General features: G+C 35.9%; 56 protein-coding genes, 5 long non-coding RNA genes, 1 other non-coding gene and 4 pseudogenes across 81 annotated transcripts; 31 read left to right on the top strand and 35 right to left on the bottom strand.

Moving 5' to 3' along the window:
* The window catches only part of LOC106427790, a 2,679-nt pseudogene extending 1,499 nt beyond the window's left edge, over positions 1-1,180 (top strand).
* Positions 1,181-1,379: 199 nt separating this feature from the next.
* LOC106427809 (cytochrome P450 71A1) lies at positions 1,380-3,831 on the bottom strand. The gene is made up of 2 exons (XM_013868537.3): positions 2,750-3,831; positions 1,380-2,183 (listed from the first exon to the last, which is right to left on the bottom strand). The coding sequence occupies exons 1-2, from the start codon at positions 3,626-3,628 to the stop codon at positions 1,569-1,571; spliced, it is 1,494 nt and encodes a 497-aa protein (XP_013723991.1). The 5' UTR covers positions 3,629-3,831; the 3' UTR covers positions 1,380-1,568.
* A 237-nt stretch (positions 3,832-4,068) lies between these two features.
* Positions 4,069-8,631, bottom strand: LOC106442974 (annotated as a pseudogene).
* Positions 8,632-9,466: 835 nt separating this feature from the next.
* LOC106427833 (probable sugar phosphate/phosphate translocator At5g05820) lies at positions 9,467-12,408 on the top strand. Of its 2 annotated transcripts, XR_007328663.1 has the most exons (5): positions 9,487-10,012; positions 11,078-11,181; positions 11,261-11,489; positions 11,590-11,923; positions 12,151-12,408. XR_007328663.1 is itself a non-coding variant. In XM_013868560.3 (4 exons), exons 1-4 carry the CDS (start codon positions 9,566-9,568, stop codon positions 11,734-11,736), a joined length of 927 nt encoding a protein of 308 aa, XP_013724014.1. In that variant the 5' UTR covers positions 9,467-9,565; the 3' UTR covers positions 11,737-12,129. The 2 variants fall into 2 exon arrangements, 1 of the variants encoding a protein (XP_013724014.1); XM_013868560.3 differs by lacking the exon at positions 12,151-12,408 and having other exon boundaries at positions 9,467-10,012; positions 11,590-12,129.
* A 356-nt stretch (positions 12,409-12,764) lies between these two features.
* On the bottom strand, positions 12,765-12,837 carry TRNAR-CCU. The gene has a single exon. It is a non-coding gene; the product is annotated as a tRNA-Arg (tRNA).
* A 200-nt stretch (positions 12,838-13,037) lies between these two features.
* Positions 13,038-15,552, bottom strand: LOC106427823 (26S proteasome non-ATPase regulatory subunit 7 homolog A). The gene is made up of 10 exons (XM_013868549.3): positions 15,228-15,552; positions 14,954-15,046; positions 14,787-14,868; positions 14,511-14,607; positions 14,346-14,421; positions 14,193-14,251; positions 13,890-14,012; positions 13,727-13,784; positions 13,547-13,632; positions 13,038-13,428 (listed from the first exon to the last, which is right to left on the bottom strand). The coding sequence occupies exons 1-10, from the start codon at positions 15,412-15,414 to the stop codon at positions 13,363-13,365; spliced, it is 927 nt and encodes a 308-aa protein (XP_013724003.1). The 5' UTR covers positions 15,415-15,552; the 3' UTR covers positions 13,038-13,362.
* A 204-nt stretch (positions 15,553-15,756) lies between these two features.
* Positions 15,757-18,033, top strand: LOC106427816 (syntaxin-31). Its single transcript, XM_013868544.3, has 6 exons — positions 15,757-16,080; positions 16,685-16,935; positions 17,134-17,279; positions 17,362-17,406; positions 17,483-17,680; positions 17,761-18,033. Exons 1-6 carry the CDS (start codon positions 15,858-15,860, stop codon positions 17,918-17,920), a joined length of 1,023 nt encoding a protein of 340 aa, XP_013723998.1. The 5' UTR covers positions 15,757-15,857; the 3' UTR covers positions 17,921-18,033.
* A 512-nt stretch (positions 18,034-18,545) lies between these two features.
* On the top strand, positions 18,546-21,671 carry LOC106427845 (probable zinc metalloprotease EGY2, chloroplastic). Of its 3 annotated transcripts, XM_013868571.3 has the most exons (13): positions 18,546-18,854; positions 18,938-19,001; positions 19,077-19,217; positions 19,350-19,400; positions 19,592-19,642; positions 19,729-19,839; positions 19,953-20,027; positions 20,132-20,237; positions 20,322-20,415; positions 20,496-20,649; positions 20,748-20,955; positions 21,040-21,200; positions 21,284-21,671. In XM_013868571.3, exons 1-13 carry the CDS (start codon positions 18,688-18,690, stop codon positions 21,536-21,538), a joined length of 1,638 nt encoding a protein of 545 aa, XP_013724025.1. In that variant the 5' UTR covers positions 18,546-18,687; the 3' UTR covers positions 21,539-21,671. The 3 variants fall into 3 exon arrangements, with proteins under 3 accessions (XP_013724025.1, XP_048624543.1, XP_013724028.1); XM_048768586.1 differs by lacking the exon at positions 19,350-19,400; XM_013868574.3 differs by lacking the exon at positions 19,592-19,642.
* On the bottom strand, positions 21,653-24,272 carry LOC106427861. 2 transcript variants are annotated; one of them, XR_001285555.3, is made up of 3 exons: positions 22,539-24,272; positions 22,258-22,362; positions 21,653-22,069 (listed from the first exon to the last, which is right to left on the bottom strand). It is a non-coding gene; the product is annotated as an uncharacterized LOC106427861 (long non-coding RNA). The 2 variants fall into 2 exon arrangements; XR_001285553.3 differs by having other exon boundaries at positions 22,534-24,271.
* Positions 24,273-25,047: 775 nt separating this feature from the next.
* LOC106427871 (anthranilate synthase alpha subunit 1, chloroplastic) lies at positions 25,048-28,007 on the top strand. Its single transcript, XM_013868592.3, has 8 exons — positions 25,048-25,335; positions 25,628-25,812; positions 25,876-26,071; positions 26,307-26,458; positions 26,545-26,660; positions 26,749-26,995; positions 27,085-27,375; positions 27,446-28,007. Exons 1-8 carry the CDS (start codon positions 25,149-25,151, stop codon positions 27,854-27,856), a joined length of 1,785 nt encoding a protein of 594 aa, XP_013724046.1. The 5' UTR covers positions 25,048-25,148; the 3' UTR covers positions 27,857-28,007.
* Positions 28,008-28,677: 670 nt separating this feature from the next.
* LOC106442975 (cytochrome P450 90A1) lies at positions 28,678-32,116 on the top strand. The gene is made up of 8 exons (XM_013884594.3): positions 28,678-29,750; positions 30,053-30,202; positions 30,286-30,534; positions 31,013-31,099; positions 31,186-31,264; positions 31,377-31,483; positions 31,563-31,693; positions 31,796-32,116. Exons 1-8 carry the CDS (start codon positions 29,148-29,150, stop codon positions 31,902-31,904), a joined length of 1,515 nt encoding a protein of 504 aa, XP_013740048.2. The 5' UTR covers positions 28,678-29,147; the 3' UTR covers positions 31,905-32,116.
* A 447-nt stretch (positions 32,117-32,563) lies between these two features.
* On the top strand, positions 32,564-34,475 carry LOC106427882 (signal recognition particle receptor subunit beta). 2 transcript variants are annotated; one of them, XM_013868602.3, is made up of 7 exons: positions 32,564-32,721; positions 32,908-33,055; positions 33,248-33,330; positions 33,458-33,544; positions 33,645-33,793; positions 33,880-34,011; positions 34,089-34,475. In XM_013868602.3, exons 2-7 carry the CDS (start codon positions 32,914-32,916, stop codon positions 34,276-34,278), a joined length of 783 nt encoding a protein of 260 aa, XP_013724056.1. In that variant the 5' UTR covers positions 32,564-32,721; positions 32,908-32,913; the 3' UTR covers positions 34,279-34,475. The 2 variants fall into 2 exon arrangements, with proteins under 2 accessions (XP_013724056.1, XP_022566306.1); XM_022710585.1 differs by lacking the exon at positions 32,564-32,721 and adding an exon at positions 32,747-32,765.
* Positions 34,476-34,694: 219 nt separating this feature from the next.
* LOC106441325 (PHD finger protein ALFIN-LIKE 7) lies at positions 34,695-36,631 on the top strand. The gene is made up of 4 exons (XM_013883157.3): positions 34,695-34,872; positions 34,968-35,000; positions 35,124-35,349; positions 35,595-36,631. Exons 1-4 carry the CDS (start codon positions 34,695-34,697, stop codon positions 35,707-35,709), a joined length of 552 nt encoding a protein of 183 aa, XP_013738611.1. The 3' UTR covers positions 35,710-36,631.
* A 2,862-nt stretch (positions 36,632-39,493) lies between these two features.
* On the bottom strand, positions 39,494-42,253 carry LOC106427891 (jasmonate-induced oxygenase 2). Its single transcript, XM_013868612.3, has 3 exons — positions 41,518-42,253; positions 40,836-41,166; positions 39,494-39,883 (listed from the first exon to the last, which is right to left on the bottom strand). The coding sequence occupies exons 1-3, from the start codon at positions 42,054-42,056 to the stop codon at positions 39,635-39,637; spliced, it is 1,119 nt and encodes a 372-aa protein (XP_013724066.2). The 5' UTR covers positions 42,057-42,253; the 3' UTR covers positions 39,494-39,634.
* A 6,723-nt stretch (positions 42,254-48,976) lies between these two features.
* LOC106442976 (LYR motif-containing protein 4) lies at positions 48,977-50,524 on the top strand. The gene has a single exon (XM_048768557.1). The coding sequence runs from the start codon at positions 50,065-50,067 to the stop codon at positions 50,326-50,328; it is 264 nt and encodes an 87-aa protein (XP_048624514.1). The 5' UTR covers positions 48,977-50,064; the 3' UTR covers positions 50,329-50,524.
* Positions 50,525-51,182: 658 nt separating this feature from the next.
* LOC106441327 (E3 ubiquitin-protein ligase RNF149) lies at positions 51,183-52,193 on the top strand. The gene is given in 3 exon segments (XM_013883158.2): positions 51,183-51,342; positions 51,345-51,386; positions 51,389-52,193. Coding segments are annotated over 3 exon segments (579 nt in total). The 3' UTR covers positions 51,766-52,193.
* A 2,340-nt stretch (positions 52,194-54,533) lies between these two features.
* On the bottom strand, positions 54,534-65,707 carry LOC106427902 (anaphase-promoting complex subunit 1). Of its 2 annotated transcripts, none has more exons than XM_013868621.3 (38): positions 65,513-65,707; positions 65,091-65,425; positions 64,772-64,835; positions 64,426-64,510; positions 64,066-64,343; positions 63,848-63,953; positions 63,612-63,772; positions 63,253-63,437; positions 63,079-63,148; positions 62,819-62,989; positions 62,163-62,632; positions 61,550-62,009; positions 61,041-61,379; positions 60,877-60,960; positions 60,551-60,643; positions 60,399-60,458; positions 60,091-60,189; positions 59,780-59,920; positions 59,428-59,508; positions 59,025-59,096; positions 58,503-58,574; positions 58,135-58,228; positions 57,989-58,062; positions 57,849-57,899; positions 57,655-57,732; positions 57,420-57,541; positions 57,177-57,337; positions 57,021-57,097; positions 56,826-56,939; positions 56,648-56,749; positions 56,432-56,572; positions 56,079-56,252; positions 55,901-55,964; positions 55,675-55,814; positions 55,431-55,588; positions 55,282-55,360; positions 55,071-55,169; positions 54,534-55,001 (listed from the first exon to the last, which is right to left on the bottom strand). In XM_013868621.3, exons 2-38 carry the CDS (start codon positions 65,309-65,311, stop codon positions 54,594-54,596), a joined length of 5,448 nt encoding a protein of 1,815 aa, XP_013724075.1. In that variant the 5' UTR covers positions 65,312-65,425; positions 65,513-65,707; the 3' UTR covers positions 54,534-54,593. The 2 variants fall into 2 exon arrangements, with proteins under 2 accessions (XP_013724075.1, XP_013724081.1); XM_013868627.3 differs by having other exon boundaries at positions 65,517-65,707.
* Positions 65,708-68,622: 2,915 nt separating this feature from the next.
* On the top strand, positions 68,623-70,741 carry LOC106427933 (peptide-N4-(N-acetyl-beta-glucosaminyl)asparagine amidase A). The gene is made up of 2 exons (XM_013868657.3): positions 68,623-69,304; positions 69,416-70,741. Exons 1-2 carry the CDS (start codon positions 68,773-68,775, stop codon positions 70,609-70,611), a joined length of 1,728 nt encoding a protein of 575 aa, XP_013724111.2. The 5' UTR covers positions 68,623-68,772; the 3' UTR covers positions 70,612-70,741.
* On the bottom strand, positions 70,696-73,809 carry LOC106427924 (cytosolic endo-beta-N-acetylglucosaminidase 1). The gene is made up of 11 exons (XM_013868647.3): positions 73,302-73,809; positions 73,066-73,203; positions 72,884-72,993; positions 72,697-72,808; positions 72,519-72,626; positions 72,328-72,440; positions 72,164-72,245; positions 72,002-72,082; positions 71,842-71,897; positions 71,633-71,768; positions 70,696-71,549 (listed from the first exon to the last, which is right to left on the bottom strand). Exons 1-11 carry the CDS (start codon positions 73,686-73,688, stop codon positions 70,830-70,832), a joined length of 2,043 nt encoding a protein of 680 aa, XP_013724101.2. The 5' UTR covers positions 73,689-73,809; the 3' UTR covers positions 70,696-70,829.
* Positions 73,810-81,447: 7,638 nt separating this feature from the next.
* On the bottom strand, positions 81,448-82,382 carry LOC106427953 (abscisic acid receptor PYL5). The gene has a single exon (XM_013868678.3). It carries the CDS (start codon positions 82,178-82,180, stop codon positions 81,569-81,571), a length of 612 nt encoding a protein of 203 aa, XP_013724132.1. The 5' UTR covers positions 82,181-82,382; the 3' UTR covers positions 81,448-81,568.
* Positions 82,383-85,681: 3,299 nt separating this feature from the next.
* LOC125592895 lies at positions 85,682-87,375 on the bottom strand. Of its 2 annotated transcripts, XR_007328631.1 has the most exons (5): positions 87,025-87,375; positions 86,877-86,939; positions 86,297-86,778; positions 86,137-86,209; positions 85,682-86,038 (listed from the first exon to the last, which is right to left on the bottom strand). It is a non-coding gene; the product is annotated as an uncharacterized LOC125592895 (long non-coding RNA). The 2 variants fall into 2 exon arrangements; XR_007328630.1 differs by having other exon boundaries at positions 86,137-86,778; positions 87,025-87,366.
* A 3,134-nt stretch (positions 87,376-90,509) lies between these two features.
* LOC106427943 (dehydration-responsive element-binding protein 2A-like) lies at positions 90,510-93,143 on the bottom strand. Its single transcript, XM_048768512.1, has 2 exons — positions 91,939-93,143; positions 90,510-91,795 (listed from the first exon to the last, which is right to left on the bottom strand). Exon 2 carries the CDS (start codon positions 91,758-91,760, stop codon positions 90,774-90,776), a length of 987 nt encoding a protein of 328 aa, XP_048624469.1. The 5' UTR covers positions 91,761-91,795; positions 91,939-93,143; the 3' UTR covers positions 90,510-90,773.
* A 124-nt stretch (positions 93,144-93,267) lies between these two features.
* On the top strand, positions 93,268-94,094 carry LOC106427980 (cytochrome b-c1 complex subunit 8-2, mitochondrial-like). Its single transcript, XM_013868709.3, has 2 exons — positions 93,268-93,524; positions 93,777-94,094. Exons 1-2 carry the CDS (start codon positions 93,355-93,357, stop codon positions 93,823-93,825), a joined length of 219 nt encoding a protein of 72 aa, XP_013724163.2. The 5' UTR covers positions 93,268-93,354; the 3' UTR covers positions 93,826-94,094.
* Positions 94,095-95,685: 1,591 nt separating this feature from the next.
* LOC106442978 (peroxidase 52-like) lies at positions 95,686-98,689 on the top strand. Its single transcript, XM_013884599.3, has 4 exons — positions 95,686-97,202; positions 97,323-97,514; positions 97,632-97,797; positions 98,226-98,689. The coding sequence occupies exons 1-4, from the start codon at positions 96,978-96,980 to the stop codon at positions 98,615-98,617; spliced, it is 975 nt and encodes a 324-aa protein (XP_013740053.1). The 5' UTR covers positions 95,686-96,977; the 3' UTR covers positions 98,618-98,689.
* A 3,126-nt stretch (positions 98,690-101,815) lies between these two features.
* LOC106428021 (ribosomal RNA-processing protein 14) lies at positions 101,816-103,615 on the bottom strand. Of its 2 annotated transcripts, XM_013868760.3 has the most exons (3): positions 103,489-103,615; positions 103,188-103,234; positions 101,816-103,085 (listed from the first exon to the last, which is right to left on the bottom strand). In XM_013868760.3, exons 2-3 carry the CDS (start codon positions 103,209-103,211, stop codon positions 102,051-102,053), a joined length of 1,059 nt encoding a protein of 352 aa, XP_013724214.1. In that variant the 5' UTR covers positions 103,212-103,234; positions 103,489-103,615; the 3' UTR covers positions 101,816-102,050. The 2 variants fall into 2 exon arrangements, with proteins under 2 accessions (XP_013724214.1, XP_022566283.1); XM_022710562.2 differs by lacking the exon at positions 103,188-103,234 and having other exon boundaries at positions 103,489-103,572.
* A 108-nt stretch (positions 103,616-103,723) lies between these two features.
* LOC106428006 (uncharacterized aarF domain-containing protein kinase At5g05200, chloroplastic) lies at positions 103,724-106,632 on the top strand. Of its 2 annotated transcripts, none has more exons than XM_013868751.3 (11): positions 103,724-103,902; positions 103,979-104,093; positions 104,219-104,361; positions 104,443-104,556; positions 104,675-104,863; positions 104,934-105,089; positions 105,184-105,434; positions 105,532-105,629; positions 105,712-105,890; positions 106,019-106,135; positions 106,291-106,632. In XM_013868751.3, exons 1-11 carry the CDS (start codon positions 103,849-103,851, stop codon positions 106,471-106,473), a joined length of 1,599 nt encoding a protein of 532 aa, XP_013724205.1. In that variant the 5' UTR covers positions 103,724-103,848; the 3' UTR covers positions 106,474-106,632. The 2 variants fall into 2 exon arrangements, with proteins under 2 accessions (XP_013724205.1, XP_013724199.1); XM_013868745.3 differs by having other exon boundaries at positions 105,169-105,434.
* Positions 106,510-109,536, bottom strand: LOC106427987 (protein ENHANCED DISEASE RESISTANCE 4-like). 2 transcript variants are annotated; one of them, XM_013868736.3, is made up of 3 exons: positions 109,266-109,536; positions 108,928-109,148; positions 106,510-108,756 (listed from the first exon to the last, which is right to left on the bottom strand). In XM_013868736.3, the coding sequence occupies exons 2-3, from the start codon at positions 109,046-109,048 to the stop codon at positions 106,772-106,774; spliced, it is 2,106 nt and encodes a 701-aa protein (XP_013724190.1). In that variant the 5' UTR covers positions 109,049-109,148; positions 109,266-109,536; the 3' UTR covers positions 106,510-106,771. The 2 variants fall into 2 exon arrangements, with proteins under 2 accessions (XP_013724190.1, XP_013724173.1); XM_013868719.3 differs by having other exon boundaries at positions 108,928-109,519.
* Positions 109,537-112,642: 3,106 nt separating this feature from the next.
* LOC106428035 (protein NETWORKED 4B-like) lies at positions 112,643-114,692 on the bottom strand. The gene is made up of 3 exons (XM_013868779.3): positions 114,417-114,692; positions 113,991-114,078; positions 112,643-113,906 (listed from the first exon to the last, which is right to left on the bottom strand). The coding sequence occupies exons 2-3, from the start codon at positions 114,076-114,078 to the stop codon at positions 112,771-112,773; spliced, it is 1,224 nt and encodes a 407-aa protein (XP_013724233.2). The 5' UTR covers positions 114,417-114,692; the 3' UTR covers positions 112,643-112,770.
* A 284-nt stretch (positions 114,693-114,976) lies between these two features.
* On the top strand, positions 114,977-119,920 carry LOC106428042 (cellulose synthase A catalytic subunit 3 [UDP-forming]). Of its 2 annotated transcripts, none has more exons than XM_013868792.3 (15): positions 114,977-115,176; positions 115,266-115,322; positions 115,419-115,614; positions 115,690-115,895; positions 115,969-116,071; positions 116,168-116,348; positions 116,455-116,721; positions 116,822-117,167; positions 117,250-117,387; positions 117,478-117,603; positions 117,705-117,917; positions 118,032-118,293; positions 118,415-118,617; positions 118,716-119,066; positions 119,143-119,920. In XM_013868792.3, exons 2-15 carry the CDS (start codon positions 115,299-115,301, stop codon positions 119,725-119,727), a joined length of 3,201 nt encoding a protein of 1,066 aa, XP_013724246.1. In that variant the 5' UTR covers positions 114,977-115,176; positions 115,266-115,298; the 3' UTR covers positions 119,728-119,920. The 2 variants fall into 2 exon arrangements, with proteins under 2 accessions (XP_013724246.1, XP_013724251.1); XM_013868797.3 differs by having other exon boundaries at positions 115,011-115,176; positions 115,263-115,322.
* Positions 119,921-120,140: 220 nt separating this feature from the next.
* On the top strand, positions 120,141-122,167 carry LOC106428059 (autophagy-related protein 18e). The gene is made up of 4 exons (XM_013868805.3): positions 120,141-121,189; positions 121,396-121,567; positions 121,650-121,776; positions 121,901-122,167. Exons 1-4 carry the CDS (start codon positions 120,461-120,463, stop codon positions 122,004-122,006), a joined length of 1,134 nt encoding a protein of 377 aa, XP_013724259.2. The 5' UTR covers positions 120,141-120,460; the 3' UTR covers positions 122,007-122,167.
* Positions 122,168-122,802: 635 nt separating this feature from the next.
* On the bottom strand, positions 122,803-125,268 carry LOC106428067 (probable mediator of RNA polymerase II transcription subunit 26b). The gene is made up of 8 exons (XM_013868812.3): positions 124,570-125,268; positions 124,416-124,484; positions 124,253-124,335; positions 124,118-124,170; positions 123,864-124,028; positions 123,556-123,764; positions 123,387-123,468; positions 122,803-123,297 (listed from the first exon to the last, which is right to left on the bottom strand). The coding sequence occupies exons 1-8, from the start codon at positions 124,996-124,998 to the stop codon at positions 123,176-123,178; spliced, it is 1,212 nt and encodes a 403-aa protein (XP_013724266.2). The 5' UTR covers positions 124,999-125,268; the 3' UTR covers positions 122,803-123,175.
* A 5,017-nt stretch (positions 125,269-130,285) lies between these two features.
* On the bottom strand, positions 130,286-136,572 carry LOC106428076. Its single transcript, XM_013868823.3, has 7 exons — positions 136,417-136,572; positions 136,215-136,301; positions 135,884-136,066; positions 135,619-135,780; positions 135,452-135,505; positions 131,114-131,245; positions 130,286-130,720 (listed from the first exon to the last, which is right to left on the bottom strand). The coding sequence occupies exons 1-7, from the start codon at positions 136,504-136,506 to the stop codon at positions 130,340-130,342; spliced, it is 1,089 nt and encodes a 362-aa protein (XP_013724277.1). The 5' UTR covers positions 136,507-136,572; the 3' UTR covers positions 130,286-130,339.
* A 235-nt stretch (positions 136,573-136,807) lies between these two features.
* Positions 136,808-138,346, bottom strand: LOC106441330 (annotated as a pseudogene).
* Positions 138,347-138,599: 253 nt separating this feature from the next.
* Positions 138,600-139,997, top strand: LOC106428090 (cysteine proteinase inhibitor 7-like). Its single transcript, XM_013868841.3, has 4 exons — positions 138,600-138,953; positions 139,193-139,409; positions 139,477-139,622; positions 139,715-139,997. The coding sequence occupies exons 1-4, from the start codon at positions 138,738-138,740 to the stop codon at positions 139,823-139,825; spliced, it is 690 nt and encodes a 229-aa protein (XP_013724295.2). The 5' UTR covers positions 138,600-138,737; the 3' UTR covers positions 139,826-139,997.
* Positions 139,998-142,391: 2,394 nt separating this feature from the next.
* On the bottom strand, positions 142,392-143,092 carry LOC125591185 (protein POLLENLESS 3-LIKE 2-like). The gene is made up of 2 exons (XM_048764840.1): positions 143,082-143,092; positions 142,392-142,869 (listed from the first exon to the last, which is right to left on the bottom strand). The coding sequence occupies exons 1-2, from the start codon at positions 143,090-143,092 to the stop codon at positions 142,392-142,394; spliced, it is 489 nt and encodes a 162-aa protein (XP_048620797.1).
* Positions 143,093-143,232: 140 nt separating this feature from the next.
* LOC125591184 lies at positions 143,233-145,356 on the bottom strand (annotated as a pseudogene).
* Positions 145,357-145,824: 468 nt separating this feature from the next.
* On the bottom strand, positions 145,825-150,484 carry LOC106386293 (L-type lectin-domain containing receptor kinase IV.2-like). 3 transcript variants are annotated; one of them, XR_007328603.1, is made up of 8 exons: positions 150,209-150,484; positions 149,991-150,103; positions 148,793-149,591; positions 148,510-148,562; positions 148,285-148,363; positions 146,554-148,198; positions 146,450-146,488; positions 145,825-146,301 (listed from the first exon to the last, which is right to left on the bottom strand). XR_007328603.1 is itself a non-coding variant. In XM_048768464.1 (2 exons), exons 1-2 carry the CDS (start codon positions 146,799-146,801, stop codon positions 146,070-146,072), a joined length of 315 nt encoding a protein of 104 aa, XP_048624421.1. In that variant the 5' UTR covers positions 146,802-147,095; the 3' UTR covers positions 145,828-146,069. The 3 variants fall into 3 exon arrangements, 1 of the variants encoding a protein (XP_048624421.1); XR_007328604.1 differs by having other exon boundaries at positions 145,825-146,136; XM_048768464.1 differs by lacking the exons at positions 146,450-146,488; positions 148,285-148,363; positions 148,510-148,562; ... (1 more) ...; positions 149,991-150,103; positions 150,209-150,484 and having other exon boundaries at positions 145,828-146,136; positions 146,554-147,095.
* A 222-nt stretch (positions 150,485-150,706) lies between these two features.
* Positions 150,707-152,343, top strand: LOC106428100. Its single transcript, XM_013868849.3, has 4 exons — positions 150,707-151,008; positions 151,143-151,767; positions 151,852-152,085; positions 152,174-152,343. Exons 1-4 carry the CDS (start codon positions 150,927-150,929, stop codon positions 152,187-152,189), a joined length of 957 nt encoding a protein of 318 aa, XP_013724303.2. The 5' UTR covers positions 150,707-150,926; the 3' UTR covers positions 152,190-152,343.
* LOC106442979 (transcription factor MYBC1) lies at positions 152,219-156,546 on the bottom strand. Its single transcript, XM_048768462.1, has one exon. It carries the CDS (start codon positions 154,055-154,057, stop codon positions 153,305-153,307), a length of 753 nt encoding a protein of 250 aa, XP_048624419.1. The 5' UTR covers positions 154,058-156,546; the 3' UTR covers positions 152,219-153,304.
* Positions 156,547-156,799: 253 nt separating this feature from the next.
* Positions 156,800-158,922, top strand: LOC106428108 (ubiquitin-conjugating enzyme E2 22). Of its 2 annotated transcripts, XM_013868867.3 has the most exons (8): positions 156,822-156,956; positions 157,151-157,198; positions 157,404-157,478; positions 157,591-157,735; positions 157,820-157,897; positions 157,977-158,089; positions 158,185-158,288; positions 158,386-158,922. In XM_013868867.3, the coding sequence occupies exons 3-8, from the start codon at positions 157,476-157,478 to the stop codon at positions 158,711-158,713; spliced, it is 771 nt and encodes a 256-aa protein (XP_013724321.1). In that variant the 5' UTR covers positions 156,822-156,956; positions 157,151-157,198; positions 157,404-157,475; the 3' UTR covers positions 158,714-158,922. The 2 variants fall into 2 exon arrangements, with proteins under 2 accessions (XP_013724314.1, XP_013724321.1); XM_013868860.3 differs by lacking the exon at positions 157,151-157,198 and having other exon boundaries at positions 156,800-156,956.
* A 4,013-nt stretch (positions 158,923-162,935) lies between these two features.
* On the bottom strand, positions 162,936-165,370 carry LOC106442980 (probable protein S-acyltransferase 3). Of its 2 annotated transcripts, none has more exons than XM_013884601.3 (5): positions 164,946-165,370; positions 164,633-164,812; positions 164,243-164,554; positions 163,630-163,851; positions 162,936-163,549 (listed from the first exon to the last, which is right to left on the bottom strand). In XM_013884601.3, the coding sequence occupies exons 1-5, from the start codon at positions 165,075-165,077 to the stop codon at positions 163,193-163,195; spliced, it is 1,203 nt and encodes a 400-aa protein (XP_013740055.1). In that variant the 5' UTR covers positions 165,078-165,370; the 3' UTR covers positions 162,936-163,192. The 2 variants fall into 2 exon arrangements, with proteins under 2 accessions (XP_013740055.1, XP_022573193.1); XM_022717472.1 differs by having other exon boundaries at positions 164,954-165,083.
* Positions 165,371-166,332: 962 nt separating this feature from the next.
* Positions 166,333-169,465, bottom strand: LOC106428124 (coatomer subunit delta-like). The gene is made up of 12 exons (XM_013868875.3): positions 169,406-169,465; positions 169,105-169,166; positions 168,972-169,011; positions 168,666-168,889; positions 168,276-168,518; positions 168,019-168,196; positions 167,639-167,937; positions 167,331-167,523; positions 167,092-167,245; positions 166,905-166,967; positions 166,721-166,817; positions 166,333-166,601 (listed from the first exon to the last, which is right to left on the bottom strand). The coding sequence occupies exons 2-12, from the start codon at positions 169,105-169,107 to the stop codon at positions 166,503-166,505; spliced, it is 1,593 nt and encodes a 530-aa protein (XP_013724329.1). The 5' UTR covers positions 169,108-169,166; positions 169,406-169,465; the 3' UTR covers positions 166,333-166,502.
* Positions 169,466-169,625: 160 nt separating this feature from the next.
* Positions 169,626-171,609, top strand: LOC106441331 (translocase of chloroplast 34, chloroplastic). Its single transcript, XM_013883162.3, has 7 exons — positions 169,626-169,725; positions 170,083-170,209; positions 170,303-170,410; positions 170,486-170,610; positions 170,687-171,020; positions 171,125-171,286; positions 171,369-171,609. The coding sequence occupies exons 2-7, from the start codon at positions 170,108-170,110 to the stop codon at positions 171,477-171,479; spliced, it is 942 nt and encodes a 313-aa protein (XP_013738616.2). The 5' UTR covers positions 169,626-169,725; positions 170,083-170,107; the 3' UTR covers positions 171,480-171,609.
* Positions 171,610-172,310: 701 nt separating this feature from the next.
* Positions 172,311-174,963, top strand: LOC106442983 (type I inositol polyphosphate 5-phosphatase 10-like). 2 transcript variants are annotated; one of them, XM_013884603.3, is made up of 8 exons: positions 172,311-172,512; positions 172,630-172,717; positions 172,863-172,967; positions 173,037-173,607; positions 173,866-174,059; positions 174,139-174,247; positions 174,340-174,491; positions 174,582-174,963. In XM_013884603.3, the coding sequence occupies exons 1-8, from the start codon at positions 172,482-172,484 to the stop codon at positions 174,730-174,732; spliced, it is 1,401 nt and encodes a 466-aa protein (XP_013740057.2). In that variant the 5' UTR covers positions 172,311-172,481; the 3' UTR covers positions 174,733-174,963. The 2 variants fall into 2 exon arrangements, with proteins under 2 accessions (XP_013740057.2, XP_022566260.2); XM_022710539.2 differs by having other exon boundaries at positions 172,341-172,512; positions 172,598-172,717.
* A 5,502-nt stretch (positions 174,964-180,465) lies between these two features.
* Positions 180,466-183,990, top strand: LOC106428156 (probable pectinesterase/pectinesterase inhibitor 47). The gene is made up of 4 exons (XM_048768429.1): positions 180,466-181,253; positions 182,565-182,919; positions 183,034-183,225; positions 183,308-183,990. The coding sequence occupies exons 1-4, from the start codon at positions 180,528-180,530 to the stop codon at positions 183,814-183,816; spliced, it is 1,782 nt and encodes a 593-aa protein (XP_048624386.1). The 5' UTR covers positions 180,466-180,527; the 3' UTR covers positions 183,817-183,990.
* A 209-nt stretch (positions 183,991-184,199) lies between these two features.
* LOC106442984 (probable pectinesterase/pectinesterase inhibitor 46) lies at positions 184,200-186,386 on the bottom strand. The gene is made up of 2 exons (XM_013884604.3): positions 185,298-186,386; positions 184,200-185,030 (listed from the first exon to the last, which is right to left on the bottom strand). Exons 1-2 carry the CDS (start codon positions 186,325-186,327, stop codon positions 184,351-184,353), a joined length of 1,710 nt encoding a protein of 569 aa, XP_013740058.1. The 5' UTR covers positions 186,328-186,386; the 3' UTR covers positions 184,200-184,350.
* Positions 186,387-191,738: 5,352 nt separating this feature from the next.
* Positions 191,739-193,131, top strand: LOC106428166 (nicotianamine synthase 1). The gene has a single exon (XM_013868919.3). It carries the CDS (start codon positions 191,928-191,930, stop codon positions 192,888-192,890), a length of 963 nt encoding a protein of 320 aa, XP_013724373.2. The 5' UTR covers positions 191,739-191,927; the 3' UTR covers positions 192,891-193,131.
* Positions 193,132-194,479: 1,348 nt separating this feature from the next.
* LOC125592869 lies at positions 194,480-195,511 on the bottom strand. Its single transcript, XR_007328560.1, has 2 exons — positions 194,992-195,511; positions 194,480-194,787 (listed from the first exon to the last, which is right to left on the bottom strand). It is a non-coding gene; the product is annotated as an uncharacterized LOC125592869 (long non-coding RNA).
* A 1,784-nt stretch (positions 195,512-197,295) lies between these two features.
* Positions 197,296-200,051, top strand: LOC106428185 (histone-lysine N-methyltransferase, H3 lysine-9 specific SUVH1-like). Of its 2 annotated transcripts, none has more exons than XM_013868942.3 (3): positions 197,296-197,531; positions 197,748-199,731; positions 199,833-200,051. In XM_013868942.3, the coding sequence occupies exon 2, from the start codon at positions 197,750-197,752 to the stop codon at positions 199,685-199,687; it is 1,938 nt and encodes a 645-aa protein (XP_013724396.2). In that variant the 5' UTR covers positions 197,296-197,531; positions 197,748-197,749; the 3' UTR covers positions 199,688-199,731; positions 199,833-200,051. The 2 variants fall into 2 exon arrangements, with proteins under 2 accessions (XP_013724396.2, XP_022566248.2); XM_022710527.2 differs by having other exon boundaries at positions 197,391-197,620.
* A 79-nt stretch (positions 200,052-200,130) lies between these two features.
* LOC106428175 (phospholipid-transporting ATPase 1-like) lies at positions 200,131-205,066 on the bottom strand. Its single transcript, XM_013868931.3, has 6 exons — positions 203,116-205,066; positions 201,734-202,701; positions 201,536-201,659; positions 201,219-201,438; positions 200,682-201,140; positions 200,131-200,605 (listed from the first exon to the last, which is right to left on the bottom strand). The coding sequence occupies exons 1-6, from the start codon at positions 204,572-204,574 to the stop codon at positions 200,383-200,385; spliced, it is 3,453 nt and encodes a 1,150-aa protein (XP_013724385.2). The 5' UTR covers positions 204,575-205,066; the 3' UTR covers positions 200,131-200,382.
* A 2,886-nt stretch (positions 205,067-207,952) lies between these two features.
* On the top strand, positions 207,953-215,303 carry LOC106385235. Of its 2 annotated transcripts, XR_007328557.1 has the most exons (5): positions 207,953-208,191; positions 214,052-214,236; positions 214,324-214,479; positions 214,570-214,831; positions 214,922-215,303. It is a non-coding gene; the product is annotated as an uncharacterized LOC106385235 (long non-coding RNA). The 2 variants fall into 2 exon arrangements; XR_007328556.1 differs by having other exon boundaries at positions 214,324-214,831.
* On the bottom strand, positions 209,914-212,139 carry LOC125592868. Its single transcript, XR_007328558.1, has 4 exons — positions 211,913-212,139; positions 211,724-211,831; positions 211,546-211,634; positions 209,914-211,457 (listed from the first exon to the last, which is right to left on the bottom strand). It is a non-coding gene; the product is annotated as an uncharacterized LOC125592868 (long non-coding RNA).
* A 1,151-nt stretch (positions 215,304-216,454) lies between the features above and the next one.
* LOC106383169 (putative F-box only protein 15) lies at positions 216,455-217,639 on the top strand. Its single transcript, XM_013823305.3, has one exon. It carries the CDS (start codon positions 216,455-216,457, stop codon positions 217,637-217,639), a length of 1,185 nt encoding a protein of 394 aa, XP_013678759.2.
* A 2,411-nt stretch (positions 217,640-220,050) lies between these two features.
* On the bottom strand, positions 220,051-222,341 carry LOC125592866 (putative F-box protein At1g50870). Its single transcript, XM_048768401.1, has one exon. It carries the CDS (start codon positions 221,194-221,196, stop codon positions 220,264-220,266), a length of 933 nt encoding a protein of 310 aa, XP_048624358.1. The 5' UTR covers positions 221,197-222,341; the 3' UTR covers positions 220,051-220,263.
* A 1,126-nt stretch (positions 222,342-223,467) lies between these two features.
* On the bottom strand, positions 223,468-225,968 carry LOC106358543 (chlorophyll(ide) b reductase NOL, chloroplastic). Its single transcript, XM_048768386.1, has 13 exons — positions 225,605-225,968; positions 225,455-225,523; positions 225,302-225,363; positions 225,129-225,215; positions 224,975-225,042; positions 224,839-224,887; positions 224,667-224,752; positions 224,522-224,579; positions 224,380-224,430; positions 224,238-224,288; positions 224,110-224,151; positions 223,916-224,026; positions 223,468-223,781 (listed from the first exon to the last, which is right to left on the bottom strand). Exons 1-13 carry the CDS (start codon positions 225,870-225,872, stop codon positions 223,734-223,736), a joined length of 1,050 nt encoding a protein of 349 aa, XP_048624343.1. The 5' UTR covers positions 225,873-225,968; the 3' UTR covers positions 223,468-223,733.
* Positions 225,969-226,115: 147 nt separating this feature from the next.
* Positions 226,116-227,565, bottom strand: LOC106428210 (protein RESTRICTED TEV MOVEMENT 2-like). The gene is made up of 2 exons (XM_013868965.3): positions 227,239-227,565; positions 226,116-227,167 (listed from the first exon to the last, which is right to left on the bottom strand). Exons 1-2 carry the CDS (start codon positions 227,354-227,356, stop codon positions 226,209-226,211), a joined length of 1,077 nt encoding a protein of 358 aa, XP_013724419.2. The 5' UTR covers positions 227,357-227,565; the 3' UTR covers positions 226,116-226,208.
* Positions 227,566-227,730: 165 nt separating this feature from the next.
* Positions 227,731-231,577, bottom strand: LOC106428191 (lysosomal beta glucosidase-like). Of its 2 annotated transcripts, none has more exons than XM_013868951.3 (9): positions 231,319-231,577; positions 230,424-230,961; positions 230,209-230,354; positions 229,888-230,131; positions 229,533-229,820; positions 229,263-229,464; positions 228,136-228,628; positions 227,990-228,064; positions 227,731-227,908 (listed from the first exon to the last, which is right to left on the bottom strand). In XM_013868951.3, exons 2-9 carry the CDS (start codon positions 230,937-230,939, stop codon positions 227,884-227,886), a joined length of 1,989 nt encoding a protein of 662 aa, XP_013724405.2. In that variant the 5' UTR covers positions 230,940-230,961; positions 231,319-231,577; the 3' UTR covers positions 227,731-227,883. The 2 variants fall into 2 exon arrangements, with proteins under 2 accessions (XP_013724405.2, XP_048624327.1); XM_048768370.1 differs by having other exon boundaries at positions 231,337-231,521.
* A 1,008-nt stretch (positions 231,578-232,585) lies between these two features.
* Positions 232,586-235,328, top strand: LOC106428202 (calcium-dependent protein kinase 1-like). Its single transcript, XM_013868958.3, has 7 exons — positions 232,586-233,793; positions 233,857-234,000; positions 234,082-234,234; positions 234,305-234,420; positions 234,513-234,680; positions 234,758-234,982; positions 235,072-235,328. Exons 1-7 carry the CDS (start codon positions 232,938-232,940, stop codon positions 235,195-235,197), a joined length of 1,788 nt encoding a protein of 595 aa, XP_013724412.2. The 5' UTR covers positions 232,586-232,937; the 3' UTR covers positions 235,198-235,328.
* A 308-nt stretch (positions 235,329-235,636) lies between these two features.
* Positions 235,637-237,119, top strand: LOC106428238 (vacuolar protein sorting-associated protein 60.2). Its single transcript, XM_013868994.3, has 6 exons — positions 235,637-235,839; positions 235,953-236,104; positions 236,189-236,282; positions 236,376-236,447; positions 236,530-236,641; positions 236,725-237,119. The coding sequence occupies exons 1-6, from the start codon at positions 235,771-235,773 to the stop codon at positions 236,940-236,942; spliced, it is 717 nt and encodes a 238-aa protein (XP_013724448.1). The 5' UTR covers positions 235,637-235,770; the 3' UTR covers positions 236,943-237,119.
* A 1,096-nt stretch (positions 237,120-238,215) lies between these two features.
* LOC125592862 lies at positions 238,216-239,851 on the top strand. Its single transcript, XM_048768392.1, has 7 exons — positions 238,216-238,407; positions 238,478-238,589; positions 238,878-238,961; positions 239,052-239,091; positions 239,170-239,238; positions 239,350-239,459; positions 239,549-239,851. Exons 1-7 carry the CDS (start codon positions 238,380-238,382, stop codon positions 239,685-239,687), a joined length of 582 nt encoding a protein of 193 aa, XP_048624349.1. The 5' UTR covers positions 238,216-238,379; the 3' UTR covers positions 239,688-239,851.
* LOC106382998 (pentatricopeptide repeat-containing protein At5g04780, mitochondrial-like) lies at positions 239,806-242,101 on the bottom strand. The gene has a single exon (XM_013823101.3). It carries the CDS (start codon positions 241,891-241,893, stop codon positions 239,833-239,835), a length of 2,061 nt encoding a protein of 686 aa, XP_013678555.2. The 5' UTR covers positions 241,894-242,101; the 3' UTR covers positions 239,806-239,832.
* Positions 242,102-242,302: 201 nt separating this feature from the next.
* On the bottom strand, positions 242,303-243,280 carry LOC106428248 (40S ribosomal protein S17-2). The gene is made up of 2 exons (XM_022710504.2): positions 243,136-243,280; positions 242,303-242,883 (listed from the first exon to the last, which is right to left on the bottom strand). Exon 2 carries the CDS (start codon positions 242,859-242,861, stop codon positions 242,454-242,456), a length of 408 nt encoding a protein of 135 aa, XP_022566225.1. The 5' UTR covers positions 242,862-242,883; positions 243,136-243,280; the 3' UTR covers positions 242,303-242,453.
* A 2,955-nt stretch (positions 243,281-246,235) lies between these two features.
* Positions 246,236-249,456, bottom strand: LOC106428257 (cationic amino acid transporter 6, chloroplastic). The gene is made up of 3 exons (XM_048768380.1): positions 248,381-249,456; positions 248,051-248,282; positions 246,236-246,896 (listed from the first exon to the last, which is right to left on the bottom strand). Exons 1-3 carry the CDS (start codon positions 249,347-249,349, stop codon positions 246,346-246,348), a joined length of 1,752 nt encoding a protein of 583 aa, XP_048624337.1. The 5' UTR covers positions 249,350-249,456; the 3' UTR covers positions 246,236-246,345.
* A 7,488-nt stretch (positions 249,457-256,944) lies between these two features.
* Positions 256,945-258,246, top strand: LOC106428268 (transcription factor DIVARICATA-like). The gene is made up of 2 exons (XM_013869017.3): positions 256,945-257,560; positions 257,713-258,246. Exons 1-2 carry the CDS (start codon positions 257,250-257,252, stop codon positions 258,035-258,037), a joined length of 636 nt encoding a protein of 211 aa, XP_013724471.2. The 5' UTR covers positions 256,945-257,249; the 3' UTR covers positions 258,038-258,246.
* Position 258,247: 1 nt separating this feature from the next.
* On the bottom strand, positions 258,248-259,330 carry LOC106428278. The gene is made up of 3 exons (XM_013869021.3): positions 259,063-259,330; positions 258,589-258,669; positions 258,248-258,439 (listed from the first exon to the last, which is right to left on the bottom strand). The coding sequence occupies exons 1-3, from the start codon at positions 259,225-259,227 to the stop codon at positions 258,416-258,418; spliced, it is 270 nt and encodes an 89-aa protein (XP_013724475.2). The 5' UTR covers positions 259,228-259,330; the 3' UTR covers positions 258,248-258,415.
* A 139-nt stretch (positions 259,331-259,469) lies between these two features.
* Positions 259,470-262,377, top strand: LOC106428286 (ACT domain-containing protein ACR12). Its single transcript, XM_013869028.3, has 10 exons — positions 259,470-259,898; positions 260,235-260,295; positions 260,489-260,611; positions 260,847-260,941; positions 261,250-261,334; positions 261,442-261,501; positions 261,645-261,700; positions 261,797-261,902; positions 261,994-262,062; positions 262,145-262,377. Exons 1-10 carry the CDS (start codon positions 259,741-259,743, stop codon positions 262,205-262,207), a joined length of 876 nt encoding a protein of 291 aa, XP_013724482.1. The 5' UTR covers positions 259,470-259,740; the 3' UTR covers positions 262,208-262,377.
* Positions 262,378-266,840: the final 4,463 nt, after the last annotated feature.

Genomic DNA, 266,840 nt, shown 5'->3' with positions numbered 1-266,840 from the left:
GCTGTTAAAAGAGACAACCAGTCAGAGAGTTCAGAACATTTGCTTAGTGGCTCCTCAGAATCCTCTCATGATCAGTTTTCAGGAGAAGAAAACTGCCATCAGGTAAGGGGACGAGAGGTTTCTTGTTTTCTCTTGGATAAGAGATTTAATGAATTAAGAGCATATGGCCTGTTTGCAGATATTGTTGTTCAATTGCATGTCAGTTAGGGACCCAACTATGCTCCTTCCACATCTAAGGAATACATGTTCAAACTACGGTAAGTTTTTGAGCATTGTGCCTTAGTTTGTAACACAATGTCCTTGAAGAAACAAAACATGTGTAGGTGTTCACTTCAAGAAGGCATTGTTTGTACCAAACATGTCGGTATATCACAAGGTTGGTACAGCGGCCAATTTGCCAGAGGATGATCCACAGGTTGACTTGTCATGGCAGTTGACACTCCAGAAAGTGTGGGAAAGCCTTGCTCAAAGTGAAATAGGTAGTAAAAACAAAAACTATGTAGTCCTAAATCTTTCTGATCTCAAATCAATCCTTTTTTTTGGTTACTGGGAACGCAGGAGAAGAAGATGGTGAAAGTAGTGGGAACAGTGAGGTGTATACTTCACTCCCTATGGCAATAAAATGGCTAAGGGATAGTGTACATGAGAGTAGCTCAGCCACACGTTTCCAGGTATAACTCAAACCCTTTCCTATTCAGTATTCCTCTGTCTCATAATATTTAAGTGGCTCAACGAATGTATGTGTGTGCAGGTTCTTGTAACTGGTTCATTACATCTTGTAGGCGATGTACTGAGATTATTCAGAAAATGAAGAGGAAGCAAACACATGTCATCATTTTTCAAGTTTCTCAATACACCATACTAAATCTTATTTGTATTATTTTGATGATTTCATTTTCTACAAGACTTTATTCTTTAATCAAAAGCAAAATGTGAGAGGAACAGGTTCACAAATGCTACACAACTAGCTTGTTTTACTTCCCTTAGGATATAAGAACAAAACTGTGAGCCGAAGACCTAAGCACACAGTTAGCTAGTTCCTAACTTAGATTGTATTTGATGAAGTACACGAGTCTCGTGGCTAATGACCTTATTAGACAATATTTGGTATCAACACTAATCATTGTAGTTTCATGCCTAAAATAGAGTTTATTATTGATCAAACTAATTTGCAACGAAATAGGCAGACTTTGATAAGTATTCATTTTGAACGTGTCTTTTTGTTTAGGTGAGGTGTTGATGAATTATATGATAGGATAAGTTTTTTCTTTATGAAGAAGAAATTTCTCGTTTGCCGATCCAACAAAATGACAATCCAAAATTCTACTCGATTAAAAATAAAATAAAATAGAGCTGACTAATTAAATATATGATATATGTAGTCGAATAAATTATTAAATTAAGTTGGTTGAATACTTTTTACGTTTACATAACGAAACGGCCTTATTCTTGGAGTAATATTATTATTGGAGAACGGAAACAAACATTTATCTCACTTATTAACAAACCAAATGGCTTGGCCTCATATAACACTTGATAATTGATATATAGGGAAACCGTACCAACCCTTAGGCATTGCTCTTAAACCTTGGAACAGGAACCAGCTTGAGAGGGTACTTCTTTGCGACAACAAATTGGCAAACCTCCTCCATGTTAAGCTCTTCCGGTTTAGAGCCATCAGGAATCTTCCAGTCAAATCGGTAGAGAAGATTCGCCATAATCTCCTCTAGCAACGCGTTACCATAAGCCATACCGGGACAATTCCTACGACCAAAACCAAATGGTGCGTACCCTTTGCTCCCCATATATTCAATGCTCTTGTCTAGGAATCTCTCAGGGATAAAATCTTCAGGGTTTTCCCAAATTTTAGGGTCACGCTGGACAGAAAACAGATTCACCAATAGTTTGGTCTTTGGAGGAATGTCGTACCCGCCTACTTTGATCCACTTTGATGATGTCTCTCGTGGAACTGTTCCCGCAGGGTGCAGCCTCATTGTCTCCTTGATTACACATTTCAAATATTGCATTTTATCTATTTCATTATTGGTTATCTTAGGTTTGGTCCCCACTATGCGTTGCACTTCTTCTTGTGCTTTCCTCATAACTTGGGGATGCTTGATGAGGTCGGCCAGCAACCACTCTAGCTCCAAGGCTACAGATTCTATAGCCGCCACAAATATACCCTACATTTGGATCAAGAACAAGCAGATATCTAATCTTTAGACAAGATCAATGATCTAAAGACATAGAAAATTGATTATAGGCATATGACATTAAATATCTTTTTGATCTGATACTCACTTCAACTCGATAAAAAGATAGAAACAATTGGAAAGTTACTGAAAATGCTATTCTACTGTTTCACTGAAAATTCTATTCTACTGTTTATTTTTGTTAAAAATAGTGTTATTAATCCACAGTTCTAATGTAATTCTACATATTTAATCTCTTACCATTTTGATTAACCGATAGATTTTTATTTAATAGATTATACAATAAGTGTGTACTAAGTATATTATGTAATTTTTTAATCTGTGGGAATATGTCAAAATGACAGTTTTGTGAAACGCATGGAGTACTTAGTTTAGAGTAATATTAATCAAGATTATATATATGGTGTATGTTCTATATTTGTAAATATATATGCATGACTATGTCAAAATTATATATTTTTCTTCATAAAATTCTAAGTATGTGCGTACACACCTCTAATATTTATCAATCGATTGCAAATAATAGATAGACAAACCTGCATTATTGCTTTGACGTCATAGTCAAGCTTCTCGTTGTCTCGTTGATGAAGAAGGACATCCACAAAGCTCTCCTTCTTTCTTTCATTGATGAGAGTCTCCATAATACCATCCAACTCCAAGTAAGTACTCTTTAAAAGAGTTTTGAAGCCCGTAAACCTATCCATCCACGCTAAGATCGGAAACAAATCCTCCAAGCAGAAAGATCCCAAGAGCTTCTTGAACTTGACATCCCAATTCAAGAAGACCCGCGTCGCATTCTCAAGCCCTTTCTTCTCTTCCTTTTTGTAGCTACCAGTGTACGACCTATGAACGACATTACTAACCACGGTGTTGAACATATCCGACATATCGATCTCTTCACCTTTTAGGCTCGAAAAATGAATAGTCTCCAACATACTCGAGATCTCTTCATCTCTCAACGTCTGAAACCGGTTCACGACGTTCTTACTCATGAGATGAATTGCACTGATCTTTCTTAGCTCCTTCCAGTGGTCTCCATAAGGATGGTACACCAAGTCTTGACCATTACCCTTTAGAGGATTAAGGCTAGTGTTGGTGGGTCGATTTGAGATGGTGATGTCGTGGTTCTTGGTGATCTCTTCGAGAGCATCAGCGGACGAGACAATGAGGTACCGAGTGGTTCCAAGGTTCACGAACATCAACGGTCCATGTTTGAGTGAGAGGTCGTGGAGTGAGTTGTGAGGTAGGTTACCTATTTGATGAAGGTTTCCAATGAGTGGAAGTTTTGAGGGAGATGGAGGAAGGTTTAGCTTTTTCGATTTGATCTTATTTTTGACAATTGCGAAGAAGAGAACTGGAAGTAATGCGAAAAGAGTTAAAAGGAAAGGGTTTGAGTTGAGGATGATTTGATCCATGATTCTCAAGTTAGAGTTCACTTTCTGTTGTGGTCACTTGTTTTATTTGATCTAACCTAGACGTCTATTTATAGGAGATAAATTTAGGATCACTAGTTCCCCCTACCCCACCCCCTAGAATTGTCAAATCAACATGTGCACATTATATATTTTATTTTTGATTGAAAATTAGTACACGTTTTAGGACTTTTACGTCAAACAATAAGCTATTAAGTATTAACAACGAAAGATATGTGACATGTTCACCACATATTTTGGGAAGTAAAGTAAAATCACCCATTTTGGATAATATAACATCCTAATGTTAAAATCTTTACAATCTAAACCATTGGATGAAAGAAAATTCCTAATGCAAATATTAGAAAATGATTATATGTGACTGAGCGAGCTAGTATATATTTTACATATTTTTGCCATTTTAAACCCGCAGAACTTCATTCTGTGCCTAAAATTGCAAGATATATCAAAATATACACTTATTCAAACTAAACACTTGAAAATTATTAAGTTTGACTTGTCATTCTACGAAATTAGGGCACCAAAAGTTTTGTTCACTTATGCTATTTACGCTTCTTACGTACAAGTTTTACTTGTTATGCTGTATTGCTGTTACGTTAAATATGTACGTACAACTTTTTATGGTCCGTTGATTAATCACATCACCTGTTTTTTTTGGTCAAAAATCACAACACCTGTTAAGATACGCTTAACCCGTAGACATTCGTCCCATAAAATTTGTCTCAACATTGATTAATCGTAGTGATGTGACCTATTTGCCAAATTTCATTTGTTTTTCACCTAACCCGGTAGACAATCGTCCCATAAAATTTGAAATATTTTTAGAAGTTTTTGGACGATTCAAAGGGGAATAATACGATGGTCTATTCTCGATCTTGGGTTTCATTAGTTTGGATCTACACTGATCTGGTTTAGTTTAGTTAATTAGACTGGTAACTAGTTATCTTTTAATTTCCTTAAACTATCAGTCCTATTTCCTCGAGATTTAAATGGACGTGGATACCTCATGCGACCTCAATTCCCTCCCGTAAGTGTTAAGAGCGAAGTGTGATTTTACTTCTTCTCCCCTAAGGGCCATCGTCCCAAGCCCTTCCATAGTTTAAAATAACAAAATATATATAAAAGTTACTTTTAAGATTTTTGAATTCTCCCACCCTCTTATTTACAGCAGAAATTGATTTCAAGTTGGTTTTAATTACTGTCGTTCTCTTCTCCTATTTTTCACTATGTTTTCAATATTAATGAAATTTCCACGGAAGCAGACAATATATACCAAGTAATGGCGGCAATCCTAGACTTTTGTAACTTAGTTTTTTTTTGATGTATATATAGTCGATTCATAGTGCTTGGCTACGTACTAATTACACATATACATCACTAAAGTAAAGTTTTCCGTTTGGAAACTTTTCTTAAGAACACTTAACATTCAAACATGACATGTTTATTTTTGAAAAATGCAAAGAAAATGTTAATTGCCTGAAAGTGATTTACAATAGTGTATCCATAAGAGACCGAAACGCATAAATAAATAATTTTGAATTTTAATACAAATCGGAAATTCTGTCTAAATTTCCGAGCAACTATTAGGTGTGAATGTGGTTAGAGAACGTGGGAGATTGAGATGTATTCATGTACACAAACTTATTTGCCGGAGTATATGATTATCCGATAGTATTAGCATGTCACGTTCACAAGTTATTGTAGATATGTATTGCATCATATAAATTGCAGTGGTCGTGAAACTAATTACTATTCCAACTACATTATCTAGAAACTATATGACCATGCATGAAATTAATTAATGATAGGCAAAAACTATGTCCTCGGTTGTTTTTGTGGCAGACATATGTGGCTTATTAAGTGTGATTGTCGAGCTATGGGATTATGAACGTATGTATGCTTGTGTTGACGAAGGTGATGAGTGGGCGAATAAGTATCTATGATTTATGTAATCATCAAATGAGTGAGATATTTAAAACATTTTACTAAGGCTGGTGCAGTTGATAATGGATTTTATGATTTCTTAGAATTATTTCCTTTGAATAGGAGGACGATTGTGGCTTCTTCGACAAGGGTGGGGCGTTATGAACGATTACATTTTTGGAGTTTTTAAAATGTGAGCCTTTTGTGAAAGTTTCTCAACATTTTCTTTTCTTCTCTTATATTTTTTTTTCTTTTTTTTTGTGTGGAAAACTTCCAATATTTATGCGGTTGCACATATATATATGAGCCAAGTAAATGGGAGAAAGGTGCAAATGTTTATGATCCATGGAAATTTTGTATTTACAAAAGAGTTTCGCATAGAAAGGTCCATACTTAAAAAAAAAAGTCTAAAAGGCCAAAAGTCTCAATCTCTACTTTTATATGGATAGGAAATTGTGACAAAAAAATATGGATAGGAATAATATTAAACACTGGTGGTGTGATAGCCGTGTGACACAATTTACACCATGCGTGGGATGATTAACATTACTTATCTGACATGATCATCTACAAATAACATGTTAATATGTTATATTTTCTTAGTAGAATAACATGTTAATATACAGAAGAAAAAAAAAGCAGAAGACATTCATAATTACTTGAAAGATGAGATATGATCAATCAAATGTTCTAAAGATCGATATGCCGAACCATTTTCTTTAACCAGCGTACGAACATATAGCTAGAAAGATGATAGACGATCAACCAAATGTTCTAAAGATCGATATGCCGAACCGTTTTGTTTAACCGATCTTCTTACTTTCTCCATAAGAAGCTTCATCCTCTCTCGTATCACTTCTCCTTCAGGCTCCAACAACAATCTCCTCACCGCTCTATCAATCACATTTCTCTCAATCCGACCCTCTAGATGAATCCCCACCATCCACACATCACTAACGAATCTTGCATTCAGTAACTGATCCCATACAAAAGGCAAACAAATCATAGGGACACCTTCACAAACACTCTCAACGGTCGAGTTCCAACCATTGTGTGTCAAGAATCCTCCAACGGCTCTATGCTTTAGAACCTCTTGTTGCGGCGCCCATTTCACTATCTTCCCCTTCTCCTTAATCCTCTCCATGAGTTCTTCAGGGATCGTCTCGATCCATTCCGTGTCTTTCACCGAACCAACCCTAACGACCAGCAAGAAGGGTTGGTCGCTGTTGCTTAGACCCCAAGCAATCTCTATTAACTCTGAACGGCTCATGTTCGCTAGGCTACCAAAACTCACGTAGATCACGGATTTGTCTTCTTGTTTGTCAAGCCACTGGATGCAAGTGTCGTCCGGTGTGAACAAGCTACTAGACGAGCCTGGAAAGTAGTTATGAGAAGGTCCTATCGCATAGATAGGGACTTTGAAATCTTGACGTGCTTGGCTGAGTGAGTCTTGATCCAACTCCTCGCAAGATGACACGAATATAAGACCAGAAGACGTCTTTGTCGTTTCCAAGATCTTATCTGAGTACGAGTCTAAGAGCTCTGTTTCTTCATCGAGAATCTGTGAAAGATCTTTCTTTCGAAGCGGTGGAAACTCCTCTACTGGATCATCCTGTTCTGAATTTGAGATGGGACCTGTAATATTGATTTTCAAATATATATGACTAGCAAAAACCGTTATTTTTAGGTATTTTGTAGAAAAGATCGGACCATGAAAGTCAACTACGGTAAAAACTCTAAAATTTAATATTTGATAAACGTGATAAGTTAATAAAATTTTCCGGTTCCAAATTAAACCGATGTAAAATATAACAAATTTTGCTAAAATAATAAAATATTCATATTTAGAAAGTTCTTAGATAAATATATAATCTTATTAAAATTATAAATTAACAACTACTATAAATAAACATACTGTACATAAAGCATTTTATTGTTTATTTTCTTCAAATAAACTTCCTCTCTAATTTTTTTGTCCAAAAAAAAACTTCATCTCTAAATTATATTTCATTTTAGTGAACAATATATAAAAATGAACTGTATATCAAACAATCTAATAAAAACAGATGAAATTCAAATTTTAAAAGTTTAACCGATATATAATATCATGAATGAAATACTTTCATTTTTCAAGTTATATTTATATTAATAACTTTATAAATTGATAAATTATCAAGTCCTTACATTATTTTTATTGAATATAAGACAAAACATTGTAACCATGCTGGTTGGAGTGAGAGGTAAATAGCCAATACCTTGCAGTGGAAGTAATCTTTGGCGGCGGAGGTGAGGAAGAATGAAATGGCCATGAAAGAAAGAGACTTTATAGGTATTGAGGACCATTCTCGGGAGATTCAAACTCTGAGCTAGGGATTGTGTGAAGATCCATTGAGCATCATGGATCAAACAGCTAATCGTCTGTTTCCCTTCCTCTGTTTCAGATTGCAACAGTTTAGTCAAACAGTCACGAAACGGAGACTCACAGCTTCGGTTGAGACGCGTTAGGAGAAGTGTGACATCGTGAGTTCTTGTCTCAGCTTCAGACAAGCCATCAGGGATCTGTAAGAAGGTGAAGAGAGGGTGGCTTGAAGGTTTTGGGGCGTTGAAGCGTGTGTGGATCACAGTGATGGAGAAACCTCTTGAGTGGAGGATCATTGCAAGCTGAATCATGGGGGTTGATGCAGCCTTGTAACGGAAGTGGAAACAGAACCACTCGTTGGCCATTACGCTTCTCCATTGAAAGTTTTCTCCTTTTAGTGAATGCGGCTTAAGAGATTTATAAGAAGACATTTGATATAAACATATGTATTTTGTCACGTGGAGACAAAACTCTGTTCTTCTGGATGTGCTAATAAACAAAGAGCAGATCCGTTTTCCCTATCAATATTTTATCAATTTGAGTTGATCTGGTTATATAAAATATATCGACATTAACGTATTTTATGGAAGATTATTAAACTAATCACGTGTATTATTGTTTTCCGCTCAGATTATTTAAAATTTGTTTGTAGTTTCCCGGAGATTACACGATAGTATAATACTATAATCCAGGGGAACATAGCTGTAAACCGTATGACAGATTCAAACCAAAAACAGCCCACCAATAGGGACTCCATTTGAATGCTCTACCATTGTGCATGCTATATATCTATTTTAAATAAAGAATTAACCTAATAACGTGTTGTTTGCATATTAAATCCAATCTTATTTAAAAAGAAAAGAAAATAGAAATAGGTTTAATAAAAATGTATGATTGCTTAGATTGTAGCTACTGAAATTTATTGTAAAATTTACTCCGAGAGATTTTTAATGTTTTTGTATCTAATGTAGCTGCAAAAATCAAATGATAAACATATAAACAAATCAATAGTTATTTACTTTAGAAAAGAAAACTCATGCAACCATTTTTTATTTCAGCTTTAAAAACTACATAAAATATGATTGATGATTTTTATGCTTGTAAATATAAACTAAAGCTAAAGATACTTGATAGCACAAAGATTATATGCCTGTGTGAACAATAAATAAAATAAAATAATATATTATCTTTATGGGATTAAATTTTTAGATCAACTATCCGATTGTTACATTATATATTTATAACGTAATGTACAATAGCAATTGTTAAAAGTTAAAACATTATAATACACCCTCTGAAGAATGTTTATATAAAGAATGCCATTTTAAAATTTTAATACAAATTATATTTACTTCAAGTTTAATAGAATAAATAATTTATCTCAAAATTTATTTATTATTTATGTACAATTAATAAAAATGTAAATACATTTTAGTTATTTTAATGGACATAAAAAATGTGAAATTGATACTTTATTTGTGAAACGAAGAATCTGCAAATGTAATAACAGAGAAAGATTGTAATAAAACAAATAAACTAACATTAAAAGATAGTTGTTTTGTTTCTAACCAAAGGCTCTACCTTTCCTTCATTGGTACACATCTCGACGACACAAAAGCTCTCTCCTTTAGAGTAAGATGAAGATGGCGACGAACGGCCGCGTTTTCACAATCGGGCTGGTGACGTCATGGTACACAGCGAACATCGGAGTGCTGCTGCTTAACAAGTACCTCCTCAGCAACTACGGGTTCAAGTACCCGATCTTCCTCACCATGTGCCACATGACGGCCTGCTCGCTCCTCAGCTACGCCGCCGTCGCGTGGCTGAAGATCGTCCCGATGCAGACGGTTCGATCCCGGGTCCAGTTCGCGAAGATCTCGGCTCTGAGCCTCGTCTTCTGCGTGTCGGTGGTGTTCGGGAACGTCTCCCTGAGGTTTTTACCGGTTTCGTTTACTCAGGCGATTGGGGCTACGACGCCGTTTTTTACTGCTGTGTTTGCGTGGTTGATGACGATGAAGAGGGAGGCTTGGTTGACTTACTTGGCTCTGGTGCCTGTGGTGGCTGGTGTGGTGATTGCTAGTGGGGTTGGTCTCTTGTCTCTCTCTCTCTCTTAAAGTTTGAATCTTTTCGAGTGTTGATGAAAGTGTGAGGCTTTAGTTAGAGAGATTGATATAGATGTGAAGCAAGAGCATTGTTTTTTTGTGAATTAGGTCTACTAGCTAAATCTTGTTATTGCTAGCTCTCTGAAAGTTTGAATCTTTTTATGAGAGGATGCATTTTTGATACTTGAGGATAGTAATGCATTGGTAGGGATGATGAAGTATGATGCTTTAGAGAGATTGATTGATATAGATGTGAAGCTAGAGCATGAGTTAAGAGGGAATTTTTTTTTTTTTTGGTGAGATGTAGATCTATTAGCTAAATCTTGTTGAATTGGTTTAGCTCTTATCTGGCCAATGTTACTAGCTCGTACATTGCTAAAATTACATTTTTTTGGGATTGTTTTGTGCTCAGCTTCTCTGAATTGTGTGTGTCGTCTCGCATCATGTTCATCATATGAACTTCTTAAGAGTTTTGATTAACTGAGTGAGATATTGCTTTTTTTCTTTCTTTCTCTGTGTTGTGTTTGAGATGATAATGCATTGAAAGTGGTGCTTTAGAGAGAGATTGATGATATACATATGTGAAGCAAGAGCATGAATTTTTATAGTATTGAATTGTTTTGTGCGTCTATTAGATAAATGTTTTTAATTTCAGTTCAGATGTTACCATATATAGGTATCGTTTTGCAATAAGGAACAAGATATTATGACCTGAATATGGTTAATTTAGCTCAAATCTGGAGAATGATACTAGCTCTTATCTTCGGAACAAGCCTCAAGCATTGCTAAAAATTGCATTTTTTTTTTAAGTTTTGGTATTGTTTTGTGTTCGACTTCTCTGAATATGTGTGTTGTCTCTAATCATGTTCACCATATGGACTTTATGTTGCTCAAAGAGTTAGGATTAGCGTAGAAATTACTCTTTTTTCTCTCTGTGTTGTGTTTGCTTCCTCTAGGATCTTCTTTACTCCATTGATAGCTGTGTTATCATTTACATATGTGTTTAATTGGTCTGTTTGATGATTCTTAATATCCGGTTGTCTTCAGGGTGAGCCAAGCTTTCACCTCTTTGGATTCATTATGTGCATTGCAGCAACAGCTTCGAGAGCACTCAAATCAGTGCTTCAAGGCATTTTGCTTTCTTCTGAAGGGTAAGACATGTCTGCATTGTCAAAGTTCTATATTGTTAAAGAGTGTTGCTGAAAAAGATTTTTTAAATTGTATTTGAAGGGAAAAGCTGAACTCCATGAATCTCCTTCTTTACATGGCTCCAATAGCTGTGGTGTTCCTTCTGCCTGCTGCTCTCATCATGGAGAAAAACGTTGTCGGCATTACAATTGCACTCGCAAGAGATGATTTTAGAATCATTTGGTATCTTCTGTTCAATTCAGCGCTTGCCTATCTCGTGAACTTGACTAATTTCTTAGTCACGAAACACACTAGCGCCTTGACTCTGCAGGTAAACATTACATATTCTTAATGGCATTCTTGTTTAATAGCTAGAAAAAGATAGTATGGACTGTTGTCTTGGATGTTGAGGTGGATTTGCTCTGTGATAGGTGCTAGGAAACGCGAAAGGAGCAGTAGCGGTTGTGATCTCTATTCTAATATTCAAGAATCCGGTGTCTGTGACTGGAATGCTTGGTTATGCCCTCACCGTCTGTGGAGTTATCTTATATAGTGAAGCCAAGAAACGGAGCAAATGACAACACACCAAGATTCATCTTCTTCTTCTTCTTCGTTCCTCCTTATATATATGTGTGTATACTTTTTCCCACAGGCACGTAGGCTCCTTGGCTCCTCTTGTCTTGATGAAAAGCTGGGCCAAAAGCATGTATAGTTCTTGAGCAGAAACTGGAGAAGGAAAAGCAACACAAAGATGAGTACCAAAAGGCAAGCATTTAGAAGACTTTCTTGTTAATAAGTAACCTTTTCTCATTCTTGGATTCTCTGGCCTTTCTTCATAGTATGTTGTTTTGTTGTAAAAGTAAACGTTGAGTTAGCTTTTGTTGCTTCCATTCTTTTACGTTTTAGTTTCATGTTGTCAAAATTTACGTCGATTGACTATTTATATATAATGTTATTCTTTGAGAATTCAATATATTGTGATGCTATCACAGGTTCACTGGGTTGTTAAGAACACAGAGATGTGTACTAGCTGTTTTGACAGAGAGCTGAGAATCAGAATTGGAAGTAATATCTGTTGCAGAAGAAAGAGCTAAAAGAGAGGAGACGAGAGAGAGTTCTTTTTTTTTTTAACTAATGAGAGAACAGTCTAGTCTTTGTATGGTCAAATCACTCGCTTGGTTTCTTTTTCTGGAAACGGCAGCCATTATCATTATCAAGCTGTAGATCCAGTTTCACTGCAGCATGTCTCATTTTCACGATCCAATCATCACATTTATAAGTATGCCGACTCAAATGACAAATATTATATATAAATTTTCAGGATCATTGACCAAAATGTGTAGTTTTCTCACTCTAGAACCGTTAAACATAATGGCTTACCACATGCATGCAACTCAGGCCATTGAGTAAGGCATGTACTTGATGTGTTCTTAAAAGTTGCATGCCATTTCTTTTTCAATTGAAGAAGTTAAAAAAAAATTCCATATAGTTCTTGAAATTCTATAGACCTTTAGGAGAGATTCCATATAGTTCTTGGAATTCTGTAGCCAGTAAAAAATAATGGTGATTTCTTCTAGTGGGAATAAAACAAATGTTATTTTCGAAACGCGCCAGGTAGGGGTCGAACCTACGGCCTTCTGCTTAGGAAACAGACGCTCTATCCACTGAGCTACAGGCGCTTTGGTTGTTACATAATGTCTCATACTATTACATATCTGTTTAGTATTCGTCATCTTCTTACTTAAACTCTTTTTCTAATCAGGTTTTTGTTTCTATTGCCTGCCATCGACGGCTTATGATATTTCACGAATATTACGTAATATTAAGCCATGTTCATTAAGCGTGTAAACTACTGTTAACCACAAGATTGAGTAGAGAATAACATTAAACACACACGCTGTGTCAAACTATCTTAATACTTTCAATGTTAACCACAATGACCCTTTGTGGAGATTTCGACGCATTAGCGTTTAAACTTTGTATCACCTAACCATCTTGAAAGAAAAATGAAAAAAAAAAGACTCCTTGATAACACATTCTGAATCCAAACAACAGAGAAAAATCAACACTCAGAAAGAGACCCGATATCAAACTAAACTCGTGCCACCCGGCTTGTCACTTTCTTTCGGGAGAGACAACACTCAACAGCCGCCTTCATCGTAGAGACAATGATGACTAAGTAAATCACATCTTATCAGCGCGGTTTAGCTAGTGGCGGGTATGGCCACGGGTTTTGAGTCCTCTGCTTTTTCATGTTCCTTGTTCAGCAACTGTAGCATAACATCCCAACGATTACAGTTCACAAACAGAAATGCAAAGACCAAGTTTAATTAGCTGGTTTCCTCTTCTGGCTAAGAACATAAGAGAGTGGAAGAGTTATGATCTAACCTTGTTGTTGATCAAGTTGTGGAGCGCAATTACACTTCGGATGAGGGACGATAGATAGATAACGAGCATCATATCATTTGTTTTCACTGCTCATAATAATAAATCGCAGTAAGACTAATGGGATCCAATGATTCAAGAAAGCAGAGCACAAAGATAATAAAATTGACCGGAGAAACTCACCTGAGAAGGCCTTCACCAACTCGTTCACATTCAGGTTTGGAAGCAAGTTGAAAACGTCCTGCAGATTATTAAGCAGACTATTTCATTAGATTACAATGACCAAAGATCACATAGATTTGGAAAATGTCAACGAGAACACTAAATGAAATATGCAAGTTCTAACCTGCAGATGGTATAGAATCTCATGATTTAGAGGGAGCTTCCCGTCAATCACAAGGTCAAGGTAACTCCGGATCTCCCGAAGACGTGCATCAAGCCCCTTCAAAGCAGTAAGTTTGGCAGTAACCTGGAGCAAAATACAATACACATTACATCAGTCCATAAGCGGTAACTATTATTTTTATATAATAATAACTTAGTAAGAACATCAATAGTAAACACCAAAGGCAACAATCATGACTTCAGCAGACATTTAAAGGGACGATAATGAAACGTTCAAGTTTTGTAAAGAGTCTAAGACACAAACCTCAGTCGCCAGGGTACTGATAGTTGTGTCTTTCACATCTCTAAGCAAATGTTCCACACCTATAAAGAAAACGAGAATAAAACAGGTATGTTTCAGCAGACCTTCCTTAAATACATAAAAAGTACACCAGACGTGTAAACATATTGGACATACCGATCTCCTCCACTTCATGAGCAGCTATTTCTGTTGACACATGGACGAACACTTTCTGGCTTTTCTGAGTAGCGTTCTGAAGAGACAATGGAATATGTAATCAAAATTAGATATAAGGATATATCTGTACAAAGTGAAAGAGATAAAGAAGCATATGTATGTTACCTCCTTGACCTCCTCCACAGCATAATAAGCTTTTGTGGGAATCCCCAATTCTTTAGGCTGTACATCAATAATGACAAGCACTGGATTTGGAACATAACTGCAGCAGCAAAAGTAAAAACGAAACATTATCTAATTAGAACTGAAACAGAAGCCACACGAAGATGTAAGGAGGACATAACCACGCTCTGCCACAACTTAAAACGGACCAACCTATCCTCAATCCATCTCTCATGTCAATACAGCCAAAAAATCTAAATGACGGAGCTGGAAACTAACCCATTGAAGAGAGCGTGAACGTCCAAATCATTCTCTCGGAGTTTAGGGCCCGTGCTGTACCAACCTACAACATGCTCCTTGGCTGAAAAGGAAAGAACTTTCCGTTAAAAACATGGTTTCTACATTACCAAATACAGTCCAAGCTTCAAATTTCTGAGAAGAAGTACCGTTAATTCTCTTGAACATGTGGAACATTGACTCATGGTAGTTATGATCAAGAAACCAGATACTCGGGTCCTTGTCATCCTCCTCGAACGGCACTACAAAATCAATATACCAAACGTCAAGCTAGGTTCCTAGTGACAGTGCAAACTCAATTACAACTAATGAATCAACCTCTAGAACCCTAATTACGAATGAAACATCTCAAGAGAATCTGAGATCTGAGAAACTAAGGCAGTGAGATCGAAGATTAGGGGGGGAGATGTAAGGAAGGCGAACCTGCGTAGCTGTTGGTGACGTCGACGACACCACGGGAGCTGCTGCCGAGAAGAACACCGACGACGCGCTTGCGCGAGTCCTTAGCGACGCGGTTGTAATGGTCGACGATGCTAAGCAAGACGAGTGGGTGAACGACCACTTTCTCGATCGTCCTTGCTGATATCTGCTGCGTCTTTATCACATCCATGTTCGGAGAATCAGCCTCGCTACTAGTATAATTCGATTTTCTCCGGGGAAGATGTGAAGTTCCGATTTGATTTTTTTTTTAACGACGGAGCTTCAAGTTTGTTAGCTTCTTCTCCAGGAAAACTCCTCTGAACTACTTACTATTCTCTGGTCTCTTTGATTTTTCTTTTATGGGCCGGTCTTGGGCTCTGGGCCGAAGATAGATTGGGCAATGTCCTACGTATCTTAAACACCACACCTTTCTATTAAAAAACGCGACACGAATCAACGACATTAAAACAACAAGTCGTTCCATGTTATAAAAAACAAACGACACGCAGTTTTTCTCTAGTTACCTTTTTTTCTGTTCTAGTGTCTCTTTCTCTGGGAAATGAAATGGAGCTTACCATCTGAGGAAACTCAAATCATCAAAGCTTTGGCCGGCGATCCTGAATCCAATTAACGATGGGATCAGCGTTCCGTGATCGCACGGCGGAGTTTCGTTCACTCTCCCAAACGTTGAAGAAGATCGGAGGGGCGATTCCGTCCGTTCATCAAGCCGAAAGTGATCCGACATCCTCCAAACGGTCTTCGCCGGGATCTTCGAGATCTGAGTTCAACAAGAAGGCTTCCCAGATCGGTCTGCGTATCCACGAAACGTCTCAGAAGACTGCGAGGCTGGCTAAATGTACGTTTCAGACTTTCAGTAACAGATTCATTCTCGCATTGTCTACGTATAGTGGAATTAAGGTTTAGGATGTTTGGATTTTTAACGAGATTCAGACATAGTTTCCGACAGCTGTCTTGTAATGAATGGAACTTGCAGTGATTCTAGAGACATTGTAGTGATTGAAGTTGAAACTGTTGATGAATCGCGGTGTAATTAGTCTTTAGGATGTTTGGATTTTTAACGAGATTCAGACATTGTTTCCGACAGCTATCTTGTAATGAATGGAACTTGCACTGGTTCCAGAGACATTGTAGTGATTGGAATTGAAACTGTTGATGAATCGCAGTGTAATTAGGCTTTAGGATGTTTGAATTCTAACGAGATTGAGACATAGTTTCCGGCAGCTGTCCTGTAATGAGTGAAACTTCTAATGATTCAAGAGAGATTGTAATGATTGCAGTTGAATCTGTTGATGAATCGCAGTTGAATTAGGCTTTAGGATGCTTGGATTCTAGCTGTCTTGTAATGAATGAAACTTGCAATGATTCTAGAGTACATTGTAGTGATTGCAATTGAAGTTAGCCTTTACTTCTTCTGACATTGGTCTGGTTATTATCGACAGTGGCAAAAGAATCGTCAATTTTCAATGACCGGACTTTGGAGATACAGGAGCTGACCGTGTTGATCAGGAACGATATCACGGGGCTGAACATGGCTCTCTCTGATCTGCAGACCCTTCAGAACATGGAGATCGCCGATGGGAGCTATTCGCATGACAAAGTCAGTCACTACACAGCTGTTTGCGATGACTTGAAAACCAGACTCATGGGAGCTACAAAGCAGTTTCAAGACGTTCTAACTGCAAGATCAGAGGTTGGATCTGTAGATTTATCGACTTCCTATTTATTTGGAATGTTCTAAAAATCGTTAGGCGGTGGTTAGGTGTCGAGGATTATTGTTTAGGCTAGGCGCCTAGGCCAATTTTTTTATGCTCATGTCTGATTTGCTGACTAGGCGGACCGATTTTTAGAACACTGTTTGTATCTAATTGAGAATGTTGTCTTCCCGCAGAACATGAAGGCTCATGAAAACAGGAAACAACTCTTTTCCGCAAAAAACGCAGCAGTAGATAATCAGAGTAATGCAAAAGCTGTACCTGAGCCTCCTCCTTGGTCAAGTTCATCAGTTTCTTCCGGGAATTTACAACAACAGCCACTGTGAGTTTCGTTCTAAAAACTCTCTCCTAAGTAAACAATTGCTCTCATCTAATTAGGTTTTGGGCTTCTGCAAACCGACCAGATTACCGCCATCAAACAGTGGAGCTCCTTCAGGTAGCCAGCTTAGGTATGTCCTAATTTTCATTAGTTGTCAGTTAAGGTCAAATCATGTATATAATAAACATGTGGTTATGCCAAAACAGACGCAGATCTGCTATTGAGAATGCACCATCGCAGCAAATGGAGATGTCTATGTTACAGCAAACAGTGCCAAGGCAGGAGAGTTATAGCCAAAACCGAGCTGTTGCGCTTCACAGTGTGGAATCAACGATAACAGAGCTCAGTGGAATATTCACGCATCTAGCTACCATGGTCACTCAACAGGGAGAGCTAGCTATCAGGTTCTTTAACGTTAACCTCACCATATAGAGAGTTTCAGGGAAGGCTTTAGTTTTAACACCTGTGGGGTTTTGTGGAACAGAATCGATGATAATATGGATGAATCGTTAGTTAACGTAGAGGGAGCACGCAGCGCTCTTCTGCAGCATCTCACTAGAATTTCGTCTAATCGATGGCTCATGATCAAGATCTTCGCTGTTATCATATTGTTCCTCATTGTTTTCCTCTTCTTTGTGGCTTGAAACAGTTACCTTTATATATTTTTTGATCTTGTTGCATCAAAAACAAAGCGAAAGGTTACATCTATACACATGTTAAAGTTTGGAAGCTTCAAGAGTTCAAAAAAGTTTGAATTTTTTTTCTTGCAAGATTCAGTTTGGTTTTTGACCAGGAAACGTTTGATGCAGTAAAAATTCAAGTTATATTTTCAAAAGCACTGCGTGAGAACATGCGTGACGTTTTTTATATCATCATGAGAACGTCCTGTCGGTTACATTACTAAAACACACATGACGTTTTCGGGATTAAGAAGGGGAATTTATGTCGGTCAAAGGTAAGAAAACGGCATGGCGCTCCTCTATTTGGCAAAAACCACGCGTGTCGTTTCAAATATTAAGAAGGGCTTTACATGTCGGTCATACCTAGAAACACGCGTGTCGTTTGAGATATTAAGAAGAGCACTACATGTCGGTCATATCTAAAAAAACTACAAAAGCTAAGAAAACGGCAAGGCGCTCCTCTGTTTGGCAAAACACACGCGTGTCGTTTCAAATATTGGGAAGAGAACTACATGTCGGTCAAAGCAGTGAAAAACGACAAAGCGTTATTCTTGGGAAGAGCTCCTCCAGTGGATAAATGAAAGATGCTCTGTTCTCCAGCGATAAGAGCCACGATCGTTAAACTGTTGGAAGACAAAAGAAAAATACAAAATCTTCTTTACGTCCTAAGATATTTAATGACACCTGAGTTTTGATCGGAGAACCTAAAAGGGCTAGACTTTTCGTAGGATATGAATCTCGCGGCTAGCTTTCGCTGCAATTACGGCGTCTTGCCGCAATGCTGCAGCTCACGTTGCAGTCTTCAGTTTCAGCCATTGGTAGCTACTTCGAGTTTAGGTTTTGGGCAGAGAGATAGCTATCGGAGGAACAAGGAGCTGAAGCTGTTCCCAGTTCAAAGGTTTCATTTTTTTTCGATTGTGTCCTTTTTTTTTTTAATAATCTGTTTCTGCTACTGATGGCTTTGAGCTTTGGAGTTTGCAGAAAGAGGGAGACTTTTTGTAGAGTGACGGATGCACAAACGGAACCAGATGGCAATAACGATGAGGTATTTGCTTAATAGCATCTATGCTGCTTCTTCTAGAGTTTATGGACTTTTGTTTATGATCTTTAATGCTTGCAGGAAAGTGGAGGAGAAGACAAAGAGGCTTTAGCAGATGAACCTCCTTCACAGACTCCTCCTACTGAGTTGCTTTCAGAGGCAACTGTTGTGGATGAGGCCGTAGGTAGTAGTGAGGAAAACAAAGCTCAATTCAGCTCTCAGGTATCTTTTTTTAATCATCAAATGGCATTACTTAAGCTGCAATTGTATAACTAAGAAGTGTTGTTTACTAACTAGTAACTTCAGTGGAATTGAATCTAAATTGCTCTATTTGGTTTATTACTTGAACCATAGGATGGTGATAAATTAGAAGTTAGCACCGGTTCTCCTCTTCCTGGTGTGAATGTAAGTATTATCAACAATGTTATTTACAAAACGGCAGCTTAATGCTCAATTGTATAACTAAGCAGTGTTGTTTACTAACTAGCTTCAGAGGAATTGAATCTAAATTGCTCTATTTGGTTTATTACTTAAAACCAGAAAGTTTTTTGGTTATGTTTCTGAATGTATTTGTACTTTGCTGTATTTTGGAATAGGACGGTGATAAATTAGAAGTTAGCACTGGCTCTCCTCTTCCTGGTGTGAATGTAAGTATTACCAACAATGTTATTTACAAAAAGGACAGCTTAATGCTTTCTGTTTTTTATATTTCATAAAAAGTTTTTGTGAACAGCCGTTACAGTTGGATGATTCCATGAGACTCCCCAAAGAAACGATTGATATCCTCAAGGACCAAGTTTTTGGGTTTGACACCTTCTTTGTTACAAGCCAAGAACCATATGAGGTTAGCCACTGAGAAACTCATCATTTTTTTTTTTGATTCAGTTATTAATACATGCAGGTTGTGAAAATTCTAATATTCTGAAGCTCTTGACGTTTACTGGATAATGTTGTAAGGGTGGGGTGTTGTTCAAAGGGAATCTAAGAGGCCAGCCTGCTAAAAGCTACGAGAAGATAAAGACAAGACTGGAGGTAACAACTCTGCGTCTTGAGTTTTCTTGCTTAACTAAAATAGTTGACAAGCACATGTTGTGGCAAAAAGATTAATAGTAAATATATTGCTCATCAATCTGCAGAATAAATTTGGTGACCAGTACAAGCTTTTCCTCCTCTCCAATCCGGAGGATGATAAACCTGTGGCTGTTGTTGTTCCTAGAAGGTCCTTGGAACCTGAGACAACAGGTAAGTCTTACCATACGGTTCCTCACTTATAAGGTTCTCTCTCAGATTATTAAAGTTATAGTTGGGCACTACATACAACTGCAGCTGTTCCTGAATGGTTTGCTGCTGGTTCTTTTGGATTGGTGGCGTTGTTTACATTGTTTCTCCGCAATGTACCCGCCTTGCAATCCGACTTACTGTAAGAAACATCTTAAAACCATGTTTTCTATGATTCCAAATCATCAAATTGAATAAACCTTTTCTTCCCATCCATTGCAGATCAGCATTTGACAACCTTGAGCTGTTGAAAGATGGCTTACCGGGAGCTCTCGTCACCGCTCTTGTCCTCGGAGTACATGAACTGGGACACGTTTTGGTTGCAAACAACCTAGGGATAAAGCTCGGTGTTCCATTCTTTGTTCCAAGTTGGCAGGTGAAGATTTCTCTTTAAAAAGCAAAAAAGGGAAACCTTCTTTTTATCTGGAAATTTGTTTTTGTTAGACATTTGATGAACATGTTTTAGATTGGCAGATAGGTTCTTTCGGTGCTATAACGAGAATCAAAAACATCGTGCCCAAACGAGAAGATCTTTTGAAGGTCGCAGCTGCAGGACCTTTGGCAGGCTTTTCTCTGGGGTTTGTTCTGTTTCTTGTAGGGTTGGTCGTACCTCCGAGTGATGGTATTGGCGTTGTAGTTGACTCATCAGTGTTTCATGAGTCCTTCCTCGTTGGTGGTATTGGTAAGCTTTAGCTGTTAATCTACTATGATAATGTCAAGAGTACTAATATGTTTATGCATTTTTTTGCTTTTATCCTTTTTATAGCAAAGCTCTTACTCGGTGATGTACTAAAGGAAGGAACATCGATATCCTTGAACCCACTTGTGATATGGGCATGGGCTGGACTCCTCATCAATGGCATTAACAGCATCCCTGCAGGAGAGCTTGATGGTGGTAAAATAGCTTTCTCCATTTGGGGTAGAAAGGTAACTTCAGACCCAAACTTGAACATTCCCATTTTTTCAAAAAGAAAAATACTTGAACTCTTGGTTCCAAATGGTTTATTCAGGCCTCCACACGGCTCACTAGTGTCTCCTTAGCGCTCCTGGGTCTATCTGCGCTGTTCAGTGACGTGGCATTCTACTGGGTGGTGCTGATATTCTTCCTGCAGCGTGGACCTATAGCACCGCTGGCCGAGGAAATCACTGAGCCTGAAGAGAAGGATGTGTATCTAGGAATCTTGGTTCTCTTCCTCTCCTTGCTTGTGTGTTTGCCTTACCCATTTGCTTTCACCGGTCAAGACGCCATGATGATTGGCTTGTGAAATGAGACTCATCATTATACAAACAAAGAGCAATAACTATAACTTTTAGTTTTGGTCTCTAAGACATAACATTTATATTTGAAAGAGACTTTGAATGGTTGAAAACAGAAAATGGACCAACATTATTTATGGATAGTAGAGTACCAAATGTGATTAGGTATAATCTATATATATAAAAAAATGTTTGCTTCACTCATGTGCATCCACGTCAGCGCCAGGTCAAAAAGTCATTGATTGTGAGTGCGACACCTGTCCTACCATCTCGAAACTCTGTGTTTCATTAACGATTTAATGAATTTGATGCGGTCTTAGATAGTTTAGTCACTTGGACTGCAACTTACATGATCTAAGCCCACCATCTTTTATCATCATTTTCCGGACCGTGACTAAACATGCCTAAGGCTGCAGCCATTCTTGAACTCTGTGTTTTTGAACTGACAATAGAGCCCGAGTTAAATTACGGAGGACGACTATTTCCGGCCAGTCTCCGGTGTAAGTTGTTGTTGTGTCCAACCGATTAGATTTCTTCCCCTGCAATTGCAAGCAATTAAAATTAGAAACGTTACGTAACTCAACCGAATTCAATCAATTGCATTAAAGTTCTTCTTAACCCCATCTCCCCTACTCTTTCCACAATTTCTCATTCAATATTCTCATCTTGCTTTAAGTCGGTAAATCTACATATATAAATAGGTGAGCTTTGATTCTGTAAACCTCACCATTTTATTCCCAAACTTTCCAGAGCACAATGGTAAACAGAGCTCTCGCATATGAGAGGAAGCCCAAGACTTCCCAAAGAAAGACAATCGGTGGAAACAAGTACGCTACAGCAGGAGGAAGAAAGCGTTAGTGACGGATGAGAGAGGAGGATCAAGGCGATAAAGGATATGAAGAAATTCATTGATGATTGTGAAGAGGATAGAGAGAAGAATGTATTAATGGAGCTACCAAAATTATCGAAATCCAAAAACAAAACAAAGTCAAAGAGCCAATACCTTACCAATCTGAAGGTGGTTAACGCGGCGATAGAAGCTGTGTTGTGGTTCAGACGGTAAAGAAGTTCGCCGGTGGCTCAAGAAGGTGAAATCAACGGTTGTGCTGGTGAATAACATGAAGATGCTGAAACCGCCAGCGATTGATAGCGTGAAAAAAGACTGGAGGCTAGCGATAAATCAAGCTTGATTGGAGACGAAGAATCGAGCTATTCTAGAGAAAAAGATAACACAAAAAGGAGAAAGACGATTCTAAACTCGCCGTACTCACGAAGATGGAAAAAGATTTAGGTTATTAAACTCAGGAAAACATGTACCATTGTTAAACGATGTCGTATCCTCAACTATTGTTCAATTTTAAAAGTTTTTTTTAATTTTAAATAAAAATATTTTTTGGTATTCTTTAGGGAAAATAGTCAATGTACTTCTCAATTCTCAACCCGTGGATTAGTCTGATACTTTCAGATATATAAGAATCTTGCCGACTTCAAGAAGAAACAAACAAAGGTTAAACGAAAAAGTGAATCTTGATATAAAAGATAGAACATTCACTTATCTTTCATTGATCATCTATTCCTCACAGTCCTCATCTTTCTTTGATCGTCTGCTCCTCTGAACTAATTGTCTCTTGGTAACTCCGGTCAGGTCCGGTCCTGACTCCGGTTCCTCCGACTCGCATGCAAAGTTTTCTGTATTTGGGCTGCTTAATTACTGGGCCTTTACCATTTAATTAACTTAAGCATCTAGCTTTCACCATTTTGTTTCTCGCCTTTTAATATGAAAATTTGGGTTAAAAAAACATTTAATCAATTAACTCATCATATCTATCTGGTTTCAATCACAGTCCAAAGAAAAAGAAAAGCCAGCTTCAGTTATGAAAAAAAGGAAAAAAAATAAATATTGATTAATTTTTTCATATATTTTTTGTAATTTGAAAATATCATTAAGCTATCGACCAAAAAAATTTATATATATATATAAAATTGTTTGTTTCACTCCTAGGCTATCCAGTTGGAAACTCACTTTTTGAGGGGCTGGCACGTGTCTCCTGTGTTAAACGTTGCGATTCATTTAATTGGAAATCATATTGGGCTTTCGTTTGTTGTGTATTTGTCCAATAATGGGCTTAATGTTTTTTTTTTGGTTACGGCCATGAGTAAACATCATGGATACGGCACTCACTCTCAATTTTTAATTAGATTTCATATTAGCAGAATAAATTACTTTTAAAAAAATTGTAAAATGCATAAAATTTATATAGTTATAACATACAAAGTAATTGCTAGATTCTAAATTTGATATGTTGTCTATCCAATTATTTCTTTTAAATATTAGTTATAATTAAGTAAAGTATTCTAATAAATGTGAAATTACTGAACCAATAAATAAAAAATTAACTATTTATATATTATTAGCAAAAAGATGTAGATTGGTTTATTTTGAATTTTAAAATAAATAATCATGTTAATATGTTAATACATAAATATACAAATATTTTAATAAGAATAAAAAAAATACAAAACCCACGTACAATGTTGAAAAACTAAATAAAATAATCAATATTTTGAGTATTAAACCTAACCACAACAATAAAAACTGAAATCTACTTACTATATATAAGAAAAGTTGAGCAAACATTTAAGAAAACTATAATACCATTTCTATCAGGAACATCATGTCATGCTAATACAAACTTATAATCTCTAATAACACTAATAAAAAAATAAAAAATAAAAGAGTTTAGTTAGACATATGTGAAGATGATATAAAAAATGTATGTTCATTATAAAAAAACATAACAAAAAAAGAAAGATAATAATAAAATAGTACAATGTCAGAAAATGTATTTGAAAACAAATAAAAAAAACATAAACAAGTTAGAAAAATAAACAACATCCAACGTTAACTAAAATGAATATAATATCTCTCATCACTTAAAATTTTCTAATAGAGAAATATCATTATTACACACATCACTTACAAATGCAAATGCAAATCTAAAACACAAACCACAAAATCATACAAATGAATAAAAATCGAAATCACAAATAAAGTATATCCCGCCCGTAGGGCGGGCCGACCCTAGTAATAATATATAAGGTAGAAGTGAACAAAAGAACATGGTTTTCATGTGGATGTATTTGATTTTGGTTGGTAGCAGCGTAAGCAACCTTCCAGTTTTAAACACTTGTTAAATCAAGAAAATGTCAAAGTTTCTACATTGAGAATAATATTAAACAATTGACTTAACCAACAAACATTGATATCACTATCTGGTTTGGAAATGAAAACCATTCGGTTAATAAATTATACGTTGAGACCAGGTCCAGTGGGCCCAAAAAGGTTAAGCCTGCCAGTCATCCACTTCACTTCTTTGTAGAGTTTGTACAGTATTACCCTCACCAAGAGGAGTGTATGCACGTGACTTGGTGAAAGAAAATACAGGTGAGGGGTATTATAGTAAATTTTCTAATTAGTCACATGGTCGTGCTTTATAAATATGACATATCCTCTTTTATGTTATTCGCCACTCTTCTCAGAATCTTCCTTCTTCAAATCTCGTCAACATTTGGGCCGCCGGAGCCCGTGACCACCGCTTTTTTTCTCTTCCGTTACGAATGTCTTCCTCGATGAACGTGGCGACGGTGAAGCCTCTGAGCTTCTCTCGCCGCCTCGTCCCCTCTGCGGTTTCTCGCGGACTCGCTTCTTCCGTGACGGTTTCTGGATATTCCAGTAGAAGCTCGGCTTACGCGCCTTCTCTCCGTTCGATCAAATGCGTGTCTGTATCGCCGGAAGCTTCAATAGGTGGATCAATGCTCTTCGATTTGTTAATTTTTTTCTTTGGGTTTTGGATTCTGGTTAGGCATGCGGTTTAGGCTTATTCGGTTCAGTTATTTTGGTTTCGGCATTGAACCGGAAAATTTGAAATCGGAATCTGATTTTTGATAGATATGCTCACAATCGGAATCGGAATTAGGCAAGCGGTTTAGGTTTATTCGGTTCGGTTAATTTGGTTTTCAGTTAGTTCGGTTTTGGCATTGAACCGGAATCTGATTTTTGATAGTGTTGTAATATGTTCTCGATTTGTTATTTGCAGTAAGTGATACAAAGAAGCTCGCAGATGCTTCTAAGAGCACGAACCTTGTACCAATTTTCCGCTGCATTTTCTCGGATCAGCTCACTCCCGTTCTTGCTTACCGTTGCTTGGTCAAAGAAGATGACCGTGAAGCTCCTAGCTTTCTTTTTGAGTCCGTTGAGCCTGGCTCTCAGATGTCCAGCGTTGTAAGAATATAATAATCTTTCTTTGTATCTTGTTTTTTAGTTCCTAATACAAGATCACAATAGGGTCGTTATAGCGTTGTTGGGGCTCAGCCTGCGATGGAGATAGTTGCAAAGGAGGATAAAGTTATTGTAATGGATCACAAAAGTGGAAGCTTGACTGAGGAATACGTTGAGGATCCTATGGAGATCCCGAGGAAAATCTCTGAGTCGTGGAACCCTGATCCTCAGCTAGTTCAGGACCTTCCTGATGCGTTTTGTGGTAAGGAATCCATCTTTGATTATTTGTAACTATTCACTTTCTAGAATGGATAATCTAGAGGAATGAAGAAGCAACTGGTTTAATGGACTGGGAAGATGTAATAATAGTGTAGATGTTTATGATTTGAGATTCGAACCCTGATCCTCTCATACATTTTTAGCAAAGAAGAACTAAGGACTTTAGTTTCCTCTCCATGCTTTATCTTTTTCTTAAGAAGACTTCTCTATCATTATAGGTGGCTGGGTTGGTTTTTTCTCGTACGACACAGTTCGCTACGTAGAAAAAAGGAAGCTTCCATTTTCAAAGGCCCCTGAGGATGATAGGAACTTGCCAGACATGCATCTTGGTCTATATGACGATGTAGTTGTATTTGATCACGTGGAGAAGGTAATACTTTTGTTGCTATCAATGTTGTATGATTACTTGTGGAGTCTCCAAGTTTGGTAATTAGAGGCTGGTTCCCTTTTATACAGAAAGCATATGTTATCCACTGGATTAGACTAGATGCGACCGTTCCTTATGAGACGGCATACAGTAATGGACTGCAGCATTTGGAGAATTTGGTATCCAAGTTACACGATATTGCGCCGTAAGTATATCTCTTTGACTTGATTTAGTTTGTGAGCTTTTTTGTTACTATTCTGAAAGTTGTTTTTTTTTTTTGTGAATCTCAACAGGCCAAAGCTGGCTGCAGGTAACGTGAATCTTCAGACGCGACAATTTGGACCAGCTCTGGAAAACTCAAACGTGACTCGCGAAGAGTACAAGGAGGCTGTGGTCAATGCTAAAGAACATATACTTGCAGGAGACATATTCCAGATTGTGTTGAGTCAGCGTTTTGAAAGGAGAACGTTTGCAGACCCCTTTGAGGTCTACAGAGCTCTAAGAGTAGTGAATCCAAGTCCGTATATGGGTTATTTGCAGGTCTGTAACGGAGAGAACTGTTCTCTTACAACTATGTATTTGTTCTTGTCCTGGATAACAATTAATGCTTTTGTCCTTTGTATTATCAGGCTAGAGGATGTATTTTGGTAGCATCAAGTCCAGAAATTCTCACCAAAGTAAAGCAGAACAAGATAGTGAATCGGCCATTAGCAGGAACCAGCAGGAGAGGGAAAACAGAGGTGGAAGATAAAAGATTAGAGAAGGAGCTGCTAGAGAACGAGAAGCAATGTGCTGAGCACATCATGTTGGTCGATCTCGGTCGCAACGACGTTGGGAAAGTTGCCAAATACGGTTCGGTGAAAGTTGAAAAACTTATGAACATCGAACGTTACTCCCATGTTATGCATATAAGCTCCACCGTAAGTGTTTGGATCAAATAAAAATATTGTCTCAGATTAACTGTTCCTGATCATTTTAAGTTTAATGCAGGTGACAGGAGAGTTACAAGATGATTTATCTTGCTGGGACACACTACGTGCGGCTCTACCAGTGGGCACAGTTAGCGGCGCACCGAAGGTGAAAGCCATGGAGCTAATCGACGAGCTCGAGCCTACACGGCGAGGACCATACAGTGGAGGTTTTGGTGGAGTCTCGTTTACTGGCGACATGGACATTGCTTTATCACTTAGGACAATAGTTTTCCCGACGGCAAGTCAATACAACACAATGTACTCTTACAAAGATGCTAACAAACGCCGTGAATGGGTGGCTTATCTTCAAGCTGGAGCAGGTGTGGTAGCAGACAGTGACCCGGAGGACGAGCACCGCGAGTGCCAGAACAAAGCCGCTGGTCTTGCCCGAGCCATCGACTTGGCTGAATCCGCTTTTGTTAAAAAATGAGTTTGATCTTCGAATCATCTGTATAACAGTTTCAGGCAGAACAAGCTTTCTAAACACGAAAACAATTGTAGATTTTTTTCGACAATAAAAACTACACAGATTGTGGCAAGCAGCACGTAATGTAATAAAATGTAATCTATATTTTCGGATATTTCGGACTCGTTGTTCTTAACTAGGGGGATATACAATCTGGTTACTAAGACCAGAATTAGAGCTTGAAGTTAAGTAAACAAGAACAATTTGTATGTTTAAGCTCTACAACTAATGCAAAACAAACTAACCAGAAATGTAAACAAGGATTAAAGTGATTTACACACTATTTTGATGCGGTACACGTTTTATTTCATGTTTGGGTTCCAAAATATCATCTAAAGTCTAAACCACAGTGTAAAAGTTGAAATTGTAATAAATGGAACCAGATTTTCCACTTTCTGATATATTATTTCCTCCACATCTCTAGTTTTGTATTCACTCTCTTTCCGAAAGTAGAAAGTAGGATTTTCCAAAATTATTTTTTTTTTGTTTCAAAATAATAAATTTTCTAGAATTTTAAGAAACTTTTACTAGTTAATATTGATAACTTGTATACTTTAAAAAAAATATTAATTGAAAATATTTGAATTAATTAAATATTATTGGTTGATACTTATTAGAAAATGCATAGTAAAATAAATATTAATACATTTAATTGTAAATATTTATTATATTTTGAATATATATAAATACTTTATAAAATCTTTCTTTCGGGAACCGAAACAGTATCTTATATGTTTCGTAGATATTAGAAAATACATGAATTATTTTTTTGTTAGTAAATGGAATACAGTCACAAATACATGTGAATAATTATGTACATACATCGCTAAAATATCATAAATTATTATTATATTTGCACAAAATCTAATATATTCAGAAAAGCTAATAATATATGATATTTTTAGATCTTAAATGTATATCTACTCTAGTCAGTGTATTACATGCATAAAAGTCGATATATTTACATAAAAGTTAATATATACCGAAAATAATATATTTATGATATTTTTAGACAATACCTTGAATATATATCTTGGAACATTTAAAATTTCATAGATAAACACCAAGCAATATAACAATGATATATAGGAAAAAGAATCTAAAAAAAGAATACTTATTTCTTAGTTAACAATTCATAAATTAATGAAATATTAAATGCTATCAAATTTTAGAGAAAAATAATGAAGAAAAATGCAAAAGAGTATAATGATGAATTGACCAAAAAAAAGAGTATAATGATGAAAGGTCCTAACTCATGCAGAAACCCCCAGCGTGCCCACTCTCCCATCTCCATATATACTCCCTCTATCCTTTCCTCTCTATCATCATCATGGCCTTCTCCTTCTCCTTCACCGCCCTCGCCCTCCTCATCTCCTCCCTCGCAGCCGCTTTCCTCCTCCTCTTTCGCCGCACCCGTTACCGTCGGATGGGACTTCCTCCAGGAAGTCTCGGCTTTCCTCTCATAGGCGAGACTCTGCAGCTGATCAAAGCTTACAAGACAGAGGATCCTGAGCCTTTCATCGACGAGAGAGTGGCCCGGTACGGTTCGGTTTTCACGACGCATCTATTCGGCGAACCGACGGTTTTCTCTGCTGATGCGGAAACGAACCGGTTCGTTCTCCAGAACGAGGGGAAGCTCTTCGAGTGCGCTTATCCAGCTTCTATAAGTAATCTCATGGGGAAACACTCTTTGATTCGTATGGAAGGTTCTTTGCATAAACGTATGCACTCTTTTACCATGAGCTTCGCTAATGCTTCAGCCATGAAAGACCATCTCATGGTTGATATTGACCGGTTAGTCCGGTTTAATCTCGGTTCTTGGTCCTCTCGTGTTCTCCTCATGGAAGAATCCAAAAAGGTAACACATTAAATAAAAGGCATGCATAGATGATAGGATCGAATGAATATAAGCATTTTTAACTTTTTTTTTATTTGAAAAAAAAAATCCGACAATATAAGGACCATGCTACCTATGTATAATAAATTTAAAAAAAAAAACATATTTTACCATTTTACCAAAAAAAAAAAAATTAGGAATTAAAGTGAATATTCAACCGTTTCTGTCCAAAACCAGCCATGTAGGTGATATATATATCACTATTTTTTTGCTAATTTGCATGGATGATATATGTTGAATTATTATGGTTGATGATGATGCAGATGACGTTTGACGTAGCAGTGAAGCAGCTCACGAGCTTTGATCCAGGGGAGTGGAGTGAGAATTTAAGGAAAGAGTATCATCTTGTTATCGAAGGGTTCTTCTCTCTTTCTCACCCTCTCTTCTCCACCACTTACCGCAAAGCCATCAAAGTACTAATTACTCTTCTTTAACGCTTCTTTTTTTTATAATTATTTTAGACTATTCTAATATATATTCTTGTATTTTTTATAAGGCGCGGAGGAAGGTGGCGGAGGCGTTGACGGCGGTGATTATGGAGAGGAGGGAGGAGGAGAAGGAAGGAGCGGAGAGAAAAACAGATATGCTCGCGGCGTTGATAGCGGCGGATGATGGCTTTTCCGATGAAGAGATTGTTGATTTCTTTGTGGCTATACTCGTCGATGCTTATGAAACAACGCCTACTATCATGACTCTCGCCGTTAAGTTTCTTACCGAAACTCCTCTAGCTCTTGCTCAACTCAAGGTATTTTCTATGCTTAGTACTCATTCCGTTCGCAAAGAGTGTCTTTATGTATATATGTGTCATGCATGTTTGTTTGTGTTTTTGAAAAGATATTCAAAGCTCTTTTACAAAAAAAAAAAGGATATTTTAAAAGTTAAGATTCGATCCTCTACTGCATGCATGCAAACCGATATAATTTTAGGACCAGAGCTGCCGGTGTGTTATATATCACTTATCACTTATCAACTATGCTGTTTTATCTGGGTTTTAGGGTAGAAATGAATTTTATTAAAAAGTAAATTATGTTTATTAATGTAGCATTTTAATTATTCTTTGTCTATATCATTAGTCTTGTCTCTAACTCTAAGGATGGTTTAATGTTCACTAGATTTAGTGCGTGGTACTATAAACCAAAGAACACCTAATTATAATTTTGCTTTAACCTTTTTGTTCTTTTATTATTGGTTGAGTTGGTATTGGCTTGGTTGAAATTAAACAGGAAGAGCATGAAAAGATTAGGGCAATGAAGAGCGATTCTGAGAGTCTTGAATGGAGTGATTACAAGTCAATGACATTCACACAATGTGTGAGTGTTCTTACTTAAAAGACTTTATTACCTCTTGTCTTATGATCCTTTCTCACTAATCTCTTGCAAAAATTATTATGATTCAGGTGGTTAACGAGACTCTGAGAGTAGCTAACGTCATCGGCGGTGTTTTCAGGCGGGCAATGACGGATGTTGAGATCAATGGTAAACTATATACTAACTTTGAAATGAAAACCCCTAGCAAAAAAAAAATTTGTGAAATGAAAATGAGTCAGTTACAAAATGCCAAAACGTTCTTACATGAAAAAAAAAACAGGTTATAAGATTCCAAAAGGGTGGAAGGTGTTCTTATCGTTTAGAGGAGTTCATTTAGATCCAAACAACTTCAACGACGCTCGCACTTTCAACCCTTGGAGATGGCAGGTTTATATTTTTGTAAGCCATTGGCATTTCTTGATCTTGATTTAGAGCTTATCTTTGCTCTCTTGATTTTGATGAACAGAGCAACTCGGTAACAACAAGCCCTTCTAAAGTGTTCACACCGTTTGGTGGAGGACCAAGGATATGTCCTGGTTACGAGCTAGCTAGGGTTGCAATCTCTGTTTTCCTTCACCACCTAGTGACAAGCTTCAGGTAAATAAATACCTTGAGATACAAGATAATTAATTGCCTACTTTTCATTATCCAAATGCTAAGAAGAATGATTTGGTTTTGTTTTGTTAATTTTCTGAGCAGTTGGGTTCATGAAGAGAAAGACAAGATGGTTTTCTTTCCAACTACAAGAACACAGAAACGGTACCCGATCACCGTGAAGCGACGTGGTGGTGGCTTATCATCTACTTAATGAAAAAGAAGAAGAGATCAGAAGATTTTATTTAACTTTCTTTCTTTTATGCTCATAAATAGATCTAGAGCTGAAAAATAAAAGTAACCGTTACTTTACAAAGACTTTTGTTTACCTTAATGTTTGCATTAATCTCTTCTGCTTCACATCCCTCCATCTTTCTTTTTGCTCATTATGGGTACTAATATTAAACTATTTATTTAAATTTTAAATATCTATAATTATCATTAGATATTATATCAAAATAAACATGAAACCGAATGTTTGAAGTATATATTTATGTTTCAAATATTTTTATTGTATACTAATTTGAACATTCAGATCGGTTCCTTCAGATACTATCTAAGATTTTTTTTCTGTTTATCCATTCGAGTTCGGTTAAAAATATTTCAGGTTCAAAAGTTTTTTGTTTAAAAACACTTCAGGTTTGAATATGTTTTGTAACATCCTATAAAGTTCATTGTATATTATTTAAATTTTGGACTTCGGTTCGGTTTCGGTTTGAATTTCGGGTTACTGATATTATGTCAAGCATAGTTCCAAACTTCCAAAGTAAGTTAGCTTGAGCAACTTTTCCGTGCATAATTACAGTGGAAACGACGTCGCGCGCGAAAGTTCTCAACTTCTTTATAAGACACGTAATCACAACTGAACGGGCTGGGCTTTTCCTCGGCCCAGTTAAATTCTTTTTAAAAAGTAATAAAAAATATCTGGACCCTAAATCATCCTCGCCGTGGTTTCTCCGCTTCCACCGTCGTCATCCATCTCCTCTCAGTGATCTTTGTGGCATTCATTCTTCCTTCCGCCTCTCTAGTCGGTGCGTTTCCGTCTCCTCGATCCAACCGTTTCCTTTCTCTCTCTGTAAAACTTTTGTAGTTCTCATCTGTAGAAATTTGAATTCGAATCTATATTTGAATTTTCGAGATCCGGTTGAAGCTGAAAAATCAAATATAGTGTTAGGCATTATCTGTTCGTAACTTGGGAACATTATCTCTGGATTTAGGTTGAAATGGAGAATTTGGAAGATCTGAAAATGATGGCGGAGCAGTGGTCGAATCAAGGTATTGAGTATCTTCAGAAGATACCTCAAGATCAGCTCTATGCCGCCGTTGGTGTTCTCTTGTTTACAACCGTTTTGCTCCTCTTATCAAGTATGTAGCAGCTGACACCACCACATTCTTCATATTCAATAGTTTGTTGTTCCCTTGTGTATATGATTAGAATTGTAAAATTTTTAAAATTTGTGTGTGTATGTGATTAGAATTGTTATTGTATACTCTTAGGGTCTTATGCAATACATAAATAATGGTTATTAAACTTAACATTCTTGCTGGTTTATCTAGTTCGCTTGGTGAGGCGTACCAAATCAAACACTGTGCTCCTTTCTGGGCTCAGTGGAAGTGGAAAGACTGTGCTCTTCTATCAAGTGAGTGTTTTGGCTTCTTCACGTTCCGTATGAGATGTAATTTAGTTTTGTTAAGTGTCACTAACGGCCAAATCAGGGTAGATGACTAGTTGATTGTTATAAGATGAGATAAATGTTTGATTGGCAGCTCCGAGATGGATCATCCCATCAGGGTACTGTAACATCAATGGAACCGAATGAAGGCACTTTCGTTCTTCACTCTGAAAACACTAAGGTGAGGCTTCTGATCTTTGTCTCTTTTAAACAACTCACGCTGTTGATTTTGATGCATATATATTAACACGTTACCATCCTGTGTATTCTGTGCGTGACAGAAAGGAAAAGTCAAGCCTGTTCATCTTGTTGATGTTCCTGGACACTCTCGGCTTCGACCTAAGCTGGAAGAGTTCTTGCCCCAAGCAGCTGCTATTGTCTTTGTTGTAGACGCCTTGGAGTTCCTCCCTAACTGTCGTGCAGCTTCAGAGTAACTTCTAACTCTCTTTTTTTTTTTTGTTCTCTCACACAGATACACACAATCTTAACACATGAGGCATTGCAATGGTTTGATAGGTACCTATACGACATTCTGACCAATGCCAACGTTGTCAAGAAGAAGATACCAGTCCTCCTTTGCTGTAACAAGACGGATAAACTCACCGCGCACACCAAGGAGTTCATCAGGAAGCAGATGGAGAAAGAAATGTAACGATTTTTTTAATTTTCTTAACAAACCAAGCCAATCATCATTTCTTAATGTTTTTTTAATTTCTTGCCGTCAGTGAGAAACTGAGAGCTTCAAGGAGTGCAGTATCTACAGCTGATATAGCCAACGACTACACCATTGGAATCGAAGGAGAAGTGTTCTCCTTCTCGCATTGCTGTAACAAAGTCACTGTCGCTGAAGCATCTGGACTCAATGGAGAAACTGTTCAGGTCCAAGACTTCATTCGTGAATACATCAAGCCCTGAGTGAGAGCCAACTTCTACATCCGTAGATTTAATCCTTTATCACAGGCTTCTTATGCACTTTGTCTGTGACTGTGATTGGAGTTTAGAGATCTTTCTTTTGTATATGAGTTGTTGTCAGAGATCTTTCGAAAAGTTAAAAGACTTTAGGACAAAAAAAAAGAGAGAATAAATGACATCCATAATGATGTTATGATCCATCACACAATTTTTGGAAATTATTCAAAAATTAATATATTGATTTAGATGGGCCGACCCATGACCAAGAGGCCCAATAAAGATATTGCGTCTAACGCAAGGCATAACTTCTGTTGTTAAACACTCTCCTACTTAAACAACTCTCCAACACCTTTGATTATACGTATACTCAAAGCATACCTTATCTTCTTCTTCCGCGTCTTCCCCATCAAAACGACAACATGTTCCGCCGTGTAGTTCCTTCTTCTTCTTCTTCTTCCGCACAAAACCGCGACATGCTCCGTCGTGTAACAACTTCTTCCCCACTGATACGCGATGACTACATCCCAAGAACCGTCGAGCATATCTTCATAAATTATAGATTACGTCGCGTCGGCTTGCTTCGAGCTTTCGGTACAGGTAAACAAACTGAACTTCTTGTTTCTCCTAAACCCTACGTAACCTTTTACTTTCTTTCTTTAATCTTTCTTCTTGTTCTTGCCTGTGTTTACCAGATGTTGGAACTTTATACAATTTATGCGATCCGGGTAACATAAACTCTATACATTCATCAATCAGTTCCTCTCTGTTATCATGTTGACTTGTATCTTGGGTGTTTCTTGTGTTGAACTTGAACTTATGCGTTGCATTTTCGGTGGGATTTAATTAAGGTTATAAGGAGAATCTGTCTTTATACGGATACCCGGATGGGACATGGGACGTGCAAGAAGCACGCATGCTGCTTCCTCCTAATCTTCCCGAGCCAACGGTTGGAATCAACTTAGCCAGAGATCGTATGAGGGCTATTGATTGGGTGACGGTGGTGGCTGAGCACTGTGATTCTTGGTTGCTCTCTCTTGCTTTCCTCTTCGGTGTTGACCTTAGTCATGATGACAGGTATAACTATGGTTTCTTCCTTTACTTGAAGTACAATTAATTAATGCACATGTAACAACTACAAGTGTCACCTGTCTTTTGGTTGTATATATGCTAGTATATATATATAGTTTTGCTAAGTAGAAAGCATTGATGAAACTTTCTTCAGGATAACTCACTTGAATCTAGTTGTGTGTTTCAGATTTTCTGTTAACGCTGCTGATCTAGCTGATGTTGCTGTGTCTATGAACTTATTCGTTGAGCAGGGAGCGTCTATTCGAGAGGATCAATGGTCTCCCAACTCTTGCTGAAAAAGTGAAGGAATACTATCCAGGACAGTTAATCCAATCAAGGATCCAGCAAGCAAATCTAGAAAACTAGATTGATAGAGGAAGAGAGAGAGAGAGCTCTTCACATGGTTTAGGTATTGAACAACAAGGTTTTATGTACATATTAGCTGTTTCAAGAACTCATATATCGAAACATTTCAACTGAGTATACTTGAATCTCAACAATAGAGTTGTAACACTGTTTCAAAAAAATCAAGGTTCATTGAAAAGTAAAAAAAAATCTTTAAACAGTAGCGTTGGGTAACCTAGAGGTTTCTTGAAAGGCAAGCTTCAGATAATAATGGGCCAGGCCCATGCAAAAAGTAGGCGTAATAAATTGCCTATTAAACTCAAAGACCAGAGAGAAAGAAAAAGCTGTTACTGTTGTTCTTCTTCTTCTTCTTCTTCTTCTTACATCTCTTCATGTCCTGACGCACCGCACGCATCGGTTTTGAATACCATTGATACTGACCTCAAATCCAATCTTTAACACCACTGATCTACCTCTCAAAGCTCACTGACTCTTACTTCTGTACCCTTTCTTCGTTTCCTTCTACATCTATGGCTGCTACTGAGTCCTCTAACCTCACACCGTGGAAGAGATCTTCAAAGATGGTATGCAGCGTCAAGATTGGCTCTCTTTAGTTGCTGTCCACAGTGATTGTTGGCTTCTCTATGTTTCTTCCTACTTTGGCGCTCGGCTCAGTAGCAATGAGAAGTATGTAACTTTCTTTCACACATATTGTTTCTTTGCTTGTTTTTGGTATATTCATGTTTGAACATTCAACAATGACGCATAGACTCGTGACCAGTTGCTTATCATTATAATCAATGATTGCATTCATTACCAAATGTGTTTGTATATGTATTTTTTTTTTTTTTTGGTAAAATGTTTGTATATGTATTGACTCTACTCTCATCGTTTAATTGTGTAATCATGTTAAGGTTATTAAAAAATTTATCTTATGCACTAATCTTCACAACCTCATGGTAATTATTTATTTTGATGTTCCTTCTGCAATTGTATATGTCCTACGTGAAGACTATACTGTATCCACATTCATTTTGATGTTCCTTCTGCAATTGTATATGTCCTACGTGAAGACTATATTGTATCCACTATGATCAACTCAAACATTTTTATAAAAACATGTTCACTCATCCAATTCATTAAAGAGACGCACCTTCTACAGTGTGAATTAAAATGCAACTTGCATTTTCTATAGTATTTTTTTTTTGAACAACTATAGTATAATATTATATAGTATTCACTTTTCTGGATAAGATCTATACTATTAAAGCAGAATCCTATTGTCATAATTACCTTAGCCTGCCCTTTCCTTCACTAACATTGCATGTTTCATTAAGGGCAATTAAGTAATATTAATAACAAATCTATATTGGGTCATTATTTTTGGATCCAGCCCACATCAAATCTCTCTTGGGCCTGTTGGGCCTATTAAAAAATCAGATTCAATTCTCACTTTTTTTTCCTTTGAGTCATTGAGTCCAAGTTCAAATAATTTTTTTCAACTATTCTTAATTATTATTTTTTTGTTTTCTTAATATAATTTAAGCATTCATAAAAATAATTGAATTTTTTATTGAAAAATATAAATCTTTATTAAAAGTATATAATTTTTTTTAATTAAAATATTAACCCCATGATAAAATTAATTTATCAGAGTTATACCAACTTAATTCATTAAAAAAATAAAGTTTAATTTTTTAAACATAAATAGTCATTTAAAATGAAATACGATAAATAAAGATAAAATTTTTAAGTCTTTTATAAAATAAAACACAAATATATGAAAATGTGACATTTACTAAATATTTGTCAATTGAAAAAAAAAACAAAAATAAACCTGCGCTTTGAAAGCGCGGGTCAAAATCTAGTTATATGTTATTTCAAGACCAGGTCGACACTTTGTGGTGCCTACCCACCTACTTGAATAACGCACATGCTTATGATTCCATTTAATACGATACTAGATTAAGATTCGCGCCTTGCGCGGAATGAATATTATATATAAATTATTTTTAAGTATTATATATTTTTTATATATTATGAAATAATAAATATATATTAAATAATTAAAAATTTAGTAACTATTACGTATATAATTAAATTGGTACAAATACTTAAATAATTTTTTTTAATCCAGATAAACATTGTTTTTCTATTTTATATGGTATAAAATTAAGTTTAAATGATATTAAGATATATAGTACATTTTTAATATTGACATCTATTAAAAAATATTTTATGCTCATATTATTTTTGATCATTTGTATTTCGTTATAACAATTTTTTTAAATCAATGATAACAATAAAAAATTTGTGGGATGTTTAATATTTTTAGTAATTTATAATTTTAAAAATATTCAATGTAAAATTTAAAATCTTGTCAATAATTATTCAAAATGTTTATCAAAAAAATTCGAAACAAATTTGAAATTTAAATAAATATGTATTTTATATGGTATATGATTTATTTTGAAAAATATTAATATACATATATATAATATTTATTAAATGAAATTTCCTACTTATGTAATTTCGTAATCATTTGTATTTTGTTTTTTTTTTTTTTTTTTTTGACAGCAAAAAGATTACAGACTCATATAGACCCTGTAAACCAAAGTGGTAACTCTGAATCCATGTGTACGACGAAAGACGGTTGTTGCCGAGCACTACGTGCCAAACTATCCATTTGTATTTGTATTTTGTTATAACATAAATTTTAAACCATGGATCACAAAAATTTCAATGTGATATTTTTAACAACTTTAGTCATTTGTATTCGTTTTTAAAAATTCAAAATATAACATATACGAAAAAATCTAAAATTTTATTATATAGTTAATGTGGTTGTTTAATTTTTTTTTAGTAAGTTAATTTTTTTTTTTTAAATGATAGAAAATAGACTAAATTTTATCAAATCTTTATTATTCAAAATCATTAATTGTCATATATATTTTAGTCACATTAGGTAAGTCCGTGATTTTTATTTAAGGAAACAATGAATAACATTTATGATTAATTTATGATTAGTTTAATAAAAAGCTTATTATATATTTCTATGGACCAACATATTTTTCTAAGGATTCTAAGAATGATTGTGGTGATGACATGTGGCTACAAAATATGTTATAATGCTTCTCTTTTAATATATAGGGGATTATTTATATATAGATATATGTGATATCTTGTGTATAGTCAATTGTTTGACAGACTGAATCTAATGATTAATCCACAGGAATAAGGTAATCCATATGGGAACGAGAGGCTACAAGAGCGTATACGTGCTTTTTGTTTTTAGATTATTATCCACTCAGTCTTCTTATTCACCACTAATCCTCAATTTACAAATGCAGTAATATCGAATCTCTCAGGGTTTTATAATTGGATAATATTTAATTAGATAGAAATATGTTTGTCGTATATGATTCATCATCATTGACAAAGTGCAAATGATATGATATCACGCTCAACTCACTTATGTATAAAGTATATCGGCTTTAGTCTTTTATTAATAGATTGTATATATTGTTAATGTTTGTGTGCATAATTTTACTCTGAATAGTTTTGTGAAACTAGTTGATTAAGCACTATTTAAATATTATCATGTGACGTTAGAATTCAATATTTATACATTTTCTCTTTATAATACGCTAATTAATTGTACTCTGGTCACTATCAGTCAGGTTTTTCAAACATGGCGACAGATTAAAAAATTAAACAAGGTGCCAAAGATAATGATAGATGTTAGTTTTGTGAAACTATGTTCCTTGAACATTAATTTGCTTGCAAAATATTAGATACTAAAATATTATTGTATAACAATATATCTCATTCAATATTTATTTACTCGAAGGTAAATCAGATCCTGAAAGATTGTACACATACAAGTCAGATATAAATCACGAAACAAACCAAAACATTTAATTTTCTTTATAGGAAGGGAAAACAATTAACGAGGAGAGACATGAGATTCAACATGAGATTTGCCTTGTGGACCTTGAGTTCTGATAAAGAGTCTGTATTGATCAAAGGTCATTGGAGGATATAAAGGAGGATTATGAGTGGATACAAGTTCTTGTAATGGTTGGATTGGTATATCGCTTTTAGGATTGTAGAAGAAAGCAAGCGAAACTCTCTCTTTCTCCGAGTTCACTATCACTCTATGCTCCACACTCTTGTATGCTGAGTTGCTTAGTATCTGCATTTTATCATGGCACACACATAAGTTATAATACTAAGATTCATAACAGTTTAGAAAATAAGATTAAAAGTTGCCGGTTTATAATATAAGATTAAAAGAATCTTTTGAAAAGTTGCCGGTTTAGTTATACATTGAATGGCAACATGGGCAAAGGCCAAACAACACATGTGCGCAGTGAAGGATTATGGCTGTACTGTTGTTTCGTATCAAAACAAGGACACCCACCCAATTTTTTCGAAACAATTATAATTGAGGATTACTTTATTTGTGAAACTGTCGTTTTATAGAAACAGGTTGACATAGATCTAAAAGGACGTAATTTCTGTTGTTGGAATTGACATAATAATTACAATGATATTTTCTTTTGAATATTCAAAAAGGTATTTTGGCACCAAGTAGTTACTGTTTATCATACTTGCATTTTAAACATGTCTAAAACGTGGAACTATAGCTTAGATACTCTTCGTTCGTTCTCAAATAACTAATTCGGCATTTGTCCTTTTATTAATAGCCTAGATTTTTTTTCAAAAAAAAAACAAGGAGAATAATCTGTTTCTTTAAAAATATTTAGTGTATAAACATGTAATTACAGTTTGTAGGATATTTAGTAATAGTATGTGATTTATCTACTATTTTAACTAAATTTACTTTATTTCCAATTTTTTTCTTTTTATATTGTATAACTATATCGTATTTTATTCCATTCAAATATTAGTTATTCGTGATTCATAAAGAAACATGTAATGAAATTTTTTTACTTAGTTAACATTTTTTGTAGTTTTTTGGTTATGAATAATTCGAATATATATATAGTAGATGAATGAAAAACAGATATGGAAATTGTCTCTATATATAAATAATTTCGAGTATTTCATCATTTAAAACATTTATTTATATACGTTTTAAAATTAAATTGATATAAATTCTGAAAAGAAAATTAATTAATTACCTGAATTTGATCACCGATATTAACGATGAACGCATGAGGATGAGGCTTGACGGTGATCCACATGTCATTTTTACGGACTTGAAGACCGAAGACTTGATCGTCTGGTAAGAGAATAGTCATACCGCCAGGATCAGAGTGGGAGGAGAGACCTAGAGCCAGCTCTGGTCGAGGGCATTTTGGATAATAATTAACCCTCAAACATGCCCCTATGTTTTCACCTCCAAAAGCATCTTGAAACTCATCCTCCTTTAATCCTAAGTTTAACGATAATACCTTCATGACTCTCCCGCATAGGTTCACTACTTCCTTGCCATACTCATCGATCACTTCTCTATTTAAAAAAAATATAAAATAATTAAAAATCTATGAATCAAGTTCCAAAATTGTACTTTTTGTTTATAGGAGTATATTTTTTCTTTTGGTGATTCCAACGAATCATATTACAAAATTCTATGGTAAACAAAGAGATTCTTCTCTTCACACTCCCCAATAAAATGAAAATACTATTTCCCAAGTTCGTACCGTTTGTTCCCTACATTTTAACGGTTAAGAAAAAACAATCTACTTTTTGGTAAAATGGGTCTTCTTTCTAGACTCTCAAAAAAGTAAAAGTAAAAAGTACAAACATTAAGAAAATTCATAATAAGGTTATAAGAAAAATATTAAAGAAGAGAGGATGGACCTAATGGTGGGAGGAAAAGAAGGCCACTTGTTGAAGTCTTTCAAATGAAGAGGAAGAAGATGGAGAAAGTAATAATCACTCCAGTCAAGAATGGCTCCTTTCTCAACTCCTAGTCTGCTTCCATATCCTTCATAGGTTTTTGGTGAGTTTCTATAAGTCTCCTTCTCATTAACCGGCAAGTGGAAAAACTCTCTCCAATTCTCCCTAGCCGCGTCCATCAGCTCTGGCCTCACACCATGGTTCAACACCTGGAAGAATCCCCACTCACGGCAAGCCTCCGATATCTGAGCCATGATGGCCTCGTCTGGCGACCCGTCTTCCGAGAAGAGTCCTTCAAGGTCAATGATTGGTATGTTGGTCGCGGCAGGAGCCTCCTCTATCGTGGTGGGACGTTGAGATGCTGGTTTGATGTAGCGGTCGGGGAGAGAGGAGAGGTTGCTCTCGGCTAAGGACTGGACTCTGACGATTGGCTCAGGCCACTCATCCATCGTGGACCCTTTCCTTGTCTCGATATTCACTTCCTTCTTGTTCTTGGTCATATTCTTTGTTTTTTATGTACTGATATTGCTCTTGCTCATGTGAGACGTTTTAGAGAGAAGAGGATTTGTGATAAATAAATAAAAAATTTGATTGATGGAAGGAGTTTATAAGAAGGGTAAATTGTGGTGGAGGAGAATCCAGAAATCGGCTCAAGAAGATGAAAGCAATCTCTCTTTCTTTATTAATGAAACGTGTTAAAATTATTATTATTATTATTTGTTTTGGGACACAACACACAAGGACAAAAATATATCGTGTCGACAAGTGAAACTATGAATTACTTTGAGTTTTATGGCAATCTTTTTCTAATATATTTACCTTTGTTAGATGACTAAATGTGGACAAAGACAAAAGATTAATCTCTTAATATATTAATTAAATGAGTTTGCCCAATAGGATGCACGTGCCATGACGGATTATGTGTAAGAGATTACGGTTATTTTATAAAAATGATAATTATATTTGTGAAAAAGAAATGGGGATTGACATCAAATGGAGAATTACGGGGATGATTGATAGAAACTAAAGTTTTCTAAAGTTTATAATATATATCTAAACAGTTCTGTCATCAATCATGATTTAAGAGCCATAAACAAATCTCGTTATTTATAATTCGTACAATAATTTATGTTTTTTTCTCTTGATAAAATACAATAGTTTGTTGTTTGTCTTATTTGTCATTGTCCTACGTTATATCGGATCTAAATTTCAGATGTGACTAATACAAAATATTAGATTACAAATTCTAATGTGAATTGTTTTCCTTGTCTAACAATTATTATGAGTCTTTATATACTTTCTGTTTTTCTACTGTAGATGCAAAAAACTTTTTAAATGTGTATGATATATTTCCTAAATGTATAGGATATCTTTCTAAATTTGAGTTTAGGAAAATTTCTTGCATAAGTATAATATCTTCCTAGATTTAAGAAAGATATTGATACATATGTATAATATGTTCATAACATATAGAATTTTTTATAAGTATAATATGTTCCTAAAATTATTATGACTATTTAGATACTTCTTCTTTTTCCACTGTAGATGCATTTTTAAAAAAAAATGCATATGATATCTTTCCTTAATGTATAGGATATCTTTCTAAATTTGAGTTTAGGAAAAATTCTTGAATAAGTATAATATCTTCCTAAAATTAAGAAAGATATTGATGGCCACTTGGCCACTGAGTAAAAACTATGTAACCCTTTTCTTTCTCCTGCATTTTAATAGAAGATTTTTTTACAAAAAAAAAGAAAGATATTGATACATATGTATAATATGTTCATAAGATATAGATTTTTTTTTCATAAATGTGTATTAAAAAATATATTCTTAAATGTATATTTAAGAAGATTTTCATGAATATATATTTAATAAATTTGAATTATCTTTTAAATATCTATAGCATTTTCCTAAATTTTTTGGAATACATTATTGAATTTGACATCTAAATTTTATAAAGATGTTGCATATATTTAAAAGTATCTTTGTAAATTTTCGAAAGATGTTTATATATTGAGTAAGAATTTATTAAATATGCATATAAATCAAATTCAAAAAGAAGCCATAAACATTTAGAAAGAAATCAAAAACTTCTTAAATACATGGCCGGCTCAGGAGGGAAGGCCAACAGTTTAATCGCCCAGGTCCAACCCAAAATCAAACAAATTTAACTATAAAAAAATCCAAATTTTTTTTTCTAGCAAGGGCCCCAAAATATTATTTTTATTCATCTATAATGAATAGAAACAATTATCAGGGGTCCAATAAAAATATATGTCGGCCCTGCTTAAATATATATAAAAGTTATATATTCAGTAAATAATTAACTAAAATTATAAATAGGATAAAGTTATCTTTTACTCCTTCATAAAACTTATTTTGAATTTTATGGACTATCTAGAGAACATAAAACCAAAAATAAACTATTAAGAGATTTGTCTTAGAGAACCAATATTATTGACAAAAAAAAACTTAAGATCTTGTTTAATATGATACCACGTGCGCTATTAATCTATATGTACAATGATGTCATCAATGACGCAATCTTTTTAAAAGATAAAACGCTGAATAAAAGTTTTGTAGAACCCTGTTAGTTTTGTACATCTAGAAAATGCATCCAGATGGTCCATTTTGATGTCTTATCCAGATGCTCCATCTGGATGTTGTTTGTTTCTTCATTTCGTCCATGCATGCAGATGAATCATCTTAATGCAACTATGTTCGTTTGCTTTTGATTTTTAACTTCCATCTGTATCCAGGTGGACTTGTTAATAAAATAACTAAAATATACATTTTTTACGTTTCAGCGGAAAAATAGCATTTTACAGTTTTGGCCGAAAATATTTTTGCGGTATTTGAGGAAATATGTGTTTTTTGCAAAAAAAAATGCATTTTTATGGTTTTGGCAGAAAAATACGTTTTATGGGTTTAGCGGAAAAATACGTTTTTGCGGTTTGGACGGAAAATGTGTGTTTTGATGTTTTGGCAGGAAAAGTGTTTTTGACAGGAAAAGTTTTTTCGCGATTTTGGCGAGAAAAGCATTTTTGCGGTTTTGGCGGGAAAATACATTTTTCCGGTTTTGGCGGGAAAATATGTTTTTCCGGTTTTAGCGGAAAAATGTGTTTTCCAGTTTTAGCGGAAAATGCGTTTTTTTGGTTTTGGCGGGAAAATGCGTTTTCCGGTTTTAGCGGGAAAATTTTATTTTACGGTTTTGGCAGGAAAATGCGTTTTCCGGTTTTAACGAGAAAATACGTTTTTTCGGTTTTGGCGGAAAAATACGTGTTTCCGGTTTTGGCGGGAAAATACGTGTTTCTGGTTTTGGCGGGAAAATTTCACTTTCCGGTTTTGGCGGTAAAATTGTGTTTTCAGTTTTGACGGGAAAATGTGTTTTTCGGTTTTGGCAGGAAAATTTAGTTTTCCGGTTTTGGCAGGAAATTGTGTTTTCCGGTTTTGGCGAGAAAATGCGTTTTTCCGGTTTTGACGGAAAAATTGTATGTTTCTGGTTTTGGCGAGAAAATGTTTTTTGCGATTTTGGTCGGAAAATGTTTTTTGGAGTTTTGGCTGGAATATGTGTTTTTCGGTTTTGGTGCGAAAATGCGTTTTTTTTTGTTTTAACGAGAAAATGCGTTTTTTCGGTTTTGGTCAAAAAGTGCGGTTTTACTGGTTTAGCCGAAAAATGTGTGTTTTATGCAAATGTGTTTTATGCTTTTTTGCGGAAAAACGCATCTTGCGGTTTTGGCAGGAAAGTGTGTTTTTCAGTTTTTGTGTTATGCATTTTTTGGTGATAGCGGAAAAATATATATGGAAAAAATAGAATTTACGGTTTGAAAATAATATTTTAATTTTAAAAGGTCATTTTTGTCATTTATTATTTTGGACTAAACTAGATGCATCTGCATCCAGATGCACCATCAAGACTCATCTTCATTTGTGTGAGAATTTGAGATGAATTTTTAAAAATTCAGCTGGATGATGCATCTGGATGTAATATTGTAATGTAAAAAATGAACATCAATTTGCATCTTCACCCAGATAGATGGATTACCTGGGTGAGCAAACGAACAGGACGTAGGATTCTTGGATGATATATCCTCTTTAAGAAACTTCACAGATACATGGTTTTAGTCCAGTCCATACTAAATTTAAAATTCGATCCACAACTATATGGTTTTTAGGTTTCGACGATTGCTATAATATCCATTGTGATAATTAAACCGCCACGTTTGTAGACCTCCACATTTAAACATGTGGGTTCATTTTTGTCTATCTATAGATGTTCAATTCATTGAAAGAAGATTTTCTGTTAACTATATTTATAGCTTTCGTGGTTTAGTTTATTAACATGTTACGAAAAAAAAAATTGATTAACTGAATTATACGGTAATGTAAAATTGCAAGTCATCAGTCTATTTTAATGTTATAGTTGATCAAACCAAGTTTTGAACGTTCTCCATATACATCATCCTATATGTGTTACAATTATGATGGCATTTTTCTTATAATATGTACAGCGCACGACAGTGTTTGTTGAAAAAACATGGTTATTGGCCAGAAAGAACGATCTTATTTTTTAAAAAGATATTCTTTTAGTGATCTCGCATATATCTAAACAATTATGAAGTTGACTGCACTATGGTGAGGCTGAATGTTCTTCGTACGTTTTGTAAATGGTGAAAATAGTTGAAGCGCATCGAACATCATGAATCATGATAAATCTTGAGATTTGGAAATAAAATCTTCGAGTTGCTTTTAAATTGTCGCCATTCTTTACATTCTAGGTATGTGTAGATATGTAGGAAACCCCACGTTGAGAGTAGTGGATCACATGCTTCTATTGAAAGTTGTTATCAGAGTATAATCGAGTCTCTCTATATTTGGCTAAAGTCATCTCTTTCAATTTCACATATACCTTTTTTAATCAATAAAATAATTTTGTCCAAACAAAAGGAGAAAAGAACCTAAACTCTGAAATGATATATGACGAATATTCAATACATATTCAATTTGTTCTGATCTTTTGTTTTTTTAAAGGAGTATATCATAAATCGATAATTTTATAAAGAGAAAAAGACTAGGATAACACCAAACCAAATTTTTGTTCCCAAAGTAGCACTCAAGGTTCAAAGTCACAAAAATAGATTTTATGAAAGAAGTAAATATACACTTATACCCCTTGGGTTAATTAATCCAAACCTTAGGGTTTAGAGTTAAGGAGTGGGGTTTTGGAATTAGGGTTTAAAATTTTATAAAAAATAAATACTAAAATAAAAAATAAAAATTTTAAAAACAGTTTCAAAAAGTATTTTTAAATTATAAAAAGAAAATTTCAAAAAAAAAATTAAAATTTTTTTTTTCAAAAAACAAATTATAAAAATTTCGAATCTGAAAACATATAATCTGAACTATAAAAAAAAATTCTTTTTTTTTAATTTTTTAATTTTATTTATTTTTATTTGTTTATTTAATTTTAAACCAAGGGTATTAGGGATATTTTACCCTTTAATGAATGTCATTTTTGTGACTTTCTCCTTCTAGTGCTATTTTTGAGACATAAATTTCAAAAGGTGCTATTATTGACAATTGCCCTTTTATAAATTATAATGCAGTATTTTTTTATTTTTTTTTTGTAAAATATAATGCAGTCAATAATGCTTTAATAATATTGTTTGGAGCTTTGAGATTTTATCATATGTTGTCTGGGTCGGATAGGTTGGTTAACGTTATTATGTCTCACCTGTCATTCGTTATTGGTCGGAAGATGTGTATTTTGCTCACTCCCCGACATACATGCTACATCATATAGCAATGTTTAAAACCATTCGAAGTGTGGTAACTTGTGTGTGTATATATGCCTCATTTATATGAAAAGTTATTCATCAAAACAATCATAATTTGTTGTCCAAAAAAATCACAATTCTTCGCGAGACTTAAATTATCATTTAAGAATGTTGGTGTTTAATCCGTACTCTCTAACATTTGCACACAAGTTCGCCACATCGAACAAGTTTTCCAGTGGTGGAAAAACATTTTAGAAATTTTTATTTCGTTGCTTAAAAAAAATATTTCGAAAGTGGTAGAATGATTAGATATATATATGAAGAAATGCTAGTCTCTCATTACCCGAAAAAACAAGTGCTACATCACCAAAATTACTATTAATTTTTAAATACTCTATAGTTAGATATTGATTGATTTATCATGAACGGAACCTAAAAAGTATAAAGCATAACTAATCAAATAAGGTCGAAGGAGAAGCCAAAAGAGAGTTATGTTATGTGAAAAAGATGAGGTTGCAAGCCTAAAAGAAGGTTAAAGAGATGAGTTTGCGCCTAACAACGACGAACGAATAAGGTTACGTTTGCTTTACAATTAAATATAATTTTCCAAAAAATGATTTTGTGTTGTTTAGCTGTTCGTCAACTTCTACATATACATTTTAAAAGATAGCGGAAACTGAATAGTTTGGTACGTTTGAGATACAATCACATTTATCACGTGCTTAAAATAGAGGGAGACAAGTTGTGGTAGAGATGGGCTCACTTTGATGTAACGAACCGCCGTGTTGCTAGAGATGTCGGCAAATGTTGCATTCGCAAGTCTTATCATGTGCCCTCGAATGACAAGGCGTTCACACTTTGATATTTTATAACAAAAATACAACAATAACATGTATTGTTAATAAAAAACCATGTATTAAAATTGTTTGTTTGCTTGTTTTCCCAACTTGCAATTCGTTGATTAAAATTCAAAATACTAGTAGTCTAGTGCTAATCAAGAGGCAACACCTACCACATGAGAAACATAACCCCAAAAGTGGACTGAACAACAATATTATATGATTAAAACAAATTATACACTATCCGGAAATCTGTTATTAAATGAACTTAGTCAAATGATCTTATGTATGTACTTACATTTTATCATATTATGTTCCTTAATATATGAATATGAATTTTTAAATAAAAAGAGCAATTAAAATTTATCAGATAGTTTTCGTAAATGTAGGATTAGTAGAAAGAGAAACCTAATAAACAGTATCTCCGGTTTGAGAAAAACCAAAAAGAAATTCAATAATCCGATTCGGTTCAGTTATACCTAATCCAAAAGTTGATAGTTGCCTCTCCTTTACCGCCATTCTCTCATCTCTTCGGCCGTACGACCGTCTCTCCGCCGATCTTCCTCCGCTTTTCAGTTTGGGCCTTAAGTTTTCCTTTTCTTAATGGGCCTATTAATTGCTGATCCACCAAACCGTGATGGCAAGCATTATCTGTTTCGGGATTCCCTTGTATCCAATTGATCTAGTTCCATTTTTCTGGACGTTATTTAACTCTCCGATAAGAAAAAAAAAGGAAATGAAATTGACTTTGCTTAGATGAGACGCTAGCTATAGAACCTAAGAGCACCCACAATGGGGGATGAAGAGAAATCCTTAGCTCTTACTCCTAGGTTATTACTAATATAATAATAATATAAATACTTAATTAACTAAGGATTGGTCCATGAATAAGGATTTTAAGGACCAAATCCTTATAGAGGTGGTGGCTTGGTATTGGGTGGGGAAAGTATTGTGGTTTGTTTGGAAAGAAAAACATTTTATTTCGACTCAACACGAGAAAAAAAAAATTTGCTCTCAGCCACAAAGAGGCGATTGTGTTCTTGATTTCTCTTGGGAGAAAGGCGACAAAGGCTAGAAAAAAAGCTTTCCTCTCGGCGACAAAGGCGATTGTGCTCTTGTTGATTTCTCTTGGCGACAAATCCGACAAAGGCGAGAAAAAAAATTGTTCGTTTATACGAACTTGGAGTTTCGTTTTCTCAAATTCTATTCTTATTTGGTATAATAGTTGGTGAGAATTTGATTGGATCCTCTTCTGTGAATTAGATGTTCTTGTTTGTGTCTGCAATTCTATAAATTTTCGTGGAGGTTTGAACTTTAGTTGTATGTCTGCTGTTAAGTTTCTTCTTTTGATTGTCTAAGGACGTTGTTTTAGATACAATTTAATCGGTTTAGTTTTAAAAGTTTTGTTTTTTTTATTGCTTCTTTAGCATATTTTTCAATGAAGCTTTTGTTTGCTAATGTTAGATATCGAATGCTGATAAGTGAATATCCTCACTAGTTTGATTTTCTGGAGAGAAAGTTTGGTTCTTTTTTGCTTTTATACAAATCCACACTGTCTATGAATCATCTTGTTGCATTCCCTTTAATATGTGGTTGTTTTAGAGTCAATTTAATCGGTTTTGTTTAAACGTTTTGGTTTTCTATTTCTTCTTTAGCATAGTTTTCAATGAAACTTGTGTTTAATGTTTGGTTTCCTGGAGAAAATTTGGTTCTTTTTTTTTTCTTAAATCAAATTGCACTGTCTATAAAATCTTCTCGACAGTTCTCAAAGTTTGTGTCATTAGCCCTTATCTTGACTCATTCTCTCTTGTTTTTGGCACTTCCAATCACTTTCCTGTATTCCTTTTGATGTGTTTGTACTATAAAGGTGTTAGTTTCCATTCCCTGCGATGGTAGATAAAGGTCCAGTCATCAGCCTCTGTCGTTCCCTGCTTCGGGCAGGGCATCAGTACCCTGACTACAACATCAGGGAGTACGCTAAGCGAAGGACCTTGGAGGGGTTCCGCATGAACAAGAATCTCACTGATCATTCTAAGGTGGAAGAGGCTTATGCTGAAGGTAAGAAGCAGCTGGAGGTTGTAGAGAGGGTGGTGAAGGTTTACTTGGCATATCCTCCCAGGACCAAGAACATCATGGAACTCAAGCTTCAGTAGTGGATATGTATGTTTGTCACTTTTAATACACTCAAAGCTATTTGCTATGGTTATTGGTCATGTTTCTTAGTTCTTTCCCAACTATGAGACATTTGCTTTGTGTGATTCTCATGTAATCTTTGTGGCATCAGACCTTTATTAAGTGAAGAGAATAATCTTGTATTAGAGCGAAGAGATAAAGAGTCCTTTTTGCTGATTGTTCTTAATAATAAAATCTCACACAGTTCTGCAGTTGTTTGCATTGAAATGTTCCCAGCTTTTCTGTAGTTTATGTCTATCTTTAACACTGATGATGTTAGGTTATAAATCTCTGGATTCAAATACATTCTTGATCTCTTGTCAGAATTTTTGGGAGAAGAATATTATGTAAAGAACAACAGCAATATTGTTGCTTGTGTTGGTTTTCCATAATAAGAACGGTTTTGAGTTTTAAGCAACAAGATCACCGAAGATCAAAACAAAAGAGAGTATGTAATGAACATATATAACTCTTGTTCATATACATGAACAACTGAAAAATAATTTAATTGAAAACATTTGGAACAAATTTGGTGATGAAGATTAATAATTATTGTATTTTAATATTTAATTATGTAATAAATAAAAATTAAATTTTACTTTAAAAGAAAAAATATTTTTTATTTTTAAGGACTCCTAATCGGGGATCATCATTGGACACACCATTTTTATTAGAGTCCTTAACTATTCAAAAAAATATATATATACTAAAATAATGGTAAGGACTCCAAGAAGGAATCCACCATTGCATATGCTCTAAACAACGCTATAAATAAAAACCATAGAACCCTAACAAGCTCATCCTCTCAAGAAAACAAAAAAGAAGTGATTCGATCATGCAAAACAGCCAGCTAGTATTTTACTACCCCGTTAGTTTCTCACCGCGCCACCGTTCGAACTGCTGTTTTTCCATCACGCTAAAGAGTTTCCGACGAGATGTTTAGCGTCCCATCACCGGAAAAGAACGACTCTTCGGACAGACACAACTTGATCCTCCAAGTTCGAAATCCCTTCAAAACTTCTAGCATTCGGCTCCGTGGAGACTGCCTACAACACGTGTCTCTTGTTTTGAAACACGTTGAGTCGAGGGTTCTTGAAACTATGGTTTTCTACGCCATTCAGCTCTTCGGAGAAAGCCAAGGAAGAACATTCGAGCTCAAAGCTAATGCGGAAGATGTCGAGTTGCACTTGATGGAAGAAAGTAAAGGCTGGAGAACTTGTATCCCTAAGTCGATTAATGAACCGGTCGATGAATGTAGTATCTGCTTTGAGGATCTATCCGACGTGGACGAGGAATCTATAGAGTTACATGATTGTTCTCATGTGTTTCATAAAGTTTGTCTTTTCCAGTGGATTTGGAGCAAAAGCTCTTGTCCTTTATGTCGTCATCCTATTTATTGTGGAAAACCAAAATCTTAGGGTTTTTCCTTCTTTTTTTTTTGGAAGTGTCTATTTACTTAAATATGTGATTATTGTTTATTAATTTGTATTTTATCTCATTGGTTGAGTCTCTGGTATAAATACTCGACGAATTCGCACTTTACGTTTTGTTTCATTATCTGATGATAATCTGACCATGCATGAGATTATCTATACTATAAGAGAAAACAGAGAAACTATGTGAACCGAATTGTTTTAAGAACTTCAATCAGAAAACTCATAGTAGTTTAAGTTACCAAAATACAAAAAGCAATCTGGAAGATGAATCATGCAAAGAGTAGATAGATATTTTTTTTGGGTAAACAAAAAGTTGTTTTCACCCTCTTTATCAGAAACCGAAGCATTGTAAATAGTATTTCTAAGGTTTATCAAGAGCTGTCTAGTTCCGGTGAGTAAATAGATATTTCACTTGTGTTTTAAGTATATGACTAATTAACGCCGATGAGATGGATCGTTCAAGAGTAATATCTACGTCACTTGTGTGTTAAGTATGATCGCAACCTCATATGGTTATAAATGATTTAACAAGAACCAAACATGGCTCCAGTTTCATATTTTGTATTCGTTTTTTTTTTTTACTTTGCTAATTTAAAGTTAAAAAGAAATCAGAGACTACAATATTTCCAGCTTTGTTTTAAGGTTTAGTATTCAATGAAAGTAACAACACCAAAGGAAGTGTATCTGATAGAATTAGAAGAACATATTAAGATAACTACATGCAATTAAGAGAGAGCAACACTCAGAAGCCTCCTCTTACTCTGGAACCGGAACTAGACTAGGAACAAAAACACAGCAACGACTACGAAATGTCTGATCATACCATCGATGTTGTCCTGTCTCAACTTGTTTCTCGACCACACCTTCACCTATTTGGTAAACTTTGACGTATTTCTCTTCATTTTGGACATGTTCTTCCTCGCACCATAACATGATCCTATTGGTCTTGTGGATGAAGAATGTCATATTAAGGAAATACCAACGGGATAATATCGGGAGATATGGGGGAGTCACATTAAAATACTTGCTCCACGAGACAATCTCATCAGTCACATTGTTTGTAACCCACAACTGAATCTTCCCATATTTTTCTTTAGATAACAAAGAAAGCCTATCTCCTCTGAAACCTGATAGGCGTGGTATAACCCAATCACAATCACCATCACGAGTTATAAAGGGAAGACAGCATCTGTCTTGGAATATCTCTCTAGAGAAATCAAAACACTGGATGAAGAATTCAGTTATGACTTTATCAAAATTCTGTCTCTCAGCAAACCAATACATTTTTCCATCCATAGACACAGCTTGATCATACCATGCATACCATAAATACGCACATGAGTAATCAACACTTCTCCAGAGTTGAGTCTTGAACTCATATATCTCAACGCCATTATTTCTTGAATCATAATCATGTCCTAATCCTCTACAAAACCTCAAGATCTTGTAGTTGTCACGGGATACATTGTCGTATCCAAAACCGTAGATACTCCAACACACTTTGATCGAATTCAAGGCTTCGATCCATTTGATTTGGCTCAAAAACGGATTCCAAACTGCGAGTTTTTTTTCTATACTATCAGATCTTCTACATTCACATAGCAATAATCCATCGCAATGAATCATTGAATAAATACAAGATGGACCTTGTAGACTTGAAAGGGATAGGGTCTCAACATTAATGAACTGATACAACTTATGATCAGGGACTTGGATGAGTCCTTCCGGGGAGAGTTCCAAGTGTTTGTCGATGAATCTACTGTCGTTTAAAAGAGTTTCGAGCATCAACCTGCTGTACTCATGTGAAAATATCTATTCTATTAAAACAGCAGTATGACCTATTGATATAAGTTATGTCCAATTAATTATTTTCAACCATACTAACTGCATATAATTATATATAACCACCAGCATAATAATCGGGCAGACCATGTTTACTTCAGCATAATAATCGCACGACTGCATAGAACTAAATATAAACATTATATCGTCGATGTAACCACCATTTTTCTCCGATCTATACTTAAAGGTTTCTGTCATCTTGTATTTGGTACCTAATTAAATGGCCAATATATAATTTAAATTCTGAATATATTTTAAATGTGTATTTGATATTATTATGGAAGTACTATTTATAAAGATATACTCTATGGGATTTAATTAAAAGAGTTTTTAAAAATTTATTTGATTAAAAATTAATATTTATTAAATGTGATTTTACTTAAAGTTAATGAAGACCATATTAATCCATTTACACACACACACACACATATATATAACATAATATATTACAAATTATTATTTTCAAAAAACTTTTCAAAAATTTTGTTTGGTTTTCGGTGCGGGTTGGATTTAATATTGATTTTCGGATATAATTTTTTAAGAACCGTTAGAGTATATAGGCCATATCTAATAGAGTATGAGACTTTAATTTTTGGGTCAATTCCGAGTTAAGTTTTTTAAGTATGAATATTCTTGACTAATTATGTTAGGTAACTATTAAAAAATATAATATGTTGCACACTTTAGAAATAAAGTTTAAAAATAATTTCTGAAATGCATATGGCATAAGTGTATAATTATGTAACTTGACTATTTAATATAGTTATCAAAAATTATATTAAATTAATATTAAACACAAATATGATTATAAAAATAGTTTTTAAAAAATAAAAAAAAAATATTTACCAGCCCTTTCAAGGGCGGGTCGTGTCATCTTAAAAGATTATGTTTTCTGATTGCTCAAAGAGTAAATATTAATCTGTGGTAATTTAATAGCCATTAAAATTAGAACCACCAAAATCATGCTTTCACAATGCAATTGTTACATTTGATGGGAAAAAGACCCTATCAATCTCACTAATGGCACTAATATGCGTACTTGGTAACAACAATCGTAACAAAGGAACTGCCGAAGTTGAGATCTTGAATTTGGATTTGATCTTTTCCACTGCTGCTCTGATGATCGATGGAGACGGTACACTGAACCATTTTAAATACCACGAGAGAAGGATTGTATCTTTCTGCAGCTTAGAGTTATGATCATCAGACCATGCCTCTGAGGTCAAATAGTTCCTCAAGTTAATCTTCAGCTCGGTTGAGCAATTCAGTATCTCTTCACACCGTTTTCCCAGTGAAGCTAAGAAGATTGATTGAACAAAGCCACCTGAAGAGGCCAATCTTCCGCTTGCTACCGCCTCGTTGTAGGCAAGAGCAACCTGTGATCATAACATTAGATCCAATGATAGAAAACCAAATCAGATTATACAAAATGTAAAATCAATTACCTTGAGGCTTGAGATGGAAAGTGAATCACACACATTACTATCGGTTTTGACTAGCAGATCAGCCATTGAAGCAATAGTTGTATACAAAGATAAATAAACCTACAAAAATTCACGTAAACGTATATATTAGAATAACATGTGCTATATACACTGCAACCAGAACGTTTTAAACTCTAATAACCATTAAAAAAATAAAGTTAAGTGCAATCACCTGCAAAAGAGCTGGCCTATCCTTGCTTATACAGTCGAACAACACTTGCAGACAGAACTCCTTGAAATCAGAATCAGATCTGCATAAATGAGCTCTGTTATGACATGGACATTGAGGGAAAAGAGAAAACGGATGAAACAGTATCTTACCTGTCATTCCAAGATTTGTCACAGCACAACTGTGCAAAGGCTATTAGGCTTGGATCAGATGAGAAAGTGCTGACCAAGTGATCAACGCTATCAGAATCCAGTTCTCTATGACTATTAGCAAGCGTGTTAGATTCGTCCAGAGTTCTTAAACCAAAAACCTGTATAACCAAAATCATTTAAACCTGTATCAGAATCCATTTCTCGATGACAGAAAATGAATATACGTGAGCATTGGAGTTACAACCTTATGCATTGCTCGTGAAAGGAGTGACTGACACCCAACTGGATCATCAACATACGAACAAGCTCCTACTTTCCTTTTGACATGTATAACGCCAGAACTGAAGGGATCACTCTTGTCACCAAAGCTCCACCAATGTTTCTCTGTGTTCCATAAGGTAAAAATTAAAAATACCTTAAAATCAGCTATATGACCAAGGAGAAAATATATATGCAAATGAATCAATTACCTTCCGGGACAAGCTCAACTTGTTGGGGCCAGTATCGAGAACCGCATACACAAATTTTCTTTAGCTGCAGGAAACATATACATTTTTCAGGTGAAGGAATCAAGGAAAGTTCTGTATTTTTCTTTCTGTACTCAATTAATGCAGGGGAAGCGAGGGAAAGTTGTTGAACTTGTCTTACAATAGCACGCTCTGGCAGAATGCACGGGGTAACCTCGCAAAATCTTGTTTCTGAATAAAGTTCTGTCTCTTTTACTGTGACTTCTAGAGGGGCATATACAGGCAGGCCGGAATCAACATCAATAGTCTGCAGCCAACGAGCCTCTGTTGCAAGGACATATAAATGCCTGAAAGCCTAAAAAAAAGAAGGAAAGTTAGAAACCAACTTCCAAGCTTGGCATGTCTCTGATATCATGTAGGCTAAATAACATTTTATATAGAAAAAGAAACTCTCGCTTCTATAGAAGAGAGACAGTAACCAAACCAGATACACAAAAGAGCAATTCAGAGAACAGATAAGAGAGTTAAACTTGCCTGGAGGTGACAACGATTGTCATTTGGTCCAGAAGGCAACCGTGGATAGAGAGTGATGAGCAACATAGCAATTGAGCCATTACTCGTTGAAAATGTTCGCATACCTCCCCCAAGAAACAAGAAACCTGTGGCTAAGCTGACCTAAAGGAAAAAACACTATGCTGTCTCATGTTTCAGAAAACTAAAAGGACCTTAATTTTGCACACAAGTGCTTACCGCCATTTGAGTGCCATAGTTAGCATGTCCATCAGCAGAGTTTCGGCTACGGAGAAACCTCAACAACCGAAATATTTGCAAGTCCCCTGATCCCGCCATGACCTACACAAGCGAGTCCTTCAACATAAAGCTACCGCCTTGTAAATTGTTGAATACGAGTCTTCAAAAGAAGTATTACCACTGAAAGGGAAAGAATGACAAGATAAAGACACATTTCAAGCGTTCCCTTATCAACAAATTTAGATATTCCCCTCGGAAATGCAGTTCCAGAAGTAGCAGAAACAGGCTTGATCTACATACATCAAAACATATAAGCTCACATTGAGATGACTAGAAGGAAGCCCAAAGAGTAACATTTAAGAATATGATATACCTCATTCAGAAGATAGAGAGCGTAGTTGTAAAGCAAGTCACGAGCATTTCCATCTCGTGTACCAGCAAATCTCAGCCCTATCAAAAACAGTAATACTTGTCATAATTATCATGAGAGATAAGAGACTATCATCTCATAAGAGGTAGATTATATTACCAAGTGAAATGCAGGCTCCGGCCACTATATTGACATATGCCTGCACAAGGGCTTCAACATCCATCTCATACATATCATCCATGTCATCTTGGAGGTGGCTGATGCCACTTTTGACAACTTCAGGAACTTGGGACTCAATCCACTCACATGTAGGACGGATCCTATAAACAAAAGTTATTAGAATTACGATCTCAGAAGCATCAATAACAGCAGTACTAACTAGGCAAGATAAAAAAAATATACCTGCTCCACATTATCAAGTTCCGAGCAATGACACGGAGCATTATGAAATCAGGCCTTACGCACTCCAACTCATAATGGGTTTGTGGAATAGAGAGCTTTGAGAAAATGACCTCTGATTCTGTCTGCAACAAACATAAAATTAACCTTTCTGAATATCCAAACTCTACAAGAAAAGCACAAAAATTACAGGCTCAAATTCGAACCAGTTACTAGTTAATACATCGTCAAGACTCACCTTGAGATACATCAGTGCGAGAGCAATTATCGCTCCAGGTGCAGTTATATCAACATTGGAAGTGCTTCCGTCTGTTATCTGAGACAGAAAAAATGATAATCCAATAATTAGAATTCAGCAAGTTTTTTTTTGGCACAGATTATTCCAATACAAGCTTCATAAAGAATTATATGAAGAACAGATAACAAGGGAACCTGTGCAGCACTTCGGTGATCTTCGTTTGAAGGTGCAAGGAGAGATCTTCCCTGCATGGAATTCCAGGAGTTGTTCAGTAAAACTAGACAATGTTTGCAAATCAAGTGTGATATGTGAAATCCAGAAACAGACAATTAACCTCTTTTGCTCCCAAATACTGGAGTAAGCGATTGACAAAGGGGTCCAGCGAACCGAGCGCATCACCTCCACGGCCTTGAACCAAAAAAAAAGCAAAGTGAACTTACATAGGAAAAAATAATTCAGTAGCCAAAATCCAAGACATACCCAATGCAACAAGACCAAGTGAGAATCCTGCAGATACAGCATAACCCTCCCTTTCAAGAACATTGTCCCCTGCACTTCGGCGGCCAATTTCACCCTGATAACATGTACGAAGTGGGATCCGAAAGATAAGGGACGATCCACATGAATCGCATAGAACTAAATTGCAATATAAAAGATATGCATGAACTTAATTGATGATTTTAACTCACTTCAAGATTGTATATGTATAGACAAGTGTACTTTAAAACAAGAACCTCACATGCAAGAATGCTGTAACCATGACATGATGAAAATGGCATATGGTAACAGGAAGAATGCTATATCAAATGTCGACCATAAGTGAAAAATAAACACGGAGGAAACATTACCAGAAGTAATTGCATTGTCTGCTGGTGTGCTGATCCTTCAAATAGAATGCCAACAGAGACTAAAGCTGCAGACTAGAGAATCGTTGAAGACAGCATGTTAAAGAAAAATGTCAACAATAGTCCTCCTTTTTCTATCAACCAGTTTCTCTGATCATCACTTCTAAAAAGATAAACTAAATTTAATGGATTCTGCTAGGAGCAAGATATATGTGAGGTAGAAAAGATGAACAATCCAAGGATGGCAGTAAAAAGGCGTTGCATATTGGCACATGTGTTTACACGTAGCGCAAATAAATACCAAGCCAAGGAAACTTTCTAAATGCCAGAACTAACGATGTCAAAATCTTATATATCACTAGACATTGATTGCTAACCTCCACTAGAAGCTCAAATAAACAAAAACATTCAGCATATGTAATTAAATTCCATAGTAAAATGCTTAACAAGCAACTTTTAGTTTCAGTAACTGCTTGTAGAGAACTAAAATTCTTTCAGCAAGTAAAACATCACAGCAATCTGTACCTGCAGAAGTGTTGGTATCTCAAATTCAGCATATGAAGCTTGGTATCGCGCGGGAACATGGAAAAAGAGAGCCTGTTATGCAAAGAAGAGTAAGTTCTTAGAGAATTTCCAGAGCTGGAACAGAATACTTTTAAAAAAAAGATGCTAGTAAGAAATATTAGCATCTATCAGTGTGCATAAATGAAAGTAAATATTTGTTTAAAGACGTTGATTATCCACCATTTTAAGTACTACGGATCTAAATTAACAAGAAAACATACAGAGATCCCTAAGTAGTGTTTCTTGGAAAACTTCGGGTATCTTAAAAGAAAAACGGGTCTTTGGTTAAGTCGCTATCAACAAAGCACTTAGAGGCCAGTTCAAGATCCAAATAGCCAAGAAAATGAAGCAACTGAACATTTACCTTTGCGATTTCAGGTTGCATTGTTCTCCTATAAGAAGCCGCCAGACCAAGCATCAAACCTACCGTGGTGCTCTCATGGTCCTAAAAGACCAAGGAAGAAAGCAGTTAAAGTAAATAGAAAGTAGTAAGGAATAAAATTGTGTTTGAACTTATCAAACAGAAAAAATCACTTTAGTATAAGAATATAATACTATGTGAGATGATTAAGGCTGATAATGAAAAGACTACAATTGTCAGATGAGGAAACATATAAATCTAATCACCGTTATTGGCACGTCTTACTAGTTATTATTAACCAATAGGAAGTAACGGGAAGAAATAACTTAATGGAAATGGAGCTATTGAAACAAACCTGAGTGAAATATTGGTATATGTCACTAAGGTTTAACACATGCAAATATCCCTGTAACCCCAGCCCAAACAGAAGTCCAGCATGAACAGCATTTGGCTCTCCAGGTTTATTGTATTTAATCCACGTTCTGGAGACCTTTCCCTGCACCAAATTTTAGGAAGAAATATAACTGGATTAATTGGGCCCCGATGAAGGGTACTTGCTGCAGAACAACAAATATAATGTGAGATCATGTGCACAATTTCGTGCATTCTCTTGTAGCATCTCATAGATGCAAAATAAAAAGAGACACTAAAATACACGAATCAAACCTGAAGCGGAGCCAGTCGTAACCCAGCAGCAACAGCATTATGAAACTCCGGCCACGTCTTAAGTTCTTGGATATTCCTTACGTTTGGATCTAGATTAACCTGTAAGGGAAAAATATAGTGTAGGCAAAATTACTTTACTGTATATTTTATTTCTTGAAATTGCCGCTTCATGCAAATTATAAGTTCCATATTCACAACAATAACAAAAGCCATTCGCACAAATGGTTATTCCTCTAAATGAGAGCGTAAAATAGGTTTCTTATGTGTAAGAGTCCCTCTACTAAATCATAATAAAAAAAATTACGTACGATGGCATTTTGTTGGGCAGGCAGCCGACCAGCCAAAACAAGCTTTGGCACAGTAAACGCCTACAAAAATTCAGAGAGAATGTAAATCTTCAAGTAGTCATTAAAAATGATGAAAACCAACTATAGATTTCGCTAGATAAAAAAAAAATTGCCTCAGTTAAAAGAGTGTGTATTGTAGATAATGTGAATGCTCCACGCCCAAGGGGAAGCACAGCAGTCCTCTGTGCTATGCGCCATAGCTGGTCCTACAATGAATTAATAAAGCAACGTATTAAATATTAAAGAGAGTTTTAGACCATGAAGATCTGATTAAATTTGGATATAAAATTACAAAAAGTGATGTGAAGGCATATCAATGGAACATGAACTTTAACATTCTATCCTAATTGTTGAACAAAAAAAAGGTTTCTATCCTAACTTGCTTTTAATAGTAGTTAAGATTTACAAAACAGCAATAGAAATGAACATATATGTGTACCTGTTGCTGCTCTTGATCAGATATAGTAGGGTTAGCAGACGTTTGTATTATCACAGGTCGTGCAGAGCACAAAAGACGTCGGATCTAACATGCGAAGGAAAAAAAAAGAGGATATCAAGAGAAATAGTATGAGTTGATAGTTGTAAATGGGTGTGTAGATATACCTCATTCAGCCGTAGATCTCGTCCATACCGTAACTGCGTATAGGAGTTGAAGATATGCTCCATTCCATCTATCACAGAACCATCCACGGAACTTGTATCCTCAATCTTACTGTTTTCCATGCCAACTGACTCAGATAAAGAGGATGGGACAATTACTGGATGCAAGTGCAGCATGTAAGGTATGGACATGGATATTAAACTCGTATCTGATTGCATCTCAAATTCCTTAGATGAGCTCAAATTTCTGAAGACGGAGAGGGCCATATCTTCTCGACCAAGAAGCACATAAGCAATTGCTGGCCAGTCAGCCGGAGGAGATTCTCGACAGCTATCCAGAGCCTACAAAATACAGCCAAAATGTTATACAAAAGATAAAACAAGTAGACGACAGGAAATAACAAACCAACATCCTAAGAGACGAGAAAATAGAATCACCACACTGATGTAGAAGTTATCAATTCCACCTGCATATTCCTCTCATCAATACATATCTAAACATTTCAACTTACATGTCTCAGAGGGAGAGATACACCAGAAGGTAGCAAATCCAGTTGATGAAGCCCAAATCTCTCTCCAGCCATAGCTAAGATAGCAAGTTCCTCGTTACTGGAATATGATCCTGGGGAAATATTACAGGGCACACCTGACGAAAGTTTTTGTCCTACTGGCTTATCACCAAATAGCACACTGTAGAAGGAAACAATTTTCCTTGCCCAGCTCACAATGGAGCAACCATCTTTACGGATCAAATCTGGGAGGTCATCAAGGTTTGTGGGTAAAGATCCCCGTCTTAAACAGTTCTCAAACCATCTGAACAGATTTGGAGGTTTTCTGCTAGAAGAAAGGGTTGTGCATGCCCGGATAGTTTCGGAAAGACGAGGAAAATCACGTATGTAGTGATCTATGTAAGACTTCTCACCCAGGAACTTGGCAATATTGCACAATAAAACAGCTAGCTGATGCAAATCCCTGCACGGTATATGTCAAAAATCAAGTTTGAGTCAAGCGTTAGCAGAAATTCAAAATAATAATTTTTACTCTTTTTGAAGTTATAGCTAACCGTTTGCTAAGCAAAACAGGCAAGGTGAAAAAAGAAAAGCTATGTAGAGCCGATGTGCTTACTGTTTCCGCAGATTATCCATCTTCAAACTCTCATATACTGCATGAAGACAATCTAAACTCTGGACCATCAATTCCATTGACTTGCTTGGGATTTTTCCACCACCAGTCTTAGTACCAAATGGGACAATTCCTTCCAGATCCGAAGAATTGTTTGAAATGATGCCACTGTGAAACCTAGGGTAGGCCTTATGAAACTTGCTGCTGAGAAGAAACTCCCAGGAGGACTCTGATGATGTTTTGGGTTGCTTCTGATGTACATCAGTAGGTTTCTTACAGATCCCAAGAAAAATGTTGCAAAACGCTTCCCATTCAAAATGAACACAGGAGCCTTTCTGATCAGAATTATCGTCTCCCCAAAGAAGAGAGAGAAATAAATTATACAAATCCGATTGTAATCCCTCAGCTAAGGCTGCTATGCAATCATTTGCAAGTGAAGATGAAGGACTACCAGTTAAGGCACACCGAAAGATCTACAGGAGTATAATACAAACGGCAAATTAAAACAGAAGACAACTTGAACAACCAAATAAATAGGTATCGAAGTTCAGAATAGTAAACCTAAATGCAGCAATCACATGATGCGGATAGAACGACTATGGTACTTAACAAAACTAATCATTTTGAATTTCAAAAGGACTGATAACTCTGTCACATACCTGTGAATGATTTACTGATAAATTGATACATCCTAACACAGCATCAGATAATCCTGTAATCTTCAGGTCCCGGGGACCTGAATCTTTTTCTGCGGACTCTCTATCTCCAGAAACGAGATTTTTCCCAAACCCAGATGGCAGTACATATTTACAGAGACATTGTTTTCCTGACTACAAATAATATAGATAATTTAATTTAAACATAGTTCATAAGGATGTATATAACGAAGAAAACGGTATGGTGCATATCAAGAACCTACATAAAGAACGAGGTCATTTTCTGGAGATAAAACAATGATATCCAAATGTGGAAGCAGTCCGTTTTTCACTCTGCAGGAAAATGGAAAAGAGCATTGGACAAACTCTTAACATGACAACAGAAAAAATCTCATATACAGTGACAGAGAGGCATAAAAATGTAGATAGGAATTTACTGAGAGCGTGTCACAACAACAGGTGCGGCAGCAATTGCAGAGACACTCCAGCTTATATCAGGCTTAACGTCAAACAGAATTTCATTATTGATCTCAACAGTTTGGAGTCCCACCGATAACAGCTTCTTTTGTTCTAGAATCAGAAAGCAAATTACTGGGACTGCATCGTCAGTTGCCAAAAAGACCTGTAATAAAATGAGGAACTTGTGAGGAATCAATAAGAAGAGTAAAGACTTCAAAAACAGAGACCACAGATCTTTCTCCCATTCACAGTCAACAAACAACTTAAGTACAGTATTCGAATATTTGCACGAGAACACATTTCACAAAATGAACTTGGAATCCTATGGAATTGTCACCTTAGATGCAGCTTTCTTAGCACCTTTGGCTTGCCATATTCTGCGAAAAGATACTCGCTTCGGAAAAACAGTATCAGGAGCCACGCCGCTTGAACATGAAGCAGAAGCTTCACGGTTAGAATCTATAAACTCGGCTGCCCACACAGAATGTTGCATCTTGCCTGAAAAAAAAAACCGACGAAAAATAAGAAGAGCATGTGGCTAGTTCAGCCTGGCCGGAGAAGAAAATAACAAACCTTTGTTATATGAGGTCATAAGGGGAAGACGGTCACTTGTCCAAATTGTTCTCTCATCGTAGTCCTTCATTATGTTCAACTTTCCCCTCTCTTCTAGATAGATTGGCTGAAAAATCAGTTAGATGAGTTACCAGATGCAATATATAATATAACCAAACATTGCAGGACCAAAAAACATTAAGTAGACAAGAAAAGTCTAAGCATATGACATCATTTACCTCAGGTTCCTCTAATGGATCTCTTAGGATCAGATGGGAAGACATGTCTCTTCTGCTAGTAAGTTCATGCGCGACCGAGGAATGAAAATTCTGTGGTGAAATATTCCCAGTTTCTTTTCTTTGGCGCAGCATCTCACGGGAAGCAAGAGTGGGGGTAGCAGAAGAAAATGGAATGTGTGATGATTGATTCACTTCAGCAGCTTGCTGAAGAAGTAGACCAAACGGTAGAGGCCATATTGATATGACAGTACGTGAAAGTGGAACAGATACAACTTCCCCTGTCGCTCACAAATGCCAAAAATGATAAAAAGTAAATACCTCAGCTAGCATAATATTCCAGATGTATCTAGCCACACATACCTGACGTGCTGTATACTGTTAAACAACCAATTTGTAAGACACAAAGGAAAGCTTCTGGTCCTCGACCCAGGTGACTCCAGCATGCCTATTGCAAAAAAGGTCATTCTCGCGCATCAAACAAATAGAAAAAGAAATCATTTTCTGCTATTTATCTAATCCAGTGAGGAACAAACCGAACAGCATCACCCAAAAAAAGAATCTAACGCATTTTCCAATACAAAAGAAAGAATGGTTGATGCAGAGCTAGATTGTTATTGACTCGAGAACAATCAAGAACAAGAAACCATGCATTCTCAGAAAAAAAAAAGGACTGGAGACAAAGAGTCCAACTTGTAATGGAAACTACCTTGATGATGGGAGAAGACAAGGTGAACCGCTTGAGCACGCGTGAACCGCTTGTCCAGATTATGCTACCACCAAATAAATAAAAATAATCATATGGTCAGGAACAGATAGAGTCAGCCAGATATATTAAGATCAAATTAGCTTCTACATACATTAATAGAATAAAGAGACAAACTTGATGAACTTAAAAGATGAATTCAAGTAGTGGTAGAGTAATCATCAAAGCGTATAGACAGCCTAAAGTCATATCTGATGTAATCCCCCCGCCAATAGATTTTTAAAGTCCACAACTGTCAAGAAGATGATAGCAGGGTTCTTACCGGTTGTGTCGGATGAAGAGCTCATGCTCTCTCTGCCGCGAGAAGTTAGCTTCATTGCCATCACCATCGTTTCCCTGGCCGGTGAGATGAGGATCGAACAGAAAATACTCGTAGGAATCGGAAACATCAACGTCCGGAGGTTTACAATCAGTAGCTTCAGCGATTAGACCGAAAGGTTTGAACTTTCCGAGGACCGTAAGACTTCGAACCCCTGGAGACATTGAGCTTCGTCAATGGATGGATAGTGCACTCTCCCGCTCTTTCCCCCGTTGTCTCAATTTTCAAAATTCTAAACTGAAAAATTCAATTTCTCTTGTGGGTCTCCTCGGCATTAGCTGGTAAGAGGGCCGAAATAGTGAGCCGTGTTAGTAGACAAGTAAGTGAGAGAGAAAAGGACAATAGAGCGGACCAGCATCACTTACGAACCAGAAAGAGAGTACGAGGTTTCAGACGAGTCCTGAGTTAGGTCAAAGCATCGAACCCAGTGAAAGAGAGATGCTCTCTGAGAAATTTAATCAAACACCTTCTGTGCAAGATGCTTCGAGCAAATCTGAAATTGAGCTCCGGGTTTAAGAGAAAATAAAATAAAATAAATAAATAAATGGGTGAAGAAAGAAAGAAAAAAGAATAATAATATTTCTCACGTTTGACCAATGGGTCAATAAGTGGGCCCACTAAGAGCCGTTAGGACCAATCCATAACTTGGCCTCTTCAAAACCTTCCTGGTCGCTGCTTCCTTTGGATTTGGTAGAAAACATACTTTGCAGGATACCGGTGGAATCTTTGGTACGATTCAAGTTCACATGCAAACATACTGTGCTCTTTTAAACGACAAGAGATTCATCTACAAACACTTGGAACTCTCCCGTGAAAGATTGATACGAGTCCATTATCATAAGTCGTTTCAATTCATCAATCTTGAGACCCTTTCAGTTTCAAGTCATCTACAGAGTCCATCTGATATTAATTCAATGATTCACTGCGACGGATTATTGCTATGTGAATTCGATTTTACTAATAAAGTTAGAAAAAGGCTCGCAGTGTGGAATCCGTTTTTGAGCCAAGTCAAGTGGATCAAACCGTCTAGTTCTTACACAGGGCTTGATATCTACGGTTTTGGATACGACAATACATCACGTGACAACTACAAGATCTTGAGGTTTTGTAATGAAATAGGATATGAAGAGGTTGAGATATATGAGTTCAAGTCTCAACTTTGGCGAAATGTTGATTATTCTTGTGCCTATTGTTGGCATTCAAGTCTCGACCAAGCTATGTCTATGAATGGAAACATGTTTTGGATTGCTCAAAGGCAGAAAAAATCCAAAACTGAAAACTTCATTCAAAGTTTTGATTTCTCCAGAGAGGTATTCAAAGAAACATGTTGTGTTCCCCTTCAAACTCGTGATTTGTTTCTATCAGGTTTCGGAGGAGATAGGCTTTCTTTTTTATCTCAACATGAACAAGGGAAGATGATTCAGGTGTGGGTTACAAACAAGGTGACTGATGACGTTGTCTCGTGGAGCAAGTATTTTAATATGACTCCACAATATCTCTCGATATTATTCGGTTGTGGGTATTTCAGTTTTCCGGCACACTTGATCCACAAGACTAATAGGATCATGTTATGGTGGGAGGAAGAAGATGCCAAAAATAAAGATATATACGTCAACGTTTATGAAATAGGTGAGGGTGTGGTCGAGAAACAAGTTGAGACAGGACGACATGGTCGGTGTGACCAGGCTCCCTTTCGTAGCCGTTGCTGTGTATTTGTTCCAAGTCTGGTTCCGGTTCCAGAGTAGAGGAGACTTCTGAGGGTTGCTCTTGCTAGATTTCATTCATGTTGTTAGCTTATTATGTTCTTCTAATTCTATCAGATGCACTATGCATCTGAATACTAAACCTTAAAAGTTAAGGTTAATAAATTCTAGTAACTTTAGAAAATTTAGAGATCCAATCGTGATTGGTTTATAGATTTTAAAATTTTAAATAAAATATATTGTTATTGGTTTAGTGATTTTTAAATTTGAATTAAAATCTTTTGATATTCAACAAAATTTAGTTAAAATTGTTTTTATAATTCAACTAAAATATATTGTTATTGTGATATAAAATTCTTCATAATTTTACTCATACGAAGCAACTTTAGAAATATCATCAGTATACTCATAAGACTTTTAAAATTTATGTAACAAAATAACATACACATAAAATACACAAACTATATTGTATTTTTTGTAATTGTTAAGTGAAAAATAGTGAAGGCAAAGTTGACAAAATCATAAATTAGTGCAAGAACAATGAGAAACAACATAATCGAATATCATGAAAATTTATGGATCGATCTGGAATAAATAATTGCTATGGGAACCAAGATCAGGAAAACAAAATTCAAGTAAAACAACACAAAATGTGAATACCATCATAATTGAAAAAAAAAGAATTACTTTTATACCAACTGACAATGTTCTATGTAAAAAAAGATCATAAGCTTTCTAAAAAACATGTCTTTATAAAGAGAAATTTTGAAAAAAAATGTAAATACATAGTAATCAATAACTATCGATGAAACTGTATACAAAATATTTGGCAAAAAATCATAAATCTAAAAGTTTGTTTCTCATTACAGGGGATAGCCGCAATGGGCTTGAAGAGATGACTCCCCCCCCCCCCCCCCCCCCCCCCCCCCCCCCCCTTGCAGTAAACTATGGATACATACGGAGGAGGTCTGACACTTCTTTGGAAGATTGAGGATCTGTGCGTCCTTGATCTTCTCCAGTAGGTTTTAAGAGATTGATGCATACTGGAGTTTAATTACTCTGTGGACAAATCAACCTTAACCTATCTATGTCTCTCATCCTGCTCAAATCTAATCAAGCAAAGAATCAACTTTTATCTGATTCTCTCTATTTTTCATCTCCTTCTTGCTCTTCTCACTTCTTGTATTGTTTTCCTTGAATTTTATTTTACATGATCTTTGTTCCCATATAAATAATCACTCAAGATCAACCTAAAATTTTTCATGATATTTGATTATGTTGTTTCAGATTGTTCTTGCAATATTTTCATGATTTTGTTAAATTTGACTTCATTACTTCGCTTGACAATTACAAAAGAAGTAATATGTCCATGTTTTTTGTTTACTTGGAAATGTAATATGGCATATGTTTCTTGTGACTCAAGGAAGAGAAATATACCTATATATATATATATATATATATAGAGAAAGATATAAAGACACTGGCAAATCGTATTAGACGTGAGTGCAACTAATTAAGGAGAATTGTCTTGTATGATATGGAAGCAAATGCAGCTTAAAATATTAAAGTATTGTTTATCTAATCTCTATTCACTATTCTTAACAAAGACCTCATGATTCATGAATATATAAACCGGGATTTTACCAAAAAAACAATATATATAAACCGGGAAAGATAAACCGGAACCAAAAAAATTACGCATCAGGCTAACCACATGTGTCACTAGACTGTCACTATCAATGCTCACTAGACTCAAGGCCCTCACCATTTTATAATAGCAAAAACTACACGTAGTTGATTATTGGAAACATAAAACGCTCTGTTGTTTATCCACGGCCGGCCTTGCCTCTCTCTATTGACATTGGAGGCTTTGGAGCTTTGCATCGGCGTTATCGGATAATCAAAATACACACGAGACTATAATGTCGAAGATGAACCAAAACGGCGTCGTTATGTTCTTCACTGCACTAGCTTTCCTCACTGCCACCACCGTTTCACTCCCTTCTTCGCCGGACCGATTCCTCAAATCGGCGTTAACTTCTCTCCGTTCACCGGCCCTACCCCAGGAGTACCAAGAACTCACCCTCCAATCACCTTCCGATCACCTCACGCCATCATGCTCTCACCTCCTCCTCCGCCATTCCTTCGCCAACACCATCAACAAACCTCCGTTCACCGCCCCCTACACTCCTCCACCCTCCGATTGCGCATCGCCGCCGTGGTCTCGCGTCGTCCTCGACCTACGCGCCGCCTCGAGCGGCGATCAGTACGATCGAATCTCCGGCCTCTGGCTCGGCGGCGTGGAGCTGCTCCGGACAAGCACGGCGGAGCCGAGTCCGACGGGAATATTCTGGAAGGTTCGTAAGGACGTCACGAGATACTCCTCGCTGTTCACGAGATCCGATCTCAACGTCACGATGATGCTCGAGAACATCGTCAACGATGTTTACACAGGTATTTTTAATCGGTTTAATGTTGGTTTAGTAATCGTACCCGGTTTACATAAAATCCGGTTCAGTAGCTACTATAACAAACTCTGTAACAGACTCTGTAACAACTTAATAGGTATCTATCACATCAATGTCACACTGGACTTCTACGAGTTCAATCCCATTGAGATACTCAGTAGACAGTCCCCGGCGGATTTGATCGCTCCGGTGAGTAACGACGGAGTCTGGTTCATGATTGAAAACGCAGAAGAGAGTTATTCAAATAGGATTGCACTTCCGTTGAACACTCGTAAGATTGTGCTGGAACTGTATGTGTCTTCTCATGGAAACGATGAGTTTTGGTACTCGAATCCACCGGATTTGTATATCGAAACGAACAAGCTAGCGACTGGGCGTGGGAACGGTGCTTACAGAGAGGTTGTTGTGAAGATAGATGGGAGGAATGTGGGATCAGAAGTGCCGTTTCCGGTGATTTTTACCGGTGGGATTAATCCTCTGTTCTGGGAGCCTGTGGTTGGGATCGGTGCGTTTAACTTACCTTCGTATGATATTGACTTGACGCCGTTTCTTGGAATGCTTTTGGATGGGAAGGATCATGAGTTTGCGTTGAGTGTTAATAATGGGATATCGTACTGGCTTGTAGACGCTAATTTACACATCTGGTTGGATCATGAGTCTTCGAGTGTTGAAGCTGGGAGTGGGTTTTACGAGAGTCCTAAGCGTCATATGGTGAGAAGAGAGCTGTTGGAAGAGCTTGATGGGTCTTTCAAGGTTGAAGCTGAGGTGCGTAGTGAGTTCGATGGGTGGGTTAAGTCAAGTGAAGGTAATCTGACAACTATGGTTAAGAGTGTGTTTAAAGTTGGGAGCTTGGTGAAGTTTGAGAAGGATGGAGCGTATAAGAGAGTTGAACAGAGAGTGGAGACCAAACGTGTCGTGGAGGTGACTAATGAATCGGGTGAACAAGTGAATCGAGTTGTTCAGCAACGGTCGTATCCACGGACTGTGATCACCTCTACTCTTAGAGGGTTGAGCAATGATAAGGATATGTATGTGCTCGTGACGAATGTTTCACAGGCTTTGAATGAGAGATACTCAGTTGGAGAGGCTTTGACTGAGGTTTACAATAGACAGGACTCGGATGGTTGGATGCAAGTTGAAGATCACAATGTCTTGGCTGGTGAAGCGACGACAAGACAGAGTCTCAGGTACATCGATGAGTTTGGGTGTTATTCTCGCACCGTTGTTGCGGCTAATGGTGAGATCGATCAGGACAGTTCAACTGATACTTGCCCTTCGTCTTCGTCCTCTTAACTCGACTCGTTGTGCAGCTGAACACTTTGCCTTGTATAAGAGATACTTGTACTACAAATAACCATGTCCAGGGACAAAAATAAGAGATACAATGCATTTGCTTTATTCATTAAATTATTTCTTCTAATCATATGGGTCATATGCTGACCAGTGACTAGACCATGCATTAGTCTTCTTTATTATCGCATGAGTTACAAGTTCAGAAAATGGACCATTGATCAAATCAACCCACAGCAACAAAGCTTTGAACTGAGACGTTCTGCCTCAACGAGAACGCTTGGGGAAGTTTCCAACTCCTGCCATGAACCATCTTCATCCCAGGTCTGAATCACAAACCTGACTTTCTTCACATCTGGTCCAACCACCATATCAGAAATATAATAAGCATCAACATGAGCCGTTCCAAGAAACACTTTCTCGCTTCTTGGTTCTTCCATTACCTTCCTTGACTTGTAATCACTTGAATTCAGCTTCTCCGCATACACATTGTACCTTGTAAACACAGAATCCTCCTCAGGATGCTTCAACCTCCATTGCAGCTTACAATTCAAAGTCCTGGAGCCGGAATCACCCGGTACAATCTCTATGTTATGAGCCTCGACAACCCATGCTGAAGCTGGGGGGAAAGATTTGGTTTTCTGCTGGGACTTGATAGAGATATGGCCAAGCAAAGCAGAGTATCCTTTTGTGTTTGTTTCTTCTGCAAGATCATCTGGACCGTAGCACAAGGCAGAGATCTCAGTCAGTGTGTGTCCATCCATAAGAAGGTTTGTTTCGTGCACTGTCCAGTCCGATGTGGTCCTTCTTAGGCATGGCAGGAACATGTCACCAAATCTGTGCATGTATTCATTTGGAGCCATGATTAAGGACTTTGTCTCCTGTGAAGGAGTTGAAAAACGGAGGAGAAGGCCTAGCATAGATCTTTCATCTGATTTCACCTGCACCGTTCCAAACACTTAAAAGATGAAGAAGACGTCAATTATTATCAGCTAATCAAAAATGTGATGCATATGTGACTTACAGAGTAGGAGACAGAGATGTGAGAACCAGAAAGCTTTAGGTTAGGTTTGAATAGTCTTGTTGTGTAATGTGCATTTCTCTTTAGTGTTCCTTTGAAACTAATGTTCCCTCCTCCGTTATATGATGCTTCTCTACCACTGTAAAAATAGTTTCTTCTTAGGACATGTGAGAATAAACTATGTAAAGGCTAGTGTTAAGTTCAGAACTCACTCAACCATGACCTGCATGGCCTCTGACTTGTTTCCTTCATTGAATTCTAAGAGTGGCTGTTACAAAGAAGACAAGATAAGATCAAGAATGCGACTAGAAAAAGTTATGCCGTCTTGTATATACTTGGAACAGAGTTAGGAGCAAGAAGTGACAGTTGAACCTGCAGACTTTGGCAAGAAATGTTGTACCAGGGAGCATCTGATAGTTTCTGACCTTGGAGAGAAACATGAGAACCAAGTCCCTGGATAATAAAACAAGAGAAACTAGTTTCAAAACTTGCTAAGAACATTGCATCTCTGGAGACTAAGGTACTGAGACTCACCTGATTAAAATCTGAGTAGAAGGGTAAAGATTGTGGATATGTTTGAACTATTCCCCATGACTTCTCAACAAGTGACCACCATCTACAAAACAAAAAAAAGAGAATCCATGATGATAAAGATCACATAGATCCTTTATACCATCACAAAGGCTAATAAGTATTACTTGTTTTGTGCGGTATGATAATCTGGTGGTTGATTGGTCTCATACACCCATCCAGGAGCAAATAGAGCAGCTGATACATCGCTGCTCTTCAGCAAATCAAGTGCAACATTTGCCTACAACCATGTATAAGAAGAAAACAAACTTAACATGCAGCTTATTTATGACAGTAGTGAGAAAATTGAGATGCATACCTTCCACTGGCCACCACCGAAAGTGCCCCTACCAAACACATCTATTCCCATGTAGACATCATGTTTTCTCTCACCAGCAATCTTAGCTGATGCTTTTGGGTAGTTCTCCTGAAAAGAGATGCACACTCATATATTAGGAATGAGGATGATGAGAATGAAACAAGTAAAAGGGACAAACCTTCCATGTATAGTTCATGAATATTCCATCACATATATCAAAGAAAGGCTTGTTCATTTCATTCAACTGGTCTTGCCAAGCAAGTCTGCCCTCAACAGTGACACTATCATACCTATACCATTAAAACACTCACAAGGATCAGTACATTTTAGCTAAAGAGTGAGTTCTGAGGCTTGTCAACACTTACCATATAACTAAACTCCCGGGTACAGATGAATGCATGACTTTTGTAAGATGACTAACAAAAGTCTTCAAATTTGGAATCTGGACTTTATCTATTACATTCTCTATATTAATCTGCAAGTAGGAATGTTTCTAAGGTGTGTACTAGTATCATAAATTATATCAAAAAGAAAAAAAAGAACTCACCAGCCACCCATCAAAGCCTAGAGCAGCAGCAAGTTCTGCTAAGCGCTCTGCATACATCTGCGCAGACTCCTTGGTCGCCAACAACTCCTTGCAAGTAGCTTTTCCTTCGTCCCATTCAGTGATGAAAGTCCCCAGTACCTTAAGATTCAAACCCTCCATCAGTCAACATTCAAAGATAACTTCAAGAACAAGATCCCATCTTAAGATTCAAGATCCTGAAAGGGTTATATACTGACCTTGACGCCGTGTCTGTGAGCAGTGTTGGTCCAGCAAGGAGGAGGGAGAGTGACGAGAGAGTGAGCGAAGTAGACAAAAACATCCATCAAGTACCAGTTCCAGATCGCGAAACCTTTGTTGTTTCCACAACCTTGTACCCACTTGTCGTCAACGTACCCTCCTTTCATGTCGTGACAAACAAGAAGCCTGGATCGGTCAGGCAAGGTACCGATGTTCTGTGGGAGAGAGACTGAGGAGCGGTTAAAGGGGAAGTGAAAGGAGTCGAAGTAAGACCGAGAAGCCAAGTCTTGGAGAGTTTTGATAGGAAATGAGATCGGTGTGGATGGCTTTGTGGGATCGAAAGGTGGAGGTGGAGCTAGCATAGCTTCGTCTTTGGATATGGACATCACGACGAAAGAGAGGGAGAGGAGTTTAGAAGAGATTACAGAGAAGTAGAATGGTTTTTGCGAGACTTAAACTAGTCAACGTCAACGGCAAGAGACGAAGACGATGCTATGTATCCCTTTAGTTTAGAGCATCTCAAAAAAGGAACTCTATTTTGAAGTTTCCAAAACTCTATATTTGAAGTTTCAATGTATTCTTCTCCAAAAGTAAAACTTCAAACCTAACTTCAAAATTATTTATATTTTACACTATAATCCTTATATTTGTCATAGTTGATGTAAATTCATAAAACTTCTATAAATAACTAGTACATATATATAAATATTACAGAAAAATTAATTAAAAAAATCTTACACTAAAATATAAAATTATAAATAAAAGTACATAATTAAATATTAAACTGCAAGCAAATACTACATTATTCCATAAAATTATTTTCGTAATGTTCCCATATATGATCAACTAGTGCATTTCTTATACCCACTGATAGTTTGATATCATCAAATAAAAAAATCCTTGATCTTTTAAACGAAAGTACAACAAGCAGGAAAAAAGGTCATGAGATGATTGAATTACGACTGCAAAATGAAGCAACAAAATTAGCTTTTAAAGAAGTAAAAGAGGAAAATAAAATATTTCTAAAAAACTTAGCTTCTATCGATGATGTTAATATTCGTGAATACATTCGATCTGAACAAGAAAGAATCGTACGAAAAAGGCGTCAAGAGCAACAACAACAATCATCTTCGGTTACACAAAATTTGTTTGGACAATATTTTGGAGATCTGGGAGGCTTTGGAGCAAATTTACCAGACTATTAGTGTTGTTATAATATTTAAATTTGAGTAATAATTATGTCTTCTTGTGTCTTTTTAATAAGTTTTTATTATGCTTTTTTGTAATATTCTTGTTGTTTAATTCTAATTTTAAAATATTATAAATCTTGTTTTAAAATTTTTATTTAATTTCATGTGTAAAACTTAAATTTATAAAACAAATTTAAAATATTTATGAGATATAAAAGTTTTAAGGATTAAAACAATAAACAAAAAAATATTTAAGAATTATAAATATGATCTATAATTGTAAGGACCAAAATGCAAATAAAAAGATGAAACTTCAAATTTGAAGTTTTGAAAAGTGAAACTCTATATTTGAAGTTTCACTCTTCAAAACTTCAAATTTGAAGTTTTGAAGTTTCTTTTTGGAGAGCAAAAAACTCTATATTTAGAGTTATAGAGTTTCTTTTGGAGATGCTCTTAGAGCAAGAGACTTTACTAGCATGTGCAAGCGTGCACACTTTACTAGGAAGATATTGGCAATCGATTAGAGAAATAATCTAATATTTAATAGAGTTACAACAACAACAAAAAAACTTATAAACAGAAGTTTGTTCTACTATGAGGATTCACTTTTGTGTTATGGCTCTTTCGATATAAGACTATCTCAGGTCTTTTTCTTTTGACTAATTATCTCAGGTCTTTTACGAGACATGTTCTTTGAAATATCATATGGAGATCGACGTGTATTTCCTTTGGATTGCAATTACCTTAGAGATACGACTTTTGATCTATGTTTTATGTTTTAGTTAGTACTAGGTTAAGATCCGCGCCTTGCGCGGGATGAACATTATATATATATAAATTATTTTATATATTATATGTTTATAACATATTATAAAATAATAAATATATATTGAATAATTAAAAAGTCATTATCTACTATTATATAACTAAATTGGTGCGAACATATAAATAAATTTTATAAATCAAAAAAATATTTTTTTCTATTTGATATGAAATATAATTAAATTTAAATGATAGTAACATAAATATGGTATAATTTTAATATTAATATTTATTAGATGATGCTTTTTACTCATATTTTTTTTATCATTTGTATCTGTTATAGCAAAAAGTCTAATTTAGTGATAACAAAATTTTCACTGTGAAATTAATGGTTTAAGTAATTTATAATATTTTTAAAAATTAAGTTGTCAATATTTTTTCAAATTTTTATCAAAAGAATGTTCAAAGTAAATTTCAAAATTAAGGTATTTATGTAGTTTTATATGGCATATAGTTTAATTTAAAATGATACATATATTTATATATCTTTTATTTTTGATACTTATTCAATGAGACTTTCAACTTAAATTATTTTTTAATTATTTGTATCATGTCATAACAAAAGTTTTAAATCATAGATCACAAAATTTGAATGTGAAAGTTTTAACAGTTTTAGTAATTTATACTCGTTTTTAAAAATTCAAAATATAATATATAAATATTTTTTTTAATTTTTATTATATAGTTATTATGATTTTTTAATTTATTTTAATAGCTTAAAATTAAACAAATATAATTATAATACACACATATTTTTATCAAATCTTTATTATTCAAAATCATTAATTGTCATATATACTTTAGCCACATTAGGCAATTCCGTAATCTTATTTAAGGAAATAATGAAGCACATTAATAATGTATTTATTGTGGTTTAATAAAAAGCTTATAATATATTTAGATGGACCAACCTATTTCTCTAAGAATTCCAAGAATCATTCTAGAGATGACACATGGCTACAAAAAAATGTTGGAATGTTTCTCAAATAATATATAGGGGATTCCCCTTTTTATCTTTATTTGCTATTTTTGATTTTTTTTTCTCTTGATGTACTGATTCCGAAAGATTGATCTTTGCATGTTTCTAGCTTTAGAATTTTTTTTTAATATAATATTTAGATAAAAAAAGTTTTCTTTAAAAATAATATTGTTGATCATGAAAAGATACATGCCCGACATGGGTTATGATATTGATATTATTAATATCCGGATTTTGGTTTGATCATAGGTATAGTTTCAATCACATGCTAGATGTTTTGTTGTTTACGACTTTATAAGCTGATGATGATGTTGTCTAGATATACTTTTTGGAAAAATAATAAGATTTTATCTACGTATCATCTAACTATTCTTGTTTTTTTGTTTGTTTTATTTAATTTAATGGAACAGTTTATGTATGATCTTTTTATTTTATTTATCGGAGTCTAATGTAAAATGATTAATGTAAATTTATATATATATATATATATATATATATATGAAGTTTATTTGTAAGAAAATATAACATTCTAATAATATTTGTCATTTTTCATTGTAACATTTTTTTTGTTTTTCTGTAGAATAATCCATAAGATTCTTAGTTTGTTTATGAAATAGTAATGATTTTATAACACTCAATATTCATAAAAATGATCAAACACAAATAAAGTCAATCAAAGTTCATCTATGCACACATGATATATTCTGTAAAAATAGTAAACTAATTTGTTTTTCTAAAATAATAATTTTATTTGATTGTATTTAACTAATTAGTTAATTGTTTTCTTTGCCATCAGTTAATAGCTTATCAATCGAGATTGAGTAAAAAATCATTGAATTAGATATATAACAAATATTTTATTGTATAGCTTATTACTTATTTATTATGTTAAGAATATAATAATTTTTTGTTTAAATTTTTTGATTGATTGATAATTGAATCATATCTTTACACAACAATTTGATTAAATATTTTTTAAGTATTTTATAAATATGTATGTATGTTTATTAGTTTGCATGACTAAATTTGTAGAAAAATCAAAGTTGATTATGGAGCAGACTAAGAAGCATCAAATATTGATTTTGAGGTAGATGATGTTTTATTATAGTTATTAGGTTTGATGGTTACAAATTGATAATGTTAGTACTTGTTTATTATGTTAAGAATATAATAATTTTTTTTCTTAAATGTTTTGATTGATTGATAATTGAGTCATATCTTTATCCAATAATTTTGATTAAACATTTTAAGTTTTATAGAAATATTTGTATGTTCATTAGTTTGCATGACTAGATACTGTACAAAAAATCAACGTTGATTATGGAACGGATTACAGAATCATCAAATATAGATTTTGAGGCAGATGATGTTTTTATATAGTTATTAGGTTTGATGGTTACAAATTTCTAATGTCATTACTTGTTTATTATGTTAAGAATATAATAAGTTTTTTTTGTTTAAATGATTTGATTGATTGATAATTGAATCATATCTTTATCTTACAATTTTGATTAAACATTTTAAGTATTTTAGATATATGTATGTATGTTTATTAGTTTGCATGACAAGATTTGTAGAAAAAAAAACAAAGTTGATTATGAAGCGGATTAAAGAATCATCAAATATTAATTTTGAGGTAGATGATGTTTTTATATAGTTATTAGGTTTGATGGATACAAATTGCTAATGTTATTACTTGTTTATTATGTTAAGAATATAATGATTTTTTTTGTTTAAATTGTTTGATTGATAATAATCATATCTTTATCCAACAATTTTGATTAAAATTTTTAAGTGTTTTAGAAAAATGTATGTATATTTATTGAGTATGGACTGTAGAACAAAACTCAATATTTTATCAATCGAATTCAGCTTTTTATCGCAGAATTTGCGCTCAAGTATTTTATTAATCCATTATATTTTGTTTGTTTGTCAACCTATTAATCCATTTGTATTACTCCGTAAAAAAAGTTTTCAGTTTTGTTTTTCCCCGCTTATTTCTCTCTAATACGTATTGTAGTGTTAAATAAACAAAGGATCTCTGAAGATATAAATATAATCAAAAAATAGTTTGTATGACTAGATTTGTAGAAAAATCAAAGTTGATTATGGAGCGGATTAAAGAATCATCAAATATTGATTTTGTGGTAGATGATGTTTTTATATGGTTATTAGGTTTGATGGTTACAAATTATTAATGTTATTACTTGTTTATATGTTAAAAATATAATGATTTTTTTTGTTTAAATGGTTCGATTGATTGATAATTGAATCATATATTTATCCAACAATTTTGATTAAACATAAGTATTTTAGAAATATGTATGTATGTTTATTAGTTTGCATGACTAGATTTGTATAAAAAATCATCGAATATTGATTTTGAGTTAGATGATGTTTTTATATAGTTATTAGGTTTGATGGTTACGATGCTTGATCATCGTATGAGAAACAACAATAGAACATGTGAGAAATTTCTAAAGATTACAGACTTCAATGTTTGGCTAAGTGATGCTTAATCAATTTTTTTTTTCAAAAATGTAAATATAAAAAATTATTCAAACAACGTTTAAAATTTACAAGTAAAATTGAAGATGTATAAGTATAGAATATACAAATTAGCTAGCAAGACAAACCAAATTTGTTAAATTTCATTCCTTAAATTTCCATTAAATTTCACCAAATTTATAACATTGCAATATGTATGTATGTTTGTTAATTTGCATGGCTAGATTGTAGAAAAATAAAAGTTGGTTATGGAGCGGATTAATGAATCATCAAAGATTGATGCTACGAGAGATTCTATCTATTAAGCCACAATATTTGATCAACTTATGAGAAATAGCAATAGAAAATGAAGAGAAAAATCTAAGGATTGCGGACTTCAATGTTTGTTTAAGTAATGTTTGATTAATTGGTTTTTTAGAAAAAAATGTAATTATCAAAAAGTATTTTAACAAAGTTTAGAACTTTAAAAATAAAAATAGAGATGCATGTTGGTAAATCTTTACGGTCAGATTTCAGATTTTGATTTTTTGTTTACGAGTTTCAAAATTTCACAAATGATTCAATGTAATGTGTGGTTAAGTTATATAGTTAATGTTAATTCTATGAAAGGTTTATTAATTTTTTTCCTTAAAACAATTATATGGATTGAAGGGTGGATTATAAAAATATACTGAAAATTATTTAAAGTAAAGATTTAACTAGGATGATCTCAAGTGTTTTTTTCACAAGTAAAAAACTTTTCCAAGAAAAGATAATATCATGTTTTGGAAAATTTATATACGTTTTGTCAAGTGGATTTGTAGAAATTGTATTCACACAGTGTGAATTGAACATTAGGTAACTTGAACTCATAAGGTTTTCATAAGGATTCACAATTTAGTTGCTTTTGGAGTGTACAAAAGGTTTAAATGAAAAAGTGGGAATCATTTTATTGATTTTCCATAATCTTTAGAACAATATGATCCCACGTACTTCTCAAAAACTAGAAGCGAACCAAAATTAAATACTGAACCGGCTACCAATTGAATCGTATTTTCTCGGTTTCTTCAAAACCCCTTTTTGTGCAGCTTTCAAAAGCCCATTAATAGAAGATATCTATTTCGGCTTGATTTCAAAATACTCTCGGCACTTAATATTATTACACGACAAAATTTTATAGTCCTTACCCGATTCATTAAACAATTTAAGTATGTACACATGTTTGTTAGTTTCCATGTCTAGATTTGTAAGAACAACAAGATCATTTAGGTTATAAGAAAAGGCACGACACCCTGATATCCATTGCATTTAAGAAAGTTACTCTTATGTTATTGATGTATGACCATTTTGTGTGTGTTCTATAACCACAGGGTGGTGGGCTAGTGGTCTTGAGGTAGTTAACACACCAATACGGACCCGGGTTCGAATACCCCCTGTGGCCACGGAATGCTTTACGCCCTCCCCAAGTTTAAAGTTATCGCGGCGTTGGTGCTGGGTCCTTGGGTAATGGGTATTAGTGCCGGCTGGTTCCGGGCCAGGGGGATTAGATGGTTGGCAATCGGAAACCATGTGCGGATTACGGGCCTTTGGGCAAACGGAAACCACGTGCGGATTACGGGTCACCTTTGAACCTCCTGTTAAAAAAAAAAAAAAAAAAAAAGACTTCTAGAGAAGGAATAATTTGGGTGTTTGCAGCGGAAAGCTATGAGTTTTTTGACTGAAAGCGGAAAGCTATGAGTTGATAATTTGTTCTTTTAATCCTAGTGTTCGTAAAAATAAATTGAATATACAGGTTCTTTGTATTATTTCCCACTAGGGGAATAAGAACTATCACGTTGCCACGCGTTTCCAGCTAAGTTTTATTTTTGCATGTCCTTTTAGAACCTTCTTACTTAAATAAAACTTTGAATCAAACGAATTAAAGTAACCCCATATAACAAAAAAAAATTAGTAGACCAAAGAACTTAAATTTGAATAAAATATGAACCACTAGGTTGGTTGGTTGTAATTAACTAAGGAAACACAAACGGAATAGAATAAGATAATCCCAACTTGACCAGACTAGTAGCCAATGAAACTCAAGTTGGCAATAGTTTAAGCACGTCAGTCTTTGCTTTTGTTCTAATAAATAATTATATGAACATGGTAATCAGGTTTAAACTATATTCCCTTCTTTTTTTTTTTTGTCAAACCAAAACTATATTCCCTTCTATATGATCTTTTCAAATACGATTCTTTTCATCTTGAATACATATGATCTTACGAGAATAATGTATACTGTTTTTTGGTCAAAAGTTGTTTTTTTGCCAGAATACCCAGGCTTTTTGTAGACAATTTAATATTTATCAATGTATTTAGTCAAAACAGACACACGGCAGATGTAACTTCTGTAATCAAATTGATTCCTAGTTCAGAATATCGGCTTTAAGATTATACTAACATCGGCCTTAAGATTATACATTTTTTTGCGAAAAGTACAAGTATATCATGTTTAACACTTACATACAACAAAAACGGTGAAGACATTAATGAAAAAGAAATCATAAATTAAACACAAAATATTTAACATATTATCAACTCACAAATGTTATTATGTACCAACGGTGCGAACCCCTCGAAATATGTGGTATATGTCGATATTGCTACCAAGTCTCAAACAAATTTCAATTATTTCTAAACCATACTTATATTAAAAAATAGGCACTCGAAATTTTTATCCTTGCCATCCAAATAAAATATAAAAAGAGAGAAAAATAGATACATAATTGCAACAATATAAAAAACATGATTATTGCCGGTTGGTACTTCTAGCCAGAGACTGAAGATTGCACCGGACTATAGTATCAACGAAGCTAACAGTCTCCTCCTCCGTGTTTCCCGGCGGTATATCGACGATATAAGACTCCACCACGACGGTTCCTTCGTCATCCGACGCATGCAGTGTCGTCACCGATCGGTAGTTCTCGAGCCGGTGGTCCCCACCCACGACGCTAAAGCTTATCACGTGACGCTCCTCGTCCAGGATCTCAAGCCTCTCGGTGCTCGAGACAGCAGGGAGTCCCGACACGACCATGACTTCCCGGAGATCTCCGGCGTGTAGCCCGTCGCCTTGCATGATACGGCACTGCCTGATGAAGTTCTTGTAAGCTCTAGGGTTATCGAAACGACGCAGGAGGGACCAGACGGACTCGGGTGGCGCGTGGATCGTCTTCACCACCGAGGAGCAGCACTGATCCGGACCAACGTCGTACGTGTGGTGCATCGCCACGTGCTCAGGCACATGCATACCGCGCGTGAGACACACTCGTCTGATCAGACCATCGGTTTGGTCGTGTGGCTGCAGCGTGTGGAAGCCGTTGGGGGCGTCGGAGCCATGTTGGATCTGCACCGCTGATCTCATCTCTGATATCTTCTTCTTCGTCTTATTCTCTTGTTCTCACTCCTTCTTCTCTATCTAGCTCTCGTTATGTGAATGAAAAATTGTGGATTCGTATATATTGGTTGATGAGAGAAGAAGAGAACTTTTTTGATTTCGGTCGCTGTCGGTTGTCAAGTTGGTTTTGTTTGAGAAATTTTAAAAGGATGATCAACTTTTAAATAATAAGATATTTTGAACATATTGTGTTTTCTTTATATATAGTTGTCGATAGATAGATAGAGATAGCTGGGGATGTGAAGGGTTTGTGTGTGTATAGACTCAGTTGTGTTTGTATATGTGACCATGTATGATAGATGCATTGTACCATTTTATGTCCCATGATTTTTTATCTTTAGACGTCTACATTTTCTATAAATACATTCCATTGTATATTCCTCATTTTCCATCCAGATTGAGAATCTACAGGGTTTAATTATACTAGTGTCTTTGTCCGGGCTACGCCCGGATAAATTTCTTCTTATAATTTTTAATTAATTTTAGCTTGTTTATTTTTTATAAAAGCATGTATATATATTATTTCAAAATTGACTACCAAAAATATTAGTAATAATACACAAATTAATTTATTATATTGTCCAACGAATTTGAAATGAATAAACTCAAGGGTTGATTGGTAATGGTGGTAAATGTTTTAGACATCCACTCTTTTCTAAATTTTTTTTTAAAAAAAACAAACATATTATAGCTTTTAAAATTAAAGATACAATATAAATTTTTTGTAAAAAATAATATATTAGTTTTCAAAATCAACTTTTCTAAAGATTTTATTTAGTGCTTTGAAAATAAATATACAGCAAAACAATTAAAGCCGAAGCAAAACAATTCACAACTTATTTTCTAAAGTAAAAACAAAAACAAAAACTACAGAACAACCAAACAACCACTCACTTTTTGTTGTTTATTTATTATTAAAATTAACGGAAAGTGATGAATAGTCAATATTCTTATGTTTCAGCTAAAATATTTTGTTCATATAAAATAATTGTTAAATCTACATTTAATTTTACAAAACAATTATGTATTTAGAATTATTGATTTTACATTTTAAATTTTTGCCCTCTCTACAAAAAAATACAAACTGACATATATACATGCTTTTTCCGATCAAATAGTAATGGAATTAAGAGAAATGAAATTGCTTTACATGGTTTCTGATTAAAATAGATGATTTAAATCGGTTATTTTTACAAAACCAAACTATTTTATGATAAAGAATAAACTGAATAAAAATATCAAACAACAAAAATGCTATTTTTTTTAAATGTCGGTTCTTCACGAAATTCCCATCCCTTTTGATGAAGATTGTTTCAGGTTTCATTCATATGAAGATTTTGAAGCTAAATGTGATCTCAAAGGTGACATCTACGGTAAGCTCTCTAATTTTACAAATCATCTCTCAGTTACATTACTTTATGTTTTGTTGTAGTTTTTAGTCTATCTTCCTGCTTAGATAAAGAAATCTGGAATTTTTTTGGGTTAACGTAATAAGTTCAAGTTTTTAGAGTTTTGGTTTGTCTTGAACATTCTCTGAAGTCACTCTTAAAAGAGGCACATGTCGATGAATTATTTTCGGTCATTCGGTTTGTGAAAGTTAGTAAGTATATACCAAGAATTTTTATTAGCCATCTAACTTACACCCTTAATAGATGTTGTTGGGCACCAGGCCCGGCTTAATTTTGTAGGGGACCTTGTGCAAATTCTAAATTTTCAAGAGTAGTAAAAGGAATTTGCAAAACAGGGCCCTAATTCTACAAAATTAGACCCTAAATTCTAGCTAAATTCTTCTTAATTTTTGGTGGACCCTGTGCAAATGTGCCTTGTGCACATGGCAAGAGCCGGCACTGTTGGGCACATGAAGCTGGTCAATGAACAGACTCTTATTGAGCATCCCATCCTTGACGAAGTGGAGATTGCTACCACTCTGCACATTTTGGTTCATGTGCAATCACATGAGTAAGTGTTTTTTTTTTATTTTCAAGTCACCATCTCTCGGTAGTTCCTAAATCCGTAAGAACTTATTTTTTGCAGCGGAAAGCTCTACCTTTGGGACCAGGCTGCAACAGACTTCTGCAAGAAATTCAACTCTTATGAAAACACTCTCACAGTGCTTTTGGTCACGACTGTTAACACCAAACGTCTCGGAGGTTACCATTTCTCTCTTTAGTCTCACATTTTCACTGATAATTGTGACATGTTTTCCAAAAAGTTTGTCATTGTTCGCTTATGTGATACTAACTTATTAACCATACAAAAACGTTTTGTTTTTTTTTGTCATTGGTTGCTAATTTATCATGCATCACATAGATTGTATATTTTTACAGCCTTATTAATCATATATAGCATGCAGAGTTAGTCCATTGAAGCAGAGCATTTTTATCTAAAATTTTGAGACTATCAGGTAACATGTAAAACTATTGTGGTTTCTAGCATGATCATTATTGATTCATTGGTCCCTTATGTTTCTCATGCTTGTTTACATCCATGTTTTAAGAAGAACTCAGATGTGGAGACTTCTCTTTTGCTTAATCAAACTCCATTAGTGTGCTATCCTTCAAGTAAGACTGACATTCTTACAGCAAACAACAATACAATGTAGTATGTTTGTTTGGAGGAACTGCCTCTATGGAGAAGTTTTCTTTCATGAGTTCATTGAAGATGATTTTGAACATGTCTTTGTTTCTGTGGTTGCGAAAAAATTGTTGGGACTGTATACGGAGTTTGGTTTAAGGCGTTCTAAATAACAGTTGCCTTTCGAGGCAGAAACAATGTTTAGGGTGAAAATACGTTAGTTGTTGATGTGTTTATAATCATTTAGAGAATGGATGAAAGCGAAAGTTGCATACATGTTCGTTGATGAGAAGTATTTTTGAGCTAGATGAGTAAACCATCTTTTGTTTGATTCCGCACCGTCCATAAATAGATGACTCCTAAATCCAGTTTTTCATTGATTAGTCTGATATGACACCACTCCAATTTTTTTCCTCTCGATCTCACCAAAAAATATTTTGGATTGTGTCTTTTAGGAAACGTAACCTCGCTGACGAACTGTTTATTACTTGGTTATAGGAAATCCCAGAGAAACACTAAAGGAACAATAGATAAAAAACCAAGGATTTGTTCAAAAAGAAAAAAAAAAAAAAACCAAGGGATGTGGTGGGAGGAAGAAGTAGGTCACAGTCTGAGTTGTTATCAGGTTGTATGAGTCGGTGTGTTTTCTGCTAAAAGATCTTGGGAGAAGATCAATTACCTGTGATGTTTTTTTTCTTCTACGTTTTAGAAGTACGTTTGTTTTTTTTTTTTTACTATGTTCCTGTAACCGTTGTTAGTCTCTGTTTTCTCTGAGTTAGTAATTATGTAGGTCTGGACATCATTTGCACCATTATGGTTTATGTGCAGGAATGATCATGAATTGTCTTTGCACTCGATCTGAAGTAAAAGCAGGGCTACATGTTAAATTACGTATTTTCAAATAATAATAAGCCTTGGTATAGAAAATAGGAGAGGTGCCAATGCCAATAACAAAGATTCATCACAGGAAGAAGACAAATTTATGAAACATGATAACATACAATATTATGTTTTGATTACAGGGAGTAGGATTTTATATGAAGGCTAAGAGATGTAAAGAGGATTCAAACAATGGTGCAGCAGCTCCATTATCATATGTACTAACTGTTACCATGTCACATGTATTGTTGTATGGAAGGCAAGGCTTGTAAGACTCTGGCTCGGGCTTCTTCCTTAGCTGTTATGCAATGCAGACCAGATTCATCGTACCCACTACCGTAAGAAAGCTCTTCTCTTCATCGAGCATAAAACCTGATTCACACATGCATTCAAATCTCAATATTTGTATTGCATCTCTCATACATCTGAGGGTTTGGAAGAAAAAAAAATTGTTTGTTTTAGAATCATACCTTATAGCTCAGTGACATCGCATGATTTTGTAATTGCATTTCCCACAGTTGATATGCATTTTCATCTGACTTTCTGCTCAGAAACGAACCAAAACAAAACAGGAGTCATGAAAACAAACCATATGGCTTTCATATTAACAGTATGAGCATGTTTTGTTACCTTGGCCAGTTAGCCGCCACGATGGAGAAGAGATTAATGGGAAAATAATGGAATTTGGAAATGAATAGAGGAGTTATGTACATGTTTTGTCTCCTATTGTTCTCATTTCTCAGCATTTATGTTACTGTTATGAGCGACTTTACTTTGAAATAAGTCTTTTTCACCCGAAACTTTTTGTTTCAAGGAACTCAATGTAGCTGTGTATACATATGTGATACATTTGTCTACATCTAAACTATTTACATATATACATTTTGAGTCATTGAACTATAGGTTTTCTTGATGGCATTTACCTGGTTATTGTCGTGGACCCAATCCACAAAACCTTATTTGGCTGGTCATCTCATTTGGCATCTTCATATCAATAGCATAAACATATCAGCAACAACATGAGACAAACTACTTTAAAAAGAACTTGCGGTTTATAGATTATAATTCACATTGACATTCCTGTTACCGTAAGAAGAGCCAGCCCATTGTTCCTAGAGATAAGAGAAAATATAACTTGATTTCAGAATAATATATGTTGCTGTAGTGTATTTTGATAATTGAAAAATATATTTCAAAAAAGAAAATCTACCCCATCTGCTTGCCATTCATGCTCGTACTGTCGTACATGATCAATAAGAGCAGAAAACATCGCCTGAGAGAGTGGAATTAATATCATATAGGTAACTGGATTTGAATGTGAAGAGTTAAAAATCAGTTTGAGGATATCGATGAGGTACCTACTCGTCGATCAGAAGCAGCTATGCGACAATTAGAATTCCTCTTCCTCATCCCAGAAATGGATTAAGACGAATCGGAACTCGGACTCTCCCAATGCAAGACAGAGATCTTTGAAGAACTGGGCATTTACTGGTGAATATGCTGAAGTAGGTGAAAGTGAGGGATTTATAAACTTTTGAGCTGCGAGAATCTGAAGCGATAAAATAGGGTGACTGATGAAGTAATTAATGGGATATTATGAGTAGTAGCTGTGAAGGGCGTGGGCGTTGAGGATGAGAATCGGAGAAGACAATTATTGATTCTATTTTCAGATGAGATGAAGCTCAAAAGACAGAGCCGCCTAGGTTTAAGGAGATGATGACGTGGCTATAGAAAGTTCTCTAATTGGTTGATTTTTTAAACCAACGTGGACACTCTCTTTGGACAGCTTATTCTCCTTTTATTATTGTTAGATATGATCCGGTAAATATTTTTTCTGGAAAAAGGTTAATTTCAGTTGTCATTTTTAATATGAATATATCATCTTATATATTAAAACAGAAGTCACAAGCTTGATTCATGTGTGATATTTTTAAAAATGGACCTAATGGACCTATTCATAGAAATTCATATTATATTTTAATTCAGACTAATAATAAATAGAATTTTTAAAATATTTTAATCATAATATCTTTTGATATCTTTTCATTTTAAATATAAATATATTTATTTTAAAATTCTAACAAATCTGTTTAAAAAGATTTTTACAAGATCTTCATTTTCGAAATTATATTTAAATATTTTCACTAATTTCGAAATTAGTTTAAAATATTATTATACATTAATATATTCAGTTATATAAAATGAAAAATAAAAAAATATATGATATTTTATTTATTATATAATCATAATCAATCATATTAAAATAAAATTATTATATTGAGCTAAATATAATAAATTGTATTAAATTTATATATTTATATATTTTATTTTCGTAATTATAAAATATTTATGTTCAAAAATAAAATCTAATATGTTGGTAAGATGAGTTAACATTATCAAACTATATAATACATGTATAAAAATTAACATGTATTTCTTTAAAGTTAATAATATAAAATCTTTGTAACTACTTTCATCATAATATATTTTCATTTTAAATATAATATATATATTATATTTTAAAAATTCTAATAAATCTGTGTAATATTTAAACAATAACTTAATGTATTTTAAGTTATCTTTTAGAAATGAAAATAAATAAATTATATCCTATTTTATCTACTTTTATAGTCATGATCATGTTAAAATATAATTATTATACTAAAATAAATATGATAAAATTATATTCAATTGATAAATTTTTAAATTTTATTTTCATAAATATAAACTATTTATTTAAAATATAATATGGTGATAGAACGGCTTAGAATTAACAAACTATATAATACATGTCTAAAAATTAACATATTTTACACTATTATATATACAATAATAAATTATCTAAAATGAATAAGCATAAAAATATTGGTAAAAAGAAATCCAGTTTTGAAATACGGGTCAGAATTTAGCATAAATTAAATACCAAATATTTTTTAAATATATTTTCTCATGAATATATTAATTTGCTTAATAACTAAATGCAAATACAATAAGATAACATAAGGTTTAAACAATTAATTAATTATAACCTGTAAATTGTAAAATTATTGTATTTGAAATAGTTATATAAATATTTAAGTATATGATTAACATTAAAAATATATACCACTTATGTTCTAAAATAATAATTTATGTATAGAAAAGTGAAAACAAACACTCGTGCGGTTGCACGGGTCAAAATCTAGTTACCTATTAAAAAGATTTGCTTGTTATTATAAAATACTCTAATTGTATTCATGTTTTAATTCATTATTACTAATATACGCAGAAGTGTGGAAAAATAAAATGTACAATATTTCTTTTGAAGAATGATTAAGGTCAATTTATGAGTCGCAATTAAAATATCGTCTCTGATATATTTTTATATAAAAAGTCGTGATGATTATAAGTTATTTGATGTAACACTGGTTTGACTATTTATTACAAATTCAGAACATATGGTATCTATATATCTATCAGCCGGAATAACGCATTTGAAATGTGGTCTAATATATAATTGATTGGTTGTGTTAATCACAATTCGTGATAGCCATGGCCCATAGGAATGGCTAATTCAGAGCACCATACATGCATGAGCACACGTGCATGCACAGATGTTGATGTGTTTGTTACATATATGTAAGAATATATAGTATGTATGTATTGTATATATGCATATGGAGAGAGAAGTTTGGAGGAAACGAGGAAGGTGAGAGACCTTATCAAAAAGCTTACGCCTGACGATGCAAGTGGATGTTGCAACTTGCAAACTTCTTTGGACTTGGTTTAGGTGGAAGATTAATCCTTTCCTTTTTCTCTATTTGTTTTATTCTTGTTGCCATTTTAATATTATATTCTCATTTAGTACAAAGGTTGTTGCATCGTGCGACTTCGTATATTTATACTTTTAGATTATGATAATCTGAAATGACGACATTGGCGTCATGGTGTGATACCCTACATCAGTTTCACATAATTGTATAGACATGCAGTTATGTTGCATTAATTTCGATAATCGGAATCGATATTTGTAGCTCGGTACTACATTTTTTGACGCAGTGTTAGTCTGTTAAGTTATTGCATGGAACTAAAGAGACTTAAAACTTTGCATATACAAAGAAGAGTATTACTGAAAGTCCAAATAGTTCAATATCTTTCTTTATCCTTCAGAATGTTGAAAAGAAGAAGCTGCCTGAGAAACATCTCTTGAAGATAATAACTACAACAAACTTTACTGACCAATTTGGCTGTATTCACTTACCATTTTGCTCTTTTAAGAGGAGGCATGTTCCTTTTCTAATAATAATTTCAAAATATCAACACCGCTTTTATCATGTAATGTAGCCACTTATCCTTATCCATATTACAAGCATACACACAACATGTGAATAAACACAAATATGTGCGTGTATATGTAGATATATAAATCTTTGTAGTGAATGAATCTACATTTGAAAATAAGAGAAACTTGTTTAAAATTAATGAATTCTCGAATTTAAAATACACAAGATCGTTCTATTCATTTTCTTTTTTCTTTCAAAAAAATATCCTTCTAACAGTAACCATCTTAAGAAATGGATTAAACCAGTATCTTAAGTATGTGTGCGTCAGTTCGTGAATTGGATTTAACCTCGTATAACTCATCCTCTAGATTCCGATAACAACAAATCACCTAATAAATCATTTAACCTGGCAGCAGGTATTTTGAGTTCATGCATATTTATAACAAAATTTAAGAGACAGGCCAAATAGACGTAGAATATCGAACTTAACTAAATGCATAGAGAATACCGATGTACCATTATATTTCACATGAATGATCCATCACAATCCATTTGAGAGATACATTAAAACCCATCAGGCATGACACATTTCAAAGCTCCTTTACGTTGGAAAACTACCAACAGAAGTTACAGAACTAAAGAGAGTCAGTGTAGCAACTTGCAAGTCGTACACTCTCTGTTACAGAGAAGACAGTTTCTCGCAGTATAAATATATACAGTTCAATAGAAATTATAGTCTTATGAGGTTCTCTATATTACAAAAATGTCACTAGAGTCTTTAACACACATGATGGTATAAAAGGCAAATTACAGAATACAAATATACCCAGCTACATTCCATTGTCTCATCTCTCCAGGTCCAAGAACCTCAGATCAACGAACTCATTATCATCCTGTGCATCAAGCTGAAGCGGAGGCAATCCGTAACTAGAGTCAAGGCTTTGCAGCGGATATAGTCCAATTTGCCTCTTCTCGGATTCAGACAAACCACCACCTACACTGCCCGCTAGACATTGGCTCTGGTCCAAGCCTGTAAACATGTCTCCAGTCAAGTCACCTAGAAGCTCATCAACATCAAACATCTCCCAGTGACTCTGATCCAAATCCTCAGGCCAACCGTAATCTGAAACAGATAGCGATGCAGGCTGTTTCTGACAGGTTTCTACTTGCTTCTTTTGTTTCTCTTTCTCCTCCAGAACTTCACTCCAATACTTCTGTTCAAACTCGCTCAACCAATCACTACCAGCATCTACCTTAACGTCCTTCTTTACCTTTTCTTCATGTGTGTAGGCACCATTCTTGGCATCAGCTTCAACGAAGGAATTGGATTCATAATCTGCATCTTCTGTTTTCACATGAACAAGTCCCGGAGCCGTGCACACCTCAGAATGACTCGAACTACTAGTCACATCAGACACAGGAGACCGAGGGAAATTGAGACGAGCCATAGGACCGTACATAACCCTAGCCGCCTCGTCATAAGCACAAGCAGCTTCCTCAGCGGTTGGAAAAGTGCCTAGCCAAAGCCTACTTCCACGGTTAGGCTCTCTAATCTCAGCGACCCACTTGCCCCAAATCCTCTGCCTAACTCCCCTGAAACTACACTGACCATTCTCTGGTCCTCCTTTACCTTTCATGCACCCTTTCTTGGAACCTTTCGCAGGTACTTTCCGCTTCTTGGTGGAAGCTTCTTCTACATTCTCATTGTACTCTTTCCATATCTGAAGCCTCTCAGCCACAGTGGTACCATCACGTCTACTTCTTGACTTCCTTTTCCTCGACGTATCGAGCTGAGTTTTATTAATATCCCCACTATGAAAATAAACTGCCATTTACGTCGCACCAAGTCACCAGACACAAACACAATCTACAAAATAGCGGCAACACTTATGTATCAGAACACAAGTCCAAGTGTTACAAATACCATTAAAACAATATTTGAACACACATAAAAGAATGAATCAGGACAAAACTATATACACAAACAACAATCAGGACAACGATATATACCTATTGGTTGTAGATAACTAAGAATCCGAAGTTGTGGTCCAAATCAAATCTGTTCGTGTATCTAATTCTTCTCGCGTCTTCTCTAATGATATCTCTCTTCTTCTTTTGGTAAGAAAGCTTGTCTCAGAAAATTACAAGTATTATGGTGACGAGAATGATCCAGGATCTATTTATAGCCTTCTCTAGATATTTCCGATTTTTATTAATATTTAGCTGCGCTTGAAAAATAATGACGTGTCATCATTTGATTCGGTCGTTGGGGTTTTGACTGGCTTAGATGTCTTCTCTGACTGACTAGTGTCCGGCATCTTCTCGAACCACTAGGAACGCGCTGTACGGCGAAGTAATATATTCTCTATATTTAAACCTTTTTGTTAAAGATCATGAGGATTTTTGTTTAAAAAATAGTTAAAGTATGACAAGGGACAACAGCTCATGTTGTAATCACTTTTTTTTATAACCGAATATCCTGTCTCCACCGTGGTGGTCCAGACTAGAAACCGAAGCGAACATAGATCCGAAGGTCACCAGATGGCTCACCGCGTAACGGTCTTCGGTCTCGGATGCTGCAACTTATATGTGAATCTGCAGTGGCCAAGACTCGAACCCAGGGCGGACACTCAAGTTGGAGCTCATATACCATTAGACCAAAGCAACTTGGTTATGTTGTAATCACTTTGTATGATTGATCATTCCAGATCTAAAATGTATGCATATTCCTTTCTGAATTATTTTGCAATTTTTAACACTTTTTAGTCGTGTCTCTGTGGCAAAAGACAATGGTTAACTTTTTGTTGTTGTTGTAAATATACGGTTTTCAATTTACGTTGAAGGGAGAATAAGAGCAGCTGTCATTTGGTTTCCTATCAAAAAGTTACTAACATTAAATATTTTATTGGAAATATTAAAATAGTATATTTTACTAAATACTTATTGGGGCTTAGCTTCGACCATATAATATCAGTCATTGCATGTGCGTCGTGTGTCATACCGTGGCCACTTCAGGGACTACGTGTGTTCTAACGCCATTGATGATATCAATCTACGCAATTGCCTACGTAACTACTACAAAAGCCCATATCCCTTAAGGTTAGGACCAATTTATTGTTGGTACACATGAAGCATCTGAGCTAATGCCTCTATTAAAGCCATTAATATTCCAATGGGTGGGTTTTGTTTACCCGAATAAATAGAGATTTTTTAAAATTGTTCAAAATACAAAAGAATCTTCCGTCCTCGTGGACTGAAGCAAACATCAATACATTACTCGGCAGAGAATCAGAAGCCCATTAGTACAAGGCCCAATTTTAAATACCCTGCGTAAATCGAAAACCACAGTACGACGACGTATAGGTGGAGACGCTGCGTATATCCGTCTTTGTTGTTTCGTCGCAGAAGAAGAAGACGAAGACGAAGATGGGGAAGCAGCCGGTGGAACTGAAGGCGGTGGTTTACGCATTGTCACCGTTTCAGCAGAAGATCATGACTGGTCTATGGAAGGATCTGCCTGAGAAGATCCACCACAAGGTCTCCGAGAATTGGATCAGCACTATTCTCCATCTCGCTCCCGTCATCGGAACCTACTCGTACGCCTCCCCCCTCTCTCTCTATATATCAAATGATTGCGATGTTCTTCGAATCTAGGTTTGTGGTTTTGATTGGATATGACACACACAAATGGTTTTAGGGTTATTGATTGATTCATGGTGATTTCTTCAGATAAGGACTATTGAGGAATTAGCTTTGCTTTGTGTATTGTGAATAATTGTAATGTTGATGTTGTTGGTGATATACTATCAATCATTGTTCATTGTGGTTTGGGTTGTAAATGAACGCAGGTATGCTCAACACTACCAAGAGCAAGAGAAGCTAGAGCACAGGTTCTAAGCATGGAGATTTTCTCTGATTATACAAGAATCCAATTCTTCATTTTCCATTAAGAGAGTTTGTTTTTGTCAGCACTCAAATTAGAAGCGGAGAAAAGTTGCTTCCTTGCTGTTTTGTTGGGTTTATGAATAACACCACCCTGAACGTTTGAATGGTCGTACATAGCTGCTCTTTTTGGTTCATTTTTTTTTTAAACTCGGTTTTGCATTTTAGAACAAAACATTCTTTTGTTACACTCTTCAGATTTATCATATGATCGTTTACTAGAAGGTTTCAAAACATGGTAAAACCCATGCACGTTCAATAAGTAAAAGAAACAGCATGATAAAAACTCAGGGACTTGTTACAGTTGAGGATCATGATTCATTTTTTTCAATAGTTCATTATCCAAAAAATGATCCATCCTTGCAGAGATTCAAAATTTTGGCTTAATTTATCTTTGACATTTCATTCAAACCCAATAAATCATAAATCCTAAAACGAGAGTGTAGATTCTAAATCTGGAATAAGGAGAAGAAAAGTCAGGTAGTGTAAGTATCTCAGGTAGTGTAACTTTATTGCAAACATTAAAATTAATTTTGATTCCGTGCACAAAGATATAGTAAACGACTGGCGAAAAACTATGGACGATGATTACAGACACACTAGTATTACAACAACGAGTTCTGTCACAGTTGAATAACTTGGATTGCGTGGTAATAACATTGACAACCGATGATTCTTTTACCACTGAAATGACACCAAAGCTTCTGATTTCAATGCAGCAATAGGATTAAACAAGGGGGAGGGGAGAGATACTAACAAATTTAAAGTCACTAGTCAAATGTCTGGGTAACAAAATATTGAAAAATGTCATCAATCTTTCTTATCATTGGAATCTGAATCACTTGCATCATAACCTGAATGAGAAGAAGAAAACAGAGTAGTACGCAGCAGTGATTTATATTTGGTCAACTTAATTATTTTTATTTTTAATTGTTATCATTTTAGCTTTCAGAATATTTCGAAAATATTTTAAAGAAGACTCATCCATGTAGATACTTTAATTTTTGTGTGTTTAAACATAAAACCTCAAACCTCTTTCAGAATATTTCGGCCTATTTTAAAGAAGACTCTGTTTTCCAAGTGTTGTTTACAAAATTCATTTATATGCTCCTGCGCACAACGTGGTCTTTATATGCTCACGCGCAAAACGTGATCTAGATGTTACGAGTTGGAACTGTTGACCTTTTAATTTTTATTTCACGTTAATAATGATCAATCATTTTACGTATGAATATATACAATATTAAGAACTGAAATATGCGTGATCAGAGTGTAATATATCATGTCACCACATGGATATACAATATCGCACTTATCACGGGACGGCCAGACTATAAAACTGTCAGATTAAACACTACTATATATTTTATTAAATTTATTAATATCTTATTTTCTCATCATTTTCAAAGTCAACTATGGCTATGGGAAGCTTCTGCTTAATTTGAAAAGCTATTTAAGTACTATTTACGTGATAATGGGTGAGATAAATTAATTAGAAAAACTTTAAACCCAGTTTACAGAATGGCTATTTGCGTACGATTAACGTGATGTTTGAGATAAATTCATTAGAAAGTCATTGTTAGAACGCAGTTACGTACTATTTGATGGAAATTTACGTACTACTCACGTGATGTTGGCTTATAAATAAAATTATGATTTCATCTTCTGTATCACTATTTGATTTTCCTCGTGGGAAAGCATCTTGATCAGATCTAGACGTATTAGCCAGATAGGCAGACACCCAGTGAAAAGATAAGTGATGTTCAATTATTTGAGTTCAGTCTAATTTTCGACCTAACAAGAGCAACGGAATCAAGCTTTGTAGGATTTGAATCCACAACAAAATTAGTGAATTAGTTGTTTTATTATATAGTTTTCGTTCATAATCATTTTTGTACAAAACGTTATGATGCCTCACCCCGCCCACAGTTAATGGGCAATCCACGTTCGCTCACTCGGCATGTAGGTCCCATCCTGTCTGACGATGATGCGTTAAATTTTCTAAAGTCCGAAAGTCTTGTTTACTGACCTTTTTCCGTGCTTTGGCCTCACTCACACGGTATCGCAAATCACTTCCCGATAGGTCACTCATCCTTTTCACTACTCCAGCTCAAACACGCTTAACTCTGGAGTTCTAAACGGATGTGTGACGGAAAAAGTAAGTCAACTTTGGTGACATAGGTAACCAAATCAATTCTCTTAAACCTTTCCATATATCACAACTCGAGATGTTACAATTAACCCCCTCTCAAAAAACGCAACGTCCTCGTTGCGCCCCATGACAGGTCTCAAGACGCCTCTCGGATCAGAACCGAGATGGCTAACCAGCTCTGATACCACTTATAACACCCCACCCCGTCCACAACTAATGGGCCACCCACACCCGCTCACTCGGCCCGTAGACCCCATCCCGTCTGACGGTGGTACGTTAAATTTTCCATAGTCCAAAAGTCTTGTTTACTGTTTATGTAATCACCACTCCGCCTTTCCCCGTGCTGTGGCCTCACTCACACGGTATCGGAAATCAGTTCTCGATAGGTCATCCATCATTTTCACTACTCTAGTCCAAGCACGTGTAACTCTGGAGTTCTAAACGGATGTGTGACGGAAAGGTAAGTCAACTTTAGTGACATAAATAATCAAATCAATTCTCTTAAGCTTTTCCATATATCACAATTCAGGATGTTACAAAAGTTTCACTTAAATTTATAGTTATCTAATCCAATAAATAAAAACTGATTTTATTACTAAAAATATAAAGATTCTCAAATCGTTTTTAAGCAAATTCCTTAGCAAAAGTTAAAGATTAATGATTTGGGTAACAAAAAAAATCAGAGATTAAAACATTTGACCAATAAATTTTAAAAATTTTGGCTGGTAAAAATATATAGTTGAATAGTTATTGGCAACTTAGTGATAAAAAAAAGAATAGTTTTTTTTTAAAGCAAAAACAAAAGAATAGTTATTGGCAACTTTTTTTCGTTTTCCAACACTCTTTCATTTTAGAACACCCTACGTCTCTATATAAACATCGACTTCGTTATGCATTGTTCCTCAAGCACCAAATCAACTATAAGTCGTCTATCCGAGTCCTTATTCACTAAAACATGGATTCAAATAAGCTTATTGCCTTTTTGGTTATCGTCGTTACACTATTACTGCATGGTAATAACTATACCGTCGTCGAAGCACAACTCAGCCAAGGTTTCTACTCATCATCTTGCCCTCTTCTTCTCCCCATCGTTCGAACTGCTGTTACTTCTGCCGTTGCATTCGATCCTAGAATGGGTGCATCTCTCCTTCGTCTGTTCTACCTCGACTGCTTCGTCAACGTAAGTTTGTTTTTTACCTTTTCTCTTTAATTATGTTCCTTGCATCCGAAGAAATATTGCATGATTTTTTTTTTTGGTTCTTTCCTGCTAATCATAGTCTTAACTCACACATATATATAGGGATGCGACGCTTCGATTCTACTAGATGACACATCAAGCTTCACGGGAGAACAAAACGCTGCCTCAAACCACAATTCTGCTCGAGGGTTTAATGTCATCGACAACATCAAATCAGCGGTTGAGAGAGTATGCCCTGGGGTCGTGTCTTGTGCTGATATCTTAGCCATCGCAGCTAGAGACTCGGTCGTAACCGTAGCTCCCTTTATCATCTCCTAGTCTGGTTTCACAAATTTCAAAACCGAACCGATCTAAAAATATTCGTCTAAAAATATATATATTTTACGTCTTAATTAATGTTTTATGTTGAAGCTTGGAGGGCCTCGTTGGCGGTTGAATTTAGGAAGAAGAGATGCAAGAACGGCGAGTCAAGCGGCAGCGAATAGTAGCATTCCAGCGCCGACTTCGAGTCTGAGCCAGCTTATTACTAGTTTCGCCAACCTTGGATTCACCGCTAGAGAGATGGTTGCTCTCTCCGGTCCGTTTCATTTCTCTCTTTATAAACCCATCTTTTTATTATATATGCAACTATTTGTTCACAGCTTAAGGTTGATTCTTGATTATAATTTTTAAAATATTTATTACTAATAATAGGAGAATTCCTTCCTAATCTATATTTTTAATTTAATATTGCTTCAAGACTAGAAAAAGAGAAATAATCAAGAGTACTTCGACAAAAAAAAAAATTGATTCTTTGTCGACTCTTTTTGTTTCTTCTTAATTTGTGTGCTTTTTTGAAAAAAAAGTTCAACACATTTTTCTTAACGCACCATCGACATTTTATCTTTATTTGCGAAAATGTAATTAGATGAATTATTAATAGGCAGTACGGAAAAAACAATTTAGTGATATTTAATTAACAAATAATTAAGTTCAATTATTTAACAAATTTTTTTGTTTCTTCAGGCGCGCACACGATCGGGCAAGCCCAGTGCAGAAACTTTCGAACGAGGATCTACCAAGAAACGAACATTGACCCCACTTTCGCCGCCACACGCCAGCAAAACTGCCCGATAACCTCCGGCTCCGGCGACGGAAATCTAGCTCTACTGGACTCACTTACGCCGTTTGTTTTCGACAACAGTTACTTCAGGAACCTCATGAGCCAGAGAGGTCTCCTCCATTTCGACCAAGTGCTTTTCAACGGTGGCTCCACCGACTCCATCGTCCGTGAGTACAGCCAAAATGCGAGGGTTTTTCGCAACGATTTCGCGGCGGCGATGCTCAAGATGAGTCAAATTAGCCCCTTGACTGGTAGTGATGGTGAGATCCGGATGAGCTGCGGGAGGACCAACTGATTCAAACCTACTCTCCAGTCATGTTGTTTGCTTTAATAAAAGTCTAATAAAACGAGCCATGAGTTTGTTATTTATGAAGTTTTTTTTTTTGAAAACTATATTTTATGGTGTTTTTCTATCCACATGATATGCCAGAGCCCAGAGCAATTCTTTATATGGATGGATTAAGGATTCACTACAAGAAAACACGCCGAATTCCGACGGAGGTTCCGACGGACTACAATGTCGTCGGACGTTTGTGACGGATTTCTGACCAATTTCCGACGAAAACAAAAAATTTGAAGTCGTCGGAATTCCGTCGGCCATTTCCGACGAATTTCCGAAGAAAAATGGTTCGTCGGAATATTCCGACGACTTTTTGACGACATTCCGATAAAACATATAACCGTTGTAGTCGTCGGAAATTCGTCGGAATATACCGACGAACTTCCGAGGACATTCCGATTAACAGATATAACTGTTACCATCGTCGGTATTCCGTCGGAACTTTCCGACGAATTTCCGACGAACCATGTTTCCGTCGGAAATTCCTCGCAAAATACCGACGACATAGCGACGACAAAGGGTTCCATTGAAGTTTGGAAATTTCCTCGGTAATTCGTCGGAATATACCGACGAATTACCGAGGACATGTTTTTCTAAAAAATTTCAAACATAAAAATCAATAAATTTAGATGCCAAAACAATGAAAATAACACATAATAAGTGTTTAATATAGTATTAGATCACAACCGTTCAAATATAACAACTCATTAAAATATTTATGTATGCATATCATTGTTTTCATAACATCTCATCTTAACACTCATATACTTATACAATCATATTCATCTAATCTTACACTACAAAAAATGTTGTTGTGTAAAATCGTGTTATAAAAACATTTTTATTGTTAAATCTTTATGCAAATACTATATATATATATTATCAAAGATTTGGATTTTGCATTTAGAAACTTGTAATCAACCCCTAAACACTAAGTCGTCGGAATTCGGTCAGAAAAGGTCGTCAGTATTCCGTCAGAATATACTGACGGACACCAATTCCGTCGGAATATACTGACGGACACCAATTCCGTCGGAATTTCAATTTACCCGGGAAAGCCAAACCGCGTGAAAATTTTTCCGAACCGCCAATCGGTATATATTTAATTATCCCGACGGAATACTGACGAACCTGTGTCCGTCGGAAACGTTAAATATAATTACTCTTCTTCTTCCTTCTTCGTTATTTCCGCCTCCGCCTCTCTCTCAATCCTCTCCGCGATTTCTCTCCCTTTCACGGCGATTCCGACCATTCTCGAGCTCCTATCACCTGCGAACCCTCTTCTCACCCTCATATCTCTTCCCCAAACCCCAAATCATGTAAGAATCATCCCAACCTTGTTTTATCTCATTTTTTTAGGGTTTTGGAAGTTAGATCTCGGATTTTAGGTTGTTTGATTGAAAATTTTAGGATTGAATGGATAGTTTAGGATATATAAGTTAGGATTGTTGTTTGGATTGTTGTTTTAGTTTTTCTTGGAATTATTTTGTGTTTTTGTCAAAATTCAAGACGTTTTACTATTTTTAAAACATTTTTTGATTTTTAAAAACGTTTTTCAAGTTTCCAGTAATAATCTATGTATAATAAAATGTTTTTTAAAAATTTTAAAAATATTTAACAACATTTTTCTATATTTATAAAAAATTTATAATTTTGTTTACATATATATATATATATATGTATATATAAATCATGTATAATAAAAAAATTTAAATTTTTTATAATTTTTTATAAGTTTCCAGTAATAAACTATGTATAATAAAAGGTTTAATAGTTTTTTTTTAAAACGTTTATAAAACCTTTTGTAAATATATAAATGAAAACATTAAAAATAGAAATGATTTGAAAAGATTTTTGATGTATTAATTTTTTTTTAGGTCCGAGGATGTACCCCGCCCCGCAGCCCGTCTTCGACGTAGTTCGGTGAGCAGTTCCCGTGCATCGGGATCGTCTCACGAACAAAGCTCGGTTCCCGCATATATTCCCGCTACAGAAGAAGGTCAACGCCGAGATAATGCAGAAGCTAGATCGTTTGATGTCTTCGAGTTCTTAGTTTTTTTCTGCTTTTTAAAACTTTCTGAATGTTTTTTTCTATTTCGGTTTGTATGAATTTTTAACTTTCTGAATGTTTTTTTTCTATTTCGGTTTGTATGAATTTAAATTCTATAATATTATTAGTTTTAAATTTCAGATCTTATTTATTTATTAATTAATTTTTAATATAAAAAAAATATATAAAAATGCAAAATTAATTCGTATTTAAAATTGATATATTCCGACGAATTGAGGGCGTCGGACTATACCGACGAACGAAGTCCTCGGAAAATACCGACGGAGAAGGTTCCTCGGAAAATTCCGACGAACAATAGTCCGTCGGTATTTTCCAAGGACTCGGTTCGTCGATATAGTCCGAGGAACGTGCTCCGTCGGTATATAGTTTTTCCGATGAACTCTGGTCTCGTGTGTCCGCATCGGAATATCGTCGGAAGTTCGTCAGAATGACGTTTCTCCGTATTCGTCAGAAAGTCGTTGGAAGGTCTGACGAAATTCCGACGAATCCTTTTTTTCCGACGAAATTATACCGACGGACTGGTTCGTCAGAAATTCGTCAGAATCGGTCTATTCCGAAAATTCTGACGATTTCGACCATCAGAATCCCCCTGTTTTCTTGTAGTGATTATACAATCGATATAAACAAATATTGAAGCAACGCTGTATATATAATTTGATATAGGCCCAATTATTCAAAATCCCATAAACGTGGAGCTCATCTAAAATCGTTGAAGGAAATGATGATGATGCATGAGTCTGTGATAAGTGATAACAATCGCTGACTCCAGCACGTCAAAAAATACATGCACATGGTATGTCGTAACCTTTTGTAAATAAAATAAAGTAATGAGGGTTTATAGCAATGGGCTCCACATAACACGAAAGTTCCATTTTAAATGTCCCGAACCACACTATTCCGTCCACTAATTCTAGCTAGAACTCGCACCTCAAGATCATTTTTTTTGGAACTCAATTTGATTCAGTTTAGTTCAGTATCTACAAATGTTGATTACGGATTTAAACACCAATTACTAAAACTAATATTGAGATTTTATAGCTTGTAAGTATCTTGCATTCATATCTGCTCATTTATGTGATAAGTTTGTCTATAAACTGCAAATTCTATTTCAAAACCTGTTAAGATCATTAACTAGAAACACGCAGTGTAGAAAATCCAACATCTGACAAGTCTACAAACTGTAAAACAAAACGAGCTAAAAGAGATAAGAGATATTGCTAGGGACATGATATTTCAGATGTGTAAACCCTCTTCACAGCCTCCTTTTGAGATGATCACATCTTGGAACACAAAGGGCATATCAAAGAATTTTCAGTTTCACTTTCCACCTTCATTCACAAACCCTTCTTTGCGGCCTTCAAAGCCAGGACGAAGAAGCTTCTTCTCCCTCTTTGCGATCTTCCTCAGCTTGTTCTGTTCAATCCTCTCCGCAATGTTCCCTGATCTCTTCTGCTGCTTCTCCACTCTAACCTTCTGTTGCCCTTCAACTCTCTCCTTCCACTTCTCCGCGTTCTTCTCGTGCCTCTTCTTCTCCTTGTGGATGCTCTGCTTCAGGAGCTTTGGGTCGTCATGAACCTTGATACCAGCTGCTCTGCTTGTAGCCGCCTGCCACGAGTGCTTCTTTGCAATCACTTCGCCCTTTTCTGGATCCTTCTTTGCTGCCTCTAACTTCAAAGCTCTTTCAAGCTCTCTCGACTTGGAAACCCTCCGTTTCTTTTTATCCTTTCCGTGCTCCTCGTCGTCATCGATCTTGACGTAACCGTACGTAAGATCCTTAGCAGCCTCTTCCACATCCAGCTTACCCTTCCCTTTATCTTCTGCCTTACTCTCATCCACAGAACTTGACTCCCTCTTTCTCTTATTAGGCACAATCTTCTTCCTCTTTTCGTGGCTTCTTGGTCTATCTGAACCTCCACGACCACCTTTAAGCTCATCAATCTTACGGTGTAGACGCTGCCTCAGCTCCTCGTAAGTAACAGAATCAGTCCTACGCTTCTTCTTATGATCAGTTTCCTCCTCCTCACTGTCATCATCATCATCATCTGCAACCACATGACTCAACTTCTTCTCCTTCTCTATCTTCTGTTTCAGCAAATCAAGAGTCGTCAAGCCAGACTTCTCAGGATCCAACCGATCCCTCCTCGCTTTCTTCAGATTCTCCGTAGTTTTCCTCTTGGCTCTAGCCTTCTGAGCCTTGCTAAGACCTGGAAACCACTTCTTCTCCGTCTCATCAGGTAAGTAGAATCTCGCAGGGATGAGCTCTATCAACTTATCGAAAAACTCAGCATGCTGATGAGCAGCCACACAATTAACATCCGATTCAGAATCAACTTTCTCTTTCTTCTTAGCCATCTAATAACAATTTGCCAAAACCAAATCACAATCAACAAAAAAAAAATCACAGATAATAAACTAAAGAGTCATACTCAAGTTCACAAGCTAATCAAGACTTACATCAGTACCACGAGATTTAGTCATTCCTCTCTAACCTCAAGAACAAGCTGCAGCAAAATAAAACTATTAATCATTGTGAAAGAATCAATCAAGCGTAGCTATAGCTAAGCTAGTAAAGATACATCATCATCATCATCATCATCATCATCACTATCATCAAACGAACCCCTAAATCCGAATTGATAGTATAAGTTTCATAAAACTCCTCGTCTTAAGTTCTAAACGATTCAATTGAACAACAAGAACAAATCCAAATGGAAAAGGATCCGAGTTTACGGAAGAAAACAAAGGAAAAACTCACCGGTAGCGACGATGGCGAAGCAACGGCGATTGAGAAGAAGAAGAAGAAGAAGAAGAAGAAGAAGATTAGGGTTCGAATGGTTTTGTTATTTTCTCGATTTGAATAAGGGTGTTTATGTAAATGCGGTATCGTTCAGCGTTCTTAACAACGGTTCGGTTTAAGAGGATTGAAATTAAACTAAACCGGAGATCGAATCGAACCGGGAGGAAACTAACTAACTTAGCTTAAACCGGAGATCGAATCCACGTGGATTGTTCCTCCTTCACTCCCCTCTTGTATTAACAAAACGGTGTCGTCTCTTCGTCCCCTGCTTGATCGGAGTTTTCTAGACTTCTTCTCTGCTTCAGTCTCCGGCAAGCGATGGCGGTCTCAGCTTTCCGTGGCGCGCGGTTACCATTTCTTCACCAATCTCAGGTATAATTTCTCTCCTCAGCTAATATATTTCCTTTGTCTGATCAAAATTGGCAAACGCTGAATCTCGTTTTTGAAGCTTCCCGTCGCGAGAGGAAGTTCTAAGAAGATGATCGGAGGAAGAAAGTCGAAGTCTTTTGCCATCTCGGCGCAGTATTCGCAAACGCAGGACCTTTTCACTTCTCGTCTTCAAAGTACGGAACTTTCCTTCCTTTTTTTGTAAACTCAATCTAAGACTGTGTAGTGTTATGATGAAATGAACCTTCAAAGTACAGTTTATTGATGCCACGTGCTTGCTCACGTGGCCCTTTTGATGTAGGCCGGATTGAGAACTTGCCGAAGCTGGTGGAGGATATAGTTCAGACTTCGATTAACACAGGTCCACGTGGTGTGTTGCGCCTTGTACAAGGGGTCCAGGCCTTTGTTGGGGTTGGAGGAGAGTGGCTGAATGATATCTCTAAGGTAACTGTTTCTTCTTATGTGAGTAAGGCACTCGACACTTCCTGTGAGCTTAAATTTGCTTCTTCTGGTGACTCTCTGCAGTTGACAAGAGTGTCTGGTGGATTACCAACTGAAATGCAGCTTGGTCTACTGTCTCCTCTGTACTTGAGGAAGCTCTTTGAACGCATGGGAGCTACTTACATTAAGCTCGGCCAGGTAATTAGTTTTGCTTAAATGTTACCATATAGTTATTATAGTGTTCTTTGTCAATTTATGTCCCTTTCTATCCAATTTAAGGCCAATTTTATTCCAATGTTATCCTTTGAATTTGTAGTTTATAGCATCTGCGCCAACTTTGTTCCCACCAGAATACGTCGAGGAGTTTCAGAACTGCTTCGACAAAGCACCTCCGGTACCGTTTGAAGAGATTCGTAAAATTTTGCAAGAGGAACTTGGGAGACCAATAGAAAGCGTGTACGAATATGTTGACCCTACACCGCTTGCATCAGCCTCAATAGCACAAGTATGTTCTTCTACTCCTTCTGGTTGTTTATCGTAAATCCATTTTGTTTATGTACTCTCATAATGACCAGGTCCATGGTGCAAGGCTTCGAGGCTCCCAAGAGGATGTAGTGATTAAGATCCTGAAGCCTGGGATAGAAGATTTCTTGGTGGCAGATTTGAACTTTATCTACGTTGTTGCCCGTATATTCGAGTTCCTTAGTCCTGAGTTCAGCCGTACTTCACTGGTATACTCCTGTCTCCTCTGTCTTAATTTTACAGTTGCCGCTAAGATACTCTCTCTACACAATATAATCCTATTGATAGGTTGGTATTGTCAAGGACATTCGTGAGTCAATGCTTGAAGAAGTAGATTTTAACAAGGAGGCTCAAAACATTGAATCATTTAAGAGATATCTTGAATCCATGGGGTTGTCAGGACAAGCCAGTGCTCCAAGAGTGTATAAGCACTGCAGCAGCCGGCGGGTGCTTACAATGGAGAGGCTATATGGAGTTCCTCTTACTGATCTAGATTCCATAAGATCGCTCGTTTCCAGTCCTGAAAACAGCCTTATCACAGCTCTTAATGTGTGGTAAGATCTTTGAAATTCACTATTGAAAATAATATTTGTCCTCCTCCTTTAAAAGTAGCGGTTAGTGAATTGATCTTCTTGTGAATGTAACATGCAGGTTTGGAAGTTTACTTTCTTGTGAAAGTTTCCATGCTGATGTACATGCAGGGAACTTATGGCTGTTGCGTGATGGTCGGATTGGGTTTCTTGATTTTGGTAAATCATTATTCCTCAATCCTAATTGGTGCAGTAGCTCTTACATGTGGTATATTTAAGTAAGTGTCCGCATTATTTTCAGGCATTGTTGGTCGAATATCACCCAAAACATGGGATGCTATGGAAGTATTTTTAGCGTCCATTGCAACTGAAGAATATGAATCCATGGCCTCAGCTTTGATTCAAATGGGCGCCACAAATAGAGATGTTGATGCCAAAGCTTTTGCAAGAGACTTGGAAAAGATGTTCTCTTCTATGCAGGCAAGCAATTTATACTCTTTCAAAATTTGGAGTAAAAAGGCTAAACTAAAGATTTGCTCTCTTTAGCCAGCTACATCTGTTGATAAGTATCACTAATCTTATGGGGAGAAGTGAATCTCTTCTTGCAGGAACTAGATACAGAGATAGTAGTGGCTACAGCTCGCGGACCAAACTCAGACAGAACTGCTGTTGCTGCTAACGTAGTTGTGGACGAGAGACAGATGAATGCTCTTTTCCTCGACCTGGTAAGCATTAATTAGACGTAGCTGTTTAAAAAAATTGTTTTTATATTAAAGTTTGTTAGCATTCAGAAGTTGCATTGATGAAAGTTTAACCAAGTTGGTTTTGAGCTTTAAGGATTTGCATACAGATGAAAACAAGTTTTATTTATTCTGTATAGGTTCGGGTTAGCGAATCATATGGGCTGAAGTTCCCGAGAGAGTTTGCACTTCTAATGAAGCAACTTCTGTATTTCGATCGGTACACGAGACTATTAGCTCCAAACCTGAACATGCTGCAGGATCAGCGAATCTCTGTCGTGTCCAACAGGAGGATGAATCGATACAAGGACAGCTTCAACTAAGTTCATACTCATATACTCCACTTACAAGTGGTAAAGTAGATTGATAAAAACTAGGAATAATGCTGAATTCAATATTGTTACAAACATATGCTAGATGACTGTATATACAACATATATCTTTTGTGTATAATTTTGCACAAGTGTTGTGGTTTTCTCTAACCTTAAAACAGAAGTGCAGAAACAAATCTTTTTTACCTATAAACATGTGAGACAAAGAATGATAAAACCAATGGCAAAACTATCGATCTAGAAAAATGCAATAGCTTCTCGTTGCTTGATCAGAAGAAGCAGAGAGATCTTACACAGAAGGAGGACGCTGAGAAGCTTTAAAGACTTGGCTTACAGTAGAATATCCCATTAGCCGATGAAGCGGTGAGCCTCTAGCCACAGGTATCTCCTCTTCCTCTTCCTCTTCCTGAGCAGCAGAGGAGCTCGGGTTTTCGGGATTGCTACTCCTGTTAGCGTTTATGTCATGTGTTACTGCAGGAACTAAATGAGTTCTGGACTGAAGCGAGAATCTGAGAACAGTGGTGCAAGTGCCGCATCTGAGGAGATGATACTTCCTCTTGAAAATGAGAAAGTCTACAGGAAGCTGTAGGTTTGCTGAGCAGCTGTAACAGGTGACGAAAGGGGCTCCACCGGCCGTTGGACGGATATGACGCTTGGCCACAGGCTGTTGTCGACGAAGACGGGCCTCATGTCTAGTACGCTGATGATCCTCAGCATCAGAGACTATCTCATGGCTCCATCTCGGGTAATACTCAGGCTGTTGTTCCATTAGTCTCTGTGGACTTGCGGAGTATGAGCTGTAAGAGCTATACATCTGACTTGAATACCAACCGGGATGGTTCGTCATCTCTCCTGAGAACCTACTCCCTTGTCCCCGTTCTCTTGCCCTTGTGTTGTTGTTGTGATACATATGGTCAACACCCTCGTATGGAGGAGGCATTTGAAGCGAGTGTGCACGGGAATAGCGATCAAACACATCGTGTGATGGATATGAAGAAGGGCTTAGACGTGCGTATGGTTCTCTCGGATATAAAGGCACGTCTGGTCGAAGTTGTTCTGAGACGTGTCTCCTCCCTTGTCTTCCAAGACGTCCTCCTGGCCCCTCAAGTTGCAGAGACTTGTACTGATGCCGTTCCTTGTGTGTGGTAGTCCCACTTGGCCTCTTGTCAGAGAAAGTAGATGAGGAACTTCCACCTTGCTCCTTGAAAGTTTGAGGGTATCTTATGTTCTGAAGAGCATTCCATTGTTGGTTTTCTTCTTGGTCTTCTCTTTCGTCGGAGGAAGACTTGCTCCCATCATATGCAGAAGAAGTCTTGTTTGCAGGAAGATCATCTGTTGAGTCCCTGTGAGGTTGAAAAAGATGATCTTCTTGGTCTTGTTGCTCCTCTTCAATTGGAGAAGCATCAGGAGAGATTTCAGCTTCAAGCTTGTGGAAAGCATCACTAGACGAATCACTAGTTCTTCTTGCTTCCATCACAGGATCATCATTCAAGCTTCCTGAGCTAGTCCCAGCCACGGATTTCATATCAGACTTCAACCTGCTGGAGTTGTCTTCTTCTTCATTCTTGTCAGAATCACCAAGTGAGAGTTCGCGCAGTTGGATTTCATTCCTCTCCTCTCCTTGAGATAACTCTAAGCCATCAAGCTGCTTCTCAGTGGACTCCATGGATCCATCCTGATCCTTCTCATCTTCTTGGCCTGAGGGTGAAGCAAGAACCGTGTCCTGCCCTGAGCTGCTGGACACATTGTTGGTTTCAGGCTCGCTTGGCGGCTCACTGGCTTGACCCCCCTCTGCTTCTCCTGCACTTGTTGCAGTGTTTAGATGCTCACTGGCTTGCGCCCCTTCTGCTTCTCCTTCACTTGGTGCAGCGTTTGGAGACTCACTGGCTTGTACCCCTTCTGCTTCTCCTCCACTTGTTGCAGTGTTTAGATGCTCACTGGCTTGAGCCCCTTCTGCTTCTCCTGCACTTGGTGCAGCGTTTGGAGACTCACTGGCTTGAACCCCTTCTGCTTCTCCTCCACTTGTTGCAGCGTTTGGAGACTCACTGGCTTGATCCCTCTCTGCTTCTCCTGCACTTGGTACAGCGTTTGGATGCTCACTGGCTTGATCCCTCTCTGCTTCTCCTGCACTTGGTGGAGTGCTTGGAAGCTCACTAGCTTGAGCCCCTTTTGTTTCTCCTGCACTTGGTGCAGTGTTTGAAGACTCACTTGCTTGAGCCCTCTCTGCTTCTCCTGCACTTGGTGCAGTTTTTGGAGCAGTGCTCCGTCTTTTGGCTGAACCAAAGAAGCAAACAAACAAGTTCAATAACAGAGAGACATCATGACAAGAAAAAAAAACAGAACTACACAACTGGTTTGAGCTCAGCATTAAAATTCAAGATCACATTAATGTTTAGGCGAAATCAAAATGGTAAAGTTAAAGACTTTATAATAAAAAAAAATGACCTTGGAGAATGGCTGAGCAACCACCGCATTGATAAACAGGAACATCTTCGTCTTCCTGTAGAATCTTTAAGCACTTGGGGCATTTCACCAACCGAACTCTCTGCCCGGACTTGCTCGCCATTGGTTAGTACCAAAGCTGATGACTTTATCCAATCTTCTGAATCAAAACTTGATGAGAGAGATAGAATAAAGATGGAAACTTTGAGAAGTTCTTCAACTATCTACAGAGAATTGGAGCGGAGACCAAAAAAGATTGAAGGTCAACACGGTATGATCAAGAGGAGAAAGGAAACAAAAAGAAGTTAAATTTCAATGGGGGTTTAAAAATGGTAACAAACCGGGTCTGAGAGCTGGTTACGGATCCGGGTCGGGATGGAGAGAAAGCAAAGATTACATCATTCAAGGATCCATGAGATCTTGTCACAGGAATCCATGAGGAATCAAGAACTTAAGCTCTTATAAGTTGAGAGATTGTGAAAGAAGAAAGACAAGAAGATTCAGATTATATAGAGAGAGAGGCCCTAGAGAGAGAAGAATCTCATGTCGTGGGGACGAAGTAGAAAGAAGAGAAACAGTGACAAAAGGCCAAATCTTTGGACAGGTTTTTTTACTATGTTTCTCTTCTGAGAAAAGTCTCTATTTTTCCGTGTCAATAAAAGTTTTTTCTTCATTTTCTTAATAATACTTTTTGGGTAATTTTATTACATTATTAACGATCTGTCTGGACATTATATTAACCAATTTTATTTTTGAAAAATATTAAGGTTAATGGTCGGCAGCAGACTCGGTATTTTATCGTTTTGTGCTGTCTATTTACCTTTCCAGATTATCGTTTTGGCTTTGTGATTCCGAAGAAGAAGTCAAACCTTTGGTTGTGGAGTCCTCCTATAGAGGTGACTTCTACATTTGTTTTCTCTGCCTAGTCCAATGACTATGTGGATACGGTTCTCAAATCAAATCAAGTTCATTTATCATTCAAGTCTTCTCAACTTCATATATGTATTCAGTCTTCTATATTTGGGACCACTACTATTTTCTTGTAGATGTTACTAAACTTCAAGGCATGAACAAGAACCTATTTTATTTAAAAAGTCAAATTAATTTTTCAAATGTATAATTATATTACTTGAGAGCCACTTCTCATTCTAAAAACACTTTTGATTTTTTTGTCAAACTATCCATACAATAAGATCAAGTTTTAGCTGCTAAAAAACTGGAAAAACTGGTTCCAAAAACCACCTCTATCTAATCCGGTATGAGCTACATGAGAACAATGATGTTTCGATTCTTAGCTTCTTTTGCAAAAGAACTTTCACGAATCTTTGATTTATTTGTTAGTGATCAAGAAGTTTTGAATCCCTAATTATAAGTGTAAGTCTCAATTAACATTTGATTTATTTGTTAGTTATCAAAACTATTTGTCTTTGCTACATTTATATCTCCAATAGATAAGCATAAGTTCAAAGCAAGAAATCATAGAATTACCGTTTACATCTGACAACACAAAGCAATTTACTTATATCCAAACACGTCTTAGCTATATTTGCGTACAAAACCTTAATTAAGAAATCATTAAAAGTGAAATTTAAAGGGCATGCATGCCCTTTTTCAAGAAAAAAAAGAAATTTAAAGGGCATATGTGAACCTTTTCTTTTTAGCTATCTTTAAATGATTATCTGTTGTTTCTAACTAATAAAGTTCGTCGCCAGCAGTCTTGCTAAAGTCATTTCACACATGCAAACACATTTACAACCTAATACCCATAATAATAAACTAATAATATATAGTGTAAATAGTATAAATTATATATATATAACTTTATTTGCATGGGGATGCATAATTACGCACTCAAGCATGTGTGTTTACACAATACAGAATGAGAAAATGAGACGCAATGGACTCTCTCAAAGTTGAAGTTTCGAAATTTTCATGTCTATTCTCTTTAGTTAGTTAGAAACAAAGTCATGCAGATCATGACCAATCTTGAAATGATATGGTCTGATATTATTATACTATTTAAAGAAATAAAATAATAAATGATTTGACCAAGCACAAACTTGTAACACGAAATAGAATTGGAATCAGCATTATAAAAAACAGACTCGTTCAAATCATATTAATTCTTGGTTCAATTTTGAGAAAAAGACTAGGATAGCACCAAACCAAGTTTTTGTTCCCAAAGTAGCACTCGTTCAGGGCATCTCCAACCCTACTCCATTTTCAACTCCAAACATCATTATGGAGTAAAATCTTCTCCAACCCCACTCCATTTTGGAGTTAAAAATGGAGTAATGGCTAGGGTTACTCCATTTATGGAGTAATCTTACTCATTACTCCATTTTGGAGTTGAACATTTTTTATTTATAAAATGATCCTTTGAATCTTTAATGTTTCTATTTTTTACTTAAATAATATTTAAAATGATACAATAACATGAAATTGCAGAAGATGAAAATGAGCGTGAACTTGATGCACCAATTGAACTTGAAAGAGAAGCTCCACCTCCATATATTGAAATTGCAGAAGATGAAAATGTCCGATTTCAAAATTTTCTTGCTCGATTTAGGAATATCAAAAATAAAGAAGCTCATTTTTCATTACGAAATGCATTAGTTGATCATTTGTGGGAAAAATATTCTAATGCTCATTGTTGAACCTATATATATGTTGTCTTTTTTAATGATTTCTTGTACTTTTTAATAATAAATATTTAATTTAAATAATTTATATTTTAATTATTATCGTAAACATAAAATAATTGGGGTTAATTGGTAAATTTTTATAAGTATAAGATTTTATTTGCAATTATTAATAAAATAAAAATGAAATTATTTAAGAAATATTATTTTTGGAGTAGAAAATGGAGTAATACATTGGAGTAAAACCTTACTCCATTTTGGTGTTACACCATTTTGGAGTAAAAAATGGGGTAATACATTGGAGATGCTCTCAAAGTCACAAAAATAAGTTTCATTAAAGAGGTAAATATACACTTATACCCCTTGAGTTAATTAATCCAAACTTTAGGGTTTAGAGTTAAGGAGTGGAGTTTTGGAATTAGAGTTTAAAATTTTATAAAAAATAAATACTAAAATAAAAATAAAAATTTTAAAAACAGTTTCAAAAAGTATTTTTAAATTATAAAAAGAAAATTAAAAAAAAATAAAAAAAATCGAAAAAAAAAATTCAAAAAAAAAAATTATAAAAATTTCGAATCTGAAAACATATAATCTGAAACTATAATTTTTTTTTTTTATTTTTTTTTTTATTTTTTTATTTATTTTTATTTATTTTTATTTGTTTATTTAATTTTAAACCAAGGGTATTAGAGATATTTTACCCTTTAATGAATGTCATTTTTATGACTTTCTCCTTCTAGTGTCATTTTTGAGACATAAACTTCAAAATGTGCTATTATTGACAATTGCCCTTCAATTTTTGTTTAGTTTCTATCATTTATATTTTAGTCGAAGATGCAGTGTTCATTCAAATACCTTTTGACAAAACATATAATAAATCAGTAATAAATGTCCATAGTAATTCAGTAATAAGATTCAAAAAAGCTTTTATCAGCATTTCACATTAACTCCAACTCTTATATTGGGAGAGAGTCAACCAAGTTGAGATATTGGAGGATTCGGTTTGTCTTTGGCCTTTTGACTTTTTCTTCTCTAAGCTTTTAATACCCAGGCTTTGCGTCATGATGACATCAGCATGAAATAATAAACAGTAACTTGTAGATACTAAATGTCTGACACGAAAGAGAACACACAGTATGGGACAAAGGAAGACATATTAATGGTATAAGGAATAAGCAAAGGGGAGATAGAGCATTCATCTAAATCAAACGACCATTGTTGCCTGATGTTGCTTTTTGTTGCCCGAGAGAAACCGCAGAAGCTGTCTGTATCCGCTTTTGTAATGATCCAGAGAGTAACAAAGCTGTCTTATCGCCTCTCGTTTCTCTTCCTCACCTTCTGATATCGCATACCTCTGCAACTCTGCTTGCTTCTCCAGTTCTTTAACCATCTCCCTCAGCTCTTCCACAGTGTTCTTAGCATTTCCTGATTCAGACACAAGCTGGTTAACTCGCTCCTCCATTTGCTTGATTTGGATGTCTCTTGCCCTCATCTCCGCTTTTAGATTGTCTACTTCAGCGCAAACTCCATCTCTCTCTGCCATCAACATGTCGTACCTCAGCTTATGCTTATCGAAGTCCTTGTTCAACGCTTCAATACGCTCATCTCTTGATGCTAAGCCTGTCTTCAATGCATTGATCTCAGCTTCCAGCTTCACCTCGTTGCTCTTCATCTCCATTTTCTCTGCGTCAGAACGCTTAATCTGATCTTCCAAGAAGGTTTGCTTCTCTAAGAAACTAGAAACATCACTCTCCAGCTTTGTTTTTTCGGTAGAGAGCTTTGAGATCTCAGCATCTGCTGCAGCTAAACACTCTTTACTCGCATGAAGCTCGTCCACTACATTCCCTACATTGAAACGCAAGTCTGAGAGCTGAGATTCCAAATCAACCACCTGTCCTTGCATCTCCAGGGCTCGCCTTTTCTCAGTCTCAATGTCTGCGTCCTTTGCCTCTATCTCCCTCCTTGCAGCTTCAAGCTCAGCAAGAAGAGCATCATAGTCTCTCTTCTCAGCCTCACCCTTTAGTTTTTCAATCTCTTGTTCAGATTCTTGGAGCTTTAGGCTTTTAGTCCTGAGCTCTTCCTCGAATTGACCAAGCTTCTTCACCAGTTCGCTGTAGCTCATTGGCTTCTCACCTAACTCAAGACCATCCATCGTCCCTGATGAGACCAGCTGGTGGTTAAGAGATGAGTAAAAGGCCTCAGCTTCCGAGTCTAACTCGGAGTAAGAAGAGTCAGACTCATGATTTGGAGAAACATCTGAACTTCCGTTTCCAAAGCTGAGAGCTGCATGTAATCTGTCAGACTCTGGAGTTACAGGGGAAGAGGCACCTTGGTCTAACCCTGAGAGTTTGATGTAAAACATATTAACAAAAACAAAACACAATCAACGAAGAGACATGAATGAATTAGACAAGATTCACGTACCTGATGAGACTTCTTCAAGCGAATTCTCTGACCACTCGCGTGTATCGCCAGAGATCTCAAGTCTAGTTTCTTCTGTAGGAGAATCCATCTACAAAAGGTAAAGAGAATCACTGGTTAAAACAATGATCAAGCAAAAACACCAAACCAACCTGAGCAAAATTAAACAAAATCCGGCAAAAATATCTTGAAGAGCTGTCACAAGTGACACAAAGGGGAAGACAATAATATGATCTGGAGGAAAAAAAAATCATGAAATTGGATTCGAAAGTATTCATTTTTCTAAGTAAAAATTCGAACTTTACGAACTTGTAATCGAAATTCAATAACTTTTGGCATTCAGATGAAGAACCCATACAAAAAAAAAACACCATCAAACTCAGATCATAAGATCTACAAAAACATAGATAAAACATAGAATCCACTGACCTGAATTTGATTAGGTAGAGAGGAACAAACGCTCAGATCGCAGAGGAGAAGAAAGGGGGAGAAACAGAGGATGGTTTCTTTATGGAGAGGATTGTAGGGTTTTACGAGTTACGATGCGGAGGAAGAAGGTATAGAGAGAGGGACAAGGGAGGCGTGAAAAAGGAGGGAAGATTTGTCGGGTAGCGAAGAGATAGTGGCGCTCTTTGGGATTCAAATGTTTGCCATTTTCTCCCTTTCGTCAACTTACAGTCTGTCTCTCTCTGTCCACTGCCCACATGCAGAAGACCTACAGTTTTACCAATTATTGGACTCGGTTCGATCCGGTTTAGTCCGTATTAGGTTTTGAGATAAGAACATGAACCGTAAACAAACCAATTCACGCGCTTTATTGGGCCTTTAATGTTGGCCCAGTTATTGTCATCTTCATCATCCTTAGCGCTTTTTTCACTTTTTACTGACACTGTAATTCAGTAACTAAAAAAATTACCGTGGAGTTGTCGGTGGTGGTGGTCAGGTGGTGGTTGCTTCATGCTTGGCTGGCTATGAAAATGATTTATTTATTTTTCTACCGACGGATATGATTTGTTACAAATATAAATATTTTAAAAAATTGAAGAGTGACGAGCAGAGACAAAGGAGCAGCTTGCATATCGAAAGAGCCATCTAAAGATTCGTTCTCCCTTGCTTACTTACTTACATATACTCTCTCTTTAAGAGAATCACAGATTCAAAGAGATCTGAAGAGTCACATATACTCATGGTAAGCTTTCACTCTCCTTTCTCAGATTTTGACTTCTCTTCTCACTCCGATCTCCTCAGATCTAATCGCATTTCGCTTATCCCCAGCAGATTTGAACTCTCCCTACGATTCGTTGATCGTATATGGAATCCGAAGGAGAAACCGCGGTATGTTCGCATAGAATCTGATTTGAGTACTGTAGAGATCTGATTTAAGTAAGGTTTCTAAATTTGGAATGTGTGATTCGCCTTGATTATTGGTAGGGTAAGCCGATGACGAGCGTCGGCGGCCAGATATGCCAGATCTGTAGTGACAATGTAGGCAAGACTGTTGATGGAGACCGGTTCGTGGCGTGTGATGTTTGTGGATTCCCGGTTTGCAGGCCTTGCTATGAGTTTGAGAGGAAGGATGGGAATCAATCTTGTCCTCAGTGCAAAACCACTTACAAGAGGCACAAGGGTTAGATTATTCCTTTATGATCTGAGTGTTCTTGAAAGCTATGGATAAGTCTTACTATAGTTTGTTGATTTCTAGGGAGTCCTGCTATTCCTGGTGATAAAGATGAGGATGTCTTCGCTGATGAAGCAACTGTTGAGTTAAGCTACCCGCAGAAGGAGAAGATTTCGGAGAGGATGCTTGGGTGGCATCTTACACGTGGCAAAGGAGAGGAGATGGGGCAGCCTGAGTATGACAAAGAGGTTTCTCATAATCATCTCCCTCGTCTCACCAGTAGACAAGAGGTAAGGCATTGACATTCATTAGCAATTCACAGATTTGGAATATGATTTGTGTGTCTTTTGCTTTTTTTTACAGACTTCAGGAGAGTTTTCTGCTGCCTCGCCTGAACGCCTCTCTGTTTCTTCTACCATTGGTGGTGGAAAGCGCCTTCCCTATTCATCTGATATCAATCAATCACGTAAATATCCTTATTATCTGGCTATTACATTGCCTAGCTAGGCGTTTTTTTACGTCAAAGCTCTGACAGTGAACTATGTTTTCATTCGTGGTGTAGCACATAGAAGGATTTCGGATCCTGTTGGACTAGGGAATGTAGCTTGGAAGGAGAGAGTTGATGGCTGGAAAATGAAGCAGGAGAAGAATAATGGTGGTCCTGTGAGCACCCAGGCTGCTTCTGAAAGAGGTGGAGGAGATATTGATGCCAGCACTGATATCCTCGCAGATGAGGCTTTGCTGTGAGTCCTTGTTTTGTTTTCTCTTTTGATTCGTAATTGCATAATCTAAGCACCTTCCTATCTAGCAGTGTCTTGATGCTTATTTTCCTTTTTTTTTTTAATACAGGAATGACGAAGCGAGACAGCCTCTGTCGAGGAAAGTTTCGATTCCTTCATCAAGGATCAATCCTTACCGAATGGTTATTATGTTGCGTCTTGTCATTCTATGTCTCTTCTTGCACTACCGTATAACAAATCCAGTGCCAAATGCCTTCACTCTGTGGCTGATCTCAGTGATATGTGAGATCTGGTTTGCCTTTTCCTGGATTTTGGATCAGTTTCCCAAATGGTTTCCTGTCAACCGTGAAACCTACCTAGATAGGCTTGCTTTAAGGTATGTTCTATTTCCCCATTCTTCTGAGGCAATTACTCAAAAAATTTGACTCCCTATACTAGTTCCCATATTAATCTGGTCATGCTCAATTTTGAAACAGATATGATCGTGAAGGTGAGCCTTCACAGCTAGCGGCTGTGGACATCTTCGTGAGTACTGTTGACCCCTTGAAGGAGCCACCCCTTGTGACTGCTAACACAGTGCTCTCTATTTTGGCTGTTGACTACCCGGTTGACAAGGTGTCCTGTTATGTTTCTGATGATGGTGCTGCTATGTTATCATTTGAAGCACTTGCAGAAACATCAGAGTTTGCTCGTAAATGGGTACCATTCTGCAAGAAATATAGCATTGAGCCTCGCGCACCAGAATGGTATTTTGCTGCGAAAATAGATTATCTGAAGGATAAAGTTCAGACATCATTTGTCAAAGATCGTAGAGCTATGAAGGTATGTTTCTAGTTTTCGCCATGTAGTCACACCCTCATTGTTATTTGAGTCTATCATATATTGACCTTCTATTTTCTTGCAGAGGGAATATGAGGAATTTAAGATCCGAATCAATGCACTTGTTTCTAAGGCCCTTAAATGTCCTGAAGAAGGGTGGGTTATGCAAGATGGCACACCATGGCCTGGAAATAATACAAGAGACCATCCAGGAATGATCCAGGTAAATGAAATTGGGTTTTAAGGAAATCGAATATGCTCTCGTTTTCTCTCTCTGGCAGTTCATTGTTGAAGTAGCATTTGTTGAATGCAGGTTTTCTTAGGGCAAAACGGTGGGCTTGATGCAGAGGGCAATGAGCTTCCGCGTTTGGTGTATGTTTCTCGAGAAAAGCGACCAGGATTCCAGCACCACAAAAAGGCTGGTGCTATGAATGCACTTGTATGTTTCTGATCTCGGATTTTGACTTCTTTGTTCACTGACTTTTTTTTTGTTAGCCTAACCGGCTAGTTAGCTAACCGGGATACTTTTCAAATGAACAGGTTAGAGTTTCGGCAGTCCTTACAAATGGACCTTTCATCTTGAATCTTGATTGTGATCATTACATCAATAACAGCAAGGCCTTGAGAGAAGCAATGTGCTTCCTGATGGATCCAAACCTAGGGAAGCAAGTGTGTTATGTTCAGTTCCCTCAAAGATTCGATGGTATCGATAAGAACGATAGATATGCTAATCGTAATACCGTTTTCTTTGATGTAAGTCACATTTACCTTTACTTGCGTCTATTTATTTCTTCTTCTTTCAAGTAGGTTTTGAGATCATTCAGTTTCTTGAGTTTTGTTGTGATTTGTCGTTCATATCTTTTGCAGATCAACTTGAGAGGTTTAGATGGGATTCAAGGACCTGTATATGTGGGAACTGGGTGTGTTTTCAACAGAACAGCATTATATGGTTATGAACCTCCAATTAAAGTAAAACACAAGAAGCCAAGTCTTTTATCTAAGATCTGTGGTGGGTCAAGAAAGAAGAATTCCAAATCTAAGAAAGATTCGGACAAAAAGAAATCAGGCAGGCATACTGACTCAACTGTTCCTGTATTCAACCTTGATGACATAGAAGAGGGAGTTGAAGGTACAATTTTTTTATTTCTTCTTTGTTTTCAACAGACTACTGTTATGAATGCAATATTTTGGTGTAGCTAGTACAAAATGCTTAAAGCATTGTCTTACTATTTGACATTTGTAAAACCCAGGTGCTGGTTTTGACGATGAAAAGGCGCTCTTGATGTCACAAATGAGCCTCGAGAAGCGATTTGGACAGTCTGCTGTTTTTGTTGCGTCTACCCTAATGGAAAATGGAGGCGTTCCTCCTACAGAAACTCCTGAAAACCTTCTCAAAGAGGCGATCCATGTCATTAGTTGTGGATACGAGGATAAGTCAGACTGGGGAATGGAGGTATTTTCTCATTTTAACACTTAACATGAAACTGCGATGTTCTGAGATTACCTACTTTGGCACTCACTGTGTTTATCTTATGTGCTCTCTTTGTTCAGATTGGATGGATCTATGGTTCGGTGACAGAAGATATTCTGACTGGGTTCAAGATGCATGCCCGTGGATGGAGATCCATTTACTGTATGCCAAAGCTTCCGGCGTTCAAGGGGTCTGCTCCTATCAATCTTTCAGATCGTCTGAACCAAGTGCTGAGGTGGGCTCTAGGTTCCGTTGAGATTCTCTTCAGTCGGCATTGTCCTATATGGTATGGTTACAGTGGGAGGCTTAAATTTCTTGAGAGGTTTGCATATGTGAACACCACCATCTACCCACTCACCTCCGTCCCTCTTCTCTTGTATTGTACATTGCCCGCCGTTTGTCTCTTCACCAACCAGTTCATCATCCCTCAGGTTTGACACCTCTTCTCTTTTGAACACACTCTAATTAACATTCAAAACCTTATGTTCTGTTGTTCCTCATTTGCAGATTAGTAACATTGCAAGTATATGGTTTCTGTCTCTCTTTCTGTCTATTTTCGCCACGGGTATACTCGAAATGAGGTGGAGTGGCGTAGGCATAGACGAATGGTGGAGAAACGAGCAGTTCTGGGTCATTGGAGGAGTATCCGCTCACTTATTCGCCGTGTTTCAAGGTCTCCTCAAAGTCCTAGCCGGTATCGACACAAACTTCACAGTCACGTCAAAAGCTTCAGACGAAGACGGAGACTTCGCTGAGCTCTACTTGTTCAAATGGACAACGCTTCTGATTCCGCCGACGACGCTGCTCATTGTAAACCTCGTGGGAGTTGTTGCGGGATTCTCGTACGCAATCAACAGTGGATACCAATCTTGGGGACCGCTCTTTGGTAAGCTGTTCTTCGCGTTTTGGGTGATTGTTCACTTGTACCCTTTCCTCAAGGGTTTGATGGGGAGACAGAACAGGACTCCCACCATTGTTGTGGTCTGGTCTGTTCTCTTGGCTTCCATCTTCTCCTTGTTGTGGGTTAGGATCGATCCCTTCACTAAAAGAGTCACTGGCCCGGACATACTCGAATGTGGAATCAACTGTTGAGAAGTGAGCAATAATATGCTTTTTGGGCTTCAAAAGACGCAGAAAATATATAATTTTATTGTTTTATTTGTTAAACGGTTTATTTATCTTGTTTGTGTGTATTGTCTTGTTCTTGTTTCGTTTTTTCATGTGTAGAATATATTACCCTAGTTACTTTGGAAAGATTATTAAGTCAAAAGCGAATATTTTTCTATTTTTTTTAGTGTGACCAATAAACTGGTTGTGACATTTAAATCGTACCAAATCTACGGGTTGATTTTCCTAAGAATATGGTCAAAGTATTTATAGACTACTGAACGACGTCGTTGAGAAGGGCTTAGGAAAAAGAGTTTACAACTCTAGATGATCTCGTCTTTTCTTCCTAATCCTACTCCTATTGTTAATTTGATTAACACGGAGAAGCTCAAACACACAATAAAAGATTGCCCTATAAAAACCCTTTGTTCGTGACCAAATCTCTTCTAATACATCAAAGTTGTGATTCGTAAGTAATGCTCTTCTCTTTAATAATCTCTTCCTTTGTATTTTGTGCTATTCACCTACATATTCTCTCTTCTGGAACTTTTTATGACTTCATTAGTTGTTTAATTGATTAGCTTCCGTCAGCGATTGCCCTAATTTTATTTACTTGAGCTTTACGGAAGCTAGGGTTTATCTAGGGCTTAGGATTGCTTTATATTTAAAACGCTTTGATTGTTTACTTCTGCAGTTTCGGTTAAAAAAAAAAGAAGGAATGAGTTCGATGATATTCTCCACAGTCCGTGGAATAGGATCGTTCTTAAAATCCAAAACTTACGATCAACCAATAGATGTAGCCGCCAAGGGCGACACAAAGGTATTATCAGTGTCCTGGAACCAGGACTGGAGCGGTTTCAGTGTCGGAACAGAACGTGGCTTCAATGTATACAGCTGCAACCCAATCAAAGAAAGCATCAGCCGCGAAACACACAAATCCGGCTTCAAAATCGTGGAGATGCTCTTCCTCTCAAATCTCTTCGCTCTTGTCGGCAACGGTTACAGCAACTCGGAGTATCCTCCTAACAAAGTCTTCATCTGGAATGATCATACGAACAGCTGTTTCTGCGAGCTCGGTTTTAAATCACAAGTTGTGGCGGTGAAACTGAGGAGAAAACACATTGTGGTTGTCCTAGAAAGAAGTGTCTATGTCTACAATTTCACTAACCTCAAGGTTCAGTCTATTATCGAAACCGTTGAGAATCCAAGAGGGCTCTGTTGCGTCTCTCAAGCTGAGGCGAAAGCAGTCATGGCTTGCCCCGGGTTGCACCCGGGGCAAGTCCAGGTCCGTGACTTGAAAAGGAATATAGTCAAAGTCATCAAAGCTCATGATTCTGATATTGCTTGCATGAGTTTGACTCTTGATGGAAGTTTGCTAGCTACTGCTAGCACCAAAGGAACACTGATCAGGATCTTTAACTCCCTTGATGGTACTCTCTTACAAGAGGTAACTGAGTAAACCTTACTATTATTTTTGTTTATTGTTTTTTTTATATACTCTATCGCCTGATCCGGTCTGTCAAGGAAAGAACACACTTAGTGTCACCACACTGTCTAAACCGAATAGGAATGATTTCCGACTAATGTTCTTATTATGTTATAAGTTATGTCGTTTTGGTTAGTGTCATATATGTTTTGGTTTTCATTGTGTAGTTTCGGAGAGGGATGGAGAGAGCAGAGATCTATAGCGTTGCAATCTCTTCTAATATGAAATGGGTGGCTGCGTCAAGTGAGAAAGGGACTCTCCATGTGTTTCATCTGAGACCTGACATTCTTAGTTCACCAAAAGACATCGATCACGCTTCATCATTGTCGTTAATAAGAGGTAAAACTGATCATCAAGAGTGCTCGTTTGAAGAATATTATATACATTTTTGACCTTATATTTTTCTTAAACATTAATGCAGGGATATTGCCAATGTATTCTTATGGCAATGAACGGTCGTTTGCTCAATTCTCGTTACCGGTTTCCACCAAGTTCATTGTAGGTTTTGGACCAGAGAACACAGTTCTACTTGTAGGCATGGATGGAAGGTAAAAATATCTAGCTCTATGGTTTCTTTATATATATGACTTGTTTCTGTATGCTTTTGGCTCTTACTGTTTAAGGGTCTGATGGTTTTAATTTTAATTGATGTGATGTTCGGAAAATGTAAAGTTTCCGAAGATGCAGGTTTGATGGAGAAGGAGGGCAGATGGTGGAGATGGAACACAAACACTTCTTCTCATTAACACAAACAGAGGAGGCAGTGGTTGTGATATGACCAACACAACACATTTGTATTCTTGTCTTCTTTTTTTACTTCTAAATTTTGTGATTTTGATCTTACGAATTATAAATGTTTTTGCTTAGAAATAGACTGTACTATATAGCCTTAGACGAGAGCAAGTTGAAGTTATCAACTTACCATGTTGGTTACAGTCATCAACATGTGTCTGTATTCTTCCCAAGTAACTCCACCTTCTTTAAATCACATTTCATTGGCCAATGAGTGGAAACACTTTTTGTGTTGACTTAATAGGAATATAGGATCATGACTACTGGACTATTATCATCAGGCCCTGCTCTGGATCAATAAAGCATTACATTTGGTCATGTCTTAAAATCGAGGCCACATTTGACAAATAAGCTATAGTTTACTGGACAAGGCTAGCTAAGGGTGGTGGGTGAGCAATGCTAGAGTCACGCAAATCCCGAACAGAACGTGCATGAATTAGATTATTTCTCTATCTAAACCCTTTTTAATAAGATGGTAGATGGGAAGAGTAGAAGCTGTGGAAGTCCACGTTGTACATGTGGTGAAATGCATGACCGCGTAACGCCGAAACAATGCACTATAAGAAAAAATCTATTACAAAATCCATCAAAACTATTTGTTTATAATTGAAATATACAACACGCACAAGGACCACAATGCAAACATTCCTATCCATCCACGTTAACTCTCGCCACCACTAGTACTTCCTCTTCTTTTCTTATCCACCCACCATCTTTCAGCCTTTCAATGTCGTTACTTTATTTATTTTATAAAAATGTAATAAATAACAACACGTCACGAAAGTAACAACATTTGGTCACATTCATAAATCACAACTACATGTATCGTACGATAAATTTTATTTTATTTGATGCAAAAGAAATGTGATAAACCAATCACATTACTATACAAAGTTATGTGATGAACCGGTCAATTCGAGAAAAAAAAAATTTCTACCACCGCGTCCCAAAACCAAACATGACCCGAACAAGCCGGATTAAACTAAACCGGGACTGTACTGAAAGGCTCAAGAAATGTGTGGTAACACAGAAAGTTCAGTTGTGGAATCTGCTTCGTCATACTGTGCTTGTTTCTGTCTCCAGCTTGTGGAACTAGACTCTGCTTTACCTTATGTAATAATGTTTTTCTCCTCTGAAAGTTTCATCATTCTAAAGCTATTTACGACCGTTTGCCCAGTTCCGGTTGTTCATTCCAGGTCTCTTGAGTTGCGGTTTCTGAGCAGCACTACCTTGCTTTGGTATCGTCTCAAGTACTTGTATTGTTCTCTGCTTCTTGGCTGTTGGCAATATCACACACATTTTCTTTGTTTGTTAAGTTTTTTTTTTTCTTTTTTTTCAAGAAAGTAATTAAAAAGTAGAAACAAACCTTTATCATGTTGTTGGTAGCTCTCTTGAAGTTTCCTTTTAGCAAACTCAAACTTTGCGTCTGCGTCAAGACCTTTAAGTTTCTGCCATGGACAAGAAGAGTCAATTAACATTATCCAAGATTCTCGATTAAAAATTCAACAAAAAGGTTTAGTTGCCACCACACTCACTTCTTGTGGAGGTTTCCTCCTTTGGATCATGGGGCTTTCAGACTTGTGAACAGATCCCACTTCGTTCTTCATCCTTTGATTAAGAGGTCTCCTAGTCCCATCAGCTGGTGATGGCTTCTGTATCCTCATTTGTGTTCCCTCTGGTCTTCTCTTCTGTGGTCTTCTTTGGTCTTCTCTGCTTGTGTTGTATTCTCCAGAGTTACAAGGATCTAAAACAAACATCACCCCGGGAATATCAATCAACCAAATGTATAACTAAAACATGGTGATACCAGCATAGTTCTTCTTTAAATAAATTAAAAACTTACTTCCATCAAAGTCCAAGGAATCAAAGAAATCTCCATTTAACATTTCAAATCCGTTTGCTTCCGGTGTAAAGATATCAACACCATACGGAAGTGAAGGAAACACTTCTTCTTCTTCTTCATCAACTACAGATGGATTAGCAGACTCTGGTGTACCTTCAGCACCACCTGGTTTTTAAAAACAAGACTTATGGATCCATTCTCAAGAAACCAAAAACTGTAAAAAAGTGAATTCTCATTAAGACAGTAAATGTTACCAGCGATCTCCTTGGTGGTGTTCACCCATTGATCAACAAGCTCCTTCCACTCTCTGCATCAAAACAAGAAAAACTCATAACTCTAAAAAGTGTAAGAAAGTGTCAATCTTTTATGTAAGAATCAAAAACTCTTACGCGATCAGAGTCTTTGCAAGTTGACGAATTTTATCAGAGCCATGTTTCCTCAAACCATTAACAGCCTTTCCTATCTCAGTACTCTGCGAGAACAACCTCAAAATCAAATCACATTTCAATACAAAACCTCATGATCAACAACAACTATCCACAAGAAACCAACCTTGAGAACATCCACATCCAAAGACATCAACTTTAGCTTTCTCAAAGCCTCAAGTATCACCGAGTGTGGCTGTACACACAAAACAAGAAACAATCAAAACCCAAACATCCACAAACAGAGCTATTCAGAGCAAAGTTGGATCAAAAAAACAAACCTCGTCGTCTTTATTGAGAAAGATCTCTTTGATCCTAACAACTTCCTTAAAAACCACAGAGAACTCTTCAATCGCATCACTCAAAGCCTCAGCTTCATCATCATCATCATCATCATCACAATCATAACCGCCAACAATAATCTGATTGTTATCTCCTCTGCTACTATTAACTTTGCTCTCTTTACTCCCATCAACCGCCTCTTCTTCTCCGGGAAGAGATAGCTCGCTGCTGTGGTGGCATCCGTTGCAGCGAGTGACTCTGCACGAGAAGAGAAGCTCTGCGATTTTGTCTCTTCTCGATTTGAATTTGTTCGGACAATCGGTAGCAGCGACCATGATGGCGTGATCGATGATCTCGAATATATCGGAGCCTCCTCGCCGGAAATAGTCTCTCCACCTATCTAACGAAGCAGATTGTGGTGGTTTCATATTCTAAAGGTTGTGAGTTTACGTGATTGGTTAAAGAAATGATCAAAAGGGATTGTGATCGAGAGAATCTATGCACAAGATCTGTGTTTGGTAGAGTTCTGTGGATTTTCTTTTCTCTTTTGTTACAAAAATTTCCCGGAAAAGCTCAGAAAATGTGTTTTTTTTTCTCCCGAGAAAAATAATAGAAAGTGAAGATGAGAAAACCAAAGAGGACAAAAACACGAAACAGTGTTTGGTTTACGTTGTCTGAGAATCTAAAAACCCCCAGCGGTTGTGTTTATAAAAATGAGAATGTTATAACATTTATGGAAGATTTACTTGAACTTTTCCTCAAAAATGAAAAAAAAAATTGAACTAAATTTTGTCATATAATCAAATCTATGGACTAATAAATAATAATAAACAGCTATTTTGCTTAAAACATAGAAAAAACTTTTGTATTGTTGAAAGTTCTAACATTTATGTGTTGGGTGACTTGGTCAACAAAATTCACCAGAAATAAATTATTTGATTTTATGATATACGTGACAAAACGACTGCGTACCCTGATATAACAGCCGATTAGAATTTAGAGGTACAGAGACAGAGGGTCGGAGATGTTTTAACTCACGGTTCTATCACAACCAGTAAATGACATATGTTGATTAGCCAAATATCAGCAGATTTAGTGGTTTACTTTCTACTAGTGATCAGTCCCGTACTACGTACGGGTAAAGATTTTCATATCAAAATTAGAATGTATTAAAATTATTTTTTGGTGTATATTGTGCCTTATGAAACTTGAATACTTATACTTAGTTAGATCGATATATTTTAAGATAATGTAGAATTCTAGATCCAGTGAGGTAACTGGTGAGATCCTTCACACAATTTATGTAAATTTGAATTCAAAAAAGGTCATGAATTTATGTCCTGATATACTGCTATTGTAATTCTAGATTCAGGGAATTTTGTTTTTAAGAAAATCTACAAATCTGATAACAAAATATGTATGTAACGATTAAAAAGGTTAACAAATAACATCACCACATTTTCTATAAAACTATATGCACAAAAAAGGATTACCAACCTCATCAGATTACGTCTTCATATAGATAGTAGACATGAGGGTTTCTCGTTGGACGTTGCCCTTATTACATGAGTGTTTTTAACATCCCATTTACTGCCTTCTAATTATCATCGCTTTTTTTTCTTGTGGGACGTCTCATGTCTCTTAAGGGCCTTCTACGGTTGTATGTATGCTTTAACGCGAGTCTCTCTTACAGTCTCCTTCCCTAAAATATCATCATCACACAAAAAAAAAGCACATTTCAGCAAAGAAAATTTTGATTTAATCTATTTTCAAAATGCTATTGACTTATTTTCTTCACAGCTTATCTTTTTCATGATGCATTATGTAGCTTTTGCCTGTATCTATAAAAGTAAGAACAAAAAAAGAAAGCTATAAACAGATTAGAAGAGAAAATTGTCTATGAAGAAAAATCAAATGACATAAATTATAATTTGAGCAAGAACAGTTTAGGCTTTTAGAATTACGAACCTGGACTTTAACGTTCATTTGGAAACTTTGGCGTACGTTCCTCGTATCCAATCCACAACAAATGTGATTCCCCCAAGTCTTTGAAAGGATTTTTTCGAAGACTATTGTTATGCAACTTTTCGCCAATGGAAGTTTTCGATCTATCTGGTTGGGATTTGAAATTTTTACCACACTTTGAAGAGAGTTAGGTGCCGAGCAATTACAAATAATATTGGAATATTACAGTTTCCAGAATAATAAGTGAGTTAAATCTTCTGTAGAAAGAAAGAAAAACTGCTCCAAAAATCGTGAGGACATGGGAGTAGTGGAAAAATATCAGGGATTTTTTGTATAGGAAAAATAGAAAATAATTAATAGACAAATATACAAAATTATTTTTTGATTTATCTGTATTTGCATTTTTTAATTTGTAAAATAAATTCCACATGTCAGAATTTTATTGGTGAGATGACTTGTGCTTTAGTATATAAGAGATTTCTTGGTGGACACATTGAAACTGGTGCCTCATTTTTGGACTTATAGGTGTGATTTCATGTTAATAACTTTATATAGTCCACAATAAAATGCAACTATCCGATCGTTTAATCAAATACTCCATCCGTTTCAAAATAGATAATGTTTTAGAGAGTTTTTGATGTTTCAAAATATATGATGTTTTCATAATTCAATGTACATTTTAACTTTATCAAAAACTGTGTAACCTATCATATTTTGTAGTCTGTTTTGTGATTGGTTAAATAATTTTTAATTTATATTTTAATAATATTTTTATAGATAAAAAACAAGTTTCTTAATAGTTGTGTCTCATCCTAAAATTTCATGTATTTTGAAACAGAGGGAGTATATTTGTATGCACTTTATTGATATTGTCACAACTAGCATTACAGCTGTGGTGAATATCACGTTCCACTTCGTATCAAAAGATTACCTAAATGTAGTGGATAATCTTGCTAAACAAGCTAGAATAGATAGGAAGTCTTACGTTGTAACATGGTTGTATTACGGTTGTTAATAAAAATGTTGACAAAAAAAATGATTCTAGAACCAGCTTATACTAAATGATAACTTGGCTTTATGGTGTAATAACAATAGAAATCTCTTCAGATCTATGATCTTGCTTATGGTTCTAGTATGTTTGTACTTTGTTGTTTGGTCTCGGTTTAAGCCATGATGTTTCTCCGGTGTCAGATACTGTATTTCCGATCCCTTTTTAAAAAATCACTGAGTATTATCTTTTTCCATCCAATTAAGAAATCATTAAGTTGGATGGAAAATAATATTACAACAGCTCAAAACAACATCAACATGTTGATGGATACTAAAATCATCTCAACACCACTTCATTCTTATTTTAAAATAGAGGCTATAGTTAATTTTCCTCAATTTTCGCTCAATTTTTACTCTATAATAGAATAACAAATAATTTTACTTTGTAAATAAATGAATGTATTTTTTGTTTGTTCATTATTCCATTTTTACTTTAAAATAAAGTTGAATTATTGTAAAATGCAACTCCACTATATAATTATTTATTTTGAAAAAAATGAAATTTTATATTGGAAATACTCTAGCGGTAAGATAAATAGATACTAACAATTGCTTAACCAGGCACAATCTATTCAATTCTACAAGGAAGCTCGTTCTTTTTGTATTCGCCATGTGTTGTACTTGGACGTCGACACCAGTTAGTGAACTAGGTTAAGCTAGTTTTTGCCTACATCTTTTCACATAATTATTGATGGAGTAGAAGGTACTATTACGTTTGAAAATGTTAAAAAGTAGAATCTTACGAATATACTTTTCATTAGATTTTCTTTCGACATTAAGCTCATTATCCTCACAACTGTCTGTAACGTTTCGAGGAAAATACGATATACAATTATCAAAATGTACGAGCGACTCACATTATCAAAAATAAAAATGTTTTATTGTGGAATCTACATTGTAGATACGAGATTGTGATACGTGTTTAGCAAATCATTTTTTTCAAAATTGATCAAAAATATCATTATATTATTTTTCATATAACTAGTAACAAAGAGTATAATTATATATGTGGATGTTAGATATAGACTATTACATATGTTACGATTATAAATGGGGATTGATCGCAATTTATGTAGAAACTTAGATCTATTACAAACATCTATTAGTTAAGTTTTTGTGGTTTAACATTTTGTTATTAGTTCAGTTTTTGTTAGCATTTTTCCTTACTAGTTTTCTATTATATTCATGGTTTACTGCTCGTTTCGCAGCTTAACCGTACCTAATGTCTCTACATCGAGGAACTGATGGCGAAGATCCACAACATAAGATCTAAGAAGAACTTCTGGCTTTCTCTGATCCTTCCATTCATGTTGAGTATGTTTATCATGATTCTAGTGCTAGGATTGAAGTGTGCAGAAACAGGCAAAATTGGAAGGTACATATATGTTAGTTCTCTAAACTTAGTTGATTTATTCTCAGATTATTATTTTTAGGTTGATTTTATTTAGTAGGTAAAATTACATTCTATTACTAAGAGCAAGTAGTAAAGTTAGTTTAGCTTTAAGAAAGACAAGTTAAAAAAATAATAAAAAATAATAAAAAATTCGAAAAAGTAACAAAATAAAAAGCAAAACATTCGAAAACTAGGTTTTCTCCCTCTGTTAATTAGAATTTTCAATTATATCAGAGATTGTGGCTCAATGTCTTAGAAATACATGTACACAAACCCAAAGCCAGCATTGTAATTGGTCTTATAAACGATGATAATATGACATCTTGTTTTTTAAAAGGCTGCTTTGGTTTGTATATATGTATATTTTGGAAGTATAAGGTAGTTTTTGTATACTTGCTTTGAATTCCTAGACAAGTAATTACAAATGCATCCAATAATTATGCCTATTATACTTTTAAAATAAAAAGTTGAACTTAATACAATAATGGATTTTAGGTAAACAAAATAATTGTATTTAGTTTGATAGTAATTATTTTTATTTTATAAATTTGCATGATATTGTAGATTTTGTAAGTTAATTTGATAACCATTTATAGGTTTTCACAATACAGATTTTTAGGAATATAGCTATGAACCGTACTATACTTGTTCTTATAAATGTGGTTTTCATTCTCTAATTGTTAAATATGCTCTTGGTTATTCATTGTGTATAAAAGTCATAATAGTAAATTACAATGAACACTCTATCGAACCTCTCGGCATTATTAACCAATCAGTCTCACCCAATACTATATATTACATACTCCCTATACCCTTTTTTTTAACAAAACTCCATATACCTAAAACACACACGAATGCGAATATAAGACGGGATCAACGCATTGAGGTTTACGAATATAAAACGGGATCAAATACATGAACGTATCGTGAAACAAACGGAATCATTTGGACATAAATATAAAACCACCAGTCTTTTTTAAAAACACTGGAATTATATTGATCTTCAAAGATACAGAGGTGAGTTTACACCAAAAAAAAAAGAAAGATACAGAGGTTGTATGGGATCAACGAACTGCGGTTTACGGTATAAAACGGGATCGAGTACATGACCACGTATCGCAAAACAAACGAAATCACAAACGCAATTTGGAATGCACACACTTGATCGTGAATGCAGTTATATATTTTCCACAATCGTAAAGATTCGTTGAGACGCTTTATTAGTGTAACGAACCATACACATATTACGCACAGAGCCGGTCCTTTTGTTTACTTAAGGCTGTTGAACATAAATTATAAAGCCAACAATCAAATACTTTATTATTATATAATAGCATTAACATAGTTTTAGCTGGTAATGTTTATATTCCACATGAATTTCCTCCCGGTCCACCAAATGTGAAAAAATAGTCGTCCCCCTTTTTTAAGCCATAGCATTTTTCACTGTCTAATAGCTTATCCAACTTAGAATATTGGTAATAATTCTTGAAGTCTGAGTTTTCGTATCTGTAGAGGAACTCTGAAACGCGTGCTGAATCCATGTCCTTTTTTGTTGGTAAATGACCATTACCCATTGGTGGACTTACACCGGAAGGTGAAGACTGGACTGCTCCTCCAATTCCAAGTATGTTCGCACCACCACCCATTAGATCAAATAGTTCTTTAGGCCAATAACCAATATGTATATCTGGTTTATTGCCTTCTTCTATATCTGTTACCCACCAGTGACCTGTGTCCGTATCCTTAAATGAATAGAAAATATATATGTTAGATTTGATATATTCAAATAGCAAGCCAAAGACAGTAAAAATCATGTTGGAACTGATATACATATACCCAAACAACATAGTATCCAGGAAACTGCATTTGATCCCCATCCATCTTTCCTAAATCTTTATCTTCTGTTATATATTTTAACATAATGATCATTTTATTGTTCAAAATATGTTACTTGATTCATAAAATAACTAGTAGCTACTTCAAGGACTTATTGTTTAAAGCTATACAATTTACATACTATAAATCTATAATATAATGGTACAACACACAAGAGTTAACTTCAAGTTAATCATCAAATTCAAATTTAAGAATACATCATATATTTTACATATTTAATCGAATAGAATATAGGTTACCTGCTGAATAGTTAGAGCAATGTTTCTTTTTCCTTCTGGAGCATTAGGTAATGGTTCACTTAAAGGATCATCTTTTGACACTTGAATAAAACCAGGGCACACTGTATTATAACAACCTGCTCCGTTGACACCCTGTTATTAATTTTCACAAATGCATTAATGTATATTTCATAAAATCGTTCAAAAGTAGATAAACATTTTGATAAAATCAAGGAGCACATATACATTTAGTAAAAGACATGCATATGATGTCAAAAAACAAAATAAAGTAAAAGACATGCATATTAGTCTATAATATGCTCTTTCGCATAAGTAAGGTTATCGAAGAGTATTTCATAATTTGATTTGTATTGAGAAGGTGGTATAGAATGAAGGGGTTTTTGCCAAAACTAACCCACAACTTGATTTTAATCCCAAACCTATACCCAAACTTGAATCAAATACAAAACTAACCTAAAAGCTTAGTGAAATTACAGCTCAGCCCCTTGTGACCAAACAAAAAAACTGAAGCCATTTTTACGAATATAGCCCCAGTAAATCGTCTGAGTCGTCTGAGATGTTGGAAGTCGTCTGGACGACTGAAGTGTAAGTCGTCTGGTACCAGTTTATTTTAAAAATAATTTATAAATCTTGTAAAAAAATATTTTGATGCGTAAAAAATAAAAATCAAGTAATTATAAACAGTTTTAACTAATATAAATTAAGATATGATAAAATTGATTTGTTTTGAAGATAGATGAGTGAAAGTAGTGAATCATGAAATACTTTGGTTTAGGAGTTTGGCAAACATATGTTGTAGTATTGTATGTATTGTTAGGGTTAGATTTTGGAAAACTAAAATATTTTTTTCAAAAATTAGTTTTCACCTATATGTGTTTATTTTTGTGTATAGTAAACACTTTTCAAGTTTGATTTGGTTTTATGAAGTGTTTAATTAGATAATTAAGTTTAGGGGTTATGTTTAGGGTGTGGACGACTTATATTTCAGTCGTCTGTTGAATAATTTACCCGGACGACGTATATTTCAGTCGTCCAGACGACTTACTTGTAAGTCGTCTGGGAAGTCTTCTATTTTAGTTTCCCGCTAAAAATATTTAATTTCCCGCTAAAAATATTAAACTCTTCTGGACGACTTACATGTAAGTCGTCTGTTTTAATTTCTTCACCAGACGACTGAAATGTAAGTCGTCCAGAAAGTCGTCTGAGTCAAAAATATTTAATCTAATTGGATTTTTTGTCTCCCTATAAAAAGAAAAATTTACACATTCTCTCTCCTCCTCTCAAATGGCTGCAACAAAAATGTAACGTTCATCATTCTAAAACTCTCCAACCTCTCTCTAATCTCTTTGACTTGAAAACACCAAACTTTATATGAATTTTTCAGTTTTGTCTCATGTATTTCTTACTAATCTATCTCTTTTGCAGGTTTTTAATCAAATGGTACTCATCTTCCACTAATTTAGAGGTAGATCTATTAATTTTAGATATGTATTTTTGTGTGTTCTATAAATGTAGATTTATCTAATCTTCCACTCATTTTCTCTATTTTTAAGTCATTTGAACGTTTTTGGATATGCAGGTTTTTCAGATCTGGATTTGATGTGCAGGTTTTTCAGATCTGGAAGACTTCTGGGACGACTTACCTGTTAGTCGTCTGGAAGTCGTCTGGAAGTCGTCTGGACTTCTTGGAAGTCTTCTGACAAAGTCGTCTGGACTTCCAGGAAGTCGTCTGGACTTCCAGGAAGTCGTCTGGACTTCTAGGAAGTCGTCTGGACTTCTAGGAAGTCGTCTGGATTTTTCTGAGCGTTTTGGTAAGTTCTTATGTCTGATTTTTCTTCATTTGGTAACTTCTTGTTGTATAAAGTTCTTACTTTTTTCCCAAACTAAAACTTTCCAAACCCACTCTAATCTCTTTGACTTGAAAACACCAAACTTTATATGAATTTTTCAATTTTGTCTCATGTCTTTGTTACTAATCTATTTTTTTTTTTTGCAGGTTTTTAATTAGATGGTACTCATCTTCCACTAATTTAAAGGTAGATCTTTTATTTTTAGATATGTATTTTTGTGTGTTCTGTAAAGGTAGATTTATCTAATCTTCCATTCATTTTTTCTGTTTTTAAGCCATTTGAACGTTTTTGAATATGCAGGTTTTTCAGATCTGGATTTAATATGCAGGTTTTTCAGATCTGGAAAACTTCTGGGACGACTTACTTGTTAGTCGTCTGGAAGTCGTCTGGAAGTCGTCTGGACTTCCTAAAAGTCGTCTGGACTTCCTGTAAAGTCGTCTGGAAGTCGTCTGAACTTCCTAAAAGTCTTCTGGCAAAGTCGTCTGAACTTCCTGGAAGTCGTCTGGACTTCTTAGAAGTCGTCTGGACTTCTTAAAAGTTGTCTGGTCTTGTCTACTCAAGTGGAATCCAAGCTTGTCTTTGTAGATGAATGATCTATAATAGTTTTGTTTGTGGTCTGTTTTGTGAATTGCATGTATACTCTTTTAGTTGTGAATTTTTTGTAAAATCAGTAATAATGTTTTCCAAGATGTATTAAATGTGCTAACAATGTGTTTACACATTTACAAATCAATGAAATAATAGACTTCAGTAGCCTTTTTCTTATCTTTGGATCTCTCATATGCAATAATAAACTCCAATGGCCTTTTTCTCATCTTAATAAACAAGAATGTTGGTAAGAGATGGAAACAAATAATAGTAACTAGTCAAAGCATATCATATTTTTTATAAGTTTGCATTGAAAAACTTAGTCAAATTTAGTAAAACTAAGGGAGAGAACATATTTTGTAAATATGAGTTTTACATATCTTGAAGTTACTTATCACTCTTAAAAATACAAGTTATTCAAAAACTAACGTAGAAGACTTAAAAACTAGTGGAGAAGACGCGGACGACTTCAATCTAAGTTGTCTAGACGACTAAACTATATGTCGTCTGGTCAACGCAGAGGTTATTTTGCAATTGACTTTGAAATCTGTTATTTCGGACGACTGAAAGTTAAGTCGTCTACTATTGTTTGGTTAAAAAAAAACTCCAAAAAAGCTAGACGACTTACATTTCAGTCGTCAGAGGTTAGTTTTGCATTTGACTGGATTATTTCAGAAGTTTGACTTTTTGGACGACTTACATTTCAGTCGTCTAGTGAAAATTAAAATAATAATATTTTTTTTAAAGTAGACGACTTACAGTTAAGTCGTCATAGGTTAGTTTTGCAATTGAAAAAAAAAACTTCAAGATTTAATTATATACAGACGACTTATAATTCAGTCGTCCACGAGACGACTGAAATGTAAGTCGTCCAGGATTTACGAGGTTTGACCAGAATCTCGGAAAAAAGTCCTGGACGACTTACAATTAAGTCGTCTGGTGGACGACTGAATTATAAGTCGTCTGTGTATAATTAAATCTTGAAGTTTTTTTTTCAATTGCAAAACTAACCTATGACTACTTAATTGTAAGTCGTTTTCTTTATAAAAAATATTATTATTTTAATTTTCGACAGACGACTGAAATGTAAGTCGTCTGGGGAAGTCAAACTTCTGAAATTATCCAGTCAAATGCAAAACTAACCTATGACGACTGAAATGTAAGTCGTCTAGGTTCTTTGGAATTTTTTTTGAAACCAAACAATAGGAGACGACTTAACTTTCAGTCGTCTCAGGTTACAGATTTCAAAGTCAATTGCAAAAATAACCTTTGCGTTGACCAGACGACTTCCAGGTAAGTCGTCTACAGCCAGACGACTGAAAGGTAAGTCGTCTACAGCGAGACGACTTCCCAAGTAAGTCGTCTGACGAACAGATCTGGAAAAAAACTCGATGTCACACCTTAAATTGGTGAGATAAGTTCCTTAGCATACATAAGGCTTCTCCAAGCACACAGAATCACAAACGAAAGTCACCCACCCATAATCGTTAGCTTCTATGACTTTATGAACCATAAAAAATTTAGAATCAAAATCTTGGGTTTTTTTAGCTCATTGTGGAGAGAAAGTGAGAGATATGTTGTGTTTAGTTCACAAGAATGGAAAAAGAAAAAGGGTAAATCGATTTTGGGAGCATTAAGAGCTTCAAATTGGTTGTTCATGGTGGTTGTGGTATTGATGACAATGGCAATCTTGTAATTACTTGAAGATGATGAGGTTGAGAGAGTAAAAATGTCATTTTCGAAAAAAAAAAAAAAAATTGATGGCATTTTCGTAAATTATATGAACTTGTGGGGTGAATACGGCAAAACCAATTTTCAAAAAAAAGGGAGGTTAGTTTTGTGTTTGACTTTAAGTTGTAGGTCAATTTTGCAAAAATCCCTAGAATGAATGAATCAATACCCTCCAAAATCCATAACTCCACGGTCGCCCATCTCCAAGTACACTTGGATTTATCTGTGACAAAATATATATTTTTGAAAATTATTTATAAAATAAAAAAAAATAATCGTTAGCACAAAATAATTATTTTAAAAAGATAGAAAATATCATAAAACATTAAAAAATACCATCCAACCAACTTGAATAAAATTTTCTTTGTTGTTTACTCGATTGCCAACATACATGTTGGCATATGAAGCTTGGTCTCTACTAATGTTTAAGTCATGTACACTTATCCAAGCTGCTATACCATAGTAAGGACCATCCTTTTGCAATCTAATTCCTGCAAACTTTAAATTCCAAGCTTTTTAATAAGCTTCAAATCACTTTAATATACAAAGTCATAGCACAAGTAATTTAAGTAGAATAATTGATATACAATTGAGTGCTTACATGTGTTCCATGACTTTCAACTGTGAGTGGATTGAAATACTTTTCTGCAAAATATTGAGTATTTGCAGCATGGTCTTTTATGTTTTTCAATATAGGAACTGTTCCGTTTGGACAACCGATTATATTTTTACGCATTTTATTTTCAAATCGATTTGATTTAGGGACTGAAAAAGATGGTTCCATCTACAAAACAGCATATTGTCACATTAAATACATGAAATGAGGGATTAAATCATTAGACTAACAAAAATCTACCATTAAGTTATATATCAAATAAACATGAGATTGTCAAATAATATCTATGAGAACAAATTTGACGAACAAAAAATACCTGAATTTTGTGATTTTGGAGTAAAGGATGGTTTAACGCAGGCTGCTTGTAAATATCCACACAATTGTATATCATCTTTCCATTTACCTACGCGAAAACATAGATATGATAGAGATTATCAAAGACTAGTTTAAAAAAATCAGTATTGATATCATCGTAAAATCGAGCTACGGTTTTACCATAGATAATATTTTCCAATTACCTTAAAGGATTTATGAACTTTTAAAGTTTCTCCGGACTGAAATAAAGAGGATGCAATTATGAATGCAACGAATTTGAGAACAATATCCATGGATTATAGATCAATGTTTTGGAAGGTTTTTTTAATAGCTCTTGTTATTTTATAGACCTCACCTCAAGTATTTATGATTACGATGGATGGTTAACATTAACTACTTCTAGATCGTTTTTTATTCTCATCCATAATACACATAAAGAGTTCTGTTGTTTTCCTATTGCCACTCGACTTTTAAAGACAAAATTAATGGCTTACCTTTCATGAACAATTTATAAATTATAGTACATACTTTTATTTTCTTAAACGTGTTTTTAGTTTTTGACATCATTTTGTTTTCGGGTTTAACAGTTTCGAATATCTGTGGATTTTTTTTTAATCTTTTCTTGATATTCACTTCTAGCTTTGTTCATAGTGTCCAGATTTATATACATAAAAGACATGAAACTTTCATTGTTCTCTCTTTTAAAAGAAAGAATCTTACGTTACATTACTCCATCTTCTTCTTTTTGCCAACCATCTGAGTTGTCTTCTATTATTTTTGTTCAATTGTTTTAATTTAAATGTGGTTTTAATATACATTTCTAATCGTATTCTGTATTTAGCTTTCATATTATGACATTGAATATATCCTGCATAAGCATACATTATATGTTAGTTTTCTTAACTTAATTGTATTTTTTTTTCAGCTTATTTGTAAAGGCTGATTTCAGTTAGTAGTTTTTGTATACTTACTTTGATTTCCTACACAAGTAATGCAATTGCATCCATAACCAATCGTATTATACTTTTCAAGTAAACAAAGTCGAGTTTAATACGATAATGGTGCTGGAAAACATAGGAGATCATCTGAGTCGAAATTAAATTGAAATTAGTCGATCGATTTCAAGATATTATTTAAAAGAGAAAGATTACAGCATCATAACTTGAGTGAGAGATAAAGGGAAAGGTCATGATCTTCTTTCTCAGCATCCATCTCTCTTGTTGCATCGTTTGGTTCTTTGGTTTGCGTTTGGTCTTGTGAGCTACTTCCAACACCTAGACAAAGATTTAAGCAAATGGGTGACGATGCTGGCAATAATGATCGAGTGTGGGGTTGAGCCATGACGGATTAATTGGTATGGGCTTTGACTTGAGTTGTAGACCACATGTAGAATATCTGGTTCATCAATGATGTAACGACGCTGTTCAAATCCTGATGGGAGTGCGTACTGGCTAGGAAACGGATGTGGGTACGGATATGGATCGGGCGGGTTCATATTCACCAACATAGCACGTTCTTGTCTTTTGGTGATCTCTCTCTCCCTCTTGTGAACATTTTGGTGACCACCCAGTGCTTGTCCTTTGGAGTAAGTCTTCGGACAATACTTGCATTTGTACGTCGCTTGTTCCATCAACTCGGTGGCAATACCATCGTCGCTAACATCATTACCGTAACTCGATTCTGAAGACAACATATCGACTGGATCCATCGGGCTCTGGCAGATTCAGCTTTAATGGTATATGAATGTGATTGCACCCTGATGGCTATTTAAAGATTGAGTATGTAATATATGTTACTTTTAATAAAATGGGAATGTATATACTTAGTTTTCTGATGTTTGAATAAGGTAGTTTGAATGCATATTAAAGGAAATGGCAAAGGAATATTTAGAAAATTAATAAATAACAAAGACTAAGTCAAGTATTTAACTATTCAATCTATGATTTCGATCTGTCACATAAGCAAACTTTTTAATTGCTAGATAGATTGAGATTGACATTATACACTTTCCGTTTGGCATACTTATTTGGTTAATTTGTTAACTTAATTACTCCTCACAGTCAAAATCGTTCCAAACATTATTTGATTTCCAAAGAAAAGAAAGTTCGGAGTAAAAAAATGTTAGAGATATGCTTGAAAACACATTTGCTATATATATAGTCTATAAGAGTTTAACCTTTAAAATTATTTAGTAAATTTTGCAAACATGATTTAAAACTCTTAAATAAAAAAATATAGTTTTTTTTTTAATTTTAGGTCTTGTAAAACATTTATTTATTTATTGCAAATTAGCAATAGATTTTTGTATTTACATTTTTGTTATTTAAATTACAGAAAACAAGAACAACCAATTAAAATGGGCTTGGACACTAAATCATGGCCCATCAAACTTTTCCCGTGGCTCCTTTTCTTCTCTTACACGGAACCAGTCTTTTTCTATCGGCGAAAGAAACCACCGTGACTGCGATCGTTAGGTATCTAAAGAAAAGTCTCATCGAGCAACCGTAGAATCCTACTGGTAACGATGGATACGAGATTATCACCGGTGTTGATTTGCGTATCGTTGGTTCTCCTTTCTGGACTCGGCCAGCTTGTGATCTGTAGTCAAGAAAAAGGATCGTACAACGACGTCGTGAGGATGAAGCTGGGTGTATATAGAGATTCCACGAATAATCGGAACGGTGGAGGAGTGATCGATGATATAGCACTCTTTGCTGTTCAGGAACACAACAAGCGAGAGGTTTGGTTTCCTCAAACCTAATTTTCCCTTTTTAGGGTTTGTATATTCTATGGAAATAGGGTTAGAGTAAATTAGGATTTGTAATTTTTTTAATTGAATTACATATTTGCCTGTTCTTGATTTAAAGTTTAGATCTCTTAGCTATAGAAATGATGAATTTTATGATTTTTTTTTTTTGTAGAATTAATCAGCTCATGTTTTTAATATTTTTTCCATTGGTTTATGGGTTTGATGTGTAGAATGGTGTTGTTGAGCTTGCTAGAGTATTAAAGGCAACGGAACAGGTTGTTGCTGGGAAGCTATACAGTCTTACTCTTGAAGTTATAGAAGCTGGTGAGAAGAAGATTTATGAAGCTAAAGTTTGGGTGAAGCCGTGGATGAACTTCAGGCAGCTTCAGGAGTTTAAGAATGTTGTTGTCCCCTCCTTCACGGTTTCCGACCTTGGCTTGAAATCAGGTAATCATCAGTTGAGCACCGTGTTTTTTTTTGATGTTGTTGATGCCATTGCTCTGTTTTGAGGCAGATGGGAATGGATTTGAGTGGAGATTGGTATCAACAAATGACCCTGAAGTCCAAGAGGCAGCAAAACACGCTGTGAAGTCGATTCAACAGAGATCAAACTCGCTGTTTCCTTATAAACTCATAGACATAATCCTAGCCAGAGCAAAGGTTTGTTTTGTTAATTTCCTAACTTCACAATTATCAGTCTTTTTTAATTAGCATCTAATAAGGTAAAAGGAATGATATATTATGATGCGCAGGTGGTTGAAGACCGTGTCAAATTCGAACTGCTTTTGAAGCTAGAGAAGGGAAACAAAGCGGAGAAGCTCATGGTTGAAGTGATGAAGTACCAAAACGGCAAGTTTCACTAGAGTTGTTGTTGGATAGGTTGTGTCTGATTAAATAAAAGACTGAATGTTGTAATGAAAATAAACTTGTTTGCGCTGTAAAAAAAAAGTTTATATGTAAGTAAATATGTAAAAAAAATCCACTAAACATTGGAAGTTTGATGGAAAATGAACATTGGAAGTAAAGGGTGATTAATGACTGTGTGTTGAACATTAAACTTTGAAATCTAGAGTCAGAGCCGACCACATCTATCAGAAGACTCCTTTTGTCTAAAAGAAAAGTTGTGGTCTTTAGTTTTTGGGCCCCAAAGACACCAAACTTTGAGAAGTTTTGGGTTTTTAAAGGTCGAAACTTTATTATTATTTTACTAGGGTTGGCCCGCGCTACGCGCGGGATGTGATGTATTTTTTTTGAATATATAAAACTTTTGTAAACATTTTTGTATGCTCATTTGGTTGGCAGTGTGATACAATCGATTTGTCTTGTCTGCACCAGCCTATTGTGTTATTCGTACATTTACACTTTAGTACTTTTTAGAATATTTACTTGGACAGCTAATTTGGTTGTGAAACATCAAATATAGCAATCAATCCATATATTAATTTCCGTGAAAACTTGTGGCAAATATTTTCGATGCAGCGCAGAATGCAAGGAACATTGATGTGTATTGTTGTTGCACTTTATGGTTGAGCCGGTAAAGTCATCTCAATGGATGGTTATGAATTTATGGACTTGCTTGAAATAGAAGCAAAGCTTGGAGTTGTTATCCATGTCATTGACATGACAGCTTGTTGATGGTTTGAGTTTCCGCATATTTTTTTGGTACAGACCCATTAAACCGTCTTAGTGTTGCTCGTTGTTACTCAAGCAGCAGAGATTATATTTTGTTAATTTTTAAATTATTTATATTTGATGTTTGTAAGTTTTTATTTTGCTGTCAAACATGTTCTCTAACTTGTACTATTTTAACTATTATCATATCTTTTTGTTATGTTTTATTTTAGTTCAAACACATATAAATCTTTTTATACGTATGACCATTTTCTTTACACTGTAATTGAAATGGGTCGATTGTGTATATAATGTTATCTTATTTGGATGTGAAGATATTTCAATATGTTTGATGTGTTGATATAATTTGATTTATTTATTGTTTCATATTTTTGTAATTATAGCATATCTTATTTCTTATGTGTAATTATTAAAAAATTAGTATTACGCTCACGTGTTCAAGTGAGCAAACAATAAAAACCATGTTAAATTTTAATGAACATTCAATTTTTTTGTTCTTTTCAAATTAAAATAATATTAGTTTTTACTAATTACTAGATCCTTTTTCCGCGCTACGCGCGGATAATATATTTAAATTTGTTACATTTATCATTTTTATTTGTATGTGAATTTTTGTATATTAAATTATATATAACTAATTTTTAAATTTTTTTTTATATTTTTAGTTTGAAGTAAGTATTTCTATTATATGTAACACAATTAACTAATAAAATATGAAGAATCAAGTCCGAACGAAAAGAAAAAAGTACTTCAATAACCTACTTAAAATATAAAACCCTCTTTTCAAAAAAACGTACTTAATAACATTTTTTTATGTGTAATAGTTGAAAACTGAAAATTGAATATCGATCTAGAATATTATTTTAATATATCTAATGGTAAAATATTAATTGTAATAAATAAATTTTGAATTTTGTAATATTACATGAATTAGAAGTCTTTAAAATCTAAAATCTATTTTATAATATATTTTTTATTCATTTATTATGACGTTACAAAATTTTGCTTTAGTTTTATTTGTATATTAATTTTTTAATAATTTAGTTTCTTTTTAGTAATTTTAAAATTATCAAGAATATAATATATTTAAATATATCCAAATATGATGTCTCATTTTAATGTGTATTTGCATTGAACATATTTAATTTGTAGTCTGTATATAAGCCACACTATACAAACAAAAGCACAAAATAAATTTCATAGACGTTGTTGTTGCTTTACTTCTATGTGTAGATGTGATGCCGAATTTTTGTAGTTAGCGTTTTGCCGTGGTTACTAATTTTCTAAGATTCGTATTGTAATGTGGTTGAGATGTAGTGATGAACTGTTCTAATATTTAGCGGTTGGTGTTATGTATATGTTGTGTGTGTAGAGTCAAGAGTGTATTTAACATTGTCGGAGGTTTTTCTAAAAGAAAAATAATGATTATATTCCTAACTTAAGATTTTTTTGTTTTTTGTTGTAATTTTTAATTGGTGATAACATATTTATAAAGTGCATAGCGTTTGTTGAAGTTTAACTGGCTAAAAATGTAGCGAAAAAGGTATTTTTGTGTAAAACAAAATTGTACTGGATCATAGTTAGACATAATGACTTTAACTCAACATCAACAGTTTTAATTTATTATTAAAATATATAATCTTCTATGTCGGACACGTGATATATCAAAGCGTTCATAAATTAAAAAACACATCTAATTTTATAATTTGATGAGTTTTTAATTTTTTTAAAAAAACTTGGAGAATGTTTCAAATAATATAACTTTGTAAATTCTCTGTAGATAATCAAAAACATTTCTCAAGATTCTTTATCGACTTCGCGTTTATAACAGCCATTGTTACCAGAGGATCTTATTTGAGATTGACTCAGGCTCTTGGGTTTATGGAGGACAATGTGATGTCCTGAAAAACCTTGAGCCTCTTCTTGTCCAACACTTTCGTCTCTGTCCCCAAAAACAGCCATGATCACCACTTCTTCGAACTCCTTGCTGTCTGGTAATCCAGATTCTATCGCTTTCTTCTCTTTCGTGTTTGTCTCTCCCTCATCACAACCACCAAAACTCAACATTCCCATGGTTTGACTCGACGATCTTGTCCTCTTCAGCTTCTCTTTATTGTTGATCAACTTCGAAGAGAAGAACGGTTTTGCATCAACCCTTAATGGGTTGTTTAGTACTACATTCACATTCACATTGGTTTTCACGTTCTCGTCACCGTACCCACCATTGCTCAAATCCGGCTTTGCCTTAGGCTTCACGCTCTGTTCTCTACTGAGGCTGCCATATATAGGAAGAACAAAACATGGTGTCAAAAAGCCTTCTCTACTCAACCCTATCATCCCCTCCTCTTCTCATCATCTCGGAGCCAAGATCGTTATAAGCATAAGCTTTTAAATGTGAATCCACTCCTCTAGGACCGTTATTCAAGTGGCTATCTCGTAATTGAAAATGATGCTTACAAATATCTCGTAAGCTTTAAGTACTTGTACCTTGAAGACATCAGTGCCACACAGAAAACCACCGTCTAATAAGACAGAAACTTGTCCATATATGGTTCTCTCGAACGTGGATAAATATGAAAACTTTACAACCTAAACCAGCATGAGCTCTATCGCTAAACTACTTTATGACACTTGGATATTTTAATTAGGAAGCTTAAAGCTTGAAACTTAATATTGATATGGAACAAATCATGAAATCATGTTCATATACTGGTCATATAATTCACTTTTTGCAACAAACTAAGACACACACATAAACAGAGGTCCTACTGTGTAGAAACACAATTATACAAAGATACTACTGCCGAGCTGATAAATAGCTTCAATGAACGTCTCATGAAGTTCTTGTATCCCCACCTGTTCATCAAAACCCAAACCATTCACCCGCAAGACAAATCTATGATATAGTAACTCCATGATGGAATCCCACAAAAAATTTTTATCGCCACCTGTCATGTATGATCCCCTTCTCTCTTCTGTCGTTTACACCATCTGTGATTCTTCTCTCTAATGTGGTCTTATTTCATATATAAACATTCTTCTTGTGGCTCTTGCCTCTGTGTAGTTCCAACTGGTACATTTCTGTTGCATCATATTTGTTTTAGCAATCCATTTGGTCCATGGTGTCCTCTTTTCGATTCACAGAAAAATAAAAGCTCAGCTTAGTAACATACCTTGTATAATCAACATGAAAGAGATCATGAGTGTTTCGAGTGAGTGATTGTTGATCAGCCTTCTTTCCTCTTTATCTTCTCTGGCCATTTTCCTTGAAGCTGAAGCAGATTCAGTTTGGTCCCCTGTTTGTGTCTCAAGACTAAATTCGATTTCTAAAGATGTGCAGTTGCATTGCTTTGGAAATGGCTCTGAGGAAGAGGTCTTGTTCTCTTGTAGCTTCTGTTGTTTCTCAAACATAATCTATAGTTGTCGGCCCTGTTTCTCAATCTGTATCTGCAGCGACCGTTGGACCTGAGGCATATAATTTAAACAGCATCACACATTAGTCATGATATGTTAGGACTTAGGACGCACTACTACTCTTTCTTGTTTGAAGTAAGGTAAAGAAGGGTAGTTTATTTTTATTGATAACACAGGTGAAGGAGATCATATTACCTCGAGCTGATCATGGAGACGTTTCTGAACTTCCATTTGAAACCTTAGAGCTTGTGTGATCTCAACGCTCATGCAAACGAAACATTAACAAAAATTAACTTAGCTAGAAACACACATATAAGTATTTAACCTTATTACAAACAAAACTCTAAACAAATAAAGTCCCTACGTTTTCATGTCAAGAGGTTTGATATCTTCCATAGATGTCAACTTCTTTTCTTGAGGTTCTTCTGTAGCTTCTGAAGTCTCCGGTTTGTACCTCGCCGTTCTGTATTTCTGTAGAAAGAAAGACCATATAAAATGAGAAATGAGCTATATACCACAAAGATAAAACAGAATGAGATGCAAAAAAAGAAACGTGGAACAAACCTTCAAATGGCTTTTTAAGTGATAGATGGTCAAGCCAGGGTTATTCAAGAGATTCAAAACAGCCTTAGGCGTGGCTCCTAATGGTGGATATTAAGAAAGTTAAGAGAAGAATAAACAGCCCTGAGATATTCTTTTTCAAGAACTAATAGAAGAAGAAAGCTTACACACGTTCACTACCACAAAGCTGATTAACAGCTTCAACGAACGCCTCATGAAGTTCTGGTGTCCAACGCATGCGTTGCTTAGATGCAGATGATAAGTTTCTTGCACTGAGCTGCTCCTCCAACGAAACCATTTGATGCGGGGGGTGGTTAGCTATTACCTCTTCTTTCCTTGGTACGACCAAACATGGTGTCGGTATCTGTTGAAAAGGCATGATTAAATGACAAAATGAGTAAACAGAAGTTCGTATAATAACGCTACATAGAAACTGAACCTGTGGACTTGGATCTCCAAGAAGTTCAGACCAGTTAGGCTCCGAACCATTGTCAATAAGCTGATCTGCCCAACTTTGCCATTCGCTTTTCTGATGGAGTTCCACGGATGAGACCACCCTCTCTGCTTGTTGATTCAGAACAGGAACTTGATAAGAAAAATCAAAGAACTCGTCTAGAGGGTCTGCCAACTTGGAAAATCTTCCAAATAAAAAGCTTTATTTTTGGGTCAGTATTCAGCTTCCATATTCATTTTTCCCAGTCGATAGGAGTCGCTTGAAGGACTTGTGCTGTAGTCTCTCAGTGCTCACAAGCTGCCCAATATCCAGATTTTGTTGAGTAAACCCCATCCTTCGTTAATAAAATAAAGAAGTTTCATGATGAACTACCAAATTTCATTTGGAAACATCTGGTAAGATGTCATATAAAGAAAGAGAGGATAACAAAAACAACAAAGAAGACGTAATACACTGGATTTAGTGTTTACCTGTGAGCACCTTCTAATGTGGACTATGATTTACTGCAGTTTCCACCCTCAGTGATAAAGGCTGGCTTCAAGTCGCCATGTTCATCTTCCCCATTTTTGGCTGTGAAGTTATGATGTCGTTCGAATCAGTAATATATCGACTGTAGCATAAGGCCACTGATCCCATGGAGACTATTATGTAAGACCATTGGAAAATACAGAGTTAGGTATTTAAATGCAAGCTGCTAAAACAGATGCAAAAAAGTGAATTACAAAGTATCATCCTAATCTTCTGCACCAGCGACACTTTTTCGTTCAATGAACTGTTATTCAACCTATTCATAGAAACAAAAACAATGTGAGACAGATAATCATCAAACACTAGTTTAAAAAGCATTTAAAATAGAAAATGAATTCTCAAAGCCACAATTAGCTGCAGGGAAGATAAATAAGACAAAATAAATAGCTAAATTATGTTTATTCATAAGTCGGATACATACTCTGATGAAGTACATATAGATCATTGGATACCAGGTTCTACATTCTTGGGTCATAAGTATACTGTTTTTAGAACCATAAGAAAAAGACCGAGGCAGGTCAACTTACAGTTTCAGGCAGATTATTAATCAGCACTGAAGTCATCACCGTTGCTCGAGCAAATATTCTGAAAAAAAATCAGCAAAAACAGTTGATTAGATATCCAAAGCATCATCAAACAAAATGTCTAAATGTTCAAAGAGTCGTCATAAACAGTAGACTTTCCAACGCTTTCGAATCCTTCAGTGTCGGGGTAATATAATGGAAGTTTTTACACCGTCAAGCTCTATCTCTAGTGGTGTTCCCCATACCCAAATCCATGTTCACAACAGTTAAAGTGGATTCCAACCAAAAGGTTAAACCTTTCAATAGCAAGAAGACTATATTTGAAATTGGAGGATGATATTGTCCTGGCAAAAATGGGATTAGTGGTGACATACCTTTTGTTTTGGTATCACGCATGTGTCCAACACCAAAACCTAATGAATATGAAAATATTTATTTATGACTAAAGCTTGGAAAGGAAAGGGCAAAAAAAAAAAACCTTGCATCTCTCTCGTTCCAGTACTCAGCGGCTGAGTACTCAAACGATCTTAAACCGTTTATATCGATTCCGTCGTGGTTATCGTTCGGATCTCCGAACTCGTTGCTTTGGATCGTGTCGAACTCGACAGTGAAGACGTGGTTCGTTTCGTTACCGTTGTTTGAGTTGTTGAAGAGACCGATGTATTGACTTGATTGGGAGTGCGGAAGTGAGGCTATGGGATGGAGAGACGACGAAGACGATTCCATGGCCGCTTAGAGTGGGGATCTGGGAGTATATGGCGAAGACGAAGGTGGTGGAGACGGAAGAGACGGTGGCGTTTGGTATGTCTTTGAACTGGATTGGTTTTGTGTAGAAGGCGTGACCGTTTTTTTTGCCACCATGTTTGATCGCCGGAAGATGAAACGGAGAGAGAGAGAGATTCACGCGAGAGATAAAGCATGATATGGGCTGAGACTTAATTTGTTTCGAACAAAACAAATACAAAAATAAAAGAGCCCAAGAATACCCAATTTCTTGATCTGATGTGGTGAAATGCTGGTTTGCTATTGGCTGATTATTTTTTCTTACGTGGACACATTCCCCTTAGCTTATATTCACCTTTTAGTATTGTATTGATGTTTATTCTTATTAGATATCATATATATTATATATAAACATAGATGAATGCACTGATACTTATATATATATATATATTTCTTTTCTTTTTTTGGTCAAATATATACATATATATATTTATTTAAAATGTGATACATACATCTATACTTACGTAAACATTAGTTTGGTTAGTTTGGTTGTAAAGCAGGTATATACATTGTTTGATGAAATTGATTGACCCCGAAGAAAGAAAGATTCAACTTTATGCAATTTAAATTTAAGCGTCAATATATATACATGTACATAATATGCAAGGCAATCCCACCTTAGGACCAGAACGAAAATATGGAAACGTTTCTTGTGCATTGGCTGCCATGGTAGCAACATATTCTGAAGGAGTTATACAAAGAATTTGTTTCCTAAAACCATTTGTTTCACCATCATCTTTCAGAAAATGCACAATTATGGTGACTAAATTTATGAGAGATGTGTCTTAAAGCTAAAAAACCAAGAAAATTTGTAAGATATCTATTCACAAACATACCATCACTTGCAGCTCAGAAATTAGGTCCGTCGCTACGATACAGGACATCAACCAATTTGCATATCTATTTTTTTTTTGAATAATATGCAAAATTTATTCAAGAAAAATGCTTTTGTACACCATGTGTAACTTGTTTTTTGTTAAACTAAAATCTTGTATCTAAAAAGAGAACCTTACACCCAACATAGAATATGAAATTTATTCTTGTGAAGCAAACTATAGCTGCAAAAGAGCTCCATGCTTTTGACTCCCCCATTGCTAAGATAGACAGGCAATTGTTCTTGTTGAAAAAAAAAAGAAAGAAAAGACATGCAATTGTTCTTGACTTGACGTTCTATACACTGGCAATTTGTGTATCTATATATAAGAAGGTTTATAAAATTATATACTAAGTATATATGGTGAGTCTTCCCTTTAGTTTTTTTCTTACATCAAATTAGGATCTGGATGGCCATGTGACGCATGTCCAAAGTCTTCTAGAGGAACTCCATTGAAAATTGAATCCTACAAAACTTGCCAACATCAATCATCTGAAATCTCCAGAAGTTCAAAAACTGAATGTAATTTACATCTTAGTGACCAAGACATACTGGTTTGGCTCCAAGATAATCGACAAAATTTTGTCTCGCATAAGAACCAGTAACAGCATGCATGGCAACAAACATGAACCTAAAAGCAAGGGGAAAAACATCAATAGAAGGCTTAGTTTTGGTTCTTAGCACGTTGACGAACTCTGCAACCAGGCTAAAGGTGCACATAATAGGAACAACGCACACAAAAGTACATAAAAAGCTTCGGGATGAAGAATATCATACCCAAAACGTGCTCTTGAAAGAAGACCTCCATTAAGGCCAAAATCGAACACATTCTGCAGACCATAAGCATATTTGTTAAGTGTAATTGACTTGAGAGAAACAGAGTAAGAAAAAAAACAATAAACGAAGGCTAAAAAGCAGAGTAATAAAATCTTTCTACATTGAAACCTTTTGCTTACATCAAAATTGTTCTCCAAAAGAAACATAGTGATAAAAAAACAATAAAACTAAGGCTGAAAAAGCAGAGTTATAAATATTTCTCCATTAAAAGCCTTTCACTTACACCAAAAGTCTCCTCCCAATACTATATTTCTCTTTCTTGACCTCCACTTTCTCTCTCACTTCCTTCATCTCTGTCTAAAATGGAAAGAGCCATGGTTCCGACATGCAAGACATACCTTGTTTACCGTCCATTGGAGATGCCTCTCGAGCCGATGGAGTTCCTTACTTACTCCCGGAGTCTCCAAAGCTTTAACACTTTTGAATCCTCAGATTTTACTCTCCGAAAGAGAAGAAGAACCCATCTCCGGCAAAGGTACATAGTCAGGAAGAGAATGATGAGGAGATACCCTTTGGTTTCGAGCACCTCTAATCCTCAGATTTTCCTGTCCAAAACAGAAGAAGAACCCATCTCTTGCCAGCCTTCAGCGAGTAATATAGATGAGTTAGCCATTCAAGCGAAATAGAACTTTCTCTTAACAGCGGTTATTTCACCAATAATATTTGAGGATTAATATAATATCTTATCCAGCTATACTGATGAACAAATTATAGGAGGAATACCTAGACGTTGGGTATTGGTGTTGGCTAGACCAAGCATCTCACTGTGATTACGGCACCTGAAACATTCTTTAGGTATTGGAGAAGATGGTTCAGTTAACTCTCAAGAGCGGTAGCGTCACTGAATCGAATCAGCAGAGAGGAGTCCAAGAGCCTGAAGTTTTGATTACACCGAGTTACATCAAAACTGGTGACATAATACATTGAACCGGCCGGAGATAAGGCCTGTAAGTTGCTAGCCAGCTCACGCTCACGGATGCTTGCATAATGGTCACCTGAAACACATTTAGAAAGAAACCATTCTTTGCAAACGGTTCAAAAATAATCATTCAGAAGATGTTTATATAACAGGTTGATAATGTTGAATTTGATAACATGGACATGAGTTTAAGATCAGGAAAACATTATGAACATGATTTCAAGATAATATTAACATGCGGTTAAGATGACTATAAACATGAGTCAAATCACAAAATCACAAACGGTTTCTAAATAAATCTCACTGAAGTAGGTCAATTGAAATCTGTATAAAAACAGTTTCATAATGTTTAGTATAAGAACACTATGAACATGGGTTTAATAACATAAGAAGCCTATGAACATAAGCTTAAGAACATTTCTAACATCGCTTCAAAAAAAACTTTGAACATGAGTTTTGTGAACATAAAGCAATCTGAACATGAATTTAAGAACATAATTACCTTTGAATCCAGTAAAAGCATATCAAGAGACATCAGTTCCCCTCCACTCGGACATTTCTGGCTTTCCAGAATCTGAGCAACGGCACTTGGACGGTGGAGGAGCCTCGGCCAGCCTTGAGATCAGAAAGTAAGATTGATGAGTTAGCCATTTAACAGGGAATATATAGATTACTGTTTTCACAGATTGAGAAGATGATGTTCAAGCAAAGAAAGCTAACCTTTTTATAGGTGTAGTTCAGAGGTATAACTCACAATTAAATTCAGATCGTGGTTCACATCGCCTATGGAGTTATTAAGGTGATAAATGCGATGGTGAATAACTCGGAACGGATTATTAGAGGAGAAGTCTATAAGACGTGATTGGAGGCAAACAAAGAGATTCCGCAACTCGATTTCAGTAATCCAATTACTTGAGACGCCATTGATGCTGACAGATAACACATAATTTTCTTTTCAGATACCAGGCGCTGAAGAAGAAGACGCTAGTTACGGCTTGGCGTGGTAAGCGATGAGGACTAAAGAGCCTCTTGTTTTGGGCTTTAATTCTTAACATAAACCGAAAGCCCACAAATCTCTATTGCTTTCCATAAATGAAACGACGCGTTTTGTGTGGCCGGGACACGTGTCGACATTACGGAGCTCGACTTTCTGACCTGGATCCTAGGTGGCATCACAGGAGAGAGGCCAACAATTTTATATATATATATAGAAGATTCATAAGAGAGAGAGATAGGTAAGGGGCGATAAGGTCTTTTTACCACTCCTTGCCTTCACCTTCTCTGATTTGGATTTTGTCAATCTCATCGATTCGATTCTTCTCCCAATCAAATCTCTCTCCAAATTCTCATCAGGAAACTTCAAATCTTTCTCCATCATTCTTCTCTCTTTGGGGGGAAAAAAAAAGAAGAAAATTTGAGAAAAAGAGAAACCTTTTCCATGGCAGCTATGAGCGAGAAGGAAGCTATGGTTGATCCTTTTCTGGTCGAAGCTCTTCAGAACCCTCGTCATCGTCTCACAAGTAACTCAATTCTCCTTTACAATAGCTTAAAGCTCTTGTCTTTAGGGTTCGTAATCAACTCTTGGAGAATTTAGGGTTTGGATATTGCTTCTACCTCAATTTAGCTTTAAAATTGTTTTTGTGTATATGCTTAGTTCTGCGTATGGAGTTGGACATACAAAAGTTCTTTCAAAGCCCAGAGCAGCAGCAATACGAGTTCCCTCCTTACCCAACCTCTTACCTCCGCCTCGCTGCTCACCGCGTCGCTCACCACTACGGCCTCTTCACCACTGCTTTGGACGGTGCTGCTTTAGACGGGTCCGGGAACAGGATACTCGTCACCAAGACCGGTGAGAGCAGATACCCTTTTGTTTGTCTGTCTGAGATTCCCGTGAAGCAGCCTGAGGTCAACGGGAGGAGGCCTCAGGGCTTTAAGCTCGCCATCAAGGCGAGGCCTAACGGAGGAAGCGGTGGGGCGGGTGGTGGGTCGGGTGTGGAGAGGAATCTGTTGAGGAGCGTTGAGGAGAGGAAAGAGGAGTATGAGAAGGCCAGGGCTCGGATCTTTAATAGTCCTAATAGTTCAGACTCTGAAGACTCTTCAACTCGAGCTCCTCCTCCTCCTCCTGTTCAGACAAAACATAACAACAGTAGACTCCCAGCTAGAAACGAGGCTGAGAATCTTGTTGATGTGGAGAGGAATAGTGTTGGAAGGACTTCACGGGTCGCCATTATTAGAGATAGAGAGAAAGATCGTTATGATCCTGATTATGATCGGAACAGGTATACAAACATCTCCTCTAAATGATAACAACGTTTTTTTTTATAGGCCACTTCATCAAAATTAACACTGTAATGTTTTTGTAGGTACGTGAGGGTTACTCCACCTGTTGTACAAAACTTCAACCCCATGCCGCCGATTCATCTTCCTTTCCATGACGGAGTCTTCCCACAGATGCCAAGAACTCAAGCCAACCTAAGCTATGGACATCCCTTGAACCCTGCTATGAGTTCTAGTAACGCACCTGCTTATACAGAGTGGCCTAGTGTCACAATGAGTTATGCACAGACATTGCATGCTTCAGACCCAAATCATTTCAGGTTAGCTTTTCACTCTTAAAGAACTTTTCTTCATCGTCTCTGTTGAACGCTTTGTATCTCATGTTGAGCTTATGTTGTTTTCTTGCAGGCACCAGAATCCCTGACCTTTGGTCCTGATCAAACCATGTCTGTATGCTTTTATATTAGGATGTAGTCTTAGTTTTTTTCTTCTGCTCTTGTTGAAAACATTGGCCGCACAAGACATTTTTACTCTGTTGTTACAAATTATATTAACATTATCAAGCTTTTGCATCAAAATCCCATCTGAAAGCTTTCATTTCTAAGTGGCAGTTTGCTCTGTTTCATCTATTCAAATTAAATCTACCAAAGGGAATCTTAGAGCTAAAATTTTATTCAACTATTTACAGATTTATTAATAATTAAAAATGTGTTTGTTATTATGCCATTTAACTTTTTCTACCAAAAATAAAGTAATAATTATGAAGACTTTTACAGGGGGCATTGACTTTTATAGAAGCAGATCAGAACATGGCAGCTAATGAATCCTCTGCATCATTGCTTTTAATTGATCCTCTTCTATCCAATGAATAACCTATAGTTTCCTTTTTTCATCTCTAATTATATAATACATAGTTAATAGAGAAATCTTGATTGGGTTTGGTCCCCATAACCGATTCTATGTACAGAAATAAAAAGTAACTAAAATAAAGAGGGTATGATTAGGATATGAGAGCACCGGATCTTGGTATGCCTGGCACTGTCTAGTCTTTGCTTTTTGGCTGCTTCATGTTCTATGTACAATGTACTATGATTCAATCAATGGTTTGGTCAATCAATATATATATTTTATATATTAGATACATTTTTTGGTTTGCTATGCAAACATACAATATGAATTTGGTAAGTATCATATTCTTGAATTTCACAAGTAGAAAGAGAATGCAATTTCTTTTATGAAATATTCGGTTCAAAGCTACAAACAACTTTTAGGAGACAAATCTAAACCCATAAGCAAAAACACACAAACAAAAGAAAGAAACAGAGTAAAGTACTTTTAATCAAGTGAATCTTTTCATCCAAACTCAAATCTTATACATGAAAGATACTTTGAAACAGAAAATAGTCAAATACATAACCATGAAATATCCAGTCACATAGCCTTGTTGTGCTGACCGGATCTACATTGCACAAACAGAGACAAACAAAGGTTGAAGTATAATTTTGTGGAATGTTCCAATCTTATAATTGTTTTTTTAATTCAATCTTGTCGAGTTGGAAACAGTGTCAAGACCGTCTTGGCTCCTGATTCCAAATCCTCTGCGTAATTAGCCACTCGACTTTGTAGATGCAATGAAGATGGTCTGATGAGAACAGGTTGATGCTGACTCTGCCTAGCCAAGAACAACGATTGTTCCATCACTTTCCCGTTGTTGTTCGCCTGAGAGGTGAAATTCACGGCGGGTGTTTGCCGGTGGAGGAACTGCTGATGCGTAAGAGTAGCCGCCATTGGGACAAAAGACGGTATGAAATGGTCGGAGCTTTGTCTCCCTGTCGGGTGGAGGAAATGTGCAGGAACAGGTGAGCTCGCGAAGAGGCGATCAGACTCACCGACGTTTCCTCCGCCGGACTGCATCCTCTTGAGGTAAAGTCGGTACTTTTGGAGATGACTAGCGACGTTCTCTCTGGTTAGCCCCTCGACGCTCATAAGCTGCATGATGGTTTTGGGAACAGCGTTCTTGATCCCGATATGCGCCACGGCGTCTACGAAACGCTTGTGCAGCTGCGGCGTCCATACTAAACGCGGCCGTTTCAGTGTCCGGGCTGGTTCATCTCCGGCGGAGGAGTTGGCTTGTATCGGCGTGGTTTGAGGCAGAGGGTGGCCGGAACTGCCGTTTTTGCGGTGGTAAGTGCTTCGGAGGTCGAAGGCGATGGCGAGATGGGGAGTGATGAGAGACTGAGATAACGGTATGAGCTCCTCCGGCGACGGAAGCTCTTCTTCTTCATCTCTCATACTTATAACACTCAAAATAGAAAGTCTCTGGCTATAAATGGCAAGTTATTCAAATGAGATCATCACTTTCTAGCCCATAAGGTGAAGATGAAGTTTAAACATCAAGAGGTGACGCAATCTCTGAGAAGGGATGATGAACAAGGAGAGCGAGTTCTTGATTTTGAGGCAAAGACTTGAAGAGAGACATCAGAAGATTCTTTTATATTTTTGTTTCTCAGTTGAGAGTTAAGATCATTAGATTCGACCGACGCTTACTTTGGCGCGTGTCTTCCACTTTTTTACCATTTTTAGTGTCATTCTATTAACTTTTTGCAGAACTGTTTTGATTCTTTGCTTATACTATATGAAGAACATGTTGAAAGTGTTATTTCATTCAGGTTTGGATTTTTCTCTTATAAGGTGCATGCTACTGCATTTAACCTTCAAACCTACTGCATTGCTATATCTCAGTTTTGTACATGGAAAACATAATTTAGGATGGAACAAATAGCCTGAAAATTATCATAAATTCTTGAATTTCCAGAACCATTTGATTAGTATCCTTAATTGTTTTGTTTGTTAATGTGTTTTTCACGCATCTATATTATCCCCAATGAAAAGAGATTCATTAGCTAAGAGTTTATATCTTTATGGTATATGCTATTATGTTCTTAGGAGGCTGGACAACTATAAAAAAAATTTGTGCACTGGACAACTATAGCTTAATTAAAGGTTTTATGCCTAACTTTATTTTGGATCTACATGGCACTTGAACCCTTAATTATTGGTTGTTATGGGTTTGTTTAACTTAGTGGAAGCTGTGTTTATGTATGTTAATGTCAAACATATTATAATCAAGCTAGTTTGGAGGACATGACAAACTACGTCTGTTTAAGATACATAGCATTACATCACTTAAAACGTTTATAATTGGCTATTTAGTTATACAGATAATGCAAGCAAATAACAATGATTATGAAAAAATCATAATAGTTTTCATAACATGAAAGCATAAATAAACTATATGTTCCTCTCAAAATATTTCACATATGCATATGTTCAATATGATGAAAGCTTCACGGGAAATATTCATAACAAAAGTTTTTCCAAGCTTTTGACTTGTTAACCTAGTTCTTTTACCTAGCCGACCATATTTTCAAAGATAAATAAAAACGTCTATGGAAGATAAATATCACAATTCTAAATAAATGAATGGGTAGCTAAAGAGTTTGAGAAGGTTGGAGCGCGTTATACAATCAGTTTTTAATATAAGAAAATCATGTTATAAATGATGAATTCAGAATTGATTTTGGGTCCATGAGGTTCAGATTATTTTGTATTTATTTATTGAAATCTATAAGATAATACTCATAGCAGAAAGACTCCTGAAGATAAACACAATACCTTCCAATCTACTTTGTCGATCAAGTGCTGAAATTGTACACATCCACATCAAAAACATGTGTATGATGATGATATTTATAGACTAACCATTTTTTTCTTAAGACCCAAAATCGAACCAAGCTCCAAGTTGTTTTCAATTAAAGAATTTTTTTTTGTGTAAACATGTGACAAAGAAAACAAATTATGTGGAGAGAAATTTGCTAAACCAAAAGTCCAAGTCTATTTGTTAAATGTAGCAAATAACATGAATATCCAAAGAGAAAAAAAAATCAAGATTGGAAGAGATTGCCATAAAACAAAACTCAAGATTGGAAGTTGATCTCTGTAACTGTAGTTGGTCTTTTGTCTTTAAGTTGATTTTTTTCCAATCTTGATGCGATAACGTTTTTTGGTAATCTAACATTTTGTGTATTAATTTTTATATTTTACAAAGAAATTTGCAATTTGTTTTTGGTATAAACAACCAACGTTGGAAGTTATAAATAAACACACAAAATTACATCGCATTAAGTCATCATTCAAAATGCATGTCGATAAAGATTTATTTAGACAAAAGTGTGAAATCCATATTATGGCCTAGTAAATTAAAATTTTATTTTTAATATATTTTGGTTATTTTCTTATAATTCTTCTTCACATTGGTTTCACAAGATGATAATTCTTATTTGACCAACTATCATGAAGTCTTATTTGAACGGTAGGCATATTTAATATAAGGTTGGTAACAACCCTATTAAATTTGCAGTCTTCAAAACACGCTTTATTCAAGGTCCTCAACTCAACTAACCAATGTTCCTTCCAATACTTCACCTAGATCGCAGATTTATTTTGATATTGCTCATTAGCTCAAGATTTTAAAATCTCTATTTTTCTTTTCCTTTGTTTCTAAGCTTTTGATAACTTCTACAAAACTAGATTAAGCTTTTGCTTAATTATATGTCTACCTCCTAAGAACTGTAGGAAAACAAAGTCAGAGCTTGTATGTTTGCTTGATTTAACAGAAACCCTTTATAAAAAACAAAGATCTATTTTCTTCTTCTTGGTTTTAGACAATAATAAGACTTGATCACTAGACCAAATATTTATTATACGAGAAATTTTCTTTAGTGTACTTAAATCCTGTATTAAGTGTTATTCTCCTTATATTTAAAACATCAATATATTGTTCCCATAAATTCAAAGGTTGAGAAATAAATCATATAGTTGAAGAACACCTGACATTAAGTAACGGCTACCTAAATAGTTTGGCGGGTGTGAAGTAGAAGAAGAAGACATACTAACGGTCAGTTCCAGGCTGGCATAGTATTTACAAAAGTACCCTCCATTTTCTTTCTTTTGTAGATACGCTCCTTTAATTTTCTTTTTAATAATAAAGCCATCTCTCTCTTCTCTCTCGTATAAAATTACAATAATTGAACTCTCTCTCTTCTCCGCTCTTCTCGATTTCAACTACTCGTAGAAGAGAAAGGGATCGCCTTTCTTCACTCTCTGCGTCCTATCTCGATTTCGTGCGAAGGTAATTTGATTTCCGATGAACATTTCATCGTCTTTCTTCTCTTCTCTGTTCGACGTGAGAAGTGATTCTTTGCTTTGTATATGTTCTCTCTCTCTCTTCGGATCTCTTCGATTTTCGTATACATCTTACCCCGAATTGAGTTTTTATTGGAAACCCTTGATACGATTAAGCTAGATCCCAATTTTCATTTGTAGGGTTTTCCTCAAGCGATGTCTTTCTTCATTGGTTTCGCACTTATTTAGGTCGGATTCACTTCCCCTCTTCTTATAGAGATCAAAGTTTAAACCTTTTTTGTTTACCTCATCGATTTGTTCAATGGCCTAAGTTTCAATGGGTTCTTTGTTGTTGAGATGAATCTATGACTTGATGAAATGTTAATACTGAATGTTAGTTTGTTGAGGAAGCTAAGCATTAACCCCTTTTTTGTGTGTTGTGGTTTTGCCTCAGGTTGATCGCATTTGAGTCTTGAAGACCTGAAAAGGAATTGATCAGTCAGTTAGTTACTTCTTAGTATTCTCCATGGTAACTCTCACTCTCTGTATAGTTCTTACTTTGAAACTTATGAAATGCCTTTGAAGATTACCTGTTTCTGATCTGTCTTTCTTTATTTTGATGGGTGTTTTGGAATGCTCAGGGAAGTAATGAGAATCTACCACCCAATGTTATCAGGCAGCTCGCCAAGGAACTCAAGAGCCTTGACGAATCTCCTCCGGAAGGCATCAAGGTTGTTGTCAATGACGAGGATTTCTCACAGATATGTGCTGACATTGAAGGACCAGGTGCACTACCATATATCCCCTTTCAATTCCACCGTGAACGATTACAATGTTGAATGTATTTTAAAAGTAAAATGTTGCTTACAGTTGGGACTCCTTATGAGAATGGGCTTTTCCGTATGAAGTTGGCACTGTCTCATGATTTTCCACATTCCCCGCCTAAAGGTATGCATCTCACTTAAGTTGAAGGACCACTAAAATGTTAAGTTTTTTAATGATCTCTTGGGTCTGCTTGCCATTGTAGGCTACTTCATGACAAAGATATTCCATCCCAATATTGCTTCTAATGGAGAGATCTGCGTTAACACGCTTAAGAAAGATTGGAATCCTAGTCTTGGATTAAGACATGTCCTCTCTGTAAGTCTCCTTTACCACTTATGTTTTCATTGCTTAAAGTGCTTAATACTTGAGACTCAGTTTTTTTTTTCGTGTGTGTTTGTACATGTTAACAGGTAGTGAGGTGCTTACTGATCGAGCCGTTTCCAGAATCTGCACTAAACGAACAGGCTGGAAAGATGCTACTTGAGAACTATGAAGAGTATGCTAGGCATGCTCGGTGAGTCCATCTACTTTGGTTTTTCATATGTTGTTTGGACAAAGAAATGAATGAATGCCGTTTTGAGTTGAAATTGACTGGACTTGTTTGTATGCAGGCTTTACACGGGTATCCATGCTAAACCAAAACCTAAGTTCAAGACGGGAGCTATCTCAGAGTCGACGACGGCTCTAAACGTTGGCCAGACTAACAACAACGAGACGCCTGGTGCTGCTTCTGCAATACCCTCCTCAGTGGCAGACATCAACAGAGTAACAACAACAACGAGTGGCCAAGACCAACAAGAAGTGGCTAACAATTCTTTAGCAGCAGCAGGTTCTGCGAGTGTGGTCACTACGACCCAGAAAAGGGAAGCCGGTTTGGCCAAGGTGCAGGCAGACAAGAAGAAGGTAGACGCTAGAAAGAAGAGCTTGAGGAGACTGTGATGATGCATGCTACTTCTCAAACTAAAGAGTTTGATAACTTTTATAACTTAATTATTTTTGTTTTTTTTTGTATTGGAATTATCTGTTGATTTGCTTTCGTACAATAATGTCTCTTTGTTACATGTTGTTTTTACTGTTTAATCAGATTTGTAAAATTGTTTTGGAATACTGAATGTAATCAGACAAAGAAACCATAGATTGCATGTTAAGATTTATGAGAGAAAAGAAACACTTAAAGAAGAAAAGATAAAGAAGTGAAAAACTTCAAACTAATATTTGTATTCAGCTAGCTAATTAAGATCAATGCATTTTTTTCACAAAAAAGTCTTATTTTATTTTTATATGTTTGTGTGTTATTGGTTTGTTTATGTATATTCATCTCCCTTTGATAAATGAAATTTTTGTTATACATGTAATTTTGGTTATAAATAACTGAAATTTGGTCTTTTATGATAAAAAAGTATTCACATGCATAGCATGGAGTCAACACTAGTACTCTATAAATAAGAATTGTTTCATTGGATACAACAAAAGCACACTTTTTACTATAATTTTTACTAGTTTTAATAAATTTTAGTTAGATATTTTACAATAGTTTAAAAAATGTTTATAGCTTTTAAATAAAATGAATTTTGATAATAATTTTGAAATCTGAAAGTTCTATTAAAATTAATCACATCAAGAAAATAACAATATGAAATAAAATTAGTGGGACGTTCACTTTTATTAAACAAAATCATTGGAAATTGTTAATATAATAGAAAAAAGAGAAAATATGTAGGGTGTTAAAATGTAACAAAAATAGATTGGTTTGTGTTATTGGTAGTTGTTTTTCATATAAATCTAAATCTTTGGGAAAATAATTATAATTTTCTTTTCTTTACTACAGTCTTGGGTTGTAACCGGAAGTAACTTGCCCATAGCAGGTCTTGATAGGTCTGTTAAAGGCCAAGAGCATCATATGGGTTGGAGGGATCCTGACGTCATAATATCTCTTTTCACGGATATGGTTCTCTGTGAAGATGTGACTGAAGCTCCTATTAAGGTTTTCGCTTGTACCCATGATCAGGTATCTTTACACTGTCTTTTGTATGTGCGGATTACTTTCTTTTGTATGTGTGGATAACTTTCTGTTGTTTGTGTTGTTTAATGAAGCTTGATAAGCAACATCTCGAGGAACTGAAAATGGAATTGACGTGAAGTGCAGTTAATGTTAGCACATTTGTGATTGAGTTATTGGTTAGTAGTAGTATTACTACTTCATACGTCATCATCATTTTCTAGCTTCGTCCAAAACTTGTGCAATTACTTAGGTAACATATAGTATGTTTCTCTCCCCTGATTTACAATAAACAGAGGACACACAAGCCTCTCCAAAGTTCTCGTCATCCTCGTTGTGTCCATGAGAATTTCAGCTTTAGTGATAAGACATATTACCCTTCTCATCTGTTGCTGCTCCCTTTTACGTGTCATTGGAACCGTTTTCATATGAGAGTTGAATGAACAAGTTAACATAGGATGAAAGCAGCAAACATCCAAAGAAAATCAATGCATGAAACTAGAATCACATGGAAATATAATAGAACTTCAGATGCAGAGGATATACTACAACTTCAACTTCAGTTCATTTTGATTTGACTGTAAAGCATCACTTAACTAAGGTTATAAATGTCTAAACCCATGCAACTAAAAAAATAAAACTTGGTGTTCTTTTCCCTACGTATTCTCGTGAGTTGCGGCTTCAATTTTCCTCCCTCGGTCCATTAAATCTTTAAAGGGAAAAAAGTGCCTGATTGTATGCCTCGTACGATTGTCAATACTTCCTTTGCTGCTGCCTTACAATCTTGCTCGACTCTACGACTACCAGTCATACCTAAAGCCTGAAACCATTAGAAGAAGCCAAAATTAAAAATTAAAAAAAAATTAAGAGAGATCAATCAAAATACACAGAAAGAAGAAAAACTCTTTTAATGTGCATTGCATTTTTAACTTGTTCCAACGTACGCCTTAGGCCATTACCCACAACGAGCGATGTATCAATAATTCTTGCGTGGTACATCTTCAAACCTAATAATCCTTTCGTTTCATTTTATTTGTCGTTTTAGGTTTATGCATAGTTTAAGAAAACACTTAATTTTGTATATTTTCAAAATAAAAACATTATTACCTATACATCTAACCATATTTCAACCAATAGAAAAATAAACAGGAGAATCTTGTCAATGAATTTAGCATTAAAATCAGAAAACGACACTTATTTAGAAACAAAAAATTTGATCTACAACGACAATTAAAATGAAACGGAAGGAATAGAAATCAATGATTTTAACTAATTAAAAAAAAAAGAGAACGGGAATCATCAATTGAACAATTTTTTTTTGTAAAGTACATTCTAGATGCTTGTTCAAATGGTGACCTACCAAAACATGATGTAGAGAAATTATTCTCCGCAATGTTATCTGTAAACACAAGAGAGAGAAAAAGAAAAAGAAAACCACAGTTCAATAAGTTCATGTAAACATACACTCAAATAAAACAGTCGTGTACCTGCACATATGCCATATGTAGAGTTACATGTCCTTCAACATCTGCCGCAGTGAGTCCGGTAGCTTCGGTATTGTAGTCAGCAACTGGTTGATCCATGGCCATAAATGTCTCAACAAGTACTACCTTATTAATCAGAAGAGTTGAAAGGGATGAATAGTGAATACACATTTGCAAGAATGCACAGGTTTTGGACGAAGCTAGGAAATGATGATGATGTATGAAGTAATAGTACTACTACTAACCAATAACTAAAAGACCAATTTATCATTCTACGACTAGCTAGCATTAGGAAAATGTAACACCATTTGCAATCAGGTGTTCAACGGTTATATGTCTCTTACAATCTGGCAGCAGTTACACATGGAACTTCATCAATGTGGGCAATATCAGCCTCATTTTGAGCAATTTTATCTGGCTTCTGCATCAGGGACTGATTCTTCAATCACAAAGGTGCTAACATTAACTGCACTTTCCGTCAATTCCATTTTCAGTTCCTCATGGTGTTGCTTATCAAGCTTCATTAAACAACACAGACAGCAAAAAGTTATCCACACATACAAACGAAAATTAACATGCTCGAGTTACTACTACTCACATATATCTAGGTAGAAGTAAAAATAACCTTCTTCTTGGCTCTAGCAGTTTCAGCCGAAGGCAACAGATGAACAACGTTTCTGAAGCCTTTTAATGGTTTCCGCATGATCAGGAACATCACCTTCTGCTTCATTATCCACAAACAGTGACGGTCGACTTCTGCTTGTACACAAAGCAGAAATCTTAAACATCTGATTTTTTTTAACAAAAACGGTTGCATTATCAAACCAGAGACATATGTCATTAAAACAAATTTAGAAATCTTAAATTTCTTTGATAAGAATACCATTATCAAACCAGGGACATATCTCACTGAAACAAAATCTTTGATAAGAATACAACTATCAAACCAGAGACAAATCTTATTGTTAATTGGTCTCTAAATCTCGAAATACAAATTTGGTTATGATTGAACAATAGTCCTACTCCACTAAGCACTTAAATTGTCAGATCTCTGTTAATAAAACAAAACCTTTACAAGCAAACTAGTGGGTCTTTGACCACCTCAGACATGTCAGAGATTCAAACAAACGAGTATGTTTTGTCCCTACCGGTTAAGTTTTGCTTTTCCAAACCATAGATTCAGTGACTCAGAAGGAATAAGTCAAACAAAGATGAAGATGACTAATTTAGAACTTTTTTTATGAACAAGTAAGACTCTGGCAACCCACCAGGAAACAACATTCCTTAGTTAAAATGTTTTGAGTAGCAGTTGTCACGAACATACAAATCTTTCAACTTTGACAGCAGCATTCTAGCAAACAGTCAGCCAGGAAAAGAAAGCAGGATGGGTTGAGGTAGAGTTCACTACAAACAAATATCAAAACTACTTAAAAGGTTCCATAAGTACTAATTAATTCTACTGTATAAATGCAGCCCTGTTTTAATAGAAGTGTAACAAATATTAGGTGGTCAATTATAATGTAGCCCTGAACCACAACTCGACATGTAAACCGGTTTTGATCTTTAATCGGATTCTAAATTTGGTAGTTAATTTGGTTACTGAGACACAAGAGTGAAGGCTCTAGCGCCAATTTGTTACAGAGGTTCATTGCTAATAAACAGTAGCAGGAAAGACCAATTTAATTAAATTAATATAATAGAAAAGTTAGACAACAACATATCTTTTAGACAATTTTTGCCAATCCAACCGAATGTTTAATATTTTGGTGTTCTAAGTCTACAGTTTTGATTCTTATACATGACAATGACACATACATCAAACCTCCAGTCGTTTGTAATTTTTGTTACACAAGTTTCATCAGAATGTTCTTGACAATATAGACAAAAATGATACAACATCAGGAGGTCTCTTCATTGCAATTACTTGCAGCAAGTCTAGTTGAGATGAGAAGAAAGATCAAGAGAAACATCATCTCTAGTAGCCAGAGATTTGTCATAGTCATCACTAAGGTCAATATTATCTAAGTTTCTTGCACGCATAGGAAGCTTCTTTGGACTATCCCGATTAGTGAGCTTGCCTCCCATTTCTGAATCATATCTGACTGATGAACTATACTCTGATTGATACTCAGATGCTATTGTCATGTCATCTTCTTCTGGTACCATTGCTCTGAGATCTAGTTGAGAAGGCGGTATCTTGGCGAAGAACACTTCTTTAACGTTCTTTAGTAACCCTCTCTTGTAAGGATTTTCTTTCTTGTCATAACGGTACCGGAAATTCTCATAAGTTGTCTGCAAAAAAAAGTAGATACAACACAAGAAAGATGTCAAAGGTAAGTAAGATAACAAGATATTTAAAGTATGTTCCCTACCTGATTTGTTGACATTAGATAGAAGTGGAAAATGGTTAGGCCACCAACGAACCAGACAGCAACGAATGTATAGACTATAAGAATGACAGAGACTATATCATGAGACATTGTCCTCCATAGTTTCCCAGGCTGTCTGATTAGATTGATCCAAGAGAACACAAAGACATATAGGCATAACAATGTTGAAGTTGAGATGAAGCATATGAAGAAAGGGTAGTTTCTCTGCAAAAGTTTCACACAAGATAAATGTTGTAGAAAAAAAAAATTGTTTCACATGTTTTTTTTTCTTAATTTTTTTTTTAAGTTTAAGAAAATTAATTGAATTTATTAAATTGTTATTGGTTGAAATTTATTAAAATTGATAGTTGTAAAAAATAATGCATTTATGATAGATGTTTTAAAAAAAAATTGTTTCACAAGATTTTTATGTTTTCTATGCAGAAATTAAAAATTTATTGAGTTTATTAAATTGCTATTGGATGAAAGTTATTGGAAATTGATAATTGTAAAAAATAATGTATTTATAATAAGAATATAACGTCTGAAAACAATAGAAAATTTAGTTTAAAAGAACCGAGGTAGTATATATGATCAAGAAGTGTAGGGAACTTACACGGGCAATGCATTGTCCGACCCATGGACAATGATGATCAAAGCGTTGGACACAGTTATTACATATGGAGCAGTGAGATGCGCGTGGTGGACGGTATAGCAAGCAAGTATCACAGAACTTGACTTTGATAGTGTAGCCGTTAACGAAAACGTCTTTCGTTTTAGGAACCTTGAGATGAGGAGTTTTGTTGTTGACCCATTCCATAGATTGTGTCAATGAACTCTCTGAGCCATCTTCAAGATTCATTGATGTTTTGTTCCTGGGGATGATTCCTGGATCCCTAGCTGATGTCAACAATAGAAACATAAAGTCCTACAGAAAAGGATGCAAAGATAATCAGCATTAAGGAAGGAAGATGATTGAACAAGTTGAAGAGAAAGGAGGTTAAACCAAGAGGGTGAGGATAAATCCTGAAGTCAGAACGGTGTAGTTGAAGGAAGGGTCGCCTCTTCGGATCCAGAAGAGCATCCTTATGCAGAATGTAAGGGCAGGAGCTCCAATCAAGAAGGAGGTTAGAAAGAGAGATGATACATCAGGACCAAAGATTAGCCTCCCACCACAGAAAAATCGCTGATGCAACAAGAGCAGAATCAAATATCATTATTTATATAATCTTGGCATTGTAAAAGACCAACATCTAATAGGTTGGAGGTAAAATAAGAACATTTGAAATAAAGGGAAGAAAGAATATGTAAATTATTACGTTGTTACCCTTCCAGGCTTTGTACAATCTGATCTCAGGAATGCGTTTTGAAGTAGAAGCCGTCATGAGATCACCAGAGGGAAGACAATGAACCTGACTACTCTTCTTCTTGCTCATTATCTCCCTCTGCATTTTCTGTTTACCCCTTCTCTCACAAACCCACACATGAAGCCTATTTTCAAAAAGAAATTTTTTCTAAGAGATTCTAAAATTTGAACTGCGTTTTCATAAATTTTCTATTTTTTATTTGGTATCAACCAAATTAAAGGGAAAAAATCATGGGTTTTGGGGATTTCTCTATCTTGTTATTTAATTATCTCTCTTTTTTTTTCTTGTTCTTTCCTTAATAATCCTTTGCAAACCAATCCTCTGCAGTTTTTGTCTGTCTCTCTCTCTCTAACAAGTTTTGTAGTCCTCTAATAGTTTCCAAGATAATCGGTAATTTTTCAAATGAAAATAAATTTAGGATGAAACAATAATAGAAAAAAAAGAGGAAGTGCTGGAAAGATAAAACTTTGTTTTGTTGGCTGTCTAGAAGCTAGGGGTGGGCGTTCGGGTACCCGTTCGGGTTCGGATCGGGTATTTCGGATTTTCGGGTATTTCGGTATAGAGGTGTAGAACCCGTTCGGGTATTTCTGTACTTCAGGTCGGATTCGGGTATTTTAAGTTCGGTTTCGGTTATTTCGGATCGGGTTCGGATATTTAGATTTTGAAGAAAAAAAAATGAAAATTTTCATTTCTCAAATTTCTTGTATTTAAATATATAACTTTTCACTTAACTATTTTTTATTTTTAATAGATTGCATAGTTAATATATTTGGACATAACATTTTCAAACTAAAAAGACATTAATTTGGTTATTGTTTTTAAATTTTGGATGTAACTTTTTGTTAATTGCTGAAATAAGAAGTTTGACATGCATTTTAAGCGAATAGCAAATCATCTTCTACGTAATTGTATGTATATCATATGAATTTAAAGTATGTGTAGTATCAATATAAATATTTTATATAAAATGAAAGATGTAAACTATAAATATAAGATTAATTATCATATGTTCGGTTATTTTCGGATATCCATTCGGGTTCGGATATTACCTGTTCGGGTTCGGATATCCAATCTCTCCTAATTCAATACCCGTTCGGATATTTTGCTATTTTGGTTCGGATTTCGGTTCGGATTTTTCGGATCGGGTTCGGGTGCCACTTCGGATTTCGGGTAAAATGCCCACCCCTACTAGAAGCAAAAGCTCATCAAATGAGAACACTGACAGATTCTTTTTTCTTCTGAATACTCATAAAATTACTATTATTATAAATAACAATCATGAAACTTGGGTGTCAACAAACTGCGAGGAGTTATTATGGTTTTACTTTAGAACTAAAAGTAGAATAGCGAAATCTAGAATATAGAAAAGTAGTTAAGCTTGACAAATCAAGCAAGTCGAGAAAGAAACCATAACAATAATGTATATATGTATAGTATTATTGTCTTAGTATAAAGTCGATAAAGAAACTAGTTTAGAAGCAGTAAACAAAAAGTAATGACAGAGCCGTCTCATACGACTTGGTAATCCTGTGCAATCAGCTGCGTCCTCTGCACAAACTTTGGAGTCACACCACCACTACCGCCTCTCAGAGGAATCATCCCCGTCACCTGCACCACCGTTATGATTAACACAGTTCTCATTTGTATGTAATAATCCAACATTAATGAGCTCTTTTTGATGTCTTAATTCTCAGATGGAATTTGGATTTGTTTTTAAAGTCTCATACCTTTAAGCCACTGTATGTACTGGTGGCTGCAAACTGAACAGATATGGGGAAGAACACCGATGAATCAAATGGTGGCACAACAAACTCCATCGACCCACTACACATGTTTTTTTCATTGTTCATACTTATATCTAGATAAATAAAAGATCTACTAATATAACAGATGTTTTAATCATGCACTTACCTGCGGTTGGAGTTGTCGATAAGAAGTATAGACCATTCCAGAACAGAGTTTCTTGAGTCGTACCTGATATCATTCACAAAGGTGTGGTTGGTTAGGTTCTTATGACTTAGATAAGACAATTATAAGTTGCATCTCAAAACCAGAATGACCAGAGAGAGAAACATTAAAGTATGATCAATTCTCAAACCTCCAGTCTCCATCACATTGTTTAACGATTGGTGCATCTCTCAGAGCAGGAAGAGGTACGGAGATGATAACATTAGTTAGATCAAACGTGGATGAGGCTTCGTATTCGATGCTCACATATGTCTCGTTTCCAGAGACTGAAGGCCAGCAGTTGACTGCACCAGCACAAACGTTTTCCATGATAATTGGGTCAAACATTTAAAATGTAAACCTCTCAAAGCTAATCTCCAAAAGCATTACTTGTTAGTGGCACCATCGACTCGTCTGCTCTTTGCATTCTCCACCTCAGAAGACCAACACCACCTCCACCTTGACCAGTGGGAAATGGCTGATCAGGTCTCTTCAGCCCAAGAATACTCTCGCTATTAAAGAGTTCTCTGTTGATGTTGGGATGAGTATTGAAACGAATTTCAGGGTTTCCACCAGTTTCAATCTGAAAACAAAGTAAAGATAGAAAGTCTCATAACAAAAAAAAAACTCGAGAACACTGTAAAAGGCCTGGCAGACACATTGGAAATAGATTTAGAAATAAATGGAAGTTGGATTACCTGAACTTGGACAAACCCATCTTCTTGGTTAAGAATTTGAAGCGAGAGGGTTCCCTGCACATCAAAGCTACTGATTCCACCATCGCGTCTCAATGCGACACTGAGCTTCTCCTCGACAGTTAATGTGAAAGGATCAGTAGGAAGTGCGACAGCTGCTCTAGTTTGCCCAGTAGGCTTAACATCTTCAATGATGTCTTCACCTTCGGCTTTAAGGGACTCCATTAACTGGTTCTTTCCCGACTTGCCAAGTTTCATGCCAGAACTCTTAGGAGGAGCAGTGACGGAAGACCGTGATCTATCTGTGAGATTAAGAACGATTAAAAAGATGATTATTTGAAGTATATCAGGAAAACTCAGGATCAGTGAAGCACCACACTAACCTTTCGCCTTGGTAGTGAGCGGATCAAAATCTGAAACCATGCCAAATCCAGTACCACTACCATAACCACCGCCACCACCTTGAGATATGTTCAAGTCATTGAAACTACTGTCAAGTCTTCCAGATCCCATTGAACCCCTAGACGAAAACCCTCCCTTGTCACCTCTAGTCTTTTCAATCTGGGAATTCCATATGAAATATTAATAAGAGTTACAAATATAACACAAGAAACAGGGTGCTCTCCTGTCATGTACGTACCTTGCTTTTGTCAATCTCGTTAGCCTTACGCTTCATCACGTCTTTAGTGTCATCGATCTTGCTCTGCATTACCAGTTTATGCAACTTCTCCTCGTGACTTTCCATTTCACAGTACTGCTTCACCTGGGCAACCGTCACATCTTCCTTGTGCCCAAGTGATATGACTTCATCGAAAGCATGTATCAGGTCAAAGTTAGCCCTGCCAATCCCTTCTTCATCTAAAGACATGCAATACTCAGGTACCTATAAACAGCCAAATAATCAAAAGGCATGCCCACACTTGAGTGAAGATAAGGTGCTAGCAGAAGGAGGCACACTCAGTAATACACATGCAGACTCAAGGAAATAAACTACTCGAATGAAACGTATAAAAGAAGAAAGAAAGCATACAAGTTTGGAGAGCAGCCTGAGGGTGTCGAGATCTTGAAGAATGTTACTCTGCTTAGTAGTAACAAGAAGCAGGAAGAGAGCTTCAATAGGCTGATACACATATCGCACATTCTCTGTCTCAAAATAAGTATGCTGCTTCTCCAAGCCAACCAGTTTAGGAAAAGCTGCAAGCAGGCCTTCAATCACAATACGGGACATGTCCACATATTGTCTAGAAACAAGCACTGTAAAAAAAAACAACCAAAAAATAATGAAAAAAAAAACGATAATTGTGGAATGAGAATTTGTAATACAAGAATCATTCACCTTTTCCAGATTTGGTCACAATGGAGGCATTAGTCACGACCTAGATAAACCAAAAGGTTACAAACTAGAAAACTAAAAAAAACAATAAAAAATTCACAACAACAAAATGTATAATCAAATAGAAACTCTATACCATTTTTTATTTGATTTTCAGGCTGCAACAATCTCAGCAGCTATAAGAACGGTAGTGTGAATCTGGAATACAAACACGAGATCAAACGAGATTTGATATTCAGAATCATAAATCGAGTAACAGTGATGATATCTAACGAAACGAAACACTATGATAGACTCGACTAACGAATCAAAACGAAAAAAACTAAAGAATCCTGCAGAGCCAACGGATCGGATCTAAGAGTATCAGAGGCACATTATCGAGAAACGTAACTGTAGAATCAAAATCAGAGACGAAGAGCTAGAGAAGAAGACGTTACCAAGAGACTCTGATCAAACGCGATTCGCAGGAGCTCGCTAAGTAATTAGAAAAAAAGATGATAGGAGTTAGTTTCGATTAAATATATAGTGTGTTAAGAACTGTTCTGGGCCGATTCAGTTTATTATTGGGCCTTTAAGCCCATCTTATACTAATTTTTCACAGCTGGTTTAGTCTGCTTGACCGATGTTCGGTTTAGTCCGGTTGACATTGATTGAAGCAATTAATCAACCTTTGAAAAGTCAATTTCATCATTCCTAGGGTTTTAATTCGATACGAGGTCAGCTAATATCCGGCGACTGATAACTCAAGCTCCGACAGGTCACTATCTCTGTCTCTTTTTCACTTACAAGCATGCTCAGTTGATCTGTTTTTGACCCAGTTCTTAGGATTTGTCAGTACCCGATTAGTGAAACTTAATCAGTGCTTAAGTTATTAGTTCTTGGTATGATCAGTGATGCTTTCTGAAGCAATGAGATTGTTATGTTCCTATAAGGAGATCTAGAAGAGAACTGGCTCAAGGGTTTTCGTTGTTTAGTAATAAAGTTATCTACTTTATGGTTCCCAGAGACTCCACTTGATAGAAAAAGTCCTAGGCTTGATTCAAGGCAGCGAAATCAAACTGATTATGTAGATTCTAGCAGATGATTGAGTCTTCTCTTTGCTTTCAACGTGTAGGACAAGGAAGGAGTTGTTTGTGTACATGGCAGCTTTGCTAATGTCTCGTGAATGGATCGGTATTCAGCAGTTCCCATCTGCTACTCAATCTAAGCTGCTTGAGATCCTTGAGAAGTTCAAAGAAGAGGTTCCTATTCTTTATTTCTAGCTTCATACGCTTTCTACTTGTGTAATGTTATCACTGGTTAATGTTTGAAGAGATAAAATAAAAATGGTGTAGGATGTGAGCTCGCTAACAGTACTTGTAATGGGGAAAGGCGGTGTTGGGAAGTCTTCAACTGTTAATTCAGTTATAGGCGAGAGAGCTGCTGCAGTCAGTACTTTCCAGGTACCATGTTCAGTCCTCTTCTCATCTCTTTCTTCATCACTGTTAGTTAAAAGTGTTTGTTTTTCTTATTTATAGTCTGAAGGACTGAGACCGACCTTGGTCTCTCGCTCACGGTCAGGTTTTACAGTAAACATCATCGACACTCCTGGTCTTATTGAGGGAGGATACGTTAATGATCAAGCCGTCAACCTTATCAAACGGTATGTATGTATGTTGTTGACTCACTCCTCCTAATTTTATTAATCATCATTAGTAATTTTGATTGTTCTTGAACAGATTTCTCCTGAACAAGACTATAGATGTGTTACTATACGTGGACCGTTTGGATGTATACCGGGTTGATGACTTGGATAGGCAGGTGGTGATGGCTATAACAGATGCATTTGGTAAAGAGATATGGAAGAAGTCTGCTCTTGTCCTCAGTCATGCTCAGTTCTCTCCACCTGATGGATTAAACTATGATCTCTTTGTCTCCAGAAGATCTGATGCTCTTCTGAAACTGATCCGTGGTGCCGCTCAGCTGAAGAAACAGGATATGCAGGGTTCGTTGATTCCTGTCATACTTGTTGAGAACAGTGGAAGGTGTCATAAGAATGAAAGCGACGAAAAGGTGAGTTTGTTTGGTTTCTTTCTTCCATTTTTTATCTATTTTCTTGCATTCTTTTAGTTGGTCCAATATAATCTTGTGATTTGTTTCTTCCAAACCTGTGACAGATTCTTCCAGATGGAACTAGTTGGATCCCAAATCTGTTCAAGACAATCACAGAGATCTCCTTTAATGGCAACAAGTCGATTCACGTTGACAAGAAACTTGTGGAAGGGCCAAACCCAAACGAAAGAGGAAAACGACTGATTCCATTAATCTTTGCATTCCAAGTAAGCCTCTAGTTTGCTCAGAATAAACTGTTTAATTGCATACTGTTTCATGATTCATGTTTTGATGGTTTTGAATTTGCAGTACCTGTTAGTGATGAAGCCACTGGTTAGATTTATCAAGTCTGATGTATCTAGAGAGAGTAAACCGGCGTGGGAGATGCGAGACTCCGGTTCAGCAAGCCGAAGGTCTTAAAACTCCGGTTTTGGTTTTGTCTGTCTTTTGAGAAATTTCTGTAACGACACCGAAGCTTTTATTATATCTTTGAGTAATTTTGTACTTTTTTGGTATCTACCGGTTTGGTGTGATTAGATGATTTTGCCAAGTGTTATGTTTGCAGAAAAAGGAAGGTAAAATATGAAATGAATAAAACTAATTAAAGAAATCCAATTGGTTTTGTTAATCCACAAAAACGCATCTTACCTGTCTTGTAGTAAAGATATGATAATTAACATCATCTTCAAAGAATATCGCACCAACTTGGTTTTGATCGTGCAGAATATGCACCGATGCCTTAAATGTCATATTCAATTAAATCAAATCTATATAATCTGCCAAATAGTTTACCAGTGAGTTCATTTGTTTTTTATTGCAAGACCAAAACTCTATCAGACTAACGGAGAAATGCTTTCTAGAAAGAAATAAAATCAAATCAAGTTAACTGGAGAGCTCTAGGCTCTCGACATATAGAATTCATACGTAAATGCATATTGCACTAAAGAACGTTACTTTATAATTGAAGTAATCAAAGTTCGGTCAAAGGATGCTTCATAAGGTAACATTTGTATAATGTAACCTTAGTTTATACACCATCTAAGAGATTGAAAAGTTGAGATGAAAAAGGAAGATGAGGATTTGTTAATAAAAAGAAAAGAAATAAGGGGTATATAAGTATCAAGGAAAGGGAACAGTGTTCTTAATTTCAGACTTTTTCAGAATATATTCATTCAAATAGTTAAAAAAATTCTTTCTTATCTTTGCTTCTTGACCTGATAAAGACCTCTTCTTTTTAATATAAAATATAAGGAAAATAACGGATTGAACACCGAAGCATTTGCATAAAACAAAACAAATTTAATGATAAGAAATGTCCTCTTCTGCAGTAGTTTCTTTTTAATTCTTTTGTGTTCCATTGGAGACCAAACCTGAAGAAGAAATCTCCAAATAAAATCTCCTTTAATCTTTGCAAAATAAAACATGTCGGATCCACTCTATATATTTAATAAAAGTATGTCAATTTATCTCTATATATATGTGTGTGCTTGTCTATGTGTAGCTTCAGATTTTTCTTGTCTTTCTCTCATATTTTGTAGATTTTTTTTGGACTTTATTTTGATTTTTGCAGAGTATCAATCCGAGACAGTAGTTGAATCTCTGTTATCTTCAAGCAATTTCAGATCTTCAATGCCTGCTCAACAACTCCAGTCCTTAAGGTCTGTGTTCATGTTTTCTCTGTAGATAGATTTTCTTGACGTGTTCCACAATTAAAGTCTTCTTTTGTTATATAAACCCTAGAAACAGAGCTGCTCTGTTTTCATTTTCTAAATGTTTTTTTTTTGTCTTGTGATTATTTTGAAGAGTCTTTGTGGCTACATGGAACGTGGGAGGAAAGTCTCCTCACTCTGGTCTTGATCTTGATTCCTTGTTTCACGTCCACAGCGAGTTCGATATATACGTTTTAGGGTAACTTGTTTTTCTTGATTTTTTTTTTGATTATATACGTTTCTTGAGTTTGTTTCTTTTTTTCATTAGTTTTCAGGAGATTGTTCCATTGAACGCTGGAAATGTTCTTGTGCTGGGAGACAACGAGCCTGCTGCTAAATGGTTATCTATGATCAACCAGTCCTTGAACAAATCCTCATCATCATCATCCTCTGGTGGAAGATTTGTTCCAAAACCACCAGCTTTTGGCGCTGGGTCCATGTTCTTTGTGAAACCATCTTTGAAGAAGATCAGTGAGAACTTCAGAACGGGGTGCAGGAGGAAGCTGAAGATCTGTAACTGCAGTTCCTTCTCTGAAGAGATTTCGAGAAAGTATGGGAGAGAATCTTGTTTTAGATGTCCAGAGTCTCTTGTTAACCAAACTGACTTATTCTCTGATGACGACGAAGAAGAAGATGATGATGAAGAAGAGGAAGGGGGAGGAGGGAAGGTTGCTTCTATTGTAAACAGCCAGATGATGATGAAGTATGGTCTAGTTGCATCAAAGCAAATGGTGGGAATATTCTTGACTGTGTGGATGAGAAAGGAACTTATTCAACATGTGACTCACCTTAGAATCTCTTGTGTCAGCCGTGGAATCATGGGTTGCTTAGGAAACAAGGTACAGTACTTTACTACTCTCTTGTTTGGGCCGGTTCTGAGGGAAACCAGATGAAACATTCGCGTTGACCTCCAAATTTTCAAATTTTATGGAGTTACTATATATAGGTCGCATGGTCCCAAATTATTGATCTTTTTTATTAAGATTAACCTAAAAATGTTTATGACCTCTAATTTAGTCTTTTGTTACACTTCAACCAGAACAATAAAACACAAAAAACTTTGTTTCTGATCTCTTTCTGCTCCTTCATAATCATAGGGATGCATAGCTGTGAGTTTACAGCTCTACAAGACGAGCTTCTGCTTCATTTGCAGTCATCTAGCTTCCGGCGAGAGAGAAGGAGATGAACGTCGCAGAAACTCTGATGTTATTGAGATCCTGAAGAACACAAGTTTCCCTAGAATCTGTAGAACGTCTTTCACCCGTGTCCCCCATCGAATCACCAAACATGAGTAAGAACTAAGAACAATGATCATCATCTTCTATATATTTACCGGTTTTTTTTGTTTTCTTATGGTGTTCTTGTCTCAGTCGTGTCATCTGGCTTGGAGATTTGAACTACAGAATAGCTTTAAGTTACTCAGAAACAAAGTCCCTCTTGGATAAAAACGCTTGGGACACTCTTCTCAATAAAGATCAGGTTTCCTTTTACGGTTCCTTTCCACCCAAGAAACTAACTTCTAGGTTGATTACTAAACAAGAAAAGCTAAACCGGTTTTTGAAAATTTACAGCTCAAGATTGAGAGAGACGCAGGAAGAGTGTTCAAAGGATGGCACGAAGGCAAAATCTTCTTTGCACCGACTTATAAGTACTCTTATAACTCAGATGCTTACGCTGGAGACACTACCAAAGAGAAGAAGAATAAGAGAAGAACTCCCGCCTGGTATAGTCTTAACCGGATACATTATATTTTGATTTTGATTGGTTTGTGTTCGGTTAATGAATGCTGAGCGAGTTCTCTCTATTTCCTTAGGTGTGACAGGATTCTCTGGCATGGTGATGGAATCCGGCAGCTCTCGTATGTTCGCGGCGAGTCGAGATTCTCCGATCACCGGCCGGTATGCGCCGTGTTTGTCGTCAACGTTGAGGTTTGCGAGGGTAGAACCGGAACTAGGAGACAATAGTTTACATCAACTGTTGAAAGATATCTTAGTAGATACTAAAAAGGCCACACCGTTCTAAATGTTATTACAACATAGTCACTACTCACTAGCGTGTTGTGAAAAAGGTGGACAGTAGACATAGTTTCCTTGGTAATATTGACCGACCAAACCAAAAACTCCGCAACTCGTTTGTATCAGCAATGTCAACAAAACAAAACAAAAAATAAAAAATCATCTGTTTAATTTGCTTAATAAATTGCATATTATGTCTTAAAACATAATATCCACTATATATATTATAGTATGATAAAAATATTTAGTGTTTTTAGGTTAGTGCATGATTATACATCCATATTCCATAAATGATTATGTATGTATTCACATGTGTTCCGTAAGTTCCTACCGTGTTAAGAAGATTATCGCAGTTTGACCTCTTAAAATTAATTAATCTCTTTTGGGGTTGTAATTTGACTATTCACGTGTTTTAAAATATGAATCAATTCTCTGGTAACCAAGATTTGGAAATAGTATAATCAATTTCGGCCCAACTTCTAAGTGTAACAAACTAAGTGATGATTTAAGATTTCAAAAACTTTTAGACGGGTCTTTCCTTCGACCTGAAGCTCCGCATCATCTCACATGTATTCTTTTTTTTTTTTGTTGACAAAACACATGTATTCATTTTAACTTCATTCTAATTAATCATTACGTATTTGCTTTATGAATTATAGACATTACTGCTTTGTTTTAATTTGTTTGTAAGAGAATTTTGATATTTATACTCTCTCAATGATGATTTTCTTTTCCTTTTGTGCTTGTCGACTTGCATGTGATATAATACGAATCGAGATACAAGGTTTTTTAATTTTTTGAAAAAGGGCTATCGAGATACAATGTTCCAACATTATATATTGTTTTTTCCTAATAATAAACACATTGCCGTCGTCTATTTCAAAAAAAAAAAAAGAAATTTTGAGATCTTATCACAAGTATAATTGAGCATAGAATTTTTTAGTTACGTAATTGAGTCATATTTTGACATTATACGAATATATGATCAAGTAAAACAATGTATTAATATGTTGCGACTTATGTCAGCCTTTGTTTGCTAACGTTCATTGTTGTAAGGTGCAAATATTTTCTTTCTCTCTTTTTTTTGGGGTTTTTGCCAAAACTAACCCACAACTTGATTTTAATTCCAAACATATACCCAAAATTGAATCAAATGCAAAACTAACCTAAAAGCCTAGTGAAATTACAGCTCAGCCCCTTGTGACCAAACAAAAAAACAGAAGCCATTTTTACGAATATAGCCCCAGTAAATCGTCTGAGTCGTCTCAGATGTTGGAAGTCGTCTGGACGACTGAAGTGTAAGTCGTCTGGTACCAGTTTATTTTAAAAATAATTTATAAATCTTGTAAAAAATATTTTGATGCGTAAAAAATAAAAATCAAGTAATTATAAACAGTTTTAACTGATATAAATTAAGATATGATAAAATTGATTTGTTTTGAAGATATATGAGTGGAAGTAGTGAATCATGAAATACTTTAATTTAGGAGTTTGTCAAACATATGTTGTAGTATTGTATGTATTGTTAGGGTTAGATTTTGGAAAACTAAAATGTTTTTTTCAAAAATTAGTTTTCACCTATATGTGTTTATTTCTGTGTATAGTAAACACTTTTCAAGTTTGATTTGGTTTTATGAAGTGTTTAATTAGATAATTAAGTTTAGGGGTTATGTTTAGGGTGTGGACGACTTATATTTCAGTCGTCTGTTGAATAATTTACCCGGACGACGTATATTTCAGTCGTCCAGACGACTTACTTGTAAGTCGTCTGAAAAGTCTTCTATTTTAGTTTCCCGCAAAAAATATTTAATTTCCCGCTAAAAATATTAAACTCTTCTGGACGACTTACATGTAAGTCGTCTGTTTTAATTTCTTCACCAGACGACTGAAATGTAAGTCGTCCAGGAAGTCGTCTGAGTCAAAAATATTTAATCTAATTGGATTTGTTGTCTCCCTATATAAAGAAAAATTTACACATTCTCTCTCCTCCTCTCAAATGGCTGCAACAAAAATGTAGTGTTCATCATTCTAAAACTCTCCAACCTCTCTCTAATCTCTTTGACTTGAAAACACCAAACTTTATATGAATTTTTCAGTTTTGTCTCATGTATTTCTTACTAATCTATCTCTTTTGCAGGTTTTTAATCAAATGGTACTCATCTTCCACTAATTTAGAGGTAGATCTATTAATTTTAGATATGTATTTTTGTGTGTTCTATAAATGTAGATTTATCTAATCTTCCACTCATTTTCTCTATTTTTAAGTCATTTGAACGTTTTTGAATATGCAGGTTTTTCAGATCTGGATTTGATGTGCAGGTTTTTCAGATCTGGAAGACTTCTGGGACGACTTACCTGTTAGTCGTCTGAAAGTCGTCTGGAAGTCGTCTGGACTTCTTGGAAGTCTTCTGACAAAGTCGTCTGGACTTCCAGGAAGTCGTCTGGACTTCCAGGAACTCGTCTGGACTTCCAGGAAGTCGTCTGGACTTCCAGGAAGTCGTCTGGACTTCCAGGAAGTCGTCTGGACTTCCAGGAAGTCGTCTGGACTTCCAGGAAGTCGTCTGGACTTCCAGGAAGTCGTCTGGACTTCTAGGAAGTCGTCTGGATTTTTCTGAGCATTTTGGTAAGTTCTTATGTCTGATTTTTCTTCATTTGGTAACTTCTTGTTGTATAAAGTTCTTACTTTTTTCCCAAACTAAAACTCTCCAAACCCACTTTAATCTCTTTGACTTGAAAACACCAAACTTTATATAAATTTTTCAATTTTGTCTCATGTCTTTGTTACTAATCTATTTTTTTTTGCAGGTTTTTAATTATTTGGTACTCATCTTCCACTAATTTAAAGGTAGATCTATTATTTTTAGATATGTATTTTTGTGTGTTCTGTAAAGGTAGATTTATCTAATTTTCCACTCATTTTTTCTGTTTTTAAGCCATTTGAACGTTTTTGAATATGCAGGTTTTTCAGATCTGGATTTAATATGCAGGTTTTTCAGATCTGGAAGACTTCTGGGACGACTTACTTGTTAGTCGTCTGGAAGTCATCTGGAAGTCGTCTGGAAGTCGTCTGGACTTCGTAAAAGTCGTCTGGACTTCCTGTAAAGTTGTCTGGAAGTCGTCCGAACTTCCTAAAAGTCTTCTGGCAAAGTCGTCTGAACATCCTGGAAGTCGTCTGGACTTCTTAGAAGTCGTCTGGACTTCTTAAAAGTTGTCTGGTCTTGTCTACTCAAGTGGAATCCAAGCTTATCTTTGTAGATGAATGATCTATAATAGTTTTGTTTGTGGTCTGTTTTATGAATTGCATGTATACTCTTTTAGTTGTGAATTTTTTGTAAAATCAGTAATAATGTTTTCCAAGATGTATTAAATGTGCTAACAATGTGTTTACACATTTACAAATCAATGAAATAATAGACTTCAGTAGCCTTTTTCTTATCTTTGGATCTCTCATATGCAATAATAAACTCCAATGGCCTTTTTCTCATCTTAATAAACAAGAATGTTGGTAAGAGATGGAAAGAAACAATAGTAACTAGTCAAAGCATATCATATTTTTTATAAGTTTGCATTGAAAAACTTAGTCAAATTTAGTAAAACTAAGGGAGAGAACATATTTTGTAAATATGAGTTTTACATATCTTGAAGTTACTTATCACTCTTAAAAATACAAGTTATTCAAAAACTAACGTAGAAGACTTAAAAACTAGTGGAGAAGACGCAGACGACTTCAATCTAAGTTGTCTAGACGACTAAACTATATGTCGTCTGGTCAACGCAGAGGTTATTTTTGCAATTGACTTTGAAATCTGTTATTTCGGACGACTGAAAGTTAAGTCGTCTACTATTGTTTGGTTAAAAAAAAACTCCAAAAAAGCTAGACGACTTACATTTCAGTCGTCAGAGGTTAGTTTTGCATTTGACTAGATTATTTCAGAAGTTTGACTTTTTGGACGACATACATTTCAGTCGTCTAGTGAAAAGTAAAATAATAATATTTTTTTAAAAGTAGACGACTTACAGTTAAGTCGTCATAGGTTAGTTTTGCAATTGAAAAAAAAAACTTCAAGATTTAATTATATACAGACGACTTATAATTCAGTCGTCCACGAGACGACTGAAATGTAAGTCGTCTAGAATTTACGAGGTTTGACCAGAATCTCGGAAAAAAATCCTGGACGACTTACAATTAAGTCGTCTGGTGGACGACTGAATTATAAGTCGTCTGTGTATAATTAAATCTTGAAGTTTTTTTTTTCAATTGCAAAACTAACCTATGACTACTTAATTGTAAGTCGTTTACTTTAAAAAAAATATTATTATTTTAATTTTCGCCAGACGACTGAAATGTAAGTCGTCTGGGGAAGTCAAACTTCTGAAATTATCCAGTCAAATACAAAACTAACCTATGACGACTGAAATGTAAGTCGTCTAGGTTCTTTGGAATTTTTTTTGAAACCAAACAATAGTAGACGACTTAACTTTCAGTCGTCTCAGGTTACAGATTTCAAAGTCAATTGCAAAAATAACCTCTGCGTTGACCAGACGACTTCCAGGTAAGTCGTCTACAGCCAGACGACTGAAAGGTAAGTCGTCTACAGCCAGACGACTTCCCAAGTAAGTCGTCTGACGAACAGATCTGGAAAAAAACTCGATGTCATACCTTAAATTGGTGAGATAAGTTCCTTAGCATACATAAGGCTTCTCCAAGCACACAGAATCACAAACGGAAGTCACCCACCCATAATCGTTAGCTTTTATGACTCTATGAACCATAAAAATTTTAGAATCAAAATCTTGGGTTTTTTTAGCTCATTGTGGAGAGAAAATGAGAGATATGTTGTGTTTAGTTCACAAGAATGGAAAAAGAAGAAGGGTAAATCGATTTTAGGAGCATTAAGAGCTTCAAATTGGTTGTTCATGGTGGTTGTGGTATTGATGACAATGGCAATCTTGTAATTACTTGAAGATGATGAGGGTGAGAGAGTAAAGATGTCATTTTCGAAAAAAAAAAAAAAAAAAAATTGATGGCATTTTCGTAAATTATATGAACTTGTGGGGTGAATAGGGCAAAACCAATTTTCAAAAAAAAAGGAGGTTAGTTTTGTGTTTGACTTTAAGTTGTAGGTCAATTTTGCAAAAATCCCCTTTTTTTTTTGGTAAAATGATGTTTTCTTTTTCGTTTGTGCAACAGTTTGGATATGTAAATATATCATACGGTAAGAAAATTGATTAAATCAACAATATAAACAATGCAAAAGTTTTTTCAAACAGCCTAAAACTCTGACTTTAAAAAATTAACTCGCTGTAAAGTTGCTATTAACGTAGGTGCAACTCTAGACTTGTAAAATAAGCCACCATATCAATATCATATATTAATATCCATATATTTTGGTCATTGTAAGACTCGAGAATTTGTTGCGCTCCATTGGATCTTACGGTAACTTATTCAGAAGAGCATCTATACAAATTCTAAAAATTCCATGATCAAGATTAAAAATGATATAATATATACGTGCCTATATAATTTTATAAAACTATATGTATAATTTTCCCTCGATCTAATTTTTCCTAAACAACGCAACACATGCGCATTACATTATTAATTAGTTTCTCTCTCTACCATCCAATATTTATAAATGTATATGTATTCTACCATGCATAAATAGGACAAGCTCTTTTTTTTTTTTTTGAACTGAAATAGGACAAGCTCTTAACTAGTAAACATCAAGAAAGAAGCAAGAAAAATGCAAACACAACACTTCTGTTCATCTCTCTTGTTCCTGTCTCTTCTCTGTCTGTCATGGGCTTTGATAATCTCATCGACGCAGCCTCCATCACAGCCACCGCCACAGCCTCCATCACCGCCACCATCACAGCCTCCAGCGCAGTCTCCATCACAACAAGCCAAAATCGCTTGTAAAGCCACTCCATACCCGAAACTCTGCCGCACAATCCTCTCCGCCTTCAAATCCTCGCCGTCCGATCCATACCGTTACGGAAAGTTCACGCTCAAGCAATGCCTCAAACAAGCGCGTCGCCTTTCCAAAGTTATCAACCGTTTCGCCCAGCGCGTACAGAAAGATCCCGGAGCGTCCACGGCGGAAGAGGTCAGCGCGGTGGCTGACTGCGGCGACCTGGCGGAGCTTAGCGTTGAGTACCTTGAAACGGTTTCGGATGAGCTGAAAGCAGCGGAGCTAATGACGGAGGCGCTGGTTGATCGTGTCTCGAGTCTTCTTGGCGGCGTTGTGACGAACCAGCAGACGTGTCTCGACGGTCTTGAGGACGCGAAGAGCGCGTTTGCGACGGTGATTGGATCGCCGTTGGGGAATGTGACGCAGCTCTACAGTGTATCACTGGGGCTTGTGAGTCACGCGCTTAGCCGTAACCTGAAGCGGTATAAAGGATCCAAGGGTAAAATCTTCGGTGGTGGTAAAAAAGCTGTGCGTGAACCGCTCGAGACTTTGATTAAGGTAATTTCCTTACTTTATTAGCTCTTTATTTTATTTTGTCTTCGTGGGTTTTTAAATAAACTTATTATGTGATTTTAAAACTAGATACGACAAAAACTAGCATAAACAATAGACTAACACCTATGTGTGTTTAAAAAAAAAAAAAAAAAAAACTATGTCGGAATATCAAGATACGTTGAGAAATGGTTAATATAAGTATTATTTACTTTAATATTCTTCAATATTGTTAATTATATTGAATTTGTTCTATATAACTAATAATGAATATGTATGTGAAAATACTTATTAAACTACTTTGCTAGGTTTACCATTCCTGTGGTGGACGGGGATATTTCACAATACTTACATTGTGAAAAATCACATCCTACAAGTTTAAAAGTTTTAACAGTACGAAACTATACTTTTAACAAATGGGAAAATAAAATATAAATAGGTAAGATGCAACGTATTAAAACAAATGAATTCATCATTTTTAGTTGCTTTAAATTTAGGAAAAGTACATAAACAGCCTAATTTACTTTGCTTAATGATCAAATGTGCGTCGGTCATAAACTTCTTGAGCTCTATTTTTTTATTTGGGGAGAAGGATGTGATTAAACTGATCAGATCATTAGATGTATAATTATATAAATGATCTTATTCGTTTTGGTTAACTTATAGATCTGCACATGTGGTTCAAATAGTGGTTGGAGTGTACGTACGTACTTAGTACAATCAATAATGGCATATGGCCACATATAATACAAAGTCAACGGAATTCTGTGAATATGTCGAAAGACGTTTGAGTTTTGACTTGCAAATTTAAAACTAGAAAGTACAAACATTAAACACTTGAAAGTTGAAACTTAACAAGAAAGTAGACAACAAAAGATATGCGAATAAAATCACATGGGTCCACATGCTCTTTCCGGACCAATCAGTACCCTCACATCACATGGATTCCCCCCTCCCTATGTACATCAGTTTTATCATGTTCGTTATGATTAGAGCATGTTTATTGCTAAAATCCTTTAAGGATCTCTTAAGTGGACCACAGTAAAAAAATTAAGTGGATCAGAGAGAACAGAAACAGAAACAGAAAAAGAGAAAGATAGAAACAAAAGAAGAAAAACAAGAGAAGCAACGACCTTTCTAGTGCTTAATTAAGCAACATTTTTTCTCTTCTTTTCCTTTTCTCATTTTTTTTAATTATAAAATATTCTAAGCAACCTACTTAAACTACTGCAATAAACATGTTCTTATGATCATGAACTCGATAATCAGTATTATGTTAAGTATCTAATAAGTAACTATAAACTAATCATTGTGAAGGTTTTACGCAAAACATGCGACAAGAGCAAAGATTGTAGGAATGATAGGAAATTAGGTGAGCTAGGGGAAACGAGTGGTGGCTCGATCCTCGTAAGAGAAGCAGTGATCGTCGGTCCATACGAAAACGATAACTTCACCACCATAACCGAGGCCGTCGCTGCCGCACCTAACCACACATTTCCCGAGGATGGCTACTACGTAATCTATGCAAGAGAAGGTCTTTACGAAGAATACATTGTCATTTCAAATAAGAAAAGGAACATAATGCTTATTGGAGATGGAATCAATAAAACCATCATTTCTGGAAACCACAGTTTTATTGATGGCTGGACTACTTATAATTCTTCAACCTTTGGTAAAGTATCTTCGTTTTTTCTTCTTACATTTGGAATGGTTTGACTCCTAACTATATATATGTTTCTTAGAATTTATACTAAATTAATTGTGATTTCGATCGTTGGCGTTGTAGCTGTGGTTGGAGACCGATTTGTTGCGGTAGATGTAACATTTCGGAACACAGCTGGACCGGAGAAGCACCAGGCCGTGGCTGTGAGAAATAATGCGGATGGATCGACATTTTATCGGTGTAGTTTCGAAGGCTATCAAGATACTCTCTACGTGCATTCTTTAAGACAGTTTTACCGTGAATGCGATATATTCGGTAATGATATACTTTACATTTTTAACTCCAAACTAATACAACAATATTTTTTGAATTATTTTATCTTTGCTGTTACTTACAGGTACCATAGATTTTATTTTCGGAAATGCAGCTGCAGTATTTCAAAACTGCAATATATATGCTCGCAAACCGATGGAACACCAGAAAAATGCAGTGACAGCCCATGGAAGAACCGACCCAAACCAAAAAACCGGAATATCCATAATCAATTGTACAATTGGAGCTGCCCCGGACCTAGCGGCGGATCCCAACCCGGCCATGACATTTCTTGGGCGGCCATGGAAGCCTTACTCGAGAACGGTATACATCCAATCCTACATTAGTGATGCTATCCAACCAGACGGATGGCTAGAATGGAATGGTACAACCGGGCTAGATACGATCTCATATGGTGAATATGACAACTTTGGACCGGGGGCTAATACAAGCAAGAGGGTCCAGTGGTCAGGTTATAGCCTATTGAACTTGGCACAAGCCATGAACTTCACCGTCTACAATTTCACTTTGGGAGACACTTGGTTGCCTCAGACTGACATTCCCTTCTACGGTGGGTTGCTTCGCACAGAATGAAAATGTCCTACTATGTTATATTCATAATTGATCCTGCGCCAAAAATAAATGCAATAAAAATTACTATTCATTTTTTCTGTTAGAAATTTTGTATTTGGTGTTAGTTACTTTGTAATGAACGTTTCATGTATTAGGGGGTTTATGCCTATGTCAAAACTTAAAAATATTTACTTAGTATTAATGAACAAAATAATTTTTTTATAAAACTCTTCCATTTAAAAAAATTTAAAGTTCTTCTTACTTAAAAATAGGAACTAATTGATTGTAGCCGTTGATGAAGTGCTATATTACATTAATGGTTTTCGAGAAGCAAATAAGTCGTATACCTCAAACAGTATACTAATTAATATGTATTAATCATCTCATACATATGCAAAACTTCATAAAGGAAAATTGTATGATTATATTTGTTGATGGTAAGAAACAAATTCAGAAACTTTGAAAGCCACACAACACATGAAGAAAACTGGAAGGAGAAATTGTATGTTCGTTAAAAAAAAATTAAAGAACGACAGGCATTTCAGGTAAAAAGGATCAAAAATCAGATTTGAATGGAACTTTGGTCGACGGTAACCACTTTTTGCCGTCGATGAAAGGTTTAACTGTAAACCTATTCGCTTCCTTCTTTGTTAAAAACGTCCTCAACCCTCTCCACTTAACTCGGTTCTTCGTGGAGGCTCCTGGCCCAAAATTTAAGTGTTCAGCATAGAAGATAGTGTCTGGTGCATTGTCTCCTACCCACGGTAACCACCCTTTCGGGTTGATAAATCCGTCCATGAAAGACTTCATGATCACCGTGGTAGAGAAATCTTTCCAAGGCCGGCCTAGGAACGTTTGAACATCAGTTAAGTCATCCAAAGGCAAGATGGTACAATTGTGGATAGAGATTCCAGTGTTTTGGTTCGGATCTTTCTTTCCCTGAGCGGTTATGGTGTTTTGCTGGCCTTTCATAGGACGACGAGGTAAAATGTTGCAGTTTTGGAAAACAACCGCAGCGTTACCGAATATAAAATCGACTGTTCCAAAGATGTCACACTCTCGATAAAACTGACGTTGTGCATGAGCGTACATCGTGTCTTGAAAAGCATCCATGGTGCATCTGTAGAACACAGATAAGTCTGCGCTCACCATAAGAGCTACGGCTTGGTGCTTGGCTGGACCAGCAGTGTTGCGGAAACCCATGTCCCTAGCCATGAACCCCTTTCCGAAGACAGCTATACAATAGAATATAAATAAATAAATGAATAAAAATAATATGAAATTGCACACTAATGAACAAAAACACTAGTGTTTATGGAATTACACACTATTAGCTAACAAGTCACACAAAACCTAAATTCTCATATATAAATCCAGCATTTTCCAAAAGCATCTATTGTTCTTTGTGTGTGTGTGTGTGTGTGCATGAATATTTTTAGTAAAGATATCTAAATAAATCAAATTAGAAACTTTTAAAGATCTTCATATGTATAAGTACTTACCAAATGTGGCCGTTTGGAAAGTTGGTGTTCCATCGATAAAGTTAAGTCCACCAGAGACAATAGTCTTACTCTGTCCATCACCAACCATCACAACGTTCCATTTCTTCTTCTCAACCCTAACATTCTCCACGTAAACTCCTTTCTTCACATATATTATCGTACGCTTCTCATTCTTCTCTTCCACTTCCACTAAAGCCTCACTTATCGTCCTATACTTCCCTGACCCATCTTGCGCCACCACAATGTTCGCTATCTTCCTTAAATCACTACTCTCCAAAAGTCCCCTAGCACTCATCATCGGCAAGTCAGCTTCAGCAGTCGCCAGTAAACGACGATGGTTTAGCTTAATCGAGTCAGCGATTTTCCCTAGCCACGTTATGATCGCTAGCGCATTGCTAGTCATCTCCGTGGAATTTTTCAAATGCGTCTCTCCAAACGTCGTCGTGTTAGGGTTGTTAGCTTCGACCAATGCCTCCATGCACGTTTCTTGGTACGTTTCAACGGAGCTAAGCCACGTCCTGAGATCCGCAACGCTCTTGGAGGACGACGCCGTATGGTCTTTGAGTGACGTCATCGTCTCGTTGAGTTGGTCAACGGCTAGCTCGATAAGCTCCACGCATGCTCCCATCGCTGCTGACGTGGCATTGTCCGTGTGTTTGTTGTCGGAGAATCCGTTAAGGACTTTTGTGAGCTCCGTAAGCGTGATTTGGACAGCGTAGTTGAATAGCTCCTCAGGGTTTAGTGTGCTCGCGTTTGGAGCGGATCCAACGGTCTCAAGACATTTGTCTTTGTGTAATGTAACGTCGCACACGGCTTTCACCGAGACGGAGATTGAATCTCCGTTACCGTTACCCTCCGTTGACGACGGTTTCTTGCCGTTACTATTAGCTGCGGTGCCGACGACTGCTCCTACCACGATGCAGACGAGAACGATGGAAGATATAGCGATAATGGCGATTCTCTTTCTCGTCCTCCGCCTTGCTTCGAGTTTGGCTTGCTCATGCTCGTTAATTTTTCCGTAGGAGGCCATTTTTGTTAATTGCCTCCTGTTCGGACCTTACAATATGATATTTATCAAATGTTTTGGCCTTTGAGTTCTTCATTGTCATTTGCATATAGGGATTTATAGTGTTGTTAATTTGTATATTTTATTTGGCTTGAAATTATTATGGAATTTGGTTATACGCGGTGTATACATATTTGCGTGCGAGGCACTAAGATGAATCGTTTGATACTTTCATTATTAAGCTGAGAACATTGCGAGTGCTTCTCATGTTTATTCATATTTGCTAGAATCTTTCTGGTTTTATTCTGTATTTATTTAACATTGAGATTGGTCTTGCTGTTTATATTATTAGTATATTATTATAACTGAAAGAGACCTCTGATTTAATAGTTGTTTGTAAATTTCCTTTTATTTTATATTTTACACATATTAAGTCCAGATCTTCATCAAAATTATTGTATCCCATCACTACTAGGTGGGATACCAAATCATATATATATATGTCTACTTATAATATTTTCTCTCAACATATAAATGATTTGCAAATTTTATACAGAAACTAGTGAAGAGCACATTGTAAAAGTATTGGTGGAAGTTCTCCGTACACAAACTCCAAACTTCCATTTTATAATTACTTAAAGCTCATAGACATCTCTAAAAGCGAATCCTTCTAAACCTAAATTTCCGAACGGCATTGATTTTTCAAAAATCCAATATACATAAGTTAATTCGGTCTCCAAACTATTGTTATAAAAATATCAGAACCGGTCTTGAAGAAACTCCATCAAAAATTATACCATGCATTAAGAATCAGTAGGAAATATAGGTTGAAGATCGGTCTTAAGTTAATCTATAGGCCCAAATTGTCACCAAAAGTTAAATGAATTAATTAGCATAATGTGAAACTTTGATTAAGAAAATTAGTTATCACAGCATATAACTTCATGTATGCAGATCGAGTAAAAAAAAATGTTTGTTTTATTTGATGGGTTATTAAGCTAGCGTCAGAGGTGTTCGACATGATCTTACAAAAGTCCAAACTACTTCTTGAACCAAACTACTTTATATATACTCGTATAACCTGAAAGCTAGGCAACCTGATCACATTTTCTAATACGGGAAAGTTAGCTGAGAAATGTCCATATGGCTTACAGAAGTCGGTCACATCTACACGACAGACTAGTCCCCGTTTTGAACTCGGAGGTTTTGAGGTACCTTGAAAGGAATAAACTATACATGAATTAGGTTTATTCGTATCTGAAATTAACATATATACTAATTTTTACTTCTTTCGTATGTTCCAAGAGCGGATAAACTTCTCATCCACGTTAAGATTCACTTATCAACCACCTAGCATAAGAAAATATTTGATCTCGGTTTTTAGTTATGAATATAATGCTATCTCACCTTTACATAAAATGGTATACAAATTAAGTGTAAAATAATATGCGAAAAAACATTTTTGGCATCGATGTAACTTTTCATTGATATAGACGTGTTGGTAGGGACTTTTATTAGTGGTTGCAAACATTTGTTCTGTTCACCACTTATGCAACATATTAAAATCTTTAAAATACTATCACACACTCATTTAGATTTTGGGGGGTTCTGTGTGTATTTATGGGTCTTGAAATTGCTATAAATAGACATCAAAGCATATCTGCTTGTCTAATTATAAAACTAAACAGCTACATGATGGATGTTGTATTTCTTAGTCAATCAAAGCTCTCCCCATAAATAAGTGAATTTATTAATTTATATCACAGTAGAGATAATTATAAGCTTAAAAACATTGGCAGAAAGTGAAATGAAAAGAAAGCGAATATATGACACTAAAAAGTTAAAAACAGTTTTTTTCTTTAACAGTTCAACCATTGTATTATACAAAAAAAAATTCCAAAAATATGGTTTTGTTATCTAAAATATCATTGAAATATTAATTAATTGTTTGTGTTATGTAATTAAAACATAAAAACAAAGCAAAGAAACAATCAGGATCATGAATTGCATTTTAACAAGATGTTATATAGCTTACTGTGTTTACGTTTGATTTGAAGTCTGAATACAAATCGTATTTTGTTTTTTTAGGATCATATCTGTCGACGTACATTGAGAGAGACGTCAAATTGGCCGTTCATTTTACGCAAGAGGCACTAATGGAAATTAATAAACTCACTATATATGTAACGTTAATCTAATATAATTGCATATCAAAAAGATTTGGCCAATTTTTATGATCATTTTCCGTTCCAATTATATATGCTTAGTGTACGTCTAAATGATATATAGTCCATAAACTCTTCTTGGTGGTGATCATCTGATAATAAAAGATGTACGTAAATTCTTATTTGGGTTGCTTTTCATCCTTATTTCCGTCTACCTAACTAAATCTAATATTTTTATTGATTTAAAACCAGATGCAAATTATTGTTTGAAGCCTTGAAGCGTCGCAGCAACAAGTAGTTGTGGCTAGTCCACATCACATGTTCATTATACCACATATCACTAACTAAGGGGATGAATAATGCCGAATCAAATTGATATGAATGGAATATTGAAAGTAAATGGAATCAAATGTCTATAAAGTCACCATTTTTTCATCTGCTCTTAAAAAGCAAGGAAGAATTTCTATCGAAAAGTGATCCATGATATTGTATGAGTGAAACCTAAGACGGAGAAGAATCATGTGATAATTGCAGGATTTATAAACAAAATTTGAATCTCCGAAAAACTAATGTACTGCATGTTGCAAGGATGGGATATCCACGTATTGAATGAACGGGTTCGGAAGGCTGTAACATTGCTTTACCCGTAGACTGTCGGAGTTTTTTTTTGTAACATTGCTTTAGCATTACAGTGTTATAAACAGTTTTTTGATGTTTTTTTAGCCGTTGGATTTTTAAGGAATATATATTATTTTCTTCAGATAGTCATTACTCATTAATGTAAAAATGAGCAAGTTTTAGCAGATGCAAACGGAATTGAGATCTATTCCCAACCAAGCATGCGAGTGAACGGAATCTATTATTTGACGAGATTTTGTAATTCAACGCCATATAATATGATATTGACCTTAAAAAAAATATGATATTTCATATTTTAAATAATCTATATATATATAAAAATGTTTGCCTCCCTCCTGTGCTGCCACCTAGGATCCAGGTCAGAAAGTCATCTCACCAGAGCGCGACACCTGTCCACTCTATTGCCAAACTCTGTGTTTCATTAAAAGGGGTAAGGGCTTCGACTTTTGTTTTGTGTGGGCTTTTACATTTTTCCAAGGAACGTGGCCCGTAGAGATCCACCGACGTACTTCACGTTAACTCACGGCGTTACAGAGCCGACGACTCTTTCCGGCTACGACATTCCCGGGAATTGGAGCCAACGTGGAGTTATATCTTCCCAGTATGAGTGAAGACCCGAATACCTGGTCCAATCCGGATAAATTCAACGCGGACCAGTTTATAATAGGTGAAGAAGAGGCAGATTTAACCGCCGTAGCAGGAGTGAAGATGATGCCGTTCGAATCTACCGTCGGATCTGCCCGAGGCTTAGGATGGCGATAATACACGTGGAGCTAATGATGGCGAGGATGGTTCAAGAGTTTGAGTAGAGCACAGACCCAACGGAGAGACAAGTTGATTTCACCAGAAAGTTGGTGTTCACGGTGGTGATGAAGAACTCCTTGAGAGCATAGGTCAAAGCCAGCGTTTATGATAGTCATGATGACTTGATGTTGTTTTGCTACACCTTCCATTACTTGCGAACCAAATCTGTCAAAACGTTCCTTTTTTATTGTTAAGTAATTTCCTTTTCAATTTAATTTTAATAATTAAGTAAATCGAAGAAGCTGAAACCGATGCAAACCTAGGTAAATACTACTACGTTTTGACTAAACCAAAAAATATAGCTTGAATGAACCGGTTTTGGTTTCAGGTAGTTATGAGTAATTAGCTCTAAAAAGGAAAGTTTAGGTAATTAATCATCTAATTATGTATTAGCGTATGATTAATAAAAAAAGTAAAGCAACTAGAGGGCGGGCCAAGTCACCTTTTTCATATAAAGTTTTAATAGTTTTCTTTTTGGTGAATGGTGAGTGGGTGAGGATTTGGGTTCCTAAAAATTTTGATTGTTAAATCATTCAAATCAATTCTTATAATGTCGTTTTGGGATGTTAATTGTTTTTAATGAAATATTTTTTCTGGCTTTCAAATGAGTAGTATTAATATGCCTTATGCATTGGGTGTGATAAACTAATAATCAATTTAAACTGATCATCAAATATTTAAATTGTGTATGAATACGTATAGTGTGGACAAATGATAGTTCTGCTCGAAACTATATGCAATACTATAGAATGTATGATTGTTTAGGCACAAATAATCGGTTTGTTGTTTTGAAGTTCAGTTATATAAACACTGTTTGGCATAATAAAATAGTTTTTATTATAAATTTCCGTCCGTAGGGCGGGCCGACCCTAGTTTGATATATCTTCATGGTGACTAGCAATGTTCTGAGACATGCCTTTAATTAATTACCATTTACCAACTTATAATACGTTCTCGAAAAGATTGAATATATATACAACCACAAACCCGTGTAAAAACACGCATAAATGATATTAAGACAATATATCACATTTTTCTCAACATCTCCTATTTTTATTCCATTCACACGTTAATAGTGAAACTGCACGCATAATTTATGAAACTTTTACACTCTAGAGTATTGCAAATCAATAAATCTTTTAGGATGTCGAAGTTAGTTAAGAAATAAGAATCCTTCGTAAAATAAAACATAAATAACTTTTCAAATAGCCGATACGTGTCAGTTAAATTCTTTTCAATACATATGATGTGTATATATATAATTTTTGTTATATAGATTTTTTAAAATAACAAAAAATAAGAATCTACTCGCTTTTTCATTCCAATTTAAATTAATTTTGATATAACTTCGCCTTTCACTAAATGATTTAAAAGCATTTTATGTTTGATTTTCATATTCTGTGACCAAAGTGAGCCAATGATCAGGGGTAAAATTATTGCCATGTTGATCTCTGCCTGATCAGAAGACATGTTCAGGAAGGGTTAATCCATACGTTACCCATATAACCTAATAAATTTTATATACATTGTGTATCGTACGATACCGAATTCTTATAAGTTTATGTAGTTTTAGGGGGTTAACTAATAAGCTTATATAGTTATAAACTTATAATAATGAACGGTATTAGTCCAAGTTGTGGGTCATGCCATGTGGGTAAAGACTATAGTATGGATTAGTGCCGCACTTTTATTTTGCAAAATTTTGCGCTTACCAGACTACCAGTTTCCTTATACGTCTAAACTATATATTAAAACTTTCAGTATTATTATGTATGTAGAAAATAGAGATGATTTGATTATAAACGACACAGACCACACATCATTTATGAATTACGTATATGAATAAAATCATCAAGATAAATAATTTCATTACGGACCCCACAGCTACAACTGCCAATAAATAACGACCCTTTGTGAAGGTTAAAGCCACAACACAGATTTTTCAAAAGTCTTGAAAAGAATACTTAAGAAATCAAAATATATCATCTCTCCTAAAGATAACCTCATAGTGTCGACATGGCTTGCGAAAACAATCTTGTTGTGAAGCAGATCATCGACTTATACGACCAAATTTCAAAGCTCAAGTGTTTGAAACCTTCAAAAAATGTCGACACTTTGTTCGGACAACTCGTGTCCACGTGCTTACCCACAGACACAAACATCGATGTCACAAAGATGAGTGATGAAGTCAAAGACATGAGATCTAACCTCATCAAGCTATGTGGTGAAGCCGAAGGCTATTTAGAGCAACACTTCTCCACTATCTTGGGGTCTTTACCAGAAAACCAAAACCCACTTGACCATTTAAACATCTTTCCTTACTACAACAACTACCTCAAGCTAGGCAAGCTCGAGTTCGATCTCTTGAGCCAACACTCGAGCCATGTCCCCAACAAGATCGCCTTCGTTGGCTCCGGACCGATGCCTCTCACATCCATCGTCTTGGCTAAGTTTCACCTCCCGAACACGACGTTCCACAACTTTGACATCGACGCACACGCAAACACACTCGCTTCAAGCCTCGTCTCTCGCGATCCAGACCTCTCAAAACGCATGATCTTCCACACAACGGACGTGCTAAACGCTACCGAAGGGCTAGACCAATACGACGTAGTTTTCTTGGCGGCTCTCGTTGGGATGGACAAAGAGGCAAAGGTCAAAGCCATCGAGCACTTGGAGAAGCACATGGCTCCTGGAGCTATCCTCATGCTGAGGAGTGCTCATGCTCTTAGAGCTTTCTTATATCCAATCGTTGACTCTTCTGATCTCAAAGGCTTCCAGCTCTTGACCATCTATCATCCGACCGATGATGTTGTTAACTCGGTTGTGATCGCACGCAAGCTCGGTGGTTCGACCATGACCGGAGTCAATGGTACTCGTGGATGCATGTTCATGCCTTGTAACTGCTCTAAGGTCCATGCGATTATGAACAATCGTTGCAAGAAGTTGATGATCGAGGAGTTTAGTGCCATCGAGTAATCACAGCAAGTAATTACTGAACACATCTCATCTCTTGAGACTATGTGTTAATGTTTTGTCTTATATTAATTTTTCTTTTTAATTTCATGTGATCTTGTGTGTTTTCTGACGTGTGTGGTTCGTATAATTAAGTTGGTGAATTTTGAGTTCTTTGATCTTCGTTATGAACTGTGAAGATATAGAAGAACTCTTTCTTTGTTCCTTTTTTCATCAATAAAAAATAATATAAATAATGTTTTTATTTGCTTGGTATAAATTCTTGAAAAATCCACATCCATATACTATTATGCTATCATATTGGTTTTGTTTGTGATTGATGTATATATGATTGTATGGTAATGGTGGCTCAAAAGGAAATACACCAAGACTGGAACTACACCAAACCCATGAATACTCAGTTTACAGGATTACACATTTGAAATAATGATTTGAACAACCAAACAAAAATTTAATTTGATTTGATTTGCTTCAGAAAACATGAATGGCAAAAAAAAAAAATTTGAAACTTTTTTTTCAATTGTCCATATGATTTTTTTTGGATTGGTAAAAAAATTATTATTAAAAACAACTCTATCTGATTATCCCTTATATAAAACATTACAACATTGTTTTGTAGTCACGTGTCACCATGAGAATGAAATTCAGAATTCTTAAAAAAATAAGTTGGTCCATCTTAACTTATATTATACATTTTATTAAATTAACTAAATAGTATACAATATTCTCGCACTTTCCTTAAATAAAAGCTACGTAATTACTTAATATAGTTAACATATATATGACAATTAATGATTATGAATAATAAATATTTGATAATAATTTTTGTATCTTAGTTCTTTTTTTGTTTAATTTTATGTTATTAAAAGATATTAAACAACCACATTAACCATATAATAAACAAAATTAATTTTTTTCTTATATGTTATATTTTGAATTTTTAAAACGATTATAAATTACTAAAAACGTTAAATATCTCACACTAAAATTTTGTGATCAATGGTTTAATTCTTTTTTTTTGGTAATAACAAGACACAAAAAAATTATAAATCGTATGAATATGAAGTCTCATTTACTAGACATTCATATTATATATTAATATAGTTTAAAATTAAACTATATAACATAGAAAATACTTAAATATGATAATTTTGAAATTTGTATTGGAAAAGTATTGAAACCTTAATATTTTAATTTTAAAATGTTCATTCAAAAAATCGCACAATAGAAATTTTGTGTTTATCATATGAGCAAGAATTCTCAATAATAAATATTTATATTAAAATATACTATATATCTATGTTATGTCATTTATATTTCGTTATATACCATATAAAACAAATAAAATGATTGTTTTGCTTTATTTACTAAGAAGTATCCTAAATAAACAAGATATATTATTTTGATTTATGTGTTTAATCTAATTTAATTATATACATAATACATAAATGAATAAAAATAAATAATAATAGATAAAAGTTATTTTTTATATATAACATTTATTCCGCGCAATTGCGCGGGTCTCAAACTAGTCAAAAAGTATAAACAGAATCAACTACAATATACTATGTAGAAATGACTCTTTGGCTCAATATGAATTATTTATATATCAATCTCATTATGTGAATGCAACGAATAAATAAAATGGAAATAACATTAGTCTTAGTCAAACTTTTAAGCTTTATTAGTTGTTATTTCATAATTGAGATTAACAAACAATAAAATTAAGGAGGAGGTATATTTAGGATTTTAGGGGATTTGGGATTGCAGCAACACGTTAATCCTTTACAGAAGCCTCCAGTGAACCCTAAGCTAATGCAGAGTGTATCGCAGTCTGGTACAATACCGGAATGACATACCCCTGGACATTCATCATTTAACCCTGATCTTGCTTCTGATCCTGTAAATATTTTTTTATGTTAGTAACCCAAAACCCAAGTATACATGCGTTTACTTTAATTGCATTCTTATAAACTTCTGAAATCTATAAATAAAAAATTACATGAGAAAGAATGCTTTGAGATTTTCAGAAAATTAATTTTGAATAATCTTCATATCCTTATAAATATATCTAAGCATGAATATAATTTGGTTTCAGCTATACCTATGATAAGGAACATTACTATGACAGAAACTGCAATAAAAGCATATGGAGATCTCCAAACATCCATGTTTTGTTTTCCTCAATAAATTATTTCTATGGTATCTGTAAAATCTTGAGAATGTTATTTAATTGGATCTTCTGGAGTATTTCAAGATATTTGAAGCTCCTTATATAGGTCCACTTGTGAAATTTTAGTCATATTTATTTATTACATGTCAGATTCAAACCTATAAATTTTGGTAGAAAAATAAATTAGTATATAATTGTTTTTTGACAAACAAATCCATTATATATTAATTGAGGAGCATTGCAATCTTTGACTGTAACCACGTGTCATCACTAAGATTATTCTCAAAATCCTTAGAAAAGAGGTCGGTTTATCTAAATATATATTATATTTTTTGAGGAGCATTGCAACCTTTGACTGTAACCACGTGTCATCACTAAGATTATTCTCAAAATCCTTAGAAAAGAGGTCGGTTTATCTAAATATATATTATATTTTTTATTGAATTAACTATTAAATTGATTAGAAGTGCATAAAAGAATATTTTTTATTCTTTCCTTAAATAAAAGTTATGGAATTACTTAATATGATTAACATATATACAAAAAATTAATGATTTTGAATAATAAAGATTTGATAATAGTTTTTGTATCCTTAATCATTTTTGTTTAATGTATATTATTAAAAAAAAAGTAAACAATCATATTAACCATCTACTAAAAATCTAATTTTTTATATGTATTATTATGGACTTTTTAAACGACTATAAATTACTATAACTTTTAAAAGTCTTACTATGAAAATTTTGTGAACAATAGTATATATATATATATATATATATATTATTTAAGTTAATATATATATTGAGACATGAATATTTTAATTTTGAAATTTGCATTGAATTTTTAAAAATGAGTATAAACTACAAAAAAAAATTCACATTGAAAATTTTGTGATTAAATTTTTAATTTTTTTTGTTACAGCAAATATACAAATATTAATAAAATCATATGAGTAGAAACTAGGAAAATTCAATTAAATATTCATATTAAAATATACTAAATATTTATTTTATAGAGTCTATATGAATCTGTTTGTTGCTGACAAAAACAATTTGGTGGTAAATATTTTTGACCGGATTTTGGAAATGTTTTGAAAAGATTTAGGAAATATAATATTAGAAATTAAGTCAATCTAATTGGTTATTTGAGAATCTTTAGTTAGTAAAATATGGAAGTTCATATTATTTCAAAAAGAAATTACATATAGTTAGGCTATATTTAAATGTGAATAGTTAGTAATAGTATAGGTTAAGAGAAATATATTAAGTATAGTTTAAAAAAATATTCTACCTAGAATAAAGTTGGATCCAACTTTGTGATTCTGTTTTAATAAATTGTACATATTAAGATATAGATGATATAAATAAGATAAACCAAAACCATTTTGAACAGATAAATGGTAAATATTTTTTTTTTCTGAACACACCTTCCTCTTCTATATCACATTAAAAAGTTATTATATTATTTATTAGTTTGAGTGTTTTTGTGTAATTAAAAAACAAAAAGAACAAACAGAATATACATAATATGTCATTTAAAATTTATACATGTTTTAAGCAAAAAACAAAAAAGATTTACACAAGCAATATTCATATTTAATTTGAAAGGAGTAACTATTGTAATTGTATAAATTTAAGTTTCTTCCGCTTATTATGACCTAGTATATAATTTAAATGAGAAAACAAACATCTAAAGTTCTAGTGTTTCTTATGCATCTCTTTCTAGCTTGTTTTGCTAGAAAACCGCATGAACATTTCAACACATGAAGATATTGATCAAGTTTAAACTCTAGATTGGTAGGCGAAGTGTTGTGTTCTTTTGGTGACAAACTATTATATAGTGTTTAAGTCTTCTCTTCAACGGCATAAGACGCCAACTGTGATGGATTCTTGTTGCATCTCCAACAAAAAAAACTATTTCTAGCATTGTACTAAGTTACTAATTCTTCAGATTGTTTTTAGGACAAATCACTCATAGCTTGTGCTTGATTAAAAATTAGATGAAAATGATTTTTAACCATAGCCAAGCACCGAAGCTCAGCTCCAAAACTTATTCAATGAGACGGTGAAAACAACTGAGCCAAGGGAAACGACAACCATCTTATTACACACGTGTTGACAACCAACCGGCAACTGACAGAAGCTCCAAAAAGTCATTACATCACTTCTTCAAGACGGAGTGCAAGTACACAGTACGAAACTGAAACGGAAGATAAAACCTGCTCCGTAGGTAATCCAGTCATTTTTAGATCACTGTACGGTCAAAGATCCAAAACAATTTTGATCCAACGGCTGATCTAATTAATCATCTTCTCCATCTATTACAGATTTTTCCTTTTTGTTACCAAAGGTGGAAACTTTCAGCTCGATTTGTTTCCCTCTCATTCTTCTTCTCATCTCTGTCTCTCTCATTCCGGAAAACCCTAAAAATCTGAACGGACCGATCTCGATCTCAAAGTCCGTACCTTTCAGGTTAATCTTTCTCAAAGTCATAAGCTTTTCTGGGTTCTTGCGCCTTGAACACCTCTGAATCTGTGCATGCGTGTGATTTGGCTTTGAGGGTCTCTGATCTTTAGCTCGTAGGCTTAGATTAATCTGATAAAGACATTGACTTTCCCAGATCTTTCGTTAATTCTGAATAAAAATCAGATTTTTATTTAGAAATTTTTGTTTTTGTTTTGTTTGCAGCTATGGAAGGGAGCTTCGGAAGCTACACTGACAAGACTCGAGTGTTGGACATCAAACCGTTACGCACTCTAAAACCAGTGTTCCCAAGCGGGAACCAAGCTCCTCCTTTCGTCTGCGCACCTCCTTTCGGACCCTTCCCTCCTGGCTTCACACCTTTCTATCCCTTTAGCTCCTCTCAACACACTCCAGATCTCAACCAGAACAACACCTCAGAGCCTTCGTTGGTTACTCCTCTAAGAACATTCAGGTCTCCTCCTCCTCCTCCTCCTGATACAGCAACTAATGGTGATGCTGTGGAGTTAACAGTGAAGAGAAAGATTCCAAGAAAGCGCACACCAATCGCTCAGAACCCGAATTTCTCGAGTGGGATCACAGTGGCGGAGAAAGAGAACGGCGACAGGAAGCTGGTGATGAGTGTCCTCACGCGGTTCGACGCGCTGAGGAGGAGGCTTTCACAGCTGGAAGATGCAAAAGAATCCGTCACCGGGATCATCAAACGCCCTGACTTGAAAGCAGGGTCCACTTGCATGAGCAGAGGCGTCAGGACCAACACCAAGAAGAGAACCGGTCCTGTTCCGGGTCTTGAGATAGGCGACGTGTTCTTCTTCAGATTCGAGATGTGTTTGATCGGTTTACACTCTCCATCCATGGCTGGCATTGACTATCTCGTCCTCAAAGGAGGAGGAGAAGGAGAAGAAGAGCCTATAGCAACCAGCATTGTCTCATCTGGCTATTATGATAACGACGAAGGTAATCCTGATGTGTTGGTGTACACTGGCCAAGGAGGTAACGCTGATAAAGATAAGCAATCGTCTGACCAGAAGCTAGAGAGAGGTAACCTCGCGTTGGAGAAGAGTCTGGTTAGGAATAGTCCGGTTAGGGTGATCAGAGGGTTGAAAGAAGCTTCTCAGAGCGCTAAGATTTACATATATGATGGTCTGTATGACGTCAAAGAGTCATGGGTGGAGAAAGGGAAGTCAGGACACAACACTTTTAAGTATAAGCTAGTGAGAGCTCCTGGTCAGGCTCCTGCCTTTGCTTCGTGGACTGAGATACAGAAATGGAAGAAAGGTTTGCCTTCGAGGGAAGGAATGATCCTCACCGATCTCACTTCGGGTGTCGAAAGCATCGGAGTCTCGCTTGTGAATGAAGTTGACGGTGAGAATGGTCCTGCTTACTTCACCTACTCAACGACTGTGACGTCGTTTAAGCTTACTCAGCAGCCTTCTTATGGATGTGAGTGCGGCGGGGCGTGCAAGCCGGGGAACTTAAACTGTCACTGCATAAGGAAAAACGGAGGTGACTTCCCTTACTCCGGTAACGGAGTTTTAGTTGGTAGAAAGGGTATGGTACATGAGTGCAGCCCGGCTTGCCTCTGCCCGGGCTGCAAGAACAAGGTGACTCAGATGGGAGTGAAACTGAAGCTCGAAGTGTTCAAGACTGTGAATAGAGGATGGGGGTTACGGTCGTGGGATCCTATCCGTGCTGGTTCGTTTATATGTATATACGCAGGCGAGGCTATAGACAAGTCGCAAATGCAGCCAACGGTGGCTAATGATGATTATACTTTTGATACGACGCGTGTGTACACCCCTTTTAAATGGAACTATGAGCCTGGCTTAGCGGATGAAGATGGTTCTGAGGAGATGTCTGAAGAGCCTGAGCTTCCGCTGCCTCTTGTGATCAGTGCTAAGAACGTGGGGAACGTTGCGAGGTTCATGAACCATAGTTGCTCGCCTAATGTTTTCTGGCAGCCGGTTAGTTATGAGAATAACGGCCAGCTCTTCTTACAAGTTGCCTTCTTTGCTATCTCTCATATTCCTCCCATGACTGAGTTGACTTATGACTATGGAGTTACGAGAACTAGTGGAGCTCAGAGTTTATGTGGTAAGAAGAAGTGCTTTTGCGGATCAGAGTTTTGCCGTGGTTCATTTGGTTGATGATGGGGAGATAAGTGACCTCTGATGATTTTTGGATGGGAAAGGTTAGTATCTCTTTTTTATTTGTTACTTATGTACTGAATCTATATTAGATATGTGAATAAAGCTTAAAAGATGGAACCTCTGGGCTTTGTTTACCTGGCAGTGAATGGCGGCTACTCTTGGTGGCAACTAAAGTGTTAAAGTCTCGGTTTGATCTTCTCTTCAACAGCATAAGACGCAAGCTGTGTATGATTTTTTTCTGGATTGTGGAAGATGTGTTCTCATGTTTCTCTCCTGTTGGATATGTAATCATATTAGTGTTCAGACCGTTTTTAAATTCTTGTGGAAACTTGTTTTTTTATTTTAGATTACATGAATGTCATAAAAGGGTAGTCTAGTCAGTAGATAAAACCGATTTTATCAGTCACTGCACTGGCAATAAGATTAACCAGGAAACGAAATGAATGAAATTTTCAATTTTCTTCTCTTTACAAAGGAAAACTGGTGTGTATGTTACAACAAAATGTAAAATTACAGCCGGAGATTTAAGTAAATCTTCTGTTGTTACACTACAACCCAAAACAAACTCTACTCTTGCATTAGTAATCAAACCAAGAGGGAACTTGAACATTTTATAAAATATATAATTTGTATGTACTTCCACTGAAGGGTATAAAGAATTTTGATTTTGAGAAATGTGGTCTGTCCTGATATCATCTCCTTGGAGGATCTCGAATCTGGTTCATTTCAGTTCCCATGTTTTGTTGGGATTCACTGAAACTTCTAAGCTTCTCAACCTCCCTAGCAATCCGAACATCAGAAGGTCTGTAATACTCGACTAGAAACTTGATGGCGAATCTAGGAAGCAATGCTGTCACCACAATCGCAAGCAAGCAAAACCAGAACATCCATGTCTTCGCCACTTGGAATATTGCCCTGTCACAGCCATAAAAATTAGAACATGTGGGCAAAAAAAAAAATGCAGGGAAGCTTGAGGGAAAGAAGTTCTTACCAGTAACCAGGGAGAGTGGGTATAACATCAATCACAACAACACATATACAAGCTGCAACAATAGATCCCCAAATGGCGGCGTGTGCGATCCAGTTCCATCTAATCACATCCATCGCCAAGTGAAGATTCACCACCACAACTGCAGCAATGGTCCATAAATCTCCTAGGCTCGACGTGTCGATGGTACTTCCCCAGTAAGCAAAGAGAGGAATGAAGAAGATAGCTGCACTTTGCCAGACCGTGTCAAACATCGTATACCAGAAGAGCGTGGTCGAATACCCCTCTGCTCTCTGGCCAACACCGTAGAGCTGAGGATGGCTTAGAAGAATCCTCCTCCCGAGGTTTTTGTCGAGTATACCGATAACTATCGTAGGGAAGGAAGTGTATACGACTGAGTACAAGACGCTGCTCCATTCCGTGATGGCTGTTGTCAATGTGTAGCAAGTAAACAAAACGTACCTACGTGAAAGTTGTTGAGAGTTAAGTCTTATAGTCTAAGACGGATAGAACAAAAGGCAGTAAAGACAGTTAACTCACCAAAATAAAATTAAAACGAAAACTGCGTTTCTGTAGAAATTGTATAGTATCATGTAACCCATTCTTTGGTAGTTCCAGTGTCCATGGACGAGGAGTAATGGGACTAAGAATCTGAACTGTCCCATTGCGAAATCAGACGCCATCACAGCTTGCCGACCTTCTTGGCCGCTGATCCCTACCCCAACATCAGCCATTTGAATCATGGAGACATCATTGGCACCTGTCAAAACCCCAAAAACAAATGAGAAAGGTGAGAAAACAAAACAAAGAATCTAGTTACTCTGCTTAGATAGGATCAAGCAAACTGGTCTCATTACCATCACCAATGGCAAGAGTCATGTCAGATGTCCTGTTCTTCACAAGTGCAACGATTCCAGCTTTCTGAAAAGGAGCAACACGGCAGCAGAGTACTGCAGAGGATTTACATGCCACTTGGAAGAGCTGCATTGTAAAATAAAAATTACATCACCATGAAAGACAGACATAAGTAGAGTAAGCAAGAGATCTTCACTTACCACATCTTCAAGATCATTGTCGAGTACATATATGAGACTGGTACCGTCAATAATCAAAGCCACGCTTTCTTCGTCATCACTAGCAACACTAGCATTCGCTTCTTCTAAGCTCCTCCGACACGAATCCAACGAGTTGCTGTTTATCACAATCTGCCTCATGTTTCTAGTCAGAAGCCTCGAGGAGAAGCCAATGGAGATCGCTGTCTCTTGCTTGTCGCCTGTCAACACCCACACTTTAATCCCCGCGATCCTCAGAGACTCTATCGCCTCCGGGACGCCGCGCTGCAGTTTGTCTTCGATCGCAGTAGCTCCTACTATCCTTAGCTTAGTCTCGATGTTCCCAGCGACCTTTCTCAGCAGTCCAGCTCTACCGATCAAAGCCGTGCTCGCCGCCTCGAAGGAAGCATGCCACTGCTCGAACTCTGTATCGTTCAGCTTCCTCATCCCAACAACAAGAGTCCTCAAACCATCGGATGAGTAAGCGTGAAGCTGTTTCTTGGTCGCTTCAATGACGTCACCGTAGGATTCTTCATCCATGACGCTGAACATGGACGAGTCCGCACCTTTTACAAAGAGCTTCACCGACGTGTCGGGGCATCCAAGTATAACCGACATTCTCTTCCGGTCGCTGTCGAACTCGTGCAGTCCCAAGACGTTGAACCTTTGCATCTCTCCGCGGACGTTGATGACTATGTGGCCAGAGGTTCTCTCTATGAGCAAGAAACCGTAAGCAGCTGCTGCGTAGACTAGTGCTTGTTCATCAGGGGACTCCCCTTGATAATCAACCAGCTTTACGTTGGGATCAGATGTGTTGGTGACGATCGGGACGATTGTGTTGCAAGCTGCTAGCGAGAGGAAGAACTCGTTCGCACGTTTTGCTTCTTCTGTTGCTTTGTTGTTTCTCGTCAGCTGAAGAAGTGAAGGATCAACTCTCACCCTCATCTTTGGCTTCAAAGTAACTCCATCAACTGTATCAAAAGGTGTATGTACGTCAGCTAACAGAGAAAACATACTATTTACTAGTCCTGCGGTTTTTGTCCGAACCGAACCAGCCGAACCGAAATTTTCGGTTGTGAATTCGGTTTAGTTCGGTAGGGTTTAGGAAAATCATTTGGTTTTTGGTTTGGTTTTCGATTTTCGAACACAAAAAAATAAAACGAAAATAACCGAAAAATCGAACTGAAATTAACTGACAAGAATCCAAATTTAACCTAAAATAACCGAATTTAACCAAAAATATCCGGTTTTAAAAGAAAACTATACCAAAATTAACCGAAAATTGGTTATTTTCGGAAAATGTGAAGACCGAAATTAACCAATAACCAAACCGAAATCGCAGGGCTACTATTATTACTCTTAAGAAGACAAAAGAGTTTCTTTACCTTCAACGGAGTATCCCTCTTGCTCACTCTCAGCAGGCTCCCTGCCAGAGTAATCCACACCTCCTATACACGCACATTGAAACTCCATCTTGTTGTCAGTGAGAGTCCCCGTCTTATCAGAGAACAAATACTTAATCTGCCCCAAATCCTCATTTATATTCAACGCCCTGCACTGGAAACTCGAGTTCGAAGACTCATCATACATCAGATCATCTCTGGTCATGAAGTACGCTTGACCAATACGGACAAGCTCCATCGATATATAGAGAGAGATCGGTATCATGATCTGATACACAATAACCGCCATAAAGAACGTGAAGAAGATCTCCCAGCCCCAACCGTAGTAGTTATGATTCTTCCCTTCCGGCCTCACGGAGTAATCCTTCCTCCTGTAAAAGAGGATCGTGTCCAAGTCATCCCTGTGCGTTCTCAGCCACACAGCAGCCGTGGCAGCCGCGGTGGTACATAAAGCGATGAGAAACAAAGACAGCAGAATGATCTCTAGATTCATCCGAGTCTCCAGCCTGCTTCTCTTAGACGGCGCTCCAGAGTTGTTCAGCATAGCTTTCGTCTCACTCCCAGCGTATACAACCACACCTAAGGCCCACTCAGTGTTCTTAAGCTCACATCCTCTGAGGATAATATTAGAAGGTCCGAGAGAGAGCCTTCTCCCATCGATCTCCATGTTCGCTTGAAACCCGTATATGTTCCTATTCGGTTTCTCACACTTTATAAACCCATCGAACGTCTCCAAATCAGTAGCTTTCTGAAGAGTCTCCTGCTTAGCGTACCGCGTCTTTAAATTAGACTCTCCATCTAGATTAGTCGTTTGCACGTAAACAACACCTGTAGGATCACTCGTAGCTAATAGCACCATGTCACAAGGGAGAGTCTGGTTGGACACAACTTTAATAACCTCTCCTACACGAATGTACTTCCACTGCTTCTCTTTAAACTCGTTATCCTCGAAAACTAAAGCAAGCCTATTGTTCTCGACTCTATCTGATCTATGCCTCCTAAAATCCTCGTAAGCGTCTTTGATGGCTGAGACTAATAAGACGAACGCTAAGGGCATGATGGAGGCTCCTCTCCCGAAGACTGCAAGCTGAGGGAGCTGATTGAGGACAGCTATCACCAAAAAGTAGACGTAAGCGACTCTGTGGAACTGTTCGAATAAGTTTCTGGGGAGGAATGTGAAGACGGAGTATTTAGCTGTCTTGATTGAGTTGCCAGTGAAGTCGAAGGTCTCGTTGGTTCTGTCGGGGTCGTTGATGTAGATGAGACGAGCGTCCTCGTCTCTGATCTCCTTCTGAGACATGCTTAGCATCTCGGAGTCGGCTCCGGCTGAACCGTGGCGGATACGCTTGGAGCCTAGGTCGGCGAAAGTGACTTCTTTGTCTTTGGAGGAGAAGCTCCATCGAGATGATATGGATTCGTGATGAGGCGGTGGTTTGTCCATCGTCGATGGAGGATGAAAGGAGGGAGCTTTTATTAGGGATTAGGGATCGAATTGAAAACTCTCATTGAAAAGGATTACTACCCAGAGCTCGAATCGGAGATAAAGCCTTCTCCTTGGAGGGATGGTGCAGCGAAATGAGGCGGATCGAGATCCTCAATTGGAGATGAAAAAGGGGAGATTTTTGGAATTGATCGAGCGCGGAGGAAACCCAGAGATTATTCCCGAAATGGGCAGATCCGGATTCTGGAGGATTTCGCTTTTTGAGAGATGGAGCGTAGACGTCAATCTCAAAGCAGATAAAATAATTTAAAAAAATGAGAAGGCTGCGAGGGCAACACGAAGACGGATGAAAAGGAGAGAGATCTGGTGAGGCAAAGAAGAGGAGAAGATCGGAGGAAGGAAGGAAGGAAGAAGAAGAAGTCGCCAATGGCTGGCGACGGCGAGTATCTTTTATTCAGTTTTTTATTTTATTTTTAATTTATATCTTTCATTTTAGAAATTAATAAAACACACACACACAGATTATGGAGAGAAAGTGAGGAAAAGTCATGTCGTGTTGGTCCAGAGAAGCACTCCAATTTTTTCTTAGCCTTCTTCTACAACTTTTTTTTTATACAACTAGGGCTGGCCCGCAGGAGGGAAGTTACAATGAAAACTATTTCATATAAATATATATTAATTTTAAGAAATATTTAAAAATATTATAGATTAAAAACGATATTATAAATCAATTAATAATGAATATAACTCTGAGATCATACTGTTAGCTTTAATAAATATTTTTGGTTTTAATTAAAATGACAGAATTGTCGGCTATAATATCGTCTATGTAATGTTTCTCATAATTTGTAATAGCATAATTAACCAGACAAAAAAAAAATTAAAATGACAGAAATATTTATTATTCTATATTTTCTAGAAAATATAAAATTAGCAAAAATAATTCAGAAAATGTAATTACATATATACTCTTATTACTTTTTACTTCAATTTGACATAATAAAAATCTAAAGTTTAAATAAATAATTCTATATTTATTTCAAGAAGACTCAAGTTTTTTAAAAAAATTATACAAATATTTCATGATAATAAATTAGACTACCACCAAGCTAAATCAGTTAAAATATAATAGAATTTGATAAAACAATTAAATCTCAATTTCAAATACTACATATATAGTTTAATAATAATATAAATAGTTATTTATATTTTCTAAACAGGAAACAATGTTTTAGAAAATATTTATTGCAGATCATATTATATATGTATTTTAATATAATTAAATTTTAGTGTTTTATTGGGTATGTTTTTGTAACTTATTATAGATTTGTTGAACTTTGTTTAATAACAAAATTATTTGTTATGATTTTTTCTCGTGCTATTTTAAAATATTGTTTTAATTAGTATTCCATAAGTTAGTAAAATAATATACTTTTATAGCAGATTTTTTACTTTTTTACGTACCATTTCATATCAAATAATTTATTTGAAGAAGTTAGAAGGAAGAAGCAAAACATAACTAAAACTAAAATAATGTTTAGATCATTCTTAATTGAAAGTGATTTTAATATATGTTCACTATTTGTTTTGATTATATGTATTTATAATTATATGTTTATCTAACTAATAAAAAATAAAAATTTAATTATGTAATGATTTCACATTTTTCAATACTGGTTTTGTCTGTTATAATAATAAGTAAAATAAAATTATTCAGAATTACTGTTGAAATTCAACACAGAACCAATTAACATCATCAACATAGACACCAAGATCAGAAACATGTAAGTCAGATGAAGTTCTATTTATTTATGCGCAATACATCGATTTTAGCATTTTTGAATGCATTTTTCACTCTGAATTGTCCCACTGGACCACTCTACGTATAGAATCATATACCGCTCTTCTTCTACAACTTTGGATTATGGAACTGAACCAACCTTAGCACATAAATCTTTTTTTTTTCCAAGCATGAACAGACTGTTTGCATCATAAGAATATGAGTAAGAAAAAGAAACAAACTTTGTTCTCATGCAAGATTCAAGTCTGTCCAGACAAATTTGATTGTTTTCTTTTTTGACTATCCTGGCCAAGTTACTATGGTAGATAATGATCGTACCACACTTTTCGGTGAACGGGTCAGTTGAAACCCAACCTTTATGATTGTGGCGCAAAGTGCAATTACATATTCCACGATAAACGGAAAAAATCTAATTTAGATTCTAGAAAAACTTTAAGAACATATTCCACATATCTACTCATCAACAAAATAAACTCATTAAATACCAACAACAAAAATACTCCATTTCTACTGAGCTTACAAAAATGTGTAAGAGGAAAACTGCTATTTGTATATTTTGTATAAATTTGTCAAAGGACAATATGAGCACCCATAGAGGTGAAAGAGCGTGTTGCCCGAATATAAGATTATAGACACCATATCTTTAAATTTTCTCTCACAGCTCTCCAGTATGTAGGGTCTTCCACCTATAGATTTATAAGCTCATCTAATAGTTATAACTTATAATACCTATTTAATAAGGTATATCTGATGAGACTCGTATGTTTAAGCTTTTAAAAGCTACGCAGGCTACTTGTGTAGAAGGGTATTAATTATTGAAACAAATAAGTATGTTTTATCTATCTTATATATTGGGGTTTCTCTACATTATTAATCGTTACTTGACTTAACTATCCGTATTTTAATGTCGTGGGTGTGAACTTCATTTTTTTATGTAAAAAGTTTTGGGCCGTTAATGTCCGTAAAAAAAGAATGAATTCTTGAAATTTTAAATGTTTGGATTACATGATGTTTTGGAATCAAAGGCGATGCTTACTTGGTGGGCTCACCTCCTTTTACTATTTTCTTTTCTTTAACTCTGATTTCTTACATGAAAGATATTTTTAAAGCCCATTTAAATTACTGAATGCTTGTAGATATTTTAAGGCCCGTGTCTAAGTCGTCTTCTTCTTATCTCAAGAGCCGGTAAACAAAATATATCCGCCGTTCCTGATTTCTCTCATCTCATCCTTGACTTCTCGCTTTTTAATAACTTTCTATCTTATTATTTTATTTTCTTCTATGTTTCATTGCTGAGAAAGCGGAGAAAATTTTTCTTTGCTTTTATTACCGATATTCTGTTTTTTTTTTGTGTTTCTCTTGGTGACCAGATTCTGGTTCGTGTCATGTTTTTTTCAAGATTCTGCAAACTCGTTATCTCTTTAAATCAATTGTCTTTTCTTGATTTTTGATTTAAAGCATCGAACTTTCCCTCAAGATCTATGGCGGAATAGCATCAACGTCAGACGCCGGAAGGCCACCGTCTGTGTTCTATCATCTGCGGCTTCCTCGGCTGCCCCACCACCATGAATATTTGCTCCAACTTCCACAGCCATCTCTGCCTCGAGAAACAAACTTGCGTGAAATCCACCGTGAAATCCTCTATCTCTGCAGTCCCCCTCCCCTCACATCCGCTCAATTGATATAACGATGGGTTGAAATGCCAATCCGGGACGACTTGTTGCCCATGCGCCCATAGATTCCCGAAGGTCCATGGCTGCAGCTTTCATTTCAAATCGCCGGTCGCGAAAAAATTCACTGGTCTCGAATACTAAAAGTAAGATTTCTCTCGATATTAGAAAATAGATGAATGATGTTCAAGGGATGAATACTAACCTTTTTATAGGTGAGAATCACTGTTTAGATGATAGATAAGATTCATTGAATTAGAGATTGTGGTCATAATTGTGAGGAAGAGTTAAGTTTGGGTTAATGATGCCCAATCAATGCGACTTGTAACGTTTCGGAGGTGAAGCATCAATTTAAAACGTCATGAGTCCGACGGGAAGATTGTTGAAAAATCGTCAGGTCACACGCAATCTCAAAACCACCATTGTTGGTTGACAGAAGCCGATAGTCGTAGAACTGATGAACCCTAAAATTGTGAGGTTGAAAGAAGATAATGTCGATATGGACCTATATGGATTTGGGCCCAGAAATAAGTCACTATCAATATCTATAATTTTATATTCGGGAAACCCATTATGAAAACAGAAAAGCAATCGATTTTTAATTATGCTGAGACACGTGTCAGCACAGGAATTTTCGACTTTCTGACCTGGCGCTGATGTGGCGTAACAGGAGGGAGGCAAACATTTTTATATATATACAAGGAACTAGAGTCTTGTCCGCGCTACGCGCGGATTGCATATCACAATATCATAAGTTGGATTTTAAAAGAAATTTTGTTAAAATTTGAAATAGCTTTATATAATATTCGACCATAATCGTAGAATATTTGACTAAAAAAAGTAGATGATGATAAATTGAGGTGTCAGCTTTGTCATTTTTTATTTGATGATCTTTTCTTTTTTCTTTTTTGGATCTTCTCTTGTTGTAAGTCGATGTTTTGAAGAATTTCTTTACCTGGAAATCTTGGTTTGTTTTTCTTTTAAAAGCTTCTGATTATATTGTTGTTGAAGTAAAATATCGTTTATATTGTTGAATCGAGCAATAAATACAAAATGTCGTACATGGTAATTCAAATGTTGCTTTTGAGGTGTATTTATATTTGGGTTAATACTCTTAGGAAGACAACTTGGTTTTCTAATCATTGACACTTCGTAATTGTAAAAAATTAGTCGCATGTTTTTCACATATAGAAAGGCGTACATATGTCCCATACAGTAATGTTTTAGATGATAATGGAGATTGTGTTAACTTTTTCATATTTTTTCGGGTGTAATTGTTCGGAATCAAACTTATCACATTTACGGTAAATAAAATTTTGACATGTTAATTTTTTTATTAACCAATTCGCTTGTCAAATCGAGAACGCTATGCTAGGCAAAAAACCCAGATCCGAAGAACCGAACCGAACACGATCCGAAAAAATAGTATTAAACCTAAATCAAAATTGATTAAATATCCGAACGTGCTCAAAATTTTTGTATTTAAAGAACCGAAACCGAACCCGACCCGAACCGAAATATCTCGAGTACCAGAATGTAACCGAAATAGATTTATATACTAAAATATATTACTTATTTTTAGATTTAATATATATTAAAAACATCCAAAATATATAAAATACTTTTAAGTTATCTAAAATATTTGAAAATATACATAAATAGTCAGAAGTAAATGTCTAAAATAGCTAAAATATATTCAAAATACCAAAATGCTTGAAATATCTATTGATTTTCTATCCAAATATTCAAATTAAACTAATTTATATGTTAGTTTTAGGTATTTTAACATATATTATACAAACTTATATGTAATATATTATTCTGTTTTATAGATTTTGAGAAATTTTAAGCATATAATGAATATTAAAATTTTAAAAATAATTTAAATGGGTTATCCGAACCCGAACCAAACCCGCAAAGATCCAAACTGAACCCGAACCGAAATTTAGAAATACCCGAATGGGACTGAAATCTTTAAATTCGAAAATCCAAAACCCGATTAGATCCGAACCAAATCCGAATGGACACCCGAACGTCCACCCCTAATGTAATTAACAGTTTTTAAAAAACGTTCTATGTAAACTAAATTGTAGCCAGATCATAGCTTTTTTTTTTGAACATATAGTCAGCTCATAGTTGCGTCGGATTCCCGTAAAATGATCATGTCTAAGGGAGAGTTGAGGGTTTTTTTTTTTTTTTGGTAAAATATTAATATTATACCATTTTCAATTTTTCACATTGTTGCAAGCAACTTATTACACAAGAAAGAAATAGAAACAACAAAAACAACAACAACAACATACTTTCCATATTAACAACAAAAGAAGCTCGTCTGATTAACAACAAAAGAAGCTCGTCTGATTTCACTGAAGCCTCTGTTTGTCAATTCTCGAAGGCATCAAAATGATTACACGTACGTATGAACATACTTTCTATAGACTATAAGCCCTAAGAAGTATTAAAAATAAATAAGCATGACTCAGCCAAAGGGATCATGAGAAGCATAGAGTCAGAAACTTTAATAGTTTGAGGAACAGAGAACCCTATAACCCAGCAAAAGAGATTTTACTCAAAACAGTTGCGGGATCATGGAAAAATGTTACTAAAAGGGTAATCAGTGAAACCCAGCCATAAGACAGAAGCAGAAGAAAACGAAGCTATATAAACCTGTTCTTAAAAAAAATAAAGCTGGACACCTTAATACGTTTTACATAAATTATCCAGTCCTAAATCTTGACGATTCTTTGTTGGTGCAAAAGGAACTCCTTTCTCTTCTGCCAACCAATTTTTTCCTTCTGAATTTGAACTACAACAGCAAGAAGAACACACAACTGTGTCCTGACTTCTTAGTCTTTCAATATGCAATAGAAACAGCCAACTCGAGTGATATACAAAGAACTTGTTGTTGCACAAAAATCAGATTGCTGTTTCCGATGGAGTGACTGCATTGTGAACACTTGATGAAGACGATCAGATGCTTGTGTGGCATTATTGACAGCAGTGAGCGGATCGTTCATCGACAGTGTTTCTGGTACATCACCATAACTGATATGAGTGAACCTGAATCCTTCATCGAAAATGTATCTGAGGGTTGGATAGAAAAGAATACAGAGAAGCCTGAATTGTCCATAGGTTTACCAGCGGGAAATGCTGATTCAGGCTCCTTCATCTCAACAACAACACAATCAGACATAAAAAAAATGTCTTAGCCACGGCTGAAGCATACTCTAAGCAACATCTTACAACCTTCAAAAACTTTCGTTTAGAACATAAAAAATATGATATTTCAATATGCAATAAAATAAGGATCTTTACTCACTTTGGTTGGATCAATGATTACTGCTAAAAATAGATCTTTGTATGTGTCAGCTGCATTGTTGTGGCAGTTTTTCTGGTTGCAGCTAGAGAGTACCTGTGAACCGGAGGAAAAGAATATTAGCTTAGTTTCTATATTAAAACTCCAACTTGCAATATATATAATATGCTTTTACATTCTTTACCTTTTCGATGACAACACTACCATAAACACCAGCGTTCTTAGCGGTTAAATTCAACAGGCAGCTCAATGCTTTCTTATCAACGCCAGCACCTGACGGATAAAATTATTGCAAAAACGCTATTATAACCATGTAACTCATTCACGTGTTTTTCCTGCTGTAATTAGTAGTATAGACTAACCTTTTCTTTATCTTCTGCTAGAGTCCCTTTAATGGCATCCACTTTCGATGCAAATCTTAGCCGAATGCATCCACCTCCAATTAACAACAATACCTTCTTCCGCAGTCCCTAATATATTAAAAGGTTCTATGAATTAGTGTCACCATACAAAATATATCAATATTATTTGCTTAGAGATTATGTTACTACCTTCGTATCAATAAGAGCATAGAAAGTGTTATGCAGCTGATCTTGTTTTAAACGCTACAATAAAAATATTGTACTGTTAATACTTGATTACTCAGTTACTATCAAGGGCTCAAAGCACATTCAGTCAACTGTAAGAAAAAGATGTTTCATCGCCATTCTGTAACAGAAGAAGGGTAAAAATTAGATTAGATCAACAATGTTTTAAATTATAAAGATCTCCAAAAACAAAAAAAAAATCATAATAAAAATAATTTACGGAAAGTTTCTGTATCTCTTTGTCTAACATTAGCATAGTCGAAGAAATAAACAGACGGGTCTGGTTTATTCTGCTGTGTTCTTTTCCATATGGATGTGAATGAATTTTAGCAAATTTTGTGGAGTAGGAGGGATGCGAGAGAACCAGCTGACATATATCTATATACAGTGTTGTGAAGGTAGGGATGTTGAAGAGGTTGATTGCTTTCTATAGTTACTTTCATGAAGAAGCCCTCAATAAATCATAATGGTAGGCGTTACATTGGAGATCTTGAAGAGTATATCAGGTTTGGTTTTGGCTGGTCACAATGAGGGAGATGAAGAGAGTTAACGACGTAAGTGGAGTAGAGGTTAATATTTACTTTCTTGCCACATAATGAGTTTACGGAAGACCAATCCACAAAATTAATTGGGCTCGGATATATGTTGTAATAGTATACTTTTGGGCTGGAGAATATGCTAGATGACATGTCACATTGATTGGTCCTGAATATTTTAGCTGAAGTGGACACTTTTAGAAGCCACAAAATTAGTTCCTTTTATATAGTGGGATAGATTATTATCTTCTTCTTTTTTTTATCCAATATATTTTTGGAAAATATCACACAGTAAGAATGAAATAGATTTTACATGAATGAATCAATTACAAAAAAAGTTTACAAGCATCAAACAGAAAACAAATTATTGCATGAGGTATATGGTCTGGTGACTGGCATGAATGATCTTGTTAGCATGTTACATACAATTAGCTAGCTCGTCGAAATACTATATGGAAAACTATTAACGCATTTTACAGAATTTTTATTTGAAAAGGTGATTGCTTATTTGGATTTTTTTTTAAAGGGGCATAATTGCTTATTAGATTTGATACACTTAAATTGAGTATTTAATATTGCAAGCTAATAGTGGTTATTGTAATTAGGTATGAGACGGATCGGATATCCGAGTAATTTTAAGGTATCCGGATCTGGATCCTTATCCGGTGGATCTATAATTTTACTATCTTTATCCGGATCCAGGGTTTTCGGATATTCGGGTGTCGGATATCCTTCTAAAAATTGTAATATCCGGCGGATATCCGGATCCGGATTTGGATTCTTAAAATAAATAAAAAATAATATTAATATATAAAAATATTAAAAATAAAAAAATATATAATGTTTTAAATTATTTCTATGTATAATATTACAAAATTTACATAAAATTTATACTCCCTCTGTTCCTAAAAGTAGGATTTTCTTGATTTATTTTTTGTTCCAAAATGATAGATTTTCTAAAATTTTAAGGTACTTTTAGTAGTTAATGTTGAAAAGTTGTATACTTTTAAGAAACATTAATTGAAAATATTTGAATTGGTTGAATACTATTGGTTGATATTTATTGAAAAATGTATAGGAAAATAAATAATAAATTCAATTGTAAAAAATTAATTGTTTCCTTAGTATGCATGAATACTCTAGAAAATCCTTCTTTTGGGAACAGAGAGAGTATATACTATTATAAAAATAAAAGTATATTAAATAAATTAATTTTTATATATAGATATTACTATTTTTGAAATAGTTATTAATAAAATTTACGGATCCAGATATCCGGACTAAAAAATTAAGGTATCCGGATCCGGCTTTGATGGATCCAACATTTTACTATCCGGATTCGGCCCCCCTGGATATTCGGATTTTCGGATCGATCCGGATCGAATCTCGGATCGAATCCGGATCTCGGATAAAAGTCTCAGGCCTAATAGTAATACTTTTGATTGGATTCCAATGGATCGTTTCTACATTTTGTTTCTAGGAATTCGATATTAAGCTAAAACAAATCCGTTTGAAGTGAAAATAAGAAAATCAGACAAAGTTGTAAACATAGTTGAATTGCTTTCAGATTATAAAAGAGTTAAGCCTAAGTGAATGATCTGAAATCAACGAGCATGAACCAAACATCTATTCAAAAGAACAAATCGCAGCAACCCTGAGATTGCTCATCTGGTGAATGCGGTGGAGGTCACAAGGGTCGAGACAATGACAATTGGTGAAATCTATGCTTACATGAAGCAGGAATCCGCCAAGGTAAATTTAATGCTTCAGATAACTTACTCCGCACAACACTCCGATCCTGATATATAAATCCCACGTTTTTTTTTTGTCTGATTTCAGGAGGCGCTTTTTGACTGCTAGCAACAATTGCTGAATCATGCAAGGTTCATGCAAGAAGGACAAGAGTCAGGGGAAGTATCGCTTATCGCCAAGGCAGACACATGATGATGATAGATTTAGATAGAAGGATGGAGTTGCTTAGTTACGTAACAGCAGGTTTTGATTGTATTAATTATGTAACTTTCAAATTTACTCTCATCATATTTAAATGGCTCTTTCCTTGCATTCATCATCCCTTTATGTTAGGCTTCAGGCACTTAAATCACACAGACACAGCTAGGCTCTGCGGTCTCAGTAGCATTGGGGTTGGTATTTTCATAGTTTGTGATCGAGTACTCTCCGCAGGTCAGTCTCCCTTCACTACTCTTTGGTACGAATACGATCCATTACATTACGTAGAAAGCCGCATTGGCTCTCAGTGTCTCATCGATCCCAATAACCTTGGACTTGAAAAAGAACAACAAATTCAAGAAATAAGGAGGAACAGAAGTTGTGTCATGCTCTTTTGGTAAATATACTTTCCGGCTGTTGAATCATGGTATTTATGTGACTCGGATTTTCTTACTGATTAACTAATGCATTTTATTTTCTTTTTTAGGCTGTTAATCGTTTCATGAATATGGCGTGCGAGCAAGAGAATTCTCGCTAATTGTATGCTTATGTGCTTTGCATCGTCCAGCAACGTGGCCACTGCACAAGTCATTGATTTCCATTGTTTGGACTTGACATAACTTCAGAGAGAAAGGAAAAGAGAATTATTTCAAGAAAAAAGAGAATTATTTCAATTATGGCAATTCTCTTATGGTAGGAGATAGGAAAAGATAATTATTTGAATTATGGCAATTCTTTTAAATAGTAGGTTTTAGTTTTTATAACAAAAAGAATCATTAAGTAGGAAAATGATTAAATTTTATATATATATATATATATCTACATGAGGCTGCAAGCAACTTGGTTTTGAGTTGGAAAACACCTTAGCATGTGATGTCTCTTTTTTTTTTATCTGTAACATCTTCAAATCTATCAAATCCCATTCAAATCCCATTCAAATCCCATTCAACTCTAAAATAACATATTAATTTAATCATTATAATTTTTTATGACAAAGAATCATTAAAACTGCAAACTAACATAAAGAAAAGAGTAATGTCTTTTAGACGACGCCAAAGTTCTTAATTTGGAGAGTCATTGTTGGTTTAAATGATTTGAATATTAAATTTTTGATGATGATTTGTTTAAAAAGTTTGTTATTTAATATGGTTTGGTTTATTTTATTTATTTTTTGATTTATAATCTGTTTTCATTAACTGGTTTGGAGAATAACAATATTTTAAGTATGAATTAATTTGATTCAGTTTAAATTAATTGATATTGGAACTTAATAATTCTAAAGTTAAAACAAAGTTTAAATCGGTTTGTAAATTTTACTATTGCTTTATACCAAACCTTAAAAAAATAAGATAAAATTATTTAAATCATAATTAAGTTTAGTTAAATTTATATCCATCTTACTTATCATCCTATATATGATTTCCAAAAAAAAAAACAAATTTTGAACTCTAATTATGTTAATTTCATAGTCACAAGATAATGAATAAATACAAACCATTTTTATTTCTCTACCAATTTGATAGTTTAAAATCGACTGCAATACATATACACAATTTTACTCATATATAAGTGCAAAAACAAAATTAATTTAAACAAAAAAAGTTGATCCAAAGAAAAATAATTAAATTAAAACTTATTCGAGAATCCGGACGTAGCGCGGAAAAATTCCCTAGTAAATGATAATATTTCTCACCTATATTTGATCTTTGACTAATGGGTCAACAACTAGGCCCACTAAGACATCTTTCTGTTTAGTTTGTGTGTGTTAACGAGTTTAGAAACAGAGAGGGTTTGGTTCAACTTCAAATTAACAGAGAAAATATAGGAGCGTGTGAAAGATAAAGAAAAAGGAAAACGGGCAAATTAGCTCGTATAAATAGAAGTTTAGGAAAGAGACCAAAAAAAACTACCTTTTTTGTTGCTTAAAAAAGGAAATTTGACTTTTTCTTTTCTCTACTAGCGCCTATATAATAGAGTTTTGGTTTTGTCTCTTGGTGCAACCTACTAACTAGTTTTGCTGATGGCTTCTTCAAACCCTTCCTGGTCGTCGCTGCTTCCTTTGGAGTTGTTAGAAAATATACTTCTCAGGATACCGGTTGAATCTTTGGCACGATTCAAGTCCACATGCAAGGAATGGCGTGCTCTTCTAGACGACAAGATATTCATCTACAAACACTTGGATCTCTCCCATGAAGGTTTCATACGAGTTACTGATCACAACTCGTATCAAATCATCAATCTTGAGACCCTATCTCTTTCGAGTCTACAAGGTCCATCTAAAATTGGTTCAATGATTCACTGCGACGGATTATTGCTATGTAGTATAGGTAGACGATGTATTGAACCTATAAAAGAGAGAAAACTAGCAGTCTGGAATCCGTTTTTGGGCCAATTCAAGCGGATCAAACCCTCGAGTTCTTACACATGGTTTGATATCTACGGTTTTGGATACGACAATGTGTCTCGTGACAACTACAAGATCTTGAGGTTTAAAAGAGAAAAAGGATGTGAAGAGGTTGAGATATATGAGTTGAAGTCACAATTCTGGAGAAGTGTTGATTATTCATTGGCTTATTCTTGGTGTGCATGGAAGAGCCAAGCTATGTCTATGAATGGAAACATGTATTGGATTGCTGAAAGGGAGAATGATAACTCCAAAACTTATTTCATCCAGTCTTTTGATTTCTCCAAAGAGGTATTCAAAGAAACATGTTGTATTCCCTTTATAAATCACAATGATTGGCAGCTGCCAGGCCGATCAGGTTTGTCGCCACGCCTATCAGGTTTCGGAGGAGATAGGCTTTCTTTGTTAGCTCAACAGAGATCTGGGGAGATTCAGGTTTGGGTTACAAACAATATTGTGACTGATGAGGTTGTCTCGTGGAGCATGTATTGTAATGTGACTCCTGATTTCAGGATATTAGCCCTTCATCCAACATACTTGATCCACCATACCGATAGGGTCAAGTTATGGTTCCACCATACCGATAGGGTCAAGTTATGGTGTTCGGAAAAAGACGACCGAGATGAATGTATCTACGCCAGCGTTTACGAAATAGGAGAGGGGGAGGTCAAGAAACAAGTTGAGACAGAGCGACATGGGTGGTATGAACGCGTTGGCGTTACTAAGCTTTCTTCTGCATTTGTACCAAGTCTGGTTCCGGTTCCAAAGCAAGAGGAGACTTCTGAGGGTTGCTCCTGCTAAGATTTCATGCATGTTTTTTTAGCTTATTATGTTGTTCTAATTCTATGATCAGATTCCTTTGGTGTAACGTCCTTTCATTGAATACTAAACCTTTAAATAAAGCTGGAGTCTCTGATTTCTTTTTAACTTCAAATTAGCGACAACAACAAACATAAAAACGAGCAAAAAATGAAATACCATATACTCGAGCCATGTGTTTGATTCTTATTAATTAAATTATTTATATATGACCATATGCGGTTGGGATCATACCTAGCACACACATGTGGCGTATCTAGCTACTACTTTTGAATGATTCATCTCATCAGCATATTTATTGTCATAAGTGAAGTATCTATTTACTCTTGCATGCTCCATCTTGTGAAGTAATTATTTATATTGTGCTCCATCTTTAAACTTACTTTTTTTTTGTATTTTGGACATGTAATTGACTGTTTAGTTCGTTCCTGTCCCTGACAGAAACTGAAAGGTCTTGACGCAGACGCACAAAGTTTGAGTTTGCTAAGAGGAAACTTCAAGGGAGCTACCAAACAACATGATAAAGGTTTTCCTTTCAAGTTCTTTCAATACGTTCTTGGAAAAAAACTTTGATAAACAAAGAAAATGTGTGTGAGTCCACAACCGGGCTTTTCTTTGAACAAATTGTTTATTCCTCTGTTTTGTTTTGTCTGAATTCCACCAGTTCGTAGCCAAGATAGGATCCCAACTTAGTGTTACTTTCTGTGTTCTACTACGTTTTTGAGACTTTTCGGTACAGTCCCGGTTTACTTTAATCCCGTTTGATCGGGTCATTACTGCGTATTAGTATTATAAAATTGTATAGGAAGTGGGTAGACAAGCTTGTACGAATTGACACGCACTCTACCTAAACTTTGTTTAGTGACGTGAAATGATCTTGGACACGACAGAGACGTTGTTTCATCAAATAAACAAAGAGAATTTATTTATTGATATCTACTGTCTGCGAGTGTAAACGTAACCAAGTTTTGTTACTTTCTTGACTTGTTATATATGTGTATATATATGCAAGAGTCTATATGGCACACTAACGGAAAGAGATCCGAGCATTAAACAACGTGACCGTTCCAGTCTTGGTTCCAAGCCACTGATATTACCCTCCTGTCGCAAGTTTTAAGTTTTAATAACGATCCTATTCCACGTACTGTGGAGAATATCATCGAACACATTCCTTTATTTTTTTCAACCCAAACTGCAGAAGTAAATAATCAACGCGTTTCAACTTTAAAGCCTAGATAAACCCTAACTTCCGTGAATCTCAAGTAAAGAGATTAGGGCAATCGCTGACCAAATAAAAGTCACAAAACATTCCAGAAAAGAGAATAATGTACATGAATAATGCAAAAATAAAAGGAAGAGATTATAATTAATAGAGAAGACCTCCATTACAATGTATGAGAAGAGATTTGAAAATATGTGAAATTATGTAGGACAAACAAACCCATACGATTTCCTAAATTTTGATGACGTTATATCAAAAGAAAAGCCAAACCTACAATCGAAATGACATATCATACCCGCTCGGTAATAGTCGATCTTCTTATTTTGACCATCGAAAAGGTCAACACCTACCAATAGGATCTTGTTATGGTGCGAGAAAGATGATGTCCAAAAGAATATCGGGTGCTAGACTCTTACTGATGGGACCAAAACAGTGAAACCTCCCAAAATACTGTAAATACTTTAAAACAAAGCTGGAAATCTTATAGTATATTAATATGACAGCCAAAAGATATGGTGCAGTATATTCAGTGAAAACCTATACTCAGTCTTTCAACCAAGAAAAAAATATAACCAATCTTTGCACTATACTTAGACCCAAACTTGAATCAAAAGCAAAACTAACCTAAAAGCCTTGTGAAATTACAGCCAACCCCTTGTGACCAAACAAAAAAAGGAAGTCACTTTTACGAATATAGCCCAGTAAATCGTCTGAGTCGTCTGAGATGCTGGAAGTCTTCTAGACGACTTCCAAGTTAGTTGTCTGATGTAGTTGATCTTAAAAATAATTTATAAATTTTAAAAAAATATTTTGACAAGTGAAAAATCAAAATCATGTAATTACAAACAATTTTAAGTGATGTAAATTAAGATATAATAAAATTGAATAGTTTTCAACATAGATGAGTGAAAGTAGTCAATCATGATATTTTTTGGTTTTAGGGTTTGACAACATATGTTGTAGTATTGTATGTATTCTTAGGGTTAGATTTTGGAAAGGTTGAATGTTTTTTTGAAAATATAAACTTTTACCTATATGTATTTATTTATGTGTCTAGTAAACACTTCTTAAGTTTAATTTGATTTTATAAAGTGTTTAGTTACTTAATAAGTTTAGGGGTTATGTTTAGGGTCTAGATGACTAACTTGTAAGTCGTCTGGTGAATAATTTAAACGAGACGACTTACTTGTAAGTCGTCCAAATATTCCCGCCTAAAATTTTTGAAAAAATTATTTTCCCGCTTAATTATGATTTGATTATGATTATGATTAGTTTTGGGCTTAAGGAGGGAAATCCAACAATATAAAATACAAAGATCTTCACTGGAACGATATGCAGCAAATATAAACTCACCAGCATCTGTAGTACCCCTGAAACGCATAGATTACATCCGCACCCTCTCAGATGGCACATTAAAAATAAAGCTTTTCCATTCGTGCCCATGTGCATCTTTCAAAATATAAAGTTTAACAACATGATAATCATGAGCAACTAAGGCTACCCTTCCCTCATAAGGTATCATATAAAGCTGACTAGAACCCTCCGGTAATTTTATATTATTGAAGTTTTCAGATTTGACATCAAAGCTCATTATTATTTCTTGATCATCACCAAGAAGACAAGCTCTATAATACAGAATCCCATTGACGCATCGCCCATATCCTCCAGTTGGGCGATGGATAGGGCAACGTCCTTCGGATATTATTATCCATGATTCTTGAGCTCCCAACGTAAGAATCAGAGGCTGACCCGAGTATATTTTAGATACTACACAAAGTACTTTGTGTCTACACTCCAATGGATCGTATCCTAAATAAGACGACCAACCTCGACTTGAGCTGTGCTGAGCAGGAGGATGTGGTAAGGCTAAAAACTGTCTCAAGGTTGGGTTCCAAATCTTGAATACGGGTGTTAAAATCAATCCATGGATGCTCTCGGATCGCGAATCTTTCCAATCTAAGTTTGTTATTTCATAACTGTATAATGGAGAATAACTTGACGGTTTCGGGGTGGTAGGGAAGAATAATACATATTTTGCCGATTCTGATGATAAGGTGACCATAAGAGTCGGTGGTCGTGAAGTAGACCGAGACGTGAACGAGTTGATAAAACTTGGAAGTGAGGTCAAATAAGACCACAGCTTCGAGACACATCGATGTCTCATGATCGATTTTGGAGGAAGCCTTGAGAGTATCTCCAAGGTTACATCAGGAGGAATATTGTCTACTTGAGACCATGGTTTGGGTCTCTCTCGTCTTCTTCTCTTCTTCATCCATGTCTGATTGCTCAATAATACTTTCTTCTTGAATACCCTCATTCTTTCTTCCAGTAATGTTCCCCCTTTCGACCAGTATTGTTTATACTTAGGGTTCCATATATAATAATACAATACAGAAGGCCGCACGTTATATAATAAACAGAGCTGGAAAGAAAAAGAGACTGCAAATATATTATATATATGATAATAGGAAATCTATATATTTTAGTAATTTTACAATAAGAATACATAGAGAAATATCAATTTCTTATGTGATTAGATCTTTCAAAGATACCGTAACAATTAACTTCCATTTAACTTACTCTCTCCAAGGTTCCTAACCAAAAAGATCAGACTACAACCCTTTTTTTTTACCTAACCAAAAATATAATTTGTTAAGCAAACCTAAGCTAGGGAGTAAGAGCGCGTGATCGACTTGCAGCGATCACTATATGGATCTTACATCCAATTTTAGCAAAACTGATATCGTTAAAATACACCACAAGAATATAAAATAAGCACTCAGCAACTCGAGGGTGACGAGATTGACTCCAACTATGGTCGATGATGCTGCAACTGTAATCTCTGTGGCAAAAGAAGCGGCATTTGTTCCGTCACATAGTGATAGTATCGTGGATGAAGCTCCAACTTCCAGTAGTTATATACTCTTATCATCTGTAGTTTTCATGGGTAGAAAAGATAGATAAGAAACTTCAAAATCTTCACGCACTACTTATCTCAAGGACATTACATCAGTGATGGTGATTCCTAACCATATTTTTGAACGCCATCACCACATAATAAGCCATGCAAAATCGACAAATGTTTTTGATGATCGTAAATGCACCAAAAACATCTTCATGGACCGTTCCGAGTTGGTAATATCCCCACGCACTCGACAATCTAGAAACCACTCTCAGCCAACATTCGCTATTCCACAACTGTTTTAGAGGGTGAATAACAAAATGTCGAGGTATTTATTTACATTTTGTTAATTAGTTTTGATGATACATGATCAGTGTCAACAAAGAAATATAGAGATGGGCCCTGTTCGTTTGTACATCTGGAAGATGCATCCAGATGGTCCATCTAGATGTCTTATCCAGATGCTCCATCTGGGTGTTGTTCGTTTCTTCATTTCGTCCATGCATCTAGATGAATCATCTGAATGCAACTATGTTCGTTTCTTCATTCCATCTGCATCCAGGTGGACTTGTTAATAAAATGACTAAAATATAACTTTTTACGTTTCGGTGGAAAAATAGCATTTTTACGGTTTCGGCCAAAAATATTTTTGCGATTTTTGAAGAAATATGTGTTTTTCGCGAAAAAAGTGCATTTTTATGGTTTTGGCGGAAAAATAAGTTTTATGGGTTTGGCGGAAAAATACGTTTTTGCGGTTTGGACGGAAAAAGGTGTGTTTTGAAGTTTTGGCGGAAAAAGTGTTTTTGACGGGAAAAGTTTTTTTTAACGATTTTGGCGGGAAAAGTTATTTTTTGTGTTTTGCCGGGAAAATACATTTTTCCGGTTTTGGCGGGAAAATACATTTTTCCGGTTTTGGCGGGAAAATGAATTTTTCCAGTTTTGGCGGGAAAATACAGTTTTCCGACTTTGGCAGGAAAATGCTTTTTTCCGGTTTTGGCGGGAAAATGCGTTTTCGGTTTTGGCGGGAAAATGCGTTTTCCGGTTTTGGCGGGAAAATAAGTTTTTTCCGGTTTTGGCAAGAAAATACATTTTTCCAGTTTTGGCGGAAAAAAATGTGTTTTTTTTCCCGATTTTGGCGGGAAAATGCGTTTTTCGGTTTTGACGGTAAAATACATTTTTCTGGTTTTAGCGGAAAAATGCGTTTTTCGGTTTTGGCGGGAAAATTCCGTTTTCCGGTTTTAGCGGGAAAATGCGTTTTCCGGTTTTGGCAGAAAAATTTCGTTATTCGGTTTTGGCGGAAAAATTGTATTTTTCGGTTTTGGCGGAAAAATTGTATTTTTTGGTTTTGGCGGGAAAATTGTATTTTTCGGGTTTGGCGAGAAAATGCATTTTTTGGTTTTGGCGAGAAAATGCTTTGTTTCTAGTTTTGGCTGGAAAATGCTTTTTGCGGTTTTTGCTGGAAAATGCTTTTGGAGTTTTGGCGGGAATATGCGTTTTTTGAGTTTTGGTCGAAAAGTATGGTTTTACTAGTTTAGCTGAAAAAATATTTTAATGAAAATGTGTGTTTTATGTTTTTTTGCGGAAAAATGCGTTTTCCAGTTTTGGCGGGAAAATGTGTTTTTTCGTTTTTGCGAGAAAATGTATTTTCCGGTTTTGGAAGAAAAATGTATTTGCAAAAAAATAAGATTAACGGTTTGAAAATAATATTTTGATTTTAAAAAGTCATTTTTGTCATTTTTCATTTTGGACTGAACTAGATGCATCTGCATCCAGATGCACCATCAAGACTCACCTTCATTTGGGTGAGAATTTGAGATGAGTTTTTAAAAATTCAGCTGAATGATCCATCTGGATGTAACATTGTAATGCACTAAACGAACATCAATTTGCATCTTCACCCAGATGGATCACCTGGGTGAGCAAACGAACAGGGCCATGATCTACTGCGATATCTACTCTTCAGTCACGTATCTATTCTTCCTTGCTCCCAATGCAACTCTCTGAAACAAATCCACAAGAGAATTGTTTAAGTATTTTTTTTTTTTTTTGCAGATATCATTCACATGTAGGTCTATCTATCTATCTTTTTTTTTTTGTCACAGATCTATCTATCTATCTATTATCGATTCTTAACTGAGAATATTTTGGTATAGGCTTTGATTCCGGTTAGGAAACGGATGTAAGTCGGCTTCATAGATCCGCTAGCTGGTATTGCTCTGATGTTCGGGACAAGATACTCAGCAACCTGAAGAATGTGTAATCATGGGACTAGAGATTACACATCATGGTGGGAAGAAAAAAAGAAGAAGAGATTTTTTGGTTTCTTACCACTTCAGCTGGCTCAGCCAAAACATTGATGAAGAACTTGGCCTGCGCAATAGTGAAAGCTATTAGAGGAATCTCTTGGAAAGGAACCTATAATTTTTTTTTGTTTTAGTGTAATAAAGTCATCCAACTTGTTTTGTTGTAGCTCCGGACATGAGTAGATCAGTTGTGACCATTCCAGGCTGCAACAATAACAAGAGAAACATATTGCAGTTATGATCATCTGTTACAGCATGAATTACATATTTTATTTATATATATATATGTGCATACCGATAGATTGTGCACCACAACATTTTTGACATCTTGCATCTGCAACTCTGCCTATTGCAAGAAAAAAAAAAGAAGAGAAGTCATATACAGAGAAGGAAATAAATAAAGACAGTTAAAACAGATATATAACATTGGCATTTACTTGTAATGACTTTGTCAGGTGAACAACACTCCGTTTTGTTGCACCATATGCGGCAAACCTGTGTCAACATTAAGTCAATATATTGACATTAGGACATTACAGACCAAAAACATATTCCCTAAGAACCTCAAGAGATCTAAGAAACCTGGGTGTTGGTCTTCCATCTGAGCCAGCTCCATCGATATTGAAGATATGACCACCCCGAGATTGGGTCAACATCATATTCATTGCCTATTGATTCATAAACACATGTAAGTCAATCCCAAAACATATAATAGCCTAATAGATGCTGAATTAATCTAAGTCTATCCACATACCTCTCGGCAACATAACATCAGCCCAAGAGTGTTGGTTTTCACAACTTCACTACAAAATTATTTTTTTAAAGAGTTAATAAACAAAACAGAGAACCCAACAAAGGAAATGGATCAAAACATTCAAACAAAGACTTACATAAGATCCTCATCAGAGGCCTCAGACAAAGGTTTAAAGCTGTATGCGTTAGATCCAGCATTATTAATCTGTATCAAGAAAGTAGTAAGACAATGCACACACACACACAACATGGGCTAGTTAATCGAGAAAGAAGAAAGATGTATATTATTACCCAAATGTCAATGTATTTAAGATTATTCTGACAATAAGATACAAGATCCTTCACATCCTTCCCTTCTCTAACATCACACTTAGTTCCCTGCCCCAATGGTTTTGAGCATTAATTAATATTTCATGATATTACCATCACTAACCAAAAACATGTATTGAAAAAGGAATCAGTACCCACACATGCTCCTCCCCATATTCTTCCTTAAGACTCTTAACAACAGACTCAACTCGTTCAGCTGCAGAGAGACACAGAAACATTCATTTGAACATAACAAGAAGAACCTGGTTCTCTTACTGTCCCACAGACACTTGTTTGATTCTTCTTACCTGATCTGGAACATATGACAACGTTGTCTCCTGCTTTCAGAAACTCTCTAGCTAATGCATGTCCTATACCTGAACCATTAAGAAACTCAAACACCACGTGTCAGTCACCTGACGAGTTAACAAGGACAGAGTGAATCAATGTGAAAAAACCTTTGGTCGAGCCAGTGATCAAGACGTTATATGGAGGCGTCATCGGTTCTCTCTCTCCTGAGATGCGAGCTTCCACCACCGCAGACGGCGGAGAAACCGAGAGGTTTTGGCGCGAAACAGTTACAGTTGAGAGGCCGAAGCTTTCTGCTAGTAAACGACGACCGTTACAAGGAGAGAGAAACGGAGGTTGAGCGGCGTATGCGACGGAGGAAGAGCGAAGCCTAAGCAAAGGAGAGGAAGAGACATGGAAACCACTTGAAGCCGCCATTGCAGAGAAGAGAAGCTGAAGAACAGAGATGAATCTCAAAAAAAAAAAAACACACAGAGAGAGTTTCGTAAGCAAGCGCCTCTAGAGGAAAAATGCCACGTGGCGAAATAGAAGATGATGATAACCTCAATTATTGTTTAAATTACACTAAAAGTCCTCCAATTTCTTGGATTTTATGTTTCGAGTCTTTTACTATTTCTTTACAATAGATAACCCTATAATTTCTTACTGATTATGTAAATGTAATGTATAACATCACCAAACTTTATTATATTTCAGAATATATTACAGTTACAAATTATACAAGCACTCCTTCACACAACTCCTTATAAAACATCATTCTGGTTTGCTAGGAGGAGATGAAGAAGATGAGCAAAAGGTATAAGAAACGTAAGCTCCAAGAGCAAAGATCACAAGAGCAGCCACTCCTGTATTCACCATCAACTTCTTCTCTTCACTTGTTATCTTTTTTCCTCTCATTTTCTCCACCATCCCTTTCTCTGTTTTCTTTTCCTTCTCCACCACGTAACTTAGTTTCTCTTCTGCTGATTTCATGACCTCTCTTGCTCTTCCAGACACAGGTTTGGTCACAGAACCGGAGCCGGATTTTGTATAGTCCACTTCTGGAAGCACCCTCTCAATGATCTTCCTGTTTTCTACAGATTCATCCACAGACTTTTTCTTTAGTGAAGCTTCTTCCACACGCTTCCTCTCCTCAAGCTTCTCTTTTGCTTTGGCCTCTTCTTGAAGCTGCCTTGCTCTAGCTTCTTCCACACGCTTCCTCTCCTCTTTTGCTATGGCCTCTTCTTGAAGCTTCCTTGCTCTAACTTCTTCTTGAAACTTTCTTGCCTCAGCCATCTCTTTTGCTATAGCTTCTTCTTGAAGCTTTCTCGCCTTATCAGCCATCTCCTTTTCTTTAGCTTCTTCTTGCAGCTTCCTAAGTATTGCCTCTTTCTCTTCCAGAAGCTTCCTCTTCTTCTCATCCTCTTCTTCCTTCTCTTTCCTTGCAGCTTCTTCCAACAACCTCTTCTCCTCCAGCTGCTTCACCTTCTCAGCCACAGTTTTAGAAGTCTCCGGAAGGTTAGGCATTTTCGTAATCGTCTCCTTAGGCATGGTGATGGTGAGGGCATTGTTCTTGAAGCTCCCATGGATCTTATCCACTAGACAGTTCTGTGGAACAGTGAACACTTCGTTGAAACGACTCCATCTCCTATCACCCAAGGGACGCTCTCCGGTGACTCTTATCATCCTTGAGGTGTGCACATACGTTACCTTTATTTGCTCCTTTGTAAAACCTTTAAAAAACAATTCACATCAGAACTATAACCACCACAATTAGTACAACTAATATTATCTATCTACCAACCTGGCAGATCAATGGTGAGAATAGTGGCCTCAGGCTGATCTTTCCATTCAGATTTGGGGACAAGATCCTCATACTGAACCACCAAGCCTGTTCCTCTTGGTTGCTGTCTTGCTGCCATTACTTAAAATCTCTTTCTGAATTTGGTTGTTTTGTTTGAGCTTTTGTGAATATCCATTAGGGTTTACTGCTCTGCTTATAAATAAGATTGAATTTCTTCAGGACTTTGCCATTTTCTCTTGTGTTATGCAATGGATATTCCTAGTTTTGCGGCTATGTCTCCTGTTCAACCAAAGTCTCTTCTTTAGTCTCAGGTCATCATTCATAAGGTTTCTTCTCTTACAAAGAAAGCATAAAGGTTGCTTTCTTCACAAGTTTATGCCTTGTGTTCCCCATATGACGTCAGTTTTATATTTTTTTACCAACATTTACCATTAGTACCCCACAAAGGTTGAATATAAAGTGATTTAAAAGCAGAGATACTGTCAGTAGAACTTCAAGAACTTGAGTTTAATCATTTAAGAATGTTCCAGGTTTGCAATATAACTCTTAAAGCATAACATGACACAGATTCAGAATCTCTTCTAGCTAGGGCTACAAGAACTACACTGCGTACAAAAAAACAACTCCAAGCGTTTGCAGCTTCTCTCATCTCCTCAAACCCCAGCTCAAGCTGTAGACAAAAAAAAAGTCAGATTCTCACCAATTTATGTGGAGAAATCAAAACAGAAGTTGAACTGATAATGATACATACCTTGGGAAGAAAAACAGACAAACAAGGACTGTGATTAAGCTTGGCTTTGCGCCAGCAGCAGAACCTGAGGTTGACCTGTTAACAACCAAAAAAAAGAGTTTAAGCATCATAATCTCATGTCTAAGTATAGTGTGAAGGACTGTTACCTAGCAACAGTGCTCACAACAGACTCAGTTTCAAGACCAGTCCCAAAAGCAAAGAGCGGATCATAATGCGAATCTCCAAAGTTCATAGGCAACTGCTCCGTGTTTCTAAACCACGTAACAGGAAGCTTCCCACTGAAGCCATGGTCTCCAAAGAGAGCATCAGCGACACCTTGGCCTTCTGTTCCCGGTAGCCAAGCTGCAACCAATGCCTCTATCGAGTCAACGTAAGGCTCCATCACAAGCGGCCTCCCTGAAACGACCACAACCACACATTTGACAGTTTGACAAGTGGAGGTCACGATGGCTGGACCGGGGTCCATCATGGTTAGCTTGTCGTTGTCTCCCGCTGTCTCTGCGTATGGAGGTTCACCAACAGCGATGATTGCGTAAGAGAAGTTGTTGGATTTGAGGAACTCAGCGTCTGGATTCTCGTTGAAGATAACTTCAGTGGTTTTATCAACAGCTGATTTTACAGCGCCAAGAATCGTAGTCCCTGAATAAGAAAAAATGTACACTCTTCATATTACTTTATTGCTGAAATGTATTAGGCCTGGGATATTGAACCGAACCGAAATTTTGGTTAGTTCGGTTTGATTCGGAAGGTTTTCTAAATAGTTGGGTTTCGGTTAGGTTGTTTTGGCAAGTTGCTTCGGTTCTCTTCTTTTTTTAAAGGAAAAAGTTTAACTAAAATCCTGAACCGAACTAACTGAATTTGAACCGAAGTAATCTAATTTAACCAAAGTTATCCAAAATTTTATATAAAAACCCGAAATCTAACCAAAATCAGAAACTTCGGTAGAATTTTTGAAAACAGAACTAACTGAATACCGAACCAAACTTTATTTCAGATTAAATCGTAAGACTTATGCTAAACCGAACTAACCAAATTTTGAACCAAAGTAACCTAATTAAACCAAAATTATCCGAAATTTTTAAAAAAACCAAAATAAAAAAATTCAGTAGAATTTTCAGAAACCAAACTAACCGAATACAGAACCGAACTTTATTTCAGATTAAATCAGTAAGATATATGCTAAACCAAACTAACTGAACCGAATAACCCAAACTAACCAAACCCGCATGCCTAACTTGTATAAACTACAATAAGAGTTGCATGCACAACGTACCTCTCGTGTCCTTGTTACCGTTAAACCCTTGCCAAGTTATGGTCCAACCACCACACTGATAACCTAAATTATCAGCGTGAGTGCCAGTGACTAGGATCTTCGAAACCTTCCTGGGAAGTGGGAGCATAGGATTGGTCTTGTTCCCGTTTTTCAGCAGCACAAGTGATTTTCTCACAGCTTCCCTTGCCAAGTCTCTATGTGCCTAAATAGAAGAGAACATTCAAATACTTTGCAAACAGGTTCTATCTAGCTTAGGGAATAAATACTAACCTGGCTTCCTAGCTCATTGGAGAAGCTGTAATCAGCTAAAGGGTTCTCAAAGAGACCCATTGTGAACTTGACACGCAGGATTCTTCTGACAGCATCATCAATCCTGGTGACAGGAATCACTTTGTTCTTCACCAAGGAGGTGAGATCATTGACAAACTCAGTAAAGTTGAAAGGGACCATGACCATATCTATCCCAGCTTCAATAGCAGCTCGGACAGAAGCCGTGTAGTTCGAATGTGGAGGTGAAGAGATCTTATCAACGCCTTGCCAATCCGAAATAACAAAACCCTGCACACATAGCACAAAGGATTCAAAGAAGGAACACAAAGCCATGAGGAAAGAGAGTAAAACAGACCTTAAACTTAAGGGTACCCTTGAGATACCCTGTGATGAGCTTTGTATTAGCATGCATCTTCTCACCGTTCCAGCTAGAATAAGAAACCATAACCGTGGAAACGCCTTTGTAAATTGCATCAGCATAAGCAGGCATGTGAATGCTGAGGAGACTGTGTAGATCAGTGACTGTGTTGTTCTCGTTTATTCCTCTGGTTGTCCCACCATCTCCCACATAATGCTTGGCACAAGCTGCAACTTTGTCCCTAATAATCAAAAGTTCAAATTAATTTAAAAGAATGAAACATTTACTTATCAGCAAAAAAAAAGAAAAAGCTTTTACTTTCCACCAACGAAGGGAACTCCATGCTTATAGTTAGAAGGAGGCTCTCCTTGTAAGCCAAGTATGATGTCAGTCATGTTCTCCACAACTTTGTGATCCTCTCCGTAGCTCTCATAACACCTTCCCCATCTTGGATCTCTACAAACCTACAACAAGTGAGTCAGAACACAGCAAAGATCTGCAAAAGGTTAAGGCAGAAGGTGAGAGAAGCTTACTGCAATGCAAGGAGCAAATGTGTATGGGATTCCAGTGGCTCTGACTTCGACTGCAGTTGCTGCTCCAATCCTCTTAACCAGATCAGGATCCCTGGTGGCTCCAAGGCCAACATTGTGAGGGAAGATGGTAGCGTTGAAGACATTGTTATGGCCGTGAACAGCATCAATGCCATATATCATAGGAATGCCCAAACGGCTGACAAGAGCTCCTTTCTGATACTCATTGATCATATCAACCCAGTTCTGAGCAGTTGCTTCAGGGAGTGGAGCACTCCCACCACCACTCAAGACACTGCCAATGAAGTAGTCTCTCATGATGTTGACAGTGGCAACACTTCTGTCAATCTGAACCATCTGGCCAATCTTCTCTTCGAGAGTCATTCTACCCAGCAAATCAACAACTCGATCTGAGACCTTCTGTTTGGGATCCTTGTAGAGCACATACTCTCCCTGCCCATTACAAACCCACACACAACAACACATCCATAGAAGGATCCTTACTGGAACTTTGCTCATTTTACGCTAACAGGGGGCAGTTCTGGAAGAAAACAAAAACAACAAAGACAGAACAACAATCAAGATAAGAAAGAGCTCTCATTTAGCTTCAAATGTCCAAAGAAGAAACCTTTTTCATCAGTGAGAGAAGATAAGAAAGAAAAAAGCAAGCATTTTTAGATATAAAGAAGAAAACTTTTTTGAGATTCACTGTTGGGGGTTCAAACAAAGATGAACAAAGACATGATTTTAAGAGATTTTTTCTAATTTTCATCCCATAAAGTTTTACTCAAACAAGATTCAATCTAAGCACAAACTGGGTAAGAGCTGAAAGTACACATTGGGGGGAAAGAAAATGCAAGATCCCAACAGTGTAATGGAGGGAGAAAGAAGAGCTTACAAGTGAAGAAGAGCTCACAAGTGAAGAGCGCACACACACACAGCAACACCAAAGAATATCAGCAAAAATCTTTATTGGTGATAAAAGAAGTAGTTAATAAACGCTTTTAAAGCAGATTGAGAGTTTTTTATAAGAAAATAATGAGAGAGAGTAAAGAAGGACGTTTTGATGCAGTTGTGGTTTTTTCTTGAAACGTGGGTTGGCTCACGTTTTTCCACACAACATCTCTCTCTCTCTCTGTACCAGACTAGACGGCAAAACGACGACGAACAAAAGCGGCGTCGTTTCTTTTATTAAAGTTTCATTTCTTTTTCATTATTTAATTTTTTTTTTTTTTTTTTTTTTTTTGATCAAATCATTATTTAATTTTCTTACCGAAAAAATATCGTATGCCTTGATTGCAAATTCTACCTAGCTTCAACACACGTAAGAAAGGTCAAATGTTAAATAGTTTGTGCACAAAAAATTGTTAAATAGTTTGAGAATGTTAGTGTGATAGTGATCCTCTGTTCTTGCAATTTCTCGGAGCCTAGTTTAGCTAACACACTGGATGAAAATTGATTCAAGTCTCAAAACGTTACAAAGGTAGTTACTGGGTTGCATCATTGAGGACTGCACACAAAACCTGCCTTTTTGAATACTGATTCAACCCCCACCATCTTCTCATGACAATTGACTACATAGCTTTATTTTTCTTTGTTTAGATTTTCAGACACTTGAGCGTTCCGTTAGGACCGTCCAAAAGGCAATGAGGAGTATGGAACATGATGTAATGATATGTTTTTTTGTTTTTTTTTTTTTGTGACACGATGTAATGATATGTTTAGAACACCAAAGTTAGAAGATAAGAATGTATATGGAACTTGACATAATCTATGATCGGAAGGTTTTTTCTTCTCGCAATGCTTTTGGATGAGAGAAACTATCATCTTTCTCGTGAGAAATTACTTTCTTTCTTTCTCGTGAAGTCCACATGGGCCCACTGAAGGAGAAAAAAATGGCTTATGGGTAATACTTATTGGTTGTTCAAAAAAAAAAAAAGGTAATACTTATTGAAAAATTGAAACCCAATTAGACCCTTTTGAGTTGAGAGTGAGAGAGGCTACCGCTGCTTTTTTAGAAGTTGCCAAGATTGAAGAAAAGGTTAGAGACTTTTGGAAAGAAAGAACAAATTAATTAAAAGACAAACCGCACCGTAAAACTCGGGGAGAAAGACTAAACGCGTCTTTTAAACTGGTTTAGTCTTTTCTGTTCATCTGTCTTCTCTCCTCAAACCTTTGACTCTCTCCCTCCTATTCCCCCCCCCCCCCCCCCCCATTAAATTAACAATGTCCCTACGGTTTATGCAAGTGTAGTAGTGCTATTAAACTATCCTTCTATTTTCATTTACTCCCCCCAGATCTCTCTGTTTTTTTTTTCTGTTCTTGTCTGAAGGGAGATATCTACTATCTGTGTTTGTTTCATTGCACTCTTGATAAGCACTGGTTTGATTCGTGAACTTCGAGGTTTGATGTTTGAATGTCTCAGCATAGAAAAGGATTTGACTTTCAATGAGATTAGATTTGTTTTGACCGTTTTGTAATCAGATCTTGATTGCTATTTTTTTAGATATAAGTGTTATGGGTAATACTTGTGTTGGACCAAGCAGAAATGGGTTCCTTCACTCTGTTTCCGCCGCCATGTGGCGGCCACGAGATGATGCAGATGATTCGGTTTCTCAGACCAATGGAGATTCTGTTTCAGGAGAGCTTCGATCTCCATTGCCTAGTGAAGTCCTGAATAAACCTCCTGAACAGCTCACAATGCCAAAGCCAGGTGGCACTAACATTGAGATAGAGATTCACCCTGAAAGTAAGCTAGAAACGCAAGAGGTGACTAAGCCAGAGGAGACCAAGGAGGAGACTCCAGCTAAGCCCCCTAAGAAGCCCAAACACATGAAGAGAGTGACCAGCGCAGGCCTCAGGACCGAGTCAGTGCTCCAAAGAAAAACCGAAAACTTCAAGGAGTTCTACTCCTTGGGAAGAAAACTCGGACAAGGCCAATTCGGAACCACTTTCCTCTGCGTGGAGAAGTCCACAGGAAAGGAGTTCGCCTGCAAGTCCATCGCCAAAAGAAAGCTATTAACCGACGAGGACGTGGAAGACGTGAGAAGAGAGATTCAGATAATGCACCACTTGTCCGGTCACCAGAACGTTATATCCATCAAAGGAGCGTACGAGGACGTTGTGGCAGTGCACTTAGTGATGGAGTGCTGCGCGGGCGGCGAGCTTTTCGATAGGATTATCCAGAGGGGTCATTACACTGAGAGGAAAGCCGCTGAGCTGACGAGAACTATTGTTGGTGTTGTGGAGGCTTGTCATTCTCTTGGTGTTATGCATAGAGACCTCAAGCCTGAGAACTTTTTGTTTGTTAGTAAAGACGAAGATTCGCTGTTGAAGACTATTGATTTTGGATTGTCTATGTTCTTTAAACCAGGTTTGGATTCATTGTAATATTAGTTTCGTCCCAGGGAGACCTTTGATCCTTCCTCTTTGGCAGATGATGTGTTTACAGATGTTGTTGGTAGTCCGTACTATGTAGCTCCTGAAGTTTTGAGGAAGCAGTATGGTCCTGAAGCTGATGTGTGGAGTGCTGGAGTGATTGTTTATATTTTGTTAAGTGGAGTTCCTCCTTTCTGGGCTGGTAAGAAAGTGTTATATTTTTATAAAAACAAAACATCTCTCACTTGTCCTAATTAGGCTTTGTTTTTTGATTAATATTCAGAGTCAGAACAAGGTATATTCGAACAGGTTCTCCACGGTGATCTTGACTTCTCATCTGATCCCTGGCCAAGCATATCTGAAAGCGCAAAAGACTTGGTGAGGAAAATGCTTGTTAGGGATCCCAAGAAGAGACTAACGGCACACCAAGTACTATGTAAGTTAGTTCTATCTGAAACCTGTACAATGTATCTCTATCTCTCTAATGAAGTTTTGCTTGTGAACAGGTCACCCATGGGTACAAGTGGACGGCGTGGCTCCAGACAAGCCTCTGGATTCTGCTGTACTCAGCCGTATGAAGCAATTCTCCGCAATGAACAAGTTCAAGAAAATGGCTCTTAGAGTAAGTGGGATTCTCTTCTTCTTTGTTATGTGTGGAAGGAAAGAGACAATGCAAAAGGCTAAGTTTAGTCTCTTTTTGACGCCTTGTTGTAGGTGATTGCTGAGAGCTTGTCTGAAGAAGAAATAGCAGGCTTGAAAGAAATGTTTAATATGATAGATGCGGACAAGAGCGGTCAGATAACATTCGAAGAACTGAAGGCAGGACTGAAACGAGTAGGTGCTAATCTCAAAGAGTCTGAGATTCTCGACTTGATGCAAGCTGTAAGTTATCACCAACTCAGCCCCTTTGCTAGTTTGTTAACTATGGTTATGAACAATGTGGATGTGAATTTTTTTAGGCGGATGTGGACAACAGTGGAACGATAGACTACAAAGAGTTCATAGCGGCGACGTTGCATCTAAACAAAATAGAGAGAGAGGACCATTTGTTTGCAGCGTTTACGTACTTCGACAAAGATGGGAGCGGTTATATAACACCGGACGAGTTACAGCAAGCGTGTGAGGAGTTTGGTGTTGAGGATGTCCGTATAGAAGAAATGATGCGTGATGTTGATCAAGACAATGTAAAGCTCCTCTGAAAAATCTTGTTAAGAGTATTTTTGGTTTATGAATGATGAGAATGTTGAGGATATTGAATTGTTGTGTATTGCAGGACGGGAGAATAGACTATAACGAGTTTGTGGCGATGATGCAAAAGGGAAGCATGACAGGAGGAGGAGGTCCAGTGAAGATGGGAGGACTAGAGAAAAGCTTTAGCAATATTGCTCTTAAACTCTGAGTTTCAATCTGTTACAAAACCAAAAGACAAAAACAAGAGTTTCTTCTGATGCACAAGCCAAGATTCTCAAATCTTTTGAATGAGAAAATTGTCTTAAAGACTTGTGTTTGGAAACTTGATTGGTTTCAACTTCCATCGTGTAGTTGTTTAGGAAGTAAGAATAATTTAACCTTTAGAGAACAAGAGAAAGTAGAAAACTCTAAACCTTATATAAAAGAAAGAAACCATTTGACAAGAACAGAGAGCTGTTCAACAACGACCAATGTAAAAAAAAATAATAATAACATAAGAAAAAAAAAACCAGGAAGACTATTTGAATCTCCAACTTGTTACTAGTAAACTTCTACGCTAGTGCAGCGATTGAAAATTTCAAAGTCTCATTACTCGTTTTCTCTCAGGTATTATGAATTTTCTTAAATTTTGGGGTAAAATTTAATTATTAAAAAATAGAGATAAAGGTGAATTTAATTATTTTCTTATAGGCAAAGCTTCCCCTTCTCCTCCTCCTCTTCGATAAATCTCGTGTCTGTGTAATATCTCAAATCTATCGTTTTCACAGATTTATTGTTGAAGATGAAGAGAATATTCGGTGCAAAGAACAACAAAGAGCCTCCACCTTCCATCCAAGATGCCTCTGATCGGGTTTGCTTTCTCCTTTTCGATTCTCGCGTCTCGAAATCGTTAGAGGAATGTAGATGATTAGGAACTTGTAGCTTTTGATCTTTTAATCCTTTCCTTATTGTTTTTTTTTTCAGATCAATAAAAGAGGAGAATCAGTTGAAGATAAGGTGAAGAGGCTTGACGCTGAGCTCTGCAAGTACAAGGACCAGATCAAAAGGACACGACCTGGTCCTGCTCAGGAAGCTATCAAAGCTCGTGCTATGCGAGTTCTCAAGCAAAAGAAAATGTATGAGAGATAAGATTATCATCCTTTGTTCATGCTTCTTTCTCAATGGTTTAGTTAATAATCATGATTTTTTTTTGTGATTAGGTATGAAGGACAACGTGACATGCTTTATAATCAGACTTTCAACCTTGATCAAGTTTCTTTTGCTGCTGAAGGACTCAAAGATGCTCAACAGACTGTATCTATCTTTTTCTATCTTATACATATGAGTCTTATGATGCTTTATGTACATGAATGTGGATAAATATTATAAAACTTGCATTCATTGCAGATGACAGCGTTGAAGTCTGCTAACAAGGAGTTGAAAGGGATGATGAAAACCGTCAAGATTCAAGACATTGATGTACGTTTCTTATACGAGCTCTCTTGTGTTTGCTTCCTAGATGATATATTCTTTTATTTATATTGGATTATTTACTTAACAGAATTTACAAGATGAGATGATGGACTTGATGGATGTGAGTTCCGAAATTCAAGATTCACTCGGTAGGAGCTACAATGTTCCTGATGACATTGACGAAGATGACCTCATGGGCGGTAAGTTGTTGACACATTCTTTTCTAATATATATCCACTTTCTGCTGCTGCTACTTATTGCCATGTGTGTTTGTGAATGCCAGAGCTTGATGCTCTTGAAGCTGACATGGGAAACGAGACTGAAGCAGACGGTGTGCCTTCCTATCTCCAACCCGATACGGAGCCTGATCTTGATGAAGGGCTTGACTTGCCTCCACCACCAACGGGGAGGACACAAACAGCCGGAGCTCAACCTGGACGAGCTCAGGCTGAGGATGAATGGGGATTACCTGCGGTACCACGTGCATCACTTCGGGGATAAACCCACCGTTTTCACACACTTCTGTTTGTGTGCATTCAAAAAATTTCATCTCCAAGCAATTTCACTTGTGAAGATTTTTATAAATCCTTTTGTTATTATGCAATCATACGTTTTGTGCATAACAGTGTCTAAACCTTGGATCCAGATTCATCAGATTGAATAGCTTTTAGAACCAAATGGAGAGCCTTCCATGGTAAATAGGTTAACATTATACTACAACATTAGAATCCCAACCAGAAAGTTGGATACTTCTCTATATACAAATCCAAAAACGATCAGTCCTTTTTCTCAAACATAGAAACCGTTACTAAATCCTTTATCCTTACGCTACTTCCAGTCCAAGTGTGACGAACCTGGCCTTGGACCTATACTTGAACCAGCAGAATATGACCAGTCTGTTATGTATAATGAAGATTGACACAATATCTAATGAAGTTACCTGTATTGGGTTATCCAAGGTTTTCATTTGATGTTGTTGTTCCACAAAATGCATCACCGTATGTTTGAATCTTCCAGTCCATATTTTGGATATGTGTGGTCAGCAAAGCAAAGGGAACAACGGACGCATGGTCCATGACAAAGAGCTACATGTATCAACGTGAAGAAGATATTGGTTTACACAAGGTGAACCACACCAAACTAGATTTCCGCTATAAACACAAGTCCTTTGCGGGAAGGGCTTGCGTTAATAACCAAAATCTAGTTTGGTTCACCTCCTGTAATCTTCACGTGGATACCGGTAGCACTTTGACATGGACCTCACATAGTTACTGTGAATTTCTTCTATCATTCCTCTCGTTAACCATTAAACCAACTTATGTATCCCTCACAATCCCCATTTATTATTAACACACTTCCTAGAAATTGTGGTGATATGCTTTTATAGCATAATAATGAGGGGGGGGAGAAGGAAATGTCTTATGCTTTTATTGCATAATGAGGGGGAGAAGGAACTGTCTTAATAGTAGCAGTGGCTCTTAGTTATAAATGAAAGATTCGTGAAGTCGAAGAAAGTGATATCGAAGCATGGAGAGAAAGCGTGTGTCACACCAATAATGCATCAAGATGATTTAGGTAGAGATTAGGTAATGGGCAAGGAGTAAGAAACGATGGAATCGGTGAAATTTAGTTATTTTATTCTTAAATCTTTTATAAATTAGAAATTTAAAGGTTTTTAAAAAAAAAAATTAGAAGATTTTTTTAATTTTATTTGAAATAATTAAAAGAAACTCATGAAAGTTTACCATATTCATATATATATAAGTTGAAATGATTTTTCTCGGTCGGAATAATCTACGGTCAAAGCAAAAGCACACATATGGAGATGATTTCGCCACGTGGACGATAATCCACCACCGATCCGTTGCAGATGTCACTAGCTAGTTCCCTCGCTTCGGTTTCGTAATTCAATCTTTCAACAATCTCTGAAACGCATCAATGGGGAAAGACGATAATCCGAGTCCAGGTTCGTTCAATTATCTTCCTCATGGATCTGATTACCGATGAACAATGATCCTCTGTTTTGTTTCTGTTAGGTGAGACTGGAGCGGCGGTGACAGATCCGGCAAGGGAATGCGAGGGAAAAGGAGCTTGTGAATTCAAACAGACTCGTTGCGCTGATACAATCATGCCTCATATCCTCAACTTGTTAGCCCCCCCCCCCCATGTTTTTTTTTTTAAATCGATTTTGTTCAGATTCTGATGTTATTATTGGGTTGTCCACTTGATTATAGTGGTTGTAAGTTTTAAGGCATGACTGCGATTAATCATTGATCATACTTGTTTCTTGCATCTCAAGTCACATTGTATTTGATTACAGTGCAGATCACAAGTTTGATTTCCATATAAAACATATATCACTGTATGAACTTGAGTTTGTGTATTGAATTTGATTCTGATTGTCTTAAACGCAAGTTGTGGGATTGTTTCTTTCAGGTATGGGGCATGTGCAAAAGCCAACGACTTTGACATGTACGCGCCAAATGCTTCTTTTGAGGACCCTTTAACACATGCTCAAGGGTGTGTAATGTGCTCATCAAACTTACAAGTCCATATTCTTTACTCAGCTTTGAAATGATCAGTGTTCTCTACCCATGGCTTGCTTTTCAGGGTGAAGCAAATCAAATCAGCATTTTACTCATTAGCTAAGGTATACAAATCTCATTTATGTTGATGGAACTATCTCCATCGTCCAAAGACTCAATCCCACATCATATTTTCCTTACAGGTGTTTGGTGAGTCGAAGATAGTTGAATACCAGGTTCAAGAAAGTGATATCGCACCAGGGAAGAAAGAGGTTAGAATCATCTTGTTTTAGCCTACTCCTCGTTACTACTATAATCTGATCTTTAAGGGTAAGCTTTTCACTATCTAACCAAAACAAACAACTTATGGGGAAACAAAACAGATACTAATCGACAACAAACAACACTACAAGATCATGGGAAAGGACATAGATATGATCTCTCTCATTAAACTCTCTGTTGAGAACGGGAAGATTGTCCGACACGAAGACTGGTAATAACTAATAAACTCCACATCCCTTTTCTCTATATACTTTGTGTCATTTCATTTAAACTTGATTGTTGTGTAAATGATGTTACAAGGTGGGACAAAAAACCTCTGAGGAACAGAGACACGGTTAGCTTCCCATTAGTCGGTCGGTTTATGGAGATGGGTCGTAGAGGCATGATGCTAGCTACTCATGCCATGATGGGTTTTGGTAAAGATCCTGACTCACACTGAATAAAGAAGATTCATGGGGAACAGAAACAGTTATATTATATAGTGTCTAGGCTCCTCAAAACACTCCTTCTATCTGTTTGGTTTGGTTTGGTTTCGGTTTTGTTTTATATATGTAATATGTTAAACGTGTGTTTGGTTATATTAGTCACCAAAATTCTCCACAAGAACATTGACCATCACTGAAATGGTGAAACCTATTAACATCTCTAACAATGATTAATCTTCCTGTAGCCATCGATGCAGCCTTCATGAACTCATGACAGTCCACACAGATCCTCAGGTTCTTCATGATCCTAACACTAGAGCCCTCTGGCAAACACATTATACCAAAAACCAAAGCTAGCTTCTCGCTGTGCTGCATCAGAAGCTCCTCTTTCTTCCTCTCCTCCACGTCGTGCAGCTCATGTTCTACTCTTGGTTTATATCCAAACTTCCTCAATTCGATCACCAGACTGTCTAGCTTCAAACAGATCTCGCGGATTCTCGGATGACCGCTCTCTCCAACGCTGAAAACGTGGACCTTGTCCTTGATCTCAATCCAACTTTTCCCTCTCACTTTCTTCACTTCGCTGTCTCTGAGAAGCTTTCTTGATTTAACAATGTCCTCCCAGTGATTGTTTGCTGCGTATATGTTGGATAGCAAGACGTGATTACCCGCATTCTCTGGCTCTAAACTGAACAGTTTCTCAGCTGCAACCTCTGCCAGCTCCAGATTCTTGTAGACTCGACAAGAAGCAAGAAGAGAGCCCCATATGGAAGCAGTGGGATCAAAAGGAATAGACTTTATCAACTCATACGCTTCAGACAGTAGCCCAGCACGACCAAGAACATCAACCATACAAGAGTAATGAACCACATTCGGAGATACACCGTACTTACTTCTCATGAATCTGAAAAACCTCCTTCCTTCCTCCACCAAACCCGTATGAGCACAAACAGATAACAAGGAGCTAAAAGTAACCTCGTTCGGTCGCATCCCATCTTGCTGCATCTTCTCAAACAAGATCATCACTTCCTTTGGACGAGCGTGCTTCGCAAACCCGGAGATAATCGTGTTCCAAAGCTCAATATTCTTCTCTCCCACTTCAGAGAAGATGATGTAAGACTCTCTCAAGCCTCCGCATTTAGCATACATATCAACAACAGAGGATGCCACAAAGACATTAGAAGCATACCCGGTCTTATATATAACAGCATGCATCTGTTTCCCTTCTATTAAAGCCGCCAGATTCGAGCAAGCGCAGATTACCGAAGATAACGTGAACTGATTCTTCTCTAGGCTCATCCTCTGACCTCGACGGTAGAGAAGCAAAGCCTCTTCGTAACGTTTGTTCTGTACATAACCTGCTACCATTGAACTCCATGTTACTGAGCTTTTCTCCTGCATAAACTCGAAAACCTGCACTGAGTCCTTCATCATCCCGCACTTTGCGTAGAGATCAAGCAAAGCAGTTCCAACGTACACGTGCGTGTCGAGACACGCTTTGAGTGACAAACAGTGCAGTTGCTTGCATTCCAAGGCACCGCAGTTCACTCCACTACAAGCGGAAAGAACGCTCGAGATCGTGAACTCGCTAAACTCAACTCCTTCTTTCCGCATCTCCGAGAACATATTCAATGCTTCTAACTCCATTTTGTTCCGTGTATACAAACCAATCATGGTGTTCCAAGAAACCAAGCTTCTCTCACGCATTCCATCGAACACTTTGCGTGCAAGCTCAGCAAAGCCACATTTGGAATAAGAGTTGATAAGAACATTCGACAGAGTAATGACATCTTCATGCATCTCAAGACGGATAATCTTCCCGTGGCAAGCTTTGGCTTCAAGAACGTTTCCATTTCTAGCACAAAGCTGCAGAATTTCGATAAAGTCCGAAGCTTGAACCACGTTACGATTCCAAAACTCATTGTTATATCGTTCTAGTGAACAATCATCCTGCTCATAGGTAACCAATACAGAGAGATTTCGAGAAAGAGAACACGCATGGATTCTTCTGGGTAAGATTCTGCATTGTCTCAAGAAGTTCATCGTGAACACAAGTAGGTTCTTCCTTAGTTTGAGACCGAGGAGTACAAAGGTGTTTAATCTTTTATCCAGTATGGACCTAAGATCAGCCCCATTATTTATACGGCCTAATTTTAAATCGATAATGTTAAGCTGAGACCCTATTAGCCCACTAAGTTGAAAACTTCTAGGCATGCACATTCGAATAATCGGTTCGGATCGGGTATCTCGAATCTCTGATATTTCGGATATATAAAAATTGATACAGATCGAGTATTTATAAAACTCTGATCAGATTCGGTTTGGTATCCAAAACATAAATGAAAACATACCCAATCAGATATTTCATTATATTCGGATCGGTGCCGGTTCAGAACTCCGATTTGAGAAATATACCCAGACCTATCTAAGATGTGATACTGATTTTTGGTGAAAATAAAATTTTAATTACTCACTAAAATATAAAAGGAGTTCAATCCCTTAAATACCCTATAATATTAAAAAGTATGAAATTTGTCTAAAATTAATTTAACTGACTTTTAATTTCAATCTAAGAAATTGAATCAGTTTATGAGAAACAAATAAGTTTCTGGTATCATAAGAGAAAAGATCGTCAAAACATAAAACCATGGAATAGAAAAAGAGTGTAACTTTCAGTTTAGGACATAAATCTCGAATCAAAAGAAACAATAAACATTTCAAGAACAGCAAGTCTAAAGATTTCTCTTTTGATTCGACTGATAATAATAACAACAACCTCCTCAGAACCTTCTTGGTGGCCTGCTGAAAGTAGGTGCAGCCTGTGGCTCGACTTCAGAGATGCCACTAGTGTCAGACATGCCAAGGGAAGCAAGCATCTCCAGAGTCTCCTTGTCGACCTTGATCACATCGGTCTTGATAGCAGACTCGTCGGGGACAAAGTCCATGCGGCGCTCGCGCTCTTCCTCTTGAAGCTTGAGAGAGATGCCACGGACCGGTCCCTTCTGGATACGCTTCATCAAGTGGGTGGAGAATCCAGCGATCTTGTTGCGGAGACGCTTCGAAGGGATGATGGCGACTTCTTCGAGGATCTTCTTGTTGGTGTGGAAGTCGAGTGTCATGCGAGAGTAGTACTTCTCGATGACTTGGCGAGATGATTTCTTCACGGTCTTGGTTCGGACACGCCCCATCTTTAAGTTGTCTGAAACTTACCTGGTAAGAGAAAACTCATGTCTTAGCAAGAACACATTGAAGTAGTAATGTCTTAAATTTTCACCATTATGGTATGATACTAACAACGCATCAACACACATCAATCAACATATGAACAATGAACTTATTATCAAAATCTAAGCCATTGACGAATCTACTAGCAAAACCTAAGACTAACATTCTACACGTTTCACAGGACGAGAGCTTTTGGTTCCTATGTGTTTCTCTATTATAAGGTTAACAAGAGCGTACCTGCTAGGAAGATGAAGCTGCGGCAAAAATGAAGAAGAGACGGAAGTGAGGCTTTGCCCTTTGCTTATAAATAAGGTTCCCTCTTTAGGGTTTGGTTTTTTTATTCAGCTTACGGGCTCTATCATCAGGATCAGCCTCGTATTATTTTGGGGCTAGGTCTAATTTAATAATGCTTAGATGAGGCCCATCAGCCCAAAGGTTAAAATCCTCTTTTCTCAATTTTGTAGGCTTATGATACTGAAGTTTAGTAAAAAAAAATCAAAGTGTAATATTAGAGTTGTCTTTCCTTTAGTTCGATGACTTTGTTTCTTGAAAGAACAAAGATCTACCACGTAAACAAAAATTTAGGCTACTTTGGTCAAAAAAAACAATTCAAGGGAGTGTAATTTCTTGTATTATGCTAAGATAATCAGTGAAGCTATCAGTTAAAGTCAAAGTGTTAATAGATATTGTTATTAAGTATGGTTTATGTATCTTATTCTACTTCGATTTGTTTGGTTAAAAAAAATAATTGATGTGGTTTGCTGATCTAATACAATTGGTGAAAGAATAGACATATAAAATCTGCGAATCCATATTGTATGATTAGGAACGTTGAATAATGTCTAAGACCAAGTTGAGGACAAGATTTACACATCATGGAATGGAATGTTTTGTAACTTTAATTTTACTTTTTGGATGATAAATATGTGGAAGGTATTGCAAGTTGCAAAGAACTTCCCTGTTTAAGGAGAATCTAATCAAAAGTCGTAACTCTAATCTTTCTAGCTATTTTTCCTCTTGCGGTCTTTTTTTGGAGAGACTATATAACAACTTGCTATCAAATATAAAGATCACAATGATTCGTAAAGCGAATGTCAAAGCTTATGATAAGTTGAGAAAAATCGTAATGAAAATGTCAACAGAAAAGTGAAAGTAATTAGATTATACCTATATCTAGCTATGGACTAATGGACTCACTAGCTTCTGCACAACTTGTCTTAGATTGTGTCTTGAGTGGTTTTAAAGAGGTTGACATTTTTGTGGTCCCATTCTCTATTGAATCATGATTAAGCTATAGGCTTTTTCATCTACTCTATTGCATCTTACAAGTCTAGCTAGTCTCAATTTATACTACATACAATACCTTTTTTTGTTCAAAATACTACAATACTTTATTCTAAATCCGAACCATATTTTCTTTCTTACATCTTGGCTTTTGGCTGATCTTAGAATTTGTTGTCATCTTTTCTTTGTAGTTGTCTAGTAGTTATCTTTTATGGCTCTGGAAAGATTTCGATCTTTGCCGGCTTCTGGCTCTGGAAGGAAAGTGTTCCTTGCCGGCTTATGTGTATTCGACTGCATTTCACCCGTTTTAATATTAATCCAACAGATGACAAAAAAAAAAAAAAATCCGAACCATATTTTATACACCTTTTTCATGGCCGTCGGAGAGGAAAAAAGTGGTGTAGTTGTTATCCTCGAAGGATCAAAATAATGGTAATCCAATGTAGAATCCAACATTAAGGTTTGTGATTAGGATAAAGGCAAATTCGAAAGAGAACACTCACACTTAGATTTTAATGAACCCTTTTGGTGCTGGAATGAAACTCATGGCTTAAGTAAAGTGTTGTTTCTAGAAAGAGATTAAATATATGTTATTGCCAATAGAATCAATCTTTCTTATTGGCAGAATATTTTCTGAAAACAAATCCAAAAATATAATAAAAAAATATGAATAAAAAGTTTCCAAAAATTTGAAAATCTTGAAAAATTGGGCTATTCTTGGATGGTCCCTATCTCTAGGAATATAGTCACCAAAAAGAGAGCGAGAGAGGGAATGTAAGCAAGTGTCGTCTCCCACTTAAACACACTTATTTCAGATTCGAGTATATATATCATCCACTTAGAAATATATAAATGTAATTATGTATATTATATTAACCAAAATGCTCACGTAATTATTGAGAGTGTTCAATAAAAGAATAATTGGACTGATTTGATTATTCGATTAAGATTTACAGATTCGCTCCTGACTTACACAGTCCTCTGCAAGAAAAGATTAGAAAATACAGAACTTAAGTATTAACTAAACTTAAAATGAAAACATATTTAACAAACCAAAACTTTTTGAGCATATGCTTAGGTTTGTAGCCAATGAAGGGTATAGGAAATACTGTAGAATATGTAATATATTTCGTCCATTTAATATTGAAGTTCCTAGCTAACACGAAATAATGTTCTTTAAGCTAAAGTAACATGTATTATTACACTTGAAATGGTATCAAAAATGTTATTTGGTTCGATATGTAAGAACATTACTGATTGACATGTATACAGAGTCTTTTACATTTGAGAATATTTAACAGTACGAAAAGGTAAGTTATTGATCACTAACACACTGACCTCGTAAGTGAATAATTAAAGGCTAAGAACATAATAACTACGTATATCAACTATCAATATTGTGTATGAGAACAAAAAAAAGAAATAACAAAAAGAATGTATTATATCCTTAAGTAATTCGTAACAAGTGATCGTGGAAAAAATAAAAAAGAAAAAGGTGATATTGTTGGACTTGAAGCTTCGGATAAAGTCACGTATGTGTGTCCCGTGATAAAGATGGGGACCCTTCGCTATCAATTGTATGCCATCTCTCGTATTCATGAGAGGCTTATGTCTAGCTAACGTATCCATTTATTAAGGGAGTGTATCATATATTCATTCATATATAATACGCCATAACTATTTCATACCAGATCCTGCCTTATACGATTGATAAAGATTGATGTTTAAATGTCGCAATCTTCTTTATCGGATAGGTGTAATTTAATATAAATAAACGGATTAGTGTAGTTAGAAAAAAATACACGTTTAAATGTGTTGTTAACTACTCAAATGTTACACAATATGTTTTAACAAAAAAAACGACCCAAATGTTTAGATGTTGCATAAGAAAAATAAAATATATTTGCAGTGGACTTTAATTTTCCTCACAGAATCTCACAGACAGGAATATATACATCAGTTTCCAAAACTGTTAAATAATAATTCTGTCACATATATATTCTCAATAATCACCCTCTGCCAGAAACAATCAAGAGTCCAAATTCCCCTAAAGTTAGATTAAATAACTTTCATTAATTATTTCAAAACCCCCTCCTTTTGAAAATAGAGAGTTTAATTACATAAGCTAATTTTTAGGAAACAAACTAAATAATGTTCACTTATTCACACTTCAGTTAGTTCTTTCAAGACTTGTCCATCTTCTTTCACACCAAAAGACCCATTCGCTTCAGCGTCAGAGCTGGCATGAACACCATAAAACAAATACACAAGCACGATCAAACCGGAGAAGAACCCAAACCGGACATACGACGGTGCGTCCAACGAACCAAGCAAGAATATGTTCAAGAAAATCGACACACACGGGGTCCATGGCATGAAGGGGACACCCCATAACTCAGGTTTGTTCGCCTGAGGGACCAAATAATGGAAAATAAGCACGATGGCTATAGCCACCACCGCACTTGCACCGAGCATGAAAGCCTTGACCTTCCCTTGTGGCGCAAGTTGCCAGATGAGGGTGAAGACAAGAGAGATGGTGGAGAACAGTGTGAGAAAAGTGAGTGTCGGCCATGGCTTGGTGGGTCCTACTGGAACATAACGCTTGAAAATGAGAGCGTTTGCGACCATGTAGAAGACGAATAGGGTTCCAATGGATACTAGGTTTAGTAGGATGTTAAGGTCGGTAAAGAGGGCAAGAACCGCCGTGAAAATGCCTGATATGAAAAGAACAGAATAATTAAACAAATATTAATAACTGATCAATAGATTATTCCACCGGCGACAAAGTCTAGTTGAAAATCAAATTGAAGATAGTAGTGGGAGAAATGATTTAATGTATTTTGTCTCTTTTGCCATAGTAAGAAAGAAATTGTTAATGCTCTTGATCAATATAGCAAATTTGAGCTAGTGGGATGCTAAAATTGGTAAGGATAAGGTTGGACGCTTATGACCCTAAATCATAATGATCCACTTTGTGACAATGTGAATAGCTTTATGAGAAAAACCCAATGTTTATGCATATATCATATGGATAAAAGAAAGTGTATGGCTCACAACAATGCTCTGATCAACTTAGATTATGGCTACCAATAATTGTAAAATGTTGATTGTCATGACTAAGATGTAACCATTGAGATACTGCCAATATATTTCGAATATATGTCTTCCATGCATTTTCAAAAATATCTTCACGGTTTTTGTTTTTATAATGATATGATGATTAGTCGGCCAATGGATGAAGTTCCTTATAATTATCCAACAAAAGTGGAATATGTGTTTTTAACACTAAGGGAACACGAAAGAGACCAAAAAGACCCACCAAGCAATATATCACAATCAAGACCGTTGAGAAAGACTGAATCTTTTGGAAGCTCAGAACTTTACACAGAGCAAAAGAAACCAATGGTGAACATGACATCTAGCCATCGTACTCAGATGCTCTCTCTGTCTTAAAGTTGTAAGACCCAAACACCACAAAACCCATGACGTCCCTACGTCTAATATACCTTCTACACATGTTGTCACGATCAAGATCGATAGGTGAAAGATTTTTAAATGGTTGAGTCCAAAAGTTTTGATTTTGAAATATATTTTTGAAATGGACACGTATAGATAATGCACTCACGTGGATCGTATGATCTTTGAGAAAACGTTAAAACATCAAATCAAAGAGAGAAGAAAAAAAGATCATGACAACAACTGAAACGGTTCTAGCTTCACTTTCTAACCTAACTGCTTGCCTCTATCTCACTTTATAGACCAAAATGCACAAAATCTAATTTTACTAGTATATTGATTATTCATCATCATTGTTTTTGACAGTAATAATATAAAATGAATGCGACAGAACAAAAAAATAAAAACGTACCAAGAAAAGAGGAGGCGTTGACTGGCGTAGATGTTCTGTGATGAATCTTAGCGAACCAAACGGGGACCACTCTGGACCGTCCGATGACACACATGTACCGAGCTTGACCTAACATGGCCACCAAAAGTGATGTTAAGATCCCAAAGCTTGCTCCTATCCCCACCACTTTCGTCACCCACTCCCAGCCGTTGGATCCTCTGAACGCCGCGGAAAACGGCGCCTCCGGATCTATCTGCGTTACACATGTCCGCCGTTTTCAACCCCCAAAGTCAAACAACGTACCGTTTTTTCTTTAACATAAATAAAATAAACATTTAAATGATTACGGACCAGATCGTATGGGAGGAGCATTGACATGGAGACGGCCATGAGGCAGTAGAGAACCGTAACGATGGCCACTGAACCGGAGACACCGACCGGTATGTCCTTAACCGGGTTTTTCACTTCTTCCGCCATGGTCGAAACGGCGTCGTATCCTATATAGCTCAGGTAAACCATGGCGGCTCCGTTGAAAACACCCGCCGCTCCGAACGGGAAAAACCCCGACGGATGCTCCGGTTTCGCCGGAGAAGTCAGATTCTTCGAGTCTCCTCTCAAGAACCCCATCACGATCACGAACACTATGAACGCGATGTGAAATGCCGTCATGATCATGTTCACCTTCGAGCTCTCCCTCGTGCTGCAGCAGATGATGACGGTGATCGCGAGGACCACGACGACGGCGACGGGATCGATCTCGTTGAACCCGCCGGGGAGGGCAGAGACGACGAAGCGCCATTTGTGAGTCGAGATCCCGAAGGCGGTTCCCAAGTACGCCGTGAAGCTCCTCGAGACGGCGGCGTTCGACATCACGTAGTCCAGGACGAGATTCGCTCCGGTGAAGAAGGCCGGAAACTCGCCGAACGTGATGCGGATGTAGCTGAAGGCGCCGCCGGCGACGGGGAGGTGCACGGCGAACTCGGTGTAGCAGAAGGCGGAGAGGAGAGCGCAGAGGCCGGCGATGGCGTAGGAGACGACGATCGAGGGGCCGGCGTAGAGGCGGCTCGCGCGGCCGGTGGTGACGAAGACGCCGGCGCCGACCATTCCGCCGATTCCGAGGCCAATGAGATCGTACCACCGGAGCGTACGGCGCATGTGCTCGCCGGAGACGGCGCGGACGCGGCTCATCTCGTCGGAGGAGGTGGAGACGGAGACGGCGCGGCGGGCTAAGCGGGAAGGCGTGGAGGAGAGGGAGTTAAGGTAGACGCGGAGGCTGGAGAAGGAAGAGTGTCCGCCATTGTTGCTGCTCTGCACCTCCATTTTCACCGGTTTGAATTCGGGTCGGGTCGGGTCGGGTCAGATTGTGGAGGACTGAGAATTTTAGTGATTTAGACAAGACTTGGTTATATAATAGAGAGATTATGGAAAACTGAAAGGGAGAAGAATAAGGATAAAAGATAGTGGCGTTTTGCTGTAATTAATGATCATGTTTAAGGGTAATTTAATATTTACCATATTATTATTAAGAAGAAGATTGTTCTTATTCACAGTAATCTCATAAGCATCGTCTGAATAAGCACAATTACAAGATGCCTTATCTGTTTGGTTCGGTCACAATTAATTTTATATATTACCAATTATGCTAATGCTTTTATAGATTCATGTACAAATCCTAAACTAGTTTGGTAAGTATATAGTATGACTTTCAGAACTAGCTTTGCTTGTAAATAAATTTTTATTGAACAAATAATCTACCAAAAGTAGCATCTTAATTAATGCCATTAGATTACGTGAGAAGATAAAATTGATGTGTTTATAGACTGAAAGTTTGTAATTACGTTATTGCTAATTAATTGGCACTAACTTATGTACATACAATTAAGAACCTATATAGTTGAACAACTACACTTGTTCGAAACGTAACGACTCTGCTTCAGAGCTTCTTTGTTAGTTCCCGATGAAACCGTAACGGACGTTAAAAAGAAACAAAATCAGACGGCGTTAACTTCCGAATATACGTAAGACACGGTAACGACGACGTTACCTTTGACGGCTATGTAGGTCTTGAAGGTTCACACGTGTGGCAATGAATGTGACACGTGGGAAACAGTTTCTTAAACAAATGGATAAGCACACAGGTTTTAAAGCATATATAGCGTGACCCAAAATCGAGGAAATCAGTTTTTTTCCTTTTCGTTTTGTGTTGGTTTTAAACATCTCTTACAATCTTCTAGGAATATTCATATCAAATACCTTTTGTATATCACAATTTGGATTTTTTTTGGGCAACTGATCACAATTTGGATATCATACTATAATAGTCCTGCTATAATGTAATAGGCGATTATTTTAATGAAGTGACTTCTGTTAGGTCAGCACAAGTCAAAGATTGTCAAGACCAACTAACAAAATGTCCAAGATCATTTTTACATTTAGTTTTAGCTTCAATGAAAGCTGAATGTGACTCATCTGGCACCATCAAATACTTGATGAGGTTACTGTAAAATGATTTTGTATATGCTAGGCAAAATGCATGCCCCTTCCAAGATCCAATCACACTCATATCTGGATACATATTTCATTGCATTGACGTTTTTTGGACGCGCATTGCACTAGCTTATCCAAACAAATATGAAATATCTACTTGGAAGCCTATCCTTTTCACTATAAAGGATAATTAGAATGAGTGTTAGCCTATCACCAACGTTGACACATATTCGCATCAACCACACACATATACACATTAAATTCGACGAAAAAATAAAACACTATGATTCGCATGGAGTCCAATCACGAGTCCACATTTTTTTTGGTTAAATAAAAGAGTAAAGAGATAACGCAATAAAAACACAAGATAAGGGGGAGTGGTTTATACAGCGAGTGGGATGGTCAAATCTGATTTTAGATAAGATGCAAAACTCAGTTTGCCTCAATCCGATCACGTCTCTCACACACTGTATATCAGACCTGCCCATCTCCTATAAATTAATACAACTATATATGAATATGAATATTTTAAATAAGAAATGTTTACCTTATCATACAACAAGCAAACATTATAATTTACAGTGAAGATAACAACATTCTGTGTTTTGTAGGGTTACAGGTTTTTATTTTATTTTGTAGTGTAGCAACTAGCTGAAAGCACACAATTAACCATAAATTTTTTTGTATGTCAAATGTGTAAGAAATGTTTGATAAAATTATATATAATATGGATTTAAATTGTTATTCAGCAACTAAAGAATATATCTTCATTTGAGCATCACGCAATGTAATGTAACAATTCTCTATCTAAACAGAAAGAAGTTCAAGAACCTCCTTTTTTGCTAAATTGTAAATATCATTATGAAAATGAAAGTTCGGTTACAAATTTAATTGAAACCACAATCTGCTAAAAGCCAATTTGATCCTAGTGACCGCAAAAAAATAAAAAACCACTAGGATACATAGATATTAATTCCAAGTTTCTAACACAGAAAACTTATAATTAATAGGGAAAAGATCAAGCAAAACAACAATATAACCACCCTAATCATAACTCTTCTTACTCTACTTGATATAAACCAGATGAAGCAAGAGAATGGCCAGGGAGAGTTCGGTCAAGAACTCACCGAAGTGGCTCCGAGCAGGCATCAACAGAAGCGCCTGGCATACGCCTCCGGAGCTCCGCTGGAGGAGGACCTCGACCAACAAAACCGAGCCATCTCGACGGAGAGACAAAGGTTCACCCATAGCAATGATGTTTACACGGAAGCTCGAGTTACGGTCAAGCATGAGCGGTACAACAGGCTCCAACACTGCCCACACGACACAAAAGATACATCAAAGACTTCGAAGGAACACTAAGTCAACTTGTCGGAGCTATGAACACAAGGGCATGAAGCACAGAAGGAGGCATAACACTCCTAGAAACAGGCCACCTAAAGACAATAGAGAGCTCCGCCTAAAAGCAAGTGAGTCACCACATCGGATTGTCCTCAAACCCTAGCAGACAACATCGGTAGCAAGAAGGAGGGTACAAACACATCATCAAAGGAAGCCATGGTTGTTGTCGCTGGAGCTAAGTGAGAGGTCCCCAACGAGCTCCTCAGTCTCGTCACTTCGTCTCAGACCATGGGAACAAGACGGGGAGGCTCTAAAGTTGCGGCCGAAGAAGGAGACAGGGGAAAAACAGAGGAGGTTGCAGAACGGAGGAGAAGAGGCAGTGACGCGCTTCATTCCGGTGAGCCTCCGCGGCAGAACTGACCCAGAATCACCACTAGTCAAACCCTAGATCTACCAGGACTACGGCGCCTCCTGCAAGCATACAGACAGTCACGACCTCGCCCTCTCTCCAGAGACATTGGATACACACCCAATCATCAAATTGGTCACCGGATCTGGCCACAATCCAAGGAGAACCAGAGAAGGAGGCGCAAGGAGGAAGTGAGTAGGCTTTAGCACAGCAGGGAGAGGAATTGGATGAGCGGGGAGATTAGGGTTGGCGGACCGACGGGAAAGACCCACCGCCGGCCACCTGAGAAAATCAGAGGAGAGGTAGAGTCGAGGAAGAAAGAAGTCGGCGGAGAGAAAACGAGAGAGAAAAACGACTCTCTCACCTCTCTCTAGATCACGTGTTTCGGTGCCAGAAAAGTCCTTCGAACCCGTAAGAACCTCCTTAGACATTGGTTAACATAACAGTCTTCATCACCTTCTTCGTATTGTAATGTTTTCCTTCTTTTTACTTTTTTTTGTTTTGCCTTGGAAGCACTTTGTTTAGGACTTAACCCTTTGTAAGTTCTCTTTTCATTTACAATGATACTTAACCTTTTAGCCAAAAAAAGTTTCTCTATTTGAATCTCTCTTGTAGGCGTGAGCTAATTTAAGTTGGATCAGCCCATAAGGTAAGTACGTATTATGGATCCGCTGATAGATAGTTAAGCTTACAAGCCCAATTTAAACGCCCTTTCGGAGGCTTTAACTAACCCATTTAATAAATGTTCCTTTTTCTCCCCCTCGTTTTCGAAGATAATATCAAACTAAAATATGTGATAAACAGCCAAAAAACTTATGAAAATAGCAAGAAATTAGTGTTTTTTCTTCAAAGAGACACGTGACGGCTGCGCGAGAACAAAACTTGGATTCACCCCTGTGGTGAATTCTCTAATTCACCTCAACTCTTAGCACCAATCATTCTGCCATGTAAGATTAACGAAAAAAGGAAATAAAATCAAAAACAAAAAAAAAGGAAACAGGTGAAAAAAAAGCCGTCGCCGTTAACAATGAAGAGAACAAGTGTTTTCTTAACGCCGTCCATCCGCTCCTTCTTCCTCTCCTGCAGAGAAAAGAGAAAGCTTTGTTTGTCAAGTTGGAGTCTCCAATTTCGATTTTACCTTCTCAAATACACTTTATAAACTGCGCCAAGTCCACCTTCTCCAAGTTTATTGTCGATTGAAAATTGACTTGTGGCATCTTGTAACGTAGTGAAATCATATCTCATGTAATTTGTGCTAATGTCTTCATTTGTATGTCAAGAAAAAAAAACTCCATGTTAACAAGAAGTCATGTATGTATGAAAAAAAAGTCACAGCAGATATGAAAGAAACAGAGACAGCAAGACATAACAGAGTGAATAACAAAATGTTAATAAAGAAAAATAAACAAAACGGAGGAAACAGAGCAGAAGAATAATATCTTCTATTCTTAACTTACCTTCAAGGTTTCGTTCTTCGTTATATGTCCTCTTCATATTTTCCTCTTCCTCTAGGAAAATGACTGAGAATATGATAAATAAGACACCAACAGCAGCTAAAACAGCCGCAAAGATCAAAGCTTTTGGTACACCTATTTTTCTATCCCCTGAGAAAGAAAAAAATCAGAATGGTTTCCTCTGTTACGTAAAATGATTAAATTCGTCTTTACTGTAACAAACTTTCATCTCCTCATTTGGTATACTACAACACATGCTCAACAGTCTGATTTGAAATGCTAGAGCTCAAATTCATAACAAGTGACATACCTTGTGCGACACTTCTCGCCTCATTCCCCCGGGGTAGCAGGCATGAGCTTGGCTCATTAGTGGTGTCCACTGGATCATAGAATCTCCCTGGAGTATAAGCCACCATGCAGGTAGGAGAACACATAACTACCCATTTCATATCCAACAGCTCGTAATCTTTGCAATACCCTGTGACAAACAATACGAGCAATCATGTTCCGATATATCCACCGTGCACTGGACCATACCGTACAATGTCTGAAACGATGTCCAGCTCGTTTCTCCCACAACAAAGTTCTTCATTCTCCTACCAGTCACGGATGCTTTGCCTTTAAGCCCTTCTAGTAAACCCCTTAATGATTTCTCCCAACCGTCGCGATCTCCAGGGAAGTATTCTTGTCCCGGATGATAGAGAAGAGATGAGACAGTCGAGGTTGACGGCTTATGGGGTGTTAACCGTGAAGTCACCTGTGACGTTTGAGCAAATTTGTTTTAATGGCACCTGTTGTGACTCAACGGTGTGGCATTGGAACTTGTAATGTATTCAATATATTCTCTCGAATATATTCTTAAAATATAGAGTTGCAAGTTCATGAGAACTCACTGATGCAAGTGTCATGATCTATGATGTAGATAGGTCACCGCTACAGACTTGTAATGTATTTTTAAAATACAGATTTGCAAGTTCTTTGTTGTATTTCTTCTCCTTCATGGGACATCTGATCTGAAAATCAGTGACATAATCTCACCAGACCCAAGGTTTCCCTGTTTCATTCGCCACCTTGAAAACGCAAAGCTGTCTCAAGTGTTCCACAACCACCTCTTTCCCATCGTTTTGAACTGGAGCCATGTTTGTTACTATGCTGTTTGCATATATTATGGTTAAGAGTATGAAGTTGTTCTTATATTTGAACAAAATGATATACCAGAATTAGCAATCCCACAGATTACATTAGATTTATTTCACTACGCTACAAGATGCAACAAATCAATTTTCAATCGAGAATAAACTTGGAGAAGGTGGATTTGGGGCAGTTTATTAAGTGTATTTGAAAAGGTTAAATCGAAACTGGATTTGAAAGCATAGAATTGGAGACTCCAACTTGACAAACAAAGCTTTCTCTTTTCTCTGCAAGAGAGGAAGAAGGAGCGGATGGACGGTGTTAACAAAACACTTGTTCTCTTCCTTGTTAACGGCCAAGGCTTTTTTTTTTTCACCTGTTTCCTTTTTCTTGTTTTTGATTTTATTTCCTTTTTTCATTAACCTTACATGGCAGAATGATTGGTGCTAAGAGTTGAGGTGAATTAGAGAGTTCACCTAAGGGGGTGAATCTAAGTTTTGTTCGCTGCGCGAGAAGCCACGTCATTTAGGCAATCAGTAAGATGCCAAAAAGTGTTTTTGACAAAACAATTAGGAGAATGACACGTGACTTAATATTGCCATACTGGTGAAGAGTCGGTCCACGCACCTTCCTGGAGTGCGTAACGTATCCACTTAATTCGCGGATCCAATTAGATTAGTAAAAGTGTGTAAATCATATTAAAACAAGTAAATTACTTTGTGATTTAAATAAGTACAGTTAATATACTAAAATACTCGTCGAAGTTCCTTTGTTTCCTTTAATTAATTTGTTGAAGTTGGTTGAGACTCGATAATATAATAAATAAATACAATGAAAATATCGGATAAGATAAGACAAAACTGAATGTTGTCTTTGTTTTACTGAACAGGAGTATATTATAAGTGGTATATATAGTCTCAACATAAACGTGCAACTTATAACCAAACGAAAACTTGTTTAACTGAAGCATGGTAACTACGAATATTGATTAGAATACTTCATTAATCACTAGGTAAGAGTCTTGAGTTTTGAACTTTTAATTTTAAAATAGTTGAAAATTGTGTGTTTTGACTAACATTAATGGCCTAAATACCAAACATTGGTCAAACTTTGCGGTAAATACCTTGCACACAACTGGTCAAAATGTTGAGCAATCATGGTATTGTCTTATTTGAATGACAAGAGTTGCGTTCTCGGAAAAATAGTTAGATGGATTAATCGCCAAGAAACATGAAAAGTCAACAAGTTTTACATACTATGGCAAGTGGGGCAATGGCCCTGGGCCCAAGGGTCCAAAAAAAAATTTAATGTAATTTGACTAATTATAAAAGGTCCATTTTAGTTTGTTAAAGGATCAAATAGTTTAATAAACCTATAATAAAAGGTCCATAATCAGCTAAATCTAATTAACCTACAAAAACACAAAACAAGAAAAATTTCTTTACCCTTCCTATTTTCTAATCTTACCGTTGATGGTAAAAGAGAAGCTCTCGAATCCAGCAAAAGTGAACAACACAAATCAAACCAAAATATATATTCTATTCATTGATCAGTTAGTGAGATCCCATTTCAAAGTAGAGGTTTGTTTAATTGATTACATTTATATCTTTTACTCTCTTATAGTTTATTGTTTCATGTCATAAAAATGAGTGGGCACGATACTCGTCAAAGAATTGATCACGATCAAGGCAATGGAATGAAGAAATGTTTTATAGAAAGAGTCCATATTTCAAATTTCGCCCAAGGCTATAAAATAGTTTAAGACGGTCCTTGAAAGGTAACACAACAAATTACAGTAGAGGAAGTAAGGCGTTAGTATGATTTAAGTTTTAAATTAAACGGACGGTGTAGCAAAGCAGCACATTGGACCCCCAAGAAAAAGAAGAAGAGTGACAGGTATATAGCAAAGAGACGTAGACAGTGGATTCCTTCGCGAATGTGAACTCAAAAGAAACTTTTATAGACTGCTTTTCGTAATTTTAGGCGGTTAGTTTTTCAAATAGCCACCTGTCGAGATATTATTGGAAAATAAAGTGGCATATGCTTATAAAAGAATTATAAAAAGTCAGAATAAGAAAGAACTGTAACAAACTGGAGCATAAAAATACAGTCATCAGGGGTCAGGTGTGTAACCCTAAAATTAAAATAAATAAGAAAAAAAAAATAGAGAAGAGAGAGAGACAAAAGACATCCCAATTGCAGAGAAACCGTGTTGAAGTTGGTCTCTGAGCTGCTTCTTCGCCCCTCTTTATATTTTCCAGCAAATTATTTTCCTTTTAATAAAAACTTTTCTAAGAAAAAAACCGTATAAATTATCTGAGAGTCTTCAACAGTTTCTCCAACATCCAACAAATTCCAGATTTTTTTTTTGTGATTTACCACTAATAAGTCTTTGGATATGGCGTCGAGTCAGTGGACGAGGTCAGAGGATAAGATGTTTGAGCAAGCTTTGGTGCTTTTCCCCGAAGGATCTCCCAATCGGTGGGAGAGAATCGCCGATCAGCTCAACAAATCGGCTGGTGAAGTTAGGGAGCATTACGAGGCGTTGGTGCACGACGTCTTGGAGATCGATTCCGGCCGAGTCGATGTCCCTGATTACATGGATGACTCTGCGGCGGGTTGGGACTCAGCTGGTCAGATCTCGTTTGGTTCTAAACACGGCGAGGGGGAAAGGAAACGAGGAACTCCTTGGTCGGAAAACGAACACAAGTATGTGTCCTAACATCATAATTTACCAAAATTATTTTAAATTAGGGTTTTGGTTGGTTAGGGAACTTGGGATTTAACAGTTTTCAAATTTATTTTTGCTAAATTTAGGTGATTAATTACATTGTTTTAATATTATGAATCTTTTGTTACAGATTGTTTCTGATTGGATTAAAGAGATATGGTAAAGGAGACTGGAGGAGCATATCGAGGAACGTGGTGGTCACTAGGACACCTACGCAAGTCGCCAGCCATGCTCAGAAATATTTCCTTAGACAGAACTCGGTGAAGAAGGAGAGGAAGAGGTCGAGCATACACGACATAACTACGGTGGATACTAATTTAGCCATGCCTGGTTCCAACATGGACTGGACTGGCCAGCAGGAGAGCTCTCAGCATCAGCAGCAGCAGAGCATGTCGGAGTTTGGTCAGGAGCTGACTCCTGGTGGTCATTACGAGGAGTTCGGTTATCGGATGTGATAAAAAGGGAGGAAGTTTGTAATGGTTTTAGTTTGTTTAGTAGGGGGTTTTACACATTTTATGTGAATAGGAAAGCAATAGCATTGGGTTTATTTTCTTATACTGATGAAAGAATAAAAAAATAGTGTATAGAAGTAAGCTTTTTTTGTAACACACTTTGTTTGGTACCGTTTTGGTATTTTGAATCAAATGCATATGGTTGTTTTTCAGTTGAGGCAGTCATTTATATTTTTTTATAACAAACACACAAACAAACATACATCAGGAGGGTGACAAGTACAAAGTCTCAAACCAAGAGGACAAAGGTCAAACTGTCACAGGCTTATTCTTCATTTTTTTTGCTTGCCTTGTGACCACATGTTAACGCCGATGATGAACTCATGGCTTCTTATCCTCTGGCTTCTGCATAAGAGAGTGGAAGCAAACGATCAATGAACGGTTCTTTTATTTGATATGTTCCTGCTACATTAGGGTACTAGACATGCCCCTAGTCACACATTATTTAAAGAAAAAGAAAACGAGTGTAAGTTGATGTTATGATTAAAGTTTACCTTTCCTGCACTTCCTTTCTCATTATCTGTCTTCTGTTGCTCGAGTTTCTTCTTCCTCTCAAGTATCTCCTTCTCCATTTTCTACAACAAAAAAAAAGGTTCTGGGACTTCTTAGATGTGGGTTGTGAGAACTAGACGACACATAGCTTCATAAACTAGACGGCGTGCCAAAATATATTCATCCAACACAGAGAAACTGATACAGAGCTGCACAGCTCATCGATCTACTCTTTGACTTTGATTTTTTAAAACGAAGACAGTACAATTTATATATCAAAAGTATTGATCCAAATCTATCTAATCAGGTTAAAGATCAGATCTAGCGTCATTTCCATAAACGCTATTTTGATCGATTTACAATGATTAGATATTTCTTTATCTGGATTTTATCTCGAAACATTGAATCCAATAAGTAAGTAACAGCGCATTAAAAAAAATCAAGATACAAATAATGAGCTTAAAATGAAGAAGAACCTGGATGTAAATGGTCTCTTTGGCACGTTCCTCATCGCTAAGCACACGACCTTTGTCGTCGCTGAAGCAACGAACCGATCCAACAGAGCGAGATGCACCAACCTGACTCTCCCCTAAGGATCGAGCCAGACCTAGCCGTGCGATCGCATAACGAGCCGAAGACATCTTTGCTAATCACTGAGATTTTTCTCGAAATGTCGTTTATTTTCTTTCCGGAGAGAAGGAGAGTCTCGTAGCAGATTCCGGAAGAAACCGCTTTAACCGAACATATTTAAAGGCCCATTGGGCTGTTATTGCCTAGTTTTAAGCCCAACATCGTTTTTTATTTATTTATATGCATTAGTAAATCCGAGAACAAGTCCGATTGGCTTGTAGATTAGAAACGTCAGCAACCAAATCAATGCGTCTAAATTCGACTCACTCTCACATTATTTATAGCAATTTGAATAGTTTTCAATCAATTATTCGTAGAAACATACAAGAAAAAAATAAATTAATATGCGATGGTACTACTACTACTACAGGTGGACCAACTAAAAAAGTGACGTCACACATCAGCAGATTCAGCACTCCACCATCTTTTGTTATCGCAAAACGCCAATTATTCTCGTCGTTTTGGATTCAGTTCTCTTCTGACTTGGGAGGAGAAAGAAGAAGAAGTCTGTTTCAACAACTTCAATGGCGCTCTCGAATACTATCTTCTCTCCTACTCATTCTCGCCCGATCAGCCGGCAAGCTCGTTTCCCCGCGCAAACTCCACCTCCAGATCTACCGTCTGCTTTGTTCGGTGATCGCCGCAAGTTCGTCGAAGGTGTAATGCCTCTATTGACGATGAGGTTAGCGGTTGCGTTTTTTCTTCGCTGGAGATTTACAGTCATTGTTGCTCGTTCTGATATCTCGGATTTAGCGAACTTTTGTTAGGTTCTTTATATTAAAGCTACTCTTAAGTTCGAATGATCGAATCTACTAAAATATTTGCTCAGTATGTGATCTAGATTCGTCGTTATGAATCTTGAGCTTAAGAGAATCGAGAAACTATATGTATCGTTTGTTTAAGATGAACCAATCGCAGATTCTTGTGTGTGTGTGTGTTTTTGGTGATATCATTGGTTCGGGTGATTGATCTGAGATCTGCTATACATCTTCACGTCCTTGTTTGATTTGATGTGCAGTATAAGAAACCGTGTATATGCTTCGATTAACAGCACTGATGCATCCTCTCCGTCTTATCCGGTTAGTTTCTTGTTTCAGCCTTTTTGTTTTTTGGATTTTAATCACCATGGACTTGCATGTATAAGGTTTATGTGTTCATGTGTATAATATTTGATATATGTGATCTCATTTTCTTATGTTTAATAGGGATAACGGTCTGCGTATGAGTGTTTATGTTGTTGAGATGACATTTGCTGGATAATTTTGATCGCAGAAATCAGAAGACGATGAGGACTTTGTTCCAATGCCAATGGTTTTGATTGACCAGGATGCTGACCCTGAAGCTACCATTGTACAGCTCAGTTTCGGAGATCGTCTTGGGGCTCTCATTGACACTGTTAGTGATTGATTCTGCCCATTAAGCTTGTTTTGGTTTTTATTCCCATCTTATTAATGTGGTAAAGATCCTGCTTACACCGGCAACAGCACAAGGCTTTAGCCGTTCTTGATCTACTCGAGCTAGATTTGTAGTATTTTGATGTTTGACTATTAGCTTATCTCTGCTTATCTTCTGGTATTGTGGAAACTTGCCTTGTTTTCGGCTTATGAGAATCATTGTTGTGTTTTGGCAGATGAGGGCGCTGAAAGATTTGGGATTGGATGTAATAAAAGGAACTGTCACAACTAAAGGATCCGTTAAACAGACAAGGTTTTCTATAACAAAACTGTAAGAAAGTCCTTCTTTCCTGCTCTCTCTCTTTGCTTTAGATGTTTTCCTAATCACTTATTGGCCTCTAACTTCTTCAATAGCATGTACAGTTTTGTTAATGTCCACCTTGTTTATGATGATCAACCGTGGAAATTTATTTTCATCTTATGCTGGTGTAGAGATCTTTCATATGTGACATTTACTATAATATTTATCTGAATAGTTCTTTCAAAAATTGATAATTTCTGCAAGTATCATCTTCAGCTACCTGGATTGTCAGCTATCATAGATGCCTAAATTGATTTTCGATATATTTTTTATAACAGAGACACTGGTCGGAAAGTGGAAGATCCCGACTTGTTGGAGCAAATTCGGTTAACAATCATCAACAATCTCTTAAAATACCATCCGGTCTGCTTATGCTTTCTTTATCCCTTTACCTTAATCACATTCACATTCAAAAAGGCTTGCATTAAGCTTTGGATAATGTTATAACATTTCCCGTGTTTGTTTTGCAGGAATGTAGCGAACAACTTGCAATGGGTGAGACCTTTGGAATAAAGGCTCCAGAAAAGAAGGTAAGGTTTACTATCCTTGTTGGACTGTACTTATGTTCCCCATGTCTTCTGGCTAAATCGAGCGTTTGAAGAAGTTTGAAGTTGTTCTAAAAAAGCCAGCTTTACTGATATCTTTATTCTATTTTGGATTCATGTGGTGACAGGTTGATGTTGATATCGCGACTCACATACATGTGAAGGAAGACGGACCAAAGAGGAGGTATATATATATAAGTAGAAATGAGAGCACACAGTCACATTTTTGTGCCTTACAGAATAGTTTACATAACCGTCGCCGGTTTGTTGTTTTCTCTAGCCTGCTTTGCATAGAGACAGCAGACAGGCCAGGTCTGGTTGTAGAGATGATAAAAGTGATGGCTGATATCAACATTGACGTGGAATCCGCAGAGATAGACACAGAAGTACTGAAAATTCTTTAATACAATCTCCACATGTACCTGCAGTGTAATTCCCTTTCTACATCCTTATAACAATAACGTGTAATTGTCTCAGGGACTGGTTGCGAAAGACAAGTTTCATGTAAGCTACCAAGGGCAAGCACTAAACCGTACTTTGTCACAGGTGAGCTTTTTTTTGTTTCTGTTACTTTCTACTTGAAACATTTAAAAAAAAAAGATAGGTTAAGAATCAACTTCTCCTGCAGGAGCTGGTGAACTGTCTGCGTTATTTCCTGAGAAGGCCTGAAACTGACATCGATAGCTACTAAATGAACTCTGTTTGTTCAAAAACATAAATTGCTCTCTATCCTTCTTCACGCAGTCGTATCTGTGCTTCGAAACTTTCAAGTCATCTGTTTGGAAGATGATGTAGAAATTCCTGATACTAAAACTGAACCATTGTGGCTAAAAATAAATAAATGGGGTTCTTGACACTTGATTTTTGGGTCTTTTTGAAAATAATAAGAGACTCGAATTTTTCAAATTCGAAAAAAACTTGAAAACCTGCCTTTCCTTCCGGATATTGAAAAGGGAAATTGCCACAAATACCACATTCATAGTACCATTTTTCATGTTTACTCAAACTTTTAATGAAGGAAAAATACAATTATACTCTTAGGATTAACTAATATAGACATAGGGTTTAGAGTTGAGAGGTGGGGTAGGGTTTTTGGAATGTGAAATTTATAATTCTAATAAATATATAATTACTTAAAAAATATATGAAAAATAGTTTCAAACATAATTTTTGTTTTTAAAAAAGAAATTTGAAAATAAAATTAAAAAAGTTCAAAAAAAAATTCAAAAAATTATTTTTATAAAAAAGTTCGAATTTAAAAAAGTATAATTCGGAAACATAAAAAAAAAAAAATTTTTTTTTTTTTATTTTTTATATTTAAATAATGATTTATTATATATATATAAATAACAAGGGTCTAAGAGTCTTTTGCCACTTAATGAAGAAGGTATTTTTGAAAATGTCTCATTAGTGGTGGTAAAAATGAAAAGTGATACTATAAAATTGGTAAACATGTAATTTCTCCTATTGAAAAGTTTATGTTTCAGGGCTGGACTGGACTGGACCGAGTAAGGCTGGATCTTTGGATAATAACGGGACCTGAATGACCCCTAGGATCAGAGTAATAATAGGGTGTATCTCTGAAATAATATAGAAATTAAACATAAATTTCCAAGTGGAAAACCCAATAGTACTAAAGCATAATTTATTTCAAAATAACACATAAGACGATCTCCAATGGTGCTCTATAATTTTTTGTATTTTTTTTTCTCTATAATTTACTCTATGTATAACCACTGGAGCAAATTCAACTCTATAATAGAGTTACTCTATTTTATAGTGAAATAAAAAAAAATATATAGTGTACCATTATAACATAAAATAAAAGTTAAAAAAAAAATATTTATATTTTGGTTATTAGGATTTAGGGTTTAGTAGGAAATGGGGCCAAGATAAGGGTTTAAAGTCGAAAGTAATTTAGTAAATTTTGATTAAATAATTAATATTATTTTGAAAAAAATCTGTACGCTATTTTTATATAATTTTATTTTTTGCTATTTAAATCATTTATCTTAAAAATTGAAAACAAAATCCAAATGTTTGCAAGCTCTACAAACATAAATTAGTAATCATAACAACACGTTAACTAAAATTTATTATTATTTGAACTCACTAACTGTTTTATATTTAAAATAATATATTAATTATTTTTTATTTGAATACATCTGTTTTTTGTTTTCTAAAATGTAATACATAATCAATTATGAGAGATATTTTTTGTTAAAAAGGATTAATTTAATTAAAGAGAGATTTGACTATTTTTATTTAGAAAATAATACCGACAACTAGTACGCCTCTAGATTTTATAACAGTCGCCATCTCAAGTAGCAGCATCATAAGAGATTTTTCCAACTTCAGGTTCTTTTTCAAAAGCTTTAGACATCCAGCTTTTTTTTTGGTAAAATCTTTACTCAAACTTATTTCAGAATCTATCAACATATTTTTGAAAAATTGTAAATCTTTATGGTGTATATGCTCCTTTTTTTTTGCTAAAAGTGACTATGCTCCTTGTCAGCATTATTCGCTGATGTTAACAAATTTTGTTTAGTATATCATGTTTAATTGATAAATTGAAGGTGAAAAATGCACTCCACCACCTCATTAATTAGCTGTATTCTGTAATAGTCAATCATAAATAACTAAACAGTTTTTCGAAATTAAAATCGTTTTGGACTGATTCTACTCTTTTTTTGGTCTCCAAAGATAACATTAATAAAATTAATAGAAACTTCGCGTAAATAATTTTAATTGTTTTGGTGACTAATTCTAGTTTCTTTATGACTGATTCAATAACATAAAAAGAAATTTCAGTATCTCAACAAATTATTTTATTTTCAGAAACTTAATAGAAAACCACTAATGGGACCACTTCTCCACATGAACGTAATACATAAACTGGAATGTCAGTTGCGGAGATGTATATTTTTCTCCCAGAGGTTGATTGTTTCCAGTTTTTGAAGTAGTTTTTGGGTTTTTGTTTTTTCTAAAAACTATTTTTTAGACAATCAAGCTTTTAGAGAAATAGATTTCCTATAATCCAGAAAAATTAGTTTTTTTCTTCAAATAACTGTCTTTTATAAAGAAAAAACTAAAATCTAAGTTTTTATGGTTTCTTCCAAATCTAATGACAGTTTTTCAATTTTTTTATTATGATTAAATTTTTGCTATATTTTTGCTTTAATACAGGAAAACAAATAAAACAATAAATACTAGAAACAAATCAGATTTAATAAAAAAACATCTGTTTAATATATATAATACAAAAATAAACTAATAAGAACATTTCTAAAACTTGTCAATAAAATTAACTTAAGTATTTAAATTTACTTTTATGTAGAGTTTACATGTTTTGTTAATAATCTATTGGTATTATTTATTGATTTTTTTGATTTATTCTTTTGATAATTTAAGTTTGGTTTTTAAAATCAATCTATAAGTGAGAAAATTTCAAAATAAAAGAAAACATTGATAAAATTTAGAAAAATTAAAATACTTTTAAAAATAAAAAATAAAAAATTTAGAAATAAAAAAATCTAAAATCAAAAACCAAAATCCAACATTTTCAAGTTTGTTGTTTAAAAAAATTTCATTTATTTTTAGTACAAATAAAAAATTCATGATCCAACTTACGTAAGTTTTTTTTAACTAATCAACATAAATTAATTGCGGATAATAGCATTTTATTTTTTATTTTTTCAGAATAAACATTTTACTATTATTAATATATTTCTTTTTATTAATATTAAAAACAGAAACCAAAAACTTAAACTTAATTATATGCACCGGTGCCAAAAGTTATTTTATAGTACAGATTATAATATTCTTAAGAACACATAATATAGTTTTCATAATTTCAAAGGGTCAGCCTTGGCCCCTCTATTACTAAATGACCTCTTGGTCTGCCCCTGGGAACGTCTAGAAAAAATTATGTGAAAATCTCAAAGGAATTTGACAAACCAAATATACCAAAGGAATTGAAACTGTCCAGCATGATCTTTTAATTTAGTAACATTCTATATAATATGTTTGTAATACTGTTTATAAATGTTTCGTAAGAAAACAGAGAAAAAAAAACCAAAAAGTCAGACGAACAAAAATAATCATATAATCATATACTAATAAGTTCCTTTTACGGCAACAAAAAAAAAACAGTAAACATATTATTTAAGAGAATGTAATGACGTGAGAGTAATTGCGCTAAAACCCCTATAAATATAAGATTCTTATTGTGCCAAGATTTCATCAAATTTTGAAAGAGAGTTGATTTGAGAATAAATTGACGAAACAACTCCCGATTTCCTATCAGAATCAAAAGAAATGCCAGGTTCTTCAGCTAGTTCCTCAGGACAAGCCGCAGCTAGTTCTTCAGGACAAGCCGCAGCTAGCTCTTCAAGACTAGTACCAGGTTTTTTAAATAGCTCACTACTGTTTCTTTTCCAGTGAAACTGGGTTTTCATCATCTCGTTACTACTTAAGCACTTGTGGCGACTCTGTGTAAGAACACAGACGCATGTTTCTTCCACGTCAACGGTTTGCATGTTGTAGTTCTTATAACTTGTTTTCAACGTTAGGTTCCGTTTGCATATGGATGTGGATGCGCATATAAATGCATCGTCCATATTCAGTATCAAATATTATTAAACCGTATAATTTTGCATCTGAGTATATTTTAAGGGAAATAGCCATAAAAAAACACTAAATTTTTTTTTGTCAAAAATATAGACTCGCGTGATCAAAATGACCAAAATATTTCATTAAAGAAGAAATATACACGTATATGCTTATGATTAACTAATCCAAACCTTAAGGTTTAGAGTTAAGGGATGAAGATTTGAGATTGAAATTTAAAACTTTATAAATAAAAAATAAATATTAAAAATTTGAAAATAAAAATTTTAAAAATAATTTCACAAAGTATTTTCGAATTACAATAAGAAATTTGAAAAAAAAATTCAAAAAAAAATTTCAAAATATTTTTTTTTATAAAAAAGTTCGAATTTGAAAACATATAATCTAAAAATATTTATTTTTTTTAATTTTTTATATATATCTAGGGTACTAGAGTCTTTTTACCTATTAAATGGAATATTTTAATTATTTTCTTCCTTGTGGTCTATTTTTGTGACCAAAACTTAAAAATGGTCTATTTAGGAAAATTGCCTTTTTAATATGGATGTAACTTGTTCGCTTGTTATTTTCATAAAATTACCAGTTCATAAATGCAATTCCTTTTTAACTGGTTAATTATTTTCTTATTTCATGTGCGGTTTGTAATTTTTAGGTCAAAATTGTGAATGTTCACAGTTAGAATCAATAGGCCTGGT

The sequence above is a fragment of the Brassica napus genome, chromosome A3 (genome assembly GCF_020379485.1).
Source record: "Brassica napus cultivar Da-Ae chromosome A3, Da-Ae, whole genome shotgun sequence".
NCBI classification, from domain to species: Eukaryota; Viridiplantae; Streptophyta; class Magnoliopsida; order Brassicales; family Brassicaceae; genus Brassica; species Brassica napus.
The sequence above is the reverse complement of the archived record's forward strand: the minus strand, read 5'-3'. Positions and strand labels throughout refer to the sequence as shown.

Excerpts from the sequence above, each read along its gene's own strand:
- LOC106427809 (XM_013868537.3), bottom strand. The coding sequence starts at position 3,628 with ATGGATCAAATCATCCTCAACTCAAACCCTTTCCTTTTAACTCTTTTC. Across the intron at positions 2,184-2,749 it reads ACGTCAAAGCAATAATGCAG|GGTATATTTGTGGCGGCTAT; the intron begins GTTTGTCTATCT and ends ATCCAAATGTAG.
- LOC106427833 (XM_013868560.3), top strand. The coding sequence starts at position 9,566 with ATGAAGATGGCGACGAACGGCCGCGTTTTCACAATCGGGCTGGTGACG. Across the intron at positions 10,013-11,077 it reads GTGTGGTGATTGCTAGTGGG|GGTGAGCCAAGCTTTCACCT; the intron begins GTTGGTCTCTTG and ends GGTTGTCTTCAG. Across the intron at positions 11,182-11,260 it reads ATTTTGCTTTCTTCTGAAGG|GGAAAAGCTGAACTCCATGA; the intron begins GTAAGACATGTC and ends TTGTATTTGAAG.
- LOC106427823 (XM_013868549.3), bottom strand. The coding sequence starts at position 15,414 with ATGGATGTGATAAAGACGCAGCAGATATCAGCAAGGACGATCGAGAAA. Across the intron at positions 14,422-14,510 it reads CTGTGGAGGAGGTCAAGGAG|AACGCTACTCAGAAAAGCCA; the intron begins GTAACATACATA and ends TTGTCTCTTCAG. Across the intron at positions 13,785-13,889 it reads AGATTCTATACCATCTGCAG|GACGTTTTCAACTTGCTTCC; the intron begins GTTAGAACTTGC and ends AATAATCTGCAG.
- LOC106427816 (XM_013868544.3), top strand. The coding sequence starts at position 15,858 with ATGGGATCAGCGTTCCGTGATCGCACGGCGGAGTTTCGTTCACTCTCC. Across the intron at positions 16,081-16,684 it reads GACTGCGAGGCTGGCTAAAT|TGGCAAAAGAATCGTCAATT; the intron begins GTACGTTTCAGA and ends TATTATCGACAG. Across the intron at positions 17,681-17,760 it reads CAGGGAGAGCTAGCTATCAG|AATCGATGATAATATGGATG; the intron begins GTTCTTTAACGT and ends TTTGTGGAACAG.
- LOC106427845 (XM_013868571.3), top strand. The coding sequence starts at position 18,688 with ATGAATCTCGCGGCTAGCTTTCGCTGCAATTACGGCGTCTTGCCGCAA. Across the intron at positions 20,028-20,131 it reads AGATAAAGACAAGACTGGAG|AATAAATTTGGTGACCAGTA; the intron begins GTAACAACTCTG and ends ATCAATCTGCAG. Across the intron at positions 20,238-20,321 it reads CTTGGAACCTGAGACAACAG|CTGTTCCTGAATGGTTTGCT; the intron begins GTAAGTCTTACC and ends ATACAACTGCAG.
- LOC106427871 (XM_013868592.3), top strand. The coding sequence starts at position 25,149 with ATGTCTTCCTCGATGAACGTGGCGACGGTGAAGCCTCTGAGCTTCTCT. Across the intron at positions 26,661-26,748 it reads AAGTTACACGATATTGCGCC|GCCAAAGCTGGCTGCAGGTA; the intron begins GTAAGTATATCT and ends GAATCTCAACAG. Across the intron at positions 26,996-27,084 it reads CGTATATGGGTTATTTGCAG|GCTAGAGGATGTATTTTGGT; the intron begins GTCTGTAACGGA and ends TTGTATTATCAG.
- LOC106442975 (XM_013884594.3), top strand. The coding sequence starts at position 29,148 with ATGCAGAAACCCCCAGCGTGCCCACTCTCCCATCTCCATATATACTCC. Across the intron at positions 31,265-31,376 it reads GACGGATGTTGAGATCAATG|GTTATAAGATTCCAAAAGGG; the intron begins GTAAACTATATA and ends AAAAAAAAACAG. Across the intron at positions 31,694-31,795 it reads CACCTAGTGACAAGCTTCAG|TTGGGTTCATGAAGAGAAAG; the intron begins GTAAATAAATAC and ends TTTTCTGAGCAG.
- LOC106427882 (XM_013868602.3), top strand. The coding sequence starts at position 32,914 with ATGGAGAATTTGGAAGATCTGAAAATGATGGCGGAGCAGTGGTCGAAT. Across the intron at positions 33,331-33,457 it reads AGACTGTGCTCTTCTATCAA|CTCCGAGATGGATCATCCCA; the intron begins GTGAGTGTTTTG and ends TTTGATTGGCAG. Across the intron at positions 33,545-33,644 it reads TTCACTCTGAAAACACTAAG|AAAGGAAAAGTCAAGCCTGT; the intron begins GTGAGGCTTCTG and ends TGTGCGTGACAG.
- LOC106441325 (XM_013883157.3), top strand. The coding sequence starts at position 34,695 with ATGTTCCGCCGTGTAGTTCCTTCTTCTTCTTCTTCTTCCGCACAAAAC. Across the intron at positions 35,001-35,123 it reads ATACAATTTATGCGATCCGG|GTTATAAGGAGAATCTGTCT; the intron begins GTAACATAAACT and ends GATTTAATTAAG. Across the intron at positions 35,350-35,594 it reads GACCTTAGTCATGATGACAG|GGAGCGTCTATTCGAGAGGA; the intron begins GTATAACTATGG and ends TTCGTTGAGCAG.
- LOC106427891 (XM_013868612.3), bottom strand. The coding sequence starts at position 42,056 with ATGACCAAGAACAAGAAGGAAGTGAATATCGAGACAAGGAAAGGGTCC. Across the intron at positions 41,167-41,517 it reads TCTTTTCCTCCCACCATTAG|AGAAGTGATCGATGAGTATG; the intron begins GTCCATCCTCTC and ends TTTTTTAAATAG. Across the intron at positions 39,884-40,835 it reads ATATCGGTGATCAAATTCAG|ATACTAAGCAACTCAGCATA; the intron begins GTAATTAATTAA and ends GATAAAATGCAG.
- LOC106442976 (XM_048768557.1), top strand. The coding sequence starts at position 50,065 with ATGGTAGATAAAGGTCCAGTCATCAGCCTCTGTCGTTCCCTGCTTCGG.
- LOC106427902 (XM_013868621.3), bottom strand. The coding sequence starts at position 65,311 with ATGTCTCCAGGGGTTCGAAGTCTTACGGTCCTCGGAAAGTTCAAACCT. Across the intron at positions 58,229-58,502 it reads AGACAATGCAATTACTTCTG|GGTGAAATTGGCCGCCGAAG; the intron begins GTAATGTTTCCT and ends ACATGTTATCAG. Across the intron at positions 55,361-55,430 it reads GACAAATCTTGGAATGACAG|ATCTGATTCTGATTTCAAGG; the intron begins GTAAGATACTGT and ends TCATTTATGCAG.
- LOC106427933 (XM_013868657.3), top strand. The coding sequence starts at position 68,773 with ATGTCGAAGATGAACCAAAACGGCGTCGTTATGTTCTTCACTGCACTA. Across the intron at positions 69,305-69,415 it reads CGTCAACGATGTTTACACAG|GTATCTATCACATCAATGTC; the intron begins GTATTTTTAATC and ends ACAACTTAATAG.
- LOC106427924 (XM_013868647.3), bottom strand. The coding sequence starts at position 73,688 with ATGTCCATATCCAAAGACGAAGCTATGCTAGCTCCACCTCCACCTTTC. Across the intron at positions 72,627-72,696 it reads TCATGAACTATACATGGAAG|GAGAACTACCCAAAAGCATC; the intron begins GTTTGTCCCTTT and ends ATCTCTTTTCAG. Across the intron at positions 72,246-72,327 it reads TATCATACCGCACAAAACAA|ATGGTGGTCACTTGTTGAGA; the intron begins GTAATACTTATT and ends TTTGTTTTGTAG.
- LOC106427953 (XM_013868678.3), bottom strand. The coding sequence starts at position 82,180 with ATGAGATCAGCGGTGCAGATCCAACATGGCTCCGACGCCCCCAACGGC.
- LOC106427943 (XM_048768512.1), bottom strand. The coding sequence starts at position 91,760 with ATGGCAGTTTATTTTCATAGTGGGGATATTAATAAAACTCAGCTCGAT.
- LOC106427980 (XM_013868709.3), top strand. The coding sequence starts at position 93,355 with ATGGGGAAGCAGCCGGTGGAACTGAAGGCGGTGGTTTACGCATTGTCA. Across the intron at positions 93,525-93,776 it reads CCCGTCATCGGAACCTACTC|GTATGCTCAACACTACCAAG; the intron begins GTACGCCTCCCC and ends AAATGAACGCAG.
- LOC106442978 (XM_013884599.3), top strand. The coding sequence starts at position 96,978 with ATGGATTCAAATAAGCTTATTGCCTTTTTGGTTATCGTCGTTACACTA. Across the intron at positions 97,515-97,631 it reads CTAGAGACTCGGTCGTAACC|CTTGGAGGGCCTCGTTGGCG; the intron begins GTAGCTCCCTTT and ends TTTATGTTGAAG. Across the intron at positions 97,798-98,225 it reads AGAGATGGTTGCTCTCTCCG|GCGCGCACACGATCGGGCAA; the intron begins GTCCGTTTCATT and ends TTGTTTCTTCAG.
- LOC106428021 (XM_013868760.3), bottom strand. The coding sequence starts at position 103,211 with ATGACTAAATCTCGTGGTACTGAT. Across the intron at positions 103,086-103,187 it reads CTAAATCTCGTGGTACTGAT|ATGGCTAAGAAGAAAGAGAA; the intron begins GTAAGTCTTGAT and ends AATTGTTATTAG.
- LOC106428006 (XM_013868745.3), top strand. The coding sequence starts at position 103,849 with ATGGCGGTCTCAGCTTTCCGTGGCGCGCGGTTACCATTTCTTCACCAA. Across the intron at positions 105,630-105,711 it reads GATTGGGTTTCTTGATTTTG|GCATTGTTGGTCGAATATCA; the intron begins GTAAATCATTAT and ends CATTATTTTCAG. Across the intron at positions 106,136-106,290 it reads ATGCTCTTTTCCTCGACCTG|GTTCGGGTTAGCGAATCATA; the intron begins GTAAGCATTAAT and ends TATTCTGTATAG.
- LOC106427987 (XM_013868736.3), bottom strand. The coding sequence starts at position 109,048 with ATGGCGAGCAAGTCCGGGCAGAGAGTTCGGTTGGTGAAATGCCCCAAG. Across the intron at positions 108,757-108,927 it reads TTGCTCAGCCATTCTCCAAG|CCAAAAGACGGAGCACTGCT; the intron begins GTCATTTTTTTT and ends TCTTTGGTTCAG.
- LOC106428035 (XM_013868779.3), bottom strand. The coding sequence starts at position 114,078 with ATGGATTCTCCTACAGAAGAAACTAGACTTGAGATCTCTGGCGATACA. Across the intron at positions 113,907-113,990 it reads GCTTGAAGAAGTCTCATCAG|GGTTAGACCAAGGTGCCTCT; the intron begins GTACGTGAATCT and ends TCAAACTCTCAG.
- LOC106428042 (XM_013868792.3), top strand. The coding sequence starts at position 115,299 with ATGGAATCCGAAGGAGAAACCGCG. Across the intron at positions 116,072-116,167 it reads ATCTGATATCAATCAATCAC|CACATAGAAGGATTTCGGAT; the intron begins GTAAATATCCTT and ends TTCGTGGTGTAG. Across the intron at positions 116,349-116,454 it reads CTCGCAGATGAGGCTTTGCT|GAATGACGAAGCGAGACAGC; the intron begins GTGAGTCCTTGT and ends TTTTTAATACAG.
- LOC106428059 (XM_013868805.3), top strand. The coding sequence starts at position 120,461 with ATGAGTTCGATGATATTCTCCACAGTCCGTGGAATAGGATCGTTCTTA. Across the intron at positions 121,190-121,395 it reads ATGGTACTCTCTTACAAGAG|TTTCGGAGAGGGATGGAGAG; the intron begins GTAACTGAGTAA and ends TTCATTGTGTAG. Across the intron at positions 121,568-121,649 it reads ATCATTGTCGTTAATAAGAG|GGATATTGCCAATGTATTCT; the intron begins GTAAAACTGATC and ends ACATTAATGCAG.
- LOC106428067 (XM_013868812.3), bottom strand. The coding sequence starts at position 124,998 with ATGAAACCACCACAATCTGCTTCGTTAGATAGGTGGAGAGACTATTTC. Across the intron at positions 124,336-124,415 it reads TGGATGTGGATGTTCTCAAG|AGTACTGAGATAGGAAAGGC; the intron begins GTTGGTTTCTTG and ends TTGTTCTCGCAG. Across the intron at positions 124,029-124,117 it reads CACCACCAAGGAGATCGCTG|GTGGTGCTGAAGGTACACCA; the intron begins GTAACATTTACT and ends TTTAAAAACCAG.
- LOC106428076 (XM_013868823.3), bottom strand. The coding sequence starts at position 136,506 with ATGGATATTGTTCTCAAATTCGTTGCATTCATAATTGCATCCTCTTTA. Across the intron at positions 136,302-136,416 it reads AAGTTCATAAATCCTTTAAG|GTAAATGGAAAGATGATATA; the intron begins GTAATTGGAAAA and ends GTTTTCGCGTAG. Across the intron at positions 135,781-135,883 it reads TTGAAAGTCATGGAACACAT|TTTGCAGGAATTAGATTGCA; the intron begins GTAAGCACTCAA and ends TGGAATTTAAAG.
- LOC106428090 (XM_013868841.3), top strand. The coding sequence starts at position 138,738 with ATGGATACGAGATTATCACCGGTGTTGATTTGCGTATCGTTGGTTCTC. Across the intron at positions 138,954-139,192 it reads AGGAACACAACAAGCGAGAG|AATGGTGTTGTTGAGCTTGC; the intron begins GTTTGGTTTCCT and ends TTTGATGTGTAG. Across the intron at positions 139,623-139,714 it reads TAATCCTAGCCAGAGCAAAG|GTGGTTGAAGACCGTGTCAA; the intron begins GTTTGTTTTGTT and ends TATGATGCGCAG.
- LOC106386293 (XM_048768464.1), bottom strand. The coding sequence starts at position 146,801 with ATGGAATCGTCTTCGTCGTCTCTCCATCCCATAGCCTCACTTCCGCAC. Across the intron at positions 146,137-146,553 it reads TGGAACGAGAGAGATGCAAG|AATATTTGCTCGAGCAACGG; the intron begins GTTTTTTTTTTT and ends ATTTTTTTTCAG.
- LOC106428100 (XM_013868849.3), top strand. The coding sequence starts at position 150,927 with ATGGCAGCTATGAGCGAGAAGGAAGCTATGGTTGATCCTTTTCTGGTC. Across the intron at positions 151,009-151,142 it reads CCCTCGTCATCGTCTCACAA|TTCTGCGTATGGAGTTGGAC; the intron begins GTAACTCAATTC and ends GTATATGCTTAG. Across the intron at positions 151,768-151,851 it reads CCTGATTATGATCGGAACAG|GTACGTGAGGGTTACTCCAC; the intron begins GTATACAAACAT and ends ATGTTTTTGTAG.
- LOC106442979 (XM_048768462.1), bottom strand. The coding sequence starts at position 154,057 with ATGAGAGATGAAGAAGAAGAGCTTCCGTCGCCGGAGGAGCTCATACCG.
- LOC106428108 (XM_013868860.3), top strand. Across the intron at positions 157,736-157,819 it reads TGCTGACATTGAAGGACCAG|TTGGGACTCCTTATGAGAAT; the intron begins GTGCACTACCAT and ends TGTTGCTTACAG. Across the intron at positions 158,090-158,184 it reads GATTAAGACATGTCCTCTCT|GTAGTGAGGTGCTTACTGAT; the intron begins GTAAGTCTCCTT and ends ACATGTTAACAG.
- LOC106442980 (XM_013884601.3), bottom strand. The coding sequence starts at position 165,077 with ATGCAGAGGGAGATAATGAGCAAGAAGAAGAGTAGTCAGGTTCATTGT. Across the intron at positions 164,555-164,632 it reads GATTTATCCTCACCCTCTTG|GACTTTATGTTTCTATTGTT; the intron begins GTTTAACCTCCT and ends CCTTTTCTGTAG. Across the intron at positions 163,550-163,629 it reads ATCTAATGTCAACAAATCAG|ACAACTTATGAGAATTTCCG; the intron begins GTAGGGAACATA and ends TTTTTTTTGCAG.
- LOC106428124 (XM_013868875.3), bottom strand. Across the intron at positions 168,197-168,275 it reads ACGAGATTGACAAAAGCAAG|ATTGAAAAGACTAGAGGTGA; the intron begins GTACGTACATGA and ends TGGAATTCCCAG. Across the intron at positions 166,602-166,720 it reads GTACATACAGTGGCTTAAAG|GTGACGGGGATGATTCCTCT; the intron begins GTATGAGACTTT and ends ACGGTGGTGCAG.
- LOC106441331 (XM_013883162.3), top strand. The coding sequence starts at position 170,108 with ATGGCAGCTTTGCTAATGTCTCGTGAATGGATCGGTATTCAGCAGTTC. Across the intron at positions 170,210-170,302 it reads TTGAGAAGTTCAAAGAAGAG|GATGTGAGCTCGCTAACAGT; the intron begins GTTCCTATTCTT and ends AAAATGGTGTAG. Across the intron at positions 170,411-170,485 it reads CTGCAGTCAGTACTTTCCAG|TCTGAAGGACTGAGACCGAC; the intron begins GTACCATGTTCA and ends TCTTATTTATAG.
- LOC106442983 (XM_013884603.3), top strand. The coding sequence starts at position 172,482 with ATGTCGGATCCACTCTATATATTTAATAAAA. Across the intron at positions 172,718-172,862 it reads CAACAACTCCAGTCCTTAAG|AGTCTTTGTGGCTACATGGA; the intron begins GTCTGTGTTCAT and ends ATTATTTTGAAG. Across the intron at positions 172,968-173,036 it reads TTCGATATATACGTTTTAGG|TTTTCAGGAGATTGTTCCAT; the intron begins GTAACTTGTTTT and ends TTTTTTCATTAG.
- LOC106428156 (XM_048768429.1), top strand. The coding sequence starts at position 180,528 with ATGCAAACACAACACTTCTGTTCATCTCTCTTGTTCCTGTCTCTTCTC. Across the intron at positions 181,254-182,564 it reads CGCTCGAGACTTTGATTAAG|GTTTTACGCAAAACATGCGA; the intron begins GTAATTTCCTTA and ends ATCATTGTGAAG. Across the intron at positions 183,226-183,307 it reads CCGTGAATGCGATATATTCG|GTACCATAGATTTTATTTTC; the intron begins GTAATGATATAC and ends TGTTACTTACAG.
- LOC106442984 (XM_013884604.3), bottom strand. The coding sequence starts at position 186,327 with ATGGCCTCCTACGGAAAAATTAACGAGCATGAGCAAGCCAAACTCGAA. Across the intron at positions 185,031-185,297 it reads TTTCCAAACGGCCACATTTG|CTGTCTTCGGAAAGGGGTTC; the intron begins GTAAGTACTTAT and ends TCTATTGTATAG.
- LOC106428166 (XM_013868919.3), top strand. The coding sequence starts at position 191,928 with ATGGCTTGCGAAAACAATCTTGTTGTGAAGCAGATCATCGACTTATAC.
- LOC106428185 (XM_013868942.3), top strand. The coding sequence starts at position 197,750 with ATGGAAGGGAGCTTCGGAAGCTACACTGACAAGACTCGAGTGTTGGAC.
- LOC106428175 (XM_013868931.3), bottom strand. The coding sequence starts at position 204,574 with ATGGACAAACCACCGCCTCATCACGAATCCATATCATCTCGATGGAGC. Across the intron at positions 202,702-203,115 it reads AGAGGGATACTCCGTTGAAG|TTGATGGAGTTACTTTGAAG; the intron begins GTAAAGAAACTC and ends CTTTTGATACAG. Across the intron at positions 201,141-201,218 it reads TTCGTTTTAATTTTATTTTG|GTACGTTTTGTTTACTTGCT; the intron begins GTGAGTTAACTG and ends ACTTTCACGTAG.
- LOC106383169 (XM_013823305.3), top strand. The coding sequence starts at position 216,455 with ATGGCTTCTTCAAACCCTTCCTGGTCGTCGCTGCTTCCTTTGGAGTTG.
- LOC125592866 (XM_048768401.1), bottom strand. The coding sequence starts at position 221,196 with ATGAGGGTATTCAAGAAGAAAGTATTATTGAGCAATCAGACATGGATG.
- LOC106358543 (XM_048768386.1), bottom strand. The coding sequence starts at position 225,872 with ATGGCGGCTTCAAGTGGTTTCCATGTCTCTTCCTCTCCTTTGCTTAGG. Across the intron at positions 225,524-225,604 it reads GATCACTGGCTCGACCAAAG|GTATAGGACATGCATTAGCT; the intron begins GTTTTTTCACAT and ends TTAATGGTTCAG. Across the intron at positions 223,782-223,915 it reads CCTATACCAAAATATTCTCA|AGAGTTGCATTGGGAGCAAG; the intron begins GTTAAGAATCGA and ends GATTTGTTTCAG.
- LOC106428210 (XM_013868965.3), bottom strand. The coding sequence starts at position 227,356 with ATGGCAGCAAGACAGCAACCAAGAGGAACAGGCTTGGTGGTTCAGTAT. Across the intron at positions 227,168-227,238 it reads TCTCACCATTGATCTGCCAG|GTTTTACAAAGGAGCAAATA; the intron begins GTTGGTAGATAG and ends TGTTTTTTAAAG.
- LOC106428191 (XM_013868951.3), bottom strand. The coding sequence starts at position 230,939 with ATGAGCAAAGTTCCAGTAAGGATCCTTCTATGGATGTGTTGTTGTGTG. Across the intron at positions 229,821-229,887 it reads AGGGTACCCTTAAGTTTAAG|GGTTTTGTTATTTCGGATTG; the intron begins GTCTGTTTTACT and ends CTATGTGTGCAG. Across the intron at positions 228,065-228,135 it reads GTTGTGAGCACTGTTGCTAG|GTCAACCTCAGGTTCTGCTG; the intron begins GTAACAGTCCTT and ends GGTTGTTAACAG.
- LOC106428202 (XM_013868958.3), top strand. The coding sequence starts at position 232,938 with ATGGGTAATACTTGTGTTGGACCAAGCAGAAATGGGTTCCTTCACTCT. Across the intron at positions 233,794-233,856 it reads GTCTATGTTCTTTAAACCAG|ATGATGTGTTTACAGATGTT; the intron begins GTTTGGATTCAT and ends CCTCTTTGGCAG. Across the intron at positions 234,235-234,304 it reads AACGGCACACCAAGTACTAT|GTCACCCATGGGTACAAGTG; the intron begins GTAAGTTAGTTC and ends GCTTGTGAACAG.
- LOC106428238 (XM_013868994.3), top strand. The coding sequence starts at position 235,771 with ATGAAGAGAATATTCGGTGCAAAGAACAACAAAGAGCCTCCACCTTCC. Across the intron at positions 236,448-236,529 it reads TCAAGATTCAAGACATTGAT|AATTTACAAGATGAGATGAT; the intron begins GTACGTTTCTTA and ends TTTACTTAACAG. Across the intron at positions 236,642-236,724 it reads CGAAGATGACCTCATGGGCG|AGCTTGATGCTCTTGAAGCT; the intron begins GTAAGTTGTTGA and ends TGTGAATGCCAG.
- LOC125592862 (XM_048768392.1), top strand. The coding sequence starts at position 238,380 with ATGGGGAAAGACGATAATCCGAGTCCAG. Across the intron at positions 238,962-239,051 it reads CCTTTAACACATGCTCAAGG|GGTGAAGCAAATCAAATCAG; the intron begins GTGTGTAATGTG and ends CTTGCTTTTCAG. Across the intron at positions 239,092-239,169 it reads CATTTTACTCATTAGCTAAG|GTGTTTGGTGAGTCGAAGAT; the intron begins GTATACAAATCT and ends TTTTCCTTACAG.
- LOC106382998 (XM_013823101.3), bottom strand. The coding sequence starts at position 241,893 with ATGTGCATGCCTAGAAGTTTTCAACTTAGTGGGCTAATAGGGTCTCAG.
- LOC106428248 (XM_022710504.2), bottom strand. The coding sequence starts at position 242,861 with ATGGGGCGTGTCCGAACCAAGACCGTGAAGAAATCATCTCGCCAAGTC.
- LOC106428257 (XM_048768380.1), bottom strand. The coding sequence starts at position 249,349 with ATGGAGGTGCAGAGCAGCAACAATGGCGGACACTCTTCCTTCTCCAGC. Across the intron at positions 248,283-248,380 it reads TGCTCCTCCCATACGATCTG|ATAGATCCGGAGGCGCCGTT; the intron begins GTCCGTAATCAT and ends TGTGTAACGCAG. Across the intron at positions 246,897-248,050 it reads CAACGCCTCCTCTTTTCTTG|GCATTTTCACGGCGGTTCTT; the intron begins GTACGTTTTTAT and ends TTTTCATATCAG.
- LOC106428268 (XM_013869017.3), top strand. The coding sequence starts at position 257,250 with ATGGCGTCGAGTCAGTGGACGAGGTCAGAGGATAAGATGTTTGAGCAA. Across the intron at positions 257,561-257,712 it reads TGGTCGGAAAACGAACACAA|ATTGTTTCTGATTGGATTAA; the intron begins GTATGTGTCCTA and ends CTTTTGTTACAG.
- LOC106428278 (XM_013869021.3), bottom strand. The coding sequence starts at position 259,227 with ATGTCTTCGGCTCGTTATGCGATCGCACGGCTAGGTCTGGCTCGATCC. Across the intron at positions 258,670-259,062 it reads AAGAGACCATTTACATCCAG|AAAATGGAGAAGGAGATACT; the intron begins GTTCTTCTTCAT and ends TTTTTGTTGTAG. Across the intron at positions 258,440-258,588 it reads AGAAAGGAAGTGCAGGAAAG|AAGCCAGAGGATAAGAAGCC; the intron begins GTAAACTTTAAT and ends TCTCTTATGCAG.
- LOC106428286 (XM_013869028.3), top strand. The coding sequence starts at position 259,741 with ATGGCGCTCTCGAATACTATCTTCTCTCCTACTCATTCTCGCCCGATC. Across the intron at positions 259,899-260,234 it reads ATGCCTCTATTGACGATGAG|TATAAGAAACCGTGTATATG; the intron begins GTTAGCGGTTGC and ends TTTGATGTGCAG. Across the intron at positions 260,296-260,488 it reads CATCCTCTCCGTCTTATCCG|AAATCAGAAGACGATGAGGA; the intron begins GTTAGTTTCTTG and ends TTTTGATCGCAG.